The sequence below is a fragment of the Lactuca serriola genome, chromosome 9 (assembly GCF_051521515.1).
Source record: "Lactuca serriola cultivar US96UC23 chromosome 9, Lser_US96UC23_V15, whole genome shotgun sequence".
Lineage (NCBI taxonomy): Eukaryota > Viridiplantae > Streptophyta > Magnoliopsida > Asterales > Asteraceae > Lactuca > Lactuca serriola.
The window spans coordinates 181,642,342-181,930,699 of NC_136416.1; the positions used below are offsets into that span (position 1 = coordinate 181,642,342).

General features: G+C 37.9%; 1 protein-coding gene and 2 pseudogenes across 1 annotated transcript; 2 read left to right on the forward strand and 1 right to left on the reverse strand.

Moving 5' to 3' along the window:
- Positions 1-224: 224 nt before the first annotated feature.
- Positions 225-2,353, forward strand: LOC145077129 (polyphenol oxidase I, chloroplastic pseudogene; annotated as a pseudogene).
- A 96,932-nt stretch (positions 2,354-99,285) lies between these two features.
- On the forward strand, positions 99,286-210,579 carry LOC145076352 (acetyl-coenzyme A synthetase, chloroplastic/glyoxysomal-like; annotated as a pseudogene).
- A 540-nt stretch (positions 210,580-211,119) lies between these two features.
- LOC145073438 (isoflavone reductase homolog A622-like) lies at positions 211,120-214,630 on the reverse strand. The gene is made up of 5 exons (XM_079019989.1): positions 214,428-214,630; positions 213,381-213,515; positions 212,410-212,644; positions 212,134-212,337; positions 211,120-211,370 (listed from the first exon to the last, which is right to left on the reverse strand). Exons 1-5 carry the CDS (start codon positions 214,602-214,604, stop codon positions 211,207-211,209), a joined length of 915 nt encoding a protein of 304 aa, XP_078876115.1. The 5' UTR covers positions 214,605-214,630; the 3' UTR covers positions 211,120-211,206.
- Positions 214,631-288,358: the final 73,728 nt, after the last annotated feature.

Genomic DNA, 288,358 nt, shown 5'->3' on the forward strand with positions numbered 1-288,358 from the left:
CGGCAAATATTCATCTAATTCAATTTTACGTAATCACTAATTATACTATGTATTATTAATTACCATGCATGTTTGTATATGTAAAACGGTGTATATACTCGGATATTATTTTGATTATAGTTATCTTTATGAAAGCCACCGTTCACATGCACGCCATTTCTCACATATATTTGTCTATATAATTGGAGCTCAGTAACAGACTTAGAGCACACCCAAAGAAGATATATGGCTTCTTTTAGCTTTTACACTCTTCCCACTTCCACCTCCACCTCCACCATCAAGAATCCCTTATTTTCTAAAAGTTCCTCCCATGTGAAGCACTCACATCGCTTCAAGTTTTCATGCAAAGCCGCTGCTGATAACAATGAAAACTCTGATACCCCAAAACTCATACTACCAAAATCACCATCACTTAATAATATGCAGAACGTAGACAGGAGAAACTTGCTCCTGGGACTCGGAGGTCTGTACAGCGCTGCCAACTTGACCACCATTCCGTCAGCCTTCGCCATTCCCATCCAAGCACCAGACAGTACTTCAAATTGTGTTACTGCCAGCGGCGTAAGGAGCGCAAAAGAAGCTATAAGGGGTTTATCTTGTTGCCCTCCTGTTCCTAACCCACCGGTCAAACCAGTTGATTACAAATTTCCGGACACCAAGGTGATTCGTATTCGACCAGCGGCACAGAGAGTCAGTGGAAAATACGTAGATGATTTTCGAAAGGCAGTTGAGATAATGAAGGGATACGACGACGATAACCCACACAGTTGGACGCAGCAAGCTAAAATCCATTGTGCGTACTGCAACGGCGGTTACAGTCAAGCACAAAGTGGTAAAGAGTTTGAGAACTATAAAATCCAAGTTCACAACTCATGGCTCTTCTTTCCATTCCACCGTTGGTACCTCTATTTCCTCGAGAAGATAATGGGAGAGGTGATTGGTGACTCAAGCTTCGGTCTACCATACTGGAACTGGGACCACCCTATGGGGATGACTGTTCCTGACATGTACGAAGAAAAGTTAAAGAGGCCGGAAAACATCTCTGGTGGCCCTGAGGAAGACATTAGATACAACTCTCTCTTTGACCCTTTAAGGAATGCATCCCACCTCCCACCAGCTCTCATTGATTTTCAATATGATTCTACCGAAGAAGGTGTTAAAACTTGTGCGAAGCAAATAGACGTTAATCTGTCTGTAATGTACTCTCAGATGATCGCCAACGCACTTGATACAGAATCGTTCTTCGGTACCGCATTTGTGGCAGGCAACCCTGCTGACCAAAAAAACAAAAAAGGTGGGTCCATAGAGAATGGGGTTCACACGATTGCCCACCAATGGGTGGGGAACAATAGGTTCAAAAACGGCGAGGACATGGGAAACTTCTACTCCGCAGGCTATGACCCTCTCTTTTACGGCCACCATGCAAACGTTGACCGAATGTGGAAAATTTGGAAAGGAATGAACAAGAGGACACACCATGAACCAACATCCCCCGATTGGCTAGATGCATCATACGTGTTTTATGATGAGAAGAAAAACCTTGTACGTGTCTACAACCGTGACTGTGTAGACACTAGAACGATGGGGTATGATTATGAAAGGTCCGACATCCCATGGATCCGGAATCGACCTAATCCACATCCCAAGGGGCGTAAAGATGGAGAAAAGCCTAAAAAAACCAAGATGACGGTGGATGATCTCAACTTCCCAGTGAAGTTAAACCAGACATTGGAGGTTCGAGTGCAGAGACCTGGTTACAGGAATTCGGTGCTGGGCATTGAGAAGTTGCTCCTTGAAGGCGTAACATATGATTGCGAGCGCTTTGTCAAGTTCGATGTTATTATGAACGACCCTGATAATGGAGTCGAAGTCACCCCATCGGACACTGAGTTTCTTGGTAGTTTCTCACAGTTGCCCCATGGCATGAACGCCGAAAACAGAATGAAAATGAGTAGTGGGATATCATTTCCGATCAAAGAGCGCTTGAATGACCTAGGCGCTGAAGATAATGATTTTATTTTTGTGAAAATTGTGCCTAAAGCAGGGTGCCACGATGTAACTATTTCGAAGATCGAGGTTGTGATGGGTCCGATCGATGTTGTACCTATTTCGTAGGAGGTTGCGCTGGATTCGGTCTACCCTAGCTCTGAGTGAATTCAGTTTCACGTAACTGCATGCTTTTTCGTTTGCATGCATGTGTAAGTCTGTTTTTTCAATTGTATGTCTGGTTAACGAAGATGTTCTCTTAACCTAATACTAGTAATTATTAACGTTCCAAGTTTACAGTGGTGTAAGCGATAAGCTTATGTTTGAATTTCAATATTTCAGTATTTGTGGCTTTTGGATTTTAATGAACTCGATCAATTACTTTTATGTTAGTAATCTCTGATTCTAATTATCGGTAAGGAAAAAAATATACACTCTATGTGTTGCTGTGCTAAATTTTATGTACTCAGTTGTAATATTATCTTATTTAACTGTTTTATATATTTACGTCGATCTTATCTTTCTGCATAAATGAAATTCTGCTGTACCAGTGCGGCTGTCTATCGGTTTTGGACTTTTGGTTCGTGGCTTTGATGAATTTGTTGAAGACGAGTTAATATATGTGTTCTTTTTTTCAAACTTAATGGAGTTTCTAAAGGGCAAGTGTAAAAATGGAATTTTGGTTGGTGGATTTGAAGAATTTATTGAACACGAGCTGATATATTTGTTTACTTTTCTTTTTTCGAAGTTAATGGAGTTTGTAAAGGACAACCGTAAAGAACTAATATTTTTAGTGTTTTAAATATCGTGTATTAATTTCACTATTATTATTATTATATTGATGGACGGTCGTTGAGGTTTAATTGCCACCCAACTATCAACTTATGATATTTCATCTGGATATATATATAACGTAGTTCAAATGTGCAAACTATGTTCAATGGTAAATAATGTTAAATGTGCAAACTATAAACATATATAACGTAAAGAATTAAGACGACACTACTACAAAGAAAGCTCGGTATCCAACAGATTTTAGCGACGAATGAAATCCATCGGACACAACGACAAAATACCAATGCATGAATAATTAGGATATTGGTGACGGTATTGGATGGTTTGGCAACAAATAAATTTTGTCGGTAATCCTTTATAATATACAACCAAAAATCAATAAACTTAAACTTTCGTTGCTAAAACTAACAGTTCTTTATTTATTACTAGGTGTGAGACACATGTATTACATAAGTTTATTTAAAAACTAGGCGAATGTCTGCGCGTTGCGCAGAAACATCTATATGGTTGAAGTCTTTACAAATATATGTTTTTTTTAAATATAACAATAAAGTTATTGTTAAATTTGATATAATAATTTGTATACTAAATTGATATAATATATAGATTATTTTGAACTATATGATAATATATAAATATATTATAACTGTATAATCTCAATCGTTTAAATGACTTCTATCAACGACTTACTCATAGATAAATTTAAATATAATATATGGTTTAATGTTATTTATAGTTGTTGTTATTAATAATTAATTTTTAAAATTTATTTGCTTAATGTTTTAATTTCTATCATTATAACTTGGTAAAATATCAAACATTGTTTTTTTTTTATTTTAAAGGTAACAATATAATTATTTATATAGATTTATTTTTAACTATTTTTATTGTAAATTATTTAAACTACTTATTTGAAAATTTTCACGATTATAAAAATATCTTTAGGAAATATTTTAGTTAAATTGATATTACAATTTAGTTTTTGCATTTATCACTACAATTTATCACTTTTAACTATTTAAAAAATATTCTTTGTTTTTTTAAATGGAACTGAAATTTATATTTAAGTTGACACTGTAATTTTATATTTAAATTAACAATTTAAGTATTTTGTCCAAACTGTTCGAAAATTGTAGCTTTTAAACTGATAATGGTTTACATATAACAACATTTTAAATTTATTAAATTAAGTATAATATGTTAAAACTTAAAGACATAAGTTTATAATTATAAGTAAAGATATTATTTTAAAATTGAACTTAGTTTATTTATGATTACACTTTACGTTTGATATTTATTTAAACTTAATAACCAACTTATAATCATTATTAGAAAGACACTACAATTTATCATTTTTAACTATTTACAAAATATTTTTTGGGTTGTTTATGGGTTGTTTAAGTTAAACTAAAATTTATATTTAAGTTGACCCTATAATATTATATTTAAATTAATAATGTAAGTATATTATACAAATTGTTCCAAAATTGTATCTTTAAAATGATAGTGGTTTACATCCAACAATATATTAAAACTAATAAATTAACTATAATATGTTAAAAGTTAAAAAACATAACTTTATAAGTAGAAGTAAAAATATTATTTTAATATTGAAATTTAATTTATATATGATTACACTTTAGGTTTGATATTTATTTAACCTTATTAACTAAGTTATATGTATTATTAGGAAAAATTGAAAAGTCAAAGAAGTTTCAAATGAATGTGGTGAAAGGAAAAATGCATGTGAGTTTCAAATGAATGTGGTGAAAGGAAAAATGCATCCTTTATAAGTAGAAGTAAATATATTATTTTAATAAAAAAACATAATTTTATAAGTAGAAGTAAAAATATTATTTTAATATTGAAATTTAGTTCATATATGATTACACTTTATGTTTCATATTTATTTAACCTAATTACCAAATAATAATAATTATTATTATTATTATAAAGAAATTGAAAAGTCATGGGAGTTTCAAATGAATGTGGTGAAAGGAAAAAAGAATGGGGGTTTCAAATGCATGAGATTCAAGAAAAAATGCTAGCTTTATAAATATGTATGATAAAAGTGTGAAATTTTAATAATTTGAAAATTTTGAATTTGTAAGAAAAATGAGAAATTTTTTGAATTATTAAAATTAATGAGACTTTAATGTATTGAATAAATTACATATATACCCCATTTTTAATAAATATCTTACATATATATTACCTTACACATTAAATGTGGAATTTTAATTTAATAAAATAAAAAATACAATAAAATGACAAGTGAAAAATACAAAATTTAAAAATTCTACAAAATGTCATGTATCCAAATGAATGAAAAGATGACATGTGGTAAAAAAAAACCTTCATTTATTAAAGTAGATTTAAAATAGGGGGAATTTGGAACATAACAAATTAAAAGGATTTAAGCCACACCACATAAAAAAGGAAATTAATGGCGACAAAAGTCGTCGGTAAAAGTTAAAATTATCGCCAGTAAAGGCAATAGCAGTGACATGTCGCCACCAAAAAGCCACCGAAACTGCTCTATCGCAATAGCAACTAATACTCGTGTCACCGTTAATACCTTCTATCGCCGCTAATAACCATGTCGCCAACCCTAATTCCCTCTGCCGCCAGAAATATTATTTTTCATTATTATTATTTTTTTAAATCAACACTTTCGGGTGAAAAAAACTATATGTAACGACATTAAATGCAGAAAAATTATCATAATGACATCTAATTACGTACCAAATAGTGTTATAATTTCATACAAATGTCAAAATAAACAACAAAAGTGTTATAATTCTAACAATAACCAAAGTGTTATAATTCTAACAATAACCAAAGTGTCACAACAAGTCTAACATACAAAACACAAACTAATTATCTGACGAACCATCATATCCGTTCCCCTCGTTTCCTCCTCGATTATTCCCCGATTGAAAGCTTGCATAAAGTTCCTCACTATACATCGGGTCGTTGAGCATTGCCCGAATATTTTCTAACTACATAATAATTAACAATATATATGAACTTATAAGCTAAACTATCAAAGATAAATGAAAACTACCAAAGTACATTGCAATTTCTTGCACTTAAATACCATAAATACCAAAAGTACATTGCTATTTCTTACACTTGGGATAAAAACACAACTACAAACACAATTACCAAATCAACATACATTTATGGATGCAAACTACATTGCTATTTTTAAACTAGGGATAAGTAACCAAAGTATATTGCTATTTCTTGCACTTGGAACATAGACACAATTACCAAATCAACATGCACTTAATGATCATTATATAGATATATAATACTTTGAAATTAAATAGTCTACTTTTTGTGCTATAGAACCTTAAATACAAGAAATACCAAAGTACATTGCTATTTCTTGCACTTAAGACAAAAACACAATTACAAACTAAATCACTAAATCAAAATGCATTTATTGATCATTATATAGATATATGAGACTTTAAAATTAAATAATCTACTCTTTTTTGCTAAAGAACCTTAATATAACAAATACCAAAGTATATTGTTATTTCTTACACTTGATACAAAATCAAAATTACAAACACAATTACAAAATCAATATGCATTTATTGATACCAAAGTACATTGTTATTTCTTGCACTTGGGACAAAAAAATAACCAAAGTAAACTGTTATTTATTGCACTTGGGACAAAAAACCAATTACCAAAGATTTTAGCAAATAATTATCACAAACCAAAATTACCAAATCAACATGCATTTAATGAAATTAAATAGTCTTGTTTTACCTATGATGTTTGTGACTATGTTGGTGGCTGCGATGCCTATGCAATCAACAAGATAGCATAAGGTTTTCGACTGATGCCTCTGATATGACCACACCGTTCACCTAATACTCTCTCGAAACATGCTCTTTCTTTAGTGAGTGTTAAAAATCTTTCACATTTTAACCCTTGCGTTTGTTCTAAGAGCTCTTCCACTAACCAATTATGTTTTTTCCAAAAATGATTAACAATTAAATAAACACCTAATTATATGATAAAGTTATAATTAAATACTTGTGTATGCTTACTCTGATACATCAGTAACAAATACACCATTCTTATCGGTATGAGCAACGCGAAATGTTTCAACCATCGTTAGGTTCAGTTTAACATTTAAAATTAGATTGTATTTTATATAAATAATTACATATATATAGTACATTACCTTCTTATAGCAAATACTACTATACGAGCTCTGTAACACCCTGAATTTTTCAAACAAAATTTTCATTTTAAAATCACTAAAATGCTCATAATACATTTCATAAAAATCCCAATTATCAAATTAACAAAACATAAATCCATAATTGTTTAATTAATGATCCAGGATCCTCCAAAACATAACTCTTTATCTCGTGTGTACAATCAAGCCGTCGCCTTCCTATGAACCCGAGAAATACCTGAAACACATAACACATAACATGGTAAGCACGAAGCTTAGTAAGTTCCCCAAAATACCACATACAACACATATCAGCCACTCGAGGCTATAACTCTGTGGACCCTCTGGTCCAAACTCTATGGACCTTTCAGTCCTAACTCTATGGACCCTCTGGCCCTAACTCTATGGACCTTCCGGTCCTAAGCTCGTTGGACCCTCCGGTCCGGTCTGCTTGAGCCTTCCGGCCTCATAAATCGTTGGACCTTCCGGTCTGGTCTATAAACTCCGCATAGCATAAATCACAAAGACATAATGAATAGCATGTCACATACAACGGGATAACATGATACTCAATGTAAGCACATAAGACCTTCCGGTCACACATAACTACCACTCAAGGTAAAGTATAGTGAGAAGACTCACCTCATAAGCCGACTAGTGTAATCTTGTACTCAGACATCTCGAACTAGTCTCCGCCTAACACATAGATTACACATCTCTAACTATCACTTTGATCCTACTAAAAAACCCCAAGTACCACTCTGTCTTCCTTCTTAACTCCAAGAGCGAATAAAAGACCATTTTATCCCTCCGAAATCTCCATTACTAATGTTGACCAAACCCTAAGGTCAACAGAAGTCAAACTTGGTCAACAGTCCTTTTTGTCCTAACTCGTCAAGTGCATATAGTGACTCGCCGAGTCTCATCGACTCTCAGGGGCCCTCTGTGTGACATCCGGATTCCCAGGTATTATTTTTATCCTTTTATTTTTGGGTGTTGTAAGGAGACTCGGCGAGTTGGAGTCTAAACTCGCCGAGTAGGATCGTGGTTTTGCACGCGGGTTCGCGTCTGGACTCGGCGAGTCCAAGAGTGGACTCGGCGAGTCCATGCTGTTTAATGAAACCCTAAAGAGATCTTGAGCATTTGCGGCCTATTTAAAGGGGCTTATGGCCGTCATTTGCGGCCACCAACCCCAGAGAGAAACCCTAAAGAGATCTTGAGCATTTTGAGAGAGAGAGAGGAGGCCATTGTTGACCTTTGAAGCATTGTTTGGCAAGGCAAAGGAGGTTCTAGCTAAGAGGAAGCAAGGGAGGTGGACATTCTTCGAATTTGGAGCTCAAAGCATCACTTTGGAGGTAATATTTTGGCTCCCTTTCTGTTGTTATGATGAACATGGGGGTTTAGGGTTTCTTGTCCCCTTTGTTGGTTAGATTTGATGTCCATTTCGTCCCTATTTGTGATGAGGCTTGGAACGGGATCCATAAAGGTCCAGAGAAGCTTTATTCCTCAAGCTTTATGAGGATTCATGGGAGTTTTGACCATGGGTTATGAAATATGGGGCTAGAACATCATATAAGAGCAAATAGTTGTTGTTTGAGCATCAAGGTTTGGACTTTACGTGATTATCATGCTTGGGGAGGCCAGATCTATGATTGAATGGAACAGATCTGACCTCAGAAGTGGTTTTGAGTTTATGCATGGCATGAACTCACCGAGTCTGAAGAACAGACTCGGCGAGTAGTATGAAGTTTGCCCGTAATCAATCAGTGAGTGGACTTGTCGAGTTGAGGGGACGACTCAGTGAGTCAGGGGGGACTGAGTTCAAGCCGGAACTCGCCGAGTTGAGTCGTGGTGGCCCCGCGATTCATGCCAGGTGGAACTCGTCGAGTCAGGGAGGTACTCGGCATGTCAAGGGAGGATCTAAGAGAGTCAGTGGACACGTGTAGACTCGCCGAGTCACCCTAGTGCACTCGCCGAGTCCGGTCAAAGTGACCGTTGACCTTGTTGACTTTTAGGGTTGAGTACAGTTGTATTTACGAGTGTATTACTTTGTGTGATTAGGCGGAGGCTAGATCACATTTATTCCGAGTCAGATATTTACCGAGACATCGAGGTGAGTCTTCTCACTATACATTACCTAGAGTGGTATATCGTGTAGACCAGAGGGTCTTATGTGTCATGTATGAGATTATGTGCTATGTGTTATGTGTATGTTGTATGTTGTTATAGACCGGACCGAAGGGTCCAACGATACAGACCGGGTCGGAGGGCCCAACGAGCTATGACCGGACCAGAGGGTCCAACGAGCTACGGGACTGGAGGGTCCCGCAAAGACACATCGACCGGAGGGTCGTATTATATCCTTGAGTGGCGTATGTGTTGTATGCGGTATTTTAGGGAACTCACTAAGCATTTATGCTTACAGTTGTTGTGTGATGTGTTTCAGGTACCAGTGATGAGCGCGGGAAGGCGCCAACATGATTCGTACACACTTGAGGAGTTTATGTTTTGGATTCTGGGGAGATGATTTTATGTTTTGGATTCGCGGTGCCTCCCGTACCCGAGTACTGACCTACACAGGTCTAAGACATCAGATGATAAACAATTCCCTTCAACATGGAATCCACCTCATAATCCATACTCTCATTCCTCCTACCCAACGCACCACCAGAGCCAAACTCAGACTCGAGAGTTTGGTCTGACCCAGAGTTGGAACCGCTCGATCCAATGAAGCACTTAATTCACGACTCATGGCCCGCAACCCACGCGTATACCTATTCTCTAATTCCCTTGGGTTGTGACAACCACAACTCAAATCAGAGTATAACGATTCCCGAAAATATAGAGACCTCCATCTCTTTCTTGATCTGGCCCCCAGGCTCCCGAATACTCAATCCAATAAGGATACTCAAGCCTAAGAACTCTCCTGCGTCATGCTCTGATCAACTAATAACGCGGCTCCGTGCCGCACCATGACACCCTCTTACTGACTAGTGAGTACTACGGCTCCCCGCAGTATCACAACACCCTTTTGCTGACTAGTGAGTACTACGGCTCCCTGCAGTATCACAACACCCTCTTGCTGACTAGTGAGTACTACGGATCCCCGCAGTATCATAATACCCTCTCGCTGACTAGTGAGTACTACAGCTCCCCGTAGTATCACAACACCCTCTCGATGACTAGTGAGTACTACGACTCCCCGCAGTATCACAACACCCTCTCGCTGACTAGTGAGTACTACGGCTCCCCGCAGTATCACAACACCCTCTTGCTGACTAGTGAGTACTACGGCTCCCCGCAATATCACAACACCCTCTCGCTGACTAATGAGTACTACGGCTCCCCGCAATATCACAACACCCTCTCGCTGACTAGTGAGTACTACAGCTCCCCGCTGTATCACAACACCCTCTCGCTGACTAGTGAGTACTATGGCTCCCCATAGTATCACAACACCCTCTCGCTGACTAGTGAGTACTACGGCTCCCCGTAGTATCACAACACTCTCTCGCTGACTAGTGAGTACTGCGACTCCCCGCAATATCACAACACCCTTTTTCTAGCTCGTGCATGTTGCGGTTCCCTGTAGCTTTACCACACTTTCTCTTACCACCCATGGTCTCAACCTCAAGTCAGATTCACATGCTGCATCCATTAACCAACGTTCCACGGCCTAACATAGATAGGTGCACACATACCCATCCGAAAGTAAGTGTCACTACTCTTGACGGCAATCGACACGACAACTCCTTTTCTCACTGCAATCCTCATTCTTTAATAATATCGTTTAACATCAACTAGTCGACGTGCTTCCCCCGGATACTTTGGTACACCAACACAGAATCTCACGATGTTTTTGCCCAATCCAATGATCTTATACTCACAACCCCGTGCTTGGATACCACATTGCTCTTTCGGAACCTCTCAACCGATCTTCCTCTCGCACCACTTGAACCTTCAGAGTATTCCATCTCCCAACTTGAAACATCGAGGCATCGAAAATGGCCCATAACATGTTGTCGGGAACCTGAAACTCCCCCTCTACTGGTCACCACTCATACGGGACTACTCATCTCGACCCTAAAATTGGTTGACGAATCAACTGCTGCCCTTTCAGGGTTATAAATTACAATCTATACCTTCACTTGCAAATCTCAGCTAATGCATCCACAATCCAGCGACCCGATCGCACTCGAACTCGACATATGCTAACCCCGAGAAGCACAGGCCATGAAGAATCTTCCAATTTACTCATCCTTTCACAACACATACCACATGCATTACCTCACTCTGCACCTAGCTCGATCACCATTAACCCTGGAATCATGAATCCGCACTGCAGGTCTCTATATCTAGATCTTTAACCTCTCTCGAACAAATCTATGATCCCCTCAAAAATACCCGGTTCGAACCATCACCAATTGGCGCACCAAAAATCTATCCCACAGACTGTTTCCACTAGTAAAATCACACCTACTCTTGGAAGGTGCTACGCAACGCTCGATGATCTCCCCGACGATCCAGTAACTTCCAATACCTTGAATCTCAGATGAAATCCTCAGAATTTCCCATCATGACTGCCTCTAGTCAGTCAGAATCTCACACATTCCATCATCGGACTTCCCAACTGTCTAGTGTCAACCCTGATATGGAAATAGTGAACTATCATCCTCCTCATCCTCGACTCGTCAAACCATTCCCCGTCACGTCTCTCATGATAGGAGTAGAACCCACATTACCACTCTCGATACCCATCCAAGACAATAAGAGCCACCGCCCTGATATACCCCTCTTGATCATTCGACACTGCAGCTAACACATGCCCTACTATACTTAATAGGGTGTATCCTGGTCCTTGACCATCTCGGTCCCCACTGACGACCTGATATGGCTATATCTTTACATATACTCTGATTGAAGATCACCCTCAGTGCAATCCCACAGGTTTCACCCCCAAACTCAGGAACTAAAATCTCAACACCTCTTACGTCTCCCACAGGAAACGGAATTAGCACAACTCAGGTCACAAAAAGTGACATATCCACTATCAGTCGGTCACCCAGCCCATACCGTATTCTTCCATAACACACCATCCCTGCTCATCCCTGAGTCTTGCGAATCCAACTGGCATATCACCAACAATCCGTCGGAACTAACTCGATTTCCCTCTCCAGGGATGCTCCATTAAAACTTGTTCATCATGGCCTTCTAGCCCCAAACTCTTTCACATCTGATCTCATTCTATACAATCACCATGAAATAATCGGTAAAACCAGAAGCACTAACTGCCGCATGCCATGGTACTCAAACCATGTGGCCACCTCTCGATCTGCTATGAATCATGGTACCCGTACGATGTTATCTCTTCTTAATCTAATATGAATCATGGTACTCTAACCATGTCCTCTCTTCTCAAACTGCCTCAAATCATGGTACTCGGACCATGACGTCACCTCTTGATCTGCTACTTATCATGGTACTCGAACCATGACATCACCTCTCGATCTACTACTTATCATGGTACTCAAACCATGACATCACCTCTCGATCTGCTACTTATCATGGTACTCAAACCATGACATCACCTCTCGATCTGCTACTTATCATGGTACTCAAACCCTGACATCACCTCTCGATCTGCTACTTAGATCCTCCGGAATACTCCCTGCATCGGGTATGGGTCCTCTGCTTTCAGTATTACGGGCCCATACTACCTGGCACATCTACCCATACTCTTTACACGGACCATCCCAGATTCCCTAAGTAGCTGCTCAATCTTCTCAATAGCCAATCCCAACAAGCGTACTCGCCCCCCAGCGAAATGCTCTACTCTGTTAGCGTACTCATCTGACTAAGGTCACATCCTAGGCTTTTCGTAGGTTCTCACACTTCTCCGCCATCAGTTGCTGAGAAACTCCTTATGATGCCAATCATCTACCTCCTGAATATCGTCACATTCACTTGGTAGATGGCTCCCATCATCGGGAATTCCACAAAGCACGAAGAAAACAGCATTCGGGCATTCAATAAACACATCAAACCCACTCTAGGTGATAACTCCACTTTCTCTACTCATACTAAAAAGATATCACCGAACTCTGCAACTCTACCCCTCGCGGGTATCTAAATACCCTCTCGATAGGCTCCGTAACTGCTCATTTAGGTATCTCTCCTAGATTACCCCTCTACTCATATCCCTCTCTAAAAGGATTCTTGCCGGATACTCTCACTCAGCACATACTCAAAAGTGCATCACAGTTATCAGCAACTCCTAGGCTAAGGTATCACAAGTCAGGCCACTCTAGTCCTAAAATATGAAATACATAGCCTATCTCTAGCATGCATAATATCTCATAAATATATCATACTACAAATTAAGGGTATTTTGGGAAATCATCGTTCGGGCTCTTGCTGATTGTCCACACTGCACTTTCTCGTTTTTCTCTTAGAATCTCTTACTCCTTTTTTAGAAAAATTGTTTCTTTTGAAATTTCTCTCAAATCCACAGTTTGAGTCCCGAAGGCGTATCTCAATCCCTCAAACCAAGGCTCTGATACCAACTTCTAACATCGTTAATTTTTCAAAAAACAAATCATTTTAAAATCACAAAAATGCTCATAATACATTTCACAAAAATCCCAATTATCAAATTAACAAAACATAAATCCATAATTGTTTACTTAATGATCCAGGATCCTCCAAAACATAACTCTTTATCTCGTGTGTACAATCAAGTCGTCACCTTCCTGTAAACCTGAGAAGTACCTGAAACACATAACACATCACACGGTAACCACGAAGCTTAGCGAGTTCCCCAAAATACCACATACAACACATATCAGCCACTCGAGGCTATAACTCTGTGGACCCTCTGGTCCTAACTCTATGGACCTTCCGGTCCTAACTTTGCGGACCCTCTGGCCCTAAATTTGTAGACCCTCTGGCCCTAACTCTGTGGACCTCCGGTCCTAATCTCGTTGGACCCTCCGGTCCGGTCTGCTTGAACCTTCCGCCCTCATAAATCGTTGGACCCTCCGGTCCGGTCTATAAACTCCGCATAGAATAAATCACAAAGACATAATGCATAGCATGTCACATACAACAGGATAACATAATACTCAATGTAAGAACATAAGACCTTCCGGTCACAGATAACTACCACTCAAGGTAAAGTATAGTGAAAAGACTCACCTCATAAGTCGACTAGTGTAATCTTGTACTCAGACATCTCGAACTAGTCTCCGCCTAACACATAGATTACACATCTCTAATTATCATTTTGATCCTACACAAAAACCCCAAGGACCACTCTCTCTTCCTTCTTAACTATGGAGCGAATAAAAGTCCATTTTATCCCTTCGAAATCTCCATTATTAATGTTGACCAAACCCTAAGGTCAACAAAAGTCAAACTTGGTCAACAGTCCTTTTTGTCCTAACTCGCCGAGTACATATAGTGACTCGCCGAGTCTCATCGACTCTCAGGGGCCCTCTGGCTGACCCAACTCAATGGGTCAACCCTCCGACTCATCGAGTCATTACGCAACTCAGCTATTCAGGACAAACCCTAGGCTACTCGTCGAGTCAGCAACTAGACTCGGCGAGTCTATTCAGAATCTCATGCATACATATGATTTCAAGGCCTGATCTCTTCCCAAACTACAAAGCTACACTCATGGGGCTCAGAAATCACGTAAAGTCATTAACTTTTTACCCATGCATGGCATCTAGAGCAATATACGCCATAAACATGAGGTAGAAGGGTTGTACACATCAAAAGCTTCAACGAATTTGAGAAAAGCATGGGTCATAAGGCATTTGGGACCTCCTAGGGTCCAGATCTGAGGTTAAACTTCCTCACAATTCTCAAATCCAAAAAGCCCCAAAAAGATAAGAAGAAGAAAAGCTCTAATTATCCACAAATGAGAAATCTACACTAAGGAGAGGTTAGGAATCGAGATTTATACCTCCCCTGATGCTTTGAGGATGAAACCTTAGCAGATCCAACACCTCTTCTTGATCCTCTAGCTTGGCCCTTTACTTCTTCCTTTCAAAAATGACCACAAAGCTTCACAATAGCTTTCTTCTTCACTCCAAGCTCTTACACACGGTTTATGGTTTCCTTCCAGAAGAGTAGCCGCGTTAGGAGGCCTTAAGGGCCTTTAAATAGGTCTCAGGCCCAAGGATTTAGGGTTTCCATCCACAGCGCTGACTCGACGAGTCAGATACCCGACTCGTCGAGTCCATCCATTTGACACGTCTCCAAGCCATGACCCAACTCGACAAGTTGAGGATCCAACTCGTCAAGTCCTCCACTCAAACTCATGCCTATATATCAAAATGTCATACCTCAAATATCAGGATGTTACAAGCTCGACCCCCCACAGTTCACAGATCTTTTTTGTTTCTTGCCGAAGCAGTTAGATGTTCATCTGTTTGGAAATACTTAACTACTTTCCTCCAATTATCAACATACATATCACCCGGGGTGGCTAATTCTCTTGGGAAATCTTATATCCTCCGACTCTCAAAGAATATGCTTTTGCATTAGCTTATAACTCTTTAAAACCTTTTAACAAAGTTGCTTAAAAAATCTCTAACAACCTAGCAACATCCACTAGTACAAAAATGACCTACAAACACACCATAAAAGTATGACCATATGCGTATAGTGACATTTTATTTTTCACTGAAAGTGTAATGGAAGGTGACACCATCGTATTGGACTTATGGTCACTTTAAAACTTAGTGTCTGTATGATATGAAAACATGTGGCCATTTTATAAAAGTACGGAAATTGGGCAGGGGATTTTGTTCCTAAAATTATTCAATTTCTCCAATATTGTGGCGTTAAACCGTTGGTAGACACATATATTTAGTAATTTTAGTGATTGTATATCTCCAACTTGCGACATGCATGTTGTTTTAATGTGTTTTTTTTCTAACAAATTGTCACACGGTTTAAAGTTTATTAAGACTATTGGGTATCTTTTGCAAACATATAATTACGGTAAGCATGACCATGTTCACTAAATGGTCACATGTAATTAATTCCATAAGTGGCGATTTGCTAATAATTAGTCATAAAAACCATCAATTTTGGTGGCTATTTCATGTCATATAGCGACACATAATTAAGTGAAACACGATCATAAGTATTATAAAGACACATATTTTATTAAAATTAAGGATTATTTGGTATCGTATAAAGAGTATTGGGTATCTTTTAAAACATATAATTACGGGTAACATTGTTAGGAATATTATGTTGCCTCATTTTGTGTTTTTATTAGTCCATTTATGTAAACGGGCATGGGCTTGTCCACCCGTCATTTATTAGGGTTAGAATATTTAAGGTGCATGCATGCATTGTGTTTCTTAACTTTGGCAGTTATTCCTGTAACCCTAATCATGCTTCTACAGTAGCAATTCTTAATCGAGTTCTTCTGAGGCTGTGGAATATAATCATTAAGCTTACTTTGAATTGTTTTTCATGCTTTTTATGTGCAATCTGTTTTGAATCTAATCGATCTTTCAAGGTTTAATATCCTATCAATTACTATCAGACCAGGAGACCGTCTAATCAATACACATCTCTTCTGTTTATAAAGTTATTAGGGTTTCCATTGATATTGGATCTGGTTCAACCGTCATCTCTGTGTTCTTGACACTATTCTGTGATTCTAATATTACCCTAAAACTTCTTTAGTTTACACATCTGTTTCTTAACGGGTTTCAAAAGCTATATCATCATGCAGCACGACGATTCTCAAATCAACTCCATAAATCTTTCGAGCAACATTGGATCGACCACTAGGATACCAATTCTTTTTCCTAACGAATATGAAGTTTGGGCGCTTCACTTTGAAGACTACGTTCTTGGCCTTGAATACAGTGGATATCTGGTATAGGACGCCATCACTATTGGAGCATTTGTTCACACCGGAAGCAGAAGAGTCATTAAAACTCAAACTGACTACAACAAACTTCTTCTTGATATTAAAGACGTTCCTCAAGATGAGAAGGAAAAACTGATTAGCAATGTTAAGGAAATGAGAATCATTCGATTCGCTTTGCAAGCTGACACTTTTCATCTGGTTAGTTCATGTGACACAGCCAAAGCCATTTGTGATCGGCTTAAGGAACTCTACTCTATAGATGTAGATCTTGAGCACTCAACACAATTACTCTTGCTTTCAGAGTTTGGTGCATTTACACAGAAGCCTAAAGAGAGTTTGTGTCAAACTTTCAATCGTTACAATCATTTTTTAAGTAGGATGATGAAACATGTCATTAGACATAAATTTATTGAACAAAAGGTCACGTTTATGAATGGGCTTAGATCGGAGTGGAAAGTAGTGGTGTCTACAGTCAAGGCACATGAGTAGTTCAAGAATTATTCTTTAGCAAAGCTTGTTGGAATCCTGAAGTCACATGAGAATGAGGTGACAAATGAAGAGAAAGTTGTTTCTGGTATGGGATCTCTGGCTCTAGTTGTGAAGGGCAAGAAAGTAGGAGAAGATGGTTCAGAATCTGATCTTTCTGATTGTAAGCTTACGAATGAAGAGTTTGCACTAATGGTGTCGAACCCAAGGCGATTCGCAAAGAAGTTTCCTTCCAACAAGAACCGAAACCGGCCGGGAAGCTATAGCTCTGAGAAAGTAAAAGAGGAAAGTGTGAAAGGCTCGCAAAAGGAAGAGAAAAAGAAGGAGAAGAAGCTGACTGGTGATTCTGGCTATGATTATAACTACTGTCATGGCAATAATCACCTAGCCAAAGAGTGTATGCTATGAAGATTGAATGAAAAGAAGGAAGGAGAAGATGATGAATCCTACCATCTACGAAAGCTTGAGGAGATAAACAAGAAAAAGAACTCTGATAATTCTATACCTACTTTGATTGTGCAGGAAAAAGAAGCCAATGATGAATTTGGTAGAGTGGAAGTCTGATCCACGGACTCGAAAGATAAGGAGGTTTGCAGGCCAACTCATGGGAGAAGTTTCATTGTGAAAGAGGAGGATTCGCACTCTGGAGGAAGATGTTTCATGGTGACAATTGATGTGTCATAGATGTGAGGATATGTCACTGATAGTGGACATGGGAGTGATAGCTGCTTTGCTGCAAAAACAGTTTTTGAACAAATCAGTGAATATGATCAAATGATCAACAAGGTACACTATGTTCTTGAATCACTCAATATTCCTATGTCATGATACGAAACTGAACTAAATGAATTAAAATTCACATTTTCAAGTATCGATAACAGTTTAACATAAACTCGCTTGATAAATTCTAACATAACCGATCAAATCAGCAGGATTTTGTCAAAGAGTGAGGAGAGACACATTTGGATAGAGAAGATTGAGTTTGATTTAGCCAAGTCTAGGGATGAGTTAATTTATTTGCAACGAGACAATTTTAGTGCTTTTGAAACAACGTAATATTTTTTGTTTGATTGCGAAAAGGCTTTATCATAATATTACTCAATTGCATCTTGATTGTGAGATTGGTCAAAAACTCCATAAGATGATTTTGCCATTCCTTGAATTAAAGGAAGACGAAGTTGATGCTGACTATTATAAGTGCGAATCAATCATCTCATCTGAAGAAAATTCAGAAGCTTATAGGATTCAAATGGACAAAATTGAGTCTTTTATTAAGTCTAAAGACCACAAAAACATGCTAAAACAACTTTTGGACAAAATGACAAAAAGCAAATTAAATCTGATACTATTCAGAAATTTGACTCATTGAGTACAAAGTTGAGTTTAGATAACAAACTTAATGTTGATAACATATCAGAATTTGACAATGACAGTGATATGAGCGAAATATCTATAGAGGATGAGGTTGATTGCTTAGAGTTTGTTAAAAACGAACCTTGTGTTGTGAAAGTCCCAATTTTTGAAAATTCTGTTGAATTTGCACGTTTTTTTTGAAAATATTCCAAATGTTCTAAAAGAAATTGCGACTATTTTTCCAAAAGTCCAAACTGTCCCTAACTAGGCTTTCAAAATCAATGGGGTAAATAAGGATCAAACAGTCGAATTACCGTCCACGGTTGACAAAGACAACGAAGATGGAAGTGATGATCATTTTTGGTCAACTACGATCGACAATGCTGACGAAACAGTTGGTCTCTCAGAAAGGACCTCATGGAGGGTAAAAGGAAGATACGTGGCAGAACCTTTAACCAAGGTCAATTCTGACTACGAGAATGGAACTCCCAGTGGAACTAAGAATGTTCCTAGCGACACATCATTTGCGCAAAACGAAACTCCTGCAAGAAAGCCAAGAGCGAAAGCTAACGTTCACAAATCCTCAGAACAGTTCACTGTACAAAAACGAAAAAGGAACACCAGATACAACAAAAATCTCAAGGAAAGAAAACAGTTCTGGAAATCCATAAATTGCAACTTCATTCGCATTGAGAAACCTTTCAATCAAAATGCGAATGTTGAACCAAAAGCAAATCCAAAGAGGTTTTCGTTGTCACACTCCCGGACCATGCGACAGAAACGACTGGAGGCGGATGAGTTCATTGTATAGTATCATAACAATTGAATATAAATGAAACATAGCAAATCCAAACATCATACATCAATATAACAACTTACATTGTTTTACATCATATTTATGTTTTTGAATTACAGAAAAGAAACAATGGTGAGTAAGTTCCAAAATACATCTAAAGAATTCAGCATCCGCAGCTCACAAACCTGCTTACTGATTTCCTGAGAATACAAGTCGTTTGAAAAGTGTCAACATAAAATATGTTGGTGAGTTCATAAGCATTTTGTATAAAATCTATGTTAGTTGGAAACTAGAAAATCCCATATTTTCATATCAAAATAGTTGTAAGTGTTGTTTTCAATCTAGTATACTTGCTTATGTTTTATAGTTTATCGTTTTCGAAATCGTATACAATCGTTTTCAAATTCGTGTATAATTGTTTTCCCCTGAAAATCCTATATTTTCTGAATGTGTAAAATAGTAGTATTAAAACCCTAATACTTGTGTGGTATAAGCTTCGTTTAAAGTATTCAAACAATCGTTAATATAGTCAGAAGGTGTAACATATGTTTATTTCTAAACAATTCACTGTTATATTCTGAGTGAGTCGTTATAACCATACTAATATGACGGAGGCCTGTCTTGGCATTTCACAGGCGCCCGCGTTTGATAAAAGACATTTTTCACCCTAGACTGGCCGGTCTAGCTGTAGCGAACAACGAAGGTGCGGGGTGTCAACCCCGTATAGATCTATACACAAATTCCCGTTCATCCTCCAGGAGAATCTAGTTATAACTCTTTACAGGACCTTAGGTATACACATATATATATATATATATATATATATATATATATATATATATATATATATATATATTTTTAGGTACTTGTGGAGATTCTTCTGACTAGAATACTAACAGGTTTTTGAGCATTTCGTGAAAATCCATTATTTAGTAAATAAATACCAATAGTTATACTCGTTGGCTAGATTTATCATTTTCTTTTAATGAGGATAATCCACTTGGAATCATATGTATGAAAAATGACCCAATATTATCGGTATTGTCAAAAATGGTTCTTCTTTTTATAAAGTATCAAATAAGACTGTAAGGTCCTGAAACGGATCTTAACAGTGATCAAACAAACACAACAATCAATTATAATAAGAATGAAGTAGAAACGGAAATCAGAACAAGCTTTCACACGCTTCTATTAACGAAAACGTTTGGTACAACTTGTTTACAGCAACCGTGAACTCTATGGCATCAACAACAACTAAATGACCTATATAGCCTCTATATATAGTGGACTTGGGCCGACTCTGGGTTTACGGCCGTAAACAGGCTTACGGCCATAAACTCATTACAAGGCCGTAAACTACCAACAAAACTACCAAAACTGCATATCGAACCAAAAGAACCGATTACAACAAAAGCCTAGACCAAACCATTAATTGGACCCTTCAATCTCCCCCTTGGTTTGGTGCTAGCTTGAAGTTAATCTTTGTCGACCACCATCACATTTGCCTGCCCCATTGCTCCGTTCCACATACGTTTATTGATGATCTCGGCAACCATGAACATGTACTCTTTCGCTGCTTGCTCAAAAATCTCCTTGGCAACTTTTATTTGATAAGTACTCAGATGATGAATGTCCAACTTCCTGAACTGGAACAAATCCCTTCGATCATAAAGACGGATGCATCCATTTTTAAGCTTGATAACAACAGACGTTGTAGTCTCGTCGAAAACCTAGTAATCCATGGAGCTTAGAGATCCGTATGGGTAACTTTGAAGGACAGCAATTTGTTTCACCTGATTGGTTGCAGGCCACATCACCACCTGAAGAGGATGACCAGTCTTGGGATCTATGACATCAGGATAATGCTTGATAACAGACTCAGCAGTCTTCGTCGAAGGAAAACCCCTTTTCACATGGTCTTCTAGAAAGTGTTTGAATTGAGTTGCCTGTGGATTATCCGAGGGATTTGAAAAAGGAGATCGTGATAACTCTGATAGATCCACCCTAGTCCATGAATTGAAATCATGACGGTCTTTGTATAGCTCGGTGTTACCACTCTTTCTTCGTACTATCCACATGTTAAGAGGATCATGAAATCCCCAAGAAAATAATCCCAGATCTATCACTAAACAGCTCCAAGATCCATAACGGTGAGTGTTGGTTGATCCGCAGGTGCATTCTTGTCAGAATTCCTCTTAAACAAGAGTTGTCCTTTTTTAGTAGCTTCAGCTTGTCTATCACGTATAATTTCCACAATGTGAGGAGCATGAGCGGGCTCCTCATCAAAACGATTAACAACCCGTGAAGTCTGAACGGTTGGCATGTTAACAGGATGAGCTTGAGTATGTAAATTGATCCTATACTCGTCTTCAGATGTTTGGTATTTGTCACCAAGATCTCCTTCAAGCTTCTTCTTCAAATCAAAATAACTGGAGGTAAGGAGATTAAAATGGTCTTGAAGATCAGAGATTTGCTTTGTCTTTATCGCTCTATCATCCTGAAGATCAGAGACTTGAGATTTCAGCTTGGCATTCTCATTCAATAACTCATTAACTTGAATATCAAGTTCAATGTTCCTCTGATCCAGGACATTGATCTTCTTTTGAAGCTCATCAACTGACGATTTATCTGCTCCTTGGTGACCTTCTATGAAAGTAATTCCTTGGCCACGAGAAGAAGGATCTACACTTTCATTCTGAGCGAGATGCATAGCTAATCGCACAGAGTCATCATCAGGATCTATCCTAGGAGGAGAGAATCCTGGTGGAGTAGAGGAGCCACCAAACTCAAAAGTGGTGCTAGGACCTCCACAAAATGGTTCCGTTGATACGATGGCAGGTGTAGTAGTTGGTGTAATTGGCATGTCATGAGACAAGTCAAAATCCAAAGGCCCAAACCTACGATCACGTCTTCTTCTCTTAGATGGAGGCTGTAAGGTCTGGTCTGTTGTATCATTACATTGAAGTGGTTCAATTGTAGGTGAGGTAACGTCAAGGGGAGGAATCCCTGACACTGTCACCATTGGAGCTGTAGAATCAACCACTTGATCTGTAGACATGGGTGTCGACTCGAGAACGTCTTTAGAATCCCTTATCTCCATTGCCGTGTGAGCAACATCACTGATATTATCAAGCAATGAGTTGAGGTTGACATTCGACAGAAAGTCATCATTGCTTCCAAAGCTGGTTGGAATCTCATCTTTATCAAAACCTGTAAGATCAAGGTTTTCATACTGATTAGACTCATTTGCATTCTTGGAAGACCCTTAATTGTAGTCACCTTCAACTTGGACTGATCGCAGGTCATGCTCCTCAGCTACGGATACATTAGGAGCAACTGTCTCTTCCCTTTCTTGATCTGATACCATGATCACATCTCCTTCCGAGATCACCCTTTCTGATGAAGTAGGCTCCGAAGATATCTTATCAGAAGATCCGTGGGACTCGGACGCTTCATTCGGCTCAGCAAATCGTCTGAATTTAACCAGTGGATATAGTCCTTGAAAGATAACTTTCCCTTTGCGATTTTGTTTAATGAGCCCAATAGTATGAGGGCCCAAGGACTTCATATCAAGCGTTTCTCCATCCTTTACCATGGTAGGAAATTGTTTGTTGATGAAGAGCTGAATAAATCTAGGATACATCAGGAAAGTATCCCGAGTGATGGCATTGATGTTGACCACAAACTCGTCCAGGATAAACCTTGAAAAGTTGAAGCCAATCCCTGTAGCAAGAGAAACAATAGCTCCAGTGTTTCTCAGGGATATTTCATCCGCACCAGACCTCCTGTCGGAGATGCAACTCACGAACACATGGGCTAGGAATCTTCAATAGGGTGGCAGAATCTTTTTTACTGTAGGAGGAGAATCACCTTCATACCCCATCTTCTTAAAAATTTTCTGAGCATCATCAATACCAATTTCAGTGGGAAAACTCAGTAGGTCATTGATCAACAATGTCTCTCTTACGAACTGCTCATCAATCACAATTTTGCATCCTTTTACGACTGCATCTACTGTCACTGCTCCATCATCGTCTCTTCTCAATATTGGCAGTCTGCCAGAACTCTCTGATAATTTTCTGATAAACGACGGTGTTCATGGTGATAGTGGAGGCCAAACAGCATGCCCTCAGTCCATGAATCATTGACTAAAATTCTCCATGTGCCACCGGAGGATCTGCTAGTACCATTGCCAGATTGTGCATGTCTGCGAACTTTAAAGTTGCCATTTGATCTGCACTAAAACATACCAAATAAGAAACGAAAGATATTTGAGCATTGAATGTTTTTTAATCAATTTCAAATTTAGCCCAAAATAATAAATTAATTTGACCAAAATCAAGTTTACAGTCAACACAGGGTTTACGGTCAAACTAGAGTTTGCGGCCGTAAACCCATGGCCGTAAGCTAACGGTAGTAAACTTAGTTTACGGTCATAAACTCCTTGGCCGTAAGCTTGGGCCGTAAACTCCAACAGTTCGTTTTTCGTCGATTTTGGCCTCAAAACTCATCGATTTCATGAAGCAACTGCATATCCTTGGTCGGAATCTTCTTACCTATGAGATGAAGGGAGCAGTTTCACGAAAACAAACAAATTTTTTTTGAAGATGAGAGAGAATGGAAGGAGTTTGCGGCCGGAATCAGAGAAGTGAGGGGTTTCTGGCTGTAAACCCCTTTATATACCTTTGACCTTTTACCTGTTGTCCACACTGTGTAAGGCACAATCCAATTTTTTTAAAAAAAATTCAAAAATAACACTTTGAGGATTTAAAAATTAAAATAAGACTAAAAATAAAACAAAATAAAAATTAAATGAAAATTAAAAATGAAAATAAAAATAAAAATAAAAATAAAAACAAAAATAAAATAATAAATAAAAATAAAATTAAAAACTAAACATTTCTAAAATTTTGGCATACACAAAAATAGAATTAGTGATAAAATTAAAATTAAAATAAAACAAAACAATTTCCAAAATTTTAAATTTTAAATTTTGATAATTACAAAATAGAACAAAAATAAAATTTAAGACAAAATAGACTAAACTTTATCTAAACAAACACTGAATATAATTTTTTGTGATTTAGGGATCAAAGTTGTTAGACAGCCTTAGTCTACTTATCGGTACCTTTATCTTCATGTCTATGTCTGATCGATTGTCGGTATTGTGGTCCACTTAAACATGAAAAATTTGTGACAATTTTGAACAAACTAAGAATGACAAGACTTTTTGATCCTATATTCTTAGATAGATTTCCTAAGGACCATTTAGCTGACGACGAACAGGGATATTATTGTCCACCTAAATTGAGCAGCGAGATCTACAAACAATCTGTATGTGTTCAATTTTAATTGTACTAGAACATGTTTCCCGCTTCCTGATATGCTCCAGTAATCTAGAATTTCCAGAATACTCCTTACACCGGGTGAGCAGACAATTATTAAGAGAGAAAATAGATTTAGAATGTATATGCTATACACCTAGGTCGGATCTCTTCTAATCACGCAGAGGATGAAACATATGACTAACTGAAGTTTTAGAGGGATTGAGAAAAAAATGATGCATATACTGTGTACCAGGTCGGATTGTGAGTCATGCAGAGGAGACAGTATATGGCTAACAGATAGAAAGAATTACATAGAAAGAAGATGCAGAGAGATAGAATTGCATGTGTTACAGTCCAAGTCGGATCTCTCGATCACACAGAGGAGGCAACATATGGCTAACAGACAGAAAGAAAGAAAATAACCTTCTACAATCCTAAGTTATCAGAATTTCCCAGTCACCCCATCAATACCGGAATTAAGGACAAAATTCGCACATCGAGGAAAAGTTAATCCATAGTTCTAGATACGGTTTCTTTTAGTGTGACCAGTAGATTCTCATGTATATCTCCCTGCTCAACCTATCTGAGTGTCGTGTTATCAGGCTAAACGGATCTAACTAGTTCAATATTTGTCAAGTCCTTGAATTCCTTAAGTTCAAATCTTCCTAGTTAAGTCCATTTAGAATATTTCGTGCCTACCGACGCATCGAGCACAAAGCGTAGACAATTTGTCTTTGGTACGTTATTGTCACACCCCAAAACTAAGAACAGTGGAAACGTTCTGGGGCGGAGGACGTCATGTACAGTATCAGAACAATGAAAAGTAGTAAACAAGAAACAACATCATCCATTGCATTAATAATATAATTTTAATACAAGTGTTCTGTCAAATTATAATAGACACTAAAGTATAAACAAAATGAAAGATGAGTCTTGAACGAGCACCATCTTCTCTGAACCTTGCATCGGTACCTGTCTATGGTTGACCCGAGGATACAAGTTATTTTGAAAGAGAGTATCAGCTTTAAAGCTGGTGAGATCATAAGTATTTTAGTGTCTTAATTTGTATGTAAGTATTTGTATGTATATGAATTGTAAGTATTGAAAATGTATATGAATTGTAAGTATTGAAAATGTATATGAATTGTAAGTATTGAAAATGTATATGAACTGTAAGTATTGAAAATGTATATGAACTGTAAGTATAAAAATGTTTTGTATGATCCTAGGAAGCCCTATGTTTCCTACTAATCGTATCCTTCTACCAAGGTATCTAGTGTCTGTGTGTGTGGCTCTTGTAAGAGTGTTTATTTTCCCAATTCTGACTATCATTAACCAAAAATATAGTTTCTACATTACCGTGCGTCGTGTGAATGTTCACGAAGTGAATGTAATGGGAAAATGAAATAGTACTATGGTGTAGTGTCGAACTACAACCGTACCAATTACCTTAAGTCTAGGGTAATTCTTCTAAGTACTGTAGTATTTGTAATAAATAACTACTTCTGTACTCCTATTGCCTTATTTGAGGGATAAGGTATAATGTGATGACTAGATCCCAGGCTAGACGCTCCCCTGTCAAAGGGATTTTGAGACCTTTACACGCCCATGCATATATGCACGTCGTGACACATCCACATTACTATGATCATGTATACCCGATATAACTATCACAAATACGTTGTGATTCATCGGTATAGTTAGATCCTGAACTCGTTCCATGCTATAGCACCTAGTCATGTCTGTCCTACTAATGTATATGTAAGCGTACTCATGTAAAAGTAATCAGGTAAACGTACTCATGTAATTGTATAGTAATGTATTGTAATGTTCTGCGTGTGCTAGCTGTAATGTATGTTCTCTCTCTATCTAGCATGTATAGTAATGTACTGTGTGTACTAGCTGTAATGTATGTTCTCTTTATCTAGAAAGTATTGACTCATGAATGAACTGACTCATTGTATGATATCGCGTTCTAGTAATAGTTCTAGTATCTTCCTAAACTACCCATACGGTAGCTTACTAGTAATTTAACTGGTACGTATGAACATGGATATATACCCTTGCTATCCAAGGGCATTGGATGAACTGGAAGGACCTTTATGACTATATATGTACATATGATATATAAATAATATCTAAACAACCTTCGGACGGATATCTGATGTCCCACCAGACCACATCTCAAGCGCGAAAAGGAAATAGGGTGGATAGCCTTCCTAAGTCTTTTAAACATTTCTTATATAACTATACATATATAGGCATGCAATTGATAATATAAAAGCATAAAATAAGTTTTGTAAAACCTTTGAACATAATTATTATCTAAGAAAAGATTGACTTGATGTCAATCTATAAAACGGGTTGGAAGCATGGGTTTGATAAAACAGATTAAGTATAAAGAAACATTTGTTTGAAACACAATTGTAAATGAGTTTGAAATGAAACATACAGAGTAAAATGTACAGTTTAATAAGGATTTTTAAACATATAAAGTGTTTATGAAAAACATTTCAAGGAAATTGTTTGGTAAAACAGCTAATGAGTAGCCAATCATTTGAATGCTGCTTACTAATCACATGTGATTGATATAGTAACAGATTCTACTTGTATACCCTCCCCCATAAAACATTTAAAAACAGTTAAAACGTTGATTAAGGGGTATGAACTCACTTGTTGTGGGTGATACGGATGAACTGAAGAGGTAGGACTGCTAGGTGTCAAGTGAAGACTTTAGACACACACAATGGTCCTAATTACATATGAAGACATATGTATATAAACAATTAGTGATTATAACACTAATTGAACATGTATAAACATCCTAATGTGAGGAAAATAATTTGGTCAAGTGATAGGAGGCTAATGGGTTGCAACAAAGGAGTGCAAGACCTCATACGAGAGTTTATGGTCCAAAGACCATGTGTGTTGGAGTTTACGGCCCAGGGGAGTAAACTCCTGGCCGTAAACTCTCTACTGGGGGACTAAATGAAGCTTAAATCTATTACAACTTAAGTGGTGAAGTGTTTCAATGCTTAAACAAGTTTTGGGTGGGTTTATGGCCCTAAAATGGCCTTGCTTAATGTTCACAGCCTTGGGACCAAACCCCTTGGAGATTACGGCCGTAATCTCCCTTGGTAGGGTGTTTTTGGTGTTTTCAAGTCCCTAATTTAACTAGGAACTAAACTATGCTAGTGTACAAGGCTTTAGAAGAGTTTATAGCACCATTTGGCACTATTGTTTGGAGTTCACGGCCCTGGAACTTCTTGGGCCGTGAAAACCTTACTCTTGGTGTTCTAATGGTGTTTGCTAGTCCTAAACTCATTAGGGTACATGTCTAAACTAGTCTCTTGGATTAAGGAAGGCTTTTAGGGTGTTTTGGCACCTAAAAATGGAGTTCACGGCCCAAGAACATCCTTGGCCATGAACTCACTTCTAGCCTTTGTTTCTTAATGATTTTGTGGTCTAAACATGTCATGGTAGCTTCTAGGATGAGTTCCAAGGCTTGGAGGGACATTGGGCATAATTTGGCCCTTATAAAAGAGTTTAAAACAACACTAGATAGAAGTACTCACTTTCCGGAACGAAAGTCCGAAGATCCTTGAGAGAGAATTCGGCTTTTCTCTGGTTGGAAATGTAACTAATGAATAAATATGGTTCAGAATCCTATATATAGTCATGGGATTTTTGGCAGAAAATATTTTATTCATGAAATGTACTCTAATATCTTAGAGTTTTGAAATAACAGTGTTGCACAAAACCCTAGTGCATCCACTCTCCTGATATCTCCTTAAGTGTAAATCCTGAAATACTCAAACTTATACCTAAAAGTCTGGAAATTCTCTGTAACTGTTCTAACCTCTATTGAATTGATATGGTTTGTATAGAATGGAAATTTTGGGTTGTCACAGTTACGCAGATTCAGATTGCCCGTTATCACTTGATAATATCACTTCCCAACACATCACCTACAAACAAGATAATCAGCAACATATTTTTGATTTTCTGAATTTTTTATTGTTTTTGGATTTTTTTGAAAATTTTAATTTTTTGTTTGGTTTTTATGTTTATTTCTCCCCCTAAATTTGTGCATGGGTGAGAATGAAATCACTAAAATGCGCAAATTTAAACTAATCTAACCAAAAATAAAATGAAATAGAAGATAAGAATTAAGAAAATAAAAATAAAAAAACTTAAACTAAGTAAAAAAAGAAACAAAATAAAATTAATCCTCAAAACGAATCATTTTCAAAAATCCCACAAGCATATCGAATCGAGCATTGTTAAAAGGCTTGGTGAACAGATCCGCCACATTATTAGCAGTAGGAACCTGTTCCAGCCGGATAAGTGAACGTTCATAACAGTCTCTGATAAAATGAATTTGATATCAATGTGCTTGGTTTTTTAGTGTTGGACAGGATTTTTAGCAATTTGAATTGCAGCCTCATTATCACAGTAGATTGGGGTTTCTAGATAATCCAAACCGTAATCCAACAGCTGATGTTGGATCCATATGACTTGAGAGCAACAGGTAGATGCAGCAACGTATTCTGCTTCAGTTGTTGAAGTTGAGACAGTGTGTTGCTTCTTGCACTGCCATGACACCAGTCGATCTCCAAGATATTGACACCCTCCTGAAGTAGATTTCCTGTCAAGCTCACAGCCTCCATAATTACTGTCAGCAAAAGCATATAAATCAAATTCAGAATTTTTTGGATACTAAAGACCCAATTTTGGGCTGCCTTTAATATACCGAAAAATTCTTTTGACAGCAATAAGATGTGAAAGTTTAGGATTAGCCTGATAACGTGCGCATTGACAAACTACAAACATGATGTCTGGTCGGCTTGCAGTAAGATACATCAACGATCCGATCATCGATCTGTAGTGTGTCTGATCTACGGATTCGCCATCAGCATCTAGAATCAGAAGAGGTCTTTCAGCCATCGGCGTCGATGCAGGCTTAGCGTCTTGAAACTCGAACTTCTCAAGAATATCCTCCACATACTTGGCTTGATGTAGCAGGATTCCGGTTGAATTTTGTTTGACCTGAAGCCCCAGAAACATGGTCATTTCTCCCAGCGAACTCATCTCGAACCGCTTTTTCATAACACCTTCAAACTCCTTGCGTAGCTGCGGACTGGTAGACCCGAAGATAATGTCGTCAACGTAGATTTGAACCAAAATCTGATCTTTACCAACATGCTTGATAAACAAATTTTGATCGACAGTGCCACGAGAGTATCCATGCTCGAGTAAGTGCTTTGTAAGAGTCGCATACCATGCTCAAGGAGTTTGATGTAACCCATACAATGCCTTATCCAACTTGTAGGCATGATTAGGAAACTTCGAGTTAACAAACCTAGGGGGCTGATCAACATAGATTTCTTCCTTCACCTTGCCATACAAGAAGGCAGTCTTGACGTCCATTTGATAAACCGTGAAGTTCATGTAAGAGGCATATGCAAGGAAAATACGAATAGCCTCCAAGCGAGCTACTGGAGCATAAACCTCAATATAATCAAGACCCTCGACTTGTCGAAACCCACGAACCAACAATCTAGCTTTATTTCGCACTATAACCCCTGAATCATCCTGTTTGTTTCTATAGACCCAGCATGTGTCGAGAGACTTTTTCCCTTTGGTAACTCAACCAATTTCCAAACCCCGAGTTTTTCAAATTGATTCAACTCTTCATGCATAGCATCTACCCAGCTAGGCTCATTCAGAGCCATTTCAACATTCTTGGGCTCTATTTGAGAGATAAAGCAAGAGTAGAGACATGTATTGACATCTCCACTCTGACTTCTGGTTTTAACTCCATCGTTCAGCTGACCAACGATGTTCTCTATCGGATGATCACGTTGAATTCTATAGGGTATCTCGTGGCTGATATCATTCAGTGAGATGGGAAGATTGTGAATATTGACACCTCCTTCATTTGCTGATTATTCCACACCAGATGACTCTGCTACAAACTCATTAGAAATGTCTTCAGGAAAGAGTAGTTCCATAAAAGTTGAAGTGACAACGAAAGCATCTCCAGACATGAACTCTCTTTCAACAGGGGTGAGTGGTGTAGCCTCAGCATCAGGAGTATCATTCTAAACTGGAGATTTTGGACTATCAGGTGGTACAAATGACTCCCCCTCAGGCGAAGCAAAGGACTCCCCCTCAGATGGTGAAGAGGATACCGTTGGGGGTCTGTAGACAACTTCTTCGTCTTCGTCTTCAGAAACATTCTTCGAACCAGAGAAAGACCCAGATGAGCTATCCAAAGACACATTTATGGACTTGAAAAGCGATGTGTAATCAAATAACCAATCCGGACCCACTCGTGCATCCGTTTCGTTCTCCTCCAACCAGCGCACGTCATAGGATTCAACAATCTGCTTCATCTTCTTATTGTAGACCCTATATGCGGAGTGTGTAGCATACCCTACGAATTAACAATCATCGGCTTTGACATTAAACTTTCGGTTGGACTCTAGGTGAAGAAGGGTGCAAGGGTAGCCAAATACGCGAAAATGACTAACTGATGGCTTGTGACCATATAGAATCTCATAAGGAGTCTTCATCTGAGCTTTGTTGATCAACGCACTATTCTGAACGTAGCAAGCAGTGTTGATCACCTCGGCCCAAAAGAAAACTAGTAACTTGGAGTCACACAGCATCATCCTTGCAGCGTCTTTTAAGGTTCTATTTCTCCTTTCAGCAACACCATTTTGTTGAGGTGTGTGAGCGGAGCTGTATTGACGCATAATCCCTTTTTCAGCACAAATTTGATCAAGAATAGAATTCTTGAACTCTGTTCCATTGTCGGTACGAAGCGTCTTCACCCGATTGTTGTTTTGGTTCTCAATTAGCACTATGAACTTCTTTATCAGATCTGCAACCACAACTTTGTTGGATAAGAAGAAGACCCACATAAAACGAGAGAAATCCTCAATCACAACCAGACAGTATGAACTTCTGTTGATGCTAATGACGTTAACTAGACCGAACAAGTCCATATGTAATAATTGGAGCAGCTGACTGATTGAGTTAACCTGTTTTGGCAGGTGTGGTTTTATGTGATGTTTACCCTGGGCACATGACACACACTTTTCAAACGTTATGAAATCTTTGACAGGTAAACAACGAACCATCTCATTCTTTTCAAGACGATTTAGGTTTTTGGCGTTAGCATGACCGAGTCTTCGGTGCCACAGCATTGCATTTTGTTTTGAGATCTTTGAAAAGAGCCACGTAACTTGTTCTAGAAGATTGGTATTCATATTAATAATGTAAGCATTTCCATGCCTTTTAGATTTGACAAGAATCCACTCTTTTGGGATGACAATGCCTGGCTTGAGAATCATACATTCCTTGTCAGTGAAATGTGTAGAATAGCCTTTGTCGCATATCTGAGACACACTCAACAAACTATGCTTTAACTCGGGAGCAATGTTGACATTCTCGAAACTTAACACTCCATTTGTAACGGTTCCTCTCTGAGTGATCTTGCCACCTTTTCTACCCGCAAAGGAAACATATCCCCCATTAAAAGATTGAATGTTGTTCGGTTGGGAGATATCTCATGTCATATGTCGGGAGCAGCTGCTGTCGACGAACCAAGGTCTGACGACATTCCCCCGCAACGTTCCCTGCAAAATGTGTGGGATCATTTAGATTTGGGAACCCAAGTCATCACTTTCCTGGGTTGACCCGTTGCCTTTTCAGATTTATCATTATTTACTAATTTTTCCAGAGGATACAGATGATGGATTGGAACTTATTTTGGGCAGCCATTGATAATTAGGTTTTCTAACAGTCACCGATGGTTTTGAAATAGGATTTTTATCAGTTTTCCTTGAGCACCTGGGTTTTCTACCTTAATTGGTTGAAGACCCAGAGCTGCTCCTTAATGAAACCAATCTTGGCTGAGCCATGTTCGGTTTTGACAAACTGTTCGGGACTTTGTTATGAAAGAACTTTTTATTATTTTGAAGAACTCCCCGTTTTCTACTACGGTCATCCTTCCAATCATCATTTTGGGAACGAGTTTTAGAGGACTTTGTAGTTAAAGACCTTCCTTTAAATTCGTTCTCTCCACTTTGTGACATATAATGTACAAACATTCTATTAGGACAATCCTAGCTATATGACCACCAATACCACAATTGAAACAAATCTATTTGTTATTGTTAAAACGTGTACTGCTCTTTTCAGATTTGTTTTCCATACCGACACCCTTGCTTTTCTCACATGAACATGAACAAGAAGTAGGTTGTGAGATAAGTGAGGGTGTATCAGATGGAGAAACTTGTGAAAATGGTGGTTTTTTTATTAGTGTCATCACAAACATCAGAATTGTCAACCATCTCATCAAACACTTTAAAAACATTCAAGCGAGTATCAGAAGGTGCAGAAAAATCACAAAAAACATTGTCACTTTCAACATCAGAAAAATTAAAGTCTTTATTTAAAACTAAAACTTTAGGTTCAGACTCAGTTTTATTTTCAGAAACAGATCCTTCAACTTTGTGCTTTGACTGATTTAAGGATTCATCTACATGAGAAGTAGAACTGTTAATACTTTCAACATTAATAAATCCTCCCGAAACAAAACCAAATGGCTTGCCATAAACCATGAATGGTTCATTAGCAATCTCCTCCTTAGACAAAGGTTGACACGTATATGAATGGTTGAAGGGAGGATGCACTTGATCATACCGTAGATCCTTTGATTGATTATGCTTAAATTGCATGCAGTGGTCTATCATGTTGACAACTACTTCACTTAATACATCAAATTTTCTAAAATCGAAATCAACAGTTTCAAATTTGCTCTTTAATGTGTCAAGTTCAGTAATTAACTAAGCATTATGTCTCTTTATGTAGTCATAATTCTCACATTTATTACTGTAGTCTTCTTGAAGTTTTCTAAAGTCCTTTATTTTAGTTTCTAACTGGGCCTTAAGGGGTTATTGTCCTTTTCTAAGTTGATAACTCTCATATCTAAGGTCCTCTACTTCTCTACGTAATGTTTCTATTTCTTCATGAAGAATTTTAACATAATCAATACAAGCTTGAGAGCAGGAAGGAAAACTTACCTCAATTTTCTTCGGTTCAGAAGTAGAAGTACCATTAACGCAAACTGAAGCTCCATCATCTTTTCTTCAGCAACAACACTCTCCACGGAAGCTTCATCTTTAACTTGGGCTAGGTGAGCATTTTCAGGCTTTTAAATATTCAAGGCCTACATCTAGTCCTCCCAGTCAAATGACTGAGCAACCATAGCCTTCTCGCTGTTGACCTGAGCACCTCCTCGATTGTTTCCCATCACAACCATTGTCCTGTCGTTGTTTAATCTTCGATCCAGAATCGGGCACTCACAAGCAAAATGACCTGGCTCGTGACAATTGAAACAACGTAGCTTTCCTTTGTTGAACCCTACCTTCTTATCGGCACTCATACCCCAGTTGTTCTTCCCGGTCTTCTTAGCAAATTGCTTTGCCTTGAACACTGCCATGGCAATTTGCCATGTAATATCCATTTCTTCAATGTCTTCTGGATGAATCTAATCTAGATCAGCAAAAGACAATTGTAAAGGAAGATCTCCAACTACAAGAGCATTGTAGCTGTTAACAAGTCCTGTGGCGAGAGCAAGACTTTCATCACACTCCTTAGCACTTGAGGAAGAAGCCCCATTATTGGAAGAAGCAACTAGAGAAGCAACAAATGATGGGTTCTGAGGAAGAGGCATGGATGATGCAGCAGGAAGAGGCATGGAAGAAGCCCCAATATAGTTGCAGCCTCATGCACTTCACAAGTCATTTGGATTCAAAACCAACTTCGTGACTATGGTCTGAATATGAAACGAATCCCCTTATATTGTGACTCTAAAAGTGTCATTCTTATCTGTTGCGATCCAGTGCAACACTAAAAAAATGAAACATACTACACCGAGGTATCACTTTATCAAGGATCATGTGGAAGATGGTAATGTTGAAATACACTTAGTTAGATCTGCTGATCAGTTAGCTAACATATTCATGAAAGCCTTACAAGAACCAACCTTCAATTGAATACTTCAAGGCTTGGTAATGATAGAAGTTGAATCTGTTCCAAAACCACTTTCACTTTCATAATGATACTTTCGTTTTTGGTTGTACTTTCTCTCTCTCTCTCTCTCTTGGTTTAGAGTAGGTCATGCGAATTGGTGCGAACGCTCGCAGTAATTCGCAGTCATCTTTTGTCATGTGAATTGGTGCAAACGCTCGCAGTAATTTTCATCCCCTATTTATCCCACATCTTCATGTGAATGCTCAACACTTCTCATGGTCCACTGAACGCTCGTGGTTTAGAGAGTTTTATATCCTTTTGTATATTATGTATATTTTTATTTTTTATTATTATTTTCTCTCTATTTTTCTTTATTTTTTTTATCATTTTATTTATTTATTTATTTATTTTATTTATCTTATTTAAGAAAATCAATAATACAAAAACATTTGCTTTACTTTTAATTTTCTTTCTCTCTATCATTTTACTTATTTCAATAATTTCAAAATACAAAAACATTTTATTTCTTTTTATTTCTTGTTCAGAAAAACTCAAAATTGAAAATATTTTTGTTCAAGGTTTTTTTCCAGATTTGAAGGCAAAATCGTTAATCACAAATGATGGGGCAGGTATACATTTCTTTGTCTATGCACTAGCTAAATTGTCCCTAGAAGCATGCTGATGCATGTTGTCTAAAGCCATAACAACTCTATGTTAAAGCCTTAATGAATCAATTATACCAATCGTTTCTTCCCAATTAGGCTATAAATTCACATAAGTCATGAGTTACCTTACTCTTCTCGCAATGAGTAAATTATCTGCTTGGTCATTTTCGCATAGCAGAGGTACATTCGTTTCTTTAGAACCACCTCCTACTTTTCTCCATCACTTTCGCTTTCATGATTGTAACCCTTGAGACTCTCAGACATTACCACCGAGGTTTATGGTTACACAACATCTGGGATAATGATCTTAGTTTTTACACCATAAACTGAATGAAACCCTAAATTCAACACACTCTTATGGATTGACGGTAAACAATTACATGTTCTAGATATTTCACCATGGAATTAACGAAACTCTGCTTTCGTGGTTTGTACCAAGAAATCTGTTTTTATTTTGCGAGATCTTAATGAAATGATCTAAGACCTAAGACATTTCTACCCAATAGATCCAGTTTATATATATATATATATATATATATATATATATATATATATATATATATATATCGAGATTTCTATCTTTATCCAAGTCACTTACACAATTTCAAAGCTACTCGTTCAACTTACTACACTGGTCACATGAGTACTTCATCCGAATGTTCGTACTTATATCAAGTTTCAGAATTTGGTTGAAGAAATAGCCACCTTATTAGTTTAAAGAATGATGCCTTTCATTGTTTCTCAATAAACAAGTGATCGTAATTTAACGGGGAACCAAACAGACACTTCTTAGTCTCTCTTGACTTTGAAGGAAGAGATGTTTTCCCGGGATCCATAGTTTCGTGTCTTCAAATAGACATCACTGAAATCCCACATATTTGCTATGATTTATTTCTTTATCTTTGGCACACTCTAGCATGAAGATCCTTCTGATTTTCCAAAAGTCTGGTTCATGGTACTTACTTTATTTTCAGTTTCCCTAAAAGAAAAAGTTTGTTTTCGGTGCGAAAGGTGATTTACGCACAAAAGAGAAAGGGGAGAAATTGAAGCGGCACTTTAGTGGATAAGAATTCAAAGGGGCGCGTGAAAATTTGAACCAATGCTTCTTTTCCGCCGCCTGACACGCGTTTGTGATGTCACAGCTGTCAAATCATGTTTTTGCAGGAGACGTTTCAGTAATCGATACAAACGCTCTTCTGATTTCTCTCACCAAACAAACGGTATAAAGAGTTTTTTACACTATCTCTCTCCTTACCACTCGCAAATACTTTCAAACAAAATCGGTGATCGAAATCCTCTCAACTGTTCATCATCTTCATCCTCAAAAACTCATCAATGGCGGGATCTTCTAAAACTCCTTCTATTCAGGAACACACCGGACAGTCATTCCTTTTCACCATCATGCAAAACCAAAACCTAATTATCGATCTTGATCCTCTTATATACGACAACTACATGTTTCCAATCGTTGAATGCTTGAAGTACTACCCACTGGTCAATTCGTTAACCACATCAGAAATTGTTCCAATGTCGCTTCTATCGAAGGATTATTCAATTGCTTGCTACATCAAGGAAGAACAACATATCACATTTGAAGTCCACAATCAGAAAATATCAATCAACAAGTCCCAATTTTGCTTATTGCTAGGGGTTGCTCAAACCGCTGATATGGTAGATCCTGACTCCACCTCCATCGCTGCCATCATGGAGATGTTCTACCAAATGGGGTACTAAGAAACCCTAACCATAATTTTAGAATTCAGAAAGCCCAATCTGCCACCGCTATGGAATGGGCTTTTTACTCTCTTGTTTAAAAGCTTTTCGGAGCGTGTACTGGGTCGGATTGCGCAAGCAAATTATTTGTGTCGATTTTGTATGGACTCTACAACGGTATCAACATCGATTTTGGAGTTGTTCTTTGGGCTCAAGTGGTATAAATCACTCATTCAACTACGAGGCATAGCGAGATCTCTTGTACTCAATTTTGGACAATCATTGTTCAGAGGGCAATTGAGAAGCACAACATTCCAGTGATGCGAGACTTTTTCATGTCTGCCATCTCCACCTTTCATACCATAAAAATTATCCTTGTTGATAATTCCAAGTTTTCATTTGTTGGATCAATTCTAGAAGCTATGTTTTGCGATGTTCTCGCAGCCAGTAAAATCCTTGAAGCTTACAGGAAACTCCCTGTTTCAGGCTTTCATCCTTTGACGCATGAGATGCAGTTAATTATTGATGAATCCGATAAACCGAAGAAAGGAGGGCAAAAGGGGAAAAGAAACAAAGTGCTAAATAGGGTCCGTCCAAGAAACGAAAGTCCCACTTAATAGTTTATAAGTATGCGAGTAATAGTGAATATTTTCAGAAGAAGAGGAAACATTTATAGGTATGCGAGTCTACATCCACATACTGCTAGTAGGTATCAAGTACATGGGTACCAAAACAACCGATGCAATCCCACTTAAGAGTTTCAACATGACCCTCGAAAATGCCTCAGACGTACCACAACAGATTGACAATAGAGGGATTGTGGGGAATTTTTGTGTTGGTTACTGGAGATCTGGATCTCCAGGAAACCATATTCTATAGAGGGGTAAAGCGGTTCATGGGATATGTATCAACAGTAGAGTAATATGATTGAAGTTTTTGATTCATTCAATAAGTTACAAGCCTATATAAGGGTTGATTACAGAGGTTGAGAAGAGTTATTCTACAGGAGATCAATAAGGAGCTAATATAGGATCTGTTGACTATACATTTGATATACAAAATACAAATAGAGTTAATTGTAAACGTCTTGTATTGGTGAGTTACTGTTATGGATCTTAGGAACTATTGTGGATCACTATTGAATTTTATATCCTTGATATGCCCCCGCAAGATGGTGGATCCATCGGAAACTCCAATCTTAGAACGATTACGTAAAAATGGTACTCGAGTGAGAGGCTTGGTGAGCATATCAGCAAGTTGATCATGAGAGTGCATATGCAAGACTTTGAGATGACCTGATGCATTTTGTTCACGGACAAAATGATAATCGAGAGCCACATATTTCATCCTTGAGTGATAGACAGGATTTGCACATAGGTAAGTGGCACCGGTGTTGTCACAAAACAGAGTTGGTGTAGTCGGGCAAGATACACCCAATTCATGTAGCATATTTTTGAGCCAAACAAGCTTGAAAACTTTTCAAATTCCAAAAATTGAGGGCAAGTTTTGAAACTATTCAAAACTATTCAATTTCCATAACTTATGTGTTTAAAGTAGTTTTAATCCAAAAACTCTTCAAGTTCCATAATTTAAGGACAAGTTATGGAAGACTTTAAACTATTAAAAGAATGTAACTTTTCTTTATTCATAACCTATGGAAATATTTATGAGTTTTATGAACCTTAAATGTGACTTTTCATATAACTTGAGGATAAGTTACAAAAACACATTTTAGAATCAACTCTTAGATTAATTTGGATTGAAAACAACAATTTCACATAACTTTTCTATTAATACTAAGAAACTTGTAAGAACAAGATAATCCAATGAAACTTTTTTATGTAATTAGCCTAACCATTAAACTAATACAAAACATGAATCTATTGACAATTATCTTTGAAATTGGATTAGCATGAACATTACCACACCAAAAATAGGTTTATAAGTTGAAAAACAGCTTACGGTAATGTTCCTAGTCCAATTCCAGCCAAAACAGTCGAGGATATGCTGTCTGGGGGTCCAACTCGTCGAGCACATGAACCAAATCGGGGAGTTGGATGAATTTAGCCTTGGACTCGTCGAGTCCCTTCATGGACTCGGTGAGTCTGCTGAGCTGACAACAACAAACTTCGATTTTTCAGCCAATTTTGCAAGTATAACAAGAAAACAAGCCTAGGCTCTGATACCACTGTTGGTTTTTGAGCATTCTAACACTCCTAAGTGTACATGCAACCCTAAATACCTTGGATCTATGTTTTCTCTATTATACATGCAAATATGAATATTCCAAGGTATTACCCTAACTGGCATACAAACATTGATACTTGGATAATAAACTAGATAGAAATACCTACCTCTTGATGTAGCTTGACTCCATGAAGTTCGAGAGCCTAGTGCACCAAGTGTGACACCTCAAATGGTTCACACAACATCAAATGCACATGGAATAACTTAGAGAGAAATGATACACTTCATGAAATCGGCTAGCCCTCACCATTCCCTCATAGTCTCTCATGATGGCCAATTTTTGACAAGAATAAGATGCTTATATAGTGTGTCATAACTAGGGTTACACCATGTAAACCCTAATTGTCATGGCCTTTCATTTCCATGATCCATGGGTACAAAAACACCATGGAGCATCCTATAGGTTTTAGCCCAACTTGATAATCCATGGAGCATTAGCCCACTATACAAGTATGGATGATTTACACAATCAACCCATATATTTAATTAGTCTCCTTTTGATCACTTAATTAATTCCAAATTAATTCTTGATCAATACGAATTAAATAATCTTATTAATATATTAGAACATATAATATATTACCAAACCTTAAGTGTTATTTCTCTCATTTTAGTCTATCCAAATGCATGATGCCATGCAACCCAAATGGACCATGCCGAGTCGGGTCAAGTACATACCAAATATAGTTATGGACTTAGACACTAATCCAACAGGAAGGTGGTGAGCTCGATGTACCAAGCTCGTACAACTTGTTTGAGGCCGTAAATGGATTTTTTTTATTTAAAAATGTGGTTTGGGTATTGGGGATGGACATATCTAGGTGGTTGAGACATAAAGACTTCTTCATGAAGTGTCCCATGAAGGAAAGCATTATTGACATCGAGTTGTCAAAGTAATGTTTCCCGTATTGTTGAAGAGTGCCCTTAGCAACAAGTCAGAATTTGTATTTGGATATGGATCCATCCAGATTTCGTTTTATGCGGAAAACCCATTTATAGCTAATGGGTGTGTGAGAGGAAGGAGGAACTAGATCCCATGTTTGATTTTGAAAGAGAGAATTGAACTCAAAATCCATGGCATTTCTCTATTTTGGATCTTTGAGTGCTTGATTGTGGGTGGAGGGTTCAAGTGTAGGATGTATAGGGTGTAATGTAGTAGTGTTGATAAGATTGTCATTGAAGTATTTTTTGTTTGGTTTTCTATTTTGGTTTGGATGAGACTTAGCTGGGGTCGATGGTGGGGATGGTGGTAGAGAAAAGTTTTCTGGAAATGGTGGTTGAAGGGATATTGGATGTGGGGAGGGTGGCGGGGATTGATGGACCAAGGAAGGAGGGACTATAGTGGATGTAGGTTGAGGGGTAAGGTCTGGTATTGTGCGAGTAATAGTGTGTTGTGGACAGCAAGGTTCTGGTTGGGTTGGAGTTTGTGTATTGGTGATAGAAGATGTGATAGGGAAAAAGTGATGGGTTTTGAGCATTACATCAATCCTATGGTGCACATGCAAACCCTAAAGCTTTGGATTTAGTTTGTCTAATTGTACATGCAATAATCATCCAAAGCTCATAAACCCTAGATCTAACATACTATTATCGAAATTGACATAAGATTAGGGTTAGAAAACATTACCTTGATTGTTATGTAGCAATAACAATCACAATCCTTCTTGATCTTGACTTTTGAAAGCTTAGTGTTTCAAATGTTGCACCTCTAATGGTGTCACAAACACCACTAGCAACAAGATGACTTATGAGAGGGAGGAAGACGCACAAAATTCATCCAAGGCACTCTAGATAGGGTTAGGGACGATTTTGGTGGCCTTAAGGGTTCATTTTATAGTTAGGCTTCTAGGGTTATCAAGTAGGAAACCCTAATCCAGTTGCTTATTCCTTAAGAAGCCCAAAGATCCTTCCAGAAGGCCCCTTGGATGATTTCTATATGGACTCTCATATAGAACTCGTCCATTGCTTCTTTATGGATCTTAAGCCCAACTTTGTAACTATCTTATAATTATAATATCAGTCCCCTTAATTTAATTAATCTCTTTTGATTACAAAATTAATTCTTGATCAATATTAATTAAACAATATGATTTCTTTTTTAATATATTATTCACATAATATATTAATAAATCACAATCAATCCTCTTTCTCCATAATCCATCCTATGAGTTGCTATGGTGAAGGCAACCTAAAAGGACCATGCTCATAATTGGGTCAAGTACATACAAAAATAGTTATGAGCTTAGACACCTAATACAACAGTCTCCCACTTGGATAAGTCTAATAACTATTTTGCAAGTACGACTTTAGAACCTGATTAGGAATCGTAGCTTTCAAAAGCCGCTGTTAAACTCTGTTCTTATCAGTAACGCTTCCTTTAGATAAAGGATCATATATTCCACCATTCTAGATATCGTATAGACACGAGACATGGATTATAATCATTCTCTCTATCTATGTCTTGTTTCCCTATTTCCGATTTATGACGAATCACAACAGACTACAATTGAACACGTCAACTTAGTTCAGGCTTGGTCAAGCGCTTAGGGTGTCATCACTAAATCATCGCGGGGCCCACAGATATCACTTTTATCCTCTCAGGGTAAAAGGAACGGATAAACTTCGACTCAAATTATCGCTTGTACTGTATCATCAAATCACTCACAACAATATGTTTTATAATACCAAGTTACTAGTGCGTTTACATATGTCAATGTACCAACTTGTAAACTACAACTCATATGTCTCCGTTTCAACAATATAAGATATTATCTTCTCACTAATCACTCGTGATAAAATCCATGAATTGATTCAAGTGAGTGTGGGTTTAATCCAATAATCAAATCTTATTTCAGGAGCACTCATGAACACTGCAACAGATTTTTGCTATGTCTAAACGCTTTAGACAATCTACAGTCGGATTCATGACAGTCTAGCTTCAATACCTACTTCCAAAGTATTTATCGACTGTGGATGGTTTGAATAATCTTATTATTCGGGAAGTCAAAACATGCAAAGTGAAACACAAGAATAATCGAATCCAATATGGCCTCAAACTTGTGAGTATAAGTAAAACACCCTTTATTTAGTCACCATATTTATTACACATTATTCATTGTATAATGTTTCGAGTAATCAACTTAATACTTGAATTGAAAAGAATAGCTATCCCATGCTCCAAGCATGCATACTATGTTTACCTATGGTCCTTACTTTCTGAAATAAATTAATTGAGCACATTTCCAATGATGCTCATTTCACAATTCCCAATTCTTATCACAAGTGTAAGAATACCAAATTCTTGCCACTATTAGAACATGTTAGATTCTAACATTTTACGTAATGATCCTTTTGTAATGTCATAGCACCGAAGTCACCAAGACTTTGTCAATGAAATTACCAATCGCTCTGTTGGAGATTCTTACAAGACAACTCCACAGATATGAAATCTCACATTCAAGGTACATTCCTTTGAACATCCATCTTGCATAAAAGTTTCTAATCTACACAGATTCTTAATATCCAACTCCCATTATGGAAACATTTCCATATTTGCCATATGACAACACATTCTAAATAGAATCCTATCTATTCATAATAATGTCAATGTGGTCCATTCATTACTTTACTTTCAACTGCTCACAAGCGACCAATCCTTAGCAAACCTTAGATCGTCCTTGACAGTTGTTTAACTAATTCAGTCATGTCGGGTTCTAGTCCTTTTTCCCTCTTAATGCCCTGTACATTTGGAAAATTAGAATGGTTGAATATAACAGCATATGCAATCGATCCTATACCTGAAGCATATGGGATACGATACATAACGTCTTGCATAAAGACATAATACTTTACCAGTCTCCTGCTACAATATTGCTATATATAGAATTTCCTTATGTTGAACCTTTTCAACATAACATTCATATATGTCCTTTGACTAAATTTGAGTAAAATTTCTCGATCTAATCTTTTAGATTTGAAATGAAGTATAAGTTCATTTCCCTTAATTATAGCAAAATAACTTTTCAACTTCTACAACTTTGCGAATTGAAACTTTTGTTTTCTATAATTAACATTGCTAACTTGAAACATAATAATCATGCTCCCACTAACATGATAATTATCACCTTACCAGCATAACACTTATTCTCCCACTAGCTTCGACATTTACTTAGAAATCAGCTAGACTTCTAGAAATCAATGCTTATTAACTTTCTTACCAAAGTTCATATTTTTGATATGTAATGCTTCGGTAACACTTTATCTAAGCTCATATACCTTTCCTTAGCAAGCTCATATGTGTTTCTAAACTATTTCAGAACTCACAATAGTAAGCCCCAAATGTTTAGACTATTTGCCATTTCTCACAATTCGAACTATGAAGAGGGATGTCGTAATCATAAACAAATTTGAGAATGCAATTTACATAACTGCTATCTCCTTAAAATCCTCTTAGCAAAATCATTTCCTCATAATCATTTTCATGAATTGGAGAGAAATCTTACCACTTAGATTTTATGGTGTAAGTGTTCCTATCCATGTGAATTTGTCATAACTATATTCATAAGACAATGTTTGTGACAAATTCAAACTTATATGGACTGAACTTGTTTAATCTTAATTTCTTGCCATCAAGGGTCCCACCATTGCTTCCAAGTTATTAAGCAACTTTCCCCTACATATCAATGTACTTTCCATTGATCAAGGTGCTTTGCCTTTATGCAGTCAAATGAGAACTCATAGAACTCACATGCATAGTTGACTTAAAATTGTAATGGCACAGAAACAAGAATATGTCAACACGATAGGTTATAAACCATAAGTTATGTGCTAGTGATTAACTATTCTTGATTAGTTCTTGAAACTTTTCAAGATCATTTAGACTGACCGCTTGACATATAAGATTCTCTTGTCAAGAAACATTCCTTGACAAACAAATATTCAATAGTTAGTGCGGGTTCTTATCAAGATAAACACTTCACACAATTGGTCTTAGTTGGTCTTTGTCTTATCCAAGACATCACAACCTACAAATTTCAAACGTGCAAGAGTAAGAAACTTTTCTACTCCATATTTGATGAGTGTTATAAACCTTCTTACGATGATGTCACTCAAATCACAATCTTGGAGTACGACTCTAATACTTGATTTTGGAACGAAGTATGATTCACCTTTTGATTTAACCATTCAACAATTTCCGATTTCTCTTCTTATCCATACAAATACACTAAGGCGTCCTTAGAGGATCAATTGTGACATGGTTTCATAATCACTAGGTAAATCATAAAATATGATAATTAAGTACTCTCCCTTCTTTTCAGATTGGAGAAGCTTTAATCTTTCTGCCTAATTGATTCTTCCTATTCGTTTTGCTTTACATTGAAACTTTTTCAATGATTTAGAATCACACTTAATCTTGTAACCATAACCATGTTTACCAAAAGGACCATGCTCATAATCGGGTCAAGTACATACAAAAATAGTTATGAGCTTAGACGCCTAATCCAACAAAAAGGAGTCGGTTGTAGGTAGTATAGCAGGGGTCTCGGTTTGGTATGGATAAACATGTTCAATGAATTCAACATGGTGGGTGTGGTAGAGGCAATGGGAAGTGGGCTCATAACATTTGTAGGCATATTTTGATGAAGAATAGCCTAGGAAAATACATTTGGCAGATCTTGGGTGTAGTTTGGATGAAGAATAGGGTCTTAACCATGGATAACAAAGACAGCCAAAGGGCTTGAGCTTTTGATAGGTGGGTGTGATGTTATGAAGTTTGTCATATGGGGATTTAAATTGGAGGATTGGTGTGGGAAGATGATTTATAGGATGGACTACGGTTTGAAAGGCATGAGTCAAAAATGTGAGAGGTAAATTGGCATGATGAAGAAGAGAAAGACCAGTTTCAGCAATGTGTCTATGACGTCTTTCTGCCATGCCATTTTGCTTAGGGGTGTGAGGAGGGGTGGTAAAGTGAGATATGCCATTTTCGGTGAATAGGAGTGAGTTTAATGTATTCACCACCATTATCGGTGAATAGAGAAACTAGTGGAGTGTTATAGTATTTTTCAACAAGTGTGCGAAATTGAGGGAATAAAGTGGAAACATCATACTTGCGTTTCATGGGATATAACCAGATGTAGCGTGAGTAATAATCAATAAATGTCACATAATACGTGAAATCATCATTAGATAGTTGAATAGGACCCCATACATCAGAGTATACAAGCTATAATGGTTTGGATGCTTGAAAAGAATTAGAACCAAAAGGTAATTTATGACTTTTATTGATAGAGCATGAATCACAATGAAACGAAACAGCTGAATTGTTATTACAAGATAAACCTAAACGGCCTAGAAGCATTTTGGGAACTTTGATTGACGGATGTCCAAGCTTGTGATGCCAGGAACTGAGAGCTTAAGTTGAAGTGACTGCTGAATTTATTCTTGGAAGATTTCGAAGTGAGCAAATTGCTGCATAGTAAATATCATTGATTTTCACCCCCCGCATGAGAATTTTGCCCGTGCGCAGATCCTTGATAAGAAATAAAAATGGGAAAAAAAAATCAACATAAATGCTGTTAGATTTGCAAAGTTTTGCAACAAAAATAAGATTGCTACGTAGTTGAGGAACAAAAAGGACATTGTTTAAGGTTGATGGATGAGAGGAAGTAGGAAGAGTGGAATGACCAGTATGAGAGATAGAAAGAATTCCCTAACACAATTTCATCGAGTCCTCCATATTCAGATAGGGTCATGTGGGGTTGGATGCAACATGATGAGATGTGCCACTATCGAACATCCAGGGTGGTGTGGAAGAAGTCTGACTTGTAGAGGTTGTGTTGACCATCGAGTTTTATGGAGAGTTCATGGAGATGGTTATGTTGTTTTATTTAAGAAACTGGGCAAATTTCCTGCATGCTTTGGTATCAAGGCCAGGGATATTACAGTATTGACAGTAAGTGGCATTCCTAGTACCTTTCTGATTGTTGTTACCTCCATTGAATTGATTAGGAGGACGAGATGGACGAGCACCAGGATTGTTGGTGTTGTTAAACCTGTTGAAGTTTCGGTTGTCATAATTGGACTTTGGTGGATATCGATTGGAGTGTGTTTGGGTATTGTTGACTGTTGCGATAACAAAAGGAGATTGGGTGTCTTTTAAAATACGCTCATGATCAATGAGTTTCACGAACAGATCAGGGAACTTTATTGGGGTATCTCTAATTTTTAGGGTAGAAGTGATGTGAGTGTATTCATCACCAAGTTGGCCCAATATGTGAACTACCATATCTTCTCCATCTATTGGGCTTTGGGCTAAAGCTAGATCATCCACAATGTTTTTCATGTCGTGTATGGATTCTATGATTGAGCGTGTAACTTTAGGGTTATTAGCGAGTCTTGATTTCAAGGAAATAATGCGTGATCTTGAAACACTGACATAGCTTTCTGTGAGTTGTTGGAAGGCTTCATGTGCAGTCTCAGCAGAGGAGACAACTGGTTGGATAGTCTCTGAATAGCTTCCAAGGAGAGCACCTAAGATGAATTTGTCCTAGCAAAACCAAGGAAGGTAGGACGAATTTGCTTTTATGTTGTCAGTAGCAAGGAATTTAGATGAGACTTCTGTGTCACCGGTTACATAGCTGTCAAGCCCTAATCTGGTTAGGTTTGCGATGACTTGTTTACGCCAAACTGGGAAATTGCTTGAATTGAGTTTTATCGGGAAGTCAGTGTGAGTGGTGACTTCGATAATTATCATGGTTGTGTGTGACTGCTAAGTAGCGTAGGAAGGATCGAGAATTGAAGGAAAATTCGAAGGAGCTGTTAAAGCTCTGATACCATATCAACAGTAGAGTAATATGATTGAAGTTGTTGATTCATTCAATAAGTTACAAGCCTAAATAAGGGTTGATTACAGAGGTTGAGAAGAGCTATTCTACCGGAGATTAATAAGGAGCTAATCTAGGATCTGTTGACTATACATTTGATATAAAAAATACTGATAGAGCTAATTGTAAACGTGTTGTATTGGTGCTGTGGATCTTTGGGCTGTTGTGGATCACTATTGGATTGTATATCCTTGATACTATGTCTTATCGTAAACGATTAGCGTAAATTATTTATGGTACAAGGACAAAAACCGTTTGAACATTGTAATATTACTTAAAACAAAAATTCTTTAAGTTTGTGTATTTATTAGTTCTTTTGTTGATTTTAAGATTATAGTTCAATTTTAGATGTTATAAAAACAAAACTTATACAAAAGAACAAAAACCATTTTACACATAAAAAAACTGTATTCCGGAACTAGGGTCTGGGATACTACTCTGGTGTTCCGGACACCTCTCCGGAATAATATATATTCCAGACAAAATGATTATTTAAAAAAAAAAAAAAAAAAAAAAAAAAAAAAAAAAAAAAACGCTTTTTTTTTTCTTCCAAATAGTTGATTTATATTGGTTAGATTACTCAATTTCCTATTTCTTTATAATATCAATCAAAATAGCAATAATATTTTATATAAACTTTATAGTAAAATATAAATTTTAATATTTATGATCAATAAATAATAAGCTTCTATATCATCAAATGTAGTCTTATTTTATTTTTAAGATTGAGATTCTCGTTAAGAACACAAATAGAGATATTGGTCGCTTAGGAGTAAAATATAAGGATAATTTAGGAGTCAAGTATCCATCCAAAAAAATCAATAACGATAATATGTATTTTTAATAGTAGAAGGATATTTATTTTTATTAAGCACGTGCCAGTTTTGTATGAAGAATATCTTATAATTGTTTTATATGTGTGGTTCTTAACTTCTTATCTCTCTGCATGTTTTAACTTATGGTGTACCCGACTCCAGCTTTGGAGTTTGGGTTGGAGGCTAAGATTAATTTATTGAGCCCGCGACAACATAGGTGATATTGTTTTCATATTGTATTGGTCCCATGTTGGAAGAAGGTTTTGACTTTTGATTTCTATCTCTTATCTAACTAAACGTTTTTTCATATTTTCTTTCTTAGAAAACATGGTCCTCACTAGATATTTGATGGCATCGACATGGCCACATTTGGAAAAATGAAATGTCAAAATCCTTCCATTTTTAGTAATAACTTATAATTGTTTGTTTTAATTATTATATTTTAATTTTAATTGTTAAATTATTGCCTATAACAAAAAGATAACTTTTGCGTTGTGTTGGCTATAAATACCTCCGTTAACCAATTTTATCCCCTAACATCAATCTAATCAACATTTTATTTTTGATTTGACATTATTTTTTTTCTTTTTTTCTTTTTTTCCCTTTTTATTTTTTTTATGTTTATGCTTTTATTATTATTATTATATATATATATATATATATATATATATATATATATATATTAAAGTTGTGAAAAGTTTTAGCAGTAAACCTGAGACATTTTGGTCAGTTTTGGTCCCTTAAATTACATTTCCAGTCCCTCTATTTTTGTTTGTGTGTCACTTTGTTAATTTATATATATTCCTGGGTTACCACACTGGTTACGACTTTACTTCCCGATCCTTCCACCCTGATCCTTCCACAATCTTCCTTTTATCCTCTTCCAGATTCAACCGACCGCCTCAAATTCCTCTCCCTTCTTCCATTTCCTTCTAGCTCTACTGCTCGCCTTCCCCACTGCTCATCTTCTTCAATACAACGTTGCATCGGTACCGGTGGAGAAGATGACTTCGAAAGCGTCAATGTTTCCACACCCTAAAAGATTACTGATATCCTTCGCTACCGTCAAAGAAACACAAACTATCAGTGACGATGGGATTAGAGGAACGATGCAGATGACCATCGATTGGCTTCTAATTTAGGTTTTTGACAACATCCTTATGAACAGTATAGGGTCAGTTTGTACCATGATTAGTTTAATCCCCGCTAGCTACCGTTCCTTCTTTCACCGCTTCAGATCCATCTACTTCTTCATTCTTTTTAGTAGGCCATATCCACTGCTTAATCCCTCCACCGATCACTCAAAACCGTCAATCGATGAATACCGTATGCCGACCAGAATGAGCCAACTTCCATGACCAAGGTGCTTCAAAGTTCAATTTACAAATTAGTTTCTGGTTTTTGACAATTCATCAATTCTAGCCGAGGGTGCTTCTCTTCCTCAGTCCATGTATCCACGGTAACTACTCTCTTTATTATACTCTTCATTGTCGTTCTCAACTCTTGATTAATTCAACTTGACTTTTTGAAAAGTTAATAAGCTAAAAAAAGTGTTTGGATAATTAATAAGGACTTTTTAAAATGACATTTCTTTTAGCCTTTGAAAAAGAGTTTTGAAGAAGTTACAATTTGTGACTTCTTGAAATGACTTATGACTTATTAGAATAAAAACAAGCAAAAGTCAATAAGTTAGCCAAACACTTTTTAACTTATTGATTTATTGACTTTTGCCACTAAAAAACTAATCCAAACACTTTTTTAAAAACTACTTTTCCCATATTTATAAGTCAATAAGTGCTTTTGCATAAAAGTCCTTTTAAACTTCAAAATGAAATCCCAAACACCCTCTTAAAGCTTTAGTGTTCAAATATGTGATAAATCGGCATGCCCGCCAACTGTTTGATGTAAGTCCTAAGTCAACAACACAACATGTTTTAGATATTATTGTAATTGCTTTTTTTTTGTTGAAGATCCTAAACTTCTTATTAACTCTTGATAGCATCATTTAGTCATTTCATCTCTTAGAATTAGCTTACATGGTAAAAACCATTTTCAGGTTTATGCATAGAAAATTAGCAGTACGATTTACGTTTATCCATATGTTGATTTTATGAATTTATCTGTTTATTGTATTTGCGATTGAAAACCATAGGTTAATTTTCATAAAAGAATTTCAATTTTACAATACTCGGTCCAATTGTTTCTCTATGATTTATTACGTCACCTATTTTCTCGATCATTATCGACTTCCAGATTGTTATCTCAATGGTTAAATTTGTGTAACTTCTTTTCAGTTACTGACTTTCAATGATTCTTTGTAGAAAAATGTCAACCGGAAATTACAGAAAGATTTCCCTGGAACAAAAGGTAAGACTTTTTTATTCTTGATTGACTTCTGAGAAGTTGAAAGCTTCATGTTTCCCTGCTCTTCTTTTACAGATTGGCTCTTAGGAGGTTCTAAATGCCCTTCATGCCCTTGATTGGGTAAAACAAAATGTTCATGCAACCTTTCCCAAAACACATACAGTAGGGATTATTGTTCGAAACGAAGTTCCTGAAGGTAATGATTTAGATCTTCAAGATTCTATTTTGTTTTACTTTGAATTAGGTTGAAAGATTTGTTTAGTGTAGTAAATTTGAGTTTAAGTTTATTATGACTAATGGGTTGTTTTTTGTTTTGTTTTACTGTAGGGCGAAGATGATGATTAAAGTGGTCGATTGAAGAAACTTCAATCAGGTCAATTTATATGTGAATATGAATTTGTTGCTTTAGTTTATGGGAAACCCTTTGATTATCAGTGGTTTTTGAATCTAATTAGATGGTTATTGCTATTCTTCTTGAGTCATCGTGCCATTTAAATATTTTAGTTCTTATCGGATTATGAAAGGCCTATCAGGGACATCGCTTTTGACGATGAACAAAATTTTATTTCAGTTTGTCTATTTGGGCTTAAAACAAAAGAAAAAAGATTTTAGTGAAAAAAAAACATTTCCAAATAAGTTTCATAACTGAGTGTACTAGACTGGCGAATCTCAATAATAATAATAATAATAATAGTAATAATAATAATAATAATAATAATAATAATAACTAGAAAGGTTACCTCCGCTACCCGGGGGCCAGAAGCTTTCAATGTTGTTTTCGAATCTATAAATATGACAGACATAGAAAGTGCAAGGATGACAAGTCCGGGCTTTGCCCCGGACCGTTTTGTTCATGTTTTTATGACAAAATGTAAAAGTTTTGACCGCAAGGACCAAAAGTGTCAAAATGGCTAAAGAATTAAAGTGGTAGGAATTAGCAACTTTTTTAGAAAAGGGATCAAAGTTTTCAAACCGTTAAAGTTTCGTGGCTAAACTTTAAATATTAAAGGGTTCCTAAATAGAAAGGGGATCAAAGTTGTCAAACCGTTAAAGTTTTGTGGCCAAACTTTAGATATTAAAATGTTCCTAAAAAATGTAAAAATATCGATTATAAGGACCAAAATTGTCAAAATAGCTAAAAATGAGGACCAAAGTTGTCAAACCGTTAAATTTTTGTGGCCAAAATTTAAATATTAAAAGATTCCTAAATAGAAAAGGGATCAAAGTTGTCAAACCGTTAAAGTTTTGTGGCCAAATTTTAAATATTAAAAGGTTCCTAAAAATGAAAAAATATCGATTACAAGAACCAAAAGTGTCAAAATTGCTAAAAAATGAAGACCAAAGTTGTCAAATCGTTAAAGTTTTGTAACCAAACTTTAAATATTAAAAGGTTCGTAAATAGAAAAGAAATCAAAGTTGTCAAAGCGTTAAAGTTTTGTGGCCAAACTTTAAATATTAAAAGGTTCCTAAAAAATATAAAAATATTGATTACAAGAACCAAAAGTGTCAAAATGGCTAAAAAATGAGGACCAAAGTTGCCAAAGTATAGGGACCAATTCTGCCAAAAAAACAACATAAAGTCCGTTAAAGTTGTCAAACCGTTAAAGTTTTGTGGCCAAACTTTAAATATTAAAATGTTCCTAAATATAAAAGGGATCAAAGTTGTCAAACCGTTAAAGTTTTGTGGCCAAACTTTAAATATTAAAAGGTTATTAAAAATGTAAAAATATCGATTACAAGAACCAAAAGTGTCAAAATGGCTAAAAAATGAGAACCAAAGTTGCCAAAGTACAGGGACCAATTCTGCCAAAAAAACAACATAAAGTTGAGGGACTAAAATAGACAAAAATTGTAGAAAATGGATCAAAGTTGTCAAACCGTTAAAGTTTTGTGGCCAAACTCTAAATATTAAAAGGTTCCTAAAAAATATAAAAATATCGATTACAATGACCAAAAATGTCAAAATGGCCAAAAAATGAGGACAAAAGTTGTCAAACCGTTAAAGTTTTGTGGTCAAACTTTAAATATTAAAAGGTTCCTAAATAGAAAAGGGATCATAGTTGTCAAACCGTTAAAGTTTTGTGGCCAAACTTTAAATATTAAAAGGTTCCGAAAAAATGTAAAAATATCGATTACAAGAACCAAAAGTGTCAAAATGGCTAAAAAATGAGGACCAAAATTGCCAATGTACAGGGACCAATTCTACCAAAAAAACAACGTAAAGTCCAGGGACTAAAATAGACAAAAATTATGGATGTTCACTATTCATAATAAAAAATTTCCATAATATATTTATAATAATCGTTAAAGTTTTGTGGCCAAACTCTAAATATTAAAAGGTTCCTAATAAAATGTAAAAATATCGATTCCAATGACCAAAAGTGTCAAAATGGCTAAAAAATATGGACCAAAGTTATCAAACCGTTAAAGTTGTCAAGCCGTTAAAATTTTGTTGTCAAACTTTAAATATTAAAAGGTTCTTAAATAAAAAATGAATCATAGTTGTCAAACCGTTAAAGTTTTATGGCCAAACTTTAAATATTAAAAGGTTCCTAAAAAATGTAAAAATATCGATTACAAGAACCAAAAGTATCAAAATAGCTAAAAATGAGGACCAAAATTGCCAAAGTATAGGGACCAATTCTGTCCAAAAAACAACATAAAGTCCAGGGACTAAAATAGACAAAAATTATGGATGTTTACTATTCATAAGAAACAATTTCCATTATATATAATAATAATAATAATAATAATAATAATAATAATAATAATATTAATATTAATAATAATAATAATAATAATAATAATAATAATAATAAATAAAAAAAATTATACAAAAGATACAACCTCACAAACTACGAATAAAGATGACCAACAGGTTCAACCGTCTGACTGGATTTTGAAACATGAATAACATAATGAGACTTACTAAGCTATGTTATACATAACCACAAATCGATATTTGAAGGGCATTTGTATATTATGAAATTTCCCAAGAATGCTATACATGAACATGCCTTTGAGTTGATGTCTGGATCTTTAAGAATTACAGAACCATAGTATATAATTTCTCTTTTCTCCCTTTTCTTCTACACCACCTTAATTTTTTATTTTTTTTATATCTTCGTTTTCAAGATTCTTTGGTAATTACACCATTTACTATACATACCCTTTCTTAATGTTTTCAGTTCTTGATTATTGCTTTTGGTATGTCTCAGATTAGGATACACAAATTCTTGGAGAAAACAATGATAAAGATGCTGCTAAAATTGCTAGAAGTGAATACAAAGTTTATGAACATGTTAAGAAGGAACAAGAGGGAATACATAATAAAGTTGCAAAGTTTGCTTTAACAAACAGGCTAATGTTCAGGTACTAAATTTAGAATTTGATATATGCCCAAAGATTACATAATTAACGTTGTTACTCTAAACTAAATGGTAATATAGTCATTTATACACTTTTGTCTAAAATAAAAACATACTGTGTATGCTGGGTGAAATACAACATTATTTGTTTTAGGACATATTTTAGAACATTGTGCGTTCAAAAATATATCCAATTCTAACACTTTACCTTCAAATTTTTGAACAGTACTCGAGAAAATTAGTTGAGTATTACTCCTTAAAAGCGCTCTATGAAACACGCAAAGACATGGAACAAACGATTGGGGAAGGAACCTTTCAGTCGGTTGAACTTTGATATGATGCTTGCTTGGGAGAATTCTACATGCGCTGATGAAGAAACTCATATGGTACACACAATTTTCTCTTATTCTTTATTTGTTTTTACGCTTTTCCTAGAAGTATAATTTGTTGGTGGCAATAGTGGTGTTGTGGCCACAAATTTGCCAATTTCAGCATGTTATTATTTTTGCCTTTTTTTACCCAAACAATTGGATCATGTATACAAAACATTTTTTTTTGTGGATAAAATAGCAACACAATCTTTTTTGTCTTTTACTTTGGTTTAATATCAAAAATTACTCAACTTTTTTTTTTCTTTTTCCAACAGGGTTGATGTTGTTGGTGTTGTGGCATGCTTAAGATGTTGTAATGATCAATCATTTTTAGTCTGAAGATTCAGTAGGCAGAAGATCTTAACCTGATAAATAACAACAAAGTTTTAAAGTCCAGCGAAATCATTTTGTTGTTCTAATCTTTTCTATTCCAAAGTCTACCTTCACCGTTTAAACATTTTTCCCCCATGAATAATCAATCAACTATGTAGTGCATGTAAACCCCTTTTGGAAATGGTTTAATCGAAATCCAACCCCCGCAACCCGGGGCACTTTTCTAGTTATTATTATTATTATTATTATTATTATTATTATTAATTTCGATAACCATATAAAATTCAGACAACATTTTAAAATTCGGACAATACTATAAATTCGGATGATATTATAAAATTCAAACGACTATATAAAATGGAACAAAAGTAAAGTTTGATTTCAATCCGCATAATGCACCATGCAAATATAATACCGAACCAATTAATATATTCGTGATAAATAAAAACAAACTTTGTTTTTGTTCCGTTTTATATAGTCGTTCGAATTTTATTATTTTGTCCAAATTTATAATGTCATCAGAATTTTAAAATTTCATCCGAATTTTAAAATGTTATCCAAATTTTATACGGCTATCGAAAATTTATAATAATAATAATAATAATAATAATAATAATAATAAGATTAAAATAAAAAATTAAAAACAACAAAAAACAAAAATAGGGAAAAAACAAAAAAACAAAAGACAAAAAGTCACATCAAGGTGGAATTGGAAAAGAATGAGTATTTAGGACATCTCCAACCCACTTCAAAACTCCATTTCTTCTTCCATTCTTCTACAATCCTGTCCCATTTTCACCTCTATTTTTGGAGATATGAATAGTATTCCCCCAATATATCGAGGAATACTATTCATATCTCCAAAAATAGAGGTGAAATTTGGTTGCCAATTTTAGTCTCTCTCATTTTTATTTTATACATTTCTAGTTTATTTTATCTACTAATTATAATTTAAATGCAATATTGTTAGGTCCAGTATTGTGTTGCGTCTATTGGGCTCGTTAGCTAGTCCAATGTTTATCTCCGGTATGGACCTGTCCATCCGTAAGTTTTGTATGGTTTATTATAAATAGATGCTTGCATGCATCCTAGAACGTAATGATTAGAAACGATTAGATAAGTATTTTCAAGCATATTCATCGTTCTTGTTTTGTAACCCTAGAATCCTCTACAACGGAAGTTCTTAGTCGAGCTCTGTTAAGGATTGAGTAATTGAATCATTCGACTCATTGTGATCCATACTTGTGTTTTATTTCACTGCTTTTTATGTTCTTTATTTACCTGTTACAAAGATCTAATCGATCAAAAGAGTTTTTATAACTCATCAATTGGTATCAGAGCAGGAGGCTGTGTAATCGATACACATCTTTTCTGTGAAAGAGTTTACGATTAGGGTTGTTCCGCATTAACTGATATTTATTGAGCCGTCATTCCATAATTGACGTAACTCAGCATTTATTTGTTTTGCCCTAATATTACGTATTACAAGTCTGATCTTTCAAACAGGTTAAACGATCAAGCATGGACGAGTCTCAATCTAATCCTATCAACATCTCAAACATCATTGGTTCAACGACGAAGATTCCTATTCTTTACACCCAAGATTATGAAGTCTGGGCGCATCATTTTGAAGATTATGTCATCGGATCTGAAGATAATGGATATCTTATTTGGGAAGCAATCGTGTCTGGACCATTCGCTCACTCAGGAACATCAAAGATCATCAAAACTCAGAAAGAATATAATGATCTGTTAAAAGATGTAAAAGACGTCGCTCAAGACGAAAAGTAAAAGTTTCAGTGCAATATCAAAGCATTGAGACTAATCCGATTCGCTCTTCAATCTGATACATTCAGGTTAGTGAGTTCCTGCAGTACCGCTAAAGAAATCTGGGATAGGTTGCGAGAGCTTTATTCCACAGATGAAGATTTGGAACATTCCATTCAGACGTTGCTTTTATCTGAGTTCGGTGAATTTAAGCAGAATACCGATGAAACTGTTACTCAGACGTTCGATCGCTTCAATCATCTTCTTAGCAAGATGATCAAACATGATATAGAAAGGAAGCTGATTGAACAGAAGGTTACCTTTTTGAATGGCCTAAGATCCGAGTGGAGAGCTGTCGTGTCCACAGTCAAAGCTCATTAGCAGTTCTAATCTTATTCGCTGGCAAAGCTGGTGTGAATCTTCAAATCTCAAGAAAAGATTGTCATGCAAGAGAAGAATGTTGTTTCAAGTTTGGGGTCCTTGGCCCTCCTGTCTAAAAGAAAAAATGTGGTAGACGATGAAGATCTGAACCTAGAAGACTATGATCTTACTTCTGAAGATTATGCAATGATGGTGTCTAATCCAAAGAGGTTCATCAAGAAAAGGTTCCCTACCAATAAGAACCGAAATTGGCAGGGAAGCTATAGTTCTGAAAAGGTTAGGGAGGAGCCAAAGACAGAAGAACCAAAGAAAGAGGCGAAGGCTGAAGGAGATTCTGGCGTCAACTGCTACTACTGTGGAGGAAAGAATCATTATGCCAAAGACTGCGTTCTGAAGAAAATGACAGAAAAGGATGAGGAGAAAGATGAAGAGGCTATGTTGATGAAAAAGCTGGAAGAGATCAAGAGGAAGAAAGCTGCTACTAACCCTTCTATGAATGCTGTTATTGTACAGGGTTCGGCAGAGGATGACGAGTTCGGTGGCGTGCAGGTGTGGTCAACCGACTCAGAGGATGATGAAGTCAGGAAGCCATCTCATCGCATATGTTGCGAGAGGTGACGAAAGCAGTGGGAAGTGTTTGATGGTGACTGATGTATCTCACATGAGGGGATACAATACAGACGGTGGGAATGAGGACACCAAGGAGCGAGAGGACTTATGCTTCACATCAAAACCTCTCAGTGTGTAGATCAATGAGCTTGATGAATTGATCAAGAAGGTACAATCTCTTTTTATTTCATTTAAAGTCCCACAGAAATCATATGAAAGAGAATTAAATAGCTTAAATTCAAGAATCTCAAATCTGGATAGTTGTTTAACTCAAACTCGGGTCACCAATTCTAACCTAACTGACCAAATAAGCAGGGTGTCATCCAAGAGTGAGGAACAAAGGATGTGGATAGAGCTGAAGGAGTCAGAGCTGATTAAGTCTAAGGACGAAAACATTTATTTACAAAGAGACAATTTAAAACTTTTGAAACAGAGAAATGTTTTTTGTTTAATTGCCAAACGTCTTTATACTAACATCACTCAACTGCATCTAAACTGTGAAATAGAGCAGAAAATTCATCGTATGATTTTACCCTTCCTTGAGTTTAAGGAGGATGAAATCGATGTTGAAGCATATAACTGCGAAAGTGTTGTATCGTCTGATGATGTGAATCCCACCTATATGTATGGTCTAGACAAAATCGAATCTTTTATAAAGTCCAAGGACCATAAGGACATGATGAAAAACCTTTTGGATGAAAACGATAAACTGAAACTAAGGACCGAAACCATACAAAAATTTGACTCATTGAATGCCAACTTGAGCTCAGAAAATAAAATTGATGTTGAAAACGCGTCTGAGCTTAATGAGGATGATGATATGAGCGTAATTTCTGTAGAGGATGAAGTCGACTGTTCTGAGTTTGTTAAGAGCGAACCCGAAAACCACAAAAATCTTATTTCTGAAAATTCTGTGGAGTTTGCTCGATTTTCCCAAAATAAGTACCCGATTCTAGAAGAAAAGGCTGTTGTGTACCAAAAGGTGAGAACAAAACCAAATCAGGTATATAAGGTCACAGAAGTAACCGAACATCAAACAACCGAACTCACTGCCATAGTGAACGAAGATAATGCAGATGGCTGTGATGAGTTTTTCTGGTCTGCTCCTATAGATAATGCCGACGAAACTATTGGTCTGTCAGAGCGGACATCCTGGAAAACCAAAGGCAGATATGTGCCAGAGCCACTAAACAAGCCTGAGAACTTCAATGTGCCAAGCACTAGTGGTACAAAAGAAGTTCCTATAGAAGAAGTCACTTCCACAAGCGAAACATCATCAGTGAAAAGTGAACCGGCTGACAAGAAGCAGAAGCAAAAGGCTAACATTCACAAACAGCCAAAACAAGTGAAGGATCAAAAGCAGCAAAGGAATCTGAGATACAAAAAGAATCTCTTAGAGCGAAAGCAGTTTTGGCGATCTCAAAACGCCCATTTCTCTTATCATAACAAAAATTCAAAGTCAGAGAAAAGTGTTGTCAGGCCGCAAGAGGGCAACAACAACCGAAAGGACAACTTCGGTTCAGAGAGCACCAGCAACCAGAAGCATAGGTTCGGTTCCAAAAGCAAAAGCTACCAAAGTTCAAGGTTCGGTCCCTCTAATGATCAAAAACAAAAGGGTCACTTAGAACCTCACTTCAGGAAACATTATCAGTCCAAATTCTCTCATTCTAATACTTCTCATTCTAAACCTAATTCTGTTCCTGCTCAAAGTTCAAATTCTTCAAAGGATTTGAAAGGAAAATCAAAGGTTTCCACAGTCAAGAATGACCGAAAGCAGTCCAAGGCCCAAACGCCAAAACCTGAAACCAAAACGACTGTAACTAATCCTAACAAAATCAAAGTATACACCATTAAGAAGAAAGATGAAACAACATTAATAAAAAGAACATATCTTGTTGATGTTTCTCTTACTATTCCTGTTCCTGTGAAAGGCTCACGTGGACCCAAGAAACTTTGGGTTCCTAAATCTGCTTAATTTTTGCAGGTTATTAGTGACGAGCAGTTCGATGAAGAATGGTATATTGAAAGTGGCTGCTCACGTCACATGACAGGAAGGAAGTAAGAGCTAAGGGAATTTCGATCTCTTCAAAATGGTGGGAATGTCAAGTTCGGGAACAACTCATATGGAACGATAAAGGGATATGGGATGATAACCAATGGAGATTTCACTATAAGAAAGGTGGCGTACGTTAAAGGGCTACAACATAACCTCATCAGTGTATCTCAGCTTGTTGGAGGTACCGGTCTTAAAGTTTCATTTGACGATGAGGGTTCGGAAATCATAGAGAAGAAAAAAAAAGGGTGATTCTCAAATCAGAATGCAAAGGCGAAATGTTTCCTCTCAATCTCAAACCTATCAAAGGAAATCCAGCTATCTGTGTGTTATCCAAAGCTCATTCTGATGAAAGCTGGTTGTGGCACCGAAGACTCTCCCATCTCAACTTCAAGGATATCAACAAGCTTGTCACTGGAGGTCATGTTTGGGGTCTTCCATTGCTCAAGTTTGATCGAGAACATTTGTGTGATGCATGTGAAATGGGGAAACAGAGTCGTCAAAGTCACCCATCCATTATAAACACTAAAGTTGTCGAACCACTTGAGTTACTTCACATTGACTTATGTGGTCCATCATCTATCGAAAGCATTGGCGATAGCAAGTATATTCTTGTTATTGTTGATGACTTTTCACGTTTTACATGGGTGTTCTTTCTGAAGCACAAATCTGAGGCCACTCTCAAGCTAAAGATGTTTATTAAGCAGGTTGAAGTGCAACTGAGAAAAGTTGTTCGCAACATCAGGAGCGACAATGGACTGGAGTTCAAAAACAAAGAATTTGAAGACTTTTTGGTAGAAAAAGGAACCAGTCACAACTTCTCAGCCCCCTACACCCCTCAACAGAACGGTATTGTCGAAAGACGAAACTGGTCCTTGTGTGAGGCGGCCCGAACGATGCTAAGTTTCGCTTCTCTACCCTTATATTTCTGGGCTGATGCTATTGCTGCAACATGTTTTACACAGAACAGGTCCTATCTCAACAAGCGTTTTTCTCTTACTCCTTATGAGATCATCAACAACAGGAAGCCGAACGTTAAATTCTTCCATGTATTCGGCTCACGATGCTTCCTCTTCAACTCTAAAGAACATCGTAACAAGTTCGACGTTAAAGCTGATGAAGGAATTTTTCTGGGATACTCACTCACTTCAAAAGCGTACCGGGTTTTAAATAAGCGTTCGAGGAAGATCGAAGAAACGTATTATGTGACTTTCGATGACAGCTACGTCAAAAAGCTAAAGGCCACTGAAAGAAGCAATTGGAGAGATCTTCACTCAAACAGGTCAAGTCACGGCCTCAATTGCTAATTTTTTTGAACAGTTTGTAGAACTATTCGATGAACCAGAGAAAGCTACTCTCTCGGAAGCCAAGGCAGCAGACAACAAAGTCGACCATCTGAAGCAAGTCGTCGAAGATGCCGCCAAACGAATGGGTGAAGAAGAACATGTTCCAAACGAACCTCCAAAGCATGGTGCTTCAGTTGAGGGGGAGAATCCACCTTCTTCAAAACAACCGAGCTCACAAATTGAGGGGGAGATTTCCATTCTAGTTCCACCCGAAAGCACAATACCACCCGAAAGTCCTGTAGCACCAGAAAGTCCAGCTACACCTGAAAGCTCATCAGTCGAGGGGGAGAATGCCGATGTGTTTTACGACGATGATAGCCAATATGAATTAGAAGAAATGGTGAATGCTAAATTGGATCCATCCTATGATCCAAATTACCCTCCTCTTGTAAAGTGGACCAGAGATCATCATGTTTCACAGGTAGTGGGTAATGTCTCTGAAAAGGTCCTGACCCGATCTTAACTGAAGGCAAAGCAAACTTCTCTATTCTCCAAAGTAGAGTTCTGTATGTACAATTCTTTCGTCTCAAAAGTTGAACCAAAGACAGTTAATACTGCTCTTGATCACTCTGATTGGGTTCAAGCTATGCAAGACGAACTCAACGAGTTCGAAAGAAACAAGGTTTGGCGCCTCATTCCAACTCCTAAAGACGCCTCAGTTGTTGGTCTCAAATGGGTATTCAGAAATAAAATGGACAAGGAAGGCAATGTGATTCGAAACAAAGCTCGTCTCGTGGTAAAAGGATACTGCCAAGAGGAAGGAATTGACTATGAGGAAACTTTTGCTCCGGTAGCGAGGCTGGAATCTGTTCGAATATTTTTGGCCTATGCTGCACATAAGAACTTTGAGGTCTACCAAATGGACGTGAAATGCGTCTTTCTGAATGGAGAACTTGAAGAAACCGTTTATGTGGAGCAACCTCCTGGGTTTGTCAATGAAAAGTACCCCAATCACTGCTATATTCTGGACAAAGCGGTTTACGGTCTGAAACAAGCACCTAGGGCATGGTATGAAACGCTAACCAAGTTTTTAAAGATGTCAAAATTCAAAAAAGGATCGGTTGACCCAACCTTCTTTCATAAGAAGGAAGGTAACCACCTTATGATTGTTCAAATCTATGTCGATGATATCATCTTTGGCTCAACGAATCCTAGCTTAACAGCTGAATTCAGAAAGTTGATGGAGACTAAATTTGAAATGAGCTCAATGGGTCCGATTAACTTTTTCCTTGGTTTAAATATTAGACAGGAACCCGAAGGCATCTTTATCAACCAGGAAGCTTACACCAAGAATCTTCTTGCTAAATTTGGCATGATGGGAGACTCAAAAGTTAAAGTTCCAATGGCATTCGGCACTAAGCTTACACCATCCTTGGAGAAATCGGCAGTCGATATTACGTTATATCGTCAGATGATTGGTTCTTTAATGTACCTTACTGCTAGCAGGCCTGATATAATGTTTTTTGTTTGTTACTGTGCTAGATTTCAGGCACATCCTCGTGAACCCCATATGCTTGCAGTGAAGAACATACTCAGGTATCTGAAACGAACCACCTCTCTCGGTTTATGGTATCCATCAAACTCAGGTTTCTTCGTTCAAGCCTACTCAGATGCAGACCTTGGAGGTTGTGGTTTAGACAGGAAAAGCACCACTGGAGGCTGCCAATTCCTAGAAGGGAAGTTGGTTAGCTGGCAATCAAAGAAACAGACATGTGTATCTCTGTCTACAGCCGAAGCAGAGTACATCGCAGCTGCTTCCTGTACATCTCAAGTGATTTGGATCCAAAGCCAGCTCCGAGACTATGGACTCAATATGAAAAAGATCCCACTATATTGTGACTCAGAAAGTGCAATTAGGATCTGTCATAACCCAGTGCAACATTCCAAGACCAAGCATATAGCACTGAGGTATCACTTCATAAAGGATCATGTGGAAGATGGGAACGTTGAAATTCACTTTGTTCGAACCACTGATCAACTGGCCGAAATCTTCACCAAAGCTCTTCCTGAAGCTTCTTTCAACAAAATTCTACAAGGGCTAGGAATGATGGAATCGGAGTCAGTACCAAATATTACTTCTCAAGATCAAAAGTTGGAAGCGAAATAAACCGAACATTCGGGTTCGGGTCTCATGTATGCCGAAATAAACCGAACGCTCGGGTTCAGGTTTTGTTCTGGTGTACCGAAATGAACCGAACGCTCGGGTTCGGTTGTATCATCTGCTCTTCGCTTATCACTCAAAGGTAGTTTCTTTGGTTGTAAATCTGTTGTATTATTTTCTTGATTTCATTTATCTTATTATCAAAGTTCTTTTCTTTTTCAAACTTATTTTTTTTGGCACCCAAAATTGACCGAACGCTCGGGTTCGGCTCCAATTTTTCTTTTTTTAAAAACCCGAAATAGAACGAACGCTCGGGTTCGGTTCCAATTTTTTTTAAGTGTTTCCATTTTTTTAAAGTTTTTTTTAAAAAAAAAAATCAAAAATTCCAAATTTTTTTTTTTTACTCTTTTTCTTGTTTTCTTTTCGTTACTTCAAAAACTCCAAAAATATTTTTTTTTATTTATTTATTTTTTATTTTTATTTTATATTTGTCTTATCTTTTTGTATGTCTATTTGTGGGGAAATCATTTCACTAGTTAAGTGTCCCTAGAAGCATGTTGTTGTATGTGTCCAAAGCCTCACCTGATCCTGAATAATAGCCTTACTGACTTGGTACAAACAAACCTTGTAGCACCCGGTTCCTGGTACGTAAATGTTATTTGAGTATTTCCTTTCTTTTAGCCTTGGACTCGGCGAGTCATAGGTCCGACTTGCCGAGTGGATGCGGGACCCGGGACACGTTTAAGTTGGCGACTCGGCGAGTCCATATCCTGGACTCGGCGAGTCACAGCTGTTGGATGAAACCCTAAGTTTCAGGGGTTTGCACCCTATTTAAAGGACTTATCTGCCCAGGCCAGCCCCCATTCTCTCCCCAGAGCTCCCAACCCTCGTTGTAAGCTTGTTCCTTGAGAGTTTGAGGCTATTGTGTGTGTGTTCTTGAAGGTTTTGAGGAAAAAGGGGAAGTAGATCAAGAGGAAGGAAAGGAATCCAGGCATCTTTGCACTCTTTCAACAGTACCTTTGAGGTATAATCCGTTTTTCCCCTGTTTCTATGCTTATTACTTCATGTAAGTCATTCTTGAACCAAACCCCAAGTTTGTATGTGCAAATTACTTCGTAATAGGCTGATTGGCCCTTAGATCTAGGTAAGATTGAGCTCCAGGAGCTCAGATCTGTTAGCTTTATGGCCCCATGTTGCTTGTTCACCCTAGATCTACCCTCTTGAGGCATTTTGAGCCCTAAAATCCATATTGGTGAATATCCACACGTAAAGTTGGAAACTTTACGTGTGATTCGTGTCCTAGAAGTCCAGATCTGTGAATGGCATGGACTGGAATCGAGCAAATCTGTGTATTTAGTGGATGCATGGCAACGACTCGGCGAGTCGTTCATATGACTCGGCGAGTCTGTTCGCGAGTCTCCGAGTTTGTCCCCTTTTCGTAGTGTCGAGTGAGCAGTGAATCACGGGGTGTGACTCAGTGAGTCGGAAGCTAAACTCATCTATGGAGGTACTCGGCGAGTCAATGCCCTGACTCGGTGAGTTCAAGGCAATCTCCTTAGATCAAGAACAGACTCGGCGAGTTGTTCATACAACTCGGCGAGTCGCAGCATAAGTGTTCTTCGGATGAAGATGGACTCGACGAGTTGTTCATACAACTCGGTGAGTCTTAGCATAAGTGTTCATCGGATGAAGATGAACTCGACGAGTTGTTCATACAACTCGGCGAGTAGGATGAAGGACTTGAATGTTGGTTAAGAAGGTGAACCCGTCGAGTCGTCGCCTAACTCGACGGGTAGGATCGGGATTCATGGCAGTCGTTTGGATAGGGACTCGGCGAGTTGGAAAACCAACTCGGCGAGTCGGGTCAACTTAAAGTTGACTCTGACTTTGACTTAGGGCATGGTCAGGGGTAAAATGGTCATTTTACCCAAAGGTCAGTGAGCAGTGTTTGATTGGGTATATTGTGGGAATTACATCCGGAGGATTTCCGGAGCAGCAGCAGCAGCAGTAGGCAGTCAGTTCCCGATCAGATCAGCAGCTACTTCGAGGTGAGTTACCTTCCAGTAGCGGTGGGTCTAAGGCCACAACGCCGACCCACCAGTAGGGGACGTATGATAGATGATTGTCTTTGTGATATCATCTAGGTTTACTACTACCTGATATGTTATATGCTAGCATGATATGTTGTATGTGATGGTAGTCGAGTTCGGTTGTTAGGACCGAAGGGTAGTCAGACACCCCAGATACGTCTGACAGTATATGATGATATGTTTGCATGCTGGCTTGTTATGTTATATGCGATAGAGGTAGTATGAGGGGACCAGTCCCTTTGGTCGGTTGTTAGGACCGACGGGTAGTCAGCACCCCAGAATGGCTTGACATGGGTAGTCAGCACCCAAGAATGGCTTGACATGGGTAGTCAGCACCCCAGAATGGCTTGACACGGGTAGGACGGCACCCCAGAACGGCCGTACCGGGTAGTCAGGCACCCCAGAATAGCCTGGCAGTATGTATGTTACGTGTTTGTATGGTATGTGGTACGATGGGGGAACTCACTAAGCTTTGTGTTTACAGTTTTCAGTTTTGGTTTCAGGTACCTCCTCAGCTAGGGGAAAGGAGCCGGCGCGGTAGCAGCATATCACACACACATTCTCCGGTTTCCGCATTTACGAGCTTCACTGGGATTTGTACTATGATATTTTGGTTGAATGTATGAATTGGCTTTTAGACATGGTTCACTTTGTGTTATGATTTGATCAGACAATGTTTTTAGTTATTAATATTTGCTAAAGTAATGTTTTTAAACAAAATTTTTGGTCGTGAAAATTGGGTCGTTACAAACCTTGTCTTCCCAATTAGGCTTTCATATTTATTCTAATCATGAGCTACCTAACTCTATTCTCACCTGAGATAAGAGTTTTCTGCTTGGTCCCTATTTTAACAGCAGAGGTACTTTGGTTTCTTTACACCATCTACACTACTTTTCTTCATCTTATTCGCTTCACAAACGTAACCCTTGAGAGTCTCAGAAATTACCACTGAGGTTTATGGTTACACAATTTCTGTGTTCATGATCTTAGCCTCGTGTCACTACGTGCTAAGTGAAACCCACAATTCAATTCCTACTATGCATTGACGGTGAACAATAAATTTTCTCTAGCTTTCACTAATGAATTGACGGACTTATCCATGGGGATACAAAGTAAAATCTCTAATTTCCTTTTGAGTGATTTCTATGAAATTGTTAAAACCAATAACATTTCTTCCCTTGGAATCCAGTTTTATTTTTTTTGAGATTTTACATACATTATTTTACCTTGCCACTTAAATTATCTCCAACCTACTTGTTCAACAGACTACACTGGTCTCACAAGTACTTCGTTCGATTTCTATCTTATATCAAGATCAGGAATTCTGAATTGAAGCGAAAGCCACCCAAATAAGCCTAATTAAAAGAAGCCTTTCAACACTTCTTAATAAGTGTCTGATTGTTATTTAACGGGAAACCACACACACACTTTAAGGTCTCTCTTGACTTTGAAGGAAGAGATTCGTGCTCGGGATCCATTGTTTCGTGTCTTTATTGACATCACATAATCCCTCAAATGTGTTGCTTTATTTCTTTTTCTTTTACACACTAAGAACGAAAATCTTTTTGATTTTCCAAAATTCTGATTTCATTAGTTACAAAGCATTTTAATGGGATTGGCAGTTATAAAAGGGTTGTGGTTAATATTAATCCACGTGGGTAATTTTGCTTTAAAGATGTCGTTAACAAGATAAGATGATAAAATGCTGACTCAGGCGGGAGTCAAATCAATTTGATTTCAAACGGTGCTAGAAGGCCAGGCGTGCAAATTGGAAACGTTTCATCTAAAAATGACGCCTGATGGGAAGGCGTGTAAATCGGTACTGACACTCTCTCCCTCTCATGCGTAATCATCGGCAATACCAACTGTCACGCGTCAATCGCCTCCGAAAAACTCTTCGTATTTCACTCGAAGATTTGGGAAAGATTCTTCTCTCTCCTCTACCCATAGTATAAAAGTTAACGTAAACCTTTGTTTACCTCTTTACTGCACCCATATTTCCAGAGAGCAAGAAAACCCTCAAACACTCTACTGTTCATCATCTCTCCCATCTTCTTCACAACAATGGCGGATTCTTCATCAGTTCATGCTACTTCACACATCTTGCCGATTCGTCCCCAGCAGAGTTTGATTATTGATCTTACTCCTCATGTGTACGACGCTTTCATGTTCCCGATTATCGAGTGTCTCAAGCACTCGTTGATTGCTCCTGCTCTTACCAAGGTTGAAGCAGTTCCTATGGAGTTCTTATCTCAGATCTTCGCCACTGCTCATTACGACAAGGCAGTCGATAGGATTTTCTTCGACGTGCTCGATCACAAGGCATCGATCTCCAAACAACGTTTCTGCTTGATTTTGGGGTTTGAACCTGATTCAACTAGGGTTAACCCTGAATCGATTCCGGTGGGTCATCTATTTTCAATGTTCTACAACATGGGGTACACCGAGGTGCTGACTACGGTCACGGAATTCAAGAAATCGTGCCTGCCTCCTGAGTGGAATGGGTTATTTACGGTACTGTTCAAGCGGTTGTTTGAACGCAGTGCTAGATCGGACGAGGCAAGTCGTCTTTTTCTCTCGATTCTGTACGGGGTCTACAACGGAATCAATATGGACTACGGATCGGTCCTTTGGCAACAATTTATTCAGAGTCTCTCTTCAACTTCTCGGCACTCTGAGATTTCATACGCCCGTTTCTGGACTCTTGTTACTAAGTGGGTGATGGACAAGCACAACATCCCCATTGTTGCTGGTTCTCCAATGTCTTCGATTGGTACTTTCCATACCACGAAGATCATTGTCTCTGACACCTCAAAATTTCCCTTCAACGGTTCAATCCCTGAATCGATGTACGGTGATGCTCCTGCTGAAATCCGGATTATAAAAACATACAAGGAGTTTCGACGCTCTGGTCCGAGAGAGCTTACTCCTGAGATGCTCAAGTCAATTCACGATGCTGACAAGCCTGCCCCAAGAGGAAAGAGGACTGATAAGGGCAAGCAGGTTGCAAAGGGAGCGAAAGGCCCATCTCCCAAGAAGAGAAAAACCACCAAGGCTGTCCAATCCCCTCCGATGAAGAAGCGAAAAACCCAACCTAGGCAAAAACTGATCATCGCTTCGTCCTCAAGCGAATCTGAGGAAGAGGGTTCTGATTCTGACGGATCTCCTCGTGGTAACACTCCACCACGCTCGCCTACACCAGAGATTCACATTTCCACTTCTCCAATTTCTTCTCCACTAGTTACTATTCCTATTTCTATTCCCCCCATAACCTCCACCACTCAAATACCATCCACCTCCATCCCAGTACCCCCACCCATCTTTACAGAAGCAACAACAACAACTACAGAAGTAAGAACCAACGTATCTGATACGGGGGTTCATACTGACGCACCCAAATCTACCTCAGCACCCGAACCCACACCAACAACTGAACATACCACCCAACCTGAACCTACCTTTACTATCGAACCTCCAGCTTCAACACCACCATCATCTCCTGCTCATGCAGCTGAGAGTGAAGAACCATTCCTCGGCGGAGAGGACATGACCTTTGATTCGGTCTACTATAGTCCGTTTCAAGTTCAAAGTGACGATGATGACGATGCTCCTGTCACAAAGAAGCATCTCAAAGAGCTTCACGATAAAATCGATTTGCTCATCGCCTCATCTTCTACATCCCAGTCCTCCATCTCTGAAGTTGCCATACAGAAAATTGTTGATGCTTTTTCCAAAGCTCATCAAGTTTCTCTTGATTCCGCCATTGCAGCCATTGATGCCTCAACCAAAGCCTGTGAGGCAGCGACCGAAAAAGTCGATAAAATATTTACTGATGCTTCTTCTTTATTGCAATCATTACAGGAAACTGCTGCAGCCACCAAAACAACGCTGGAACCAATTGTCAACCAGCTGGCTACATCAGTTGCATCAGAGCTGAAGTTGTTCGCTTCTCTTCGTCAAACTCTTTCTGAAGACAACTCAGCCTTCAAAACAACCATTGAGGAGCGCCTCTCCAAGCTTCAAGAAGACTTAGCTGCTGATAACTCCCTCATTGATGCTCTTGCAAGGAAGACTACCGCTCTTAAGGTCAAGAGTATTCAACTCTCCAACTTTCAACAGGAGATTGAGTCTCTTCGATCTGAAAGAGAGATAATTTCTTCGTGTGTTTCAGATGTCCACGCATCCATTTCCAACATCTTGGAAGCACATGACCCGATCCTCAACTACTCTGTGAGGCGTGACCTTGCGGAAAAACTTGCTCCTGCCCTCTCTCTCCTGAGCAAGATTGAAGGGCTTCTTGATTTCGTGTCCATTCCGAAACAAGGGGGAGAAAAAGAGAATGTGTCTCAACCGCCTCCTACTTCAACAGCAACACACACAACCGAACCTCCTCCAGTAGGTCAAGCCTCAGGTTCCGGTGTGAAAGAAAAGGGCAAGAAAATTGCTGAGGAGAGCGACGATGATGATAAGGAGACAATTGCCGACCTTTTAAAGAGACAGGGTCGAGATAAAGATGCAGACATCAGTGGTCGTGTAGCTAGAGAGGCTGAAGAAGCCGAAAGAAGACAAAAAGAAGCTCACGACCTTCTTGAGAGCAGGAAAACTCTTTTTCCTCCTTGGACTCTTGAGAAGCTACTGAAAGAAGCCATTGAAACACCCAGCATCTTGTGGCTAGAACCGGTGATCTCTTTAGATCGTTCTAACACTGTCGATTCTCAGTTCGACATGCCACTAACCCGAAAGGCATTTGTATTCCATGCCTTTGACAACACCGCTGAGTTCCCTCATCCTCATCCAAAGGTTGATCGGGACTTAGTCGATTTCTATCTGAGGGCCGCTCAACCACAGTACCAAACATGGAGCGCTCAGAAGATTATTAATGTTCGGGTTCTGAAGCCATACAGGGAAGGAAACTTCACCAACGTTCGGTTTAAGATGCTAAGGGGATCTGCTAAGACCGAACATGCCCTCTCGCTTGCTGATCTTCCCAACTTGAATCCACACGACTGGATCATCTTGCACAACATCCTTCTTACAAACGAAGCTGAATATGGTCCGATCATCGACCACTTCAAGAGGATGCTTATCTACTATATAATGGAAGTCGCAAAGATGGATCAGGAGCTAGCAAGCGTATTCAAGAAAAAGCCTACCATATCTCCTGTTGGCTCAGCAAGTGACCTAAACATGATGCAGATGGGAAAGATAGACCTGAAGAGAAACTCTGTTATGTTTACCAGAGGTGAAGGCCAGAAATGTCTTTTCGCTTTGGCAGAAAAACATCTCTATACCACTGCATGTCTGGAACATGTCTTAGGGATTATCCATCGGTGCAAGCAAAACACAGCGGATGATAAAAAGTACTTTGACGACATGATTCAATGGTACATTCGCTTCAGACAGACTATCCTTGCGCTTATCTCGCGTCTATTTGATACAACCAAGAAAGTTCCTGCTGCTGGTCCAAGCAAGAAGAAATGATAGTCTCGCTCCAAATTGACGCAAAGGGGGAGATTGTTAGGTCCAGTATTGTGTTGCGTCTATTGGGCTCGTTAGCTAGTCCAATGTTTATCTCCGGTATGGGCCTGTCCATCCGTGAGTTTTGTAGGGTTTATTATAAATAGATGCTTGCATGCATCCTAGAATGTAATGATTAGAAACGATTAGATAAGTATTTTCAAGCATATTCATCGTTCTTGTTTTGTAACCCTAGAATCCTCTACAGCGGAAGTTCTTAGTCGAGCTCTGCTGAGGATTGAGTAATTGAATCATTCGACTCATTGTGATCCATACTTGTGTTTTATTTCACTGCTTTTTATGTTCTTTATTTACCTGTTACGAAGATCTAATCGATCAAAAGAGTTTTTATAACTCATCAAATATTTAATATTTATAATATCATGTTATATACTATTTTATATTAATTAATCATAAATATAGAGTTTAATTAGTAGAGGGGTGTATTTGACAATATATTAAAGTTATAAAAATGGAATATTCTAAGAATATACTTTTCGGGTTAAAAATGGGGTAGAAAATGAGTAGGGTTGGAGATGAAACAATATGTACTCCATTTTTTACTCCATTTATAGGGGGAAAATGAAGATGAGTTGGAGATGGTCTTATAACATTAGCATAACTTTTTTGAATAACAGAAAATTAATTGTAAAATGATCGTTTTTTTCCGAACAATAGAAAATTATAGGAGAAAGCCATACAACATACAAATAAAGATAATATACAAGGCTTATTAAGTAGTTTATGTTAATTATTATGTGCTAGTTTTAATTATTAAATAATTGCACAAAAGATTTAGACAAAATTTCATAATTGGTCATTGTGGTTTGCAAAATATCTCATTTTGAGGACTTTTAAGAAAAACGTTATGCCATTGGTCCCTGTGGTTTGCAAAATTCCATGAAAGGTCTTGTTGCCGTTAAATCTAACTTTTCACCTATTAGATTTTAATGAAAAATACTATTTTACCATTATACCAAATTTACAATATACTACAAACCTTAAAGACCATTTGTGTAATTTTGTAAATTTGAAATTTTATATATATATATATATATATATATATATATATATATATATATATATATATATATATATATAATTTCAACCATTTGATAACTTTTTTTTTATCTTTTTGACATTTTGCTTTCTTTTTTTATTTATAATTTTAGTTATTTATGGTTTTTTTAACATTTTTATTTATTTTGATTCAAGTAAATAAACTTAAATTCGATAAAACATGTCAAAACCGTTTTTTCTTTAGTTTTTCTTATTGTGAATCGAAGCGTTAATGTTTTTCTTTTTAATTTTATGCCGTTACAGTTCATGTTTTTTTCACTTGGGTGTTTCATAGTTAATATCGTTGGCAACTTTATGTTTGCATTTAGACAAAATTGCAAAAATGGTCCCCGTGGTTTCTTATTTTATGTGGTTATGGTCCAAACGTTTGAAAAATTGCAGATTTGGTCCTTTTCAACAAGTTTTATTGTGGTTTTGGTCCCTCATCCGTTAAATTTAACTGGTTGGCTGTTAACTTTTTTAAAATGACAATTTTACCCTCAGGGACCACTTTCGCAATTTTGTCTTTTACCATACCATAATGATCATTTTTGCATACATTCTTTTTTATTTTATTGAAGTATTATATATTAATAAATATTATTTTTAATATATAATATTATATACTAACAAATATTGTTTTATTGGATTATTAATTTATTATAGTTGATTTTTTTTAATTTTGTTTACAGTAATTCTTTTTATTGAGTTATTATATATCAATACATATAGTTTTCAATATATAATATTTATATCATAATTAATATTATATTATTGGATTGTTATTATCTTTTAGTTAATTTTTTGTAATTTCTTTTTTTTAACTATTTTTTGTTGAATTATTACTTTTAATTTATTATTTTCTTCATATACTAAATATTATTTTATCGGATTATAATAGTAGTTCTTGTTAATTTTATTAGTTCAACCACAAAGTCATGAGATACGCAAAATCGTGGTCTCTCATCATCGAAATTGTTAGGATCGTTACCAAACACTTTCATTTCATCTGGCTTATAATGAGAAACCATTGGGAAAATACCACTACCATCACTCGGTCACCACCACCACTTATAAATGTTATCAGGGTTTGTTGCGCATTATGTGGGATATGAAGGATTTCAGTGGATTATGAAGAGGTTGTCGCAGGTGGCTACCAACAACGCTGGGTGGAATAGGGTATAGTATCTATTGAACCTCCGATGAAGGTGTTTGGAGGTGATCCTGCTAATTTTTGACGATGATAATCGACACTTTTACGTATTTCGGCGACTTTGTAGTGAAACTAATAACATTAAAAACAATTAATATTATACATTCAAAATAAAATAATAATCCAATAAGATAGTATTTATTATATTAAAAAAATAATAAATTAAAAGTAATATTTCAATAAATTAATAATTCAAAAAAAAATTACAAAAATTAATAATCCAATAATGTATTATTTATTATGATGTAAATATTATATATTCAAAATAATATTTGTTGATATATAATAATCTAATAAAAAAGAATTTCTCAAACAAAAAAAAATTATAAAAAAAGTCAACTAAAAGAAATTAATAATCCAATAAAATAATGTTTCGTAATATGTAATAATCCCATAATATAATATTTATTATGATATAAATATTATATATTAACAACTATATGTACTGATATATAATAATTCAATAAAAAAGAATCACTTCGACAAAAAAATTAAAAAAAATAATTAGCTAAAATAAATTAATAATCCAATAAAACAACATTTTGTATATGAAGAAAATAATAAATTAAATGTAATAATACAATAAAAACTAATTAAAATTTATAAAAATTAACTAAAAAAATTAATAATCCAATAATTTAATAGTTATTATAATATAAATATTATATATTAAAAACTATATGTATTGATATATAATAATTTAATAAAAAAGAATTACTCAAACAATTTTTTTTTTAAATCAACTAAAATAAAATAATAATCCAATAAAAAAATATTTATTAATATATAATGTTATATATTAAAAATAATATCTATTAATATATAATACTTTATTAAAATAAAAAAGAATATATACAAAAATGGTCCTTATAGTATAGTAAAAGACAAAATTGTGAAAATGGTCCCTACGGGTAAAATTGTCATTTTAAGGAACTTAACGGATGAGGGACCAAAACCACAACAAGACTTATTGAAAATGACCAAATCTGCAACTTTTCAAACGTTTGGACCATAACCACATAAAATGAGAAACCACAGGGACTATATATATATATATATATATATATATATATATATATATATATATATATATATATATATAATTTCAACAATTTGATAACTTTTTTTGTATCTTTTTGACATTTTGCTTTCTTTTTTTATATATAATTTTAGTTATTTATGATTTTTTAACATTTTTATTTATTTTGATTCAAGTAAATAAACTTAAATTCGATAAAACATGTCAAACCGTTTTTTCTTTAGTTTTTCTTATTGTGAATTGAAGCGTTAATGTTTTTCTTTTTAATTTTATGCCGTTACGGTTCATGTTTTTTTTCACTTGGGTGTTTCATAGTTAATATCGTTGACAACTTTATGTTTGCATTTATCATTATCATTATTTAACCTTTTGTTTTCTATTTTTTTATATAATTTAGTTAATTATTCTTCTTATATTTTTTTTATTCAATGAAAAATAGAAAAAAAAACCAAAAACTCAAACACCGAAATTATAATATACTCTACTATATTAATACATTTTACAATTTTTATCTTTTTTTGTTTTTTTTGTATATTTTTTAATTTTTTCGTATTATTTATTTTAATTTTTTTCGTATTTGTTTTTAATTTTTTTTTCTATTTTAATTTTTTTTTCATTGTTTGGTTTTACTTTTCATCAATTTGATAACTTTTTTTTACAGTTTCCAAAAAGTGTAAAATATATGAATATATTAGAGTATATTATAATTTTTGTGTTTGAGTTTTTTTTGGTTTTCTATTTCTTTTTTATAATTTTGGTTATTTACGGTTTTTGTAACTTTTTTGAATTTAATCAAAATAAAACCATAAATAACCAAAATTAAAAAAGAAAGTTACAAAAAACCAAAAATAACCAAAATTACAAAAAAATAGAAAACCAAAAGAACTCAAACACCAAATTGTAATATACTATAATATATTCATACATTTTACACTTTTTGGAAAAAGTCAAACAAAGTTATCAAATTGATGAAAAATAAAACGAAACAACGAAAAAATAAAAACGTAAAAACAGGAAAAAAATTTAAAAATATTACGAAAAAATTTAAAAATAATATGAAAAAATTAAAAAAGAAAATACAAAAAAAATCATAAAAAAATGAAATATATATTAATATATTAGAGTATATTACAATTTTGGTGTTTGAGTTTTTGTTTTTCTATTTTTCATTACTCAAATTAAAATAAATAAAAACAATACATGAATAATAAATAACAAAAATTATATAAAAAGTAGAAAACAAAAGGTGAAATAATGATAATGATAAACACAAACAAAACGTTGGTAACGATATTAACTATAGAGCATTCAAGTAAAAAAAAACATGAACCGTAACAGCATTAAAAAAGCCATTAACGGTTGAATTCACAATGCGAATGTGTACCACTAATTTAAGTTATTTTAGTAAAGTGATTTTCATAGTAAAAATGAGTACCACTAATTTAAGTTATTTTAGTAAAGTGATTTTCATAGTAAAAATATAGGAAAATACCATCTGATTAAAGCAAACGAGTACTGAAGGGTAAGAATGTACAATTGCTTACCTTCAAATTAGGAAACACCAGATTATTTGCTTAAGTGATCATATTCTCCCTACATTCTCTCATACAGTAACGATCCAAACCCTTTCTATCTAAGCATGAAATCGGAATTGATATAATAGAATTAAGCTTAATCACGAACCATTTGTAGACCTAATTATATAAAATTAACAATCAGTCTACCTTGGAAACTCTAAAAACTTCTAGCTTTACAATTAATCGAGATAGAAGATTCTAGGAGAACGAGGAATCAAAGTTCACGATTAAGGTTGAATTTGAAAACGAAGTTCCAGAACATGGAAAATACAACCTTGAACTTAGCTGATGGCGATTTTGTTTATCCTCCTCAAGGTTAGATTTTTATAGTTTGAAAAATATATTGCGTGGTTAGGGTTGTTATTTGTGTTTGAATGTTTTCTCTTTTTTTTGGGTTAGTGATTGGTTGTACTTTTGGGTAAATGTTTTAAAATTAGGTTTTATTTTGGAAAATTTGGCATTCGATCACCATAATTATGTAAAACAATTTTGACAGAATACTAATATATCATTCTTCTTATGCTGATTAATAAGAATACTATAAGAATAAGAACTTATATTAATAACTAATGAATGTAACATAAAGAATTATTCCATAACACTAATATATCATTCTTCTTAAATTGATGAGAACTTATATTAATAACTAATGAATGTAGCATAAAGAATTATTCCATAACACTAATATATCATTCTTCTTAAATTGATTGATAACAATACTCTAAGAATTACAACATAAAACATGATAACTATAAACAATACCAATGAAAAAAAAAAGTCGAGCTAATCATCAAACCCAAACTTTATTTTACTGAAAAATTAAATCATCACATCTAAAACGTTTAGGTTTCTTTGTTCGATCCAAAAGTGCAATTCCTCTTATCATGGTGTTCACATCATATCACACATCTTCTTTTTTTTTTTCTTCAAAGATCAATTCAAACTTCATCTTCTACCCGAATCTAGCATGCACTTGATCTTCTTTTTCAAATCTAGAATGCACTTGAGATAATTCATCTTTGCAAGCTCATTTGATTCCAACCATACAACAAGTTCACATCATCTTATCTTCTTTAAGGATCCTGGATAAGTGAATCAATTTGTTTATTATAATAGAACTAAAGAATGCATTCATATTCATACAAAGACATTATGACAAAATACATTTATACAAAGACATTCTTATGTTTAACATGTACTTGAACAAAAACAAAACCTTTTTCCAAACTGGCATGAATAGAATATCATAAATGCTTCTATCACATGCATTCTATTTATTATCTTAACTAATTGAATAATCAAGTTGAATAGATTTATGTATGGATAATAAAGACTAAGAAATAAAAAAAATCAAACCAAAAGTTTAACCTTATATTATTTAAATAACATAAAGACACGTGGGGTGTCACCCTTTTTTCACTTTTGTTACTAATGTTACTCTTTGGATGAATCATTTCAATACTTGATTTCTTTACTAGGTTCTAATCCATTTGGTTGGATTGGTAAAAATCAGTAACTGGATAACTTTGATTTGCCAAAAATCTCAAATCAAGATTATTGTTCTAGAAACGAATCCAATTTTAACATTGCTAGCTTTAAAAGCAACTAGACAATCAAGATAAAATTTGATGAATACATACCATGTCCCAACTTCAAACAAATCCTAAATGAAACACCATGATTTAAATCGAAAAAACACATAATATGAAAAAACTAACAAACACTTCCACAGAAACCTTTTTTATTCAAAAAAATTAAAAATCATAAATGAAACACAATTAAGCATCAAATTTTATTTTGTAATTCTTTTGTTGCCCCAATTTAAATACCAATAATCACAATTTATAGTTATATGATTTTGATGCATCAAAACAAAATGTCAAACCATTGATTACATAATAAGAACGTACCTCCTTCAATATTGAGGGTGCCTAACTAGAGGGCGAGAAAGAGAGGGCGGTGATGACATTCATAAGTGGAGAGGGAAGAGGCAGAAATAACTGATAATTGAGAAGGATGAGGAAGAGATTAGGTCGAGGTCGTATTCTAGTGGGTATGGTTTAAATCATTAAATTAAATTCCCGAAATTAAAATGGATTAATGATTTAATATTTTAATTATCAAAATTAATTAATAGTTATGATTATAATTTCACCCCTATCAAGATTTTTGAAATTATTGATCCACATTAATCCCTACATCCACACAATATATATATATATATATATATATATATATATATATATATATATATATATATATATATATATATATATATATATATATATATAGTTTATATTTATAATTTATATATATACAAAATTTCAAATTTACAAAATTACACAAATGGCCATCGAGTTTTGTAGTATATTGCAACTTTGGTACAAGGGTGTAATAGTATTACTCATTAAAATCTAACAGTTGAATAGTTAGATTTAACGGCAAGCGGGCCTTTCATGTAATTATGCGAAACACATAGACCAGTGGCGTGACATTTTCCTTGAAAGTCCTTAAAATGAGATATTTTACAAACCATAATGATCAATTATGAAATTTTGTCTATAACATAGCTATACCGAAATTGGAAAAGTTGTTTCTACCTTAAAAGGATGAGGATTTATATATCACTTAAACATTTTATATATGGTCTACGCTTAGATTAAGAGTCATATACAACAAAGCAATTGAGATTAAGAATCATATAATGTAGTGGTGTTGATTATGATGGCATGTGCGGAATTAGAAAGATCTAGTGATTCATCATGTAAAATTCAAGAACACAAGGAGTAAATAAATCTTTGTAAGCTCTTATTAGATCTAGAAAGATTATACAAATGGGTTTGTATACAATTTCTCTCTCTAGTTTAACACTCCAAATGGATTCACTTACATAATGGGAGTTACTCACTTCCTATTTATAGGAAAGACTCAACCCATTTACACATACAAAGAGGAAAGCCTAAACACTACATCCAAGCATGACTTTGCACCCTAACATTCTCCCCCTCAAAGTTAGGATTGGATGTCCGGCTTTAATCTCCAACGAGCTAGCGCGATTAAGACCAAAATCCCCCTTGAAGTAACACCGGTTTTCAAATCCGCAAATGAATATTCGACAAACCCGAGAAGCTTCGAATACCCATCATTCTACCCCTTTTTATAATCAAAAAATGATTATAAACCCCACTAAGGATGAGAAGCGCCTGAGGAATAGTCTTGCACGGAAAAACAATCACGAAAAAGCCACAAAAAAATTTCCAATTTATGAAAATTTTTGACTTTTTGGGTGAAAGTTGCAAGATTTTTCAAAATCCGGGTAGAAATTGTCACTTTCTGAAACTTGCAGGGACCCGTTGCGCCAAAAACAGTCAAATATGCGAAACTCTAGCCCATTTGCGAAACCGGGCATAAAGCATAAATTCGCACAAACTGCAGGGACCAGAACTGAAAATTCTGCATTTTTTCAGCTTTTATTACCCATATGCGAAGTTGGTTATTTGTTGCCAAAAATGCGAAACTGCAGGGACTCTTTTCGAAAATTTCTGCATTTTCTTCAAACTTGCGAAACTGGGCTAATTTTGCCATTTCGTGAAAATATAAGGGGTGCAAACTGAAACTCTTTGTATTCTTCCCCAAATCACCATATGCAGTAAAAGACTTCGCATTTTCATTCACATTCCTTCGCATCTTGTATCCATCTAAACAAATGCGAACTGTTAATCACCTTCGCATTTTAATCCAATTAATCAAATGCGAAATTAACTGAGAAACCCAGATGCGAACCCGTCTTTGAGTCACTCATATGCGAACTTAGTTTTGATTCCAAAACTGAACAAATCTCACTCTCAGATGTGAACCCGATTTTGGTCTCTGTAACCAAATGCGAAGTGAGTTTGACCATCAACCACACAGTTGTCTTCATTCGCATTTCATTGTTCGTTCATCAAAATACCTCCAATTCCAAACAAGATCAATATGCGAACCCAAAATTGAGACTCAGATGCGAAGTGAACAAACATTGCAGATGCGAATAAGATTGTTTCAAATGTAATTGTTTATCCATTGATGCAAACAAACAATTTTAACCTCATATGCGAATTCAATGAAGATCCAGATGCGAACTTGATTTTTCATTACAGTAACTCGATTCCCAAATCATCGATTTCAACCTGAAACATTCGTATCTTACAATCGAAATCAAAAATCTAACCCAGACTCCAAAATTTGCAATCGTCAATTGTCGACATCTCCCAGTTCGTTCCTTTCGTTATCTGTATCTTCTTCCCAAAATCAACAACCATATCAAAATCCACATCAACCACTCCAAAACTGAATTAATCCATTCACGCTTCGTTTTTCAGCCAAATACACCAAATTCGAAACCAACTGTTAATTAGCTATTGATTATAAACTCCAGTTTTCGCTTTTCAAAACCATCGACCTCAATAATCAAGCTTTCCTTTCTAAGTCATGTATGCGAACTTGATTCTCGTTTGCAATCATCGACTTAAATCTGACTCATCGATTCCCAACATTCATAATCGATTCACTCAAACCGATTTTGACTATTATCAAATCAATTTTGACTTTTAAAGGTTTGACCCTTCAATCGTAGCAGTCAACAAACACAAATCGATCATTCTATCAACAAATTTCAGATCAAAACGAGATTACTTCACTGTTCTACATATCCTTTTCATAAAAAATTGAGATTTCATGATCAATTTGATCAAACTCAAACATCCACAACCGATTCACTTGATCCTCATCGGCTTGCAATAGAAGAAGCTTCCAAAACTAATTGAGTGTTAAAGATGATGAAACGAAATCAAATCTATGAGAAAAAGTTGAACAAAACGTGAATTAATAACCAGATGTACAACTGATAAAGCGTATTTGAGAATGAAGAGTGATGAACTGTGAATTAGAGTTGAACTTATTTGTTTGGATGTTGGGCTTACACAAAAGGTAAGATGAACAGTAAAATCATAAGTTTGGGCTCATATAAACGAATAGTATCTGAATTTGTCAAAATGAGCTTTATGAACAGTAATCATTTGTTACGAAAGAAATAAAATTGAGAATACAATTTTGATTTTAAAGATTTTGATCTAAACAAAAATAATTGGATCAACAAAGGGATTGAAATGGATTAGATCCAACGAAACAAATCGATCAAAAATGAAAAACGCAAAGCACGAATCAAAATCATGGATGTTTTGGAATCCATTTGAGAATTTGAGATACCTTTTTGACGAATCGAGATCCATTTTCAATGAACGAATTAAATTTGGAAGATCTTGGTTCTTTTGTCGGAATGAGAAAATCTCCAAATCGAACATTGTACCACTCACCATGCGAGATGTACAACTCGTTCTTCGTGTTCTTCGTGTTCTTCAACGATCCAAGAACATCTTCAAAAGAACCACCAACACATTTGGGTTTTAACTTCAAATTCAATGCAACCTTTGGAGATTGTTGCTTTGGAACCCAAATTTGATTCACGGATTTTGCCTTCACAACATATGACGATTTTTGTGAGTAAACCCGCTTATTCTTCCGATTCATCTTCTTCTTCTTTTTCTTTCTCATCTTTTTGCATATTGAAGACTTGACTTCATGAACAAACCCACTTTTCACAACATCAACATTTTGAGTTTGAATCAAATCTTTTGGAGTTTGATATTTGTGAATTTCTTGAACCACCGGCTTCCGATAAGGAATCATTCCTTCAAACGAATCACAAGAACACAAAATATCATCGGTTTGAACTCGAATCGAGCAAAAAACTTTTTCATCATGAGAATCAACTTGAACTCCTTTTTCTTGAACATCAAGAACATCACATTGAACTCCATTGTTTTGAACTTCTTTTCCTTAAACATCATGAACACGATGAACATTATCAAGAACATGTTCTTGAGCTTCACGACAATTTGCATAATATTCAAGTCTATTTCTTCCCGGTTTACAATTAGCAAGAAGAATTCCTTTTATGACTTCACCATTCCTCTTATTTCTTCGTCTTTCTTGATATGTTGTAATCAATCGATCAAACAAATATTTGTTTTGATAAATTGGATAACCAATGAAATCTCCCTTTTCATCCCTTTCTTCATTTGACATAAGTGCATCTTCACTTTGCAATCCAACAGTCATTCGATAAAGAATGCATTCAAAAGAAGTGTATACGTATAGAAAACTTTCATTCCGAACCAACCATTGCTCCATAATTGCTTCTTTTCTTTTGAATCAAATGTTATGAACTTGAGTTTTCTAGAGAGAGAAAGTGTAAATCAAGGAGATCTCTAGAGAGAGAAAGTGAATATGAACCAAATTCTAGTGAGAGAAAGTGGTACAAACAAGTATTCTAGAGAGAGAAAGTCGAATTATGGATTAAATCAAAGAAAAATTCGACTTCAAGAACACAAAAACACTTTCAAAATGCGAAGATTCATGATCAAAAAATGAATCACCAAATCAAAATAGCCATCAAGGATCAATTCTTGATGAAATCAAGAACACCCGCTTTGATACCAATTGTAGTGGTGTTGATTATGATGACATGTGCGGAATATGAAAGATCTAGTGAATCATTATGTAAAATTCAAGAACACAAGGAGTAAATAAATCTTTGTAAGCTCTTATTAGATCTAGAAAGATTATACAAATGGGTTTGTATACAATTTCTCTCTCTAGTCTAACACTCCAAATGGATTCACTTACATAATGGGAGTCACTCACTTCCTATTTATAGGAAATACTCAACCCATTTACACATACAAAGAGGAAATCCTAAACACTACATCCAAACATGACTTTGCACCCTAAGATATACAACAATTGTTAGTATGCTAGTTTTCATTTTTAATATACAGGTTTTCTTTTGAAATCTTTAGATTAGTTAGTTGTAATTCATAAACAATTGAGATTTTTATTTGGGTTTTATCAAAGTTTTTCGATTCCGATTTTAATTAATTGAAATTTGTTATTTGTTAATATGCTAGTTAATTACTTCATTAAAATGGAAACATGTTTAAAAGAATTATAAATGAAGATGTCACAAATTATTTCTAAAAAATGAAACAGCACAAAGAACAACTGTAATTTGTTATATATATATATATATATATATATTTTTTGTTATTTTATACTTATTTTATTGTTCATTATTTTATTATATTAAGACAAAACTTCAAAAATGGTCCCTGTGGTTTTCGAAAATATCAAGTTTAGTCCTTAAGTTCAAAAAACCTCACAGATGGTCCTTGTGGTTTCAAAACTTTTAACAAATGGTCGTTTTCGCTAACACCGTTAACATTTAACCGTTAAGTGAAGGCCATTTCAGTCATTTTACCACCACAGGGACCATTTATGAAGTTTGCCTTAATTTAAAAAAAAAAAATTATTTAATATTAAAGGGCCCTCTCTCTCTCTATCTCTCTCTCTCTCTCTCTCATAAACATTGCATCTACATCTTCAGTTTCCACTTCACACACATCCAAATTCACCACCAATGATCCTCTTCTAGCTCGTAGCCAATCTCCAACTTCACTAGTCACATTCTTACACTTCTTTACCTTGATCTTCACCAAATTAGGACAACCCCAAGCAAAAGCTTCGATTCCTTCATCTGATACTGGACACCCTTTTATACAGAGCTTCTTCAAAGCAACACATTTTGATGCTATGCCTGAAATCTCCCCATCAGCTATTGTTTTGCTTCCACATAGAGCTAATCTTTCTAGCTTTTGACAGTTTGTAGAGATTGCTTCTAGGCTTGCTGAGTTAGGGTTGACCCCAATTAGAACAAGTTCTTGAAGGTTTGCACTGTGTTTAGCAATCGCTGTCAAACCCTCGTTTCCTATCCTGGTTTTTCTCCATCCATCGATGTGAAGCTTTCTTAAGTACTTACAGTGCTCAGCAATGGCGACAACCCCAGTATTTGTGCATTCTGGTGTCTTGACGATGTGTAGAATTTCCAATTTGGAGCAATTAGAGAGGGATGAAATCCCAACATCGGTCACCTGTAGTCTCTCCAGATGAACTTCAACCAAACAACTATCTGCAGTCGCTATCGTCTCCAATAACCTATCCCAATCGCCTAAGCATCGGAGCAATTTCAACGTCTTCAGTTTTTTTGCACCGCTAATTAAAGGTCCGAAGAAATGGCCGTTGTATAGATCCTTAAGACATATACTTTTGAGCGAGGAAGTCGCCGCCCCTGGCCGAATCGGCTCCGCTGCTCCTCCGTCGCTGATGCCTCTTAATCGTTTAACAGACAGCTCCTTGAGATAAGAACAGCTATCGAGGAGGGCGTTTATGCCTTTAGCACCGAACATGAAAGATCCACAAGAGAATTTCTTCAAACCCTTGCAGTTTTTCGCTAAGCCGGCCATACCTACATCAGTTGCAGGTGAAGAATGGGAAGAAGATGATAGGGTAGGTGGGTTTTTTTGATCTTACGAGAGAGAGAGAGAGAGAGAGGTGGGGCCCTTTAATATTAAATAATTTTTTTTCTTTTTTTAAAAAAAAAATTAAGGCAAACTTCATAAATGGTCCCTGTGGTGGTAAAATGACTGAAATGTCATTCACTTAACGGTTAAATGTTAACGGTGTTAGCGAAAAGGACCATTTGTTAAAAGTTTTGAAACCACAGGGACCATCTGTGAGGTTTTTTGAACTTAGGGACTAAACTTGATATTTTCGAAAACCACAGGGACCATTTTTGAAGTTTTGTCTTATATTAATTATATATGATGGAACGTTGAGTTTGGTTCTATAGCCCCAACTAGAAATAATCCTTCCATAAAAGTAATAGTGAACAAGCAAGTCATGAGTCCCGAAAAAAAAATGACTATTTTTTTACTAAGTATCAAATCCTCCTTTATAAATGAAAGTTTTTTTTTTGTCACATGTCCTCTTCTCTTTCATTTTGATACATGGCATTTTCTAGAACTTTTTAATTTTATATTTTCCACTTGTCATTTTATTGTAATTTTCATTTTATTAAATTAAAATTCCACATTTAATATGTAAGGTAATATATATGTAAGATATTTATTAGAAATGATTTATATATGTAATGTATTCAATGTATTAAAGTCTCATTAATTTAATAATTTAAATTTTTTCTTATTTTTCTTATAAATTCACACTTCTCAAAATGTTAAAATTTCATATATTTTTTTTAAATAAACCCATGTAATACATGAGTCTCACACCTAGTCTTTCTTAATAAATAAAAATAATTTTGCCACATGTCACTCTTTCATTAACTTGGACACATGTCACTTTTTGGTGTTTTTGAATAAATATTTTTTCCATTTGTCATTTTCTCATTTTTTTTTTATTTTTTTTTTTAATTAATACATCATATTTACACCTCAATTAATAATTGCCTTAATTTAAAATAACCAATAAATTACAATATTAGTATTAATATAGTATTTAATATATTTCCTTTTAAATTCAAATTTTAAATTTTAAATTTCAAATCTAAAATTTCAAATTTAAATAAATTTTTGTTCAAACTTTCATATTTAATCTTTTGTTTTATGAAATCCGTATAACATACGGATCTCACACCTAATTATGTAATATTTTTTTTTAAAAATTATATAAGATGTTTCAAATAAAATAGAAAAATAGTAAATATTATTAAACGGACCAAATATAAACATTATATAACATAACTAATTATCATCCTAATAAAATGATGAGAATTGTTATCGAGAATTAAGATACGAAACAATCGATTTGAATGATGAAAGATGATGAACACACGAAGTAAATATTAATCAGATCTCGTTTTATTAAGATTGATTACAAAATAAGCTGAAGAGAAATATTGTGTTTCGATCTCGTTTTTCTACTTCAAGCCTAAGTCCCTATTTATAGGGAACTTACAAAAAGTATACTAAGTCTATACATTGACATTCACATGCTACACTTCGCATTTAACATTGACTTAGTAAAATAACATACAAAATGCGAATCATTACAAGACACTCTATTCGACTTTTACAACTAACACCTACATTCTCCCCTTTGTAAACAGTTGATACAATTCAACTTAAGAGCTTTTGAATTGCAGAGTGAATCGTTCTTCGCACTTCTCCATACCAGGAGATCACCTTCTTCAAGTCCTTCTTGTCACCTTCATTATTTTTCTTGCAATTGTTCATACGTACAATGAAGTGCGTATATTGGGAAGAATTGTATCTTTCAATCTCTGAAGCTTTGAACAAGAACTTCTTCGGTTTGCCTTTAGTGTCTCTTCCCGAAAACACCATGCCAAATGGTTTAAGGCATATCTCACCCACGACATACTTCGACAGTGCTGATTGTGTCAAAGTATCTTCCCATGGAACTTTCACTTCTCTTCCTAGCACATTCGCTAACTCCTCATCAGTAAGTGCCAGACAGTCGAAGTAATTGTCGATATAAGTCTTCACATGTGCGAATCCGACTTTAAAAACATCTGTTTATGAGCCTTTGAGTTTGTTCTCTTCCATGTGCTTCAGAATAAGAGCTACTTGTATGAGATCGTTGCAATTCATCAAAGGGAAATCAGCAACAGTGAAGTCGTATTGTTTGTTGTCTGCCCTGATGACAAAATATCGAAAATTTTGAAGCATGTCTTCAAATAGAACATCCTTCTTTATCGTAAGCACCTTCTTGATCTTCATTAGGGACCAGACTTCATCAGGATTCTTCCCAAGAACAACATGAAATCTGATTTTCATGTGAGTGTAGTCATCCAGGTTATCGAATTTCTCACTGATCTTGTATTGAGCTGTGATGAACAGCATTTCATTAATTGGGAAGTCCAGCTGACAGTGATCTGAGTTCGCAATGTCGTAACTTCTTTTGGGCTTCTTCTCGAACTCATACATCTCCCTTCCTACAACCTTCGACTCTATTGTTTCGTAAGAGTAAAGTTTTGCAGGATCACCTTTGTTCATGGAAGGAGGATCACTTGCTCTTTGTCTCATTATGCTCTGGACTTGTCTCATTCTTTCAAGTTCAGCCTCAGCATCAGCTTTTATCTCCTCCTTCGACTTTTCATACATGATGCCTTTTCCTTTTCCTGTTACATCTTTCTGAGGTTGAGAACTCGAACCTCCTTCGTTTCCTCCAATAACAATTCCCTTGGAAATTGTTTTTGTGGTTATTGTTGTTGAAGAAATCGGTTTAGTAGGAATTGGAAGAGTTGCAACCAGTTGAGTTGAGATGACTTTTCCTACTGTTTTGGCTTCACCTTCTTTGCTTCGACTTTTCTCTCCCCCTTACGCCCCTGTGAAAACAGGTGGAGCACCCTTCGGAAGTAAAGAAGTAAAGTTTGAAAGCGGAGCAAGAGCTTTCTGAATAGCTTGTTCTAAAGTATTAATCTTTAGAGACAAGAATTCGGGAGTAAGAATTTGCGAAGATGAGGAGTGCGAAACTGTTGATTTGAGCTCGGTGACCAATTTGATCAAGTGATCAAACTTCTCCAGGGTAGCAGCTTTCTGATCTTCAACAACAGGAATATTGTTGAGTTTGTGGAGTTGAGTAGAAATTTTCACAATCTGCTTTTGAAGATCTTCTTGTCTTGTATGCACAGCTTGAAGATCCTTTGCAAGGTCAGACTTCAACTCCTGAATTTTGAAGTTGACGTCCTCACGAACTTTCTTGACGTCTTGTACAAAAAGAAGATGTCTTTCTTTTGTAGCAGCTTTAAGGTCTTTAACTGCAGACGTGAAATTATTCCCTTGTGCTTGCACTCGGAGTTCGTTATTTTTGTCGGACTGATCGACTTTCTCCATTATTCGTTTCTCAGCTCCTTTGATCATAACATCCACCTCCATTGCTGAGATTGAAGACATTCTCCCAGAATCGGCTTGCGATTGGATAATAGCCTTCAATTTTTGATTCAGTATCTTGAACTGTTTTCCTGTCATCAGCATATGATCAGGAATGTCTTCTTCATCGGAATCAAAAGAAATGTCATCGAGAACACCTCCAAAAGCACCTCCTTCGATTTCTGGATCAGACATTTGTTGCGAAGGTGTAGGATTCTCAGGTGATTGGGATGGAAAAAGGGTGGTGAATGGGTTCTGAAGGGCATGATCGAATATAGATGAAGTGGTGGATAATGTGGTGATAGATAAGGATATTGGTAGTGTGGATGCGACACTCGAGATAGGTGCCCCCGTATCAGATACCTTGACAACTATATCCGAAATAGGTACCTCCTCAGTAACTGACTTGGTAAGAACTATTTCGAGTGGTTGGGTTTGAGAAATAGTAGTTGAAATTTGCGAAGGTTGAGAGATTGGTAAAGAAACAATTACCATTGTTGTGACAGGTGGTGTTTCTAGGACAATTTCTTCGTCTGATGATTCATTGCGAATCACCATCTTCCTCCTCTTGCCCAGTGTTCGTTGCATGTTTTTCGCAACGTCTTCTGCCCGTTGGCGTTTCTTTCCAGGAGACACTGGAGCAGGAATGCTGCGAATAGTAACTCCTTTACTACTCACCTCTGCCTTGCGAATCTGTTTTAAAACCCCAGATTTAGAAGGTAACACATCCTTCTTTAATACTTCATCTTGCACAGTTGGTGAAGATGAATCCTTCGCAGGTTTCTTGCTCCCCTTCTTCTTCTTCTTCGATGGAGTAGCAACATCGGGTAATACACCTGTCTGATCAGCTGTATCGATGTTTCGCAAATATCTCACCAACACTTTGTGAGTGGGAGACACTTTGCGAAGCATCGCATCCGGAATGCGAGCTACACGGGTAAAAATGGCTTCGTCATCTTCAACCACTTTGGGAAATTGGTAAATTGAAAACTCAGCAACTTCGACATCTGATATGATCGGAATTGCTTCTTTCTCGTATACTTTCTCCAGGATCAGACTCTAGTACCTGGCACAAGATATCCCCTTCTCCGAATTCGTATTTTCCAGACTTTTCACAAATTCCTTCCACAGTTGCGTTGCGTAGTCGACATTGATGTCATAGTAGATACCCATTACCATGGCATACACTTCGACTCTTCCTCTATCTAAGCCGACTGATCTTCCTGTAAGACACCGTAGGAAGATTCCAAAAAGAAAATTCCAGATACATGGCAATCCCGACTTCCGGAAATCACTAATCGTCTCCAACTCCGGTTGATGTCCCATCTCATTAAACATGTGGATGATCTGGGAGTTTACAGGTTTAACAAAGGGTGGGTTGTTGGGAATCTGCAAGAACTCCACGAACAAATTCTTGGACAGTTTGACCCTCTTGTTGTTGATAAGATGGAAAGTAATCACATCCGCCGTGTGATTGTAGGAAGCCGTGGATGCAGCACGAGATAACCATATCATCGGTACTGGGAATGATCGGAACATAGCTGTTGATAACGGTGATCGTTTCAAAGCCACGATGAGCATCTTCAAGTCTTCTGGATAGGCGGAAACGTTGGGATCAACTTGATAGTTTGTGCTTTGAATCTTCATAAGTGATTAAGAAAGAACCTCATCAGTGTTTGAGTTTGTGGCTGCCATTGTTAGGGTTTGAAAGAAATTGAAATTTTGGATCAAGATGAAAGCTTTGAAGGTTTGTGAGAATTCTTGTTTGCGTAACCGTTCACAGTGTTCTTCATCCCCCCTTTTATAGGTTACTCAAAATTTGATTTGAAATTAAAGCGGGATGCATTTAATGTTATCCGATGTGGCACCTTGAATCTCGGATCATTGCTGTAAAAGATTACTATGCAGCAAAAAGTAACTGTCACATCTCCTCGAAAACCGGATAGAATACCAACCATTTTTAGTATACAGCCTGTCAAGTATCCGTTATAGAATCCGAATCGGTAAAACCCTTCGCATGAAAGCAAGGCTCTTTCACCTTTGGGATTTAAAGCGAAGTCATATGCCAGACTTGCGAAATCATCAGTCTGAGTTGGTTTTACTCAGAACCTCAAGGATTTCGTGTGTGCATTGTGCCAATGAAATAAGATAAGAATCAAGAAATTTTGAAATGTGGTGATGTCAAAAAGTTAATTTGACATGAATGCATTAAAACCCAAGGCAAATGTTGCTTCGTTAATTATCAAGAGAGATAATCAACAGCTTGTGTAGTTTCCCGTGAATTACAATCGAATACTTGTAAAGAAGTTTCGAAGGGCTTCTTTTAAAAGTCATTTTGGGTTGGTTTGAAATTTCATTACATATCAGCCTTAACATAAGGTGAGAAATTGTAAATAAAATTACTTGTTTGACTAGTGTAGTCGGTGACAAGTTGTCTTGTGAAATATTTATCATGACAAGAATTTGCGAATGAAACTTACACTGAAATCATATTCAAGAGAAAATTTGTTTTGGATCTTGTTGGGTAACAAACATTCTTGGTTGTAAATATTTGATAAAGACCACGCATGCGAATTGAATATGATTTGAAGTTTCGAAATTTGTGATACTGAAACAAAAGTTTCGTAAAAATCTGGAACAATGTTCCCCGTCAATTCCTTAAAGGTGTATGATTTTTGGGTTTCACTTTCATCACGGACTCATGATGTTAGATCTTAAACACAGAGTTGTGATTTGTCTAGGTTTTGATTGGTTTTACCAAAGACCTCAAGGACAAATCTTCAAAAAAAAATTTGGATTTTAAGAACATTTTGGTTTAAAAAGATTGGTTAAGAATCGAAGTGTACCTCTGTTACATTTGGACAAAACAGAAAACTCTTAACTCATTTTGAGAAGAGTTAAGGTAGCTCTTGTTGATTTATGCGAATACAAGCCTTGTTGGGTAGAAATGTTCATGAGATAATTTCATCAAGGCTTTCATTTCTCACACATAGAATCATTCGAGGCTTGAGGTCTACATACAACAGCATGCTTCTAGGGACATCCTAACTAGTTTATAAAAGAAATTTAATACCTTCCCATAGAAACATAAATGTATGACCTCTTCGCATTGTAGCCCTGTATATTCTCAACACACATTTTAAAAAACCAAGAAAATCAAAAATATTTTTGTGATTTTGTAATTTTTCAAAAATGAAAGAACAAAACAAATAAAATCTTTTTGGATTTTCGATTTTTCAAAATTAAAGAACAAAAAAAAAATCTTTTTGGATTTTTAGTTTTTCAAAAATAAAAAAAATAAAATCTTTTTGAATTTTCAATTTTTCAGAATTAAAACAGTATGCATAAACCTTACCGTAGTGATTATAAGCTCAGATGCGAAAAGATATGGTTGCGAAGCCATGCGAAGCCTTCTGAATGAATAGTAACCTTTGAATGATTTTGGCTCTTAGTTGTTGAACAAAACTTTTACTCTTGTGTTGACGAAATGGAATTTGCATTGATCATCCCCAAACCTGCTAAAATTCGAACAAATGATTTTTCATCAAGAGGTTTTGTAAAAATATCAGCAAGTTGTTCAGTTGTTTTGACAAAATGAATTTCAATATTCCCATCTTCCACATGATCTTTAATAAAATGATATCGAAGAGCAATGTGTTTTGTCTTTGAATGTTGTACTGGATTGTGACAAATGCGAATTGCACTTTGCGAATCACAATACAAAGGAATCTTTTTCATGTTTATTGCATAATCACGAAGTTGACTCTGAATCCAAATAATTTGCGAAGTACAAGCAGCCGCAGATATGTATTCTGCCTCAACGGTTGATATAGCCACACAAGTCTGTTTCTTTGATTTCTAGCTCACTAACTTTCCATCCAAAAGTTGACATCCACCAGTCGTACTTTTTCTGTCCAAAGTACATCCTCCTAGATCTGAGTCTGAAAAAGCTTGAATGAAGAATCCTGTTTTCGCAGGATACCATAGTCCTAAAGAAACAGTTCCCTTGAGATAGCGAAAAATATTTTTCACTGCAGTCAAATGAGGCTCTCTAGGATTAGCTTGAAATCTAGCACAACAACAAACCGAAAACATAATATCAGGTCGACTTGCAGTTAAGTACAATAAAGACCCTATCATGCTACGATACAGTGTTAGATCAACAGCAGGAGCATCTAACGAAGGAGTTAGTCTTGTTCCTACTGCCATAGGTACTCTGAGCTTTGTGCTATTTAGCATTCCAAAATTTTCAAGCAAGTTCTTCGTATATTTTTCTTGATTGATTAAGATTCCTTCTCTGTTCTGCCTTATATTTAAACCAAGAAAATTATTAATTTTTCCCATCATGCTCATTTCAAACTGACTTTTCATTAAATTTTCAAATTCAATTGACAATGCTGGATCAGTTGAACCAAAGATAATATCATCAACATAAATTTGAACAAACATTAGATGACACCCAACTTTCTTGCGAAATAATGTGGGGTCAACTGATCCTTGTTTAAATTTAGATTGTTTCAAGAAATTTGTAAGTGTTGCGTACCAGGCCCTTGGTGCTTGTTTTAACCCATATACAGCTTTGTCAAGGACATACACATGATCAGGATACTCACTGTTTACAAACCCTGGTGGTTGTTCAACATACACTGTTTCTTCGAGTTTTCCATTTAAGAATGCATATTTAACATCCATTTGATAAACATCAAAGTCTTTGTGAGCTGCATAGGCTAAAAATATGCGAACTGCTTCAAGTCTTGCAACAGGTGCAAATGTTTCTTCATAGTCAATGCCTTCTTGTTGCGAATAACCTTTTACCACTAGTCTTGCTTTATTTCGAATAATATTGCCATCTTTGTCGGTTTTGTTTTTAAAAATCCATTTTAATCCAACAATTGAAACATCAGAGGGTTTAGAAACTAATCTCCAAACCTTGTTTCGTTCAAATTCTTCCAATTCAGATTGCATAGCAACAACCCAATCTGAGTGTTCCATAGCATTCTTGACAGTTTTTGGCTCTATTTTCGAAATAAAAACATTAAACATGCAAAGTTCTTGGTTTGCATTCAGTACCTCATTTTTCGCACGAATTTGAGCTCTAGTCAATACACCTTCTTGTAGATTTCCAATTACCTGTTCTTTTGGATGATTCCGTGTCCATTTCTTAAGTGGTGGAAAATTTGGATCAAATTCTAATGGTGCATCTTCAAACATATCTTCATTTTCAGATCCTGCAACAGAAAAATTATCATTAACTTCATGAAATTCTTCATTATTATCAAGATGAATTGTCTCTGTTTCATCATGCTCCCCCTCAACATGATCTGTATCTTGATATTCTTGTTGATTTTGCGAAGGCTCCCCCTCAACTTGATGTTCTTGTTGATTTTGCGAAGGCTCCCCCTCAACTTGATGTTCTTGTTGATTTTGCGAAGGCTCCCCCTCAACTTGATGTTCTTGTTGATTTTGAACATCTGATGTGCTTTCACAAGTTATCGTTGATTCATCAGTATGTTTTGAGGATTCTGATGTTTGATTATCAGGAGCATTATTTTCTGCATCAATGGCCCTGTCAGGAATTCCAAAAATTAAGTCATAATCAAAATCATTGATTTCAGAATTATCAATTGGAGTATTTGAATCCACAAGTATTGGTTTATTATCAAATTTACTATCAATTTGTTTAAGATAGTAATCATCAAATGTTAAATTGAAAGTTTCTTCAATTTTTCTTGTTCGTTTGTTGAGCACTCTGTATGCAACTGAATTCTGTGAATATCCTAAGAAGACGCCTTCATCTGCTTTAGCTTGAAACTTGGACAAATTATCTTTTAGATTCATGATAAAGCACCTGCAACCAAAAACATGAAAGAATTTTACATTAGGTTTTCGATTATTGATTATTTCCTATGGAGTAACATTAAATCTTCGATGAATGAATGATCGATTCTGAGTAAAACATGCTGTGGACACAGCTTCTGCCCAAAGATATTGAGGTAGATTTGCATATGTCAACATGGTTCTGGCAGCTTCGCATAGAGATCGATTTCTTCTTTCAACTACACCATTCTGTTGTGGTGTATATGGTGATGAGAAATTATGCGAAATGCCTTTGCTTGTGAGAAAACTGTCAAGAGTTTGATTTTTAAACTCAGAACCATTATCACTTTTAATTTTTCGCACATTCTTCTTCAGACTAACTTCAATCTTTTTGATAAAATCAATCATCGTCTGAGCAACTTCAGATTTCAACCTGAGAAAAAACACCCACGTAAATCTTGAGAAATCATCTACAACAACTAAAATATACCGCTTTTTGTTTATTGTTGCAACAGTTGATGGTCAACATAGATCAATGTGAAGAAGTTCCAATGGCTCTACTATTTTTGAATCTATCACAATCAGATGACCCTTTCGATGTTGTTTTCCTTGTTCGCAAGCTGCACACAAAGAATCATTGTCAAATTTTAGTACTGGTAATCCTCGAACTAAATCTTCAGTTATAAGTTTATTTATATTTCGAAAGTTCAAGTGTGACAATCTTCTATGCCAAAGCCAACTAAGATCATTTGATGCTTTTGATAGTAAACACATAGCTGGTTTTCCCACAATCGGTTTGATGTCCATTGTAAACATATCACCATATCTTTTGGATTTGAGGAGTATTTCATTCGTCTTGACATTTGAAATGATACTACCTTCTTCATTGAATACAACTTGATTTCCAGTACCCACAACAAGTTGTGATACACTTATCAAATTATGTTGAAGTCCTTCAACATATGCCACTCTGTTTACTGTGAAGTTTCCATTTGTGATTTTCCCATATCCTTTCACTTGACACTTGTGATTATTTCCAAATTTGACAACTCCAACATTTTTCAATCTTCTGTAATCTCACAAGTTTTCTTTCCTTCCAGTCATGTGACGAGAGCAACCACTATCAATGTACCATTTCATGTCATATTGCTCGTCACATATCACCTGTATTTATTGAAAAAATTTAGGAACCCAAGACTTTTTGGGTCCATCATTAGTAGAATGAAACAAATTTTTGGAATTTAAGAACCATGTTTTCACTTTGTTTGTAACTGAATCAATTATATCAACATCATCAGTTCTAGATTTTGAAATATAATTATTCAATAATTTTGGATTTCTATTAATTGTAATCTTATCCTTCACAACATTCGCATTTTTGATAACTGGTTTCCATTTTTGAACTGGAACTTGCGAATTATGAGATGATGCACTCTTAATTGAAGAATTATTTGTGTACTTATCAAATGCACTTTTGATTTGTTCTTCTGAAAATTTTCCACTTTGATATTTCTTTCCTTTCCCTTCAAACCAATGATTGAACGTGCTAACATCAGATTTTCCTTTTGTATATGAAACTTTGGTTGTTTTTGATATTGAAGGATTTGGAAAATTTGGTTGTTTTGGTGAAAATTTCATTTTGACTTGAGTTGAGTTCTTCAAACTTGATGAAGTATTCGTGAATTTGCCAACATTTTGAAACTTTTGATTATTTGCAAATTTGTGCGAATTCTCAAATTTTCGATTGTTGTCATATTTGCGAACATATGGAACCTTGTCAACAGAGTTTATTTGTTTATGAAAACTTGATGATGTTTTTGAAATTTGTTCTTTTTCATCTCTTGATTTTTCCTTAGACACTACTTGCCAGAATATTGCTTTTCTTGCTTTTCTTTTTGAAACATTATTTTCTGTTGAAAAATTTCCAACCATCAATTTGAATTCATGAGAATTTAGTTTCACTTCAACCTTTGGTTTTTCATCTTTTTCAAAAACTTTGTTTGATTTTTCACCTTTAACCACCCATTTTTGTGTTGATTTTTGTTTTTGAAACACATAAGTATTTTTCGTTAAATTGTTTTCTTTTGTGTTTTGATTTGCGAAAAAACCTTCAATTGTGGACTTTTGATTATCTTTTTCAATCATTTTATTGAAATCAGGATGAACTTTCTCAGCATTTCCAGTAGTGACAAAAACTTGATTTGGAAAAATTGTTTTATCAGTACATACAAAATTTGGATATACCACAGTGTTTGTTTCCAAATAATGTGCGCCTTTATCATTTAAAATTTTATCAAATTCTTTTGTATTTTCAAACACTTGATCAACTACAATCCTTTGAGGTGTTTCAGTTGAAACTTTCTTTTCTTCTTTATTTACATCTGTGTCATCAGATTTCCAGCTTTCAACTTCCACATTATCAAACATACAATGTTGCGAAGTTGAAGGTTTATCAATTTCATCCTCTACTATTGAATCAACTATTATTTCTTTACCTTTGATCTTAGATGTGATATTAATGATTGACAATTGAGAACAATCAACCTCTTCTTCCTCTTCTATTTCACTGATTTCACTTACATTATCAGAATTTTCATCAATATCAGCATAATTCAACTGTGAGGCAAGAGTTGAATTTTCAGATTTCTTTATGATTTTCACTTGTTCACTCTTTGTCAAACTTTCATTGACAATGTTAACCAATTCATCAGCATTCAGAAATTCATCAATTTTGACAATACCATATGCATATCTATCATCAGGTATTTTGTCAAATTGAGCAATTGTGCTTTCGCAATCATAAGAAACAACATCAACTTTTTCACGTTCATACTCAAGAAAAGGTAAAAGTTTTCTATGTTGTTCTTTGCTAATATCAGAAGAGTAATGTAAAGCTGTTAATTTTGCATACAAACGTTTTGCAAAATTACAATATATGTTTCTCTGTGCTAGTAACAACCTAACATCGTTAGTAAGATTATTCCTATCACAGTCTATATTTTTGACTTGCAATTCCAATTTTTCAACTCTGCTCTTCTTTATTTCTAAATCTCTTCGTGTCTCACTAAGTTGCACATTTAATTTCTTAGCTTCATTACTAGCAGACACAATAACAGAATCAAAATAAGCCACAGTATCATCAAATGAAACAATTTCAGCATCATAAGCAGATAAAGGAATATTAAAAGATTCAAGAATTGCACGTACCTTGGTTGTCATGGGTGACTTGTCAGTGGATTTAGACACAAAACATCTCCCTGAAATGTTTCCTTCGCATTCCTCAAAACTTGCGAACATTGCTCCATGTGTGGGATGCCTCATTTCTTCATCATCAGATCCTGAAGACCATATCTGATAAGTTCCACTCTCTTCTTCAGTAGTTTCTCCCTTCGCAACCAATGACACTCCTTTGGTCTTAGCACGTAACTCTTCAATCTTCTCAAAGTAGTATGCTTCATCTTTGACTTTTTCTTTCTTCTCTTCTCTCTTTCGCAACATGCAGTCAGCTGCGAAGTGATTCGCACCATTGCAATAATGACAATAAATTCCTGAATCACCTTTCAACTTTTTCTCTTCATTCGCATTTTTCTGTTTTTCATCAATTTTCTCCATCTTCTTCCTCTCACCCCCTCCAGTCCTTGTGGTAACATTTTTCGCATCATTCATCTTTCCTTTTGGATTAAAAGGCTTTTTGAAAAACTTTTTAACTCTGTTGTTTGAATAGAATGCTACTGCTTCATCATCGGAATTCATCAAAAATCCTTCATCATCTGATCCATCTTTTTCATCATTTTCTGATACCTTTGAAACTAGAGCCAAAGGACCACCAATAACTAGTTTTGATTCTTCATACATTTCTGAGACCTCAGATTCATGTGTTTTCAGTTGATTGTAGAGATCATTCAATTTGGTTGTATCAAAACTTTGTTGATTCTTAATCATCATGCTCACACTTCGCCACTCCTTGCGAAGTCCCATAATGAAAGTTAAATTGAATTCCATGACAAATCTAGTGATACCATACCTATTGCAGCGAAACACAAGCTCATTCAGACGATCATAATAACTTTTAAGAGTTTCTGCATCCTTTTGTCTGAATTCCTTCAGTTCAATCAGACATTGCTTCACAGAATTGATCTTCGTCTTTTCGCTACCTTGATACTTTTCTTTTAGAGTATTCCAGATGTCTTTGGCTGTTTTACAACTACGAATGTAATTGTAAAACAGGAGGTAGAGCACCTCTTAGTTCCCTCATGCACCTCTTTTCAATATCCTTCAGTCGTTTTCGTTGATCTTCAACATCAGGAGATCCAGTGGATGGACCAATTTGTTGAACATTTGCAGGAGCTTGAACTGTTCCATCGATACAATTCCAAAGTTCTTCATCTATTCCATTTAAGTAATCTTCCATTCTATCAGCCCACTGATCATAGTATTCTGGAATCAACATCGGAATTTTGGTTGAAGAACCAAGCAAATGAGAGAAAGAAGTCATTGTGTTCATGTTGAAGTTCGCCATTGATGAACAACAAAAAATCTCTGAAAACTTGAGAACTTGATGAATTTCAGAATTTGATCAAATGAATTGATCAAAAATCACTAATCGATTACTCGACTTAACAATTCAAATACAGAATCAATTCAAATCTGAACATCAAAAGTGATTTTCAAAATCAAAATTGTGCGGAAAATTTTGAGTAAATTTTGCAACTCAAAAAGCAAATGATTCTTCTACGAAAATCAGATCTAAGCAGTTTGAATCCTGCTCTGATACCAATTGATGAGAATTATTATCGAGAATTAAGATATGAAACAATAGATTTGAATGATGAAAGATGATGAACACACGAAGTAAATATTAATCTGATCTCGTTTTATTAAGACTGATTACAAAATAAGCTGAAGAGAAATATTGTGTTTCGATCTCATTTTTCTACTTCAAGCCTAAGTCCCTATTTATAGGGAACTTACAAAAAGTATACTAAGTCTATGCATTGACATTCGCATGCTACACTTCGCATTTAACATTGACTTAGTAAAATAACATACAAAATGCGAATCATTACAAGACACTCTATTCGACTTTTACAACTAACACCTACATTCTCCCCCTTTGTAAACAGTCGATACAATTCAACTTAAGAGCTTTTGAATTGCAGAGTGAATCGTTCTTCGCACTTCTCCATACCAGGAGATCACCTTCTTCAAGTAATGGATTAAATCGGCTTCTGATGGGTACGCCAAAACGAAAGAAGTTATGACATGGCTTGACAAACAACCAAAAGACTCAAAGACTCAGCAACCTTTCATAATGGTTACGCGAACTCCGATTGACTTCATTTTTTTTTCAGGTTGACTTAATCAATCCTAGAGTGTGCTTGCCAAATGGGTTTGTTGAGAGGATAAAGTAAGAAAGTAGGACAGGTCGTGAGTTCATGCACTACTAACGTTTACCTACAGAGTCAGCTACGGATTCTATCCGTAGCTAATCAACGACTTACCAATGGATCAACGATGGAATGCAAGAATACTTCGACTAACATACTTATATGATTTTAGAGAGGTATTAATGAGGCATCATCGACTGATTGCTAAGAATTTCTCGACAAAAACATTTCATCGATAATCCATCTCAAATTAAAACCTCTTAGCGAGGGAATAACGATGGATTGCTAAAAATCACTCCCTGGCCCTCGCAAATTGCTCGCAGAAAATTGGCGCCTCATTTTTTCATTTCCTGCTTTTCTTCTTTTCTCATCCCCTCGTTTTATGTTCATTCCCACCGATTTCTTTCCCAACGCCCTAATTGACCCTATGTTGACTCAAATCCTCTCACATCCTCTTTGGCTTCCCTATCAATTCATCTTCATTCCTCATTGACTCATCGTTTCCCTGCCAGCGTCGTTCAATCCTCTATTGTTTCTTCAGATCACCTAGTATAACTGCTCAACAACCTCCACCTCTATCAAGTAGTGTGTAAGCTCCATTTCCATGTAGCTCTCTTACTTATCCTTCATTTCTAGCTCAAATCACCACTCGTTTATATAAGCTATATTTTCCTTTAACTCATTAATTTTGGTTTTACTAGGGTTTTCTTGTTATATATATATATATATATATATATATATATTGCTGCAGTCTCGATTTCTGCATCTTTCTCCAACCAAAGAGGAAGGAGAGTTGACTCTCAATTCGGGTTGAGTCACGTTACCGATCATGGCAACTAGGAAAAATCTGACCACAACTAATCACCTCCGTCATTTGGAGTCAATGGCGATTCGCCCGTCAGGTGCCGGCAAGAGACCAAAGCTAAAAGTCATGATACTCGACGAGTCTCTTGCATCCAAGGAGGACGATCTCGTTTTTCCCAGTCACGATTTCTCCCAACAGGCACACGTACCCTCTCCTCAAAAGGTATCATCCTAAAAAATGATCAATAGTAGATCATCTGCATATATTGTTTCATTTTGTCGGAAAAATAGTGTCGGTGTCGAGTCAAATACATAAGTTTTTAAATATAAAGGCGATAGTCTAGTTTTGATTGTTGAGAAATGATTGATGGCTACATAAACATGTAGAACTATTTTTTCAATGAGAAAATATTTTGACCTAACAGGAACAAAGAGGACAGAATTCCTATTTCAATTTGAGGTCTTCTACTTTAGATTTTCAAAATACGAAGTGAACTTTAATCACAAGAAGGAAACATGACCTATTCGCTGTTCTTTTTAATAAACATTTTCATCATATAATCGATGATTTGGGGCACCATTTCAGCACTTGGAGATGTACAACAGATCAATTGAAGATCCTGGTGGCTTTTGGTCTAATATTGCATCAGAATTCTATTGGAAAGAGAAATGGGGTCGACAGGTTTACTCAGAGAATATTGATGTTACAAAAGGAAACATCAAAATTGAGGTATACGATACTTTTATCTTTCTAACATCTGCCTCTTTCATCTTGTATCACAAACCTAATTAGCCATTGACCATTCCTATCTATTTACTCAGTGGTTCAAGGGTGGCATCACCAACATCTGTTATAACTGCTTGGATAAAAACATAGAGTCTGGGAATGGCGATAAAGTTGCACTTCATTGGGAAGGAAATGAGTCTGATGTTGATGGCTCATTAACTTACATACAACTATTTGAAAGAGTCTGATAGGTATGATGCGTTTACATACTCTCATATTGAGTATACATATTAATTATCAAATGGGTTAAGATCACATAATATCAACTTACTTACTAGAGAACCACAATAGTAGCTTTTTAAAAGCTTTTGCAAACCAAAAAGCTCTTGAGAAATGAAAAAGTATTGGATGAGCTTTTTCAAAGAACTTCTTAATTAACAAGCTCTTGCAACGAGGTTTTTTAATTATTGTGTAGTTCCCATATTGTGGATGCTAGTCATCACACTTACATGCCACATAGACGCCATGTCAGCAAAACTTAGTTGTATACCTGTTAATGAGTGACCTAATTGGAACATTCTTGTAATCATAATGATAAATTAATATTTATTAAATTGTTTTTTCGTAATTTTATTCTTACATTTGGCAATCCATCTGACAGCTTGCAAATTTTTTGAAAGACAATGGTGTTAAAAAGGACGAACTGCCAATCACAATGCTGGCTTGTGCTCGCATTGGTGTTGTCCACTTGGTAAAAAGCTATTCAAATTACGTATTTTTTACTAATATAATTTTATTGAACATTGAATTTGACTTTGATTTTCAGGTTGTTTTTCCTGGATACTCTGCATAATCACTTCTTCAAAGAATTATGGATTGCAAACCAAAGATTATGGTAACTTGTAATGCGGTTAAAAGAAGGAAAAAAGTACTCAATCTCAAGGAGATTGTTGATGCTTCACTCTCAGAATCATCTCAAAATGGAATATTTGTAAGTGAGAACTTTTGCACTCTTAGAATCTGTAACCTGATTTCCAGGAATGAGATTTAGGGATTTGATGCAATTAAGGAAGTCTACTCGATGATTTGGAGGCCCCAACTCGTCGTGTAGAGTTTTAGTCAGCCTGTGTGATTTATGTGGATTTTGTCAAGAAGGCTGGAAGATGAAACCTTAATTTTCAGGGTTTTGCACCCTATTTAAAAGGTCATTAGCCTCCCTCAGCCTCCCTTACCGTCCATCTTGAGCTCAGAAAACCCTAATCTTGCCTACTCTCCATTTTTGTGTGTAAAGAAGCTTGGAAAGTGGATTTTGTTAAGAAGGCTTGAAGTCTAAGAAGCTTGGAGCAAAGAGAAGCTTATGGATCTGACTCTACTTCATCTTGGCATCACTTTGAAGGTAACAAGTAGTTACCTTGACTTATATTTAGCTACATCTCTTCATGTCAAGGTTTAGGGCCATTTTCTAGTTGGTTGTGGGTTATTTCGGGTATTGGGCATGATCTAAAGTTGTAACTTCAGATTTGGACTCCTCTAAGTCCCTATAGTCATAAAGTTATCAGATTTAGCAAGCTTTGGCCATTCTCTTTGGGTTAAACCTTTCCCTTAGCTTTGTTTTTGTTTGGTCATAAATTGTGGTTTATACTTTGCTTTTCATAAGCTATTAGAGTTCTTGGTCTAGGACAGAAATCATGTGTTTTGGTGTTGTTTGGACCAAAATCTCATATGATTATGGTTAGGTTTAATATTGTTTTTTTTTTGGGTTTTGGGCTTGGGCTTTGTTATTAGGTCTAGGTATAAATAATGTTATTTAGGCCTAAAATAGAGAGTGGGACATTCTTGGGGGCTGTCATATGCTATGAATGAGATCTAGAGAGAAACAGAGAGAAAGCAGTGTGTAATTGGAATCTTATATACCGGACGATTAATCAATATATCGTGTGCCTTGAAGATTAATATCTTGTTCTTATTAATTTTTATCTTGAATTATACACTTTTATTGGGATTCCGTACCATCAAAGTGAATCCGATTGATTCGTAGGAGAATTCAAGACTTACAAGTGGTATCAGAGCTTGGATCGATATCAATCGGGTTATCGCAAACAGTTTTTCTTGGAGTTTCTTGGTGTTTTTTATTTATATTTTTATGAATTTTTGACCATTGTTCTTCGTGTTCTTCATATTTTTGAAGTTTTGATCGAGTTTGATTTTAAAAATTAAAATTTTCTTGTTTTTGGCAAGTTTTGGGTGATTTTTGGCCAAATTTTGCAAAATCTCAGCGAGATCCTCGATCTTGGTCAAACCCTAGGCGGCCAACAACGTTTTCAAAAGCTTAACATCGATTTTGGATGGAAGCGAGGTTTAGAGTGCGAGGCGAGGGTTCACGGGCGAAGTTCTCGGATCGATGGTTCTCGGTTCGTCTCGTTCTCAGATGCGTTCTCGGTCTGACGTCGCGCCTGTTCTCGATCCTCTCTTCTCGGCCACGTGATTTCGGATTTCTAGCATCTCGGTTTCTGTTCTCGGATTCAGATATTCAGCCTCGCAATCTCGGCTAGAATTTCAGAATTTTCATGTAATATCCGGATTCCCAGGTATACTATTCTATTTATTTGTTTTGGAGTTTGTGGAGGAACTCGGCGAGTTGGAGCCAACACTCGCCGAGTATGGTCGTGGATGTTCATCCGGGTGCACATCCGGACTCGGCGAGTCCATTCATGGAATCGGCGAGTCCACGCTGTTTAATGAAACCCTAATCCCCCGGATTTGGAGCCTATTTAAGGGCACTTATAGCCTCCCATTACGGCTACCAGTCCCTTGAGAGAACCCTAAGTGAGCCAAATCGTTGTGAGGAAGAAGAAGTCACTTTTGATCCTTGTACCTTTGGTTTAGCAAGAAGAAGGTGACCAAGAGCAAAGAGGAGGTGCGATTCTAGCAGTTCCAGAGTTCAGAGACTTCATTTTGAGGTAATAGTTCGAACCTCCTTCAGTTTTGGTGTTGATCATTAGAGATAGGGTTTTCTAACCCCTTTGGAGAGTGATTATGTGGAGGAAATGGTCCCTCTTCGAGTTTGTGCCTTGGATTTGGACTCAAAGAGGTCCAGAGACCTTAACCCTTGGAGCTTTATGGGTCAGTTTGGAGTTATTGGACTTAGGTTGCCATTTTTGGGACTAAATCTCCTTTTGATGCCTTGTTGTTGATATATAAGCATCACGTTTCGGACTTTACTTGACATTCATGCTTGGGGAGGCCAGATCTATGGTTTTGGGACACAGATCTAACCTCAGGAGGTTAGTAGAGTTTGTGCATGGCATGAACTCGTCAAGTTGTTCTTGAGACTCGGCGAGTAGAGCTAGGGTTTCACGTAAATTACTGAGTGAGTAGATTTGCCGAGTTGGGGGATGACTCAGTGAGTCAGAAGGGGGTTAGAAGACTGGAGTTCAAGGCGGTACTCGCCGAGTTGTTCTTGAGACTCGGCGAGTTGAGTCGGGGTGGCCCCGCAATTCATGCCTGGTATGACTCGTCGAGCATAGGGAGGGACTCGGCGTGCCCAAGCGGGACAAAGAGTTAAGGGACATGTGCGAACTCGCCGAGTCACCAGAGTGCACTCGGCGAGTAGGGTCAAAGTGTGACCGTTGACTTTTTTTGACTTTTAGGGTTTGGTCAACAATGGAGTCCTTGTGTCAAGAGGGGGGTAAAATAGTCTTTTACCCTTCTGAGGGTGCCAATGGAAGGTTGAGTCTAGTCTCGAGAGTATATTTATGAGAGTATTTACTTTATGTGAATAGGTGGAGGCTAGACAATATTTCTACCGAGTCAGATATTTACCGAGACGCCTGAGGTGAGTCTTCTCACTATACTTTACCTAGTGTGGTAACAGAGTTGGGTGACAGAGTATTCTAGAGATATATGCCAGTGTATTTGTATGATATTACGTGTTGTGATTTATTGTAATATGTGATATGCATGATTCAGAGTTTACAGAGTTAGGACCAGTTGGTCCAGAGTTATGGGACCAAGAGGGTCCCACAGAGATATTCAACCAGAGGGTCAACAAAGTTACAGCCTTGAGTGGCTGATATGTGTTTATTGTTGGAATAGTGTCTAAGGCTGCAACTATATTAGGCAAGTATTTGACCCGGTTGTGCATGGTCCTTTTGGGTTGCCTTCACCATAGCAACTTGATAGGATGATTTATTAAGAGAGAGTAAATATTATTAATATATTATGGGAATAATATAAAGAATAATATATTATTATTTGATTAATATAAGTCATAGAATTAATTGGAATTAATTTGGTGACTTAAAGAGGTTAATTAAATTAAGGGGTATAAACTGTCAATTGTTTGATAGTTAAGCTTTAGACTATAAATCCTTATAGATATACAAGGGACGGATTCTAGAAGCTAGGATAGCTTCAAAATCGTCCAATGACTTATCTAAGGAAAGGATTTGGATAGCCTTAAGAGAAGATTATCCAATTATGGTTTAGGTTGTAACCCTTAAGGAATCTACAAGTATAAATAGACCCCATGGGCATGGGAAATCGGCACCTCACCTAAAGTAAGAGAACCCTGGCCGATTTCCTCCCCTCTCCTCTCTCCTAAATCATCTTCCTTGCTATTGGTGTTTGTAAGCCATTAGAGGAGTGACAATTGTGACTCTAGAAGCTCCAAGACAACAAGATCAACAAGGAATTCAAAGGTATGGTTCTAGATCTGTTTCAATGTTGTTATTTAACCTAATTAGCCATTAAAAGTCTTGGATTCAAAGCATGTTTAATTAGAAAGCCTAGATCCAAGCATTAGGGGTTTGCATGCGCACATAGGAAAGTTCTTATGGCTAAAACCCATTAGTGGTATCAGAGCCTAGCTTGGTTTTCTTTAAATTGTTGCTTGATTAACTGAAACAAACCTGCAAAATTCGATTTTCTAGGTTTCTGAGTCATGGACTCGGCGAGTTCCAAAGTGGAATCGGCGAGTCCCTTTGTGCACTCGGCGAGTCCCTTTGTGCACTCGGCCAGTCCAAGCGTCAGGAATGGCCAGATTTGGGATTTTTTCATAGTTATCTTATGGAAACTTACCTTAATCATAATAGATCAATCTAAATCCGATTTTTTGATATATATGGCTATTATCTTGATCTAGTTAAAGGTATTTATCAACTAATAAAATATTTAATCTCCTTATATGATAATTAATTAATTATTTTAATTATTTTGGTAATTATCCTTCAAAGAAATCTTGAATAAAATCAAATATAGATAATTAGGATATTAATTGTTAATTGGAATTATTTTTTATTTGATCCTCTATGTTTTAAATGTTTAAAACTTGCCCTCAAGTTTTGAAATTTATATTTGTGATTAAAAGTTTTAATTTAGACAACTTAAATTTCAAACCCTAGATTTTAAAAGGTTTAAAATACAACCCTATACTAATATGATATTACTAGAATAATATATATATATATATATATATATATATATATATATATATATATATATGTATAACTAAATGCTAGTCTTACCGTTAGTAGGCCTCATTCACGAAGCCGATCTATAAGGTGGGTATAAGGTTGCGGCCTATAAAATGGCGCTTAATGGGTGTACACTCACACCCACCGCTTGCTTGATTGGTGGAGGGTCGTTAGCCGAACGGGTAGGATAGGGCAACCTCATCCTCTCATTAAAAGTATAATAAGAAATACAAAGTAACTACACATTTTTAAAAATTTCCCAATCTTAGTTACTTTAGGAAAAGTGAATTGATGCAATCCCATGAAATTACACTTTGCACCCTTGCCAAGAAGTTAGTAGAGCGTGTGTGGTTTACCGGCACACTAATTGGTTCTAAGCAAAGGTGGCAAAGGGCGATTCATTGTTTATCATAGTTCGATGGAGCGTGTGTGGTTTACCGGCACATCGAATAGGTGATCGTTACAATGAAGGCACCATGTGAATTTGCATGGTAATTCGCACCCGCTTTATGATCCTCGGTATCCCAGTCACAAACAAGAGGGGCATATCAAGATTTAAACATGCCATTGAATAGTTTCAATGAATCTCATTCGAACCTAGGAATTCTCAATACACTTAGGACTAATAGTTAAGTTTTGATGGAGAATTAGTGAATCGTCATTCACTTACCTTCAATTTATTTGCATGTTAGATTACGACATCCCTTTTCTAGTATGTAAATGTTATTGTTGGATCCTAGCCCTAATTTTCTTATTGGGTGATAATTAGGGATTCTTATTCTAATCTATCTTTCTCCTTTTTCTTCTGTAGATGTCGAACACAAACAACACTGCTGCTAGTTCTTTCACGTTGATGAGCCTTTGCCAAAAGGTCACCTTTGATGGAACGAACTTTAGTGAATGGATAAGATACATTCGCACCATTGCTCGTTATGAGGATAAGGAGTATGTCCTCGATGAGAAGCTCGAGAAATCAACCCTGAAATCGCTACTCCGGCCGAAATCACCGCTTTTGAGACTCATGAGCGAGATGCAACGAAGGTACATTGCATCATGATTGCTACCATGAACTCCGAATTCCAAAAGTCCTACGAGGACATGTACCCGTACGAGATGCACCAAGACTTATTGGAGAGGTACCACCAAAACGCGAGACAAGAGCGTTATGAGATTTTCACCAACATGATTTCCGCTAAGATGGGTCATGGAGAATCTCTTACCGTGCACTTGCAAAAGATGCAAAGGTATGTCGACCGCCTTCGCAAGTTAAATGTTGACTTTGGGGAAGACTTGGCGATCGACATGGTGCTTCACTCTTTGCCTCCGATGTACAACCAATTTAGGATGACCTACCACATGAACAAAGAAGAGGTCACCCTAAGCAAACTCCAAGGTCTCTTGAGGGTTGCTGAGAGCAACTTCAAAGACAAGTCTGTTGCACCAACTCCCAATCCGCCTGCTGCTCCTGTCTTGGCTATTGGTCAAGGAAAGGGAAAGAAGAGGAAGGCTTCATCGAAGAACTATCGCAAGGTCAAAGCCCGAGATGGTGCCTCTTCTAGTGGGACCAAAGTTGATCCCGCTAAGCCCTGTTCTAACCTGAAGGAGGCAGAGTGTCACCATTGCCACAAGATAGGACATTGGAAGAGAAGCTGCCCAGAGTACCTTCAAGCAATCAAAGAAGGAAAGATCAAGCCATCCTTCGCAGGTATATACACAATTAAATCTAACGATTTTAATCTTGCTATTTCTTGGGTTCTTGATACCGGTTGTGGTTATCACATTTGTTCTAATGTGCAGGGACTAAGAAGAAGTAGGGATGTGGAGCAAGGAAGGATCAATCTAATCATGGGGAACAGAAGATCGTCGCCTGTGACCAAGATTGGAGTGTATTCTTTAGTGCTTAGGAATAATTTATGTTTAGATTTGAACAATTGTTGCTATTCGCCAGAAATGGCTAGAAACATCATTTCATTTCATGGTTTATATAGACAAGGATTTAGATTTTCTTTTAATAATGAGAATGGTTCTATTTTGGCTTATCTAAATGGTGTCTTTTACTTTGAAGCTATACCATGTAATGGAATATATGAAACTGTTATGATTGTTGATAACTTAGGAAATGATGTTTTGAATATAGGTTCTTCCACTAGTATGGATAAAGCATCCTTGTGGCATTGTCGTCTTGGACATGTCAACAAGAAACGCATAGCCCAACTCCAAAAGGATGGAGTGTTGGAGTCATTCGACCTTAGGGAAGATGACACATGCGAGTCTTGTTTACTTGGAAAGATGACCAAGTCACCCTTCACAAGTACATGTGAAAGGGGTGAAGGTCTATTGGACCTAATACATACCGATGTATGTGGACCGTTTAGATCAACCACGAAGAATGGGAACCGCTTCTATGTGACCTTTACCGATGATTATAGTAGATATGGGTATATCTATTTCATCAAGCAAAAGTCAGAAACCTTTGAAAAGTTCAAAGAGTTTAAGAATGAAGTGGAGAATCAATTGGGCAGGAAAATCAAGATGCTTCGATCCGATCGAGGAGGAGAGTACCTAAGTCTTGAATTCCACGATTATATTAAGGAGTGTGGAATAGTTTCGCAATTGACACCTCCTAGGACACCGTAGTTGAATGGTGTGGCAGAAAGGCGTAATCGAACCTTATTGGATATGGTTCGCTCTATGATGAGTCGTGCTTCACTACCTATCTCTTTTTGGGGGTATGCCTTAGAGACTGCCGCCCATATCCTTAACCGAGTCCCTACTAAGAAGGTTTCCAAAACACCTCACGAGATGTGGATAGGGAAAGATCCCTCATTGGCACATATCAAGGTTTGGGGTTGCAAGGCTTTCGTAAGACGAGATACTCACGACAAGCTCGAACCTCGAAGTGAGCAATGTATTTTCATCAGCTACCCGCAGACATCCTTTGGATATCTCTTCTATAGATCGAAGGACAATGTTGTCTTCGTTGCAAGGAGAGGAGTTTTCCGAGAGCGAGAACTCATAAGCCAAGGAGACAGTGGGAGGCAAATCAAACTTGAAGAAATTCAAGAGTCGATAGATGAAGGAACCTCTACCGCTGGCACTCAACCCGAGGAGGAAACTCCGGTTGAACCGATTGACGAATCCTTACCTCTTAGATGTTCCGATAGAGTTAGAGTTCATCCCCAGTTTTATGGTTTTCATATTACTAACGAAGGGGACACGTATATTAGTGATGGTACACTAATAAATCTTGATGAACCTAATAACTATAAGGAAGCCATGGCAGGCCCGAAGTCTGCAAAACGGAAAGAGGCAATGGATAGCGAGATCCAATCCATGTATGACAACCAAGTTTGGAATTTGGTTGATTATGTGTCCGAACGTAAGACCGTTGGGTGCAAATGGATCTTCAAGAAGAAGACCGACGTGGATGGAAAAGTACACACATATAAAGCGCGATTGGTTGCGAAGGGATTTACTCAAACTCCCAGAGTTGACTATGATGAGACCTTCTCACCAGTTGCGAAAATTAAATCTATTAGAGTGATGTTAGCAATTTCCGCATTTCATAATTATGAGATTTGGCAAATGGATGTCAAGACCGCTTTCCTTAACGGGAAGTTAGCTGAGGATGTTTACATGGCTTAGCCAGAGGGGTATGTGGATCCGAAGCATCCAAATAGAGTGTGTAAGCTTGAGAAGTCCATTTATGTACTTAAGCAAGCGTCTCGCAGATGGAATCTTTGCTTCGATGAGAAAGTCAAAGAGTTTGGATTTGTACGAAGCGAAGACGAATCTTGTGTATATGTCAAAGCCAGTAGGAGTATAGTAAGCTTCCTCGTTCTATATGTCGATGACATATTACTCATAGGAAACGACATCCCGACTCTGCAGGAGGTTAAGTCCTGGCTCGGGAAGTGCTTCGCTATGAAGGACCTCGGAGAGGCTTCTTACATTTTGGGAATAAGAATAGTAAGAGAAAGAAGTAAGAGACTAATTGGACTTAGTCAGAATACTTACTTGGATAAAGTACTAAAACCATTTAGTATGGAAAACTCGAAGAAGGGAGAATTACCAATACAAAGTAATGCCAAGTTGAGTAAGACTCAAAGTCCGAGTACCGAAGCTGAGATAGCTGAAATGAGCCGAGTTCCATACGCTTCCGCAGTTGGCTCAATCATGTATGCTATGACTTGTACTCGCCCTGATGTAGCCTTTGCTTTGAGCATGGTTAGCAGATATCAAGGGAATCCTGGCAGAGCACATTGGATTGCGGTGAAGAATATCCTTAAGTACCTTCAGAGAACGAAGGAATGGTTCTTAGTCCTCGGAGGGAGTGATGACTTGAAGGTGCGAGGGTACAGTGACGCCAGTTTTCAGACCGACAGGGACAACTACCGTTCGCAGTCGGGCTGGGTCTTTACCCTAAATGGAGGAGCAGTGACATGGAAGAGTTCCAAGCAGGAGACCGTAGCTGATTCAACGTGCGAATCAGAGTACATTGCAGTGAGCGAAGCGTCGAAGGAGGCAATATGGCTGAAGAACTTCATCGGTGATCTTGGAGTTGTACCCGCCATAAAGGAGCCTCGAGGGATCATGGTAGATGAAGACATATCGACAGAAAATATCATTTTATTAGACATCGTGTAGAAGAAGGACAACTCGTAGTGAAGAGGATATCATCGGAAGATAACCCAGCAGATCCGCTTACGAAAGGACTGAGTAGGGTTACGCACTTGCAGCATGCTAGGAGTATTCGGCTGAAGGATGATATTAGCATAGATTAGATAGTATTAGAAACGTGTAATAGATAAATGTAATTAACATTTGATGATTAAATAAAGGAGTTTTATTTATGAGTAATGTTACTGTCTTATGTTAATTGTTTAACTATTGTTTCATTTTGCATGTTTTGACTTCCAGAATAATTGAGTTTATTAAGAATAATCGAATTTTTCAAATTATCCACAATCGTTCATATGTTGGAAGTAGATATGAATGAAGATTGTCATGAATTGGTGTGTAGATTGTCTAAATGGTTTTAGACATAGCAAAGGGTTGCTGCAACGTTCATGAGTGCTTATGAACTAGTTTTGAGCATTGGAACAAACCCGCGCTTGCCGGAATCACCTTATGGAATATGATATAAAAGGATGATCACAAGACGATAATATCATATAGTCTTAAAACCTAGATATATGGTTTGTTATTTGTTAATTGATTGTACATTGATAATGCGAAAACGCATCAGTAACTCGGTGTTATAAAACGCATTGTTGTGTATAGTTGATTATTGAATAAGTAAATGCATATAAGTCGAAGTTTATCTGTAACTTTTATCTAAGAAGGTATAAGTGATATCTCGGCCACTCGATGATTTGATTTGACTTATGTGCCGGGCCCGGTCAGAACTGAATTGATGTGTTCGATTAAGTTCTATGTCGAATAAATCATAGATCGAGAAACCTAAATGCTTGACTAACCATTCCATAGGATTGTCAGCATGATATCTAACAGAGGACTGTACGATCCCTTATCTAAAGGACAAGATTGATTAGATCAGAGTTTGACAGCGTCTTTGAGAGCTACGATTGCAAACCGAATTGTACTTGTGCATATAGTTACTAGACTTATCCAAGTAGGAGACTGTTGGAATAATGTCTAAGGCTGCAACTATATTAGGCAAGTATTTGACCCGGTTGTGCATGGTCCTTTTGGGTTGCCTTCACCATAGAAACTTGATAGGATGATTTATTAAGAGAGAGTAAATATTATTAATATATTATGGGAATAATATAAAGAATAATATATTGTTATTTGATTAATATAAGTCATAGAATTAATTGGAATTAATTTGGTGACTTAAAGAGGTTAATTAAATTAAGGGGTATAAACTGTCAATTGTTTGATAGTTAAGCTTTAGACTATAAATCCTTATAGATATACAAGGGACGGATTCTAGAAGCTAGGATAGCTTCAAAATTGTCCAATGACTTATCTAAGGAAAGGATTTGGATAGCCTTAAGAGAAGATTATCCAATTAGGGTTTAGGTTGTAACCCTTAAGGAATCTACAAGTATAAATAGACCCCATGGGCATGGGAAATCGGCACCTCACCTAAAGTAAGAGAACCTTGGCCGATTTCCTCCCCTCTCCTCTCTCCTAAATCATCTTCCTTGTTATTGGTGTTTGTAAGCCATTAGAGGAGTGACAATTGTGACTCTAGAAGCTCCAAGATAACAAGATCAACAAGGAATTCAAAGGTATGGTTCTAGATCTGTTTCAATGTTGTTATGTAACCTAATTAGCCATTAAAACTCTTGGATTCAAAGCATGTTTAATTAGAAAGCCTAGATCCAAGCATTAGGGTTTTGCATGCGCACATAGGAAAGTTCTTATGGCTAAAACCCATCATTTATGTGGTATTTTGGGGAACTCACTAAGCTTATGCTTACAGTGTTACGTGTTATGTGTTTCAGGTACTAGTGATGACCGTGGGAAGGCGCCGCCTTGATTCGTACACACACACACATGGGATTTTATGTATTTCGATCTTCGGGGATGTTTTGTGAAACAAAGATATGATACTATGACATTTTATTAATGAATGTATTTGGAAAATATGGTTGAAAATGCGAAAAATTATTTTAATTTTTACGGTTTACAAGTTGGTATCAGAGCCTTGGTTTGAGGGATTCGGGTGCACCTTCGGGCGTATCTGAACTCAAACTGAGGATTTGAGGAAATTTCAATAATAAAATAGTTTTCAAAAGAAGAACTTTCGAGACAAAACAGAGCAGAGTCGTGTGTACGAACAGCCAGTGCCCGAACGGTGATTTCCCAAAATACCATTACAATAAGTGTTATGAGATATGATATGATATGTTATATGATGAGCTATATTATGCATGCTAGAGTAGACTAGGTATTCTTATTAGGACTAGAGTGGCCTGATATGTGATGCCTAAGTCTAGGAGTCTTGCTGCTAGGGATACTTCAGAGTGTTTAGGTAGCAGCGAGGAGGTTATGAGAGATCTGGTAGCGAGTATCATATGATTAGAGAGAGTAGATTACTTGGGATTTGGGACTCTGGGAGGAGGAATTGGGGTGAATGCTGATGCGGTGTGGACGGTAGTATTGGGCCCGTACTACTGAAGACATCGAGTCAGTGCACAGTCCAAGTAAGAATCCTTGGAGTACCAAGGGACAAGTAGGGTGGAGTATTCGAGTGTGAGTATACTCGAGCAAGTCTCTGATATTTATTCTTGTGTTGTATTTCAGAGAGAGGGAGATCATGGTTGGGACACACCACACACCAGGGAGCAGCGGTTAGAGTGACGAGGAGATCCGTAGGATCATCCATGAGGAGGTGGCTGCGGCCATCAGGGAAGAGATACCAGAGATGTTCGAGTCTATCAAGACCACGCTGATAGAGACATTTGATGAGAAATACGCTGCTCTTTCTGAGGCTGTTGTTGTTGTGGCCACTGCAGATATAGCTGTGACTAGGCCGCAGGGTGGTGATGCGTTGCTGTTCTGAGAGTTCAGCAGCACAAAACCACCGGAGTTTGATGGGACCTAGGACCCGATTGCGGCAATGAGGTGGATTTCAGACATAGAGGGGTGTTTCTTTACTTGCTCATCTCTAGAGCATTTGAGAGTTCGGTTCGCGCTGAACCAGCTTCGCTTGGGAGCGAAGGATTGGTGGAAGTTTGTGACAGCACACTATACGCCTGTTGAGCTTGCTGCAGTGACCTAGGAGGGTTTCACTACTATGTTCCGAGATGAGTACGTTCCCTAGGTGGAGAGGGAGCGTTTGGCCCAGGAGTTTCTGACCCTCAAGCAAGGTACTGAGTCTGTTACAGTGATTACGAGGATGTTTCATGAGCGGGCGATGTTCTGCCCAGAGCACGTGTCCTCCGAGCAGGCGCGTATGAGCATTTTGAGGAGGGATATACGATAGTTCGTGGCGAACTCGACGTACCGGACATTTGCCTAGCATCAGGCAAATGCCCAGAAGATGGAGATAGAGTTGGAGACCCAATCTAGGGAAGAGGCTGAGTCTCAGGGGAGGGATCGGCGACCGGTACAGTCTCAGCCGGTAGCCAAGCGGGCCAAGCCCGCTGATTCGAGATCGGGAAGCCAAAGGGGCCGCACTTGTGGCAAGTGCGGCAAGAGCCACGATGGGGTTTGCAGAGCAGGGTCTTGCTACAAATGTGGCAAGGAGGGGCATATGGCCAAGGATTGCCCCAAGGGGTTTGCAGTATGTTTTCACTGCAACCAGACCGGACACCGGAAGGCAGAGTGTCCGCAGCTGCGGGGATCAGCACAGGGAGCATCTCAGGGATCTGCCCCTGCGGCTATCAGAGCTACTGAGAGCCGGCCAGTGAAGGCCGAGGCACCGAAGGCACGAGGGAGAGCCTTTCAGTTGACCGCAGAGGAGGTCCGCGCAGCGCCCGATGTCGTTGCTGGTATGTATTCTTTCGTTTATTTATTTTGATGTTGAGATATTGTGCTTATATTATGTTATGCGTAGGTACTTTTCTTGTGAGTTCTGTACCTGCCTTGGTGTTATTTGACTTGGGTGCGAGTCAGTCTTTTGTATCTTTGGCTTTTAGTCAGCACATCAGCGTTAGTCGTGAGGCGTTGAGTCGACCTCTGAGAGTTTCCATAGCTGACGAGAGGGCGGTATATGCCACGAAGGTGATCCGAGCGTGTGTACTTGAGATTTTCGGTGTTGAGTTCCTAATTGATTTAGTTCCTATTGCGATGGGAGATGTCTGTGTCATCGTGGGAATGGACTGGTTGAGCAGATTCAGAGCGGTTATCGACTGCGAGCGACAGCTGGTGACCATACGAGACCCTAGTGGGGGAGTTCTTATGGTGTACGGCGAGGGTACACGTTCTGGGTCAGCATTTTGTTTGGCCGCGAGGGTGAGACAGTGTCTACAGCAGGGCTGTAGGGGCTTTGTAGCGTATGTGATGGATACGAGGGTTGATTCAGAGAGACCGATGTCAGTTGATGAGGTTCCGATAGTGTGTGAGTTCCCGGACGTATTTCCGGAGGAGTTGCCGGTCGTGCCTCCCGTGAGGCAGGTGGAGTTCAGTATCGATTTGGTTCCGGGGGCCGCGCCTATTGCCAAGGTGCCCTATCGCCTTGCACCTCCAGAGATGCAGGAGTTATCCTCGCAGTTTCAGGAGTTGCTGGGGAAGGGGTTTATTCGGCCGAGCAGCTCGCTGTGAGGAGCGCCTATCCATTTGGTCAAGAAGAAGGATGGTTCACACCGGATGTGCATTGATTACCGGTAGTTGAACAAGCTGACGGTCAAGAACTGTTACCCATCGCCAAGGATCGACGATTTGTTAGATCAACTACAGGGAGCATCTTGGTTCTCCAAGATCGATTTGAGGTCTGGGTATCATCAGGTAAGGGTGCGAGATGAGGACATCCAGAAGACAGCGTTCAGGACTTGTTATGGACATTACGAGTTTGTGGTGATGCCCTTCGGACTCACCAATGCACCGGCGGTGTTCATGGATCTCATGAACAGAGTGTGTAGGCCGATGTTGGATCGTTCGGTGATCGTATTCATCGATGACATTTTGGTGTATTCGAGATCCAAAGAGCAGCATGAGAAGCATTTGAGGGAGATCCTCGGAGTTCTGAGATCGGAGAGGCTTTATGCCAAATTCTCCAAGTGTGATTTCTGGTTGTGAGAGGTCCAGTTCCTAGGGCACCTCGTTAACCAGAAAGGGGTTTTGGTCGACCCGGCCAAGGTTGAGGCAGTGATGAGTTGGGAGGTGCCGAGGTCACCCACCGAGATCAGGAGTTTCTTAGGGCTGGCAGGCTATTACCGGAGATTTATCAGGGATTTCTCCAAGATCACCGTGCCACTCACCAGGTTGACCCGGAAGGGTGTTGCTTTTTCATGGGGCCCAGAGCAGCAGGCCTCCTTCGAGACACTTCGCCAGAGACTATGCGAAGCCCCGGTGTTAGCCCTTTCGGAGGGAATGGAGGACTTTGTGGTTTATTGTGACACGTCGATCTCGGGATTGGGAGCGGTGCTGATGCAGAGAGGGCATGTGATAGCATACGCATCGAGGCAGCTGAAGCCTCATGAAACGAGGTATCCCACCCACGATCTAGAGTTGGGGGCAGTGGTGTTCGCCCTCAAGATCTGGCGTCACTATCTGTATGGGGTTCGGTGTACCATATACACGGACCACAAGAGCTTGAAGTACTTGATGGATCAGCCCAACCTGAATATGCACTAGAGGAGATTGTTGGATGTGGTAAAAGATTACGACTGCGAGATCCTGTACCACCCGGGTAAGGCTAATGTCGTAGCTGATGCACTGAGCGAAGGGCAGAGAGCGCCCCGATGCGAGATGTTTGTTTGAGATTGACCGTGATGGCTCCAGTGTTGGACACCATTCGTGGGGCCCAGGCGGAGGCCGTGAGATCAGAAAACCAGAAGAGAGAGCGAGTTGTCGGGTTGGTATCAGAGTTCATTACCGATAGCCGGGGGCTTATGACATTCCAGGGTCGAATCTGGGTACCGTTTGTGGGCGAAACGCGTACCATTTTGATGGAAGAGGCTCATCGGTCGAAGTTCTCGATCCATCCTGGGGCCACTAAGATGTATTTAGACCTGAAGAGGGAGTATTGGTGGTCCTGTATGAAGAGGGATGTCGCGTGGTTTGTTGAGAGGTGCTTAACCTGTCGTAGGGTTAAGGCCGAGCACCAGAGACCGCATGGTAAGTTGCAGCCGTTGGAGGTTCCCGAGTGGAAGTGGGAACAGATTACCATGGATTTTATCACCAAATCGCCAAGGACTGCTAGGGGAGTCGATGCAAGTTGGGTGATTGTGGACAGGTTGACAAAGAGCGCCCACTTCCTTGCTATCAGTTAGGGCTCTTCCGCAGAGAAGTTGGCAGAGATGTACGTGAGGGAAGTGGTATCGTGGCATGGAGTTCCGATCTCGATCGTCTCAAACTGAGATGTGCATTTCACTTCCAGATTCTGGAAGAATTTCATGAGGAATTGGGTACTAGGCTGCATTTTAGTACCGCATACCACCCCTAGACTGACGGACAGAGCGAGTGAACGATTCAGACGCTCGAGGATATGCTTCGGGCATGTGTGTTGGATTTCGGTGGGAGTTGGGACACGTATTTGCCCTTGGCAGAGTTTTCCTACAACAACAGCCATCATTCGAGCATTGGTATGCCACCCTTTGAGCTATTGTATGGGAGAAGGTGTCGGACCCCCATTTGCTGGGGAGAAGTCGGGCAGCGTGTGATGGGTAGTACAGAGATCGTGCTTCAGATGACTGAGCAGATACAACAGGTCAGGCAGAGGTGATTGACCGCTCAGAGTCGTCAGAAGAGTTACAGGCGCCGGTCCGAGCTCGAGTTCCAGGTCGGCGACTTTGTACTCCTGAAGGTCTCTCCTTGGAAAGGAGTGATCCGATTCAGGAAGAGGGGCAAGTTGGGGCCCCGATATATCGGTCCTTTTTGGGTGATCGTGAGGGTAGGTAGGGTAGCCTACCGGTTGGAGCTACCTGCAAAACTGGGTCAGATTCATGACACTTTCCACGTGTCGCAGTTGCGAAAGTGTATAGCCGATGAGTCGGCAGTAGTGCCGTTAGAGGATATTCAGGTGGATGTGGGCCTGAGCTACGTGGAGAGACCGGTGGCGATTCGGGATCAAAAGATCAAGCTTCTGAGGAACAAGGAAGTGCCTCTGGTGCAGGTCCAGTGGCAGCACCGGAAAGGGTCAGAGCTTACTTGGGAGCCGGAGCGTGAGATGCGTGAGCAGCATCTGGAGTTGTTTCCAGAGTGAGACTTCGAGGGCGAAGTCTGATTCTAGTGGGGGAGAATTGTAACATCCGGATTCCCAAGTATATGATTCTATTTATTTATTTTGGATTTTGTGGAGGAACTCGGCGAGTTGGAACCAAGACTCGCCGAGTATGGTCACGGATGTTCATCCGGGTTCACGTCCGGACTCTGCGAGTCCATTCATGGACTCGACAAGGCCACCCTGTTTAATGAAACCCTAATCCCCTGGATTTGGAGCCTATTTAAGGGCACTTATAGCCTCCCATTGCGGCTACCAGTCCCTTGAGAGAACCCTAAGTGAGCCAAATCGTTGTGAGGAAGAAGACGTCACTTTTGATCCTTGTACCTTTGGTTTAGCAAGAAGAAGGTGACCAAGAGCAAAGAGGAGGTGTGATTCTAGCAGTTCCAGAGTTCAGAGACTTCATTTTGAGGTAATAGTTCGAACCTCCTTCAGTTTTGGTGTTGATCATTAGAGATAGAGTTTTCTAACCCCTTTGGAGAGTGATTATGTGGAGCAAATGGTCCCTCTTCGAGTTTGTGCCTTGGATCTGGACTCAAAGAGGTCCAGAGACCTTAACCCATGGAGCTTTATGGATCAGTTTGGGGTTATTGGACTTAGGTTGCCATTTTTGGGACTAAATCTCCTTTTGATGCCTTGTTGTTGATATATAAGCATCAAGTTTCGGACTTTACGTGACATTCATGCTTGGGGAGGCCAGATCTATGGTTTAGGGACATAGATCTGACCTCAGGAGGTCAGTAGAGTTTGTGCATGGCATGAACTCGTCAAGTTGTTCTTGAGACTCGGCGAGTAGAGCTAGGGTTTCACGTAAATTACTCAGTGAGTAGATTTGCCGAGTTGGGGGATGACTCAGTGAGTCAGAAGGGGGTTAGAAGACTGGAGTTCAAGGCGGTACTCGCCGAGTTGTTCTTGAGACTCGGCGAGTTGAGTCGGGGTGGCCCCGCAATTCATGCCTGGTATGACTCGTCGAGCATAGGGAGGGACTCGGCGTGCCCAAGCGGGACAAAGAGTTAAGGGACATGTGCGAACTCGCCGAGTCACCAGAGTGCACTCAGCGAGTAGGGTCAAAGTGTGACCGTTGACTTTTTTTGACTTTTAGGGTTTGGTCAACAATGGAGTCCTTGTGTCAAGAGGGGGGTAAAATAGTCTTTTACCCTTCTGAGGGTGCCAATGGAAGGTTGAGTCTAGTCTCGAGAGTATATTTATGAGAGTATTTACTTTATGTGAATAGGCAGAGGCTAGGCAATATTTCTACCGAGTCAGATATTTACCGAGACGCCTGAGGTGAGTCTTCTCACTATACTTTACCTAGTGTGGTAACAGAGTTGGGTGACAGAGTATTCTAGAGATATATGCCAGTGTATTTGTATGATATTACGTGTTTTGATTTATTGTGATATGTGATATGCATGATTCAGAGTTTAAAGATTTAGAACCAGTGGGTCCACAGAGTTATGGGACCAAGAGGGTCCCACAGAGATATTCGACCAGAGGGTCAACAGAGTTACAGCCTTGAGTGGCTGATATGTGTTTATGTGGTATTTTGGGGAACTCACTAAGCTTATGCTTACAGTGTTACGTGTTATGTGTTTCAGGTACCAGTGATGACCGTGGGAAGGCGCCGGCTTGATTCGTACACACACACATGGGATTTTATGTATTTCGATCTTGGAGGATGTTTTGTGAAACAAAGATATGATACTATGACATTTTATTAATGAATGTATTTGGAAAATATGGTTGAAAATGCGAAAAATTGTTTTAATTTTTACGGTGTTACATTTCATATTTTGGCTTGTTTTTGATGAAATTGCCATATTTTGAATCAAATAACATCGTTTTTGGAATTAAAGATTTGTATTTGGTCAAAAAGCCACGTATTTAGTCAGATACCCTCTGTTTTGGTGTAGATTTTCTTTTTGGTTTAGAAACTTTTGTTTTCAGTCAAGGTTATTTTTTTTTTTGTCAAAAGGTTTGACTTTCACCTTTGACTTTTGACCTTCAACTTTGACCTTTGACCTTTGACTTTTAAAGTTTGACTTTTTTAAGTTTGACTTTCAAGTTTGACCTTTTAAGTTTGACTTTCAAGCTTGACTTTCGAGGTTTCAAATCGAAGGGCATTTTTTTGGATTCATAACCAAATCTATTTTTGGTAAATTATTTTTTGTGAATAATGAGTTAATCAATCACAAAAGAGGTCAATGAACTTCCTGTTCTCTATCCTGTAGTGATACAATTAAATTTCTTCATGATCAAATTGAAATATTACTTAGAGACAATGAGGACCTTAAATATGAAGGCTATACTCTAATAAAGGCCCAAAAACCCTTAAAAAATCAATTAGAGGCCAAAACCAAGGACTTTAGAAAACTTCAAGAAGAATATAGCACTAAATGTGAACACTATCATTATGCTAAAGTAAAAATTGCCGAATTAACTATTGAACTTGATTCATTAAAAGCTAAATATAAAGATGTTGAATTTAACTTTAAGAAATTTGACGTGTCAAGTGAGGTAGTTGTGTCCATGATAGAAAAACAATTAAAATTTAAAGACAATCAGAATAAGGGTCTACGGTATCACAGTGTTCCACTCCCCTTCAGTGACAACTATACCTCACCCCTTGAAACCAATGAGGTAGAGATACCTGCTCAGTATGGCCAAACCCCTGTACCGGCTTTAGTTAAGACCAAACAATCTGGCCTAACTGAGAGTATTGAGGTGAATGATACTAATTGTTCTACTTCATGTGCATGTAACATAGTGGAATATGAGAACAAGGAGAATAAAAACAATTCTAGTTATGTTAATTTTGTTGATTGTCAAACCAATGTCTCTTTGAACTCTGAATCTGTTGCTTCTAATTCTGTTACTTCTAATAAACCTGCTGTTGGTAAATATAGGCCACCAAAACAAGCGAAACAGACTGCTTGTTGTAAGTGTGCTTGTGGGAACAATCAAAGACAAGGCATGGGCACGCTACCAGGGACATGCAGAAACAACTCCTACGTGAAGAAACAGAGATGTTTTCACTGTGGAACACCTGGACACATTGCCAAAATTGTCCAAATCATGCATATGTTCCTTACTATGCACAAGGTTGGCAGAACGCCCCAAGAGGGAGATCCTTTAAAAGAAACCCTTCGAGGTCACGTTCAAACAATGGTGAATGGAATGCGAAAAATGCAAAGAATCAAATTCCCAAGGACAAAAAGGGAATGTCTAACAAGAAGCCAAACTGTGACAACCGTCAATTTTTGGTCAAGTCAAAGTCAACCAAAGTCAACAAGTCAAACCGGTCAACTCATCTAACCCTTGTATATTAGGGTTTCCATTATAATTCTTATTGTACAACTCGCAATCTTAATACAAAGTATCACTTAGAGTTTTCACGTGTTCGGATATTCTAAACCCTAATCAAGGTAAGTGATGAATCTACTCGATAAAACATTATTCCAAACCCTCAGGAGCGTATAGCAATCATAACGAGGCTTAACGGGGTGTACGAACCTTGCGTTACGAAGCCAAACACTCAAAAAGGTCACAACCATAGTCTCTCTCAACCTCTTTCACTCTATCTCTCTCTACTTCAAATCTCTCCCAAATCTCTCTCAAAACTTCTTTTAGCTTTTTATAATCATTCGGGTCATCCCGACACTTAACTTGGTGAAAAACCCCTCGAAACGGGAAGATACTTTGAAAAATAGCCATTTAGGGCCGAAGCCCCTATTAAGAACCGAAGCCTCCCTTTAGAACCGAACCACCATAAGGAACCGAACCTGCTGGGCCGAAACCACTTCGACCGAACTGAACCTCGGAAGACTGAAGGTCCCTTTGGACCGAAACCACCCTTCGCCCCATTTCGCCTTCGGGTCATCTCGCCTTCGGGCTATTTTGCTTCATGCACCTTTGGTTCATTTCGCTTCCGGGCCACCTTCGGTCCTATCCTCACAACCGAACATTGGTCCCAACCTCTAAGGTTCGAACCCTAGCACCTTCGATCCCTATGCGAGCAACTTCGCTGTAAAGCCTTTTCTTCCCGGTTTTCGACTAGTTTGGCGTTTTAAGCCCGTTTTTCTTTATTTTAACGCGAGATTTTCACCCAAAATTATATTTAAACATATAAAACCCCATATTTCATGATTTTATCACGTTTTGGGTATAATCCTTATCCAAGATTAGTGGGTAGGATATTTTAGGTAGAGTGTTGACTTTGCCTTAGTGTATGACACAAGCAACCACCCCATACCCACTCTATGACCAGCCCTTGTCCTTCCACCATACCTAGTCATTTGATTGTCCTTTTCCCACCATTATCCAGCCACACTCTTAGTCAAAGGCTGGAAAAACTCTTATCTCTCCTCTCATTTCTCTCATTCTCCACCAAAGAACAAACTCCATTCTTTCTCACTTCTCTCTCTAAATTTCGAGATTCCAAGGCTGATTTTCAAGTTCTTCATCTACTTTTGGTAAGTAATATTATCCTTCATATGGTTATTCCACCTCTTTCTACTCAAATCATAGGTTTCTTACACAAACTTCATCATATTTGTGTTAGAACTTCGAATCTTCAAGCAATCTCATAAGTGTTCTTGAGTTGAACACTTCCTTTCCTCAACATCCATCCACTGAAATTAGCAAAGGTGAGTTCGTACCCCTATCTTTTCATGTTTTTGTTTTAAGTTTTAATGGGGGGGATACAAGTTAAAACACCAAGAACACAACTAAACTCATCCAACAGCTTTCATCAAAAAAGTTGAGTCTTATTTATGGACTGTTTTGACCATCTTAAACTTAATATTTTTCTAAACTGTTTAATATGAAAATAGTTCAGATTCTTAACTTTAAAATGACTACTTGCACATCTCCATATGATTTTTCTACAATTCATGGTGATTTTTACAAAACAGCCTATCATTTCAAGAACAAATCCGGACCAATATGTGAATATGGACACTTTTACACAAGTTAAATGTCATTAAAAATCATAATAAAATTTACGACAAACTAGAAACATTTTCCAAACTCCCAGAATTTACAGATTCTGATTTCGACTTCAAATGATTTTTCTATGAATAGGAGCGAAAAGGTTAAAAATTAGAAAATGGTTAACAATTTCATTTACACCTTGTAACTTATTGAGCAAGTTGTGTATCATTATGTGCATATATGTGTTATATTATATGTCATTTTGTCTTGGTAAATAGACATACATCAGAAAACAAATGGATTCTTACCTCTACAAGTATGGTAATTAATTATAATAAACAAAGTTTATATCCATTACATACAAACATTTTGATAAACTATAATAGGTATAGTTTATGTTTATTTACATTACAAACAATTTGATAAATAATGAAAAAGATAGTTTATGTTATACGAGCAAACTTCCTACGAAAGGTTTTATTTCTACACAAAAGAGTTTTCGGTTCACCTCACGTAAATCTGTTAATGAATAACTTTGTGAGACATTCGCCTCAGATTACTTTTAAAGTAGCGCATCAAAAGTCCTGTAATTGTAACCAGAGTCTTTTAGAGGGAGAGCATGATAGTTGTGTATTGATCTATATTGGGATTGACACCCCACACCTTGTCGTTAGCTGCAGTAGGACCTCGAGGTCTATGGGTGACAAATATCATTAACGTCCGACGCCTGAAGAACGTCGTATACAAGGCCGACTAAGTCATAGCATGGTTATAATAGCTCACTTAGGGTATTCATAAAAAATAAGATGTACGCGGTGTTCTATCACTAAATCGTATTTATGACAACCTAAACTTGTGCATGTCTTCATAAGTACAGAAAACATGGATACAGTTCTAGTCTTAGGATAGCTAAGACTACATCTTAACTAGAGTTGTAGGTTTCGGGTATAACTGCTGAGTGTATTGATGGGTTTTGGTCATAAGACATCCTATGTGCTCATACAAACCCTAATGCTTGGATCTAGGTTTCTCTATTGTACATGCTTTGAATCCAAGACTATAAACCCTAATTCTAGCATATGGAAATCAATATTAACATATAATTAGGTTTAAGATATTACCTTGATTGTTATGTAGCAATAACAATCCCAATTCCTCCTTGAATAGACTTTGGAAGGCTTAGAGTCACAAGTGTCACTCCTCTAATGGCTCACAAACACCATAAGCAAGAGGATGAAGAGGAGAGAGGATGGAGGCTGCCAAAACCGTGTGAAAACCCTAGAAGGTTGCTTGTCCACGTTTTTGAGCCTTAAGGGTTCTATATATAGTGAGGCTATTAGGGTTATCTAACAAGGAAACCCAAATTTGGTTGCTTAAGCCCTAAGCAACCCATAGACTCCTTTAATCAAGCCCATGGACGATTTCCTTATGGGTTTCCCCATAGAATTCGTCCACCCCTTGATTCAAGGCAATCCATGGCCCAAATTGCAATTATCCTATAATTACAATTCCAGTCCCTTAATTTTAATTAATCTCTTTTAGTCACAAAACTAATTACCAATTAATTATTGACTAATATTAATTAAACAATATGATTTCTCCTTTAATATATTATTCCCATAATATATTAATAAATCATATTTAATCCTTTCTCTCCATAATTCATCCTATCAAGTTGCTTTGGTGAAGGCAACCCAAAAGGACCATGCACCATCGGGTCAAGTACATACCAAAATAGTTATGGACTTAGACACTAATCCAACAGTCTCCTACTTGGATAAGTCTAACAACTATTATGCGTATGACTTCAGATCCTGATCTGCAATCGTAGCTTTCCATAGTCGCTGTCAACTCTGATCCTATCAAATACGCGTGTACTTAGATAGGGATTATATATTCCTCAATTCTAGATATCGTATGAGACATGATTTCAAATCATTCTCTTTGTACTATATCTCGATTCCCGATTTATGACGACTGACTAATTGAACAAATCAAATTAGCCCTAGCCCGGCCGAGCATTTACGTTTGTCATCACAAAATCATCGAGGGGCCCAAAGATATCGCTTTTATCATACTTTGGATAAAAGGAACATATAAACTTTGATACAATGCTTGCTTGTACTCACGCACTGAATCACACACAACAATATGTTTTTATAACACCAAGTTACTGGTGCATTTACATATTATCAATGTGCAACCGATTTGCAAGATACAACTCACACATCTCGGTTTCAAGAATATAAGATGTTATCGTCTCACCAATCACTCGTGATACAATCCATGGAGTGATCCAAGTGAGCGTGGGTCTAATCCAATGCTCAAATCACATTCATAAGCACTCATGAACGTTGCAGCAAACATTTGCTTATGTCTAATACTCTTTTAGACAATCCACACACCAATTCACGACAGTCTTCATTCATATCTACTTCCAACATATGAACGACTGTGGCCCGTTTGAATAATTCGATTATTCTTAATAAACTCAATTATTCTGGAAGTCAAAACATGCAAATATGAAACACAAGAATAATACTAATCCCATATGGCCTCAAACCTTTGAGTATAAATAAAACGCCTTTTATTTATCACCATATTGATTACTTATTATTTGTTGTTTCGGTTAATCAACTTCTTACTTGAATTACAACACTTGTCCCATGCTCCCAACATGCACACAATGTTTACCTATGGTTCTTACTTTGTGAAATAGATCACACTGAACACATTTCCAATCATTCTCATTTCACAACTCCAAATCCTTTTTCATAAGTGTAAGAATATCAAATTCTTGCTACTTATAGAATATGCTTGATTCTAACATTCTATGCAACTATCCTTTCGTAATGTCACTACACCAAAGTCACAAAGACTATTGCCAATGATATTACAAAGTCCTCTATCGGAGATTGTTACAAGACAATTCCATAGACGTGATGTCTCTCACTCAAAGTACTTTCTTTGAACATCCTTTTGCATAGAAGTTTCTAATCTAGTCATAGATTTCTCAATATTCAATTCCCAATATGGACACACTTCCATATGTTCCATATGACAACTCATTCTTAATAGAATCTTATCTATTCGTAATGATGTCGATATGGTCCATCCAATATGGAAACATTTCCATATTCTCCAATACTATACTTCCAACTACTCACAAGCGACCAATCCTCGTCGAACTTTGGATTGTCCTTTGATAGTTGTTTAATTATTTTAGTCAAAACCAATTCTAGTCCTTTTTCCCTCTAAATGCACTTGACATTTGGAAAATTTTAGAATGGTCAAACATCAAAGCATTTGCAATCGATCCTATACCCGAAGCGTATGGGACACGACGCATAATGTTTTATTTGCTATGTTCTCAAAATTCGAATAGTGAAGAGGGATGCCGTAATCATAATCGAAATTTTAAGAACACACTTTGTACGTTTGACTAAATTTTATTAACATTTCTCAACCTAAACCTTTAGATTTGAAATGAAGCATAATATTCTCTCCCTTAATTATAGCAAAACAACTCTTCAACTATTGTGACTTTGCAAAGTATGACTCTTGTTTTCTATAATTAATATTGCTAACCTTGCAATACTTTCCTTAATAATCATACAATCATAACTTTTATGCTCCCACTATCTTGATGATTATTATAAAACATAACACTTATGCTCCCACTAGCTTCGACATGTATTCATAAACATCTTAACTTTCAGAAAAACAATGCTTATTGAATTTCTTAAGTTCATGTTTCTAATACTTAGTGCTTTGATAATCTTTTATCAAGGTTTCTTGAACTTATACACATTTGCCTTCGATAGTTCATCTGTGTGTCTAAACAATTAAGACTAATTGCCAAACCTCACAATTCAAATTATGGAAGGGGATGCCGTAACCATAATTGAATTCGAGAATGCAATTTTACAATCACTATCTTCTTAAAATCTGTCTTAGTGAAAGCATTTCCTCACAATCATTTTCATGAAGGAGGAAATCTTATGACACTTAGATTTAAACAGTGTATTTGTTCCTATCCATGTGAAATTGTTAAAACCAAAGTTTATGACAAATTCAAACTCTTATGGATCGAACTTTCTTGATCTCGATTTCTTGCCTTTATGGTAGCACAACTGCCCACCATGTCTTCCAAGTAGTTAAGCAGCTCACCCTTTCCTATCAATGTACCTTTCATTGATTAAGGTGCTTTGCCTTTTATGCGTTCAAAATGAGAACTCATAGAACTCGCATGCATAATTAACTCTATTGGATTGGCACAGAATCAAAATAATGTCAACACGATAGGTTGTAAACCTCAACTCGTGTGCTAGTGATGATCGATAAGGTTTATTTGATTTGTTCTTGAAACCTTTCAAGACCATTAAGACTCCCACTGACTCCTTGACATATAAGATTCTCTTGTCAATAAACATTTCTTGACAAACAAATATTCAAGAGTTAGTGTAGTTTTTATCAAAACACTTCATAAATTGGTCATAGTTGGTCTTTGTCTTATCCAAGACATCACAACTTTCCACATTTAATGAAAGTTACAAACCTTCTTAATACCTTTCACTCAATGTCATAATCTTAACTTTAAGACTTGTTATTGGAACGAAGTATGATTGACTTATTGATTTAACCATTTCTTCAATTCTTGATTCCTTTTCTTAGACATACAATTGTACTAAGACTCACTTAGAGGATCAATTAAGATATGGTTCTTAATCATCAAGACCTATCATAAAGCATAAACGGTACTCTTCCCATCTTCTTAGAATGGAGAAACTTTTATCTTTCTGCCTACTTGATTCTTCTTATTCGTTCTACTATTGATTTAAACCTTTTTCAATCAATTCATAATTACACTTAATCTTGTAAGTATAATCATATTTACTAAACCTTTAGTAAATCATGACGAATATCATTGTTACTCTTATGGTGGACTTGATCAACACGCAACATTGTGTGCTCGATCTCTTAGTCCTTCACTTGACACTTTGTCAATGAATTTGTCTAATTTCCAAATATGAAATTTCTCATTCATCGTGCAACCAAGTTGCGTGATTCCAAATTTCTGTCCAATTGAAACTTGGGCGATGAGAAACTCTCCCTATTTGGTAAATTCTCGACTTTCCATAAATAACAATATAAGAACCAAATCCATTATTGCTAATAATAGAAACATTTCAACATCAATTTTTCATACACGCCATTGTAAGGATAAATAAATAAAATTTAAAATCAAAATTTATTTTATTGCGGAAAAAAATTTGTCCTTACAATGCAACTCATTGAAAAACTTATGCTAATACATCTTTCTTAGCAATCTAATTCTAACTCTAAGTAGTAGCTCAAGAATCTAATGCGATCGAAATCCATTCCTACACGGTTAGATTCTGCTCACTTCTTCCCTTAAGCTTCCTTTTCTTTTCTTCGATCCTACAAAACATCAATTTTAATCTTATCACATTATGTATTAAGAATCTAGAATAGAAGCTTAAGAGAGTTATTCAATGGATTTTACCTAAATTAGAGCCATACGTTTCGACTCTCCCATCTCTTAGATCTCTTAGGTAAATAGGGCAGCTTCGTCTCCAATGCCCCTTTTCCTAGCAATAAAACAAATTGACTCTTTTAGAACAGGACATGGAACCACTTCAGACATTGCCTTTCTCTTATGCTCAAACTTTTTGATCATAACATGTCTTTTGTTGCCATTGTCTATATCCATAGAGGTCTCGAAGGCAGATTCACCAATCAATTTTGCTTTTCTATTGCGCCAAATCATTGCTGATTCAGCAGCAATAAGCATGTAGGTGAGATCTATAAGGGTCACGTCGTATTTCATCATATAGTACTCTCTTACGAACTCACTATATGAGTTAGGAAGTGACTGAAGAACCCAATCAACAGCCATTTCCTCACAGGCAACAGTTCCCAACATTCTTAACCTATCAATGTGTGACTTCATCCCTAGGACGTGTGCACACACCGACTTTCCTTCTTTATGTTTACTTGCCAAAAGGGCTTGAGTGATCTTGAACTTTTCAAGCCTTTGAACTTGTGGGTTAGGGAGAATAATTTGAGGAGGAGGAGGAAGTGAAGTATGATCTCTTGTTCCTCGATCGAATCGTGGAATATCATCTTCATGTGGAATGCTTGTTCCACGGGATTTGAGAAGACCATAGTTGTCAAACTTTGACATCTACAATACGGGAGAAAAGCGAATTCAAGTTAGTTGATAGATTGAATCCTTAGTAAATCACCCAAATGAAACACTAAGGCTATGACCCAACACAATATTCTACAACTCGGGAGAGGGATGCCGTAACCCAAATTGCAGAACATTTGAAGGTAAGTGAATGACGATTCACTAATTTCCACCATGAAAAACGAAAAAGAATTTTAAGTTTTAAATGTATGAAAACTCCTAGATCCTTTGAGATTCATTGAACTTTCAATGGCATGTTTAGATCTCGATATGCCCCTCTAGTTTGTGACTGGGATGCCGAGGATCACAAAGCGGGTGTGAATAACCATGCAAACTTACATGCTGCACTCACATGTTACAGTCACCTATTCGATGTGCCAGTAAACCACACACGCTCCATCGAACTATGACAAACATTGAGTCACCCTTTGCTACCTTTGCTTAGAACCATTTAGTGTGCCAGTAAACCACACACGCTCCACTAACGTCTTCGCAAGGGCACAAAGTGTAATTTCATGGAATTGCATCAATTCACTTTTGCCTAAGTAACTAAGATTGGGAATTTTATAAAAACATTTAGTTACTTTGATAATTCATTATACTTATAATGGAAGGTTTCGTCCTATCCTACCCGTTCGGCTAACAACCCTCCACTAGTCAAGAGTGCGGTGGGTAAGAGTGGACACCCATTCAATCGCCATTTTATAGGCAATTTCCTTAAACACCCCTCATAGACCAGCTTCGTGAATGAGGCCTACTAACGGTAAGACTGACTTTTACTCATACATATATATAATGTTAGACTTTTAATGTTATATATAGTATAGGGTGTATTTTATACTTTCAAAATACTAGGTGGTCTAATTTAACAATTATACTTTTAATTCAATTAAATTGTAGACCTAAACTTTTATGGATTTATTAAACTTCTTTTAATTATACACCTTAATTAATTAATAAAACCATAAGGGTGTGATTTGAACATTTTAAAAACTATGCTAGGGTTTTAGATTTAACATTCCTAATTAAACTTTTAATCAACTTTTAAAGTCCAAAACTTGAGGGCAAGTTTTGAAACATTTCAACACATTAGGGTTTAGAATTTAAATATACATCAAAATTAAACTATTTAATCAAAATTTAAATTCCAAAACATGAGGGCAAGTTTTGAAACCTTTTTCAAAACATTAGGGTTTTAACTATTTAAATTTCAAAACAACAAAACTTTTGGGGTTCAAATTTAAACTATAAAACCTAAAGGGCAAAATATGAAACTTTTCATAACAACAAGGATCAAATAACAAATAATTCAAATTAACATTTAATCACATAATTATCCATATTTGATTTATTTAATGATTTCTTGCAAAACAATTTATCAATTTACTCAAAATAATTAATCAATTATCTTATAAGGAAACAATTATCTTATTAATTGATAAATATCTTCAATTAGATCAAAAATATTGTCAAATATATCATATAATCGGATTAATATTGATCTAACATGATAAGGTAACTATCCATAAGCAAAAACAGCAAGAAATTCCGAAGTAGCCTCCATCTGACGAGCTGACTCGTCGAGTCAGGCTTGGACTCGTCGAGTCTGCATGGACTCGGAGAGTTCAGCCATGGACTCGGCGAGTCCAGCCTCCAGAATCCAAAAAATCGAATTTTCCAGTTATACAATGCATCAATACAATTGAAACCAAGCAAGGCTCTGATACCACTGATGGGTTTTGGTCATAAGACATCCTATGTGCTCATACAAACCCTAATGCTTGGATCTAGGTTTCTCTATTGTACATGCTTTGAATCCAAGACTATAAACCCTAATTCTAGCATATGGAAATCAATATTAACATATAATTAGGTTTAAGATATTACCTTGATTGTTATGTAGCAATAACAACCCCAATTCCTCCTTGAATAGACTTTGGAAGGCTTAGAGTCACAAGTGTCACTCCTCTAATGGATTACAAACACCATAAGCAAGAGGATGAAGAGGAGAGAGGATGGAGGCTGCCAAAACCGTGTGAAAACCCTAGAAGGTTGCTTGTCCACGTTTTTGAGCCTTAAGGGTTCTATATATAGTGAGGCTATTAGGGTTATCTAACAAGGAAACCCTAATTTGGTTGCTTAAGCCCTAAGCAACCCATAGACTCCTTTAATCAAGCCCATGGACGATTTCCTTATGCGTTTCCCCATAGAATTCGTCCACCCCTTGATTCAAGGCAATCCATGGCCCAAATTGCAATTATCCTATAATTACAATTCCAGTCCCTTAAGTTTAATTAATCTCTTTTAGTTACAAAACTAATTACCAATTAATTATTGACTAATATTAATTAAACAATATGATTTCTCCTTTAATATATTATTCCCATAATATATTAATAAATCATATTTAATCCTTTCTCTCCATAATTCATCCTATCAAGTTGCTTTGGTGAAGGCAACCCAAAAGGACCATGCACCATCGGGTCAAGTACATACGAAAATAGTTATGGACTTAGACACTAATCCAACATGTATAAGTTGGCGTTATATAAGAGTTCAGTCACAAATCGACGTAGCATTGGTGGGCCCGCCCTATTTCCTGTTCCTTGTTTGGTTGTGGGCCTAGGGCAGACCCATTATATTCGACAGTTTATTTAACTTGAATTTTATATAACTTATATACACTGGGTGATTACAGAAGGAATCTATGGATCTTCTAGAGTACATTATTTCCTAACATAGAAACTTTCATTTCACATCTCATAAAGAAAATATTGAATTTTCTAGAATCACATTCATTCTCTTTTACAAAGGAAAAACGATTTCTTTCTCAAATAAAAATCTTATGAACTCACCAACTTAATTGTTGACACTTTTCCAAAACTACTTGTATTCTCAGGAAATTAGTGATACAGGAAATCAACAACATTTTGAGGATGGGACGTTAAATCGTCAAACAGCTCATTTTGTCATCATAATGTAATTGATTTTGAACATGTAAACATATACTATGGTGTAACCTTTTCAATTATATTTATGATGGTTGTATCTACTTTGAGCATTATTATACTCGTTGTTGTGATACTATACATGAAGTCCTCCACCCCCGGACGTTTCCGCCATGCTTGGTTTGGGGGTGTGACAGATTGGTATCAGAGCATTGTTTATAGTGAACTAAGTATATCGAACCACCTAGGATATACAAACTATAAATGCATTGGGAATAAAGTCTCTGATTAAACATTTTCAAATGACTATACTTATAGAAATAAATAGTTTCTTGTGAAAAGTATACATGCATACATACTAAGGTCAGTATCATACTAGAACAGAACAAAAGTGGTGATTGTTGAAAAACATAAGTAGACTTGGGGATGTATAGTCAGGTCTGGGAATGACATAGCTTGATCAGCTATGTCTAACCCAGAAGTGATTAGCATATGCCCAGGAATGGTTGTAGTGTTGCAACAAGTCTAAAAACTTACCAACTCTACCTTCCAAGAAACGTTGAGAACATAAGGCAAACATTAAAATACTATAGGAGTATTTGGTGATACTATAACTAACTTATGTGAAAACTAAAGACCCCTATTAGTAGGTCTAAAATGACTGGGTGCATACGCTAAGGTTATACATAATTAAAGATATTATAGACTCAAAATCTATGACTATTGCTCTACTTCCTGTTCCTTGTTTGGTTGTGGACTTAGAGTAGAGTCATTTATTCGAAGGTCTATTCTATCTCAGATTATGTATAACTGGTATGCACTTTGTGATTATAGACGTGACTAATAAGGATCACCCTATAAGTAATTATAGGATTAGACGCCTATTAATTATCTCTTCTACCCCCATTCTCGCACAAGCAACGTGACGGAAGCCCAACTACCAGGAGACCCCTATTCTCCTAACCAAGAAGATGGTGGTTAGAACGAAGAAAGCCCCGAAGAGGATCCTGAGGAAATAATAGAGTAAGACCCCGAAGACAATTCAGATGAAGATCCGGAGGAAGCGAAACCAATAAGAAGACAAAGACAAAGAAGAAATAGGAGAAGACTCTGACGAAGAGCCCGAGGTCCACAATACACCCTCCAGTCGCCACACCCCGACGAGGCTACCATGGTCTGACACCTCGATAAGCCGTAGATCTACAAGAGACGGAGTTAGGAACAAGGTTAGCACCCTCCCTATGACATGGATGAGGATTTTACAACCTCAACAAGAGGAGGATTAGTAGACAAGGATCTCCTTGTCATAGTACGCTGCATCACTCACTAGAGCGTACAAACACGGGCATCAGTCATACGAAATCATGGATGTTGGGGCTACCACCAAGATCACCTCAATTCGCCTTCGTCACCTGGATGCAGACCATGAACAGATCAGAAAACCACATCAGAGCCTTCAGAGGGAAGTAACCGCAACCCGAGCCGAGATTAGGAGTATTGGGAACTTCACATAGCGTTAGAGAAAACACGTGGTAAAAGCAGAACATCAAATGGCAGAAGCCAGGGCAGAGGATAGGACAATGCAGACTTTCATGTATTCATTCTATGACCGATGGAGCATCACCTGCCACGAGTAGTGTGTACACTACTGACATATCGATTTAGACTTGAACTACTAGCATGCGTTTAACGACTACCCCTATATATGTATATATATATATATATATATATATATATATATATATATATATATATATATATATATAATTCGACCCTTCAAAATCCAGAGACTACACTATTCAAGGGAATCGTAACACTGTCAAAGATTTTCCCATTACATTAGCGAAACATAGACCTATTATAAGGTCAAATTTTCCTGAACTCTATGTACTAGATTATATCAATAAAAATTTGCATGTATTGTATTTCATTAGGAGTTTACCATACATTCCATAACTTGGTATTACAAATGATTTTCTTATGATAACTCTAAGAGTACTTAATGTATACCTCAAGGTTATGTGTAATTAAGAGACTATTGACTTAGAAATGGTGAGTTCGCCTTGGGTCCTGTTCCCTATTTGGTTGTGGGCCTAGGGCAGAATCATTAAGTTCAACGGCCTATTGGACCTTAATTATACACGACAAGTATATACCAAGTGATCTTAGGAGTGGATAAGACATGGAACCAATTACAAGGGTACATTTGAGTCAATACTACTGAACTCATAAATTCATTCATATGGAATTTCTTTATGAATTTCATGCAAGATACTTTAAATTCGGAACATAATACAGAAAAATCTAGTTCAATAACATCCGACTTGTTACTGCTATTGGAAACTTACCGTCTGTTCGTCTTTACAATGTTATGACGGAACTAAGATAACTTAGTTTGACCTACACTTGACTTATACCACTACTAAAAGACTTACATTAATTACGCGTTAAACCTAATGGTTGAAAAATGTCTTCTCCATAGACCTATAGGGTGCGATCATACCAGCACTAATGCACCGTATCTCATCATAATTCCGTAGTTAAGCGTGCTTGGGCGAGTATAGTACTAGGTTAGACAAACTTAACACACGTGCAAAACTGACCTACCACCATAACCCCGTCCCAAGAATGTTTAGCAGAAACATTGAGAATAGTTCAGCAAAGTGCGAAATTTACATATGTGTATATAAATCGTAAGAATGTATCTAGTAATAATCATCTCTACTCACGAGATCGTTTCTCGCCATGCAATAGAAATATTTCTTCACAAGGAGGTAACCAGTCAACTAGCAAGGCACCAATTCTACAAATAGACTCTACAAATTTTCAAGTTGCGGTCACAGCAGCAGTGACAACTGCCATGGTGCAAATCAATGCTAACAATTCCAGCGGATGTGGAAGCGGTGCCAACAATACTAATTGTTGTAACAATAAGGGACACCAGTGAGTGTCTATGTAACATCCCATTTAGAATAAGGTAATGTAGTGACAAAGAACATGGTTTGGCATGCGGAATTAAAGCTTGCACAATTGAACATGGTGATTTGGGTGTTTAAGAGACATATTGAATGTATATGGTGCTACACAAAAAGGATCTAGATCTAGACTACATAATTAACACAAACTTACACACTCACTTCTACATCTCTCAAGCACACCTCTACAAGTGGTATGAACCCACTATTTATAGAGGTGTTTACATGTCTCTCTCTCACTCTCTAACAAATGGGTCAAAAGGCTAAAGCACCACATGCAAGTGGGTTTTACAAAAGTCAAACATTTACAAAGTCATGAATGAATAACTTTGCACCGCAACATTCTCCCCCTCAAAGTTAGGAATGAATGACCCACTTCAAATCTTCCAAAATCAAGCACTACGCGGTTCGAGCCTCAAAGGTGACACATGTCGAAACGAACTTCAATCTTCAATTCTAACATGATTCTTCAATTTAGGCTCTAGGATGTGAGACCATACAAACCAAGCAGCAACGAATGATTAACTCCAAATAATCACCCAAATGTTGCGCATAAAAACACACCCCAAATATCTTCAATAATTCCAAACCCATTTCGAATACATCACTTCCAAACATCCAATTGTATCATCTCGTGGCTTCAAAACTTCAAGATCACTTCGGTCTTCAAATCCGCGTAATATGAAAAATTCAAGTTCGAATTTCCATATAAAACTTCTCCCCCTTTTTATAATCGAAATTTGATTATAAAACTCCAAGGAAAAAGAACGTGCTCTATTCGGAATTTTTCATGTTAAAACTCCCCCTTAACATGTGGTATAAACTTTGTGCTTCAATCCGGAAAATCCAAAAACTAATGAATTTTTATCATCGTTCACGGATCACCTTTGACATAATTTCTCAAAAATGGGTAGAAATTGTCAATTTCAAAATTCTGCAGTGACCCGTTGCTCCAAAAACAGCCAAATATGCGAAACACACTCCCATTTGCGAAACTGGGTAGAATGTGTAAATTCGCACAAACTGCAGGGGCCTGAAATGCACAATCTTCAATTTTCAGCAAAAACATTCATTTTGCAAATTTTGGTGAAAAGTGTCAAACATGCGAAATTTGAGTTAATTTGCGAAGTGTAAAATATTCAAAGGTTCAGGGGCCGTTTTCGAATCTTCTTCCCTTTTGTTCTCCAAACATGCGAAGAGTAGGCTTTTTCGTACGAAATCTCTTGTCAAACAAAAAAAACTTGAAGGGCTAGTTTCGTAAATTCGACTTCTTCTTTTTCAATTCATATCACACGCTTCACAAGTTTCAGTCAAACAAATTCTTCACACATCACTGATGCGAACCATGGATAAAAATACTTCGCATCTTAACCCAATTTAACCAAATGGAAAATATTGAGACCCAAATGCGAACTTAACAGAACTTCAAATCTTCACAGATTGCGAACGAACTTCCAAATTGGGAACCATATCACAACCTGCGAACCATTTTGAGACCCAGATGCGAACTCATGTTTGTATCATCAACACAATCATTTTATTTTGCGAACTCAACTAAAATCCAATTCACGTCTTTGGAAATTAAACAATTGCATTTTTCTTAACTTCGCATCTTGTCTTCACATCGATCATTTGTTCTCAGTTCATCACTCAAAACAAAAGCAACATTAAATCCCAAATATGCGAATCTTAACACAAATCGGTCCACTCCACTCTAAATCGATTCAAACTTCGCATATTGACCAACATAGGGACCCTTCGCCATCACAATTTCATGTTTTCTTTAACACATCAAGAATAGTCGTTCGAAATCAAAATCTCAGCTTCCATTCTCAGTTAACTTTCCAAATCATTCGGCAACTATAAAATCATTCGATCGATTTTAAGATGCGAATAAAAACCCATTTATAGTGTTTGATACCAAGAACTCTAAACCAAGTGGATTTCGAAATTAAACCTAAAATCAAGTATGATTTCAACAGTCACTGCTAATATTCAACTTGTATCAAATGACTTCAACTTTCAGTTCATCGAATTAACCCATAAAAGTCGAGTGTGACTTTTTCTAGGATTGACTTTTCGAAGTCAAAGATCAAAAAACACGAAATTGACGAATATAAAGTCCAATTTCAGATCAAAAAGAGTTCAAACTATTGTTTTAACAATTTTCTTCACAAAAAAATTGAATGTTCTTGATCAATTTTGTCAAACTCAAAAACTTAATTGTCGACTTCCAAACTCGGTTTGAACAAAATCAATTTCTTAGTCGTATCTTGATCATCATCGATCTTTTGAGATTAAACTCAATATAACATATCGATTCACAATCACATCTTTCACAATCGAAATAATCAATCGATGTGAGCGATGAAAGAGAAACGAGACTCCAGAACAAAAACGAAGGATAAGCTGAATGCGATAATATTGTTGATTTAATTTCAATGACTCAATGGGCTCTCATATTACAACCGGATTAAACAACATATTGGGCTTCTCTATCTGGACAAATCACGAAATAGACTAAATATGAACATTAATAGACTTGAAGTATTTTTGGACTACATCGTGCTTGATGAACAGTAACAAATCAAGGATTGAACTCAAAGTTCATTATTGAACATTAAGATGTCAAAAAGAAATTTAGAATTCGACTTTATTTAATAATTTTTGATCTAATCAACAATAAATGGATCAAACAATGGGGTGAAAAAGAATTATGATCCATTGAGACAAAACGATCAAACAATCTAAAAACGCAACGCACGATTCAAATATTACAAGAGGTCATAGAGAGAGACTCGTCAAAACTGATCAAATTGCGACAAAAGTTGCCAAACCGAGAATCGTTCTTCAAATATCACCTTGATCTTGAAGACCCGCTCTGATACCAATTGTAGTGACAAAGAACATGGTTTGGCCTGCGGAATTAAAGCTTGCACAATTGAACATGGTGATTTGGGTGTTTAAGAGATATATTGAATGTATATGGTGTTACACAAAAAGGATCTAGATCTAGACTACATAATTAACACACACTTACACACTTACTTCTACATCTCTGAAGCACACCTCTACAAGTGGTATGAACCCACTATTTATAGAGGTGTTTACATGTCTCTCTCTCACTCTCTAACAAATGGGTCTAAAGGCTAAAGCACCACATGCAAGTGGGTTTTACAAAAGTCAAACATTTACAAAGTCATGAATGAATAACTTTGCACCCCAACAGGTAACCAAATAATGGACCTGTAACCCGAGAAGCAATTTGTATTTTTATTATATGTTAATATTGTCCAAAATTAATTAATTATTAGTGGGTTGTTAGTTTTGGGAGGCTAAATGACAAGAATTGAAGCTTTAGGGGTTAAAGGGTAATTTTAAGACTTGATTTGTAAGAATTTATTAAAACAAGGACTAAAGAGTAACTTTTGGACCTATGTTGAAAAGGTTTTGAAGGGGGAGAGGCTGGTGGGTAAGTATTGGTCTGGATTTGAAAGAGATTTCAGAAGGCAGGGGCTAGATTGTAAATTTCGGATTTATTTTGAAAGGATTTATAGAGAGGGGCCATTGTTGCTATTATGGGGAGAAGTTTCATGGGGCTCGGGGTATAAAGACCCGTCACCCCGGTAAGCCCTAACCCTAATGTTGGAAAGCAGCCGTCGCCTCCCCCCCCTCTGTGAGTATCTCAGCCGCCATGTTTGTGCATTCCAGCCTCCGTCGCCACTGGTTTGCGTTTCTCCGACCGGTCACGTCCCCGAGCGACCGTCGTTACCAACCGACTCTCTTGCCATCACGGTGGGACGTTGTTCAACTCCTTCGCTGCCCCATTGCCGACGATAATGAGGGCCTAGCGGACGTTCTTCAGGCTGTTACCGTCGCTCTCAATCTCAACCTCATCCCCGGTCGTTGGTGCTACGTTCCAATCCGCGATTCTGTCGTTGCCGCCATTTGGAGGTTGTTCTTTTGCCGTTCCTTCCTCCGACTGCCTAGTCCCGCCACCCACAGTGACTGAGGTGGGTGTAGGACTTGCGATTGGGAATGGAATCGTATGTTTCATCTCGCGTGGGTTAAAGTTGCTTGATCGGGAACCTTAAAGAGAACACCGCCACCACCGTGAGGTGGTGGCTGCCATCGTTAAACTGCCGTTGCTGCCTTTCCATGGTTTTGTCGTCGCCAAAAGCCACCCAGTGGGTGGTTGTCTTACTGTTCCGAGCATAGAGGGTGGGTGTGTGTTATTGTTTGACGTAGGATTCGATTTTATGGCTGGAAAACGAAGAAGATAACCACCATGGCCGCCAACCATGGTGGCTGCCAATACTTACCACCACCGGTCACCACAAGGTTGGATGTGTGTGTGCGTGTGTGTTATTTTTAATGTGTGTGTGTATTATCGAGTTGTACATTGTAATGGTGCCAAAATAATAATAGAAATCTCAAACCACCACCGTAGGGTGGTGGCTGCCGCCTGTTGCGGCCACCGGCCGCCGTGTCGGGTGGCGGTGTGCTTTGCTTTGCGGTATTGATTCGTTGGGATGCTTGGAACCCTAATGGGCTTAATGAAACTCTAGTGGGCTTAATGGGGCCCAATAAAGCCCTAATTGAACTAATAAAATCCTAATGGGCCCAATAAGGCCCAATGTGACCTAAAAGCCCAATCAATGGACTAATGGGCTAGTATTGTGTTGGGAAACCCTAATTAGGGTTTGGAAAACCTTAATAGCATAAAACCCTAATTTTTGGGAATTGATTGGCACTCACATGAGAATTATTTCATAACTTTAAATATTAAATAATAGTCATTGACAAATTAATGTAAGGCAACAATGGACTAAATAGATTAAGTCGTTAATGGGTTAAGTAAGAAACACTTAACCCTAATCGTCATTTCCTGTGAAAGCCCTAATCTTACACGGACCTTGAGTTGGGCCTTACTATTGGGCTTTGGTGAATGGACTAATAATGGGCTTTCTAAGAATAAGTAAATGGATATATAATTGTATGGGCTTACGGATAAGGCCCATGTGAGAGCCTTAGTGTGACATCCCCTAATTTCTCGGCCAGAAAAGACCGATTTAATTTATGCTTTTTAAAATAAAATCAGAGAAATCTTTTTAAAAGATACTGCGGAATTGGTCTCCAAAACAAAACATGATAAAAGTTTATCAAAACCTATCCTTTAGAAATGTATAGTTTCATTTCATATCAAAACCTCGTGATGTCATGTTCCGATACCGATCAAAAGCATAAACAAGACATTATAAGCCTTTCAACAGTTATTTACAACTACTGGCCTATAATCAAAAATCTCTCATTGTCCTCCGACTATGCTCGGGGTCCACTACCTGTAATCATAAAAACTGAGTGGGTCAGGCTTGGGAGCCTGGTGATCATATAGGGTTTTCAACCCACAATAATAATATACTTATTAAGTTCACCAATCAACAATAACCCTGATTACCCATTCCCGTTGTCCTCACTTTACGTCCCTAAACAACTATCACAAGGGACCTAGCCTAAGGAATATCATTGGGATGGACACTGCTGCTAAGGGGTCTCCTTAGCCATACATGTCCTAAAGGCAACCATGAGGGGGATGGAGTACGCCAATGAACATTTAATACATCAACACCTAGAAGTTGCGAACCTACTAGTGTTCCACTGGACTGTCTAGGAAGGTCTGTGGTCGTCATTTATACTCCGCTAGATGATAACTGTTGGATTAGTGTCTAAGTCCATAACTATTTTGGTATGTACTTGACCCGACTATGAGCATGGTCCTTTTGGGTTGCCTTCACCATAGCAATATGTAGGATGAATTAAGGAGAGAAAGGTTTAAATATGATTTATTAATATATTATGAGAATAATATATTAAAGGAGAAATCATATTGTTTAATTAATATTAGTCAATAATTAATTATGAATTAATTTTGTGGCTAAAAGAGATTAATTAAATTTAGGGGACTGGACTGCAATTATTGGATAATTGAGTTATTGGGCTAAGGAATGCTAAAGGAATAAGGGGTGAACGAAATTATGATGGAAGCCCATCATATTTTCGTCCATGGCCTTATCCAGAAGGTTCCATGGGCTGCTTAGAGTTTAAGCTGTCCATTAGGGTTTTGACTGAAACCCTAGCAGCCTACACAAGTATATAAAGGACCCCTTAGGCTCCCAAAACGTGGACAACTGATTCCATTAGGGTTTCTAGTCGTTTTTGGGCAGCCCCCTTTCTTCTCCTCTTCATCCAAGTTGTATATGGTGTTTGTGACTCCATTAGAGGTGCAGCACTTGAGGCACTAAGCTTTTGAAGCCAATCCAAGCAAGGGATTGATTGTTGTTGCAATATAACAATCAAAGGTAATTCTCTAAACCCTAATTCAGTTTATAACATGTTACATCTAAGTTTATTAGTCTTCGATTCAAAGCATGTACAATAGAGAAACCTAGATCCAAGCATTAGGGTTTGTATGAGCACATAGGACTGTTCTTATGCCTAAAAAGCATCAGTGGTATCAGAGCCTTGATTGGTTTCAATTGTATGTGATGCTTAACTGTTTTGTTTGCTTAAAAACGAGTTTTTTGCCTCTGCCCGACACAACTCGGCGAGTCAGTATCTGGACTCGGCGAGTTGGCCCTACTCGGCGAATCCAGGTCTCACTCGGCGAGTCAGTGCGTCAGGCAGAGGGTATTTCGGGATTTAGCTGCTGTTTTGACTTGGATTTGATGCTTAAATTGTTTTATGAAGCTAAAATCCGAATTTTATCTTAATTATATGTTTTATCCTTGCCAAAACAGTAGATAATTTCAAATCTTTTAAATATTGGTTGTTTATGTGATAAATATGGATTATTTAAAGTTATTTGGTAATTATCTAATGATAAAATAAGATTAGGTCAAATGTAGATAATTATGAAATTAATTGTTTAATTTGAATTATTTGTTATTTGATCCCTAATGTTTTGAAATGTTTCAAAACTTTCCCTCAAGTTTTGGAATTTAAAAGTTGATTATAAGTTTAATTTTGAAATGTTAAATTCTAAAACCCTAGTAATTTGAAAAGTTCGAATCACACCCTTATGGTTTTGTTAATTAATTAAAGTGTATAATTAAAAGTGATTTAATAAACCCATAAAGTTTTGGTTTACATTTAATTAACTTAAAAGTATAATTTACTAAGTTAAACCACCTAGTATTTTAAAAGTGTAAAATACACCCTATACTATATATAACATTAAAAGTCTAATATTATATATGTATGAGTAAACAGTCAGTCTTACCGTTAGTAGGCCTCATTCACGAAGCTGGTCTATAAGGGGTGTTTAAGGAAATTGCCTATAAAATGGCGATTGAATGGGTATCCACTCTTACCCACCGCACTCTTGACTAGTGGAGGGTCGTTAGCCGAACGGGTAGGATAGGACAGAAACCTTCCATTATAAGTATAATGAAGTACAAAGTAACTAAATGCTTTTTCAAATTCCCAAATCATAGTTACTTTAGGAAAAATGTGAAATTGTATGCTAATCCATAGAATTACACTTCGTACCCCTGTCAAACGTTAGTGGAGCGTGTGTGGTTAACCGGCACACTAATTTGGGGATGACATTGGTAGCGAAGGGTGAATCGATGTTTGTCATAGATCAATGGAGCGTGTGTGGCTAACCGGCACATTGATTAGGTGATAGTAGCATTGGGTGCACCACGTGATTCGTATGGTTATTCACACCTTGTTTGTGATCCTCGGCATCCCAGACACAAATAGTAGGGCATAATCGAGATTAAACATGCCATTGAAAAGTTCAATGAATCTCAAAAGATCTAGGAGTTTCAATTCATTTAAAACTTAATCTTCCTTTTCGTTTTTCATGGTGGAAATTGGTAAATTGTCATTTACCTACCTTCAAATATTTTGCAACTAGATTACGACATCCCTTTTCTAGGTTGTAGAATATTGTGTTGGATCCTAGCTTGATGTTTCGTTTGGGTGTTACATCAAGAATTCTAATCAACATAACTTGAATTTTCTCCCGTTTTGTAGATGTCAATGAAGATGACGTTCCGAGATACGATCAAGAAAATGAGAGTCATGCTTCACTTCCTCCACCTCCTCCAATCGTTCTCCCTGACCCACAAGTTCAAAGGCTTGAAAAGTTCAAGCTCACTCAAGCCCTTTTGGCAAGTAAACACGAAGATGGGAAACCTGTGTGTGCACACGTCTTAGAGATGAAGTCACACATTGATAGGTTAAGCATGTTGGGTGTCGAGATTTCAAGCGAGTTGGCTGCTGACTGGGTTCTTCAGTCACTTCCTGAATCATATAGTGAGTTCGTTAGAGAGTACTATATGATGGATCACGACGTGACCCTCATTAATCTCACCTATTTGCTTATAGCTGCTGAATCAGCAATGATTTGGCGTGCTGGTCAAGCAAACTTGTCTGGTGAATCAAACTCCCAAAATTCAATGGACACTGGCAACATTGGAAGTGCAGAAAGAACAAAGTCTGTGATTGTCCGGTGTGTTGTGCCAAAGGAGTCCATTTGCTTTTATTGCCAAGAGAAGGGGCATTGGAGACGAAGCTGCCCTAACTACCTGAGAGATCTAAGAGATGGTAGAGTCAAGACGTATGGCTCTTCTTCAGGTAAAATCCATTATCTAACTCTTTTGAGTTCCTATTCTAGATTCTTAATACATGATGTGATAAGATTACATTTTGATGTTTTGTAGGATCGAAGAAAAGAGAGGAAGCTTGAGGGAAGAAGTGAGCTGAATCTAATCATGAAGAAATGGATTTCGATCGCATTACTTGAAGAATGGATTCTTGAGCTACTACTTGGAGTTAGAATAGATTGTTAAGAAATATGTAATAACATAGTTTTTCAATTGAATTGCATTGTAAGGACAATTTTTTTTTCCGCAATAAAATGAATTTTGATTTTATCTTATTTATTTATCCTTGCGATGGCATGTATGAAAAAAATGATGTTTGAATGTTTCTATTATTAACAACAATGGATTTGATTCTTAATTATGTTATTTGTGGACATATCAATATTTTACCAAATAGGGAGAGTTTCTCATCACCCAAGTTTCAATTGGACAGAAACTTGGAATCATGCAACGTGTATTGTATGATGAATGAAGAACTTTCACATTTGGGAAATTTATACTAATTCTTTGACAAAGTGTCAATTGAAGGACACTAGGTCGTACGTTGATCAAGTCTACCGCAAGAGTGACAAAGATATTCGTCATGATTTACTAAAGTTTAGTAAATATGGTTATACTTATAAGATTGAGTATAACTCTGAGTTGACTGAAATAGTTTCAATCAATAGCAGAACGAATAAGAAGAATCAAGAAGGCAGAAAGATAAAAGTTTCTCCATTCTAAGAAGAAGGGAGAGTACCTTTTATTGTGTTTTATGATGAAGTCTTAATGATTAAGAACCATATCTCAATTGATCCTCTAAGTGAGTCTTAGTGCATTTGCATGTCTAAGAAGAGGAATCGAGAATTGTAGAAATGGTTAAATCAAAGAGTCAATCATACTTCGTTCCAATATCAAGTCTTAGAGTCATACTCCAAGATTGTGACATTGAGTGACAAGTCTTAAGTAGGTGTATAACACTCATCAAATGTGGAATTTGGAAAAGTTTTCTTATTCTTGAACATTAGAAATTGGTAAGTTGTGATGTCTTGGATAAGACAAAGACCAACTAGGACTAATTTGTGAAGTGTTTTGTCTTGATAAGAACTACACTAACTCTTGAATATTTGCTTTGTCAAGAAATATTTCTTGACAAGAGAATCTTATATGTCAAGGAGTCAGTGGGAGTCTTAATGGTCTTGAAAGGTTTCAAGAACAAATCAAGAATATACCTTATCGATCATCACTAGCACACGACTTGAGGTTTGCAACCTATCGTGCTGACATTATTTTGTTTTTGTGCCATTCCAATTGAGTTAATTGCGTATGTGAGTTCTATGAGTTCTCATTTGAATGCATACTAGAGCCTTAGTCGATGGAAAGTACATTGATATGTAAGGACAAGTTACTAAACTACTTGGAAGACATGGTGGGCACTCGTGTTACCATAAGGCAAGAAATCATGATTAAGAAAGTTCAGTCCATATGAGTTTGGATTTGTCGCAAACCTTGGTTTTGGAAAATTCACATGGATAGGAAATCATACACCTTAAAATCCAAGTGTCATAAGATTCCCTCCTTCATGAAAATGACTGTGAGGAAATGCTTTCACTAAAAGAGATTTTAAGAAGATAGCGATTGTAAAAATTGTATTCTCAAAATTCGATTATGGTTACGGCATCCCTTTCCATAGTTCGAATTATGAGATTTGGAAATTAGTTTCAACATTTGGAACTTAGTAACATAAGTTCTAAATTGTTTAAACACACATATGAGCTATCTAAGACAAAGGTGTATAAGGTTAAGAAGCCTAGATAAAGGCTTATCGAAGCATATGGTATTAGAAATATGAATTTCAGAAATTCAATAGGCATTGTTTTCTGAAAGTTTATTTGTTTTCTGAATACATGTCAAAGCTAGTGGGAGCATAAGTGTTATGCTTATATGATAATAATCATCATGATAGTGGGAGCATAAGTGTTATGCTTGTATGATTATTATGGCGAGTATTGCAAGTTAGCAATATTAATTATAGAAAAACAAAGATTCAATTTGCAAAGTTGCATGGGTTGAAAAGTTGTTTTAATATAATTAAGGGAGAGAATATTATACTTCGTTTCAAAATCTAAAGCTTAGATTGAGAAATTTTAATATTTTCAGTCAAAGGATACATTGTGTGTTCTTAAAATTCGATTATGATTACGGCATCCCTCTTCATAGTTCGAATTGTGAGAACATGACATATAAAATATTATGGCAAAAGATTGGTAAAGTATCATATCTTTATGTAAGACATTATGCATCGTGTCCCATACGCTTCGGGTATAGGATCGATTGCAAATGTTATAATATTTTACCATTCTAAAATTTTCTAAATGTCTAGCGCATTAAGAGGGAAAAAGGACTAGAATTGGTTTTGACTAAAATAATTAAACAACTATCAAAGGATGATCCAAAGTTCGCTGAGGATTAGTCGCTTGTGAGTAGTTGGATGTATGGTATTGGATGGACCATATCGACATTATTATGAATAGATAAGATTCTATTAAGAATGAGTTGTCATATGGAAAATGTGGAAATGTTTCCATATTGGGAGTTGGATATTGAGATTCTATGCCTAGATTAGAAACTTTTATGCAGGAAGGATGTTCAAATGAATGTACTTTGAATGTGAGACTTCACGTCTATGGAATTGTCTTGTAACAATGTCCGATAGAGTACTTCAAAATTTCATTAGCCAAGTCTTGGTGACTTTTGTGCTATGACTTTATGAAAGGATCGTTGCATAAGATGTTAGAATCTAGCATATTCTAATAGTAGCAAAGAACCTTGTGTTCTTACACTAATGATAAGGATTGGGAATTGTGAAATGAGCATCATTGAAAAGGTTTTTCAATTGATCTATTTCACAAAGTAAGGACCATAGGAAACATAGTGTGCATGCTTTATGCATGGGACAGCTATTGTTGTAATTTAAGTAATAAGTTGATTTTCTGAAACAGTAAACGATAATAATGAGTAATCAATATGGTGGTTAAATAGAACTGTTTTATTTACTCTCACAAGTTTGAGGCCATATAGGATTAAGTATTATTGTTATGTTTCAATTTGCATGTTTTGACTTCCATAATAACTAGGTTATTCAAACATCCACAGTCGGTCATACGTTGGGAGTAGGTATGAATAAAGACTGTCATGAATCTGTCTGTAGATTGTCTAAAGTGTTTAGACATAGCACAAGTTTGCTGCAGAGTTCATGAGTGCTTTGATAAGATTAGAGTATTGGATTAAACCCACGCTCACTTGGATCACTTCATAGATTTATCACGAGTGATTAGTGAGACGATAATATTGTATATTCTTGAAACCGAGACATGTGAGTTGTTATTTGTTGGTCGGTTGCACATTGATAATAAGTAAACGAACCAATAACTTGGTGTTATAAAACTTATTGTTGTGTATGATTCGATCAGTAAATTCAAGCAAGCATATGAGTCAAAGTTTATCCATTCCTTTTACTCAAAGTGAGATAGAAGCGATATATGTGGGCCTCTCGATGATTTAGTGATGACACCTAAGCGCTTGGCCAAGCCGGGACTAAGTTGATGTGTTCAATTGTAGTCTGTTGTCAGTCGTCATAAATCGGAAGTCGGGAAACAGTATAGAGAGAATGATTGAAATTCATGTCTTTTGTCTATACGATATCTTGAGAATGGAGGAATATATAATCCTTTATCTAGAGGACACACTATCTGATAAGATCAGAGTTGACAGCGGCTTTTGAAAGCTACAATTGCTGATCAGGTTCTGAAGTCATACGGAAAATAGTTATTAGACTTATCCAAGTGGGAGACTGTTGGATTAGTGTCTAAGTCCATAACTATTTTGGTATGTACTTGACCCGACTATGAGCATGGTCCTTTTGGGTTGCCTTCACCATAGCAATATGTAGGATGAATTAAGGAGAGAAAGGTTTAAATATGATTTATTAATATATTATGAGAATAATATATTAAAGGAGAAATCATATTGTTTAATTAATATTAGTCAATAATTAATTATGAATTAATTTTGTGGCTAAAAGAGATTAATTAAATTTAGGGGACTGGACTGCAATTATTGGATAATTGAGTTATTGGGCTAAGGAATGCTAAAGGAATAAGGGGTGAACGAAATTATGATGGAAGCCCATCATATTTTCGTCCATGGCCTTATCCAGAAGGTTCCATGGGCTGCTTAGAGTTTAAGCTGTCCATTAGGGTTTTGACTGAAACCCTAGCAGCCCACACAAGTATATAAAGGACCCCTTAGGCTCCCAAAACGTGGACAACTGATTCCATTAGGGTTTCTAGTCGTTTTTGGGCAGCCCCCTTTCTTCTCCTCTTCATCCAAGTTGTATATGGTGTTTGTGACTCCATTAGAGGTGCAGCACTTGAGGCACTAAGCTTTTGAAGCCAATCCAAGCAAGGGATTGATTGTTGTTGCAATATAACAATCAAAGGTAATTCTCTAAACCCTAATTCAGTTTATAACATGTTACATCTAAGTTTATTAGTCTTCGATTCAAAGCATGTACAATAGAGAAACCTAGATCCAAGCATTAGGGTTTGTATGAGCACATAGGACTGTTCTTATGCCTAAAAAGCATCACCATTTTAACACACATCAACTATTTCATCTACCCATGTTCTACCCAACACATTTTGTAGATAAAATACATATACAGTTTAAAACTTGTATAAAATATTTATTCAACAGTCACCTCAAATAAACACTTAATATAATTACACATAGTACGTATTTTATAGAAAATACTTCATATCTAGGTGTAAGATGAAAGTGACTACACACTCACTTGATTTGATGATAATCGGGCAGCAATTCGTTGCTTAAAACGATCGTTTCTAATAAAAATGGGAGTTTTATTGAGAAACCGGGCTCAGCAAAGGTCGGGCTTTGAAACCAAAATGATAAATTTTCTGGGCTTCTCGGGCACTTCGTGGAGTATTCCGGGGGTTATAATCGATACCGGGGCTTTGGGGGAAGTTAGAATGAAAGAAATATGGGTTTAGACACTAAAATTGACAATTTTCCAAAGTATACCCAGGAGGTCTCGCACCCTTCTATTTATAGGGGCGAGCCTCCCGATCCAACCACTGAGAAGAAGCCACGCGTCGTAGATCCGAAGCTTGCAGGGGATGGATCGCACCTGCGAAGGCTTGCTGGCAGCTCCTTACTGGACCGAAGTCTAGGTCCGAGGTTCGGACCCGAAGCAGGAGGGAAGCGAGACAGCTGGTGCGAAGGCCGGACACGCGGCAGGCATTGCGAGGCTCGGACTAGGCTGTACACGCGTCGCTCCTTGAATGTGTCACGACTTCGGGTGACTCAGCAGACTACAAAAACGTGGCGCGTTTTGAGCGAGGATGACGTGACAAAAACGTGACTATGCGAATTTTCTCGGTTTTTGTGCAAAAACATCTAAAATTCATAACTTTCGCATACGAGCTCCGTTTTTGACGTTCTTTATATGCACGTATAGGTAAAATTACGCTCTAAAACTTTCGTTTAGACTTCGTCGGATAATTTTGAATTTAATTTTTATATTATTATTTTTAACAGAACGGGACATGAAATCCGTTAAAAATTCATAACTTCTTCATCCGATATCCGTTTTTGTCATACTTTTTACCGTTGTGCTACTAATGACGAGACCTTTAATTCTCGTTTAGGATGTGTCGGCTAAAAATCACTCGATCTAAAATTCGAGTTTTTAGCCGTCTACTGCTAAGCTGAAACTTCGAAAAATCATAACTTCCTCATACGAAGTCAGATTTGGGCGTTCTTTTTATCGAACTTCTCGGTTTAACGAATACTACGACTACCGTTTAGATCACTAAGGCTAAAAAGTAGTTTATCAAAAGCTCACTTTTTACGACACTCGGCCCCGTGCCGGTTTGTCGCGAAACTTCGACATGTCATGACTTCTTCATTATAACTCAGATTTCGGCATTCTTTATATATATCCATAATCCTTATCACACCCAATACAAGTTTCTTAATAGATATCGGCTTTATCTAAAATTTAATTTTGACGCTCATTTTTATTCTTAATTAACTAAGCCCTAGTAATTAAGCATAAAACACATAGAATCCACATAATTCCTTTTTCATTTCTTCAAAATGAGTTACAAAGGTTAACCTAAACTATCACCATAATATTAATGCCTAGGCTAGAAACACGATTGTTACAATTCTCTCAGCCTTAGGAGGATTCCGTCCCCGGAATCACATATCACCAAACAACTGTGGGTAGCGATTCATCATGTCACTCTCCGTTTCCCTGGTGAGATTTGGTCCATTCGTATGTTTCCAGTGCACAAGAACTAAATCAACCATCTTGCGTCGCAACTTCATAGTCTTACGGTCAACGATTGCCTCAGGTTCTTCAATCAGCCTCTTGTTTTCATCCAACCTTAACTCAGAAATCGGAATTATTTCGGGCACATCTCCCGTGAACTTTCTCAAATAACACACATGAAAGGTGTTATGAATACCCTCCAGTTCTTCCGGTAATTCTAGCTTGTAAGCTTGATTCCCGATCTTCTGAAGAACTTTAAATGGTCCAATAAACCTTGGAATCAACTTTCCCCTTTTACCAAATCTTATAAGTCCCTTCCACGGCGAGACTTTAAGTAAAACCGAATCTCAAACTTCAAAGGTTATCAGTTGTCTTTTCTTGTCAGCATAACTCTTTTGTCGATCTTGAGCAGCTAACATCCTTAACCTAATCACTTTCAACTTTTCAGTAGTCTGATAGACTATTTCAGGTCCCATAAAACTGCTTTTCACTAGTTTCCAGCCAACATGATGGTGTTCGACACTTTTCCCCATACAAAACGTGATAAGGTGCCATCTTAATGCTTGAGTGGAAACTATTATTATAAGAGAATTCTACTAGAGGTAAGTGTTCATCCCATTTACCTTGGAATTCTAGGGTACATGCTCTCAACATATCCTCCAATGTTCGAATCGTTCGCTCGCTCTGACCATCGGTTTGCGGATGGTAAGCTGTACTCAAACACAACTTGGTACCCAATTCCTCTTGTAGGCTCCTCCAAAACCTTGAGGTAAAACGGCTGTCACGATCGGATACAATCGTTAACGGAACATCGTGAAGCCTCACAATTTCCTTCACATAAGAATTCGCAAGTTTATCCATAGACCATTTCTCTTTGGCTGCTATGAAATGTGCACTCTTAGTGAAGCGATCAACGACCACCCAAATCATGTCATGAGCATTCCTTGTTCTGGGCAGTTTAGTCACAAAATCCATGGTAATATCTTCCCATTTACCCATGGGTACAGGAAAAGGTTCTAAACTCCCATACGGTTTTTGATGTTGTGCCTTAACCCTAGCACAAGTTACACACTCGGCCACATACTTAGCAACATCGAGCTTCATCGTCGGCCACCAATAATAGGGTTTTAGATCCCTCTACATTTTCGTACAGCCGGGATGAATCGACTATATGGTCTTGTGAGCTTCTTCCATCAGAACATCTCTTACTCCTCTCGTCTTAGGTACCCAAATCCTATCTTGGAATACCTTCAACCCTTGGTTGTTTATACCGAATACTAACATTTTGCCCAAACGTTCTTCCTTTCGGTCATTTTTCTCTAAAGCTACCTCTTGAGCTTTCTTTATGCTTTCCACAATTGTCGAGACAACTTCAATTATCAACGCTCTTGGCCTTTTCTTTTCAAGGCTTACCTTCTGACTGAGAGCATTAGCAACAACATTTGCTTTACCAGGGTGGTAAAGTATTTCACAGTCGTAGTCCTTGAGTAACTCTAGCCAGCGTCGTTGCGTCATGTTCAATTCCTTCTGATTAAAGAGATATTGGAGACTCTTATGATCAGTGAAAAGTTTATACTTTGTGCCATAAAGATAATGTCTCCATATCTGTAGGGCAAATACTACCACTGCCAACTCCAAATCATGAGTGGGGTAGTTCTTTTCATGCTCCTTCAACTGCCTAGATGCATACGCTATAACTTTATCCCTTTGGGTCAGAACACAACCTAAGCCAACTCCAGATGCATTTCTATAAACTGCGAAGTCATCAACTCCTTCAGGCAACGAAAGAATCGGTGCTTCACATAATCTCTTCTTCAACTTCTCAAAGGCTTCCTTATGCTTCTCATTCCAAGCATAAGTAGCTCCTTTATGGGTCAAAGCTGTTAATGGAGTAGCAATCGAAGAAAAGTCTTGGATAAACCTTCGGTAATATCCAGCTAATCCTAAAAAGCTTCGAATCTCTGTAGGACTTTTTGGTTGTTCCCACTTCATTACAACTTCAATCTTCGCTGGGTCAACCATTATTCCTTCTTGGTTAACCACATGACCCAAAAATTGGACTTCTTGAATCCAAAAATCACATTTAGATAACTTTGCATACAACTTCTCCTTCTTTAATACCTCTAACACTTCTCTCAAGTGTTTGCCATGCTCCTCTTGGCTTTTCGAGTAAATCATAATGTCATCTATGAACACTATCACGGATTTATCTAGGAATGTTTTACAAACCCTATTCATCAAATCCATGAAAGCTGCTAGGGCATTGGTTAATCCAAACGACATAACCAAAAATTCTTAGTGTCCATCTCTTGTTCTGAACGCAGTCTTTTTGATATCCTGCTCTCTCACCTTCAGTTGATGGTATCCTGACCTAAGATCGACCTTCGAGAAATAGCTCGAACCTTGCAACTGGTCGAACATGTCATCGATCCTCGGCAACGTGTACTTGTTCTTTATTGTTGCTTTATTCAGCTCTCTGTAATCGATGCACATTCTCATGCTCTCATGTTTCTTCTTTACAAATAACACAAGGGCTCCCCAGGGTGATGAACTAGTTCGAATGAAACCTTTGTCCAATAACTCCTGAAGTTGTGTCATAAGTTCTTTCATCTCCGTTGGTGCTAATCGATACGGTGCTTTTGCTATCGGCGTCGTTCCTGGTAACAAGTCGATACGAAATTCTACTTGTCGATTAGGGGCAATCCGGGAAGATCTTCGGGAAAGACTTCCGGATAATCACACACCACTGGAATATTCTGCACCACCTTCTTTTCCTTCTTAGCATCGATCACGAATGCTAAATATGATGTACACCCCTTGGCCAAACACTTTCTGGCTTTCATTAGAGAAATTATTCCAGAATTTACTCTACGTTTGTCTCCATACACCATAAACGACTCTTTCCCTGGCGGGTTTACTTTTGCTATCTTCTTTCTACATAATATTTATGCATCATTGGCGCTAAGCCAATCCATTCCTAGAACTATGTCGAAACCATTTAAATCGATAGGCAATAATTCCTTGTGGAATTTATTCCCATCCAAATCAATGATGATGTTTTTCATTCGATAGCTAACAGGTACAAACTTGCCACTAGCAATCTCAACTATTATAGCATTAACTAGTCTATCCATAGGCAAAGCTAGTTTTCTACCAAATTCATGCGAAATAAAGGAGTAATTGGCTCCAGAATCAAACAAAATTTGGGCAGCGATTCGTTTACGAGAAAGGTACCTGAAGCGACATTGGATTCTTCTTTCGCAACTTTGAGTGTCATCTGAAAGGCTCTCGCTTTTGGCTTTGGTGGAAGATTGGGTTTTCCTGCGCCCTTCTTCTTCGGGCAATCCATCAAAACATGCCCTTCTTCATTGCACCCAAAACATACGTTCTTATTGAAGGTGCATTCATTGGCATAATTCCTAGGCTTTCCACATTTGTAACAAGTGACTTCCACGCTGCACTTCCCAGCATGTTTCTTCTTACACTTGTCACACCACTTAGCTTCGGCTCCTCCTCCAAATTTTCTCGAACCAGTCTTCGTGAATTTGTTCTTTTTATTGGAACCTGAAGTTCCTTCGAACTTTCTCTTTTCGCCAACTTCAACCTTGCTAGCAGCTCTCCCATTTACCATATCTTCAACAGACTTGGCAGCCCAGATAGCTGCCTCCAAAGTAAGTGCCTGACGTACTGGAACCGCATACTCCCATGGAAGTCCCTTTGCGTACCTGTCAATTTTTGCCAATTTATCTGGGACAATACGCAAAGCAAACTCCATTTTTTCTGTGAAGTTATTCATATATTCGTCAACAGTCATACTCCCCTTGTTCAACGTTAGAAATTGGTTTTCTAACTCAAGCACATTTTGGGCCGAGTAGTACTTGCGCTTGAAGTGCACCAAGAACTCTGCCCAAGTTAGTTGCAGTGGCTCATTAGGGCTTAGGGTTTTCCCCAAAGTGCTCCACCATCGAGCAGCACTACCCCTGAACTGACGTACTGCAAACGTGGTTTGTAACTTGCCTTGGCAATCACAAGTCATGAAAGCCAACTCCATTTCCGAGATCCAGTCCATTAGTCCGACAAGATCTTCTTTTCCAGTGAAGGTCGATGGCTTGCAAGTTATAAAGTCCTTATACTTGCACCCATTTCTCTCCATTCTACCCTCGTGGTTATTTCTCCCAACCACAAGCGGTTCACTATGAGCAACCGATCTATTGTTGTTCCATTCTTCAGATCGATCGTCATTTAGTTCACGTTGTTCAACAGGAACTGAAGGTTCATCCCTGTCATTCAACAACATTTGTCTCAATTCCTCCTTTTGTTTAGCCAACATGGTCTGAATCATAGTTCGTACTCCAACCATGGTGATGGGTTCGAGTGCAGCTGCTACTATCGGCACCTGTTCCACCACTTAAGGTTGAGGTTGTTGGTTTCTGTTTGCATTTCCCGCTCCACTTCGAGTTCTTGCCATTACAATTTATATACCGAATAAGGCGAATTTAGGTCTTTATCCTTGTTAGACATGTCAATTCCCTTATCATTCTGAAACGTTTACATCTTAGTTCTAATCTCGTAATCATATGCTTAGAATCATACACACATAAGGTTTCCAGATCCGGTCGACAACGGACCACAGATCCGAACAAATAATGGCATGTATGGCAACATATAGCATTTAGCACATAAAGGAATTTTAGGCACCTTTCCTAAAATAAACTATTGCTCATGTCTAAAATATGGTAGACACTCACCTCACAATCATTAATCAGCATTCTAAGTTCAAGTCTAGAAATTCTACAATTTCTTACTTCGCATAAACTAATGCTCTGATACCAACTGTGACATCCCCTAATTTCTCGGCCAGAAAAGACCAATTTAATTTATGCTTTTTAAAATAAAATCAGAGAAATCTTTTTAAAGGATACTACGGAATTGGTCTCCAAAACAAAACATGATAAAAGTTTATCAAAACCTTACCTTAAGAAATGTATAGTTTCATTTCATATCAAAACCTCGGGATGTCATGTTCCGATACAGATCAAAAGCATAAACAAGACATTATAAGCCTTTCAACAGTTATTTACAACTACTGGCCTATAATCAAAAATCTCTCATCGTCCTCCGACTATGCTCGGGGTCCACTACCTGTAATCATAAAAACTGAGTGGGTCAGGCTTGGGAGCCTGGTGAGCATATAGGGTTTTCAACCCACAATAATAATATACTTATTAAGTTCACCAATCAACAATAACCCTGATTACCAATTCCCGTTGTCCTCACTTTACGTCCCTAAACACCTATCACAAGGGACCTAGCCTTAGGAATATCATCGCGATGGACACTACTGCTAAGGGGTCTCCCCAACCATACATGTCCTAAAGGAAACCAGGAGGGGGATGGAGTACGCCAATGAACATTTAATTCATCAACACCTAGAAGTTACGAACCTGCCAATGTTCCACTGGACTGTCTAGAAAGGTCCGTGGTTGTCGTCTATACTCCGCTAGATGACTACAACAACAACATCGAGGCCTCTCACCATTTTAACACACATCAACTATTTCATCTACCCATGTTCTACCCAACATATTTTGTAGATAAAATACATATACAGTTTAAAACTTGTATAAAACATTTATTCAACAGTCACCTCAAATAAACACTTAATATAATTACACATAGCACATACTTTATAGAAAATACTTCATATCTAGGTGTAAGATGAAAGTGACTATACACTCACTTGATTTGATGATAATCGGGCAGCAATTTGTTGCTTAAAACGATCGTTTCTAATAAAACCGGGAGTTTTATTGAGAAATTGGGCTCTGCAAAGGTCGGGCTTCGAAACCGAAAAGATAAATTTTCCGGGCTTCTCGGGCACTTCTTGGAGTATTCCGGGGGTTATAATCGATATCGGGGCTTTGGGGGAAGTTAGAATGAAAGACATATGGGTTTAGGGGCTAAAATTGAAAATTTTCCAAAGTATACCCTGGAGGTCTCGCACCCTTCTATTTATAGGGGCGAGCCTCCCGATCCAACCACTGAGAAGAAGCCACGCGTCGTAGATCCGAAGCTTGCAGGGGATGGCTCGCACCTGCGAAGGCTTGCTGGCAGCTCCTTACTGGACCGAAGTCTAGGTCCGAGGTTCGGACCCGAAGCAGGAGGGAAGCGAGACAGCTGGTGCGAAGGCCGGACACGCGGCAGGCATTGCGAGGCTCGGACTAGGCTGTACACGCGTCGCTCCTTGAATGTGTCACGACTTCGGGTGACTCAGCAGACTACAAAAACGTGGCGCGTTTTGAGCGAGGATGACGTGACAAAAACGTGACTATGCGAATTTTCTCGGTTTTTGTGCAAAAACATCTAAAATTCATAACTTTCGCATACGAGCTCCGTTTTTGACGTTCTTTATATGCACGTATAGGTAAAATTACGCTCTAAAACTTTCGTTTAGACTTCGTCGGCTAATTTTGAATTTAATTTTTATATTATTATTTTTAACAGAACGGGACATGAAATCTGTTAAAAATTCATAACTTCTTCATCCGACGTCCGTTTTTGTCATACTTTTTACCGTTGTGCTACTAATGATGAGACCTTCAATTCTGGTTTAGGTGTGTCGACTAAAAATCACTCGATCTAAAATTCGAGTTTTTAGCCGTCTACTGCTAAGCTGAAATTTCGAAAAATCATAACTTCCTCATACGAAGTCAGATTTGAGCGTTCTTTTTATCGAACTTCTCGGTTTAACGAATACTACGACTTTCGTTTATATCACTAAGGCTAAAAAGTAGTTTATCAAAACTCACTTTTTACGACACTCGGCCTTTTGCCGGTTTGTCGCGAAACTTCGACAGGTCATAACTTCTTCGTTATAACTCGGATTTCGGCATTCTTTATATATCCGTAATCCTTGTCATGCCCACTACAAGTTTCTTCATAGATATCAGCTTTATCTAAAATTTAATTTTGACGCTCATTTTTATTCTTAATTAATTAAGCCCTAGTAATTAAGCAAAAAACACATAAAACACATAGAATCCACATAATTCCTTTTTCACTTCTTCAAAATGATTTACAAAGGATAACCTAAACTATCACCTTAATATTAATGCCTAGGCTAGAAACACGAGTGTTACACTTGGGCCCTGTAACACCAAAAATTTCAAACCAATTGAAACTTTTTAAAACATATCAAGTTCATCAAACATTACAAGTTTGTTTTCAAAATATTGATTATCAGAGTTTTTCCCAGAAACATAAACACTATAGGAGGAGCTGCACGATCAAGCCTTGGCCTTGCCTCGATCCCGTGATGTACCTGAAACAATAAACCGAAACTGTAAGCCCGAAAGCTTAATGAGTTACCCCCAAAAGACCGATACACATACAGTCCCCATAGCAATATCAACATTACCATATCATATTACTCAAAACAGAACAGCATGCACTGGGCCCATAGCTTTACAAGCTAGACTACCCTTGGGCCCTCAGCTCGTATCTAGAATGCTCCCGAGTCCTCAGTATGAGTCTGGAATGCCTACCGGGCCCTCAGCTCATATCTGGAATACTCTCAGGTTTGTTGGCTACCGCACGGAGCAGTACTACCTCAACTCACCCCACATAACATGTTGACATGTAACAGATAAATGCACATACAGGAAATCAATCAGTATCACAGGCAGTCCTACCGACCTACCCGACTAGCATATCAACTGGCATACATTACTAACTCAACTCAACATATCAATAACTACTAAGATATCAAATCCAATGGGCCGGCCTTGGTGCCTTAGACCCCTTAGTATAGTGAGCATAACTCACCTCGCAACTGACGTCAGAAAACTAGAAAGCTTCAGCTCCCGGATCACCAACACGAACTCCACTACCTACGATTACCATACAATCCTTTTTCATAAGTTTTCAAATTATCAGAACACCCTCAAAAGTCTTCTGGTCAACTCTTAGTTAAAGTTAACGGTCACAGTCAAAGTCAACAGTCCATGTTGACTCGACTCATCGAGTGCAGTTCACCGACTCGTCGAGTCCTTCCTGAACTCGAAAAGTCGTGAAATCCTTGATTGGGTCGTCGAGTTCCATTTTAACTCGTCGAGTTCATACGTCCAAGAAATTTGGAAGAAACCCTAGCCGACTCGCCGAGTCTACGAAGGACTCGCCGAGTCCAAGGCAATCTTCAACGGACTCGCCGAGTTGTTCATCCAACTCGTCGAGTTCATGGTTATCTTCAATGGGGTCGCCGAGTTGTTCATCCAACTCGCCGAGTCCTTTCAGACCCTCATCCATGTAGACGCTTTTTAAGCCATGGCAAGGTTCCAAATTACATATCCAAGCTTATAGGGCATGTTTATCACGTAAACTCGCAAACTTTACGTGCATGCAAGGCTTTAAGACCCTTAAATGGCAAAACTAAGCTTGCAATGAAGTCTCACACTTGAGGGAAGGCTCCTACCAGACATGGCTGATGACTTTATGGATCTAGAGGTCAAAGGAGTCCAGATATGAAGTTACAACTTAAGATCTTAGCTTAAACATGGGGAGCCTTTCATAAAACCCATCCAAAAGAGGTCAAAAGAGAGATGAGCTAAGCGAACAGCTTAATACCTTCCAGGGAGTGACAACTGATGAACCTCTTTGCTCCCCACGAGTTCCTAGCCTTGATTTCCTTGTTTCCCCAAGTGTTTCCTTCTTCAAAGTTCCTCCTCCAAGCTTGAACACACCAAAAGAACACACACACACACACACACACACACACACAAACTCACACACGATTTAGGGTTTGAGAGGGACAAAGGGCAGTAGAAGGGAGGCTGGGGAGGCCAATAATCCTTTAAATAGGGTGAAAAACCCTGAGATTTAGGGTTTCATCTGCCAGCTCCTACTCGTCGAGTCCCTTCTTGGACTCGGCGAGTAGGTCATTAAAATGCGTGGACCAACCCACTGCTACTCGGTGAGTAGAGCAATCAACTCATCGAGTAGCCCTGAAACTAAGAATTCACACAATAAATCAATACTTGAGAATCGGGGCGTTACAACTCTCCCCCACTTGAACTAGACTTCGCCCTCGAAGTCTGCTGCAACGAATAACTCAGGGTAATGCTCCCGCAATTCAACCTCGACTCCCACGTCCACTCGGACCCTCTCTGATGCTCCCACTGAACTTTTACCAAAGGTATTTCCTTATTCCTCAGAATCTTCATCTTCTTCTCTAGTACGGCCACAAGCCTCTCTACATAGTTCAGGCGCTCATCAATCTGAATGTCATCCAGTGATACTACCGCCTCTTGGTCCGTGATGCGCTTCCGTAACTCCGAAACATGGAACGTGCTGTGAATCCGACTAAGCTCCTTCGGAAGCTCAAGCCTATAGGCTACTTTGCCCACCCTGGCGATGATCCTGAATGGCCCAATATACCGAGGGCCCAATTTTCCCCTCTTCCTGAAGCGGATCACACCCTTCCAAGGTGAGACCTTCAGAAGTACCATGTCACCTACCTGGAATTCCAACTCAGATCGGCGTCTGTCGGCGTAACTCTTCTGCCAACTCTGAGCTGTCTGCAGTCGCTGCCTGATCTACTGAATCTTTTCAGTAGTCTGCAGGACCACCTCTGTTCGAACCATTACCCTGTGACCCACCTCGCCCCAACAAACTGGGGTGCGACACCTATGCCCGTACAATAGCTCGAATGGTGGGGCGCCAAGACTAGAATGATAGCTGTTGTTGTAGGTGAACTCCGCAAGCGGTAGGTGAGAGTCCCAACTCCCACTAAAGTCGATGACACACGCCCTCAACATATCCTCGAGGGTCTGAATAGTCCGCTCGCTCAGGCCGTCTTTCTGCGGGTGGAATGCTGTGCTGAAATGCAATCGCATGCCCAGCTCCTCATGAAACTTTTGCCAGAAGCGGGAGGTAAACCTGACATCGCGATCAGAGACAATGGAAACGAGAATCCCATGGCGAGACACGATCTCGCGAACGTACACCTCGACCAACTTTTTGGCCGACGAACTCTCCTGTATGGCCTAGAAATGGGCGCTCTTGGTTAATCGATCCACGATGACTCAAATGGAATCAAACCCCTTCATCGTCCTTGGTAACTTTGTGATAAAATCCATCGTGATATGTTCCCATTTCCACATAGGAATCTCCAGGGGCTGCAGCTTGCCATGCGGCCTATGATGCTCGGCCTTGACCATCCTACAGTTCAAGCACCTCTCGACGTACCAGGCAATCTTGCGCTTCATACACAGCCACCAGTAGCTAAAACTCAAATCCCGGTACATATTGGTGGCCCCCGGGTGAATGGAGAAGTGAGACATATGAGCCTCCTCCATAACCATCTGCCTAACCCCACCAGACGTCGGAATCCAAAACCGACCACATCGGGTCAGTAGTCCCTGACTATCCTGCATGAACCGGGTATTGTCACCCTTGATCCTTTCCAGCTTCCAATTCTTTGGTCGCATGCCCTCTATCAGGGCATCTCTGATCAAACTCATAAGTAGAGAATCCATTGCTATCCTCATACATACCGCGGGGGTGGAAGACCTAGCTGACTTGCGGCTCAAGGCATCCGCAACCACATTCACTTTACCAGGATGGTAAAGGATCTCGCAATTGTAGTCCTTGACTACATCAAGCCACCTGCGCTACCTCATGTTCAGGTTCGGCTGATCCATGATATGTCTTAAGCTCTTGTGATCCGTGTAAATGGTACAACGGACCCCAAAGAGGTAATGTCTCCATATCTTGAGGGCGAGAACCACCACCCCAGCTCCAAGTCATGCGTAGGGTATCTCGTCTCATGCGGCTTCAGCTGTCGCGATGTGTAGGCTATCACTCGTCCTCTCTGCATGAGGACCGCCCCTAAACCTGTGATGGATGCATCACAGAAGACCATAAAGTCCTCAACTCCCTACGGGAGTGTCAAGAATGGTGCCTCACACAAATGTTGACGGAGGATCTCAAACGCCCTCTGTTGCTCGGGGGCCCACCGGAAATCCACCCCCTTCCTCGTCAGAAGAGTGAGGGGTACTGCAATCTTGGAAAAATCTCGTATGAACCTCCGGTAGTACCCTGCCAATCCGAGAAAACTCCTAATATCTGAGGGAGATTTTCAAATTTTCCACTGCATAACCACCTCGATTTTGGCCGTATCGACCTAAATCCCTTCCTAGTTAACGAGATGTCCGAGGAACTGGACCTCTCGTAACCAAAACGCATACTTCGAGAACTTGGCGTACAACCGTTCTTGTCTCAGAACTCCCAACAGCTCTCGCAGATGCTCCTCGTGCTGCTCTCGGGACTTGGTGTACACCAAGATATCATCTATAAACACTATGACCGAGCGATCAAGCATCGGTCTGCAGACCCGATTCATCAGGTCCATGAACACTACTGGCGCGTTTGTAAGCCAAAACGGCATCTCCACTAACTCGTAATGTCCATAACGAGTTCGAAATGCGGTCTTCTCCACGTCCTCCTCCCTAACCCTTACCTTATGATACCCATACCTCAAATCTATCTTAAAATACCACGATGCGCCCTGCAACTGATCGCAGAGATCGTCTATCCTCAGGAGTAGGTAACGGTTCTTCACCGTTAGCTTGTTTAACTCCCGGTAATCAATACACATATGGTGCGAACCGTCCTTCTTCCTGACAAAAAGAATCGGCGCTCCCCATGGTGAACTGCTTGCCCAGCAGTTCCTGCAGCTGCGACGACAGCTCCTGCATCTCTGGGGGTGCCAATCGGTACGGCGCCTTAGCTATAGGGACCGCCCGCTTGCACCTGGCACTAGGTCGATCCTGAACTCGACCTGCCTCTCCAGAGGTATCCCTGGCAATTCCTCCGGAAACACATCTGCAAACTCCCTGACCACTGGTACATCGGAAACCGAGGTCCGGTCCCTGACTCGCGTATCTACCACATACGTGATACGCCGTATAACCCATACAACCATGCTTAATATATTGTCGAGCCCTGGTAGCTGAACAAAATCCTGATCCTACTCTAGTGCCCTCACCATATATAAGCAGTTCTCCCCTACTTGGGGTCCGAACTACCACTCGCTGGCCCTTGCAATCAATCATAGCACCAAACCGACTGAGCCAATCCATGCCCACAATCACGCACACCTCCCCCATGGGGATCAGAATCAAATCTATCGGAAAAGACACCCCGAAAATCGCCAAGTCACATCCTCGATAAACTGAAGAAGCAGAAACCCCGTGTTCGTTGGCGATAGACAATCGCAAAGGACACTCTAACTCACCCACTGGCGCACTGAACTCTCTACTAAAAGACTGAGACACGAAGCACCGACTCGCCCCCGAGTCAAATAAAACCAAAGCAGGCAAAGAGTTCACCAAAAACGTACCTAATTACATGTACAATAGATAAGCATACAATAGATAAATAAAATGAGATGAGGATAGAAATGTACCAGCAACCACATCCGGTGCTGCTCTGGCCTCCTCCGCCGTAAGCTGGAAAGCACGACCCTGAGCCTTCGGAAGCTCTGTCCTGACCGGTCTCCCATCCGTGATCCTCAAGGTAGCCGGCGCTGCAGCCTGCACCGGCTGGGCGGAAAGTAGTGGACAGTTGGCCCTCATGTGATCAACCTGGTTGCAGTGATAACATAACCTCATACCCTGAACTGGGGCGGCCTGACGACAATCCTTCGCGTAATGCCCCTCCTTGCCACACTTGTGGCACCCAGTTCCAGCCCGACATACGCCAGAATGACCCTTTCCGCACTTCCCACAAGTGCGGCCTTGCTGACCCCCGGTCCTAGTATCAGCGGTCTTAGACCGCTTCGGTGCTGGCGGTGATAGTGTCGGGGCTGTCCGTTGCTCCCTTAGCTGCAGCTCAATCTCTAACTCCCGCCCTCTGGCGGCCTCCTGCAACTCCAGAAGAGTATCACATCACTGGGTAGATACAAACTGTCGGATATCAGTCTTAAGCATACTCAGATAACAGGTCTTCTGAGACTGCTCGGAAGCAAACTCTGGGCAGAACATCGCCCGCTCGATGAACATACGGGTGATCTCCGTCACTGACTCTCCATCCTGTCTCAAACTCAGAAACTCCTGCGCTAAACGTTCCCGCTCAACCCTCGGAATGTAACGGGCACGGAACATATCCCTGAACTGCTCCCAAGTAACAACAGCTCTCTGATCATCAGTGTAAGCCCCAGTCGCAAGTCTCCACCAGTCCTTGGCCCCAGACCTAAGCAGGTTCAGAGCACACCTGACCTTTTGGTCAGCAGGACACGAGCAGGTGAAGAAACACCCCTCCACATCTGAAACCCATCTCATAGCCTTGATGGGATCTTGCGTCCCATCAAAAGTAGGGGGCTTCGTGTTATCGAAGTCCCTGTACTGGAAACCCATACCAACTCCTCCCCCGGCCGTAGATACAACTGATGTAGCTACTGCGGCGGCTGTCTGTGAAAGGGCTACGTAACGCTCATCAAAATACTCCACCATGGTGGTCTTAATCGACCCGAACATCTCTGGCAACTCGGCCCGGAACAACGCAACAACCTCATCATACAGGATCGCTCGGATCCTGTCATCCATCTCATCTGGACGATAGTCTCGAGTGCTGTCAGCTCCTCCTGTCCGCCCTCTCCTGCTCCTGATCCTGATCCCGAACCAGATCCGGTCACAAAGTGCCTGGTCATCACCATTCTGAAACCCAACACAAGGTATCAGATAACTCATACGGATAATTGGGGACCAATCCCTGACAAAACCCTAGGGGTTGTGACTTCCTTGTTACGCGTATGGGTCCTGTGCTTTCAGTAGTACGGGCCCATACTACCTTCCACACCTACCCATATTTTTCCCAAGTATCATCACAAGGCCCTAACAATACATATAATCATATCGAGCACTCAAGCCTCACTGCTAACGGAAGGCTAAATGCCTCGAAGTCGGCAGACTCCTCCCAATAACCTATCTACCCATGAAACTTCCACCAACCATGCAGCACTAGCGCATGCTAGCCATACATAACGTTGGACCCTATAGGCTTTCGAATATTCAGTTCTACCCTAAGCTCCCAATCAAACAAGAACATAACATAAGGCTAAATAAAACATTCTCAGGCTATAAGTTCTTAATTATGTACAACCGTGATGCTTACACTAGATAACTACAGTAATGATGTTAATTTCATATAAGGAAAACCCTAGGCTAGCAGGCATCATGTATCAGGCAATTCTATCATGCAGTTCCTGAATATCCCTAGCCTAGCACTAGCATGTTGTTCTAACATATCACATAATCAAATAATTGTACGGTATTTTGGGGTCTGCTTACTGGCTCCAGCTGATCGTACACCCCGCATATTCCTTTATTTATTTTGAAAACCAATTTCTTAAAACATTTTTGAAAACCTTTCCTTGATTTGAGATTGGATTCACATGAAAATCCTCCAAATCACTCAAACCAAGGCTCTGATACCAACTTGTAACACCCAAAATTTCAAACCAATTTAAACTTTTTAAAACATATCAAGTTCATCAAACATTACAAGTTTGTTTTCAAAATATTGATTATCAGAGTTTTTCCCAGAAACATAAACACTATATGAGGAGCTGTACGATCACGCCTTGGCCTTGCCTCGATCCCCTGATGTACCTGAAACAATAAACTGAAACTGTAAGCCCGAAAGCTTAGTGAGTTACCCCCAAAAGACCGATATACATATAGTCCCCATAACAATATCAACATTAACATATCATATTACTCAAAACAGAACAGCATGCACTGGGCCCACATCTTTACAAGTTGGACTACCCCTGGGCTCTCAGTACGAGTCTGGAATGCCTACTGGCCCTCAGCTCATATCTGGAATGCCATCGAGCCCTCAGTGCGAGTGTGGAATGCCTACCGGGCCCTCAGCTCGTATCTGGAATGCTCCCGAGTCCTCAGTATGAGTCTGGAATGCCTACCGGGCCCTCAGCTCATATCTGGAATACTCTTGGGTTTGTTGGCTACCGCACGGAGCAGTACAACCTCAACTCCCCCACATAACATGTCGACATGTAACAGATAAATGCACATACAGGAAATCAATCAGTATCACAGGCAGTCCTACCGACCTACTCGACTAGCAAATCAACTGGCATACATTACTAACTCAACTCAACATATCAATAACTACTAAGATATCAAATCCAATGGGCCGGCCTTGGTGCCTTAGACCCCTTAGTATAGTGAGGATAACTCACCTCGCAACTGACGTGAGAAAACTAGAAAGCTTCAGCTCCCGGATCACCAACACGAACTCCACTACCTATGATTACCATACAATACTTTTTCATAAGTTTCCAAATTATCAAAACACCCTCAGAAGTCATCTGGTCAACTCTTGGTTAAAGTCAATGGTCACAGTCAAAGTCAATAGTCCATGTGGACTCGACTTGTCGAGTGCAGTTCACCGACTCGTCGAGTCCATCCTGAACTCGAGAAGTCGTGAAATCCTTGATTGGCTCATCGAGTTCCCTTTTAACTCGTCGAGTTCATACGTCTAAGAAATTTGTGAGAAACCCTAGCCAACTCGCTGAGTCTTCAAACGACTCGCCGAGTCCAATGTAATCTTCAACGGACTCGCCGAGTTGTTCATCCAACTCGTCGAGTTCATGGCTATCTTCAACGGGATCGCCGAGTTGTTCATCCAAATCGTCGAGTCCTTGCAGACCCTCATCCATGCAGACGGTTTTTAAGCCATGGCAAGGTTCCAAATTACAGATCCAAGCTTATAGGGCATGTTTATCACGTAAAGTAGCAAACTTTACATGCATGCAAGGCTTTAAGACCCTTAAATGGCAAAACTAATCTTGCAATGAATTCTCACACTTGAGGGAAGGCTCCTACCAGGCAAGGCTGATGACTTTATGGATCTAGAGGTCAATGGGAGTCCAGATCTGAAGTTACAACTTAAGATCTTAGCTTAAGCATGGGGAGCCTTTCATAAAACCCATCCAAAAGAGGTCAAAAGAGAGATGAGCTAAGGGAACAACTTAATACCTTCCAGGGAGTGACAACTGATGAACCTCTTTGCTCCCCACGAGTTCCTAGCCTTGATTTCCTTGTTTCCCCAAGTGTTTCCTTCTTCAAAATTCCTCCTCCAAGCTTGAACATACCAAAAGAACACACACACACACGATTAAGGGTTTGAGAGGGACAAAGGGTAGTAGAGGCGAGGCTAAGGAGGCCAATGATCCTTTAAATAGGGTGAAAAACCACGATATTTAGGGTTTCATCTGCCATCTCCTACTCGTCGAGTCCCTTCTTGGACTCAGCGAGTAGGTTATTAAAATGCATGGACCAACCCGCTGCTACTCGGCGAGTAAGGAAATCAACTCGTCGAGTAGACTTGAAACTAAGAATTCACACAATAAATCAATACCTGAGAATTGGGGCGTTACAAGCCCAATTTGGAAAATTGGGCCATAGATGGGCCATAATTGGGCCTTTATGAGTATGTGATATTGGGCAATGGGAATTGGATTGGAGTAATTGGATGAGCCTTAAGGAAAGACTGTGTAGAGGTCTGGGTCCAATTTGGAAAATTTGGCCATATGTTGTACTTTGGCCCATTACTTGACTTTTGGGTCTTTGGAGTGTGAGTGTGACCTTGGACTTGGAACCAATTATTAATTGGGTATTGTTTGATGTTGACAGTTCAGGAAGCTGTCAACCAGTAGCTGGAGTTTTATCTGCGGGACTTCAGCAGTGCCAGGTGAGTTATCCTCACTATATCAACAGTGTCTACGACACCAAGGTCGATTCTTTATGATTTACATCCTGGTTTAGGATGGTTTCTATGTTATTGATATGCTAGATTACATCCTGGTTTAGGATGGTTTCTATGTTATTGATATGCTAGATTACATCATGGTTTAGGATGGTTGTTATGTTGTTGATATGCTAGATTATATCATGGTTTAGGATGGTTGCTATGTTGTTGATATGCTAGATTACATCCTGCTTTAGGATGGTTGCTATGTTATTGATATGCTAGATTACATCCTGGTTTAGGATGGTTGCTATGTTATTGATATGCTAGATTACCACCTAGTTTAGGATGGTTGCTATGTTATTGATATGCTAGATTTCATCCTGGTTTAGGATGATGATATGTTAGTGACCTGGTTAGGTCGGTATCCTGGTTATAGGATGTTGCTATGATTGGTGATCCGTTAGATTTGTATGACTGTTATATATATGCAAGTGTATGATATTTATGTACACATGCTTGTTTTAATTTGGGGTTGGGTTGAGGCAAACCTGCTTTGTGCTGGAGGCCGACATACCCAGGGCGGTCCGGATAACCTGAAGGCCCTGAAAAGGGATTCAGTCAGACCGAAGGACCGAAGAGCGGTCCGGATAGGCTGTAGGCCCTGTGAGTCGGTCCAGACGTGCCGAAGGCTCGGAGAACAGTCCATATAGACTAAAGGCCTTTGAGGCGATCCAGTCAGGCTAACGACTTATTATGCATGTTGTTATGTACTGGTTATATGATATGGTTACGTTGTATGGTGTTGGTATTTTGGGGTAACTCACTAATATCTCAGGCTTACAGTTTCAGTTTATTGTTTCAACTACATCAGATGATCGCAGGAAGGCAAATGCATGATCGTATAGCTCCTCATATTTTATGGTCTTATGAATTGATTCTGGGGATACTCTGATGTCTAAACTATTTTGAAAACAAACTATAATAACTTGATGGTGTTAAAATGTATTAAAAAGTTTTAATTTGGCTCAAATTTTATGGGTGTTACAAGTTGGTATCAGAGCCTTGGTTTGAGTGAATTGGAGGAATATTCATGTGAATCCAGTCCCAAATCAAGGAAAGATTTTCGAAATGATTTTAAATTGTTTTCAAAATAAGTAAAAGAGGATGCGAAGTGTACGATCAGTCGAAGCCAGTAAGTAGACCCCAAAATACCATACTAATATTTGATATTGTGATATGTTAGAACAACATGCTAGTACTAGGCTAAGGATTTTCAGGAATTGCATGATAGAATTACCTGATTACATGATGCCTGCTAGCCTAGGGTTTCCTTATATGAGATTGACATCATTACTTTATTTGTTTAGTGTATGCATCACGGTTGTACATAAACTAAGATCTTATAGCCCAAGAATGTTTGATTTGGCCTTATGCTATGTTCTTATTGACTGGGGCTTAGGGTAAGATTGGATATTCGAAAGTCTATAGGGTCCAGCGTTATGTATGTCTAGCATACACTAGTGCTACAGGGTTGGTGGAAGTTTCATGGATAGGTGGGTATATGAGGCCAGGAGGCCAGTTACAGGACATTTAACATTCCTCTAGGAGTGAGGATTGAGTTCTCGCTATGATTATATATCTTGTAAGGGTATTGTGATGATACTTGAGACAAATATGGGTAGGTGTGGAAGGTAGTATGGGCCCGTACTACTGAAAGCACATGACCCATACGCGTAGCAAGGAAGTCACAACCCCTAGGGTTTGGTTGGGAGTTGGTCCCCTATCATTATATGGAGTATCAGAGATCTTTCTTGTGTCTTACCAGAATGATGGTTACGAGACATCTTGAGACCGGATCCAGGTTAGGATTGGGCGATGGTAGCCAGGATAGGCCAACATTGTCAGATGACCGTGTCAGTAGATCATCCGGGAGGAGGTGATCGAGTTTCTCTGGGGACAGTTTCTGGAGCTGTCTAGGTCTATTAAGACCGCCATGGTTGAGTATTTCGACGAGCTCTATGCAGCCAATGCCGAGACGGTTGTCGCGGCAGCTATAATAGTTGTAACGACGACATGGAGAGGAGTTGGTTGAGCTTTCCAGTATCGGGATTTGTTACTGGTACCTATTTTGATGAACAGAGGGCTGCAGTTAATTGTGATCAGGGAGATGTTCTGTACTCATTCCCCGAGTTGAGTGGGGGATGCTGGCATAGGAGTTCTAGTTTGAGGCTTTGGGGTTTTTGTTTGAGTCCGAAATTCGAGTATGGGGACTCCGAAATAGGAGTGATGGCTATGTTCAGCTGGGTTTTTGCAACTGGAAGTGGAATGGTTAATTGATGGATTGGATTGTCATATTGTAGGGCAAGAACTGTGCCCCCTCATTTTTCGAGCTCAAAAGAGTGAGCAGGCCTGTGACCCTAGGATCAGGTTGTATTCCAACCGGGGATAGTTGGTTGGAGGGATAGACAACATTATTTCAGCGCCGGTGAGCACAGGTGGGTCGAGGTGGAATAAGTATGTTATGAGGTCCGGTTCGCCTTGGATCTATTGTATCGGGCGGTAAGGATTGATTGTGCGATCTATTGCACTTTTGGGATTGTAGACTATGTCTTGGGAGTAGTTGTACCCCGGTTTAGGGCAAAAGTTGTTGTAGTTCAGCTGTGGATGATCGAGCTGGTGAGTGAGTCAGGGTGCGAGACCCTAAATGATATTAATTCTAGAGCCGAGAGCGGGAGATTTTTGAAGCACTTTGGGAAGAAGGGTATTATGTGGGAGGTCCGCGGACAAGGTTCCACCAGATGGTTATTCAGCATTTTCAGGAAACAGTGGTTTTAGTAAGCGTTATTGTCTGGCGGAGGAAAGCGCCAAGGGAAGTAGCTCGTTGTTGAGACAATAGTTAAGAGTATCTATCTTTGGACTTCAAGATTTGGGGTGTGGATCATTCGAGTATTAGGGACTGTCGGTTTCCCTGGGATTCAGGAAGTGTTCAGCTAGTCCTTAGACGTGTGTGATCACTTGTGATTGGCTGGTAATGGAGCATCAAATGGAAAGAGTTAGTTGTCATCAGATCGATCGTTGGAAAGTGAGAAGGATTGGAAATTCTCCAACTTTCATGTATTGTGAGGACTTTGTCGAATCTAAGTGGGGGAGAATTATCCCAGGATATAGAAGCGGAAGTGGTTTCGAAACTGGGATAAGTTTCGCATCCTTGTCAGGAAGAAAGGCAGCCCAGTGGTTGTTGGTTTGAGAGCCGTGTGAGTTGGGAGTTCGATAAAACTCCCCATCATGTGTATTGGGTCCTCTCGGTGCTTGATAGCAGAATTTGGGGAACCAGTTTGGGATTCTAGTCATGATTTGAGCTCAGTTCGAGTGTTCGGTCAAGTGTGTGCTCGACTCTGAGTTTTTTTTTTTTGATTTGATAGATTGAGGGTTTTGTTAGTTGTCAGGGCTCGATAGTACATTCAGCATGAGTGTGCGAGTTATTTAGCGTATGTGGTAGACACGCGGATCAGTGATCAGACTACGGTTTCCCGAGAGGGTGGGCGATCAACATGAGGTCTAGAGTTAGGTTGAGATTATAGTCCACGGATTGGATCAATATGGGAAAGGGCACCAGGATGGGACCAGGTTTATGCACAATAGACTTAGAGCGGTCCGGATACACTGAAGGCCAACGGGGCGTACCAGTCAGGTCGAAGGCTCGGAGAACGGTCCAGACAAACTGAAGGCCCGGAAAGGTGGTCTAGCCATGCTGAAGGTTCTGAGAGTGGTTCAGATAGACTGAAGGCCCGGTGAGGCGGTCCAGTCATACTGAAGACTTTGTATGTAATCCGTTAGACCTAGCGGTCAGATAGTGAGGGAAGTGTTGTGAGACTGAGGAAGGACCCATAGCATTCACGAATTGCTTCATATGATTAGGCTAAGGCGGGTCGCAAGATTATGGGTAGATCACAACATAATCAGAATCAGGAAACTGTAGGTCGTGGAGACCGGACATGATGTAAGACTACAATATTCTGGTAGCGTTCACTTTTCGTATTTGGTTTGATGGCGACAGATTGTTAGACTATTATGGTTGGATGGACCAGAAGGATGGATGGAGCCATGAGTGGCGATATAGCTAGGGCGATTAGTAGCCGAAGTTTCTTTCGGGAATCATGTGGAGCGACTGTGCGATCGCTCGTTGGTTCAACAACCAGGTGGGAATCCGGAATTCCGGATGAATTTTTGTCAAGTATAAGTGTTCTGTAGGGAAATTTGACTTGTGACTTTGTCTTCTAGTAGGAACACCAGATTATCAGAAGTTAAGTAGCCAGTTGGGAGCTAAGTGCACTGAACTCAGCAATGATCCAGTATGGGCGGTCGGTCAGGACGCCAGACCATTTTGAGACTCCAGATTTCGGATGGAGTAAGTGTGATCATATCATAAGGTATTCATTTATTTTCAGGTTTTATAACCCTGCAAGGGTTGGTTACGGTTGCCTTGGAATGGCTGGGGTTGTGCTAGTAGTTATGGCCATGTTGTTCGAGTTGTCTAGCGTGTAATGAATGATAAGGAACGATTTCGAGGGCGAAATCAAATTTAAGTGGGGGAGAGTTGTAAAATCCCATTTAGAATAAGGTAACTAAATAATGGACCTGGAACCCGAGAAGCAATTTGTATTTTTATTATATGTTATTATTGTCCAAAGTTAATTAATTATTAGTGGGTTGTTAGTTTCGGGAGGCGAAATGACATGAATTGAAGCTTCAGGGGTTAAAGTGTAATTTTAAGACTTGATTTGTAATAATTTATTAAAACAAGGACTAAAGAGTAACTTTTGGACCTATGTTGAAAAGGTTTTGAAGGGGAGGGGCTGTTGGGTAAGTATTGGTCTGGATTTGAAAGAGATTTCAGAAGGCAGGGGCTAGATTGTAAATTTCGGATTTATTTTGAAAAGATTTATAGAGAGGGGCCAATGTTGTTATTATGGGTATAAAGACCCGTCACCCCGGTAAGCCCTAACCCTAATGTTGGAAAGTAGCCGTCATCCCCCCCCCCCTCTGTGAGTATCTCAGCCGCCATGTGTGTGCATTCCAGCCTCCATCGCCACTGGTTTGTGTTTCTTCGACTGGTCACGTCCCCGAGCGACCATCGTTACCAACCGACTCTCTTGCCATCACGGTGGGACGTTGTTAAGCTCCTTTGCTGCCCCATTGCTAACGATAGTAAGGGCCTAGCGAACGTTCTTCAGGCCGTTACCGTCGCTCTCAGTCTCAACCTCATCCCCGATCATTGCTGCTACGTTCCAATCCACGATGCTATCGTCGCCGCTATTCGGAGGTTGTTCTTTTGTCGTTCCTTCCTCCGACTGCCTAGTGCCGCCAGCCACAGTGACCGAGGTGGGTGTGGGACTTGCAATTGGGACTGGAATCGTATGTTTCATATCGCGTGGGTTAAAGTTGCTTGATCGGGAACCTAAAAGAGAACACTGCCACCACCGTGAGGTGGTGGCTGCCATCGTTAAACTGTCGTTGCCGCCTTTCCATGGTTCTATCGTCGCCAAAAGCCACCCGGTGGGTTGTTGTGTTATTGTTGTATGTAGGATTCGGTTTGGTGGCTTGAAAACGGAGAAGATAACCACCATGGTCGTCAGCCATGGTGGCTGCCACCACCTACCACCACCGGCCACCACAAGGGTGGTTGTGTGTGTGCGTGTGTGTTATTATTAGTTTGTGTGTGTATTATCGAGTTGTACATTGTAATGGTTCCAAAATAATAATAGAAATCTCAAACCACCACCGTAGGGTGGTGGCTGCCGCCACCGGCCGCCGTGTCGGGTGGCGGTGCGCTTTGCATTGTGGTATTGATTCGTTGGGATGCTTGGAACCCTAATGGGCTTAATGAAACTCTAGTGGGCTTAATGGGGCCCAATAAAGCCCTAATTGACCTAATAAAATCCTAATGGGACCAATAAGGCCCAATGTGACCTAAAAGCCCAATCAATGGACTAATGGGCTAGTATTGTGTTGGGAAACCCTAATTAGGGTTTGGAAAACCCTAATAGCATAGAACCATAATTTTTGGGAATTGATTGGCACGCACACGAGAATTATTTAGTAACTTGAAATATTAAATAATAGTCATTGGCAAATTAATGTAAGGCAACAATGGACTTAAAAGATTAAGTCCTTGATGGGTTAATTAAGAAACACTTAACTCTAATCGTCATTTCATGTGAAAGCCCTAATCTTACTCGGCCCTTGAGTTGGGCCATACTATTGGGCTTTGGTGATTGGACTAATAATGGGCTTTCCAAGAATAAGTAAATGGACTAAATAATTGTATGGGCTTAAGGATAAGGCCCATGTGAGAGCCTTGGGCCCAATTTGGAAAATTGGGCCATAGATGGGCCATAATTGGGCCTTTATGAGAATGTAATATTGGGCCATGGGAATTGGATTGGAATAATTGGATGAGCCTTAAGTAAAGACCGTGTAGAGTTATGGGCCCAATTTGGAAAATTGGGCCATATGTTGTACTTTGGCCCATTACTTAATTTTGGGTCTTTGGAGTGTGAGTGTGACCTTGGACTTGGAACCAATTATTAATTGGGTATTGTTTGATGTTGACAGTTCGGGAAGCTGTCAACCAGCAGCTGGAGTTTTATCTGCGGGACTTCAGCAGTTCCAGGTGAGTTATCCTCACTATATCAACAGGGTCTACGGCACCAAGGCCGACCCTTTATGATTTACATCCTGGTTTAGGATGGTTGCTATGTTATTGATATGCTAGATTACATCCTGGTTTAGGATGGTTGCTATGTTGTTGATGTGCTAGATTACATCTTGGTTTAGGATGGTTGCTATGTTGTTGATATGCAAGATTACATCCTGGTTTAGGATGGTTTCTATGTTATTGATATGCTAGATTACATCCTGGTTTAGGATGGTTGCTATGTTATTGATATGCTAGATTACCACCTAGTTTAGGATGGTTGCTATGTTATTGATATGCTAGATTTCATCCTGGTTTAGGATGATGCTATGTTAGTGACCTGGTTAGGTCGGTATCCTGGTTATAGGATGTTGCTATGATTGGTGATCCGTTAGATTTGTATGACTGCTATATATATGCAAGTGTATGATATTTACGTACACATGCTTGTTTGATTTGGGGTTGGGTTGAGGCAGTCCTGCTTTGTGCTGGAGCCCGACATACCCAGGGCGGTCCGGATAACCTGAAGGCCCTGCAAAGGGATTCAGTCAGACCGAAGACCCGACGAGCAGGCCGGATAGGCTGTAGGCCCTGCGAGGCGATCCAGACGTACCGAAGGCTCGGAGAACAATTCATATAGACTGGAGGCCTGTGAGGCGGTCCAGTCAAGCTGACGACTTATTATGCATGTTTTTCTGTACTGGTTATATGATATGCTTATGTTGTACGGTGTTGGTATTTTGCGGTAACTCACTAAGCTCTCGGGCTTACAGTTTCAGTTTATTGTTTCAGCTACATCAGATGATCGCAGGAAGGCAAAGACGTGATCGTACAACTCCTCCTATTTTATGGTCTTATGAATTGATTCTGGGGATAATCTGATGTCTAAACTATTTTGAAATCAAACTATAATAACTTGATGGTGTTAAAATGTATTAAAAAGTTTTAATTTGGCTCAAGTTTTATGGGTGTTACAGTCTACCAACAAAGACGCCTCAAACCACAAACCTAAGAGTAATAAACGAAAGTTTTGGAACAAAAAGGAACGGAGCCTATCTCAAAGATTCGCTAAAAGACAACAATAGTACGACACATGCCTCGACATCAGCCACAACAATTGTCACCCAAGCATTGGCCAGACCATATAATGGATCACTCTCAGAATTCAACAAATGTAGCTTCCATCACACTGGGGCTTGCCGGGAGTTGCATTGCATAAATTGCAACAGGAAGGGACACACTGCCCGTTTCTGTAAGACACCGACACGACCCATCAAACAGGTCCCCGACATCGGAGTAAGCCGAGTTTGTTACAGATGTGGTGAAACGGGACACTTTAAGAGAGACTGTCCAAGAGCAAGGAATGTTGGTGACGGTGGAAGGGTACTTAGGATCACCGCCGAAGAAACCACCCCAGAACCGCTCGAAATACCAGTACGTGTTTCTAACATCAACTATTAGATTTTTAATTTTTTTTTACTAAAAATTAGCATCGATTAAAGTATATCAACCATAAACCTCGAGAACACGACAAAACCCGAATAAGTCTTATCCCCTATATAAAAAAACACAGGGTTTTTACTAGTGAATCTATGATGGCTAGTGTAAACATTATGACCTTATATTATTAAGATTCTATGGACTTAGAATATGTAATTCCGCCTTATTTCCTGTTCCTCGTTTGGTTGTGGGCTTAAGGCGGAGTTACTCATTCCAAAGCCCTTGTAATCTTAAGGATATATGACTGGTTTACACCAAGCGATTATAAAAGATCTGTTAGGACTTATATTCCAAATTTCATCACATATTGTTGAAGCATTCGTAATACTAGTACTCACAAACTACAACTTGGAATATTCGTAATGATAACAACAAGGATAAAATGGAGAGCATAAAGGCACACATAGAATACACTATCATTACAAGACAAAAACTCCTTTTAAATCGACTTAGCTCTAGATACAATAAGAAATTCCATGGTCATCGATTAACATCAGGTGGATTGGTCCCCACCATATCAATTTCTTGTACTGCGAAAAGTTCCCCCATCTTTTCTCCAAATCCTTGAAGTCCCAGTCAAAACACTAATTTCGGGACGAAATTCTTTCTAACGGGGGGATGATGTGACAACCGTCAATTTTTGGTCAAGTCAAAGTCAACCAAAGTCAACAAGTCAAACCGGTCAACTCATCTAACCCTTGTATATTAGGGTTTCCATTATGATTCTTATTGTACAACTCGCAATCTTAATACAAAGTATCACTTAGAGTTTTCACGTGTTCAGAAATTCTAAACCCTAATCAGGGTAAGTGATGAATCTACTCGATAAAACATTATTCCATACTCCTCGGGAGCGTATAACAATCATAACGAGGCTTAACGGGGTGTACGAACCTTGCGTTACGAAGCCAAACACTCAAAAAGGTCACAACCATAGTCTCTCTCAATCTCTTTCACTCTATCTCTCTCTACCTCAAATCTCTCTTAAAACTTCTTTCAACTTTTTATAATCATTCGGGTCATCCCGACACTTAACTTGGTGAAAAACCACTCGAAACGGGGAGATACTTTTAAAAATAGCCATATAGGGCTGAAGCCCCTATTAAGAACTGAAGCCTCCCTCTAGAACTGAACCCCCATAAGGAATCGAACCTGTTGGGCCGAAACCACTTAGACCTAATCGAACCTTGGAAGACCGAAGGTCCCTTCGGACCGAAACCACCCATCGCCCCATTTCGCCTTCGGGCTATTTTGCTTCATGCACCTTTGGTTCATTTCGCTTCCGGACCACCTTCGGTCTTATCCTCACAACCGAACTTTAGTCCCAACCTCTAAGGGTCGAACCCTCGCACCTTCGATCCCTATGCGAGCAACTTCGCTGTAAAGCCTTTTCTTCCCGGTTTTCGACTAGTTTGGCGTTTTAAGCCCGTTTTTGATTATTTTAACGTAGGATTTTCACCCAAAATTATATTTAAACATATAACTCCCCATATTTCATGATTTTATCACGTTTTGGGTATAATCCTTATTGTATGACACAAGCAACCACCCCATACCCATTCTATGACTTTGCCTTAGTGTATGACACAAGCAACCACCCCATACCCATTCTATGACCAGCCCTTGTCCTTCCACCATACCTAGTCATTTGATTGTCCTTTTCCCACCATTTTCCAGCCACACTCTTAGTCAAAGACTGGAAAAACTCTTATCTCTCCTCTCATTTCTCTCATTCTCCACTAAAGAACAAACTCTATTCTTTCTCACTTCTCTCTCTAAATTTCGAGATTCCAAGGCTGATTTTCAAGTTCTTCATCTACTTTTGGTAAGTAATGTTATCCTTCATATGATTATTCCACCTCTTTCTACTCAAATCATAGGTTTCTTACACAAACTTCATCATATTTGTGTTAGAACTTCGAATCTTCAAGCAATCTCATAAGTGTTCTTGAGTTGAACACTTCCTTTCCTCAACATCCATCTACTGAAATCACAAAAGGTGAGTTCATACCCCTATCTTTTCATGTTTTTGTTTTAAGTTTTAACACTGGGAATACAAGTTAAAACACCAAGAACACAACTAAACTCATCCAACAGCTTTCATCAGAAAAGTTGAGTCTTATTTATGGACTGTTTTGACCGTCTTAAACTTAATATTTTCAAAACTGTTTAATATGCAAATAGTTCATATTCTTAACTTTAAAATGACTACTTGCGCATCTCCATACGATTTTTCTACAATTTATGGTGATTTTTACAAAACAGCCTATCATTTCAAGAATAAATCTGGACCAGTATGTGAATATGGACACTTTTACACAAGTTAAATGTCTTTAAAAATCATAATAAAATTTAGGAACAAACTAGAAACATTTTCCAAACTCCTAGAATTTACGGATTCTGATTTCGACTTTAAATGATTTTTCTATGAATAGGAGCGAAAAGGTTAAAAATTAGAAAATGGTTAACAATTTCATTTACACCTTGTAACTTGTTGAGCAAGGTGTGTATCATTATGTGCATATGTGTGTTATATTATATGTCATTTTTCTTGGTAAATAGACATACATCAGAAAACAAATGGATTCTTACCTCCTCAAGTATGGTAATTAATTGTAATAAACTAAGTTTATATCCATTGTATACAAACATTTTGATAAACTATAATAGGTATAGTTTATGTTCATTTACATTACAAACAGTTTGATAAACTATGACAAAGATAGTTTATGGTGTACGAGCAAACTTCCTACGAAAGGTTTTATTTCTACACAAAAGAGTTTTCGGTTCAGCTCACGTAAATCTGTTAATGAATAAATTTATGAGACATTTGCCTCACGTTACTGTTAAAGTAGCACATCAAAAGTCCTGTAATTGTAACCAGAGTCTTTTAGAGGGAGAGCGTGATAGTTGTGTATTGATCTATATTGGGATTGACACCGCACACCTTGTCGTTAGCTGCAGTAGGACATCGAGGTCTACGGGTGACAAATATCATTAACGTCCGATGCCTGAAGAACGTCGTATGCAAGGCCGATTGCATCATAGCATGGTTATAATAACTCACTTAAGGTATTCACAAAACATAAGATTTACGCGGTGTTCTATCACTAAATCGTTTTTATGACAACCTAAACTTGTGCATGTCTTCATAAGTACAGAAAACATGGATACAGTTCTAGTCTTAGGATAGCTAAGACTACATCTTAACTAGAGTTGTAGGTTTCGGGTGTAACTGTTGAGTGTATAAGTTGGAGTTATATAAGATTTTAGTCACAAATCGACTTAGCGTTGGTGGGCTCGCCCTATTTCCTGTTCCTTGTTTGGTTGTGGGCCTAAGGCAGACCCATTATATTCGACAGTTTATTTAACTTGAATTTTATATAACTTATATACACTGGGTGATTATAGAAGGAATATATGGAACTTCTAGAGTACATTATTTCCTAACATAGAAACTTTCATTTCACATCTCATAAAGAAAATATTGGATTTTATGGAATCACATTCATTCTCTTTTACAAAGGAAAAACGATTTCTTTCTCAAATAAAAATATTATAAACTCACCAACTTAATTGTTTACACTTTTCCAAAACTACTTGTTTTCTCAGGAAATCAACAACATTTGAGGATGGGACGTTAAATCGTCAAAAAGTTCATTTTGTCATCATAATGTAACTGATTTTGAACATGTAAACATATACTATGGTGTAACCTTTTCAATTATATTTATGGTGGTTGTATTTACTTTGAGGACTATTATACTCGTTGTTGTGATACTATACATGAAGTCATCCACCCCCGGACGTTTCCGCTATCCTTGGTTTGGGGGTGTGACACAAACTCAAGAAATGTTTATGTTAGATCAAGACCGTTTAGTTCGAAGTTATCTTGACGATTTATTTCAACTTCTAAAGCAAGTGTTGAGTCATCCATCTGATCAAACACGAAATGGGTTAAACCCGACTATAGATGGGTCCCAAAGGTTCACACTCCCAAATCATCTAATGATTCTGACATTTATTCATCTTCTGTGTCTGAGAAATAGGATATATCATGGGAGAGAGAGTACCTTTTGTAGATGATAAAGGTCAAACCAACTTCAAAATGGACTGGGTTCCAAAGACCAACTAATCCTGCACTCTGTGCTGGAGCAGCTATGGAGGAATATCATCAGACTTCGGTTTCTTGATAGTGTCTATTCCAAGGACATGATAGGGGACATCTCTCAATTGTACAACACTCAGAACTTAAATTGAGAGTATGTGTCCTTTGTGGGAAAGGAAGAAAGAAAAAGATCACAAATGGGGATCGTGTTTATAGGCATGTTGAATATATTAACTCCGTTCTCGAGTTGAAACACAGCTGAGGCTGAACATGTTGTTGCATCTACATGTTGTTCTTAAGATCATCTAGATGCAACTTCAATTGCTGAATTACGGTTTGACTCTTTTTTTCTCGATACTTCTAAATTTTTCTTAAAAATAATTCATTTTGAAGAAATTTTTTTATTTGCGCATTTATTTTGTTTACTTTGTTCCCCATGCATAAATTAAGGGGGGAAATCAAAATATAAAAAAAATTATAAAATCAGAAAAGTATATTTTCTTTCATAAGTGTTTTTGGGAAGTGATATGAAGTTTAATGCTAAAGGGTATTATGAAATGCGTGTAATGCATTGAAGCTAAATTGTTTAGACTCTATGCTCAATGTGCTAGTAGGCACGAAGGATTTAAAAGGACTAGACATAGCTGATAATGAAAGGACTTGACTGTATTAACTCATCTGGACTTAGATAGTTACATTTGGACTGACCATACGACACTTGGATAGATTGAGCAGTGAGATAAACAAGGGAACCGACAAGATACATTAAAGTTGCTTATCATCTAGAACTGTGGCTCAATATTTCTTCGATGTACGGATTAATGTCCTTAATTATGGTGTTGATAGGGTGATTGGGGGTTCTGATAAAGTATGTCGGTGTGAAATTGTTTTTCTTTCTTATCCTCTATGTCAGTCATATGTTGCCCCCTTTGCGTGATCGGAAGATCCGACCTGGGACGCAGCATATGCACTCTATTTCTATGCATTTCTATCTATGCTTCTCTCTATCTATCTATGTCAGTCATATGTTGTCCCCTTTGCGTGATCGAAAGATCCAACCTGAGACATAGCATATGCAACTTTCTGTCTCTCTATCCCTCTATCTATGTTAGTCATATGTTGTTCCTTCTGCATGATTGGAAGACATCCGACCTGGGATACAACATATGCATCTCTATATCTATCTTCTCTCTCAAATAATTGAGCACTCACCTAAAGTAAAGTGCTTTTTGGAATTCCTTGATTCCTAGGGTATGTCGTGAATTAGGGAACACATTCTAGTGAACTTAAAATTGAATTAACTAAAGGCTGACTGTAGATCTCGCTGTTGCATTTAAGTGGACAACAATATCCTTGGTCGTCTTCAGCTAAATGGTCTATTTAGGAATATAGGCACAATGAATCGTCGCTTATGATTTGTCCAGCTTGTCAGTATCCTTTGTGTTTATGTGGATCACAATATTGGTGATTGACCAGAGCCAAACATGCATGTGTGTGTTGATAAACGATATTGAATTGCTTGACAACTTTGATCCCAAAAATGTTTTAAATTTAGTTTTTTTTTGTTATATTTGTTCATATCTTTCCTCTATGCATAAATTTAGGGGGAGAATTAAAAAAATCAAACAAAAATCATAAAATTTAAAAAAAAAAATATATCCAAAAATATGTTTATTTATGTTTTTATTTCTTTTTCAGAAAAATCAAAAAATATTTTATTTTTACTTTTGAGTGTATTTTTAATTTTATTTTTGTTTCTTAGTGATTTCTATTGTGTGCTAAGTTTATTTTTACTTTTATTTTTTATCTCAAAGTTTCATTTGTCTTAAAAAGCGAATTCAAAAAGGAAGAAGAGACTTATGGAGACTCTATCGGAATTTTCTAAGCAAGGAGAAGAAACTTGGAAAGGAGTTGATGGTTATTACACTTCATTCCATTTTTGTAATGTCCGCGTTTCCAGGCTAGACATTATCATTGATGTAATAGTCTAGGTTAACCTTTCTAACCCGTATTGAAATAATAGAAGTATATTATTTGAGTATTATGTGTTTTATGCTTAATTGCTTAATTATGTGGTTCGATTAATTAAGAATAAAAATAAGCGTCAAAATTTAAGTGAAAAATAAACTCGTTATCTTTGGATAATATTGTAGTAGTTGAAACGAGGTTTCCGATTATATATAGAACGCCCAAATCTGACTTCGTATGACGAACTTATGATTTATTGAAGTTTCGACTTAACGGTATGCAGCCCGAAATACTCGATTTGAGATCGAGCGGTTTTTAGTCGAATCGATCTAAACGAGAATCGAAGATCTCGTTGTTGGTATCGACACGATGAAAAGTTAGGCGAGAACGGACGTCAAACGAAGAAGTTATGAATTTATAACGAAGTTTTTCTGTCCCGGCCTACTAAAAATAATTAATAAAAATAAAGTCAAAATTAGCCGACGGAGTCTTAACGAAAGTTGTAGAGCGTAGTCTCACCTATGCGTGGATATAAAGAATGTCGAAACCAGAGTTCGTATGAAGAAGATATGAATTTCCGCAGTTTATTGAATATTTAATATTTAAATTTAATTCCAAATTTTGGTATTATCCGAAGAGGAGTCATCGGACTCATCCGAAGTACGCCCAGCGTACAGCGAAGCGTGATGTCCCTCGCACTCGAGTTCTTCAGATACGTAAGCAATGACGAATTCGGACGCGTACGCCCCGCGTACTGTTGTACGCCCAGCGTACTCCGAGGCTCCAGCCTCCTATAAATAGGATGCGAGGGCAGCCGGCTCAGCTCATTTGCTCTTTTTCTCTCTTCTCTCTCCCGTTTTGCATCGTTTTGCGTGCCAGAAGTACCCCGAAGCCCCGGTATCATTCCCGAGCCCCGAAACAAGTCCCGAGGTCCCGAAGATCCCGAAAAGTAAGATTCCCGAGCCGAAGCTCTGCCCGCGAGGAGTCCGGTTTTTTGTGAAGATCTTCCAGATCTGCCGAAGAATACTACTTCTACAAGCCGTAGTGCTGTCCGATCATCTTCTGATCAAGTGAGTGTGTAGTTACTTTCTTCTAACGCATAATTATGAAGTATTTTATACAAAATACGTGTTATGTGTATAATTTTGTTGTTATATGTGTGAATGTATATTCATTCTCTTCTATCTCATAGATCTGATTTATTTTCTATGAAATACGTGTTATGTGGGTGTGCCTCATCTGTTATGTGGAATATGTATTGAATGAAAATGATATACAGGTTTTAAACTATGTATGAAAATATATATTTTTATCTACTAATATGTTGGGTAGAACATGGGTAGATAGTTGGTGTGTAATAAACAGATGAGAGGCCTCGATGTTGTTGTTGTTGTTGATCTAGTTATTCAGTGGAGTATGGATAACGACCACAGACTCTTTCTAGACAGTCCTGTGGAACACTAGCAGGTTCATAACCTGTAGGTGTTGTGAACGATGTGTTCACCGGTGTACTTTATCCCCCTCATGGTTGCCTTTAGGACATCTATTGTTGAGGAAACCCCTTAGCAGTAATGTCCGTCCCGATGAAAATCCTAGATTAGGTCCCTTGAGATAGATGTTGTTTTAGGGACGTAAAGTGAGGATAACGGGAATGGGTAATCGGGATAGTGATTGGTTGGTGAAATTAAATATGAATATTTATTGTGGGTTGAAAACCCTATATGCTCACCAGGCTCCCAAGCCTGACCCACTCAGTTTCAATTGTATTACAGGTAGTGGCGCGAGGGCATAAGATGGTTGAATCATCAAGTTGTTTTAGTTACAAGTCTGTATATGTATATATTTGTTGAATGACTTGTAATGTTATCGTTTATGCTTTATGGTCTGTATCGGAACATGACATCCCGAGTTTTGATTATATAATGAAAATGCATCTCTTGATGAAATGCTTTGATAAATATTATTTTATCATGTTTTGTTTTGGGAACAAATTCCGCAACACTTTTAAAAAAAAAAAGGATTTACTCTGAAATTATTTTAAAAAGCATAAATGAAATCGGTCTTTTCTGGCCGTGATTTTGAGGATGTCACAGTTGGTATCAGAGCATTAGTTTAAGTTAACTAGGAATTTGTAGGATTTCTAGACTTAAACTTAGAATTCTAAGTGGAATTTTGAGATGTGTGTCTGTTGGATTTTAGACACGAGCACTAGTTTATTTTTAGGAAAGTTGCCTAAAATGCTTTTATGTGCTAAATGTTATATGTTGCCATATATGATATTATTTGTTCGGATCTACAGTTTGTTGCCAACCGGATCTGAAGGTTTGCGTGTTTAGGATTCTAAGCGTATGTATATGATATTAGAACTAGCATGTAATCGTTTCGGAGTGATAAGGATGATTTGAAATCTATCGTGAATGAATATCTAAATTTCACCTTATTCGGTGTGTAGATCAAAAATGGTCAGAACAAGGAGTGTCGTTGGAAACGCGGATGAAAACAGGAATCAACCGCCAGTGATTAAGCAAATACTTGTTGTAGCAGCAGCACCAAAACCAGTAACAATGGCTGGGGTACAAGCCATGATTCGGGCTATGTTAGCCGAACAAAGGGATGAGATGCGATAGATGTTGCATGATAATAGGTACGAACCTATCATACCTATTGAGGAACCCGAATTGATTCCCGAGCAATCGGAGGAAGGGAACAATAGTCGCATTATGAGTCAAGTTGGGACTCAAGGAGAACGAAGGAACGATCCGGAAAGGAGAAACAACCAGGATGGGCGAATGTACAAGAACTTCTTGGGCGCCAAGCCACCAAGTCTTTCTCGGAGCCCAAAGCCTATTGAGATAATGGATTGGATCTCCGAAATGGAGATGGTATTTGAAAGTTGCGAATGTAGCAACAAACAGAAGACTGTCTTTGCAGTTAGACAACTGAAGACTGGAGTATTGAGTTGGTGGAAGTTGTTGGCAGATACTATGCCACGAGGAGAAGCCCTGAAAATGTCATGGGAGGAGTTCTTGGAACAACTAAGGGTGCAGTATTGTTCAGAGATAGATCTGATTGATCTGAACAATGAGTTCCAAAACTTGAAGAAGGGGAGGATGAGCATAGATGACTATGCTACTGCATTCACTGAGAAAATGAAGTTATTTCCGTACCTAGTGCCAACGGAACTCTCCAAGATTGAGAGGTTTGCTAATGGACTGCCTGCCGACTTTGGTCCGACAGTCAAGATGGCAGCTATTCTGAAAACGGCTGTTCGTGCAGCTAAGAATGTGGAGGCCCAGCAGAAAGGAAAAGGGTCTGGAAAGGATAGAAGTTGGTGAAAAGAGGAAGTTCGATGGAACTTCAGGGTCCAATAAGAAAAACAAGTTCTCAAAGTCTGGTTCGAGAGGAAGTGGAGGTGAAGCGAAATGGTGCGACAAATGTAAGAAGAAGCATCATGGAAAATGTGAGGTAGTGGCCACATGCTACAAGTGTGGAAAGCCAGGGCACTATGCCAATGAATGCACCCTCTCTAAGAAGGTTTGCTATGGTTGTGGTGAGGAGGGACACATGTCGAGGGACTGCACGAAGAAGAAGAAGGCAGCTAGACCCAACATTCCGCCAAAGCCAAAGGTGAGAGCATTCCAGATGACACTGGAAGCTGCTAAAGATGAAGCTGATGTCGCTTCAGGTACCTTTCTCGTAAACACATTGCCTGCCCAAATTTTATTTGATTCTGGAGCCAACTACTCCTTTATATCGCATGAATTTGGTAGAAAACTAGCTTTGCCTGTTGTTAGACTAGATAATGCCTTATTAGTCGAAGTTGCTAGTGGCAAGTTTGTACCTGTTAGCCATCGTATGAAAAACATCTTAATTCATCTGAATGGGAATAAGTTCCACGAGGAACTATTGCCTATCGAACTTAATGGTTTCGACATCGTGCTTGGAATGGATTGGCTTAGCGCCAATGATGCCGAAATTTTATGCAAGAAGAAAATAGTGAAAGTGAACCCGCCTGGGAAGGAATCGTTTATGGTGTATGGAGATAAACGCAGAGTAAATTCTGGAATCATTTCTCTAATGAAAGCCAGAAAGTGTTTGGCTAAAGGATGTACGTCGTATCTAGCATTCGTGATCAATGCTAAAAAGGAGAAAAAGGTGATGCAGAGCATTCCTGTCGTGTGTGATTATCTGGAAGTATTTCCCGAAGATCTTCCTAGATTACCGCCTGATCGACAAGTGGAATTCCGTATTGACTTGTTGCCCGGAACAACGCCAATTGCAAAAGCACCTTATCGATTAGCACCGACGGAGATGAAGGAGTTGATGATGCAACTTCAGGAGTTATTGGACAAAGGTTTCATTAGACCTAGTTCATCACCCTGGGGATCTCCGGTGTTATTTGTGAAGAAGAAAGATGGAAGTATGAGAATGTGCATTGATTACCGAGAGCTGAATAAGGCAACAATAAAGAATAGATATCCGTTGCCGAGGATTGATGACTTGTTCGATCAACTACAAGGTTCAAGTTATTTTTCAAAGATCGACCTAAGGTCAGGATATCATCAGCTGAAAGTAAGAGAGCAGGATATAGAGAAGACTGCATTCAGAACCCGATATAGACACTACGAGTTTTTGGTTATGTGGTTTGGACTAACCAATGCTCCAGCAGCATTCATGGATTTAATGAACAGGGTTTGTAATCCGTTCCTAGATAAATATGTGATAGTGTTCATAGATGACATTCTAATTTATTCGAAAAGCCAAGAGGAGCATGGCAGACACTTGCGAGAAGCGTTAGAAGTCTTGAAGAAAGAGAAGTTGTATGCTAAGTTCTCCAAATTTGATTTTTGGATTCGTGAAGTCCAATTCTTGGGTCACGTGGTCAACCAAGAAGGGATAATGGTTGATCCAGCGAAGATCGAAGCTGTGATGAAATGGGAACAACCGAAAAGTCCCACGGAGATCCAAAGCTTTTTGGGATTAGCCGGATATTACCAAAGGTTTATCCAAGGCTTTTCTTCGATCGCTACTCCGTTGACAACTTTGACCCACAAAGGAGCTACTTATGCTTGGAATGATAAGCATAAAGAAGCATTCGAGAGGCTAAAGAAGAAACTATGCGAGGCACCGATACTTTCTCTACCCGATGGAGTTGAACACTTCGCTGTTTATAGCGATGCGTCTGGGGTTGGATTGGGTTGTGTTTTGACCCAAAGAGAAAAGGTGATAGCATACGCATCTCGACAGCTGAAAGAGCATGAAAAGAACTACCCGACTCATGATTTGGAGTTGGCAGCGGTAGTTTTCGCTCTGAAGATATGGAGGCATTACCTCTATGGCACAAAGTGCAAACTTTTCACTAATCATAAGAGTCTCCAATATCTCTTTGGTCATAAGGAATTGAATATGAGGCAACGACGCTGGCTAGAATTACTTAAAGACTACAACTGCGAGATACTTTACCACCCCGGTAAGGCTAATGTTGTTGCTGATGCTCTCAGTCGAAAAGTCAATCTTGAAAGGAAAAGGCCAAGAGCGCTGAGAATTGAAGTTGTCTCAACCATTGTGGAAAGTATAAAGAAAGCTCAAGAGGAAGCTTCTGAAAAGAATGACCGAAAAGAGGAACGTTTGGGCAAAACATTGGTGTTCGGTGTAAACAATCATGGACTGAAGGTGTTCCAAGATCGGATTTGGATACCTAAGATAGGAGGAGTCAGAGATCTTCTGATGGAAGAAGCTCACAAAACCATGTACTCGATTCATCCCGATAGCACAAAAATGTATAGGGACCTAAAACCCTACTACTGGTAGCCGACGATGAAGCTTGATGTTGCAAAGTATGTGGCTGAGTGTGTGACTTGTGCGAGAGTAAAGACACAACATCAGAAACCGTACGGGAGTTTAGAACCATTGCCTGTGCTTATGGGTAAGTGGGAAGACATTGCTATGGATTTTGTCACTAAACTGCCTAGAACAAAGAATGGTCACGACATGATTTGGGTGGTCGTTGATCGATTCACTAAGAGTGCGCATTTCATAGCAGCCAAGGAGAAATGGTCTATGGAGAAGCTTGCAAATTCTTACGTGAAGGAAATTGTAAGGCTTCACGGTGTTCCGTTAACGATTGTGTCAGATCGTGATAGCCGTTTCACCTCGAGGTTTTGGAAAAGTCTAAAAGAGGAAATGGGTACCAAGTTGTGTTTAAGTACAGCTTACCATCCGCAGACTGATGGTCAGAGCGAACGGACGATACAAACGCTTGAAGATATGTTGAGAGCATGTACTCTGGAATTCCTAGGTAACTGGGATGAACATTTACCTTTGGTAGAATTTTCCTATAATAATAGTTTTCACTTGAGCATTAAGATGGAACCTTATCAAGCTTTGTATGGACAGAAGTGTCGTACGCCGTCTTGTTGGATTGAGGCTGGGGAAAAGCAGTTTATGGGACCGGAGATGGTTCATCAAACTGCTGAAAAGTTGAAAATAATTAGGGAGAGAATGTTAGCAGCTCAGGATCGTCAAAAGAGCTATGCTGACAAAAAGCGAAGACTGATGACTTTTGAAATTGGAGATTCGGTTTTGCTTAAAGTCTCGTCGTGGAAGGGAATTATAAGATTTGGTAAAAGGGGAAAGTTTAAAGTTCTTCAGAGGATTGGGAACCAAGCTTACAAGCTCGAACTACCAGAAGAACTGAATGGAATTCATAACACTTTTCATGTGTGTTATTTGAGGAAGTTCACGGGGAAGTTCCCGACATGATTCCACTTTTGGAGTTGAGAATCGATGAGAAAAAAAGGTTGATTGAAGAACCAGAGGCAATTGTTGACCGAAAGACTAAGAAGTTGCGACGCAAGATGGTCGAGTTAGTGCTTGTCTGATGGAAACACACGAATGGGCCGAATCTCACCTGGGAGACGGAGAGTGACATGATGGGTCGCTATCCGCATTTGTTTGTTGATGTGTGATTCCGGGGACGGAATCATTCTAAGGTGGAGAGAATTGTAACGCCCGCTTTTCCAGGCTAGCCATTATCATTGATTTAATAGTCTAGGTTAACCTTTGTAACCCGTTTTGAAATAATAGAAGTATATTATTTGAGTATTATGTGTTTTATGCTTAATTGCTTAATTATGTGGTTCGATTAATTAAGAATAAAAATAAGCGTCAAAATTTAAGTGAAAAATAAACTCGTTATCTTTGGATAATATTGTAGTAGTTGAAACAAGGTTTCCGATTATATATAGAACGCCCAAATCTGACTTCGTATGACGAACTTATGATTTATTGAAGTTTCGACTTAACGGTATGCAGCCCGAAATACTCGATTTGAGATCGAGCGGTTTTTAGTCGAATCGATCTAAACGAGAATCGAAGATCTCGTTGTTGGTATCGACACGATGAAAAGTTAGGCGAGAACGGACGTCAAACGAAGAAGTTATGAATTTATAACGAAGTTTTTCTGTCCCGGCCTACTAAAAATAATTAATATAAATAAAGTCAAAATTGGCCGACGGAGTCTTAACGAAAGTTGTAGAGCGTAGTCTCACCTATGCGTGGATATAAAGAATGTCGAAACCGGAGTTCGTATGAAGAAGATATGAATTTCCGCAGTTTATTAAATATTTAATATTTAAATTTAATTCCAAATTTTGGTATTATCCGAGAGGAGTCATCGGACTCATCCGAAGTACGCCCAACGTACAGCGAAGCGTGACGTCCCTCGCACTCGAGTTCTTCAGATACGTAAGCAATGACGAATTCGGACGCGTACGCCCCGCGTACTGCTGTACGCCCAGCGTACTCCGAGGCTCCAGCCTCCTATAAATAGGATGCGAGGGCAGCCGACTCATTTGCTCTTTTTCTCTCTTGTCTCTCCCGTTTTGCATCGTTTTGCGTGCCAGAAGTACCCCGAAGCCCCGGTATCATTCCCGAGCCCCGAAACAAGTCCCGAGGTCCCGAAGATCCCGAAAAGTAAGATTCCCGAGCCGAAGCTCTGCCCGCGAGTAGTCCGGTTTTTGTGAAGATCTTCCAGATCTGCCGAAGAATATTACTTCTACAAGCCGTAGTGCTGTCCGATCATCTTCTGATCAAGTGAGTGTGTAGTTACTTTCTTCTAACGCATAATTATGAAGTATTTTATACGAAATACGTGTTATGTGTATAATTTTGTTGTTATATGTGTGAATGTATATTCATTCTCTTCTATCTCATAGATCTGATTTATTTTCTATGAAATACGTGTTATGTGGGTGTGCCTCATCTGTTATGTGGAATATGTATTGAATGAAAATGATATACAGGTTTTAAACTATGTATGAAAATATATACTTTTATCTACTAATATGTTGGGTAGAACATGGGTAGATAGTTGGTGTGTAATAAACAGATGAGAGGCCTCGATGTTGTTGTTGTTGTTATTGATCTAGTTATTCAGCGGAGTATGGATAACGACCACAGACTCTTTCTAGACAGTCCTGTGGAACGCTAGCAGGTTCATAACCTGTAGGTGTTGTGAACGATGTGTTCACCGGTGTACTTTATCCCCCTCATGGTTGCCTTTAGGACATCTATTATTGAGGAACCCCTTAGCAGTAATGTCCGTCCCGATGAAAATCCTAGATTAGGTCCCTTGAGATAGATGTTTTTTTAGGGACGTAAAGTGAGGATAACGGGAATGGGTAATCGAGATAGTGATTGGTTGGTGAAATTAAATATGAATATTTATTGTGGGTTGAAAACCCTATATGCCCACCAGGCTCCCAAGCCCGACCCACTCAGTTTTAATTGTATTACAGGTAGTGGCGCGAGGGCATAAGATGGTTGAATCATCAAGTTGTTTTTTTACAAGTCTGTATATGTATATATTTGTTGTGACTTGTAATGTTATCGTTTATGCTTTATCGTCTGTATTGGAACATGACATCCCGAGTTTTGATTATATAATGAAAATACATCTCTTGATGAAATGCTTTGATAAATATTATTTTATCATGTTTTGTTTTGGGAACAAATTCTGCAGCACTTTTAAATCAAAAGGATTTACTCTGAAATTATTTTAAAAAGCATAAATGAAATCGGTCTTTTCTGGCCGTGATTTTGAGGATGTCACAATTTTCACAAGGAATCGAAGGATTGAAACTGTACAAATGTGATGGCACCAAGGCGATGCACCTCGCAAGGTATGATTATCGTTGAACGTCTCGCCAAGGGCCAACTTAACTTGTTTATCTTGAAAAATTGTATTGAGATCTTTGATCTAGGATACATAAGGGCTAACATCAAAATAGCCATGAGTAGTTCTTCGATACTTAACATATCACAGTGCGTCCTCCGTGTTCACACAGATACTGTGAGTAATCTCCTTCTGAGCCAAAGATGGGTCCTTGAACAACTGTGTTGAGATGGATCTTTATGATTCTGTGATCTACAGGGACTTTTTTGTCATGGTTACTTTACAAGGCACAGTGGTGATCGTTAAAGAATACTCATTCGAAGGAACAAGAAGTGAAGATTATTTTTCAACATTCATTCTTTCAACCCCAGAAGCAAGGTGAAGCTGTACTTGAAGTTCTGTGAAAGATTGCATTGAAGCCTCCTCAATCAATTTCCTGCTATCTATAAACTTGTAGAAGCGATTCAGAAGAATCGGTCTCTCTGTTATTTTCTCTGAAGTGTTTCAAAGCTTAAAGTGCTGATTTTCAAGAATCTTTACAAGAAGCCTCTACACCCAATGTGCATTCAAGGTCAAGTCGTTGAAGGAAGTCCAACTACTCAAGATGAAGTCATTCATACAGAAATTCATATGTTCATCTTGAAGTTGTGAAGAAATCTAAGATTAAAGTTGAAAGACAAAGATCAAGGAAGACTGAAAAGAAAAGAAAGCAATAAACCAAGGGGGAGATTGTTAAAACTAAATTATGGTTAATTCTAAGTGAAAAGAAAGTTATAAACCAAGGGGCAGATTGTTAGGTCATAAATGGTAGTTTATACTTTGCTTTTCATAAGTTATTAGAGTTCTTAGTCTAGGACTGAAAACACCATGTTTTGGTGGTGTTTGGAACAAAATCACATGTGATTTTGGTTTGGCTTAATATTGTTTTGTTTGGGTTTTGGGCTTGGGCTTTGTTATTAGGTCTAGGTATAAATAGTGGAATTTAGGCCTAAAATAGAGAGTGAGACGTTCTTGGGGGCTACCTTATGCTATGAACGAGATATAGAGAGAAACAGAGAGAAAACAATGTGTAATCGGAATCTTATGTACCGAACGATTAATCAATATATCGTGTTCATTGTAGATTAATATCTTGTTCTTATTCATCTTTATCTTGCATTATACACTTTGATTGGGATTCCACACCATCAAAATGAATCTGATTAATTCGTAGGAGAATTCAGGACTTGTAGTTTTGGCATTTAGGACCATGCATGTACATAAAGTTTGCAACTTTACATGGAAACCATGCCCTAGGAGGTTAGATCTGCAATTTGGAGCTTTGGGGTAGCTTAAAATCGTCTGAATGAGAAATGTAATGAAGGGAATCGACGAGTTGCATGGTCAACTCGACGAGTCGGATGAAGATTGGCCGTGGTGGGTTTCTTCATAGACTCGGCGAGTCAGTGAGACGACTCAACGAGTCAGTTAGGGTTTTCCCGACATTTGGACACGCATGGACTCGTCGAGTTGTCTGGAAACTAGGCGAGTCAACTAGGGTTTTCATGATTTCTTGAGTTCTGGAAGGACTTGACGAGTCAGTGAGCTGCACTCGATGAGTTAGGTCAACATGGACTATTGACCTTGACCGTTGACTTTGACTTTGACCAAGGGCTGACCAGTTTAACTTCTAGGGGTATTTTAGTAATATGGGAATTTATGGAAGTGGATTATTGGTGGATGTAGGTGTTGGAGTTGGAGCTGTATTTTGGAAGAGTTTGATATTATCATTCCATGCTACTTGTGAGGTGAGTTGTCCTCACTATACTAACAGGGTCGAAGGCATCAATGCCGACCAATTTCAGATTTGTATCCGGGTTTATTGCATGATATGCTAATTGATTTACATCCTGGTAGTTAGGATGGTGACATACTTAGTGACCTGGTTAGGTCGGTATCATGGTATATAGGATAATGCTATGTTAGAGACCGGTTAGGTTGGTATCCTAGTATATAGGATAATGCTATGTTAGTGATCAGTTAGGTCGATATCCTGGTTATAGGATGTTGCAATGATTTTTGATATGTTAGATCGGTTTGACTCTTATATACATGCTAGTGTATGATATTTATGTGCACATGATTGTTTGATTGGGGTTGGGTTGAGGCAGACCTGCTTTGTGCTGAAGGCCAACATACCCTGGGCGGACCGGATAGACTGCAGACCTGGGAGGGCATACTAGTTAGGCCAAAGGCCCGACAAGCTGTACGGATAGGCTGAAGGCCCTGAGAGGTGGTCCAGATGTGTCGAAGGCTCGTGGAGCGGTCCAGATAGATTGTAGGCCCGGTACTGACGGTCCAGTCAGACTGATGACTTATTATGCATGTTGTTTGTTTATATGATATGATTATGATTGTATGGCGTTGGTATTTTAGGGAAGGTTACTAAGCTTCGGGCTTACAGTTGTTGATTTTGTTTCAGGTACTTCTAATGATCGTGGGAAGGAGAAGGCATGATCGTGCACCTCTTTATGTTTTTATGATTTGATTATGGGATACTCTGACATTAAGCCATTTTGAAAACATGTTTGTAATAATAATCGGTTTTTGAATAATTTAAAAAGTTTTAAATTGGATTGATATTTATAAATGTTATGAGTTGGTATCAGAGCCTTGGTTTTAGTGAATTGGAGGAAACACTCATGTGTCTCCAGTCTCAAACTAAGGACCAGATTTTAAAATGATTTTCTAATGGTTTTCAAAATACTAAAGGAGGATGCAAGTGTACGATCAGTCGGCGTCGACGAAGTAGACCCCAAAATACCTTACGGATTATTTGATTTTGTGATATGTTAGAACAACATGCTAGTACTAGACTAGGGATCTTCAGGAATTTCATGATAGAATTGCTTGATTATATGATGCTTGTTAGCCTAGGGTTTTTCTTTATATGAAATTGACATCATTACTGTAGTTGCTTAGTGTATGCATCACGGTCGTACATAATTAAGATCTTATAGCCTGAGAATGTTTGGTTTGGCCTTATTTCTTATTCTTGTCTGATTAAGGGCTTAGGGTAGGATCAGGTATTCGAAGTCTATAAGGTCCAGCGTTATGTATGGCTAGTATACACGAGTGCTGCAGGGTTGGTGGAAGTTTCATGGATGGGTGGGTCGTGCGAGGTCAGTAGGCCAATTATGAGATATTTAGCATTCATCTAGGAGTGAGGATTGAGCGCTCTCCATGTTTACGTATATTTTTAGGGCGTTGTGATGATACTTGAGACAAATATGGGTAGGTGTGGAAGGTAGTATGGACCCGTACTACTGAAAGTACATGACCCATATGCGTAGCAAGGAAGTCACAACCCCTAGGGTTTTGTTGGTAGTTGGTTTTCCGTTGTTGCACGAAATGTATGATATCTTCCTGGTATGTATTTTCAGTATGGTGGTTACGAGACGATTTGAGGCCGGATCCGGGTCAGGATCAGGAGTTGGCATCCAGGATAGGCCAACGTTGACAGAGGATCGCGTCTGGGAGATTATCCGAAAGAAGGTGGTTGAGATTGTCCGGGGTCAGATTCTAGAGATGTTTGGGTCTATTAAGACCGACATGGTTGAGTACTTTGACGAGCACTATGCAGCCATTGCTGAGACGGCTGCAACATCAACTGTAACGGCGACAGGGGGGAGGAGCTAGTCGGGCTTTTCAGTACCGGGACTTCGATAACACAAAGCCCCCGAATTTTGATGGGACACAAGACCCGATTGTTGCCATGAGGTGACTATCCGATATGGAGGGATGTTTTTTCACATGCGTATGTTCTACTGACCAGAAGGTCAGATGTGCGCTGAACCGGCTGAGGCCCGGGGCAAAGGACTGGTGGAGGTTGATGACTGGGTCTTACACTGATGATCAGAGAGCTAAGGTTACATGGGAGCAGCTCAGAGATATGTTCCGCGCTCGCTACATTCCACGGGTCGAGCGGGAGTGGTTAGCTCAAGAATTCTTGGAGTTGAGACAGGATGGTGAAACGGTGACAGAGATCACCCGTATGTTCATGGAGAGGGCGATGTTCTGCCCGGAGTTTGCTTCCGAGTGGTCTCAGATGACACGTTATTTGAGAATGCTCAAGACTGACATCCTTCAGTTTGTTGCTACCCAGCAATGTGATACCTTGATGGAGTTGCAGGAGGCCGCTAGGCGGCGGGAGCTTGAGATTGAGTTACAGCTGAGAGAACAGAGGTAGGCCCCGACGCAGTCACAACCAGCGCCAAAGCGGCCTAAGGCCGCTGATTCAAGGTCGGGAGGCCAGCAGGGCCGCACTTGTGGCAAGTGCGGGAAGGGTCATTCTGGGGTTTGTAGGTCGAGCAATACATGCCGCAAATGCGACAAGGAGGGGCATTTTCCAAGGGATTGTTGCTAGACAGCCCCGGTTCAGGATATGAGGATTTGCCACCACTTTCATCTGATTGGTGACGTGAAGACCAAGTGTCCACAACTCGCTGCCAGGTCGGTGCAGGCTCCAGCGCCGGCTACACTGAGGATTACTGACGAGGGTCAGGGTAGAGAAGAGCCTTCGAGGGCTCACGGACGTGCTTTCCAGCTTACAGCAGAGGAGGCCAGGGCAGCACCAGATGCGGTTGCTGGTATGTTTCTACCTTTTATCTTACTATTTATGATTATATTGAGAACTTTCCATTACCTTCTGGATAAGATATTAGGATATAGGAGGTTCAGGGGAATTTAGTATCGATGGGTTGTAGATGGTTAGGATCCATGGATGCATTGAGGATGAGAAGTTAGGATAGAGAATCACCATTCTAGGGTCAGTAGTTGTGGTTTGGAGATTCAAAAGCATTCAGCTGGGATTCAGGTTTCTCTTGAAGTTCGGTTTCTCTGTGCAGGGAGGATTGTTTTGCGTAGGTTATTCATTCCAATGTTAATCATTCCATGGTTAAGTATGGTAATACCTAGTAGGGATGGTTAAGAAGTGTTTTGGTTTCGCCACTAGTAGGTAGTGGTTAGTGTCTCAAGTGGGGGAGAATTGGGAACTCTTAGATGAATCATCAACCATTGAGGGTTTTGTTTAGCTACTAGGGCTAGGCAGTACTTTCAACATGGGTGTGCAGGTTATTTAGCGTATGTGGCGGATACGCGGGTCAGGGATCAGACCATGGTTTTCCCGAGAGCGTGGGCGATCAACACAAGGTCTAGAGTTAGGCCGGGGTTATATTTTATGGATTGGATTAGGAGTTCGAAACCCCAAAGTGGGGGAGAACTGACTATATGGGAGAAGGCACCAGGATGGATCCAGGGTTATCCTCAACAGACTTAGGGCGGTCTAGATAGACTGAAGGCCAGCGGGGCATACCAGTCAGGTCGAAGGCCAGGAGAACAATCCAGATAGGCAGAAGGCCCTAAGAGGCGGTCCAGACATGCTGAAGGTTCTGACAGTGGTCCAGATAGGCTGAAGGCCCGGTGAGGCGGTCCAGTCATGCTGAAGACTCTGTGTGTATTTTGTTAGATCTATGTTCTGGTATTGAGCGCGCTATTTTGTGATTATAACTTGTGGAATTGTATGTTAGTTGTGCTTGCTGGTTATCACCTTTGGAGTGCCCTTAGGGAATGTCAGTGGTCATGTAGGAGAGCCTGAAGACTCTTGGGCAACAATTTTTTCTATAGGGAAGTCGTGTATGGTAGGATTTTTGTATTGTGATGCTTGTTGATGTTGTGTGGGACGGAGATTGGGTCCCCTTAAGGCAGTGAAAAAAGAAGATTATCTCTAGGACTCATGAGGATGGACAAGAAATGTAATACCGACAAGGTCGGTATGAGATCAGGAGCATTTCAGCCATGACTGAGGACCTGGTTGGGGCATTCCAGTCATGGGCTACAGGCCAAATGGCCACGATTGATCATTTAATCTCTTTGTGATAATCTCAGTGTGACGCACTGACGGAGATCGAAAGACCCTTTAATTAGTTGATTTGGATAGGGAATGGTCAAGGACCGTAGCCAGGTTTCAGAATGCATCCGGGGGAATGTTTTCCCCGTATTCCTGCTCGTTCGCAAGTTGTTGTCAGGGATCGGATGTAATGTGGAAGATCTTGGTTGGTTATCTTCTTTCTTCGGTCCGGAGATTGGTAATGTCATGGCAAAGAGTTAAAGGTTATATTAAAGTTTCGGTGTATCTTATGGATTCAGATTGTGAAAGGTTCGCTATCGACCTGTTTGAGGGTCTTCTCTGCATGACTTGTGGTAGTTTCAGTCAAAAACTTGGGGTGGATTCATGGATAGCCATTTCAAGATGGCCTATACTAGAAACTTGCATTGGGGATCGTAAGTGTATCCATGTGAGGCATGCACACTGGAGGTCGGTGAGCTAAATGGGGGAAAATTTTGCTTGTAGGGTGGATCACGACTGACAGGCGAAAGGTATGATATCATCTACATAAATCGAGGAAAGTTGGGTTAGAGCATCCCTGTCTGTCAGGTTGTGAGAACCGGGTTAGATCTTGCTCCTGATTATCTATGGCAACACATTGTGTTGGGAGGGTTGAGACGATCCTGCTCGATGTAGTAGGCCAAGATACCCGGTGTGGGCCGACTGTAAGTCATAAGCACAGAGACTCAAGAGGAGCAGTAGGGTTGCGGCAGTATGCCAAGATACCTTGTGCAGGCCGACTATAAGTCGTAGGCATGAAGGCCAGGAGCAGCGATAGGGTTGAGGAGGTAGGCCAACAAACCCTGAGGATTTCAATCTGGTGGTTGATCGGATTCGACATATTGATATTCCAACCCGAGGCTGATCGGGCCAGTCACAAGTGTTTGTGGTTATGCGTTAGCAGTTGGCTGTTACTGTATGTAGATTTAGGAGTTGAAGGAAGCATTATCTTGTCATCACAATAAGGGTTCATCTCTGTAACAACCCAAATCTTACAAAGAAAAATTTTCATTTTTAATTAACCAACCACATTTCCAGAAATCCAGAATTTCCAAAACAATTGTTTCAAATCCATATTCATTACAACTTCATTTTCAAATATCAGAGTGTCCCATAAAGTCATCGGAGAGAGAGAGAGAGAGAGAGAGAGAGAGAGTGCACACCGCGCCATCAAGCTTTGCCCTTGCCCTTGGACTCAGATGAACCTGAAACAAATCTATAAATTGTAAGCGAACGCTTATTCAGTCCCTTGGAGCATATCCCACAAACAAACCACATAACATATATCGAATTATCCATACGCTACATATATCACATAAGTCATGCATTCGGCAATTGAGGAAGCCCTAGAAACCCTCCCGGGTCTTATACCAGATGCCATGGGAAGTGTAACGCCTGTTTTTCCGGGCTTGCCATTTTTAGCAATGTAATAGTCTAGGTTAACCTCTGTAACCCGTTTTGAAATAATAAAGATTGTATTATTTAAGTATTGTGTGTTTTGTGCTTAATTACTAAATTATGTGGTTTGATTAATTAAGAATAAAAATAAGCGTCAAAATTTAAGTGTAAAATAAACTTAATATCTTTGAATAATGTTGTAGTAGTTGAAACGAGGTTTCCGAATATATATAGAACGCCCAAATCTGACTTCGTAAGAGAAAGTTATGATTTAGCGAAGTTTCGGCTTAGCGGTGTGCAGCCTGAAATACTCGAATTGAGATCGAGCGGTTTTTAGCCGAACCTATCTAAACGAGGATCGAAGGTCTCGTTTTTGGTATCGAAGCGATAAAAAGTTAGGCGAGAACGGACGTCAAACGAAGAAGTTATGAATTTATAAAGAAGTTTTTCTGTCGCGGCCTATTAAAAATAAATAATAAAAATAAAGTCGAAATTAGCCGAAGGAGTCTAAACGAAAGTTGTAGAGCATGGTCTCACCTTCGCGTGGATATAAAGAACGTCGAAAACGGAGTTCGTATGAAGAATATATGAATTTCCGAAGTTTATTAAATAATTTGTATTTATTTTTAATCTTTAATTCGGAAGCATTATCCGAAGGAGTCACCGGTCTGATCCGAGGTACGCCCCGCGTACTCCGAAGGTGTCGACACTCACATCAAGTGGCTTGGATGACGCATGCAATGACGATTTCGGAAGCAGTACGCCCCGCGTACTCCGAGGCTCCAGCCTCCTATAAATAGGATCCGAAGGCAGCCGAGTCTTTTGCCAATTTCCTCTCTTCTCTCTCCCGTTTTGCATCGTTTTGCGTGCCAGAAATATCCCGAAGCCCCGATATCATACTCAAGCCCCGAAGCAAGTCCCAAGATCCCGAAGATCCCGAGAAGTGCGGTTCCCGAGCCGAAGCTCTGCCCGCAAGAAGTTCGATTTTTGTGAAGGTCTTCCAGATCTGCTGAGGATTACTACTTCTGCAAGTCGTAGTGCTGTCCGATCATCTTCTGATCAAGTGAGTGTATACTACCTTTCATAAACATGATAATAATACAAGTTCGGTTCGAGAGTATTAAGTATATTGTTGTTTATAAGTGTGAGTGTGTAGTTACCTTCTTCTAACACATAAATATTAAGCATTTTCTATAAAATACGTGCTATGTATATGGTATATTGTTGTTTATATGTGTGAATGTGTATTCATTCTCTTCTATCTCATAGATATGATTTATTCTCTATGAGATATGTGCTATGTGTGTGTGTGCCTCATCTGTTATGTGGATTATGTGTTGATTAAAGCATGCTATACAGGTTTTCAAAACTATGTATAAAAATGTATATTTTATCTACTAATATGTTGGGTAGAACATGGGTAGATAGTTGGTGTGTAATAAACATATGAGAGGCCTCGTTGTTGTTTGATTTAGTCATCTAGCGGAGTTTAGATGACGACCATGGGCTATTCTAGACAGTCTTGTGGAAACATTAGCAGGTTCGCCACCTGTAGGTGTTAATGAACTCGGGTGTTCATTTGCTGTACTCCATCCCCCTCATGGTTGCCTTATTTGACTTATATTGCTGAGGTACCCCCGAAGCATGTGTTGTCGCCCCGATGAAATATTCTTAGACTAGGTCCCTTGTGTTAGTTGTTTTAGGGACATAAAGTGAGAATAACGAGAATGGGTAATTGGGTTATTGTTGGTTGGTGAAAATTAAATACGATTATTTATTATGGGTTGAAAACCCTATATGCTCACCAGGCTCCCAAGCCTGACCCACTCAGTTTTATTTGTATTACAGGAAGTGGCACGAGGGCATGAGATGGATGAATCATCAGTTGTTTTGTTTACAAGTCTGTATATGTATATATTTGTTGAATGACTTGTAATGTTATCGTTTATGCTTATTGGTCTGTATCGGAACATGACACCCCGAGTTTTGATTATATAATGAAAAATACATTTCTTTTATGAAATGCTTTGGTAAACATTGTTTTATCATGTTTTGTTTTTGGGAACAAATTCCGCAACTCTTTCAAATCAAAAGGATTTACTCTGAAAATATTTTTAAAGCATAAATGAAAAACGGTCTTTTCTGGCCGAGATTTTGGGGATGTCACAGTTGGTATCAGAGCATTAGTTTAAGCGAACTAGGAATTTGTAGGATTTCTAGACTTAAACTTAGAATGCTAAGTGGAATTTTGAGATGTGTGTCTGTTGTGTTTTAGACACGAGCACTGGTTTATTTTAGGAAAGTTGCCTAAAATGCTTTATGTGCTAAATGTTATATGTTTCCATATATGATATTATTTGTTCGGATCTATGGTCTGTTGCCGACCGGATCTAGAAACCTTATGTGTGTAGGATTCTAAGCGTACGTCTACGATATTAGAACTAGCATGTAAACGTTTCAGAGTGATAAGGAAGATTTGAATATCTATCATGATTGAGGATCTAATTTCACCTTATTCGGTGTGTAGATCAAAATGGTAAGAACAAGAAGTGGAGTTGGAAATGCTGATGAAAACAGGAATCAACCACCAGTGATTGAACAAGTACCTGTCGTAGCAGCAGCACCTGAGCCAATAACCATGGCTGGTGTGCAAATAATGATTCAGACGATGTTGGATCATCAGATGGATGAAACTAGACGGTTGCTTCAACAGAATCGTGAAGAACTATCAATTCGTGTGGAAGAGCCTAAATTAAATGAAGGGCACTCGGAAGGGGGAAACTTTAGTGGGTCTATTGGTCAAGCCAACCCACCGATAGTTAGGCAAAACAACCATGATGGAAGGAATGATGGAATGGGATGCAAGTACAAGGACTTTCTAACTTGCAAACCATCAACCTTGAATGGAAAGGAGGATCCGATTGGGGTTATGGATTGGATCTCCGAAATGGAATTGGCCTTTATGACTTGTGGCTACAGAGGCAAGTTGTAGACTATCTATGCAGTGCGAAAATTCCGAGGTGGAGCCGTTCGTTGGTGGAACACTCTAGGGAAGACTTTGAGCCCTAATGAGCCACTGCAATTGACATGGGCAGAATTTTTGGTGCAGTTCAAGCGCAAGTTCTGCTCGGCTCAAAATCTGTTGGAACTAGAGAACAAGTTTCTGACATTGACGAAAGGAAGCATGTCCGTTGATGACTACACCAATAGCTTCACCGATAAGATGGATTTTGCCTTGCGTATCGTCCCAGACGAGTTGACAAAGGTGGACCGGTATGCGAAGGGACTCCCATGGGAGTATGAGGTGCCAGTACGTCAGGCACTTACTCTAGAGGCAGCTATCTGGGCTGCCAAGTCTGTTGAGAACATGATAAAGGGAAGAACCACCGACAAGGTTGAGGTTGGTGAGAAAAGAAAGTTTGAGGGAACATCTGGTTCTGGTAAGAAGGGCAAATTTTCGAAATCTGATTCGAAAAAGTTTGGTGGAGGAAAAGGAGGCGAAGCGAAGTGGTGTGATAAGTGTAAGAAAGAAAAAGCACTTTGGGAAATGTAGCGAGGATGTGACCTGCTACAAGTGTGGAAAGGTTGGAAATTTTGCCAATGAATGTCCGAACAACAAAAGGATGTGTTTTGGTTGCAATGAAGAGGGGCATATTTTGAAAGACTGTCCGAAGAAGAAGGAGGCAGCTAGGCCCAACATTCCACCAAAGCCGAAGGCGAGAGCCTTCCAGATGACACTTGAGGCTGCTAAAGATGAAGCTGATGTCGCTTCAGGTACCTTTCTCGTTAACGAATTAACTGCTCAAATTTTGTTTGATTCTGGAGCCAACTACTCCTTTATTTCGCATGAGTTTGGTAGAAAGCTAGATTTGCCTGTTGATAGACTAGATAATGCTTTATTAGTCGAAGTTGCTAGTGGCAAGTTTGTACCTGTTAGCCATCGTATGAAAAGCATCTTAATTGATCTAAATGGGAATAAGTTTCACGAGGAATTATTGCCTATCGAACTTAATGGTTTCGACATCGTGTTGGGAATGGATTGGCTTAGCGCCAATGATGCCGAAATATTGTGCAAGAAGAAGATAGTTAAAGTAAACCCGCCGGGGAAAGATTCGTTTATGGTGTATGGGGACAAACGCAGAGTGAATTCTGGAATCATTTCTCTAATGAAAGCCAGAAAGTGTTTGACCAAGGGATGTACATCATATTTAGCATTCGTGATTGATGCTAAGAAAGAAAAGAAGGTGATGCAGAGTATTCCAGTGGTGTGTGATTATCCGGAAGTGTTTCCCGAAGATCTTCCTGGATTACCACCTGATAGACAAGTAGAGTTCAGAATAGACTTGTTACCAGGAACCACGCCAATAGCAAAAGCACCTTATCGATTAGCACCGACGGAGATGAAGGAGCTAATGATGCAACTTCAGGAGTTATTGGACAAAGGTTTCATTAGACCTAGTTCATCGCCCTGGGGAGCTCCGGTGTTATTTGTGAAGAAAAAAGATGGAAGTATGAGAATGTGCATCAATTACAGAGAGCTGAACAAGGAAACAATAAAGAATAGATATCCGTTGCCGAGGATTGATGACCTATTTGATCAATTGCAAGGTTCGAGCTATTTCTCGAAGATCGATCTAAGGTCAGGATATCATCAGCTAAAAGTAAGCGAGCAAGATATCGAGAAGACTGCATTCAGAACTAGATATGGACACTACAAGTTCTTGGTTATGTCGTTTGGACTAACCAATGCTCCAGCAGCGTTCATGGATTTGATGAATAGGGTTTGTAACCCGTTCCTTGATAAATCCGTGATAGTGTTCATATACGACATTCTGATTTACTCGAAAAGCCAGGAGGAACATGGCAGACACTTGCGAGAAGTGTTAGAAGTTTTGAAGAAGGAGAAACTGTATGCAAAGTTCTCCAAATGTGATTTTTGGATTTGTGAAGTCCAATTCTTGGGTCACGTGGTCAACCAAGAAGGGATAATGGTTGATCCAGCGAACATCGTAGCTGTGATGAAGTGGGAATAACCGAAAAGTCCCACGGAGATTCGAAGCTTTTTAGGATTAGCCGGATATTACCGAAGGTTTATCCAAGGCTTTTCTTCGATTGCTACACCATTGACAGCTTTGACCCACAAAGGAGCTACTTATGCTTGGAGTGATAAGCATAAAGAAGCATTCGAGAAGCTAAAGAAGAAGTTATGCGAGGCACCGATACTTTCTTTACCCGATGAAGTTGAAGACTTCGCTGTTTATAGCGATGCGTCTGGGGTTGGATTGGGTTGTGTTTTGACCCAAAGAGAAAAGGTGATAGCATATGCGTCTCGACAGCTGAAGGAGCATGAAAAGAATTACCCGACTCATGATTTGGAGTTGGCAGCGGTAGTTTTCGCTCTGAAAATATGGAGGCATTACCTCTATGGCACGAAGTGCAAACTTTTCACTGATCATAAGAGTCTCCAATATCTCTTTAATCAGAAAGAATTGAATATGAGGAAACGACGCTGGCTAGAGTTACTCAAGGACTACGACTGTGAGATACTTTACCATCCCAGTAAAGCTAATGTTGTTGCTGATGCTCTCAGTCGGAAAGTCAATCTTGAAAGGAAAAGGCCAAGAGCGTTGAGAATTGAAGTTGTCTCGACTATTTTTGAAAGTATAAAGAAAGCTCAAAGCGAAGCTTCTGAAAAGAATGACCGAAAGGAGGAACGTTTGGGCAAAACATTGGTGTTCGGTGTAAACAGTCATGGACTGAAGGTGTTCCAAGATCGGATTTGGATACCTAAGACAGGAGGAGTCAGAGATCTTCTGATGGAAGAAGCTCACAAGACCATGTACTCGATTCATCCTGGTAGCACTAAAATGTATAGGGACCTGAAACCCTACTACTGGTGGCCGACGATGAAGCTTGATGTTGCAAAGTATGTGGCTGAGTGTGTGACTTGTGCGAGAGTCAAGACACAATATCAGAAACCATACGGGAGTTTAGAACCATTGCCTGTGCCTATGGGTAAGTGGGAAGACATTGCTATGGATTTTGTCACTAAACTGCCCAGAACAAAGAATGGTCACGACATGATTTGGGTGGTCGTTGATCGATTCACTAAGAGTGCGCATTTCATAGCAGCCAAGGAGAAATGGTCTATGGAAAAGCTTGCGAATTCTTACGTGAAGGAAATTGTGAGGCTTCACGGTGTTCTGTTAACGATTGTATCGGATCATGATAGCCGTTTCACCTCAAGGTTTTGGAAAAGTCTACAAGAGGAAATGGGTACCAAGTTATGTTTAAGCACAACTTACCATCCGCAGACTAATGGTCAGAGTGAAAGAACAATACAAACACTTGAAGATATGCTGAGAGCATGTACCTTGGAATTCCTAGGTAATTGGGATGAACATTTACCATTGGTAGAATTTTCCTATAATAATAGTTTCCACTCGAGCATAAAGATGGCACCTTATCAAGCTTTGTATGGACAGAAGTGTCGTACGCCGTCTTGTTGGCTTGAGGCTGGGGAAAAACAGTTTATGGGACCAGAGATGGTCCATCAAACTGCTGAAAAGTTGAAAATAATTAGGGAAAGAATGTTAGCAGCTCAAGATCGGCAAAAGAGCTATGCTGACAAGAAGCGAAGACCGATGACTTTTGAGATTGGAGATTCGGTTTTGCTTAAAGTCTCGCCGTGGAAGGGACTTATAAGATTTGGTAAAAGGGTAAAGTTGAGTCCAAGGTTTATTGGACCGTTTAAAGTTCTTCAGAGGATTGGGAACCAAGCTTACAAGCTCGAATTGCCTGAAGAACTGAATGGAATTCACAACACTTTTCATGTGTTTTATTTGAGGAAGTTCACGGGAGAAGTTCCCGATATAATTCCAATTTCTAAATTGAGAATTGAGGAGAACAAAAGGTTGATTGAAGAACCAGAGGCAATTGTTGACCGAAAGACTAAGAAGTTGCGAGGCAAAATGGTTGGGTTAGTGCTTGTCCGATGGAAACACACAAATGGGCCGAATCTCACCTGGGAGACGGAGAGTGACATGTTGAGTCGCTATCCGCATTTGTTTGTTGATGTGTGATTCCGGGGACGGAATCATTCTAAGGTGGAGAGAATTGTAACGCCTGTGTTTCCGGGCTTGCCATTTTTAGCAATGTAATAGTCTAGGTTAACCTCTGTAACCCGTTTTGAAATAATAAAGATTGTATTATTTAAGTATTGTGTGTTTTGTGCTTAATTACTTAATTATGTGGTTTGATTAATTAAGAATAAAAATAAGCGTCAAAATTTAAGTGTAAAATAAACTTAATATCTTTGAATAATGTTGTAGTAGTTGAAACGAGGTTTCCGAATATATATAGAACGCCCAAATCTGACTTCGTATGAGAAAGTTATGATTTAGCGAAGTTTCGGCTTAGCGGTGTGCAGCCCGAAATACTCGAATTGAGATCGAACGGTTTTTAGCCGAAGCTATCTAAACGAGGATCGAAGGTCTCGTTGTTGGTATCGAAGCGATAAAAAGTTAGGCGAGAACGGACGTTAAACGAAGAAGTTATGAATTTATAACGAAGTTTTTCTGTCGCGGCCTATTAAAAATAAATAATAAAAATAAAGTCGAAATTAGCCGAGAAGTGCGGTTCCCGAGCCGAAGCAAGTCCCGAGATCCCGAAGATCCCGAGAAGTGCGGTTCCCGAGCCGAAGCTCTGCCCGCGAGAAGTTCGATTTTTGTGAAGGTCTTCCAGATCTGCTGAGGATTACTACTTCTGCAAGTCGTAGTGTTGTCCGATCATCTTCTGATCAAGTGAGTGTATACTACCTTTCATAAACACGATAATAATACAAGTTTGGTTCGAGAGTATTAAGTATATTGTTGTTTATAAGTGTGAGTGTGTAGTTACCTTCTTCTAACACATAAATATTAAGTATTTTCTATAAAATACGTGCTATGTATATGGTATATTGTTGTTTATATGTGTGAATGTGTATTCATTCTCTTCTATCTCATAGATATGATTTATTCTCTATGAGATATGTGCTATGTGTGTGTGTGCCTCATCTGTTATGTGGATTATGTGTTGATTAAAGCATGCTATACAGGTTTTCAAAACTATGTATAAAAATGTATATTTTATCTACTAATATGTTGGGTAGAACATGGGTAGATAGTTGGTGTGTAATAAACAGATGAGAGGCCTCGTTGTTGTTTGATTTAGTCATCTAGCGGAGTTTAGATGACGACCACGGGTTATTCTAGACAGTCTTGTGGAAACATTAGCAGGTTCGCCACCTGTAGGTGTTAATGAACTCGGGTGTTCATTTGCTGTACTCCATCCCCTCATGGTTGCCTTATTTGACTTATATTGCTGAGGTACCCCCGAAGCATGTGTTGTCGCACCGATGAAATATTCTTAGACTAGGTCCCTTGTGTTAGTTGTTTTAGGGACATAAAGTGAGAATAACGAGAATGGGTAATTGGGTTATTGTTGGTTGGTTAAAATTAAATATGATTATTTATTGTGGGTTGAAAACCCTATATGCTCACCAGGCTCCCAAGCCTGACCCACTCAGTTTTATTTGTATTACAGGAAGTGGCACGAGGGCATGAGATGGATGAATCATCAGTTGTTTTGTTTACAAGTCTGTATATGTATATATTTGTTGAATGACTTGTAATGTTATCGTTTATGCTTATTGGTATGTATCGGAACATGACACCCCGAGTTTTGATTATATAATGAAAAATAAATTTCTTTTATGAAATGCTTTGGTAAACATTGTTTTATCATGTTTTGTTTTTGGGAACAAATTCCGCAACTCTTTCAAATCAAAAGGATTTACTCTGAAAATATTTTTAAAGCATAAATGAAAAACGGTCTTTTCTGGCCGAGATTTTGGGGATTTCACAGGAAGCCCCCACGTGGTCTTTGTCTGTCATGGGAACCCCCACGTGGTTTTCCTGCCTTGGGAACCCCCACAAGGTCTTCCTACCAAACAAACATCATGCAAACTATACAAGAAAATATTTTAGGATGCCATGGAAACCCTCCAAGATCCTATACCAAAAGCCACGGGAACCCCCACATAGTCTTCCATGCAAATAACATACTATCATATCGCACATTCAATCAATAACCGTATCTCATAAAATGGGTCGGCCTTGGTGCCTTAGACCCATTGATATGGTGAGCAGACTCACCTCTCAAAGACTGAACTGACAAACTGGATTCAATGAGTAATCATCTCAACATAGTCCCATAAATACCCCTAGGGTCAACCCTGGTCAATGTCAAAGTCTATAGTCAAGGTCAACAGTCCATATTGACCTTGACTCGCCGAGTACAATCATTCACTCATCGGGTTCCCTGTTTAAGTCGCCGACTCACCAAGTCACCCGAGGGACTCGTCGAGTTCCTTGGTGTTTACAGCCGTAAACCACGAACCGTACACCTTTGACCGTAAACCCTTGGTCGTAAACGAGGAAACCATCTCGACTCGCCGAGTCACTTGCACAACTCGGAGAGTCCCCTAATGTTCATCATGATTACAGTCCTTTCTAGTGGGACTTAAGCTCCCAAACTTTAGATCCATCATCTCTTATTATAGATTTCACGTAAAGTTAAAAACTTTACGTGCATGCAGGGCCTTTTAGAACCGTAAACACCAAAACTAATCCTCTAATAAGGTTTTCATGCATGGAGAGGGAATAAGTTTATAAGGCATGCAACTTTATGATATTTGGGACCTAGTGAGGTTCAGATCTGGAACCATACCATTGTGATAGGTCCAGATCTAGGCTTGCTTCCATTTCCTCAATGTTTGGTCATGAACTCCCAAATAGAATATAGGCTTAAGTTAAAAGATTCGTACCTCAAATTGATGCCCAAGACGAACTAGATGCTAGATCCAGTGTTTTCCCCTTGATTCTTCTTCTTTAAACTTGGATTCCTTCCCAAATTCCCAAAGTAAAGCTCTCAAGTGCACACACTTCACACACCAGGGAGTTTTCGGTCGTACACAGTCTCTTATGATGTTAAGGGAGGCTACAAGAGCGTTTAATGAGGCTTATATAGGGGAAAACCCCCAAAATTAGGGTTTTCATTAAACAGCGCTGACTCATCGAGTCAGCCTTCTGCATAGACTCGACGAGTTGCATGGTCAACTCGACGATTTGGATGAAGATTGGTCGTGGTGGGTTTCTTCATAGACTCGGCGAGTCAGTGAGACGATTCGATGAGTCAGTTAGGGTTTTCCTGACATTTGGACACGCATGGACTCGACGAGTTATCTAGAAACTCGGCGAGTCAACTAGGATTTTCATGATTTCTCGAGTTTTGGAAGGACTCGACGAGTCGATGAGTTGCACTCGACGAGTTAGGTCAACATGGACTATTGACCTTGACCGTTGACTTTGACTTTGACCAAGGGTTGACCAGTTTGACTTCAAGGGGTATTTTAGTTATCGGGGAATTTATGGAAGTGGATCATTGGTGGATGTAGGTGTTGGAGTTTGGAGCTGTATTTGGAGGAGTTTGATATTATCATTCCATGCTACTTGTGAGGTGAGTTGTCCTCACTATACTAACAGGGTCGAAGGCATCAATGTCGACCATTTTCGGATTTGTATCTGGGTTTATTGCATGATATGCTTATTGATTTACATCCGGGTAGTTAGGATGGTGATATGCTTAGTGACCTGGTTAGGTCGGTATCATGGTATATAGGATAATGCTATGTTAGAGACCGGTTAGGTTGGTATCCTGGTATATAGGATAATGCTATGTTAGTGATCGGTTAGGTCGGTATCCTGGTTATAGGATGTTGCAATGATTTTTGATATGTTAGATCGGTTTGACTCTTATATACATGCTAGTGTATGATATTTATGTGCACATGATTGTTTGATTGGGGTTAGGTTGAGTCCGACCTGCTTTGTGTTGAAGGTCAACATACCCTGGCGGACTGGATAGACTGTAGACCCAGGAGGGTATACTAGTCAGGTCGAAGGCCCGTCGAGCGGTCCGGATAGGCTGAAGGCCCTGAGAGGCGGTCCAGACGTGCCGAAGGCTCAGAGAGCGGTCCAGATAGACTGTAGGACCGGTGCAGGCGGTCCACTCAGGGTGATGGCTCATTATGGATGTTGTCTGCTTATATGATATGATTATGATTGTATGACGTTGGTATTTTGGGGAAACTCACTAAGCTTCGGGCTTACAGTTAATGATTTTGTTTCAGGTACTTCTGATGATCACGGGAATGTGAAGGCGTGATCGTGCATGCGCTTCTGTTTTTTTGATTTGATTATAGGATACTCTGACATTAAACCATTTTGAAAACATGTTTGTAATAATGATCGGTTCTTGAATAATTTGAAAAGTTTTAAATCGGCTTGAATTTTATGGATGTTAGAGAATCATCTCAATCTCAATGAGATGTTTTCAGAAAGTATATTTATATTTATTTACCTCTTCATGACATTGATTTCTATGTTGCAAAATAGATTCATGCTAGACATATGAAAATGAATTAGCCATGAAGAAGGAAGATACCAAATGTCAAAAAGGAAGAGATATTTGGTAGTAGGTAGTACTACTAATACTATTTAATTTCATAGATATTATTATATGATCATGTTGATTAAACTTTAGGCCTTTTGGTCTTTTTTCCATTTTACCTTTTTTTTTGCAGGATGTTGTTCCTAAATACTCTACTACGTGTGATGTGGTGTGGATAGATGCAAAGGATCTACTTTTTCTTCTTTATACAAGTGGATGCACCGGAAAGCCGAAGTTATTTAAGTTTGTTATAATTTTGAACTACTTTTCTTTTCTCATTTTTTTAAATGAATCATGTCGATGCACGTGACAGGGTGTTCTGCATAACACATAGGAGGATACATGATCAAATATGCATTCGATTACAAAGAATCTGATATGACATCTGCACTTTACGAGGCAATTGGAATTGACTATACTGGCCCTGAAGAGGTCAGCAGAAAAAAGAAACCACAATACAAATTTCAATTTTTTAAATGAAAGTAGGAGGCTAACTGAATCTTTTGCAGCTGGAGTTGTTGGTTACAACACTAATGGATCTTGATACAATGGATGGTAAATGGAGTATATCTTTATTGACAGAGTGTTCAAGTTTTCATGATGTCAATACAAGGTACATCTTTGCATACAAACAACTAAAACATGCTTCTTCAGTGAGGAGGATATTTAGGTGATTTGCATAATCTGTTGTGTCATGTTTTCACATATTGGGACATTACTGCAGAAAAGCATTGGCTAATGCTTTGTTAGCTGCACCATCAATGTGGACCCTTTGCAATGCAGGCATGGGATCCTTACAGGTAATTGATTTTATTTTCATGAGACTTGTGTGTTTATAAAATATTAGAGTTTAGGGTAGTGATAGCTTTGATGTTGGGTACTTTTTAAGTTTTTTAAAATAATATTTCATGATATAAACTTTAAATAATATGTGCATATATATATATATATATATATATATATATATATATATATATATATTCATATTTGCCAGCATTTGATTTCCAGAGCTCTTAGGTGGTACCAACAACTGTATTGATAAGGTTGGTTGCATGCGATAAAAAAAGGACCAATGGCACCAGAGACCATGAAGGTTAGTTCTTTAATTTTCATCCAAACTAAAAATTATGCATCCATTTTTATAAATGCTTAATGTTTTATTAGTTTTGGTATGTGGTAGATGGTCCATAATGGTCAATACAAATGTTCAAAGATCAAATCCCAAAAGAGAAATTTTTGAAGACCAATATGCAAACACGGTATTTTCTTTCAACAAAGGTTTTTTTTATATATTTTTTGGTCGGAATCGAAATTCAATTTCATTCTAGTCCTCCATTTAGTTTAGCTTCAAATTAGTAGACAATAATGCCCGTTGCAGAAAAGCATGCTTCCAACAAATAGCATGTCTCCTTCCATTGCAGGAAAAAGTAAGTAGAACTTGGTTCGCATAATTCCAGGGATTTAATGGGAATCAAAATCCATTTCCATTATGGTCCTTCTTTTGGATGCAATGCAAGATATGAAGCAATGGAGAATGTGTATGTGGGAATGCAAAATATGAGACGAAATTGACATCATGGTACATTATACTTAGAAATAAATATCAATCAATATTAAACTTTGGTATTTGATGATTTTGATCGTTTTGGTAAGCATTGATATTTGATTTTGGGATTTTAATATTAGTGTTTTGTTTTGGATTGTATAAGTATTTTGAATCCTTTGGTATAAATTTGATATTGTTTAGTTTGTGATTGTATAATATTTGATGTTTTTAGTATTTTTTGTTTTAGATTTGTAATAAAAAACAATTAATACAATATATTTGTGAGGGATCAGCGATGGAAACAAAAAAAAATCACATCTAAAATTTGCTAGTGATCAGCGACAGAATATAAAAAGATAGAGAGGTTTGCAAGGGATTAGCGACGGAAAATTTTTGTTGTTGATGTCCTAAATAACGGTATTAAGGGGCCAATTTGCGATGGATATTCCGTCGCTAAATTCGTTGCAAGGAAAAACAAGTTGGTCGCTAAATCTCTAGCTAAGTCATTAGACATGTTTTATTTGGCTATGGAGTAAGGATGTCACAGATCCGTCGCAAAAGACCTTTAGTGACAGAATAGCAACGGATTCATCCATCGCAAAAACCCATGTTTCTAGTAGTGATGGGCACCATAGGAGACGATTGCTTGACTAATCCAGAAAATTCAAACTTGAATATCCGTTTTTGAATTTGAGTAATTATCTTTTTCCTGCAAATTTTTTAGAACACGAATGGAATTTTTAAAGAATATTTAATTACATCCGTAGAATTATCACCTCCCATATGGAAAACGACTTTTTTTCATGAGTTATATGTTCAAGTTGATGTCTGGATTTAAATCGCAGTTCAAATGTGTCTTTCTTCCTTTTCCCGACCATTTTCAATTTGAAATTGTTGGCCATATAAGCTAACTGTATTATAGTTCTCTTATATTAATAAACAACTTATATTTTAAAAAGATTAATCAGTTAAAACAATTTAAGATACGATAAAAACAGTAAAGAACAATTTGTAAGTCACATAAAACTCATGATACGAATATTAAAGCAATAACATATGAGATGATAACAAAAACAACTTACCAACATAACACACCGCAAGGTAAAAGCATACCAAATAATAACCATGACATGTGATTATTAATGCCAAACGAAACAAATAATTTAAACATATTCGTCAAGATATTTTTCGATTGTGGTGATATTAACATCCGGGTAGAGTTCGCTAGCCTCCACACCAAATGAAGGTTCAATTATGAAGCTGGTCGCACTTCCTTTAATAAAAGTCGAATATGATATAGACGACATGATGTTTTTGCCGGGAGAGTCTGCAAAATAAGAAAATTGATTTTTTTACAAAAAGAAATCACGTTATTGTATATAAATGTTTAACCAGTGTAAATGTATTAAATAGTATGTTATTAGATATTCCTTCCATAATAAATAAATGAGTATAATATTAGCCATTAAGAATCTTTGATATCTTGTATAATTATACCATCGAGTTATCGTATTATAGTGATACGATTGCATAGCATAATTATATAAGAGTTTAAGAATTCTTAATCTAATGCCACTACTAATATACTAATCTAACTAGGTGTGAGACCCATATGTTATACGGGTTGATTAAAATAAACTGTTAAATACAAATGATTAAATGGGAAGTTTATTTTAATTTGAACTTTAAAATAATTATAAAATTATAAGAAAAAAACATGAAAAAAATTAAAAGTATTTGTTTAGTTGTTAGACCCATTTACTAAACTTGTTAATTATAACAAAATGTTAAATACAAAGGTTTAAACTGTAAATTTATTTAAAATTAAATTTGAAATTTGAAAATTTACATTAATATAGTAATTATGATATGTTTAATTTATGGAAACTAACTTAATAATATATTGAAAAATGAAAAATGAAGTAAATGACAAATGGAAAATAAATATTTCAAAATTATGACAAAATGACATATGGCATAATGCATGAAAGAATGACATGTGGCAAATCATTTTCATTTATTAAGGAGGATATGAAAGGACTTATTTAATACTCCTATCTAAGAAAAATGCATCTTTTGTTTGGACTGACCTTCAATTTCTTTGAGAGCTTGCTCATCGCTAACATATATCCTATCGAAGGTCTTGCCGATTTTGCTTTCCCATATGGAAACAACTTCATTAAATGACATTGTATTGCCCGGAGGTCTAAATATCAGGGCCTTATTCAGGGTACGTGGGTCATCGACTGTTTTGATAGTAATCAATGCTATATCCTCTTCTTTGACGAAAACAACTAGATAGGAAAAATATTAGAGATTTTCCCAAATCTATCATCTTGGTGTACATTATGCATTAAAAATTGTACCTTTTACATTTCCATTCCCAAGGATGGTGATTTCTTTTTCGGTCTTCATCAGGCCGATTTTGGGCAGAAAATATTTTGCAAAACCATTGCATACTACAAGAGTATGTGGGATATTTTCAGCTTCGATCTTCCTACGAATTTTTGCTTTTCCCTCAAATATGCTCTTGGCTGGGTCGACCGGTCCATCCAAAATCCCATGGTCCACATCAAGTCCGAATTCCGAAGGTAAAAATCTCTAATAATAAATATAGTTTTATAGTGTGTAGGAAACATATATTGAAAATTGAGTTAGTTTGACAAGTTTGATAATAACATGCACTCAAAATGAATTAATTTTTCTAATTTTTTTGTGATTAATAAAAAATAATTTCACAAAAAGTTGAATCTTATAAAATGTGAGTCATTTCTAGACTGATCCCTCGGGTTCCTTCATGCCCGATTTTTTTGCATGCACAATTGATAACTTAAAATAGCATAGATAATAATTGTAACAAAATAATTAGAATAAAAAATTATCTATAATTAATTATTTATCGTAATTGATTATCAAATATTTCAAATTTCAAAATATCTATTAATAAAGTTGAGTTTAAGAGACTTAAAAAAAATTAATTTTAATGTAAAATAATAGAAAAAAACACATCTTATTTTTAGAGATTAAGAGAAAATATATATATATATATATATATATATATATATATATATATATATATATATATATATATATATATATATATATATATATATATATATATATATATATATATATATATATATATATAGCAAATGATAAGTTTAAGAGTTTTTTTTATTAGAAGAGAAAAATATGTTATATGATGTACATAAAATTGTGAAGCGCGGGTGAAATGAAATCTTTTTTATCCAAATTATTGATAAATAACAAGTAATCAAACATGATTATAAAATTTTATATTATTTACCACAATAATCTAATTTAATTAAAAAAATACCTTGACATTTCCAGCTTCTTTGATGGCTTCAATTAGTTTGTCTTGCGCAGCTGCGGATTTCCCACTTACTGTCGAGATCACAACATCAACTTTCTTCACTGCCTCCAACAACTTTTCATAATCATCTAGATCTCCCTGACACAGTTCATATATATATATATATATATATATATATATATATATATATATATATATATATATATATATATATATATATATATATATATATATATATATATATATATATATATATATATATATATATATATATATATATATATATATATATATATATATATATAGGTTCAGGTTCATTTGAGATCATTCTAATTTTATGAGACCGTGAGACCAAATCTAAAAATAATTTTAAAACGCAAAATAAATGGAAAAATCCAAAAAAAAAATTTTTAAATGTTATTTTCGGAACTTGAATTAACTAAAAAAAATATAAAAAAAATAAAAAAAAATAAAAAAAAATCCGTTTTTTTTTGAAAAATACGTGAAATATTCTAAATAGAATATTTCACTGACATATTCTAAAAAATAATTTTAAAATGCAAAATAAATGAAAAAATCTAAAAATTCTTTTTTTAAATATTATTTTCGGAACTTGAATTAACTAAAAAAAATTAAAAAAAATTAAAAAAAATAAAAAAAAAAATTCTATTTTTTTTGAAAAATACGTGAAATATTTTAAATAGAATATTACACTGTACATATTCTAAAAATAATTTTAAAATGCAAAATAAATGGAAAAATCAAAAAATTCTTTTTTTAAATATTATTTTCGGAACATGAATTAACTAAAAAAAATAAAAAAAAAAGTTAAAAAAATTAAAAAAAATAAACAAATGCGTCTCACGGTCTCACAAAATAGAAGTGGTCTCAAATGAACCTAACCCTATATATATATATATATATATATATATATATATATATATATATATATATATATATATATATATATATATATATATATATATATATATATGCACTCAATAAAAACTAGTAGCATAATTAAGCTCTAACATCATTCTGAATACGTACATAAACTAGTTCTACACCGCGACTTTCGAAATCGTCTAGAAGCTTGGTTTTTTCGTCATCTTTAGTTGTGGTTGGTCTTGTCAAAATAAAAGTTGGATGCCCTTCTTTGAGGCTTGCTTCTACTAAATACCTTCCGATGTATCCAGTCCCTCCGATGATCAAGATCTTGCTTGCCATTGATATAACTGTTTTGAGGATAAAGAGATGGGGGATTGATGTGAGAAAAGATTGGGGTATTGGTGTGAATATATATAGAGTTTTGAAATTCAAGACGTTGCAGGAGGATATTGAACGAAAAGCCCACGTCTCGTATCATGCAAATAAATAAATAAAAATAATAAATTACATAAATTGTCCATGTGGTTATGCTCAATTTATTGATTTAATCCAGATTTTTCAGTTAGAACTCGAAGAGTCCCTAGAATATATTTTATGTCATGTTTTTCGTAATGATGTTAGATTTAGATAAATTGCTATTATACCCTTATTTTTCATGTATTATTATCATTATTTTTTTCTAATCACTCACGACAACTTAAATCTTCATTTCTGTCTTCCATATGTCATCCCTTTTGTTATGACTACCGATTGTGTGTTTAATTACACTGATTGTTGTTTAAAGCCTCATACTGCTTCATCTTCTTCCCTATTTTGCTCTCTCGCCCTTCATTTAAAACCTCATACTACTTCCAAATCATCACTTCGAACCCATTTGATAAGTCCCTAAAACATACTAATATATGGTTCCCAAATCCATATGTTAACCGAGAATTGATACTTTGATATCGTTTTTCAATTTCTCATATGAGTTGGTTCTTCACATTAATTTTTTTCCCATGGGCCAAATTAAGTGCTCATCATTTCCACATATCAAATATATAAATACAATACTTTGCTTGGTCATCAATAAAAGGAGGATGACAACTAAAACAATAAACACCAAATTCAAATTAAGATAGACTAGGAAATCGATAAGGACTCTTCAATTCCTTTACTCCTCCTTAAGTTGGAGCATGTAAGTTCCAAATGCCCAACTTGTTTAACAAGAAACGAAGATGTTGTGATCTTAATTCCTTTGTAAATAAGTCAGCAACTTGATGTGTGATATGTATGTGCATAGGACAAACTTCTTTAGAATCAACTCGCTCACGAACAAAGTAGCAGTGCATCACAATAAGTGGCAAGATTCATCCCTCCATTCTTTGGAAGAAATATGCCTTGACCTGGTGTGGACTTTAAGTAATGTGAAATTATGTTTGATGCGTCCATGTGTGTTTGCCTTGGGTCTAAAACAAAACTGGCCCAAAATGTTTTTTGAGTACGCTATGCCTGGCTTGGTGGCTTGTAAGTAAAGAAGTCTTCCTTTGAGTCGCTTGTATTGACTAGCATCAACATGAAGACTATCCGTGCTTTGATCTATCTTTAAATTTTCCTCCATATGGAAATTACAAGGATGAAAACCTTGCATCCCATTATCTTCAAGAATGTCCTATGTGTACTTTCGTTGACTCAAAACTAGAACATTTGTGGTTCATGCCACCTCAATGCCTAGAAAGTACTTCAACGGGTGCATATCCTTGATGCTAATCATTTTTACCAGATAAGTTTTTGTTGCTTTGAATTTTGGACATATCATTCCCTACGATCACAACATCATCAATGTATGTGAGCAGAAACGGAGCTTCCCTGTTCTTTATAAATGAAGACAGAATGATATCCATGTGATTGCTTGAAACCAATTTTAAGTAAGGTTGTAGTGAATTTTTTATACCAATTATATGAAGCTTGTCGAAGGCCATAAAGCGACTCCCATAATCTGGACACTCTAGTCTCTCCTTCTTTACTGAAACCATGAGGTATTTTCATGTATAGCTCTTCGTCTCGATCCCCATTCAGAAATGCGATGTTTACGTCTAGTTGATGTATGAACCAATCCTTGTCCACTGCCATGACAAGTAATGTTCTAACCGTGACAAGTTTTGCCACTGGGACAAAAGTTTAATTGAAGTCCACACCTTCTAATTGCGTGAAGCCTTTCGCCACGATCTATGCTTTATATCTTTCTGGTAGGAAGTAAAGCAGAAAACTAGCAAAACTATTAGCACACAAGACATAGTATTTATGTGGTTCGGTCAAGGTAACCTACGTCCATGGGCAGGAGGGGAGTATTCTTTTATTTCGGATCTCTCAAACAGAGGTTACAAGTACAAATACTCAGAGATCCGCCTATCACTCTAGAATTCAAGATACAAAATGACCTAGCATGCATCCCTATTTATACTTGAGGGATCAGACCTAAAACCTTAATGGGCCAGGCCCATAGGTCCATGAAAGGTGTCAACAAATCACAATCTTCCATGCAACATCTTTTGGAATATTCATCCATTTCATACAACCCATGAGCATCCGCAACATACATGATGGACCACCTTGTCCCATAATGGAGCATCATAATGTACAAGTGGCGTATTATGAAAACTAATGGCCCAACATCCATCATAGTGGTACAACATGATGGAATCCTTGAGCAATACCAACTTCTGAGCATCCTTGAACGATCTTGAGCATCATAGATGACTTCATAGCATACTTGGCTCATCAAGGAGCAAGATGGTCCATCTTGCGCCATCATGGCATAACAGGAATATGGATGTCACAAGTGACTTCAAGTGTGGCACAAGAACATCAATATTCGAGCAACAACACCACCATGGTGTAATAGGAACATTCATGGCGCAACAAGGCCATGCATGGCGCAAGAGCAATCCTATTGGCGCAAGAGGAGTACGCCTTGGCACAAGAGGGATCTGATGGGTTTTATGCATAAGAAACATCCCTATGTGCTCATACAAACCCTAATGCTTGGATCTAGGTTGCTCTATTGTACATGCTTTGATTCCAAGACTTACAAACCTAGATCTATCATATATAATTCAAAAATTATCATAAGGAAAATAGATCTAAATGGTTTACCTCTTCCAAGTAGCTTGAATCCTTGTAATCTTCTTGATCTTGAGCTTAGAGTCACAATTGTAACTCCTCTAATGGTTCACAAACCCCACAAGCAAGAAGGCAATATGAGAGAGGGTGATAAATGCTAGAAATTGGCCTAGGGTTCTCTTAGAATCAAGTGGTAGCCGATTTCCATAGCCTAGGGGTCTTATTTATACTGCTAGCTGCTAGGGTTTCAGCCTAAACCCTAATGGACAGCTTAATCACCAAGCAGCCCATAGAACCTTCTAGATTAGGGCCATTGGACGAAAATATGATGGATCCCCATCATAATTTCGTTCCCCCTTAGTCCATTAGGTTCTCCAGCCCAAAACTCAACTATCATGCATTTGACACTTTATACCCCTTTATTTAATTAGTCTCTTTTAATCACCAAATTAAATCCAAAATTTATGACTAATACTAACCAAATAAACATGATTTCTCCTTTAATATATTATTCTTATAATATATTAATAAACCATAATATTCTTTCTTTCTCCTTAAATTACCTTGTCAAGTTGCTTTGGAGAAGGCAACCCAAAAGGACCATGCACAATCGGGTCAAGTACATACCAAATATAGTTACGGGCTTAGACACTAATCCAACAGTCTCCCACTTGGATAAGTCTAGTAAAATATCTCACATATGACTTCAAAATCCGATTAGCAATCGTAGCTCTTATACTCTGTTGTCAACTCTGATCAACTTGTCCTTTAGATAAGGGATCGTATAATCCTCTTAACTGGATGTCATGCTGACAATGCTTTTTGTCCCGCACTTGTTCCTCGATTTCCAATTTGTTTGACATAGAATTTAGTTGAACACATCAACTTCATTCTGACCGAGCCCGGCACATAAGTCAAACTAAATCATCAAGTGGCCAAGATATCACTTTCATTCTCATAGAACAAAAGGAACAGATCAACTTCGACTCATATGCATCTATTATTCACTAATTGAATCATGCACAACAATGTGTTTTATAACATCAAGTTACTGATGCGTTTACACATCATAATTGCGCAATCAACCAGCAAACAACAACCATATCTCTAAGTTTTAAGACTATATGATATTATCGCTTTGCGATCACTTATGGAAAAACACCACGAAGTGATACCAGCAAACTCGGGTTTATTCCAATGCTCAAATCATATTCATAAGAACTCATGAACTTTGCAGCAAACCTTTGATATGCCCAAAACCTTTTAGACAATCTACAAACAATTCATGACAGTCTTCATTCATATCTACTTCCAAAATATGACCGACTGTGGACTGTTTGAATAATCCTATCATTTAGGAAGTCAAAACATGCAAAATGGAAACAATAGATAAATAACCAACACATGATAGTAGCTTTACTCATAAATAACACAATTTTAATTATTCATCAAATGTAAAGTACAAACTATCTATTACACGTTTCCTATCTAATCCAAACTTATATAATCCTTCAGCCCAATGCTCCTAGCATGCTGCAAGTGTTTGACCCTACTCAGTCCCTTCGTAAGGGGATCTGCTGGGTTTTCTTTTGATGATACCCTCTTCACAACGAGGAGTCCCTCTTCTACCCGATGTCTGATAAAATGGTATTTTCTGTCAATATGTCGAGATCTACCATGATCTCTCAGTTCCTTGGTCAAGGCAACCGCTCCTTCATTATCACAGAAAATTTCCATCGACTCCTTTATGGATGGCACAACTGCAAGGTCTCCAATGAAGTTCTTCAACCATATAGCCTCCTTTGACGCTTCGCTTGCCGCAATGTACTCTGATTCGCACGTTGAATCGGCTACGGTCTCCTGCTTGGAACTTTTCCAACTCATTGCTCCTCCATTCAGGGTAAAGACCCAGCCCGACTGCGATCGGAAATTATCCCGATCCGTCTGAAAACTAGTATCATTGTACCCTCGTACCCTTAAGTCATCACTCCCACCGAGGACTAGAAACCATTTCTTGGTCCTTCGCAGGTACTTAAGGATATTCTTAACTGCAATCCAATGGGCTCTACCAGGGTTCCCCTAATATCTGCTGACCATGCTCAAAGAGAAGGCCACATCAGGGCGAGTACAAGTCATAGCATACATGATAGAGCCTACTGCGGAAGCATAAGGTACTCGACTCATATCAGCTTTCTCTGCCTCTGTACTCGGGCTCTGAGTCTTACTCAGCTTGGTATTGCTTTGGATTGGCAACTCACCTTTCTTGGAATTTTCCATACTAAAACGCTTTAGTACCTTATCCAAGTATGTATCCTGACTGAGTCCTATCAGTCTCTTTTCTCTGTTTCTTACTATCCTTATTCCCAAAATATAAGCAGCTTCTCCGAGGTCCTTCATAGCGAAACATTTCCCAAGCCAGGACTTGACCTCCTGCAAGGTTGGGACATCGTTTCCTATGAGCAGTATGTCATCGACATACAATATGAGGAAGCTCACTATACTCCCACTGGTTTTGACATACACACAAAATTCATCTTCGCTTTGCAGAAAGACAAGCTCTTTAACCTTCTCGTCAAAACAAAGATTCCATCTGCGAGACGCTTGTTTCAATCCATAAATGGATTTCTCAATCTTGCATACTCTATTTGGATGCTTCGCATCGACAAAACCCTCTGGCTGATTCATGTAAACATCTTCAGCCAACTTTCCATTAAGGAAAGCGGTTTTCACGTCCATCTACCATATTTCATAATCATGAAACGCAACTATTGCAGGCATTACCCTAATAGACTTTATCTTTGCAACTGGGGAGAAGGTCTCATCATAGTCAACTCTGGGAGTTTGAGTAAAGCCCTTCGCAACCAATCGCGCTTTATAAGTATGCACTTTCCCATCCATGTCCGTCTTCTTCTTGAAGATCCACTTGCACCCGAATGTCTTACGATCCAGTACATTATCAACCAAATTCCAAACTTGGTTGTCGTACATGGACTGAATCTCGCTGTCCATCGCCTCTTTCCATTTCACAGACTCCGGGCCTGCCATGGCTTCCTTGTAGCTGCTAGGTTCGTCTAAATTTACTAGTGTACTATCACTAATAAATGTATCCCTTTCAATAGTAATATGAAAACCATAAAACTGGGGTGGAACACTAGCCCTAGTGGAACGTCGAAGAGGTAAGGATTCGTCAACAGGTTCAACAGGAGTTTCCTCCTCAAGTTGAGTGCCAGTGTCAGAGGTTCCTTCATCGCTTTGATCTTGAATCTCTTCAAGTTCAATTTGCCTCCCACATTCTTCTTAGCTTATCAATTCCCTTTCTTGGAAAACTCCTCTTCTAGCAACGAAGACAACATTGTCGTTCGGTCTATAGAAAAGATAGCCAAAAGACTTCTGCGGATAGCCGATGAAATAACATTTCTCACTACGAGGTTCGAGCTTGTCATGAGTCTCTCGTCTTACGAAAGCCTCGCAACCCCAAACCTTAATATGTGCCAACGAGGGAGCCTTCCCTGTCCACATCTCGTGAGGAGTCTTGGAAACCTTCTTGGTGGGAACTAAGTTAAGGATATGGGCGGCAGTCTCTAAGGCATACCCCCAGAAGCCTATTGGTAACGAAGTCCGACTCATCATAGAACGAACCATGTCCAACAAGGTCCGATTACATCTCTCAGCCACACCATTCAATTGTGGTGTCCTTGGAGACGTCAATTGCGAAACAATTCTGCATTCTTTTAGATAGTCGTGAAATTCAAGACTTAGGTACTCTCCTCCTCGGTCTGACCGAAGCATCTTGATTTTCCTGCCCAGCTGATTCTCTACTTCATTCTTATAATCTTTGAATTTTTCAAAGGTTTCTAACTTTTTTTTGATTAAGTAGATATATATCCATATCTGCTATAATCATCTGTAAAAGTCACGTAGAAGCGGCAAGCATCCCTTGTGGTGGATCTAAAGGGCACACACACATCGGTGTGTATGAGATCGAATAAACCTTCACCCCTTTCACAAGTGCCAGTAAAGGGTGACTTGGTCATCTTCCCAAGTAAACAAGATTCACACATGTCATCGTCCATAAGGTCGAATGACTCCAACACTCCATCCTTTTGGAGTTGGGCTATGTGTTTCTTGTTGACATGGCCAAGGCGACAATGTCACAAGCATGCTTTGTCTAGACTAGTAGACGAATCAATATTCAAAACATTATTTCCTAAATTATCAACAACCATCACGGATTCATAAATCCCATTACAAGTTAATGCACTGAAATAAAAGACACCATTCAAATAAACGTTAATAGAACCATTACTAATATCAAAATAATATCTGAAACCTTGTCTAAACAACCCATGAAATGAAATAATGTTTCTTGCCATATCTGGCGAATAACAGCAATTGTTTAAATCTATCCCTAACCCATTGCTCAACACTAAAGAATAAACACCGACTTTGGTCACAGGCGACGATCTTCTGTTTCCCATAATCAGGTTCATCTTTCCATGTTCCACCTCCCTACTTCTTTTTAGGCCTTGCATATCAGAACAAATGTGGTAACCACACCCTGTATCAAGAACCCATGAAGTAGAAAATGATGAGTTATTATATTTAACAGAATACATACCTGCAAAGGTGGGCTAAATCTTCCCATCTCTTATGTCTTGCAGATATTGAGGGCAGTTTCGCTTCTAGTGGCCATTTTGGTGGCAATAGAAGCACTCTGCTTCTTTGGGATCAGAAGAGGGCTTAGCAGGGCCGACTTTGGTCCCACTTGAGGACGAGCCATCTCGGGGCTTCCCCTTTTGGTGGCTCTTACATGGAGCCTTCCTCTTTTTACCCTTTCTTTGACCTATTTCCATCATAAGAGCGGCCACAGCAGGGGACGGTGCAACGGATTTGTCTTTGAGGTTGCTCTCAGCAGTCCTCAAGAGTCCATTGAGCTTGCTCAAGGAGACCTCCTCCTTGTTCATGTGGTAGTTCATCCTAAACTTGTTGTAGCAGGAGGGCAAGGAGTGGAGGATTATGTCGATAGCCAGATCCTCATTAAACTTAACATTAAGTTTGAGAAGATGATCAACATACCTCTGCATTTTCTGCAAATGAGAGGTTAGGGATTCTCCACTCCCCATCTTAGCGGTGATCATGTTAGTAATGATCTCATAGCGCTCTTGCCTCACGCTCTGGTGATACCTGTCTAGCAAATCCTGATGCATTTCATACGGATACATGTCCTCATAGGACTTTTGGAGTTCGAGGTTCATGGTGGCCAGCATGATGCAGTGAAATTTCATAGCATCACGCTCGTGGGCCTCAAAGGCGGCCAACTCTTCAGGAGTAGCAACATCTGGGATGATCTTTTCAAGCTTTTCATCGATGACATATTCTTTGTCCTCGTAGCATGTGATCATGCGAATATACCTCATCCACTTGTTGAAGTTTGACCCATCAAATGTCACTTTCTGACACAGGTTCATCAACGAGAATGACCCAGAAGCGTTGTTGTTGTTGTTTGCAGACATCTGAAAAAGAAAGGAACAAAGTTTGATTAGAAATGAATCCCTAATTAAACACCCAAATAAGAAATTAGGGCTAGGATCCAACAACATTATTTACAACTTAGAAAGGGATGTCGTACTCTAAAAGTAAATAATTTGAAGGTAAGTGAATGACGATTCACTAATTCTCACCATGAAAAACGAAAAAGCAATTTAGGTTTTAAATGTATTGAAAACTCCTAGATCTTTGAGATTCATTGAACTTTTCAATGGCATGTTTAAATCTCAATATGCATTTCAAATTTGCAACTGGGATACCGAGGATCGCAAACAAATTGTGAATAACCATGCGAATCAACATGGTGCACTCAATGTCTCTATCACCTAATCAATGTGTCGGTAAACTACACACGCTCCATTTATCTATGACAAACATCAAGTCACCCTCCGCCACCAATGTCATCCCCAAATTGATGTGCCGGTTAACCACATGCGCTCCATCAACGTTTGACAAGGGTACGAAGTGTAATTCCATGGATTAGCATCATTTTCACATTTTTACCCTAAAGTAACTAAGATTGGGAATTTGAAAAACATGTAGTTACTTTGTATCTTACATTATACATTTAATGAGGAGAGGGTTTCCCTATCTTACCCGTTTGGCTAACGACCCTCCACCAGTCAAGCAAGCGGTAGGTGTGAGTGTACACCTATTAAGCGCCATTTTATAGGCAGCAACCTTATACCCACCTTATAGACTGGCTTCGTGAATGAGGCCTACTAACGGTAAGCCTAGCATTTTAAGTTATATATATATATATATATATATATATATATATATATATATATATATATATTAAGCTTGTAATAATATATAATAGTATAGGGTTGAATTTTAAACTTGTAAAATTCTAAGGGTTTGAAATTTAAATTATTCAAAATTAAACTATTAATCACAAAATTCAAATTTCAAAACTTGATGGCAAGTTTTTGAACTTTTCAAAACACAAGTGATCAAATAACAAATAATTCAAATTAAACAATTAATTTCATAATTATCTATATTTGACCTAATCTTATTTTAGTCATTAGATAATTACCAAATAATTTTAAATAATCCATATTTATCATATAAATAACCAATATTCAAAAGATTTGAAATTATCTATTGTTTTGGCAAGGATAATCATTTAATTAAGATAAAATTCGTATTTTAACTTCAAAAACCGATTTAGGCATCAAATCCAAGTCAAAACAGCAGCTAAATCCCCAAATACCCTCTGTCTGACGCACAAACTCGCCGAGTCAGGCCTGGACTCGCCGAGTAGGGCCAACTCGCCGAGTCCAGATACTGACTCACCGAGTTGAGTTGGACAGAGGCAAAAAATTCGATTTTTAGCAAACAAAACAGTTAAGCATCACATACAATTGAAACCAATCATGGCTCTGATACCACTTATGGGTTTTATGCATAAGAAACATTCCTATGTGCTCATACAAACCCTAATGCTTGGATCTAGGTTTCTCTATTGTACATGCTTTGATTCCAAGACTTACAAACCTAGATCTATCATATATAACTCAAAAATTATCATAAGGAAAACAAATCTAAATGGTTTACCTCTTCCAAGTAGCTTGAATCCTTGTAATCTTCTTGATCTTGAGCTTAGAGTCACAAGTGTAACTCCTCTAATGGTTTACAAACCCCACAAGAAAGAAGGCAATATGAGAGAGGGTGAGAGATGCTAGAAATTGGCCTAGGGTTCTCTTAGAATCAAGTGGTAGCCGATTTCCATAGCCTAGGGGTCTTATTTATACTGCTAGCTGCTAGGGTTTCAGCCTAAACCCTAATGGACAGCTTAATCACCAAGCAGCCCATAGAACCTTCTAGATTAGGGCCCTTGGACGAAAATATGATGGATCCCCATCATAATTTCGTTCCCCCTTAGTCCATTAGGTTCTCCAGCCCAAAACTCAACTATCATGCATTTGACAGTTTATACCCCTTTATTTAATTAGTCTTTTTTAGTCACCAAATTAATTCCAAATTAATTTATGACTAATACTAACCAAATAAATATGATTCTCCTTTAATATATTATTCCTATAATATATTAATAAACCATAATATTATCTCTTTCTCCTTAAATTACCTTGTCAAGTTGCTTTAGAGAAGGCAACCCAAAAGGACCATGCACAACTGGGTCAAGTACATACCAAATACAGTTACGGGCTTAGACACTAATCCAATAGGATCCTCATGGTGCAAGAGGGATAATAATGGTGAAAAAAGTTCACTCTTGAACTTCCCATTCTTCATATGTCGACAATTTCGCTTGAAGTGTCCCTTCTCCTTACAGTTATAACAATTCACGTTCAATGAGCCTTTAGACTTCGATTTTGAACGTGATCTCCCTCTATTTCCCCCTTTCCACACTTTTGTCATCCCTATCCCTGCAAACAAATCAGAACTGGACACCACCTCTCCAACTGAAACTTTTATTTTCAGTTCCTTAGATATCAAAGAGTCCTTCACATCATTCGCAATGATCGTTTTCCTACCATAGAGCATGGTACCAATGAAGTTCTCATATTAGTTATGAAGAGAACATAAGAGAATGACCGCCTGATCTTCATCTACAATCTTCACATCAACCCTTTGTATATCCAAGATGATGTGATTGAACTTATCCTGATGATCTTTCACGTGGGGTACTTTCAAACATTCTGAGAGTGTGCAACCTTTGCTTTTGATACAACATGTTCGTCAGTGAGTTGTTCCGGTACTTCTCACAAAGTTTATCTCAGAGCCCAGAAGCAGTTCCTTGATCCACGACCTCCCTCAATACTTCATATATTAAGCTCAACCAAATGGCACTACGTGTATTCGTCAGAATGACCACCTTCTTCTCAGCTCCCATGTCCTTTGGCAGTTTTGACTGTCCTTCTAGTGCCGCTGCACACCCTTGTTGAACGAGAAGAGCCTTCAACTTCACCTTCCATAATGTAAAGTCATTTGAACCATTGAATTTCTCCAAATCAAACTTGTGAGTAGACATCTTCAATCATAGGAGTGCAAACCACAACTTTGATACCACTTCATATCATACTTGGCTCATCAAGGACCAAGATGGTCCATCTTGCGTGATCATGGCGCAACAGGAATATGGATGGCGTAAGTGACTTCAAGTGTGACACAATAACATCAAGAATTAAGCAACAACACCACCATGGCGCTACAGGAACATGTATGGAGCAACAAGGCCATGCATGAAGCAATAGCAATCCTCATGGCACAAGAGGAGTACCCATTGGTGCAAGAGGAACCCCCATGGTGCAAGATGGAGTATCATGGCACAAGAATTGATCCCATGGCGTAAGAGCATCCTTCTTGGCCCATCCATTTAACATATGGCACAGTAAGGTCCTCATGTTTCTCCATATCACTCCCAGGTGCTCCAAACCTCTTCCAGGTGCTCCAAACCCCCTTTTATATGATACATTCCTTTGGCACTTGATCCATTCCTTTTTTAGAAGATCTGTTCCCTTCTCAAATGATCCATTCCTTTGTCATATGCTCCACGAACCCCAAGTGTTCTATTGAGTTCCAAGTGCTCCAAATGCTTCATGAACATGATCCAAATGCTCAAATCAAATTTAACACTTTCAATCTCCCTATTGGGTAGGTACTTAAGCTTGTAGACCCACTTTGTGTTTATTGTGTGTTTTCCTTTTGGCAGCTCCTCAAGAGGCCACATTACATTTTCCTCAAGAACATTTATTTCCCTTTGCATTGCTTCCCTCCATGTGATATCCTATACAGCTTGGTTAAAGTGTTTTGGCTCATAGTTTTAGCTAATAGTTGCTAAAAGGTTTTGTGTGAATTAGCAAAATGCTTGTAAGAGAAAAAGTTAACTAGAGGATGTACCGTCAAGGATTGTTGATTCACAGTGGGTGATGCATAGTCTATCGAAGGTGGCAGCTTTACACAAAAATCATCAAAGTATTTGGGTCTCAACCTGTTTCTTTTCTCTCTTGGTTCCTCAATTGGTTGCGTTTTAATGGTTACGTTCTCAGTGACATCCCTTGCAGGACTTCGATGTGTGCTCTCAACCGTTGGGTATGCACTGGTGGTGACATTGTCTTTATCATTACTTACATGTACATCCAAATCACCTTCATGATCTTATTCTTTTGGAACTTTTTGATGTTCTTTTCCTTTTATTTCCTTATTAGTCTCTTGAATTGGTCTATTTAAAAAGTCATCTGGTCTTGCTTCACTGCCATCAATTTTTGTGTTGTTAAAGAAATGCAACACATTTTCTACAAATTTGACATCCCTTGAGACAATAATTTTCTTATCTCGAAGGTCAAATATCTGATATCCCTATTTACCTTGTGGATAATCAACAAATATACCCGGTCTCCCTCTCACATTGAACTTTTCTCCCCTGGTCTCATTGTTTCTAGCATAAACCAAACATCCAAACACCATCATATTATCATAACCTGGTTTCTGCCCAAAAAGAATTTCATGTGGAATCTTTTGTTTGATAACTTCTAACGGTAACCTGTTAATGATATACGTTTGTAACAACGTAAATTTTCAAAACAATTTTTCATTCTTAAATCATACTAGTAATCATCAAAAACAATCCCAAAACATATTGTATCCAATGTTATCATAACAAAACAATTCCCAGAATCTCAACATAATCTCTATGAGTGTGTACGGATCATGTCGGCGCCTTCCTGTGATCCTCGCTAGTACCTGAAACACATAACACAACAACTGTAAGCATAAATGCTTAGTAAGTTCCCCAAAATACCACATAAAACACATACGCCTTTCCAGGCCATAACTCTGTGGGACCTTCCGGTCCAAGTGTCTCACATGACTTCTGTCTCGAATCCCGGTAGACCTTCCGGTCCTACCCGTATCGACCTTCCGGTCCATGTCATCTTCACCTTCCCTTCCTTATTATACATAACATACATATCACATAACAGCATATAGCACATACATCTCATAGCATATAAGACCTTCCGGTCACATATAGGAACCCTTCCAGGTACAGTATAGTGAGAAGACTCACCTCAATGAAGTCGGATAAACTCTCGTGCTCAACGTCCCGACCTAGCCTCCTCCTATCATTCAAATGACATTCTCGATCAATACTTTCTCATAGTCTCATCCCTAAGGATTGGGTAGAAGACCATTCTACCCTTCCCTGAATTCTCTTGAATTAGTCTTGACCAAAACCCTAAAGTCAACGAAAGTCAAAGGTCAAACTTTGACCCGAATCGTCGAGTGTACATGGGTGACTCGGCGAGTCCATGCGGGTCCTTTGAATCCTTCTAGCCTCTCATGGCACGTCGAGTCATCCTTCCACTCGACGGGTTCCTCCTATCACAAATCGCGGGGCAACCCCAACTCGACTCGTCGAGTCCACTTATGAACTCGGCGAGTTGCTTCCATGATCATACTCAAATGACCTGCTGAGGTCAGATCTGCTTCTCTAATCTATAGATCTGACCTTCCCAAGCATGATAATCACATAAACGTTCGAACTTTAAGCCCATGCATCACACTATCACCTCTATATGCCAAAATAACCCTTAATATGCTAACCTACGCCCCAAACTCATAAAAGAATGCATAAAGCTGGAGAATAGGGACTCTCTGGACCTCTCAAGGTCCAGATCTGATGATATTGACACAAGAGGACATCTCATACACTAGATCTCTTACCAAAAAGAAGAGAAAAAAGCCCTAGATTTTATACTCAATGAAAATGGACATGAATCGTTACCTCCCACAGCAGCTCTGCACCAAATGATGGAAGATTTGAGTCCCACAGGACTACCTAGCTTGAAATCCTCCCTTCCCTTTGCTAAAACACACCAAATAATGATGAATTATCCATCCCCTTGCACTACAAACGTTCTCTCTGCTCTCTAGGGTTTCTCAGGGGTGTAATGGCCGCAAATGAAGGCCATAAAGGCCTTTAAATAGGGCATAGACCCCGAGATTTAGGGTTTCTACTGCCAGGGCAGATTCGTCGAGTCCCAAGCCGACTCATCGAGTCTAATCACTAATCTAGTCATAAAATTGCGATCCTACTCGACGAGTCTAGGCGCCAACTCGTCGAGTCCTTCTCTTTAATTCAAAAATAATGAACAATATAGAATACCTGGGAACCCGGATGTTACAATTCTCCCCCACTAGAATCAGACTTCGTCCTCGAAGTCTCTCTTGGCAAACAACTCGGGGTACTACTTCCGTATCTCCAACTCTGGCTCCCAAGTCAGCTCGGACCCTCTACGATGTTGCCACTGGACATGAACCAAGGACACCTCCTTGTTCCTCAGAACCTTGATCTTCCGATCCCGGATCGCGATTGGTCTCTCAGCATAATTCAGGCTTGCATCCACCTGAATATCCTCCAGCGGCGCCATCGCCGACTCGTTGGCTATACACCTTCTCAACTGAGACACGTGGAAGGTATCATGAATTTAGATAAACTTCACAGGTAGCTCCAACCGATATGCTACCCTGCCCACCCTCACGGTCACCCTGAATGGCCCAATGTATCAGGGCCCCAGCTTTCCCTTCCTCCTGAATCGAATCACTCCTTTCCAAGGAGATACCTTAAGGAGTACGAAGTCTCCCACCTGGACCTCAAGCTCGGATTGTCGCCTATCCGCATAACCCTTCTGGCGACTCTGAGCCGTCAACAACCTCTGTCTAACCTGCTGTATCTGCTCGGTCTTCTGGAGCACTATCTCAGTGCTTCCATCACGTTCTTCCCTACCTCTCCCCAGCAAATGGGATTCCAACATCTCCTCTCGTACAACAACTCGAAGGGAGGCATACCAATACTCGAATGGTGGCTGTTGTTATAGGAGAACTCAGCCAACGGCAAATACGTGTCCCAACTTCCTCTGAAGTCCAACACACATGCTCGGAGCATGTCCTCGAGCGTCTGAATCTTCCGCTCACTATGTCCGTCCGTCTGTGGGTGGTAAGCGATAGTGCAATGCAGCCTCGTACCCAACTCCTCATGGAACTTCTTCCAGAACCTGGAAGTGAAACATACATCTCGATCTGACATAATCAAACTCGGTACTCCATGCTGCAATATCACCTCCCCTACATACAACTCTACCAGTCTCTCTGCAGAAGAGCTCTCACTGATAGCAAGGAAGTGAGCGCTCTTCGTTAGTCGGTCGACAATCACCCAAATCGCAATGACACCCCTCGTGGTCCTTGGCAGTTTGGTGATAAAATTCATGGAAATCTATTCCCACTTCCACTGGGGAACCTCAAGTGGCTGCAACTTGCCGTGCGGACGCTGGTGCTCAGCCTTAACCCTGCGACAGGTCAAGCACCTCTCAACAAACCATGCAACATCCCTCTTCATACAGGGCCACCAGTAATCTTTCTTCAGATCCAAATACATCTTAGTGGCCCCAGGATGGATCGAGAACCTCGATCAGTACGCCTCCTCCATCAGAATTGTACGTTCCCCGCCAGCATACGACACCCAAATCTGACCTTGAAAGGTCATCAGCCCTCGGTTATCGGTAACGAACTCAGACACCTACCCGATCACCCGCTCCCTCTTGCGGTTCTCCGGTATCACGGCCTCTGCCTGGGCCTCCTAAATGGTATCCAGCACCGGAGTCATCACTATCAACCGCATACAAATGTCTCGAATCGGGGCACTCTCCGCCCTACGGCTCAGGGCATCAGCTACAACTTTAGCTTTGCCCGGGTGGTACAGGATCTCACAATCGTAATCCTTTACCACGTCCAACCATCTCCTCTGGCGCATATTCAGGTTGGACTGATCCATCAAATACTTCAAGCTCTTGTGGTCTGTGTATATGGTACACCGAACCCCATACAGATAGTGACTCCAGATCTTGAGGGTGAATACCACTGCCCCCAACCACATATCGTGGGTGGGATACCTCGTCTCATGAGGCTTCACCTGCCTCGATGTATACGCTATCACATGCCCACTCTACATAAGTACTGCACCCAACCCCGATATCGATGCGTCACAATACACCACAAAATCATCCATCCCTTCCGAGAGGGCTAACACCAAGGCCTTGCATAATCTCTGGCGAAGTGTCTCAAACGAGGTCTGATGCTCCGGACCCACGAAAAAGCAACACTCTTCTGGGTCAACCTGGTGAGAGGCATGACGATCTTGGAGAAATCCCTGATAAATCTCAAATAATAGCCGGCCAATTCTAGAAAACTCTTGATCTCAGTGGGTGATCTCGGCACCTCCCACCTCATAACCGCCTAAATTTTGGCCGGGTCAACCAATATCCCATTCTGGTTAACGAGGTGTCCCAAGAATTGGACCTCTCGTAATTAAAAATCACACTTGGAGAATTTGGAGAAAAGCCTCTCCGACCTCAATACCCCGAGAATCTCTCTCAGATTCTCCTCATGTTGCTCTCTAGATCTCGAATATAACAGAATATCGTCGATAAACAAGATCACCGACCGATCCAGCATCGGCCTGCACACCCTGTTCATGAGATCCATGAACGTTGTTGGTGCATTGGTGAGCCCAAAAGGCATCACGACGAAATCGTAATGCCCATAACGAGTTCTGAATGTCGTCTTCTGGATATCTTCATCCTGCACTCTCATCTAATGATATCCCGAACTCAAGTCTATCTTGGAGAACCAAGATGCTCCCTGCAACTAATCAAACAGATCGTCGATCCTCAGTAATGGATAACGGTTCTTGACCGTCAACTTGTTCAACTCCTGGTAATCAATGCACATCCCGTGTGAACCATCCTTTTTCTTTACAAAAAGGATCGGCGCTCCCCATGGTGAACTACTCGGTCTAATAAACCCCCTCCCCAGCAGCTCCTGAAGCTGCGAGGATAACTTCTGCATCTCTGGCAGCGCAAGGCGATAAGGCGCTGCCCCTGGAACCAAATCGATGCGGAACTCTACCTGCCTCTCGGGAGGCACACCCAGCAACTCCTCGGGAAAAACATCCGGGAACTCGCGTACGATCGGAACATCATCAATCGAACTAGGCCTCCTGACGGCCACTCGTGTGTCCATCACATAGGCTACAAACCCGCTGCATCCCTGCTATAAACTCTGTCTCACTCTGGCAGCTGAACAAAATGTTGACCCACATCGGGTACCCTCGCCATACACCGTAAGTACTCCGCCACTAGGGTCTCGTATCGTCACCAACTGTCGCTCGCAGTCTATAACAGCCCCAAATCGGCTCAACCAATCCATGCCAACTATGACACACACGTCCCCCGTCGCGATCGGGAACTCAACACCGAAGATCTCGAGTACACATCCTTGAATCACATCCGTAGCATACACCGCTCGCTCGTCAGCTATAGAAACCCGTAGAGGTCGACTCAATGTCTCTCGTCGGATACTGATGTGTTGACTAAACGCTAAAGAAACAAATGAACGACTCGCACCCGAGTCAAATAACAAGAAAGTAGGTACAGAATTCACAAGAAAAGTACCTATGCATATAATAATAAAATAAGCATCATATCATAACTCAGCATAAATAAATGAAAGAATACGTACCAGCCACGACATCGGGAGCTGCGCGGACCTCCTCCGCTGTCAACTGGAAGGCTCTCCCGCGAGCCTTCGGTGCCTCGGCCATCACCGACCGAACCTCAATAGGTCGCACGGCGGCAGGGGCAGATCCATGCGGTGCTCCCTGTGTTGTCCCCCGCAGTTGCGGACACTCGGCCTTCTGATGGCCCGTCTGGTTGCAATGAAAGCAAACCATGAACCCGTGGGGAAATCCTTGGCTATATGCCCCTCCTTGCCACATTTGTAGCAAGCACCCGATCGACAAACCCCGTCATGTCCCTTGCCGCACTTCCTGCAAGTGCGGCCCTTCTGGCCTCCAGATCTCGAATCGGCGGGCTTTGCCCGCTTGGCTACCGGCTGAGACTATGCCGACCATCGATCCATCCCCTGAGATTTGGCCTCCTCCCTGGCCTGAGTCTCCAACTCAATCTCCCTCTTCCGAGCATTTTCCTGGAGCTCAGTAAATGTCCGGTAAGTCGAGTTCGATACGAACTCCTGAATATCCCTCCTCAGAATGCTCAAATACCGGCTCATGCGTGCCTGCTCGATAGACACCTGCTCAGGGCAGAACACCGCCCTCTCATGAAACTTCCTGGTGATCACAGTAACAGAATCAGTGCCCTGCTTGAGGGACACGAACTCCTGAGCCTGTCGCTCCCGCTCCACCAGGGGAACATACTCGTCTCTGAACATGGTGATGAACCTCTCTCATGTCACCTCTGAAATCTCTGCAAGAGTGAAGCTCGCCGTCATGAATTTCCACCAGTCCTTCACTCCCAAGCGAAGCTGGTTCAGTGTGAACCGTACCCTCAGATGCTCCGGACATGAACACGTGTAGAAGCATCCCTCGATATCATAAATCCATCTCATCGCAGCGATCGGATCCCTTCATCCCGTCAAACTCTGGTGGCTTCGTGTTGCTGAACTCCTGAAACAACAACGAGTCACCTCCCTGTGGCCTAGAAGCAGCCACAGCTGTAGTAGCTACAGCAGCCACAACCTCAGTAACCGCTGCATACCGCTCATCAAAGGTCCCAATCAATGTGGTCTTGATAGACCCAAACATCTCCGGAATCTCGACTCGAATCGCCACTGCCACCTCATCGTGGATCATCTGACGAAGCTCCTCGTCACTCACGTCGCTCGCTCGTCTCAGGTCTGTGGCGTGTCCCAACCATGATGTCTCTGAAATACAACATAAAATATCCGAGACTCGCTCGATCATACTCGCACTTGATAACTCAACCCTACTTGTTCCTTAGTACCCTAAGGATTCTTACTTGGACTATGCATTGATCCGGTGTCTTTAGTAGTACGGGCCCTATACTACCATCCACACCACATCAGTATTCACCCTAAGTCCCCCTCCTTGGATCCCAGATCACAAGTACTCTACATCTCGCTAGCATAGGCTACCCTTCGGTAGACCTCTCATAAGCTCCTCACTGCTACCTACTCACTCTCAAGCATCTCATAGCAGTAGAAATCTTCCTATGCTAAGGCATCACAAATCAGGCCACTCTAGTCCTAATATGAATACCTATCCTACTTTAGCATAACATAGCATAACATATCTCATCACACGTAATGTAAGGGTATTCTGGGAAATCATTGTTCGGGCGCTGGCTGATCGTACACACTGCTTCCTTCTGCTTTACTCAAATTCTTTTACTTCTTTAGAAAAATTATTTATTTTATGAAAAACTTTCTCAAATCCTCAGTTTGAGTTCAAATACACCCGAAGATGCACCCGAATCCCTCAAACCAAGGCTCTGATACCCACTTGTAACAACGTAAATTTTCAAAACAATTTTTCATTTTTAAATCATACTTTTAATCAGCAAAATAATCCCAAAACATAATGTATCCAATGTTATCATAACAAAACAATTCCCAAAATCTCAACATAATCTCTATGAGTGTGTACGGATCATGTCGGCGCCTTCCCGCGATCCTCGATAATACCTGAAATACATAACACAACAACGGTAAGCATAAATGCTTAGTAAGTTCCCTAAAATACCACATACAACACATATGCCTTTCCAGGCCATCACTCTGTGGGACCTTCCGGTCCAAGTGTCTCAGGGGACTTCCGTCCCAAATCCCGGTAGACCTTCCGGTCCTACCCGTATCGACCTTCCGGTCCATATCCTCCTGACCTTCCGGTCCTTATTATACATAACATACATAACACATACATATCACATAATAACATATAACACATACATCTCATAGCATATATGACCTTCCGGTCACACATAGGTACCCTTCCACGTATAGTATAGTGAGAAGACTCACCTCAATGAAGTCGGATAAACTCTCGTGCTCAACGTCCCAACCTAGCCTCCTCCTATCATTCAAATCACATTCCCGATCAATACTCTCTCATAGTCTGATCCCTAAGGATTGGGTAGAAGACCATTCTACCCTTCCCTGAATTCTCTTGAATCAGTCTTGACCAAAACCCTAAGGTCAACGGAAGTCAACGGTCAAACTTTAACCCGATTCGTCGAGTGCACATGGGCGACTCGGCGAGTCCATGCGGGTCCTCTGAATCCTTCTAGCCTCTCATGCCACGTCGACTCATCCCTCCACTCGACGGGTTCCTCCTATCATAAATCGCGGAGCAACCCCGACTCGACTCGTCGAGTCCACTTATGAACTCGGTGAGTTGCTTCAATGATCATACTCAAATGACCTTCTGAGGTCAGATCTTCTTCTCTCATCTATAGATCTGACCTTCCCAAGCATGATAATCACGCAAAGGTTCGAACTTTAGGCCCATGCATCACACTATCACCTCTATATGCCAAAATAACCCTTAATATGCTAACATAAGCCCCAAACTCATAAAGGACTGCATAAAGCTGGAGAATAGGGACTCTATGGACCTATCAAGGTCCAGATCTGATGATATTGACACAAGAGGACATCTCATACACTAGATCTCTTACCAAAAAAGAAGAGAAAAAAAGCCCTAGATTCTATACCTAATGAAAATGGACATAAATCCTTACCTCCCACAGCAGCTCTACACCAAATGATGGAAGATTTGAGTCCCACAAGACTTCCTAGCTCAAAATCCTCCCTTCCCTTTTGTAAAACACACCAAATAATGATGAATTAGCCCTCCCCTTGCACTATAAACGTTCTCTCTGCTCTCTAGGGTTTCTCAGGGGAGTAATAGTCGCAAATGAAGGCCATAAAGGCCTTTAAATAGGGCACAGACCCAGAGATTTAGGGTTTCCGCCGCCAATGTAGACTCGTCGAGTCCAATCACTAATCCAGTCATCAAATTGCGATCCTACTCGACGAGTCTAGGTGCCAACTCGTCGAGTCCTTCTCTTTAACTCAAAAATAATGAACAATATAGAATACCTGGGAACCCGAATGTTACAACGTTGCTGTGAGTATACACTCACCCCCAAAAAATAGTTTGTATATTAGCTTTAAACTTCAATGCGCTACAATTTCAAGAATGTGTCTATGTTTCCGTCCCACGACCCAATTTTGTTGTAGGATGTGAGGTCGAGTGGTTTCTAATAGGATTCCTTCTTTTACATAAAAGTACCTTATAGAGCCTGATATGAATTCACCACCATTATATGCTCTTATCCTTTGGGTTTGTTTTTCAAACTGAGTTTGCACCATTTTGTGAAAATCAACCAGATAATTACCTGATTTATTTTTGTATTTAAGAAGAAAGACCCAGACAGCCCTACCATCTACAATGGTAAGGAAATAGGATTATATGAAGCACCAAAAGTTGAAGGAATACGATACTTTCCCCAAACATCAACATAAAATTACTCAAATAACTATTTGTTTTTATTAAACTAAGATAAAAAGGAAGCCTAGTATGCTTAGACTTTACACAAGAATCACAAACTTTGTCTTTTAATTTCCTAGAAAAATTCTCTAAAAAATCGACCTGGCTTAGCTTTGATTTGGAAGAATGGCCCAACCTCTTATGCTATATTTCAACATCAGTCGTTGTCATCAAAACACTCCTTTGTGCAGCCAATAATCCCATGCATTCAGTAGAGACCACATTTTCATTCACCTACACCAATTAATCTCCTCGAGCATAAATCCTGCATGTAGCATAAATTCGGAACAAATGTTATAGCACATTGTAAATCTCTAGTAAGTCGACTAATTGATAGTAAGTTTCAATTAAAACTAGGAATATGCAAGTCTCTTTTTATTTTGATTCCATTCTGTAAAGTGAAATTTCCTTTTCCCTCAACAGAAACTAGATCATCATTGGGTATCGTGACGGATGGTTCCAATGGATTACTTGTTTCTTGTTTATATGTTATGTTCTTAGTGGCACTAGAGTCAACGACCCATGCATCATTAATTTTGACCTTACCAACCTTATTTACTGTTGGAGTGATGTTATCGCTTGGTCCATCCTTTGCAAAGTGTTTAATTAACTTATGTTACTGTTCACCGGATAGTCCTAGAATAGGACTAGTTGCTGATTCAACAAAGGTTGCCTTTGTTTTGGTCTTATCTTGTTTCTTCTTGTTTGGCCACCACTCGGGATACCTGATTCTTTTGAAAAACACATCTTTGTTATGACCATTCTTGCCAAAATGACTAAAGTGCTCCATTTCTTCTCCATTTATGCATTTAGACTCCTTTGGTGTAGATTTATTTCTTCGCCTATTAGAATCTGTAGAATGTTCGCTTGGTCAAGGGGTATAGGTTTGGAAAGCGGTTGCTTTTGTGGTCGTTTTCTTGGATACCAAAACTGCCATTTGTTGTTCATCTTCTGACACAAGATGATACACAGTTCCTAGCGTGGGAGTGGGTTTCATGGCAAGAATCTATGTTTTGATGGTTGAGTATTCATTATTGAGGCCCAAAACAATTTCGTACAATATTTCTCTCTCTTTAAATTCATTGAGTCTTTTCCCAATAACACGGGTGTAGTTTGAGCAAGTGCAACAATGGAGAGGTGGTATGGTCTAGATCTTATACCATAGTCCTCAAAACTTGGTGTAATACACCGAGAGTGATTATTCGTCTTGTCAAGTGATTATGAGCAACTACTTCACTTTATATGCTCTTGGATCACTTTCTTTTTCGAATCTCTCCTCAAGGTCCTCCTAGATATCCTTTGCTTTGCCTGTATACTTGATGCTTGCTCTAATATCCTTTTCCATGGCTTTTTTCTACCATCCTTTGGTCATTGTGTCAATACACATACAAAGCGTGTAGGTGGTCAAGTCTTCTTCTAGTTTTTTGATCACCTTATTTATGAATCCAACCTTATTCTTGGCGAAAAGAAAGTTTTTCATCTCTTGGGCACAGTCGTTGTAGTTGCAGTTAGTCATTCCTTCATTCACCTGCATCTTCCTGGGATACTCTGATGCATGAATGTAATAAGGAGAGTTGGAGTCAATGGATCCTACATCTGATCCATCATATCCCTTCGACATTTTTGGTTTCTCATTGGCCATCTTTGGCAAGGTCTATCGCAGGATTTGTGAGTCTTGATCAAATACCATAAAAATTCTAATGGATCGAAAGCTTGAATGTTTATTCACACATCAAAGATATAAATACAATACTTTTCTTGGTCATCAAGAAAAAGAGGATGGAAACTAAAATAGATAAATACAAAATTCAAACTAAGATAACCTAGGAAACCGATAAGGACTCTTCAATTCCTTTACGATGATCAAAAATCAAACTTCATATAATCTATCTAATAATACATTTCAAACAAGAAATCAAGATATAATCAAATAACCTAAAAGATTTTTATACAAGGTGGGTGTAGAAAGAGAAAATGAGGTAATAGGAATGAAATGTCGACGAGAAGGAAATGAAAGAAGATGTAGGCCCAAATGACGACCATTATACAAGATAATAAAATTAAGATCTATAAATAATAAGGGTAAAAAAAGGTAATTGTACATGAATATGAAGTTATAGTCCTAACGAGTTAGCTTAACAGACGATAAGCATGACAAGTAAAGATTTTGGGGACTATCCTAGTTAAAAATGAAAAACTTGATTGGATCCAGAAATTAAGTGTAACCATATGGACCGTTTATATAATTTATTCGATAGAATATACAAAATTCGATCTTAACTAGAGACACTAACGGTCCTTATTGTTTTAAATTTTTCCCTCAAACGGTCTTTATAAAGCTTTTCTTGCGCGAATGTTCCCTAATTAACTATGGTTTTTTAATGCTATCGATCATTATGATTAACTTTGTTAAAGATTGGGTTAAGTTTTTTTTTCGAAAATTCTAATATCTCTTTTATTTGATAATGACCATTTGTGAACCTTCCTCTTTGTGATTTCAATTAAATTACAAAACGACACCCACTATAACACCCATTTTTTAGGACGAATCAAATTAGGGTTTCAACGAGTCAAAAGGTTGGATTTTAGAGAAAAAAGATCCTCAGGACATGAGACATAGAGGCTCACGTCGTGAGATGGGTTAAATGAAGATTTTACTCGGTACCGAGCTTACGACATTAGTAATAAGAGCTCACAACGTGAGGAGCAATTTAGCCCAGCCCATGATCTTTTAGGGGTTCTGAGCTCACGACATGAGGAGAAATTTAGCCCAACCCATGATCTTTTAGGGGTTCTTATCAGCCCCAAACCCTCTTTCACCTCAGAAAACCCTAATGCTCATCCCTTTTTAATCTTTGGTGGTTTTGGAGCTTTTCTTGGTTTGGAAGAAGAAGAAGATGGTCTTGTGTTGTGGCTTGCAAGGAATCATCATACACATCACCTTACATTGTTTCTGTACCATTATAATTGATAAAGCTCCTACCTTTATGGTTATATAAGGCTAGATCTAAGTTATGTCCCACCTTTTCTTCTTGATTAAGCATGTTGAATGAATGCAAACCATAAAGTTGGCAACTTGATGGGTTAAGAAAGCCTAAGTAGAGTCTTGGAGTTTAGATCTAGAAAATGGTTGAGTTTTTGAGCATTACATGAAAGTTGGATGTCATTTCTTCAACTTCAGACCTTAATGAGATCTAGACATGTATTGGACATATATGTATTAAAAGCATCGACTTTTTAGTTTATTAAGAGGTTATAAGACCTTATGGAAAGTTAGAGTTCAAGGGTTAATGGATTAAGGACTTAAAAGTTGGATTTTGGGCCTCATACTATTCTGATGACGTGAGACGCAAGGTCTCACGATGCAAGGAGCGTTCGATCCCATTTTCTGATGGCTAGGTTGAGTCGTGATGGGATAGGATCTGATCGGGTGAGCTCTCATGATGTTTCCAAGGACTGGTCACGACGTGTGATGTTATTTTGAGCCTTTGGTCCTTGTTGGGCCTTAGTTTTATGTATTTGGGCCTTATTGTGCTTTGGCCCATATGGAGCTTTGGGTATCTTTTAGGAATTTTGGCCTTCTTGGATTATCCCCATGATGGGTTTTGGGGGCAATTAGGAAGTGGGTTATATTGGGCTTTTGGTGTTATTGGTTTGGGCCTCGGATTTTGGGCCAAGTGAGGAAAGGGGTAAAATGGACTTTTATCCTGAGTGTTGGAAAATCATACTAGGATTCCAATTATGGGTTGTGGACCAATTATTAATTCGGTGTTATTTGATGATGTTAGTGCCGGGATTTCTAGATCAGCAGTCAGAGATTTTATTTGAGACATTCAGCAACTTGAGGTGAGTTTCCTCACCGTGTTTGGCAGATCAAAGGCACCAATGTCGGCCCATAGTTTATTATTATTAGGATGCTAGTTGTCTACATGACTCTTGCATATATGATATTGGACATATATACCAAGCGGGGCTGATGAATATATTTATGTTACTTATCTCTGTGATTCTTCCATGTGTTTATGTGTTCATATGAATGTACTGGGCGGGTCCTGATGCCAGGTGGGGCCTAATGAATGTGATGAGGCGGGGCCCATCTTATATTGCTGACATATATGTTCCGAGCGAACCACGATGCTGAGCGGGGCCCATTACACGTTTGATATGTATGGTATGTCGTATTTTAGGTAACTAACTAAGCTTTTTGCTTATGGTTTATTGGTTATGGTTTCAGGTATTTTTATGGTACAAAAGGGAAGTGCCCGACTTGACTACACTGCATCCACTTACGCTTCCACAAATTTATGATTTTGGGATGGTACTCTGATAATTGTTTTTACCTTGCAACACTTTTGAATGATTGGAGATGTTAAATGGTGTTTATGGTTGACTTAACAATGTATTTTTTAACTTACAATTTTTTGGAAGTTACAAGTTGGCACCAGACCCTTAGTTTGAGGGATTCGGGCAAACTCTCAAGTGTGACTAAACTCAAACTAAGGAATTGATAATCTTTTGAAAGAAAACAAAATTTATATAAATATTTTAATGAAGAAAAGGGTGTGATGTGTGCAATCAGCCGAGCTTAAGTAATTGATTCGCATAATACCCATAAATGTTTGTTATGATTATATGCTATGAGAATTGGATGCTAGATTATTCCTAAGGATCTGCTCAGCATTTCATGCTAAGAGAGATGCCTTTATATTCCTGATTGTTTGAGCTTTTAGAAATGCATGTTAGTATGGATTTTATATGACTGGATGGATTGGCCTGATATGTGATGGCTTGTAGCCTAAGAGGAATTGGATGTTTTATTAGATTTAAAATCTTTCTTGGTAGGAAGTGAGATTGAGATGTCCTCTGTTTGGCTGTGACTTGGAGTGTTACTACATGAATGTTGCTTGCTTTGTGATTTGTGAGCCTATGATGATGTGATTTAACTATTAAGTGAATATGTCAAGTCGCATGTTGCATAGGCTAAATAATCTCAGAGTGACGAATTTGACTCTACTACGCAACTCTCGTTTAAGTCTAACTGTTGTAGGGATGAGTATTTTACTCGAAGGATTATCTATGCTTTGTTTCATGTGATTGTATTCATGAAGTAGTTAACTAAAATTATTGGGATTTCTTCAGTAGCTGATGGCAGGGTGAGGTCAGGAACCTAGGAGAGCCTAGGGAGTGTTTTTAGCGGGTTCGGATGTGCTGCTTAGGGAGTACTTGGTCTACCAATTTGAGAAGGTGACTTACAAGATTCAGTATGATTCTTGAGGAAAGTATGGATATGTGTGGAAGGTAGTATTAGGCTCAACTGCTGAAAGTGCAGGATCCATACTCGACTCGAGGAGACTCACGGAGAATCTAGGAAGTCAGTGGGATAAGGATTATTTGTGCCTGTTTTGATCACGTGTATGATTTCTTTTCAGAATTATGATGAGCACGCGAGGAGGAGGTTTAGGCTCAGGTATATGTGTTGATCCAATCGATGAGCGGATGCAAGAGTTCATCTCGTCGGAGATCACCCGTAGTATTTTGGAGCAAACTCCTGTGATGTTTAGTACCGTCAAGGAAGGAATCATGGAACTCTTGGACGATCGTCTAGGGGATTTTCAGGCCGATTTTGCAGCAGGGCAGTTAGAGGGGGCCATCAGGGGCTCAAGGCTTGTGGAGCCCTAGACTCCTTTAGGGAGGGAGGAGTCTAGGGCTCAAGGCTTGTGGATCCCTAGACTCCTTTAGGGATCCTATTGCTAGCTAGTGTTATGAGGGGTTGAGGGTGGATTATGCATCATGCCTTCCTGGGGATCGAGTCGATGATTGGATTACTACTGAGGTTCCGTGATCTTTACGCAAGGAGTTACCCGACATCATTGGTCATGTCATTGGTAGACTGGTCGCCAGATTCGAGGATCAGATATCGTCCGTTCAGGCAGTTGATGGGATAGTTGAGGTGACTCGGGAGCAGGAGCTTGGTTTGGAGAGGCAACTGGGAAAGAGGAACTGGAATGATGATTTGACTCTGCTAGCAACATCTAAGCAATATAATGTTACCATGTCTAGTGCTAGAGTCCAGAGGGGCCACAACATGTATGTGAAGGGTAAAGGAACGCATGAGCGTGTGAACGACAAATCCAAATGCAGCAGGTGCAGACAGAAATGCCACACTTGCCAAGAATGCACCCTGGAAGTAGAATTGTGTAATCGTTGTCATCATCCTGGTCATATCAGTGCAAATTGCCTACGTTTAGTGGTTAGGGTGGCTCAGGTTCCATTGCGAGTGCTTCTGCAGGGAAGGGGAGAAAAACCTTGAGACACTACGGTATGCATCATATTCTTCTCTTTCACGCTTAAATCATTATGCTAACAATTCCATATTGGTGTATGTAAAATGGTATGCCCTGATTATCTAAGAATGGAAGAACCTATATGAGTAATATATTTATGTTATCTGTGTTATCTGGAATGTTGTCATGTTTCATTTCGCATATCGTAGACTGTGTTTAGAAGAGGTGTGAGTATTCCACATGGGAGACCAGCAACCAATCAGATCTTTAGTGGTATCAGTTAGAATTCAAGGAATTTGCAATGTTGGCATACCAGGTTTGAATGCAAGATGTGTTAGGGTGTTCATAGTTTCAAGGTAGTTAGGGATTGGATTAGTCATGTGTGCCAGTGTAAGACCCATTTAAACGATCGGTGGATGCGGAATAAATAATATCTTGAGATTTAACGAACATAAATATATAAATATGAAGAACATATGATGAGAAATTCCATAGATTAGAAAAGAAAGATAAAATATTACAATATAAGAACATGGGAGGGGGAGAAGACTCTCCCTTGGTGGGAGAGATCCCACCACTTTCTCTCTCTAGAAAAGCTACATTGGAGTGCACTCTTACAAATAAAATGACCAGCTCTCTCTTTATATAGAAGAGAGAAAACACCTACAATACAATTAAGGGAAATAAATAACCTAACTATCACTCCTTATTTGTAGAGGATTTCCATGCTCCAATAATCTCTCCCTAAATGCTCACAAATGATGAGGGATACAATAAGTGATAAAAGGCTAAAATACAGTAATCCGACTAGCAAGTGTGGTAATAAAATGAAACATAATGAGAACCAAATGTTGAAATGTCTCTGAAGCTCTGAAGTGTATCTGAAAAACATCTTCTAATTCTCGAATCATAATACACCCAAAATTCTTCAAAGAATAACCTACTTAAAATGTGAAGCATCCATGAATGAAGTCCGAATAATAAATAATGTGAATCCAAAGACATGGTCTAGCAATAGCAAAAATTTGTTCAAAAGATCCAAAATAAGTGCCCCGTCACTTCGCCAAAATAATCTTCAACTTCAAAATTTCACAAATCCAAACTCGAGAAATCATAAGACCTGAACCGGATGCAAACACAAAATCATCCTATGGTAGAGTCCGAATAATAAATAATCTGGAACCGGGAAACATTTAGTAATGCCAAAAATTTGATCCGTGAAGACCAAAAATCAGTGCCACATCGCATCACTAAATAAATCATCGTCTTCACAAGTCTTAAAAAATCCAAACTCAAACAATCATAACACCATATCCGGATGATATCATAATATTCTTTATCTATTTTTGATAACCAAAGACCAAATATCAAAAATAAATATATCATCAGGATGGAGAGTGTCGGATACCAAGAGCTAAGAAAACTCTCCCTAGATGTATGAAGGGTCTCGATAAGTACTATGTGTTCATATGTACCTGGTGGATTCAGTCGCTGAAAGCTGCTCGAACAAATACCATAGAAACAATAATAACTCTGCGTGAAAAAATAAATATCTGTTGTGCTAAAAGAATACTGATATACCCAAACTGCGGTGTCGGAACTCTTGAAGTGGTCTTCAATAGAAAATAAAGTCTGCATGCTCAAGATACATGGTTCGTCAACCGGAGATCAAGAGCGACAAGTCATAAAAATCCCATAAAGCGAAGAATGCAAAACAACTTTGTTGATCGGGCGCCGTTGCGGTGCAAAAAATTGCAAAGAATAATATGAAGTCCAACTGCGGTATGGAGTAATCTTCATGGAAAGAATAAAATTCTTCTAATATAATTGGCATGAAGTAAACCAATGTGACTACCATAGGTTGGGTTGTGGCAAAAAATTGGTATTAAAAAAAATAATTGGTTTTAATAAAAAATGGTTAACTAAAAAAATTGGTGTTAAAAAAATTAATTGGCTAAATAAAAATAAGGCTGAAAAAAAGGAAAAAAAATTGTGTAAAAAATTGAATTAAAAAAATTAAATTAAATGGTGTAAAAATATAAGGCTTAAAAAAATAAGAGGGAAGGGCTGATGAGAGGGGAAGGAAGGAATAAGGAGGGTGGAGGAGAAAAAAAAAGAGGATGGAAGGAGGAAGAAGGAAGAAGGAAAGGAAGAAGGAAGGAGGAGAGCTGAAAGAAAGAAGGTAAGAGGGTTGAAGAGGGAGGTGGAACCGAAGTTGAGAAGGCTGCAGTGAGAAGGGGATTCGGGTCAATCAGCAGTTGTGGATGAGAAGTGTAGGTAGTCTCTAAGGAGTGGCTGGTAGTAGAGTTTGGATACGGGTCCGACGACTGCTAATGCTGCGACGGGGCAGAAGCAACTGTGGTCCGTGATTGCGGATGGCAGCTGCGGTGCGAAGACTAGAAGGAATGCGGTTCGAGAGGGAATGTGGTCTAGAATCTGGGCGAGGACTGTGGTTCAAGACTGCGATCCGAGAAGAAAAAGGAAGGGGCTACGGTCTGAAGTTGTGGTAGAAGAGAGCCTGCAGTCCAAACTTCGGCCTGAAGGTAAAAGAAGAGAGGTTGCAGGTTAGCAGACTTCGGTCTGAGAGGGGTACCACAGCTGAGTGGGGTTCCGGTAGCTGAGAAGGGCTCCGGTAGGAGTTTTTGGCTGCGGTTCTGGGGGCCGTGAAGGGCTGGGCTGATGACGAAAAATGCTATTTTTCATGAAAAAATGATACCGAAAAGGCCATTTATTCATATTTTAATGAGGGGAATCTTTTCTTAAGCATTTTGGGTCAAAAAGAGGTATTAGGAAGGCAAAAAGTGGAGTGTGCAGGTGGTTTTAAGGGGACAAAAGGTGATGGGATGGGTCAAAGTCACATGGTTTTTACTTGGGAGGGCAAATAAAAGTTGAAGACTCTTTCCAAATGGAGTAAAGAGGACAAGTGACTTTATGAAAACACATAATCACATCCAAACTCCTCTAAATGAAGATTCACAACAACAATTTAAAGATAAGAGCCATGAACATCAAACCTTTTTTTTATGATGAACATATGAAGTTGTTGGGCATGAATCTTCAAGGAAAAACGTTTTTCTCCACTTTTTCAATAAAATCCCATAATTTGTGTCTTGTTTCCAAGAATAAAAAACTCCTAGAGCAAATTCTTCAACAATTTTTAAGACCACAAAAATATCTTCTTCTCTCTTTTTCTTCTTCATTTCTTCAGCAACATAATAAGAACATGATGAACACGATTTTCAGCAGAAAATTTGAACAAGCATCAGCAACCATTTTTTATTTTTCTAAGCATGAATCAACACATAAAAATTGAAAAACTCATAATAAAATTTCTGGTTTGAACCTGAAAATTCTTGCAAAAATCCAAAAAAAAAAATTCAAGATAAACACCGAACGGGGGTCGTTCCGTTGAACTAGTCGCTTGAACCTTCAAGGTACGACTCTGATACAAATTGTAAAACCCATTTTGACGATCAGTGGATGCGGAATAAATAATATCTTGAGATTTAAGAGACATAAATATATAAATATGAAGAATATATGATGAGAAATTCCATAGATTAGAAAAGAGAGATAAAATATTACAATACAAGAACATGGGTGGGAGAGATCCCACCACTTTCTCTCTTTAGAAAAGCTACATTGGAGTGCACTCTTACAAATAAAATGACCAACTCTCTCTTTATATAGGAGAGAGAAAACACCTACAATACAATAAAGGGAAATAAATAACCTAACTATCACTCATTATTTGTAGAGCATTTCCATGCTCCAACTATAAGATCGGTAGTTCTCAGGTTCACACATTCGAAGCGAGGTCAGGTTCAGGTTGCTTGGGGATTGCTCTAGGTGCAAGTAAGTGATTGAATAGGTTGGGTACTTGTTCGATATTGAGATGTTATTCCTCATCAACCGATTAGTCTCCATGGACTTATAGTGGATTAAGCGGAAAGTGCTTAAGGATTTGGAGATACATTAAGGTATTGGTAATGATAACCTGGTCTTGGAATTTATAAGCGATAGGGTTGGCTAGTCAGGAAAGACTAGTTGTTGTACAGCTCAAGATGTTGATTACAACCATCAATAAGGATTGAGCAGTGGTAACACATTACTCATAAGTAATGAGAAAGTATTGTTTGCATTGGTTATTTTAGTCATTGGGATTGCCAATAAAAAACGAATGGTATCTTTCGATGAACTTTGAATACCTTGATCCTTCATCAAGTGAGTTGTTAAATTGATGGTTCATCCGTTCTGATTAAGGGTTATAGTTTTGCACCATGAGCTGAAATGACTTGAAGATTGGAGTTGTATCATGCGAAGTGCTTGGGATTATTGAACTTACTGAGATTTTAGGAAATATTCATCTAGATTTGGATCGTGCATGTGATCATTGAGATGGGCTATTAATGGAACGCTAGTTCTTGTAAGCTCATGTTGTTGATAGTCAAATTGTAAGGATATGGGATGGGTTGGAAACCCATCAATTTTTGTGGATTGGAAGAGTGCAGTCGAATCTAAGTGGGGGAGAACCCTGTGGATTTTCCAGGGCAGTATCAGGTGCGAAAAAGGAAAAGTTCCCCATCCAAGTCGAGAGGGAAGCCAATTCAAGTGGCAGTCTAGATAGAGGTTGGTCAAGGGTGAGGGTTGTGTTGGAGCCTCTATGTTTGTTTTTTTCTGATTAAGTTTGGGCATAGTCAGGTGCGATTCAACTCATGATAATTATGGTTGGTATGGTTGATGAATGTACTGGGCGGGGCCCCATGCTAGGCGAGGCCTGATGAATGTACCAAGCGGGGCCCGATGTATGTATGTATACATGATACGTATGGCATGAGGATCGTTGGATCCGAGGTGAGGTTAAGCCTGTATAGCACTCAACAATGTGAGACCCATGGGTGAGGCCCGTATGATTATGATAATGTAGGTGAGACCCGGTGGAATAGGTTGGAGTGTGATTTTGGATCACGTTAGAGTGGGCTGACTCTATCGTTAGTGGTCATATTAGGTATAAGACTGCTAATCTCAACGGTCGATTGAGGAGTATATATCTCCATTCAGTGGGAAGTCACCATAGATGCAAGAGATCTTTGACAAATAGGAATTGCTGATTTTTGGTTATTAGGATGTGAGTTTTTAGACTGGTTTGGTACTTCAGGGTGAAACTTGCATTGGGAGTTACCCTTGATCTCAATTGAATGATTCAAGAGTGATGAATAGTTGGCTATGTTATCCTTGGTTGGACGAGAAGGGTTGTTAGATCCATTAAGGCAAGCAAGCTTGGACAACTCTTCCCAAATACACCTTCTTTCAGGAGTCACGTGGTGCGACTGTGTGAGCCTATCAACCTTATCAACCGGTTGGAAATCTGGTATATCAGTTAATTGGTAGGTAATATGAGACTAAGAGAAGTCTCGGTTGCATCAGAAATGTAATTGTAGGTAAATAGGATGAACCAGAGGTAGTACTAGTGTTTGGGACTCATGTTAGGAGTGGCATCGTTGTTAAATGTGTATGTTAACTCATGCTACATAGGTTAAATAATCTCAGAGTAACTGATTTGACTCTACCTCGCAGCTCTCGTCTAAGTCTAACCGTTGTAGGAATGAGTCTTTTATTATCTAAACCTTTTGCCAAGTGAAAAGCTTTCAGCAACAATAAATGGTTAGGGATTATGTCTCCTAGTGGAAACAGCAAGGTAATAAAGGGTTAGAAGGGTAATGATCGGTTTAGATTATGAAGTGGAGTTGAATTCATAGTAATTCAGAGTGGGCTGTCTGTCGGGGAGTCATACAGAGTTTTAGGAATTTGGATTTCGAGTAGACTACTAATGGTTATTCTCCGATGGTTAGCACTAGTAGGGTAAAGATTTTTTTTGTTGGGAGCCCTGCTAAGGCTAGGTTTGGTTATAGATTTGGAAGGTTATCGTATGTATGAGTCGACTTCTCAGTTTATATTGGGGTTGTGGGAGTATCACCTTGGGTGTTTGGCATTTCTGGAAGGTAGTAAGGAGTATCTTTGAGGATGAAATCTAATTTAAGTGGTGGAGAGTTGTAACACCTGTTTTCAATGACGAATCGAATTAGGGTTTCAAGGTGTCAAAAGGTTTGATTTTAGAGAAAAAGGATCATCACGTTGTGAGACATAGAGGCTCACGACGTGAGATGGGTTGCATGAAGATTTTTCCTAGGAATGAGCTCAAGACGTGAGCAATAAGAGCTCACAACGTGAGGAGCGATGCATCCCAAGCCTATGATCTTTTAGGGTTTCTTATCAACCCCAAACCCTCTTTCACCTCAGAAAACCCTAGTGCCCATCATTTCTTGATCTTTAGTGGTTTTGGAGCTTTTATTGGTTTGGAAGAAGGAGGAAAGAAGAAGAAGAAGGTTGTCTTGTGCTGTGTCTTGCAAGGAATCATCATCAACATCACCTTACATTGTTTCTGGACCATTGTAAGTGATAAACCTCCTACCTTATGGTTATATAAGGCTAGATCTAAGCTTTTGTCCCACCTTTTCTTCTTGATTGAACATGTTGAATGAATAAAAACCATAAAGTTGGCAACTTTATGGGTTAAGAGGGACTTAGGAGAGTCTTGAAGTCCAGATCTAGAAAATGGTTGAGTTTTGGAGCATTGCATGAAAGCTGGATGTATTTTCTTCAACTTTGGACCTAAATGAGATCTAGACATGTATTGGACATATATGTCTTAAAAGCATTGGCTTTCTAGTATATTAAGAGGTTATAAGACCTTCTAGAAAGTTAGAGTTCAAGGCATAATCGATTAAGGACTTCAAATTCAGATTTTTGGCCTCAGACTGTTCTCATGACGTGAGACACAAGGAGGGGTTGATCCCATTTTTTATGAGCTTATTGGTGCTCACGACATGGGGAAAGGCTACCCACATCGTGAAGTCAACTCATGTGTCATTCCTTGACTGAGTTAGCTAGGTTGAGTCGTGATGGGTTGCGATCAGATCGGGTGAGCTCTCACAACGTGACCAAGGAATGGTCATGATGTGAGATGCGACTTTGGGCTTTTGGGCCTTGTTAGGCCCGAGTTTTATGTATTTGGGCCTTCTTCTGCTTGGGCCCATTTGGAGCATTGGTTGTCGTTTAGGAATTTAGGCCTTCTTATATTAGGCCCATGATGGGTTTTAGGCTCAATTACGAAGTTGGGTCAATTTGGGCCTTTGGTGCTATTGGTTTGGGCCTCGCATTTTGGGCCGAGTGAGGAAAGGGGTAAAATGGACTTTTACCATGAGTGTTGGACAATCAAACTAGGATTAGAGCTATGGTTGTGGACCAATTATTAATTAGGTGTTATTTGATGATATTAGCATGAGGATTTCCGGATCACCAGTCCAAGCTTTTATCTGAGACATTCAGCAGCTTGAGGTGAATTTCCTTACCGTGCTTGGCGGGTCGAAGGCACCAATGCCGGCCCATAGTTATTATAATTAGGATGCTAGTTGTCTACTTGACTCTTGCATGTATTTATATTTGATATGTATACTAGGCAGGGCCCGATGTCAGGCAGGTTCTGATGAATATATTTTATGTTACTTATCTCTGTGATTCTTACATGTGTTTTATGTGTTCTTATGCATATATCGGGCGGGGCTCGATGCTAAGCGAGACTTGATGAATGTGATGAGGCGGTGCCCATCTCATATTACTAACTGATCTTTTCCGAGCGGGGTTCGATGTCAGGTGGGGCCCATTATATATTTGATATGTATGGTATGTGGTCTTTTGGGAAGACCACTAAGCTTTTTGCTTACAGTTTATTGTTTATGGTTTTAGGTATTTCCGGTACAAAAAGGAAGGGCCTAGTGTGACTGCACTGGATCCACCCATGTTTTTGTGGCTTTATGATTTTAGGATTGTACTCTGATAACTATTTTTACCTTGTTACACTTTTGAATGATTGGAGATGTTAAATGGTGTTTATGGTTGAATTAAAAATGAAATTTTTACCTTACAATTTTTGGGACGTTACACCCGTCCACCTCAATCGTCATTGACCACCACAGTTCCACCATCCCCACAGCCGTCCGCCATCGTCCACCTAAACCATCATAATCTAACAAAGTCAACCATATTTGCTACAAATAACCTTGATGGAAAAACGAATTGAATTGAAAAAATTTTCTTTTGCAGAATTGTACTAAACCACAATTATTCATTAAGTATGTATAAACAAGTAATAAAGTAAGTCTCTACCACTAAGAATTTTGTAATTGAGGAACAAAATTAAATTAACTATCAATAATTAGGTCAACTAAAGGAACTAAGCAGGTTCATGCACATGTTCAATCCAAGAACATGTACACTACAGGTTGAAGCACTAAGCAAGTTTGATCAAAAGAACTAATTTAATCACATGTTTAAGCTCTAAGTTAGTTCAATCCAAGGTATACATAAATCAATACATAAAGCAATTCAGAATCAAGCAATTGAAGAGAAAACAAAATTCATTTAGTTAAATGAGGAACCACTAACAATCAAGCAATCCAGAAAGCATAAACAAAATCCAACCATTACAAAATCAAGAAACCATGTCTAATAATCCAAGTCCTACTTTTTTACATACACCCAATGATCATCAACCTAGTCTTTGATGAACTCTTAAGAGATCAAAAGGGAACCAAATCTCTTCTTTCAGAGAAACTGAATGTACACCAAGTAATTTGTGCCTTCTTTCTTGAGAATCTTCACCACCCACTAAACATCCATGTGGTATGCATCAACAAGGTTGGTCATCAAAAAAATCAGTCATTAGGATCTAAAGAGGTTCGACCAAAGTTGATCGATAGAAATGAATTCTATTTGGGGGACCAAACCATCTTTATTAAGAAGGGTTTGATACTGAATAATGAGTTATGTGTTGGAAATCAACAAAATTATGTTTTTCAAGTATAAGGATTATTTGAAACCTTCATTCTTGCTCAAAATCTCTACACTCTTTCAAGTATCATTCCTATTGATTTTTGGTAGAATTCCTATGGGGGTGTCACTTTTAACAACCAATGGATACGATGACTTCAAGGAGTCCCGTTGAGGTCAAATAATCATATCGTCAGTGTTGTTTTAATGGCATTAGCGAGGGTTTTAAAAATGGATATTAGGGCCCGATGAAGAGAGACCATGGATAAGTATTTGGAAAGATGGGTATTTTAGACATTTCATGTATTCAAGTTACTACTTAACGGTACTGACCAAATGAAGTTAGTTATAAAAACTGATGACATTACAAAATCCATAGTTTTGGATAATTCTTGCAAATAAATAAATAAATCATAAAGACTGTTTGAGGGTAATTTTTAAAAGACAAAATTGCAAAAATGATCCATGTGGTATGCAAAATTTTGGGGTCTTAGTCCAAACCACGAGTTTTTTGGATCCATGGTCCTTTTGGAGTGGTTTCTATGTGGTTTTGGTCCTTAGACGTAACTCCCGTTAAGTTGGATCTGTTAAGCCCCCTCACGTGCCTCACACGTGAGGGCAATTTCGTCATTTCATATATTAGGGACCATTTTTGCATAAACCCTTTTTTGGATTAATTCCTTTTAAATACCCCCCACTTCCTGTGATCTTCTTCCCCAACGTCTCTTTTCTTCTACCCTTCTTCTTCTTGAGCTCTGCTACAACAAAAATGGTGCTATGATTTTTTGTGGAAAAGTTGATGTGGTGAAAACGTCTTGGACCCCTCTAAATCCAGGAAGGAGATTTTTTGCATGCCCTATGAATGATTCCGTTTGTGGGTTTATTGGGTGGCTTGATCCCCCAATGTGTGCTAGGGCTAAAGCCATCATACCTAGTCTGCTAAGAAATTTGAATTTAGTGCAGGAATGGTGCAATGAGTTGGTTAGAAGTATGAACATGCTACAGGATCAATGAAATGGACTGATATGCAGGAACAACATGTTGGTGGCAAATGTCAAAGCATTGAAGGATGACAATTTGAAGCTGAAAATGTACATGTTTGGAAGTTGGTTTTTCTTTGTGATTGTATTCTTCTGTATTTGGTTTGTGTAGGGGTATACTATGAAGGGTGTTTTGGTCATTTTGTTGTAATTTTATGTGATCATGTTTGTAGTGACTTATGATGATAATGATATATGTACAATTTTATGATGCAAGTGTAATGAATGTTTTACCAAAATGGTATGAATGTATCAGAATTAACATATGAATAGAAATGGTATGAATGTATTACCAAAATGTATATATATTAGAACCAATTGTACATAACCAAAATGCACATTTCATTAAGACTTGTAATATAACAACCAAAGTTTCTAAACATAACAACCAAAGATTCTAAACATTACCAAAAGGGACACATTACCATACCTAAGATAACAACCAAGTTTTCATAACAACCAACCAAAAGTTTTCTACAAAATATTGTAAACATAACAACCAAGTTTTCATAACCAACCAAAATCACCGAAAACCCCATGCATGCATGACACATTACTTCTTGGACTAATTCCCACCTTGCCCTTTACAGGTCCTAGAGTTGTGTCCCTTGTTCTTGCATTTGCTACAAGTAACACTGATATGTTTCCTTGATAGCTTCTGCACTCCATCATTTGTTGGTTTTTGGGAACCTCCTTCTTTTGTAGCATTCACTCCATCACCTTGACTTGCCTTCTGCTTTTTGCTTAACCTTTTACTCTCACTTTGTCTTCACTTTTTCTTAGGCCTTCCCACCTGAGTGCGATGTGGAGGAGGGATTAGCTTTATGGGACATTCACTTTTGGGCCACATAGATCTACCCTTAATTGGCTCCACCTTAAAAGAATAAGCATTTTTCCATGTCTCTAGAAAATACACCTTGTGAACCCATTTCTAAATGTCAAGCTCAGCCTCTGGGTCTTTACTCATCTCATTCAGAGTTGCAATTGCATGTCTGCATGGAATTCCAATTAATTCCCATTTTCTGCAAGTGAATGTTTTGTTCCTAACATCAACCACATGTTGATCCTACAAAGCTCCTGTGACTTGATACTTGTCCCCCCTATTCCACCTAGCAATGTATTGTGAAGCAACTGTTTTTTTCTTGCACCTAGGATGTCTGTTGCTGTGGGTGTTAGTGGACCTTTAGCCTTTTTCATTTCCTTCATGAAATTGCATATCCTCTTCATTAGATACTCCCTTATGTATTCTAAACATCCAATGACAGGTTTATCCCTTCCTTTCTCTATCTTCCCGTTAAACACTTCACACATGTTTGATATCAACACATCAGAAACTGCTCTTCCTGTGTGTACATTACCATTAAAAAACATTTAATACAATTCACATACAAGTAAAACAGTTCACTAAGTGAAAGACATAAGGACCAAATTGGAATATACAGATTTACCTGAAAAATGAATTTGGTCCATACAGATTTACCTGAAAAATGACTCCTTGCCCAATGTTTAGGAGGAATTTGCTTCAACCATTCACATGCCTCCTTATCATACTGACTAAACTCCTTCATCAAATGTTCAAACTCAGGAATGGTGGTAGCTGATGCACACCTCCATAAGTGGTCTCTGTACTCTGTTTGCCTCCATCTTTTCCTCATATTGTTATGAATATGTCTGATACAATATCTATGCTCATCATTGGGAAACAATTGCTCAACTGCAGTATGTAATCCCTGCAACAATCAATTGTCAATCATTAGAATTAATTTAAAACCACACTTTAAATGACCAAATGCATAAAAACCACTTCCAGCTTTACCTTTTGCCTGTCACTTATGAAAGTAAAATTTGAGTTTCTTCCAAGGTCCAAGTCATCCCCAAGGTTATCTAAAAACCATTTCCAGCTTTCTGTGTTTTCAGACTCAACAATCCCATATGCTAATGGGTAAATTCCATTATTGGAATCAAGACCAACTGCTGAAAGGACCTGCCCAGGGAATGGTCCTTTCATGAAGGCACCATCAAAACCTAATAAGTCCCTAAGGCATGCCTTGAACCCTTTTTTTAGTGGACCCAAACACACATAAATTCTTCTAAACTGCCTGGTTGGGGAATCAGGGTTAAGCTCAGAACATACATCTATTTTCATACTGCTTTGTGTAGTCCCCAGTTATATGATTTCTTGCCTTATCCTTTGCCCTGAACACCTTGTCCATAGTAACACCCACTTGGTAGGTCTTTTGAAAGTGATCTTGTATGGCTCTCAAAGGTATGTCTAGATTCGCCTCAACTTGATCAAATATTTTTTTGCCGATTAAAGAAGCAGTACAAGCCCTGGGTTTCCTTGTTTGCAAACATGTGCGAGTTTGGTTTAAGGTCCTTATAAACCAGACGGATTCAGGATTTGACCTAGATGTATGAATGTACCAACCATATGTTACTTTTTGTGTCTTTAATTCTTTACCCTTTCTTTTTGAAGTGGTAGCTTGACTACCCACTTGGCCTTTATTAGTGACAGGTACAACTCCTCTACACTATTCCCTAAGCCTTACATTGTCATTTTTTTAAAGAAAAGATTCCTTCTTGATTCTAGTGCATGCAGATCAATTGCCTCCTTTAATTCTTTTTTACTATTAAATTTATATCCAACTGAAAATGATTGTTTATGTACTGCCCCAAGACTGCACCTTTTTTCTTTTCTTAGATTCTTGATAAGAGCTCTTCTCTCTCTGTCTTGGTTAGATCCTTCATCCAAAGATTCAAATTCCTCATTGTTGATCACTTCCATATCTTCAGGTTCATGCCCATAAACAACATTTATACAAGAACCTTCCACATCACTTTCAACATTGAGAGTGAAGTCTCCCATGTCCACATCCACATCCTGTATATTGTTGTCAACATCCATTATGTCATCCACATGATCTTCATCTTCTATTTGTCTCTCATCTTCTTCATACCCTGGATCACTATTTTCAGATTCATCATACTCTTCAAAATTTGGATCACTTTCTTGAGATTCATCATCCTCTTCATACTCTTGATTACCCTCTTCAGATTCTCCATCCCCTTCATACTCTGCATTATCATCATAACTCCCAATCAAATTTTCCATAAGGTTATCAAATAACTCATTCAATTGTTCATCAACATTATTAACAGGGGGTGTTGTAGCATCCTTCATCAACAGTTGATGCCTGTTGAACAACAGTTGCAGCCTCCCTAACACCATCCATCTCATCAATAAGAACACAAGTTGTTGCCTCCTGAACATCAGTTGAACCATCCTGATCATCATTCTTTTCCTTTGAAATGTGAACACCCTTATCAATATAATCTAAATTAAGCCTTTTGCTACAAGAACCTTCACCAATATTGGAATTCCCAACCCTACCCTTTCTATACTCTGGTGAGAAACTATCATTCTTACTCCCAAAAAGAATCAGAGACATGAACTCACCAATAGGCTCACCATTACCCTGGTTCACATTTTTCAGTGGAGAATCTGCATGACCCTCAACATCATCCCCTTGATCATCATTTTCTGGTAATTCCTCAATGACAACTTTACCCTTTGCATTTGGTGACATGAAGTAAGTCAGTAAATTTGTCTTTCCATGCTCTGTGTACACCTCAATCAGCTTCTTATGTGCAATGCATTTAGAAAGGTTGATCACATCCTGATCATTCCCTAAAGCTCTAAGACCAAATTGAAAGTCACCATTAGGTATCCTAAAATGGTAGTATATAACTGGGGATTCATCAGTGAATTCAGAATTCTGTGGGTCTGGGTAACCTAGGTCAAGCATTATGGCATCAAGTTCATGCACAGAAAATTCATCAATGTCCACATAATCAACATAACGCACTTCACCTCCAATGTACTTTATATCAGGTAACTTAGTAAATTTCCCACCGTGATGAAGCTTAATACTAAACCATGTGGGTGCACCAGCTAAAAATCAAAATTGTACATATTAACAAAGTCAAAATTTTGCATTTTTTTGTTCTAAATCAATAAGAAAATGCAAAGTATAAAAGTTAAAGAAACAGAGCAACTTACCATATACGGTTAATACATCAACAACTTCGTGTTTTGGTTTGATATGCCACATTACGAACACCATTTCGTATTAAACGTATGCCCTTGTATGTGTAGTGTCGATTATCTTGTTTGGATAAACGAGGGTTTTTTGCAGGTTCAATGGAGCAGAAGCAAGGAGGGAGTTGGGGAGTTGATGAGTGTTGGGGAAAGTAAATGAAGGGTAAATATCAATTAATCCAAAAAACGGTCTATGCAAAAATGGTCCCTAAGATATGAAATGACAAAATTACCCTCACGTGTGAGGCACGTGAGGGGGCTTAACAGATCCAACTTAACGGGAGTGAAGTCCAGGGACCAAAACCACATAGAAACCACTCCAAAAGGACCATGGATCCAAAAAATTCGTTGTTTGGACTAAAACCCCAAAATTTTGCATACCACAAGGACCATTTTTGCAATTTTGTCTTTTTAAAATAACAAAAACCATTTAGGAAATTTAGTCGACAATGAATTATTAGAATCTTGATTTGTCCATGTCTCACAATTGCCTCAAAATAAGAGGTCTATGAGATTATTTTATTAATTTTAATTGGTTGAATAAATTTAAATAAATATACAATATTAAAATTTAATAATAAAATAATAATTCATCAAAATTAATATCTTTAAATTTCGGTTATATACAATCCAATATCGACATATTTTATATGCTTTCTGAATTCTTAATTTTCAGTATCTAACATTTTTATTATATTTAGTTTTTCTACAATAGATCATAATTATTTAGAAATATGACGACGATAACTAGTTGTAGACCGAAAAAGATGATAATTGAAGGTGATCAATGCGACAAATTAAAATTGATTGTATTATTATGCACTAGTTTATAACCCGTGATAATCATGGTTCTAAAATTAATTAAGCTTTTATAGTAAAAATCAAAATTATTAATCAATTATTTTAAATAAATTTTTACTTAACAAATATTTTTTTAGTTATGTAAAATTATAATCGTTGATTAAAATAAATACGTGACGTTATATCATATTATAATTTGTATTAATTCTATTTTATTTTTTAATCTAATGTTATTAATTTAATATAATTAAAGTGAAAAAATTTGAAATCTGAAATTTAAAATTTAATATAATTAGAGTGGAAAATTTAAATTTTGAAATTTGAAATTGATAATTAATATGTTGACAAGTGGAATGATAAGGGACATATAATTTTAATGAGGAGTTCTAATATAATGTCACTTGTCAATAGAAGATTAAACCTATTTATTTATTAAAATAGAGATATGATGGTTGAAGATGAATCCGAAAGTTACCAAAATTATGAACCAACTATATTTTTCAATGGCATGCATACAAAAAATAATTTGTTAAACATATATATAGCATAAATGGTAATTAGTTATGCAATTTGTGAGTTTTGTATTTATAATTTTGCAGATTGTTCATCGATTTGGAATTTCGTTTGTCTTTTAATAAAATACGTTTTTAGTCCAATGGGAGGAGTGTACATTTTCCATGTTTCATAGCATTCTCAGGTGGGGCGCATTCAAATGCTCAGTCACATTAAGGACTTGGATTATTTTGCTAATGGAACATTCTCTCACCAACGGAGTATTCTCTTGATTAAGAAGAAGATTCTCTCAACAATGATTATTCACTTGATCAAGGAAGAATTCTTTTCCGGCCATTTTCTCACAGAAAGGGGATTCTCTCTCCAGTCATTCTCATAAAATCTTCGCACCCAAACGCTTATAATAAGATTGTTATTATATTGTGTTATGTAATTACATCTTGTCTTTCTGCGTTGCACTAAATTCCGATGTACTTGTATATCGACTTTGGACATATGGTTGGAGGCATTGATAAAAACACAGGTGTGAAAAATATGAAGCACGAGCTAATAAATGTGTTTTGGAGGTAATGGACCACACTTGAAACATCAAAATTTTATACAAAGTTTTTTCAATTTCTTTAAAATACATAAATACTGTCACCACTGGAAACATGATAACACCTACCCATATTTGAAAATTAAAATCTCTGTCTCGAATAACAAATATATTAAATTACACCTAAATTATTTAACATATATACATTGCGAGACTTGAACCCTCAACCTCAAAAAGTGAGAACAATACCAGAGTCTAATGGACCGAAGTTCAACGGACTCTCTCTCTCTCTCTCTCTCTCTCTCTCTCTCTCTCTCTCTCTCTCATTGATTGTCAGTTATTATTTATAACTAGTTTATAATCCGTAATAACCACGGTTAGAAAATTAATTAAACTTTTATAGTGAAAACTCAAAATTATTAATCAATTATTTTAAAATAAATTATTAATTAAAATATATTTTTTATATATATATAAAATTATAGTCATTGATTTAAATAAATATGTGACCTTACAACTTCTATTAATTTTATTTTAGTTTTCAAAATTAATGTCATTAATTTAATGTAATTAAACTGGAAAATTTAAAATTTAAAATTTAAAATTTAAAATTTAAAATCAATAAATTGACAAATGGAATGACATTAATTATGAGCCTAATATGATAACACATGACAAAAGAGAATAAACATATTCTTTTTAGTAGGTGTGAGACTCGTGTAATACACGGGTTGATTTAAAAAAAGATTAAACATTAAAATGTAAACATAAATTAATTTTTAATGAACAAATTTAAAATAAGAAAGGAAAATATGTATTTATTGCAATTTAATATCATATATATAATATTTAATACTTTACATATATATAACAATATATGATTTTAATTTTAAAAACTTGAAACAAACCAAAAATTGACAAGTGGATAATATTTATTTTAAAAATAACACAAAATGACAAGTGTCAAAACTAATGAGAGAATTACATGTGGCAAAAAAAACATTTATTTATTAAAGAGGACTAGGTGTGATACCCATGTATTACATGGGTTTAATTAAAAAAAATAAATATAAAATTTTAACAATTTGAAAAGTTTGAATTTATAAGAAAAATGAGAAAATTTTGAATTGTTAAAATTAATTAGACTTTAATGTATTGAATACATTACATATATAAATTTTTTCTAATAAATACTTTACATATATATTACATTACACATTAAATGTGAAATTTTAATTTAATAAAATGAAAAATACAATAAAATGACAAGTGGAAAATAGAAAATTTAAAAATTCTAGAAAAATGTCATGTGTCCAAATGAATGAGAAGAAGACATGTGGCAAAAAAACCTTCATTTATTATAGTAGATTATAACAGGAAAATTGTTAAATTGGTGGATTTTCTTAGTTTGTTCAATTGGCTTTTTCTTGTTCGCTAATTTAACTTAATTGTGATGACTAATCTAGATTTATTATATAACAAACTAAAGAGTAAATTACATGAATGGTCCCTATGGTTTGGGGTAATTTACGTGTTTGGTCCCTAACTAATTTTTTAACTCGAAAAGTCCCTACTGTTTGTTTTTGTTACGCTTTTGGTCCCTATTATTTGTTTTTGTTACACGTTTGGTCCCTATCTTACCTAAAAAGACTATTATTTAAATATGAAAAAATGGTGGGATAGGTAAGGTAAGATGAGGGAAATGGAGTTGGGGGTGTGTTTATTTAAATAAATTAAAAATTCAATGGCAAAATAGTCTTTTTAGGTAAGAAAGGGACCAAACGTGTAACAAAAACAAACTATAAGGACCTTCCGAGTTAAAAAAATAAGTTAGGGACCAAACATGTAAATTACCCTAAACCATAGGGACCATTCGTGTAATTTACTCCAAACTAAAATATGCATGTTTTCCGTATCATTTAGTTTAAAAAAGGTGTATTAATATTACATAAGACAAATTAAATATATCTTTCAATTTTAATTTTTATTTATCCTCCTACTTATTAAAATATTACATTTGTCATAAATTTAAAACACTTGTCATCATTTCACATGAGTAGCAGTAAGAAAAAAAAATAGAAAGGTATTTAATTTTTCATATATATATATATATATATATATATATATATATATATATATATATATATATATATATATATATATATATATATATATATATATCAGTGTTGTAAAAATCCCGACTAGATCCAGATTAATCTCTAAGCGCTACTCGATCGATTGGAAGGTGCCTAGCGATTAATCCCTGCATACACAATGAGTGAAGCAGTAGAAATCGATGAAATTTTAACACTTCGAAGAAGTTATATATCAATAGAAACTATTTAAGGTATGATTAGTCTTTTATTAATCATAATAACCTATTTTGTTATGATATTAGTGGTATTTATGAACTTTTATATGATATCAGTCATATTTAATTTTTTAAAATCCAACAAATTAGCAATTAATGGTCCCCGATTAATCTCTGCCTAGTCAATTAATCCCTTAACCCCAGTACACTGACTAGCTAACGTCAAACGATATTTACAACCTTGATACATATATATATATATATATATATATATATATATATATATATGTGTGTGTGTGTGTGTGTGTGTGCACGCACGCAAATTACACGAATGGTCTCTATGGTCTGGGGTAATTTGCGCGTTTGGTCCCTAACTTTTTTTTTTTAACTCAGAAGGTCGCTATTGTTTCTTTTTGTTACATGCTTGGTCTCTGTCTTACCTAAAAAGACTATTTTGCTCTTGATTTTTTTAATTTATTTAAATAAACACACCTCCAACCCCACCTCACCTTAACTTACCTACTCAATCATTTTTCCAACAAATTAGCAATTAATGGTCCCCGATTAATCCCTGCCTAGTCAATTAATCCCTTAACACCAGTACACTAACTAGCTAATGTCAAACGATATTTACAACCTTGATACATGTATATATATATATGTGTGTGTGTGTGTGTGTGTGCACGCACGCAAATTACACGAATGGTCTCTATGGTATGGGGTAATTTGCGCGTTTGGTCCCTAACTTTTTTTATCTCAGAAGGTCGCTATTGTTTCTTTTTGTTACGTGTTTGGTCTCTGTCTTACCTAAAAAGACTATTTTGCTCTTGGTTTTTTTAATTTATTTAAATAAACACACCTCCAACCCCAACCCCAATCCCACCTCACCTTAACTTTCCTACTCAATCATTTTTCCCTATTCCCCCTTCCATTCCCATTTCATGTCTATGACTACCTCTCCTCCTAGAAAACTATCTACCATATTCTTCACCACCATCGTCCACTCTATCAGCAAAGTTAAAACCACTGCATGTCTGCATCTAAAATCAAATTTATCAAGATGCCTTGAAATAATATATAATATTTATCATTAAGAATTGGACTGAGATATTTGATTCAAATATTGAAGCATAAATCAATTATGAAATCTAAGATCAAAATTGAAACAAATGTCATACATGGAGCACGAATTGAAACTTGAAATTTAATTTGTGTTGATACACTTACATCAGACTACAAAACTTGAAATTAAACACTCATGGACATAGATTCATGCAACAATACTTGAAATTAGACAAATAAATTTATACAAAGCAACTGAATTTAATTCAGTTGAGACCATAGGCGGTCAGATTGACAATGGAGATCGACGACGGTCGCTTGGCGATTGTTGTGATGGAGACCAGCGACGGTATACATCATTGATGACATGTGAGACGGTCAGATAGAACGTGGAAACGAAGATGTGTCACATGTCATGTATGGCCGATCGAGAGGGACAACGGAGACGATGGGGGCAAGTGTCGATCAGATGGTTGGCGTCACGTGTAAGAGCGTAAAAAAAACAAACAGTAGAAACCTTCCGAGTTAAAAAAAAATAAGTTAATGACCAAATGCGTAAATTACCTCTCTCTCTCTCTCTGTGTGTGTATATATATATATATATATATATATATATATATATATATATATATATATAGAGAGAGAGAGAGAGAAAGAAAGAAAGAAAGAAAAAGAGAGAGAGAGAGAGAGAGAGAACTAGGTTCAGGTGTTCAAAGTAATTATTGTGTGATTGTATGCATAAATGTGGGCCAATCAAAATTAAATAAATAATTAAATAATTAAATAAATAAATAAGGGTAATAAAGTAATTTTATAAATAACTTCTACAAATACTTCCTATAATTATGCTAGTTTTTTTTTTTTTTTACTTTGACCTAATTTCTTCTCATTCTTATATACGGTCGTTTACTATCAAAAAAACCTATTCCACCATAAAAAAAACTTCCACCAACGACCACCCCCTCGATTTACAACAACGCCTCACCACTTCCACCGATCCCCATCAATAATCTTCTTCGTACCCAAGATCATCATCGCCATCGTTCATAATCTCGAACCTGCAAATAAAAAAGGGGAAGAATGGTTGTTATTTTTGCGCAATCGTTGAACCACACACAAGAGACCCATCCTCATGCGTCCTCAATGGCCATCACAGCACCGTCGACTGTTCAACCCTCTGATTGAGATTGGATCCTTCATTAAAGGTACCTTAATTTCGATATTCCTTTGATTTCTTCCTTCTTTCTAATAAAAAAGCGCAACCACCACCACTGTAACGGTGGTGACAGCCACCTCTGGCCACCGCTTCCATGATGACAGTGGGTGATGATGTTTCCAGCTTCAATTTCGAGTTTCCAGGGGCCCACATCTAGTGGAAAAACTAGCCTTGTTTAGTATCTTGTTGTGATCACTAGACATGAGTTTGTTCGAATTAACAACCATGAACACACTGATTTACATGAGTATTTAGGTTCTTATATAACTGATGCAAGTGGGAAACTTGTTTTCCAAGAAGGGGTGTTAGTTAAATCAGTTAGAAATGGTCATTGGATAGTTCTTGATGAACTTAATCTCACCCCTTTTGATGTTCTAGAAGCATTAAATCAGTTTGTGTATTTTATACATTTCCAATTCTATCGGAATGGAATCACAAAATTCAAATTCTATCGGAATGGAAACACGAATTCTAATTCTGTTGGAATGGAATATGGATATTTTCTCATTGATTATACATGTTCTACAATTTTTGGTTATTGGTTTTTGTGCAATTAACAAGTCCGCATATTTTTCAAAAGGAATATAGTTTTTTATTTATCATTTACTAATGCGTTATTGGATTCTAAACTACAATCTCGCCCCTTTTGATGTTTTTTTCCCGATTTGAAAGTTTTTTAGTTTTATTCTTTAACAATAAATATAATTCTTAGTAATTGTTACATGTATTCTATAAAAATTAATGTATTTTTTGTTTTAATTCTTCAATTGATGGTTTGAGAATTTTGTTATTCTACAAGCAATTTTTAAAGTCATGATCAAGAAATATGTTCAACAATATTTTTATTATTTTATGGTTCAAGAATATTTTTATTTTTGAAAATACTCAAACGTATTCTGTCAGAATATCCGAATTAAAAACCTTATAATTCGTAAAATCGGATTTTTAAAATTAATAGAATTTATGATCCCTTAAAATATACAATTTTCCTTTATTAAATCTATATTAATTAACTAAAATACCATTCTAGTTAAATTAGATGGTATTTTTCAATTATATTTAATTCAATAATATGTATTAATAACTTTCAAAAATAAGTAAAATGATTGGCCCACAATCATTTATACATTCACACAATAATTAGGTAGAATATAATATCCTAAGCCTATATAGATCTAGGTTCAGGTGTTCAAAATATATAATAGGATACCCGATGCCAGATAGTTTTTATCGGCGAACAGTTCCATGTGGCGATTCATTTAGCAATGGATAGTTTCTTTTGGCTTTCGGCTTTTTGCTAGCCTGTTTTAGATCATATAGTTCCTTTTAGTTTCTAGGTTGGTGTCTACTCTGTCAATACGGTATGAGGTGAATAGTTTCCGCATGTTGACTATTTTATTTCTAAAAGTATTTTTTTTGACGATTACGTTTATTTAGACAAACTATTATAGGTAAAATCAAAAAATAAAAAAAAATAAAAAAAAACTATGTTGCAAATTCAGAGTAAAAAAAATATATTGTAATTTTGGTTAAACTCTTGTTGATCAATATCTTTGGTATGTTGCTTGCGTAGATTCTTCCGGTGAATAATTTCAGAACGACTTACGGGGTGTTTGGCTTAGCTTTTGAGAAGCCAAAAGATCTTTTAGAAAAAGATTGAAGCCAAAAGATGTTTGGCAAAACAATTTGAAAACCTACTTTTGGATTTTTGATAGAAGGAAAATCAACTTTTTGGAAAAGTCAGGAAAACCTGACTTTTTGCAACTTTTCCAAAAAAGACTTTTGGCCCTTAAAAAGCTAAGCCAAACACCCTCTTAATTTATTCGGAGGGGTTATTTTTCTTTTTCTTTTTAGGAGTCGGGTTACATTTCCAATTAGCAATATCAAAATGTGATATCTTATTAAATTTCCCTTAAGCCAGTGTTCCCCTTTTGTTACTATTTTTTTCAAAATAAAAAGACAAAACTGTAAATTTGGTCCTTGTGGTTTTCAAAAACCTTTGGATGGGGTCCAAAAAGTTTCCAACTTGCATGGAAGGTCCAAAATCAAGGTTTTTCTGGGTTTTTGGTCCAAAAAAACTTAAAAAGACAATTATGCCCTTTTATTTTCTTTTTTGTATGTTTTATAACTATTCTAATGTTGTTTTAATTAAAAAATAAAGAAAAAAAAAGTATCCCCACCCCATCCTCTCTCTCTTTCTGTCTTTCTCGATTCGTCTCTCTCTCTCTCTCACGTCTTTGTTTCTATGGATCACTAACTTTCTCTTTCTTCACAATTAATATGGAAATAAAGTATAATTAAGATTGTTCTGAAGTGTAATTCGTTCTTCAACTGGATCAAAATCAATTGTCGGTCCATTGAAGAAGGTTTGGGAAAAAGAAAAAAATATGACACCCGTTTCTTCTTCTTGATCATATCATAGGTTGAAATCAAAATCAAACCTACAACAAATCAAAATCAAACCTCACCATCCCACTGGTCAATACAACCACCAAAAATTTGTTGGCTCCACCTCGAGGTTCTTACCCACCTGCTCCAAGCCTTTGAGGTGTTGATTTATAGTCCCAATCTGAACTGAAACAAAAGTTCATACGGAGGTCGTCGATCAGAGAGGAGAGATTCAGAAGGTGCTTGAAATTAAAGTGGATCGAATTTATAGATAAAACGAGCTCATATCTATTCTCTCTGTACCACCGGCAGCGACGCCTTGTGAGAGAAGATGAATACCACTGGTCGTCGAAGCTCTCAATACACTCAGATGCAGGTTTAAGGGCATAGATCTATGCCACACATTGTCCCCAAGACCTTCGACGAGCACCTTTGATCACGTTTTGTAACGAACACCCATTTCAGATGGAGAACGAGATGAGAGAGGGACAGGAAGAAAGTGGATAAGATTAGAGTTGGAGTTTTGGGTGTCGGAAATGCAAATGTGCAGTGGTGGCTGAAGAGGGGTATAACGAAGATGAAATGCATCGATTAAGATGGAGTTACAGTTCCGAAAGTAGGGTTATTGACGGCTCCGGTGGTTTCGGTGGCGACGAGAATGAATCCACAGGTGGTTCAATTTTGAGATATCAATTTTCTTTTGAGAGATGACGTTCAGGAGAGAGGGCGAGAGAGAGAGAGAGAGAGAGAGAGAGAGAGAGAGAAAGAAAGAAAGACGAAGAGAGAGAGAGAGAGGGTGGGGTGGGGGATACTTTTTTCTTTTTTCTTTATTTTTTTAATTAAAACAACATTAGAATAGTTATAAAAAATACAAAAAAGAAAATAAAAGGGCATAATCGTCTTTTTAAGTTTTTTTGGACCAAAAACCCAGAAAAAACCTTGATTTTGGACCTTCCATGCAAGTTGGAAACTTTTTGGACCCCATCCAAAGGTTTTTGAAAACCACAAGGACCAAATTTGCAGTTTTGTCAAATAAAAACCAATATACACTTAATGTTATTCTCCATATTTTTTTTATTTTCTTTAGGTGTCATATTTATAAATCTTCTCTCTTTTAAAAGTTATCTAATATCTAACAAACAAAAAGATGATCAGGTAATATTTTATCGATTATTCGTTTAAAATTAAAAAAAAAATTATAATTATGGTAAAAGACATTGTAAAAAAAAAACAAGTTATAACATATCACAAATTTGTAAAAAATACCAAGTTACAACATATTGTCAAAAAACTAATCTTATAAAACCCATGTAAAAAAAGTATTTTTTATAACAAAAAAGATTATAACCTGGAGTAATGAAACAAAACGTTCATGCGTTTTATTTTGCTGTGAATATCGAAAATGTATAAAAATCACATCTGTTAATGTTTTCAGCGAACAACCATCTCTAGCCCAATAGAGCCAATATTATTATCCAGAATAAGTTAGCTTTACTAGAATGCTTTGGAAGATTCTACAACATTATAGAAAACTATGGAAGACTTAGAAATATAGTAGAAGAGTCTAGAATACTCTAGAATGACATGGAAGACCCTAGAAGGTTATGGATCATTTTAAAAGACACTGGAACATCCTAGACCTCTCTAGAACATGGTAAAATATTCTAGAAACATATAGAAGCTTATAGAGTATATTAGATAGTTCTAGAGTTATCTAGTAAGTAGTAAGTGCATACTAGTATCTAAAACCTTGTGAATAGGTCTATAAATAGATGCGAAGCTCATTTGCTCCAAACCATCTAAGAAAAGCCAAAAAGAAAGAAAAGTGTAGTAGTCTCTGAAATTGTAAGTTCTTCTTAAGTGTCTTAATAAAAGTATTGCAGTTTCCCACATAAAGAGTCGTGTTCAATAATCTGGTATTAGAGCAAGTTTTCTTGATATTGAGAACAAGTGATTCTCTTTGTATCGTGAGTAGCCCGTGACTCTACAAGTTTAGTGTTGAAACTAGCTTGTTTGGTATCACCGAGGTATTGTCAACACGATGGGTGATCTCCAAGTCATCAGAGGAATCAAGAAACATAACAACAATAACTAAAAAACGTGGGCAACATGTATGAAGTCCTACTTACAAGAACAAGATCTATGGGAGGTCGTTGACACGAGCGAAACTAAGCCACCTGAGGAAGACGTTAATGCCACCTTGCGTAAATGGAGAATCAAAGCAGACAAAGCAATGTTTTCTTTGAAGACCACAATAGAAAAAGAGATGTTGGAGTATATTCGGGATGAGAACACATAGAAAGAAGCATGGGACACGTTTGTGACACTTTTCTCAACGAAGAATGATACGAGACTACAACTTCTGGAGAACGAGCTTTTATCAATCTCACTATGTGACATAACGATTTCTCAATATTTCCATAAGGTCAAGTCAATATGTTGAGAGATTACCATACTAGATATGCAGTCCGTCATTGCAGAAGCTCGAATAAAGAGGATCATCATCCATGGACTGAGTCCAGAATATAGAAGCTTCGTTACTGGTGCATAAGGATGACCCGTTCAACCATCACTTGCAGAATTTGAGAAATTACTGGCTAGCCAAGAAGCTATATCTAAGCAAATAGGAGGCATCACACTGAAGAGTGAAGAGGAGGCGTTGTACACAAGTAAAAGTTAGAGGAATTTCAAGCCACCTGCTAAAGAAGGATACAAAGATCTTAACAAAGGGAAGAATCAACAAGGAACCTCACAACCATGGAGATCTCAAAAGACAAAAAATAAAAGTTCCTACGGGAGGAGGTTCAAAGGCAACTACAACAATTATGGAAAGTGGGGCCACATGTCCAAGGATTGTTGGTCAAAGAAAAATTTCGTTGAAAGCAATGCAGTAACTTCCAAAAAGGAAGTAGATGATGGCTGGGATGTTGAGGAACTATATGCCATAGAAGAGAATAAGACTAAAAGAGGAAGGCTAATATTCGTGGAGGACAAGGTAAATGAAGGATACACCAAGGCATTAGTAGATAACGGTGTATCTCATAATTTCCTTGTTGGAGATGAAGCTAGGTAGTTGGGCATTAAATACACCAAAAATCCAGGTTGGTTAAAGGTCATTAACTCTTTATCCAAGCCTATCATTGGTGTTGTATGTGGAGTACATCTTAAGATAGAAGAATGGGAAGGCACAATAGACTTGAAAATGGTGCATATGGATGACTGTCACATGGTATTGGGAATGGATTTCCTAGACAACGTACAACCTTGGTCATTTGACAGCGATGATACCATGCGTATCACTAAGGGTTCAATAATTCACATTGTACCCTTCAAAAGAAATAGGATTGGGTCCCGAATCCTATCAACTATGCAATTAGAAAAAGGTATCAAGAAGAGTGAGACAAATTTTATGACAACCTTGACGGAGGAAGTTGTTCCCTCAAAGATGGATGTTACAAAGGAGAATAAGAACATAACACCACTTAAGTTGTATAAAAATTCGCATCTTAGACGAAAAGTGGAACATGTAATGGAGAAACCGGATAAGGTGAATAAGAAGAAAAAATCATTGATTCATAAGAGGAAAGTAGAATCTATCAATCGAGCAACATCTAAATGAGATGATTAGATCAATAAGGGATCACGTCATAACATGTTAAATATTGTGGGAATTTTACAAGGCTTGTAAAAGGGACAACCCACATGTTTATAAGTTTGTCAAAGGTAGGCATAAGAAACCTAATGGTTGTGTGATGTGATTGTAAAGGATTTGCAAAAAGATTTTACAGAAGGAAAGTCAGTTTCTTTCTTTTTATCCAAAAATAGGCCCAACTGAGGAAAGTCATTTGAAAAGAGATTGAAGTATCATGTGCAACAAATATGTTTGAAGAATGTTTTTAATTTCATTAAGTAGCACACAGTGTCATTTAAGGCATTTATGAAGAGATGACTGCGGGTTTACGTAATGTGTCTGCGTTAGCTGAAAGACAAACTAGATCATGAAGGTTAGAAATAAAAGAAATAAGGAGACCCGTTGAGTATATAGATCATAAGTGACTTTAGTATACAAAGTATACCGAGGAGCAATTATGAAGTGTATAATATATCAGTTATTCTAGAAATAGACTGTAGTGGATAAAGTGCTTCAAGAGTTTTGTTTTGAAAAGAAAAGAAGCAATTTATTCACACTCAGAGACCTAATGAGGTCTGCGGTACCTATCCTTTCAAGAAGAACCGCGTGTTAGGGTTCTTCTTCCCTAACATTTCAAAAAATCCATTCAGTTTTGTGGAGTCGAGTGCTTTAGTGAAAACATCAACTATTTCTTCATGAGTTGGCACAAAAATGAGTTCGATGTTACCTTTGAGGATGTGGTATTTGATGAAGTGGTATCGTAGCTCTATGTGTTATGTATTCAAGTGATGATTAGGATTATGAGAAATCGCTATTGCACTCTCTGAATCACAATAGATGGGTACCCGCAACCTCCTGTACCCGTAGTCCAAGAGTTGTGTCTTCATCCAAAGGACTTGGGAGCAACAACTGGCTTCTGCCACTTATTATGCCTCTGCGGTAGAAAATTAAACACAATTTTACTTTCTTGAAGACCAACTAACTAATCTTCCACCCAAAAGCTAACATCCACCCGAAGTACTCTTTCGATCGAGTCTGCATCCGGCATGATCAGCGTCTGTAAAAGCCTGAAGATTGAAGTCATTACCTACATGGTACCAAATACCCAAGGCTTTACTCCCTTTTAGATACTTGAAGATCTGCTTGACTGTGGTCAAGTGAGATATTTTAGGATCTGATTGGTATCTAGCACATTAACCCATAGCAAACATAATGTCTTGTTGACTAGCAGTGAGGTACATCAATGAGCCAATCATTCTTTGATAAATCTTTTGCTCAACTGACTCTCCGGTAGGGTCAGCTGAGATTTTATACCCAAAGGACATAGGGACCTTTGCTGAGGAGCAATTATCCTTCAAAAACTTCTTCAACAGTTCAGTGGTGTATTTTTCTTGATGGATGAAAATCCCTTGAGGGACATGTTTAACCTGAAGACTTAGAAAGAAGTTAATCTCTCTATCCATGCTCATTTGAAACTTGCTTGTCACGAGATTTGCAAATTCATCCACCATTCCCTGATCCGTTGAACCGAAGATGATATCATCCATATAGATTTGAACAAATCAAATGTTTGTCATTTGCTCGTCTAAATAAAGTGGGATCAATCACACTTCTTTTGTACCCTGAAGAGATATGAAAATCTTAGAGAGTCTCATACCATGCTCTAGGTGCCTGCTTTAAACCGTAGACTGCTTTCTCCAGCTTATAACAATGATTTGGAAATTCTGAGCTTTCAAATCCTGGAGGTTGTTACAGATATACTTCCTCTTTCAGTTTGCGATTTAAGAAAGAACTTTTCACATCCATCTGATGGACCTTGATGTTTTTCTAAGCTGCATATGCTAAGAAAATACGTATGGCTTCCATCTTAGCAACTAGTGCATATTTTTCATCGTAATCAACACCTTCAAGTTGACTATACCCCTTTGCAACTGAGCGTGCTTTGTTTAGTATTACCACACCTAATTCATCTAACTTGTTTTTGTAAACCCACCTTGTACCGAAAATATTGTGACCTTTTGGCTTCGGTACCAATTTCCAAACTTTATTACGTTCAAACTCAACAAGTTCCTCTTGCATTGTAGTGATCCAATCGGGCTCCATAAGTACTTCTTTTGTGGTTCTGGTCTCAACCGATGACATGAATGCTGCATAGTGACAATGGTTATTTAAATCAATAGAATAAGATGTTTGAATACCTGAAGATGGGTTGCCGATGATTTGAAATGGTGGGTGATCTTTCGTCCAAATGTGTAGACGAGATTGTTGATGGTATGCAGCTGTAGTTGAGGGAATATCCTCTACATTATAGTACTATTCAGGTTTGCTTGAAGAAGGTAGTTCCCCCTCGATATGTGAACAGGCTGCTGATGAGTCTTGGACTGTTAGCATTGGTTATGTGGTAGGTAATGGAAGTTCCCCTGGATTGAAGATGAGAGTTCCCCCTAAACCAGTGACGTTGGTTCCCCCTGGGCTGACAAGTGATTAATAATCCTTGGATCTGTTCTTGTATCAATGTTTTCAACTTCTTCATCCTTAGAGTATTCAGATACGTTTGATTGATTGGTTGGTCTGCGGGTAGGTGTTGGAGCAACATCTTCAAATACTGGAACCTCGATGGTTGTAATTTCCAATGGAATTGAACTTTTCCCCTCAACTGACGAGGTGGAAGTATTGAATGACGTTCCTTTAGGCAAAATTGGTCCAAATACTTCTGCATGTTGTTGGGCTACCAGAGACACCAATTTTTTTGAAAGATGTGTTGTCTCTACGGGATCGAATAGGGCATCATAATTAACTTCAACTATGTTTAATGGACCAAATGAAGTTGGGATATCACTTTCCAAGACGAACTTTGTTTATATTGAAGGAGCAATGTTGCGGACGAAATAGTCATCGAATTTGACATCAAAGATTTTGACTATTAGTCTTATACGTCGTATGAGAATCCTGTATGCAACTTTGTTGGTTGAGTAACCCAGAAAATGTCTTCATCTGACTTGGGTGCAAACTTGTTAAGATGATCCTTGTTGTTGATCACAAAACACCTACAACCAAAAATGTGAAAGAATCAGACATTGGTTTTTCGATTGTTGAGACCTACATAGGGAGTCTTATTGAGGCATTTGAAAATGATGCTTCAATTTTGAACAAAGTATGCAGTTCCCACTGCTTCTACCCAGAAGGAGAGAGGTAAATTGGAAAAATTCAACATCGATCTAGCTGCTTTGACCAACGTTTTATTCCTTCTCTCAACTACTCCATTTTGTTATGGTGTGTAAGGTGCTAAGAAGTTATGGCTGATTCCCTTGGAAAATAAAAAGCTACTCAAGAGATGATTAGTAAATTCAGTGCCATCATCACTTCTTATCCGTCTAACTGGTAGTTTGATCTGGAGCTCTATTTCCTTGATGAAGTTGATCATGATCTTCAGTGTGTCTGACTTAAGTCTAAAAAAGAAGACCTAACTGAAGCGAGTAAATTCATCAACTATGACCATAATGTATTTCTTGTGGTGAAGAGTGGCTATGGTTGATGGACCATAGAGATCAATGTGAAGTAGCTCTAGAGGTTCAACGATTGAAAAATCAACTATTAGAGGATGGCTACCCTTAGTTTGTTTATCACATTCACAGGTTGGGCATAAAGTATCGTTTTTGTACTTCAATATTGGTAATCCACATACTAACTCTTCGGTTACCAGGTTGTTGATGTATCTAAAGTTGAGCTGAGCAAGTTTGCGGTGCCATAACCAACTCACTTTAGACACTGCGTTTGACAGGAAACACAACTGCGATTTGCCAATGATCAGAGAGACATCCAATGGATACATTGTCCCTTCGGATTTAGATTTGATCAAGCAAGTGTTTCTGTCATTTGTCATGATGTATCAATATTCACTATCAAACTCAACCCGATGACTAGCTTTGAATAATTGACCCACACTTATCAAATTATGTCTAGACCTTCTACGTAAGCAACTTGTTTAATAGAGAAGCTCCCCTTAGTCAATACTCCATAACCCTTGATGATCCCATTTGTGTTGTTCCCAAAGGTGATGTGTCCACCACCACTGATTGGCCTGAAATCACAAAGGTATTCCAACCTTCCAGTAATGTTCAAGGAGCAGACACTATCTATTAACCATTCTTCTTCTTGTTCGTCCTTGCACATTGCATGCACAAGCAATTGGTTAGTTTGGGCACCCAAACAAGTTTGGAGCCCGTGGTAACGTGGGAAACTTGCTTAACAGATGCATGCATGTGGGTCTTGGAAACAGATTTCTTTTTCCATGTTTGTTTGGAACCACAATGTGTTACATCTTTTGGGGTTTTTCGAGTTAGGATTTGACAAGTCTTCGATGGCAGTGGATAAAAGAAAAATGATAAGTTCTTTTCATTAATCGAAAGACCATACCTAGTCAACGGTTTGGAGGGTGTGGTCTTTTGTTTGTGACTGGTCTGAGGTTGGTGTTTCTTGGTATTGTCCACTGGATTTTGAAAAGGTCTTTTGAAAGTGGTTGTTGTAGGTTTAGACTTTTTGACTGATGGAAGAGATTTTGAAGTTTGTGAAGTGTGCAAAATACCATTCATTTTTGTGTATTTTAAGGAATTTGATGATGTTGACTTGACCATTTTTTGAAAATTTTCAGTTTTGGTTGAGTCAAGAGATTTAGTCACTGAACATGACTTTTTGCATGATCCATCAAATGCAGTGGTTTTTAAATTTTTTTGTTGTAGTGATGGGTTTTTCAAAATTCCTTTTGTTTGAAAAGTTGGTCTGGTTTTTAAAATTTTTGTTTTTGGAATCAGCTTCCCGCTTTTCACGTCGGGATCTAAACTCCTTTTCCAGAGCCAATTTTGCTTCTATATTTGGTGGGACAACATCAGAAACATTTAGTTGAGGTTTCTTAGAATTCTTTGTTTGAGGTAAAAATCTAGGAATTGAGTCATCAGAACTAGAAAGTTCATGACTCTGAGAACATTGTCTAACCTCAAAATTATCAATGGGTAGTTCACGCAAGATGGGCTGAAGAGTAGTTATGCTTTTAACTGGGGTTTGCGGTAGAGAAGACAGGACTACCGCAGAGTAAGTCTTTGGTGAATATTTGTAGGGAGATGTCTTGGAAGGCAATGATGGATAATCTACAAGTAATTCAGGTCCTTTGAAAACAATTTCTTCGTCCACATCTGAACTGGACTGAGAGTCGGGACAAATTGTGTCAATGATGGATTAGAGATCATCTATATTATCCGAGGATTCAGGAAGAATTTCCTCAATGACACAATTATTTCTAAGTTCATGAAGTCTACTGAAGTGACATTTTAAATCTTTGGGAAAAGTTTTGTCATTGACTGGATAATGAAAAGTCTGGTCTGGTGGGACATAGGGACGATTAGCTTCAAACCGAGGAGGAGAGTTCTCATCGGTAGAGTACCCATTAGACCATCCACAATTATAAGTGTTATCCACGGTACCATTGTGAACTAAATTTTTAATTGCTTCACTTCATTAAACAATTTTTTGATTAATTGGTTCAAACGTACAATTTCTTTTCGGGCAGGATCCTGTTGATTAAAAGCAATATGTAATTGAGTTTCATTTAACATTCTAGCATCTTTTTCTAACAAAAAGTCTTTTTCTAACACAGTGACCTTAAGCCTTTTGTCTTCTAGTCTTCCTCTCACATGGTACAACTCTTGGGTCGCTATGTTCTTTTCATCTAGGGCTTTGTTGTAGTCTGTAAGGACGACATCACATGTATCATTAAGTCTTTCTAAGTAAGGTTCAAATCATGCATGCTGTAATCATTAGACTGAATCATAATTTTTACCTGCTCGACGATGCTGAGAGTTCCATCTTTTACCATGAGAAGGATTATCAAATTTTGACTAAGTATTATTGTGATATTGATAGCCGAGGAGTCGTTAGGGCAGCTATCAGATATTCCTCACTGCGAGTTTTTGCAGACAGCTTTGCGAGGTGAGTTTTCTCCTGTAGGAACGGGTCTAAGGCACCAAGGCCGACTCGTTTAAGTTAGTAGTAGTTATGGATTACGGTCCGATGTCAGGCGTGACCCGATGTAGAGTTATATGTTTTTCCGGATCTCAATCCGATGTTGGGGCAGTCCCAACGAATGATTGTATGTTTGTATGCTTGATGACTTTGTGATTCTTGCATGTATTTGTTATGTGTTAGGAGTTCCAGACGCCGGTCGGATGTCGGGGTAAGCCCGAGGATTTTCTAGTTAGTACGTATGACAACATGTTTCCGGACTCCGGTCCGATGCCGGGGCAGTTCCTGAGGAATGTTAATGTTCTTCTGAATCTCGGTCCGATGCTGGGTGGAACCCGAGGAAGGCCTTTATGTTAGTACATGTGCTATGTTATATGTTAGTTGATATGTTATTATGTATGCCGAGATCTGCTCGATGCGGGGCGGGGCCCGATGCCAAATAGGGTTCGTTGTCGGGCGGGGGCCTGATGCCGAAAAAGCCGATGTCAAGCTAGACTCGATGTAGTAGGGGCGGGGTACAAGATATGTTATATGTTATGTATATGGTATGTGGTTGTTTGGGGAGACTCACTAAGCTTCATGCTTACGGTATTCAGTTTTGATTTCAGGTACTTCCACTAGCAAAGGGAAGGGCTCGAGATGATCGCATGGCACACACCACAGTTTCAGCCTGGGATTGTTTTAGATTCTGATATTTTCTCATATGATTTCAATATAGTATTTTACATGATGTTTTGAGGTACATGGTTCTTGATTTTCTTTATGATGATTGATGATTTATGGTTTTGATAATGATTTAAAACGAAATTTTTGGACCATATTTTTGGAATGTTTCAAGTTGGTATCAGAGCCTTGGTTAGAAATTTTCAAAAGGAAAATCAATTTTTGTAAAAAGGATTTTGAGAAAAGAAAAGAGTTTTAGAAAAAGCGAAAAAAGGAACTTTGAAAAGAGAAAAAAGGGTGTGGTGCATGCAATCAGTCGAGCTCAAGTAAGTACTCCCAAATTACACAAACAAGTATATGTTATGATATGATTATCAACTTTATGAGAACTACATGCTAGATTAGGACTAAGGATCTAGGAAGGATGCCTTATGTGCCTGTTATATGTGTATCAGCTTTATGAACTGCATGCTAGTACAGATTAGTCAGTATGATAGCCTGATTAGTATATGCTTGATTATGTGTACCTAATGCTCGAATTCTGCTTGCGTTGTGCTTTTAGGAGTTCTAGCTATCTTTTATTAACTAGTAAACGAATATGTTAAGTTACATATTACAAGGACTAAATAATTTTAGAAGGTTAGGTTTAGCCTTATTTCGCAGCTCTCATTTGAGTCTAACCGTTGTAGGGTAGAACCTCTTATTCGAAGAATTATCTAGTCTTAGTGATATGTAATAGTATTTGCGAGCTAGTTAAGGGAAGATAGTCGGGACTTCTTATGCATCTAATGGCGCAGAGTAGATTGGTGATTACCCTAGGGCAAGCCTAGGATGAGAGTAGCAGAGAGCGGTAGCAGTAGAAGGGACTTGGTGGAGTCAAGGCAGTTCTTGAGGAAAGTACGGATATATATGGAAGGTAGTATGGGCCCGTACTACTGAAAGCATAGGATCCGTACTCGAATCAAAGAGGGCTGAAATGAATCCCAAGAACTTGTAGTGTATGTGATCCCTCGAGTTGTGTTTAGCATTCTGATGTTTGTTATGATGTTTTTTTTTTCAGAATGGTGGTTTTACGCCCTAGACCAGCAGTTGGCAGTTCAGGTGAGGGATCAGGTTCAGGCTCTAGAGCTAAGCAGCTAGATGAGCAGACGAGGGAGTTCATCTTCTCCGAGATCACATGCAACATATTAGACCAGACTCATGTGATCTTTGGTATGGTCAAGGATGGTATCTTGGAAATTCTTGATAAGAGGTTGAGTGCCTTCCGCACTGAGATGGCAGCCATGCTAGGGGCCCGTATGGTGAATTTCAGGGAGTTCAAAGCATGTGGCGCTCCAGATTACCATGGTCCTAAGGACCCCATTGCTAGCAGTAGATGGTTGGCTGATGTCGCCAATGCTTTCTGTACGAGAAGATGTCCCGAGGGGGACAAGGTCCGACTTGCTTCCTATCTATTGAAGGACAGAGCATGCGATTGGTGGGAGGAGGTCGGACATGCTATTGGTGCTGACGTAGCTTTAGATGCGATGACCTGGAGTGACTTTTCAGCCAGGTTCAGGGCTGAGTTCACACCTGTGAATGAGGTGCAGCAGCTAGTGAGAGAGTTCCATGATTTACGGTAATGGTGAAGTTCATTGATCACTATTTAAGTAAGTTTTGCTGATTTCTCGATATCGTTTTAAGTTTGATTTTGGATTTCACTGATTTCTCAATTTTGGACTTAAAGTTCTAGTTTTTTTTCTTGATTTTTGAAGTTTTAGTTTTTATTTTATAGTTCTTAACTTCTAGGTTTTTCTGATTTCTGAAATTATCGATTTCTAACATTTTTTATTGATTTCGGAACCGATTTCTTGATTTTTTGAGTAACTTTTAGTGAGGCTAATTTTTGATATTCTGGATGAATGTTGCTTATTCAACAGCCGAAGATGATGAGGAAACACAAAACCGATCACCTTGAAGTATTTGTACTTGTTGATAGAAGAATGTTGTAGCTTTCTATCTTTATGTTAGTTTTTGTCCAGATTAATATTTTATTTATATTTGTTTCTTAAGTGTTATCTCGTTGGCATCCTAGATTCATTGGCAAATACGACTTTAACTAACAGGAATGCATGTATTTTGTTAATTATCCAACTTCATTTCTTTCTACATAAAGTTGTTTGTTATTTAAGTAGTGAGTACTTTTGTTCGATATTTAGTATGGCGGAATTTGGAAAAGAATGGAACGGTATTTATTAGATAAGAATGAAAAATCTATTTGGTTTTGCCTGTCAGAATGGAAACAATTACTTAAGCACAGTAATTCCTTCAATTTTGTTAATTTGCATCTAATTGATGTTTCATTTTTCATTCGACTTTTGATCAAAAAATACAATTTATCTGATGATTGTTGTTGCTAATATATGTAGTGTTTTATTCATGTTTTCTTTGTTGTCAAATTAGCCGAAAAGCTCAACTAAAAGCAAAATAGTTTTTCAAAAGTTGTTTGGTTGTCAAGGGCCTCAAACTTTATTTTTGCCCCGGGCCTCAATTCGGCTTGGACCGGCCTGAGCATTTGTAGTTGGAAATCTTTTTAGCATACTTTTGAATGCAATTCTTACTAGAAATATTGGCTAAAAAACATAAAGGATAGTTTGATCGGGAATTACAATTAGAAAATGATTAAGAGCATCTACAATGCATAGTTTAATGAGAGAGTTGAATGAGGTGACATGTCTAATTGGCATTCAATGGATTAAACTCTATCATTATGGGATGACATGTTGGCATTCAATGGATATGAAGTTCAATGGCCATTGAACTCTTTAATGGGAAAAAAGAAACATTTTAACTATTTTATATATATATATATATATATATATATATATATATATATATATATATATATATATATATATATATATATATATATATATATATATTGAATTGAACTCTATTGAGTTCAATGTATTGTAGAAAAATTAATATAGAGTTGTATAGGAAGTAAAATGATGATGTATTAATCCATTAAACTTTAATAAATATATTGCATTGTAAATGCCCTAAGAACAGGATACGTGTCAAATAGATTATTAGAAAGATGTCATGTGGCAAAATTAAATATTTGTTTATTAAAAGAGGTAGATAACTACCGTCCGACTCTAGAATTGATTGATCACTTATGTATGATTGTTTACCTAACCCATCGGGCACAATTTATTTTTCTTTTTTTTATATACGTAGATTAATATATCTTATCTATGTGCATGCATTAAATTCTGGTGTACCTGTTACTGTATATCGGTTTTGGACCTTTCCTTAGTGGACTAGAGGAATGTCAATCGACACAAGTGAAGCACGAGCTTAAAAGAAAATAAGCACAAATGAAAGCACGAGCTAATAAATGCGTTTTAGATGTAATGGACCACACTCATTTGAAATATCCAAATTTTAGACAGTGTTTTATTTGTTTTTCTTTTTAAACTTATATATGTTCCTAGATATTTTATATTTGATAATTGAAATATCTGAATTATTTCATCTCTTCCTTCTTGATTTAGTGATCTTCCATTTTTAGTATTAACTGTTACTTGTTAGTCTTATTTGTTAAATTAATGGTTGGATTTCTTTTGTTAGAATTCCTTTTAAAGGCAAACGATGTCCCGAGACTGTTAATTCCTCTTTGGAGTGTTTAACCTCTTGAAACGATGATATGTAATACAATGTTTCACAAATATTGATTTAAGTACGATTATTCCATTTCCACCATATGAGAATGGAAGCGTTAGAAATAGATAAATCCGATGACTTGTTTACATACAACCACCGGATGCAAGAGGGGCTTTGGAAATTTGTTTATTTCCAAATTCAAATCTTTTCAAGAGCCCAAGAAGGAAAGTTAAGCCCACACGGGAGAGTTTGATCCGGACAAAACTAGTTTCTGTGTTTCTAAAAAACTATCAAAACATATTAACACTAGAACACTAGATGTGAACCCGTGTATTACACGAATTTATTAAAAGAAAGTTTTGATAGCCACAAAAACCATGTTCATAAAAAAATTAGTAACGATTGAGTTTGTGACATTTTAATAAACCGCATGGACTATTTATGTAATTTGGTCATAATTATCTATACTAATAAAATTAATTAGTATGAATTCACAAATGAAATGTACTATCTACATTAATATACATATTCGTTAATTAATATATTAATAGAAAGAGGATTTTAAAAATAGAAAGTTATTATGTACATTAATTAATATATTTATAAAATTAATTAATATGAGGTGGTATTTAATATGTGAGATTTGAATAAAAAAAAAACTATAAAAATGACAAGTGTTAAAATGAAAGAGAACATAACACGTGACAAAATCATTCTTATTTATTAGAGTAGATAAACTAAATATCCCTCTATAATTTTTTCCCACTCAACCTTCTGCTTATCTTAAATAATGACATGTGTTATATTTACGTGTAACATTTACTTTTTCCACTGAAAAGTCTACTATAATGACAAGTGTTAAAATGAAGGAGAATATGACACGTAACAAAATCATTCTTATTTATTAGGGTAGACAAACTAAATATCCCTCTATAATTTCTTCCCACTCAACCTTCTGCTTATCTTAAATAATGACACGTGTTATATTTACGTGTAACATTTACTTTTTCCACTGAAAAGTCTACTATAATGACAAGTGTTAAAATGAAGGAGAACATGATACGTAACAAAATCATTCTTATTTATTAGGGTAGATAAACTAAATATCCCTCTATAATTTCTTCCCACTCAACCTTCTGCTTATCTTAAATAATGACATGTGTTATATTTACATGTAACATTTACTTTTTCCACTGAAAAGTCTACTATAATAAATGAAGGTTTTTTGTCACATGTCATATTCTCCTTTATTTGGACACATGACATTTTCTACAATTTTAAAATTTTTTTATTTTCCACTTGTCATTTTATTGTATTTTTTTATTTTATTAAATTAAAATTTCACATTTAATATATAAAGTAATATATATGTAAGGTATTTATTAGAAAGAGTTTATATATGTAATATATTCAATCCATTAAAGTCTTATAATTTTAATAATTCAAAAATTTTCTCATTTTTCTTATAAATTCAAACATTTCAAATTGTTAAATTTTATATTTAATTTTTTTTAAATAAACCTATGTAATACATGGATCTCACACTTAGTTAATATAATAACAAATATAGCATTCATTTAAAAATAATAACATTAAAGAGAGAAATATCCCATGAAATTGTTTCCAAATTACACGGTCGTTCTTCCTCGTTTGGCGATGCAATCTTCAGTGGGCACACCATCTTCCTTCGGTGCTGCAAGCTTCAAACGGAGGTGCGTGTAAAAAAATATTGGTTTCATTGGTAAATTCGCTTCTTAACTCCATAAAGTTATAAGTCTTGAATTTCGAAATCGTTTCATTGGTGAATTATGTTGGGCTAATCCGGTTTATCTTTTACTCTAAACTTGGAGCAAAAGAATTGGTCAAGTGACCCAATTTGGTATAGAATAAGGGGTTAGTGGGCACTATTGTAGGAAGAGTACGTGGGTTTATTTATTGCTAATTATTTTCAGCATAGCATAGTAGGACTGGTTCGCATTATTCAAATAGAAATAGAAGCGTAGTTTTCGCTAATGTAATTTGAGATTCAAATAGAGAATTAAAAACTCAGAAAATTGTCCCATATTTTAAGCCTGTCTTCAGTCTTCTTGATTTTTTCTTGCATAGTTGGTGTGCTTTATTTGCATGGACCCATATCCAACAAATTTTTATGGCCCATTTAACATGGCCACGAGGATACATAGAAAAAATATAAAAGGCTATTTAATTTCTCATAACATAATATTGACGAATGTTAACTTTATACAATATTCAAAAACAAATTATTATAATTATATTTTCCACGGTTAAATTAAGCATTTTTGGTTAGCTTGGTATTAAGTTTTAGGTCATAAATTTATTCATGTGTGTCGTTTTTATATATCTAATTTTTATCATGTATAATATAAATAAAACCTATAAATGGACATATAAAAGTAATTATACTTGTATATTTGAATGGATTTTGGCGACTTTCTTTACAGAAGTATATGTGTTCTGATGATGATAAATGAACTCGATGACTTCAATTGTAATACTCATCGTATATTATGATTTTTGAGACGTACAACTTTAAATATCAAACAACTTTGTACAAATAGTATTTTGAATTTCGACTATGTTTTCACCCCATATCCAAATATGTGGCTCCGCCACGACATACAACAATTCTGCGATTGAAACATTGCAATCTAAGGTCTTCATAGTAGAGGAATATATAATCATACATGTAACACCAACAGATCCATGTTTCTCAATTAGGGCCCGTTTGGGGAGGAGAACACAATGGGACAAAACAGAACAAAACTACAACTTTTGAGAGGGTATTTGGCATACCTAGAACTGAAACAAAGTAAAAGTTTGACCAAGTCCAATGGGACAATTTACTGAAAAAATAATCCCACCCAAAAAGGTGGAACTCAATAGAACATGTAGTCCTCTTTTCTCAATCTGATAAAAATATCCCTGGAACGGGTCTCACCTTGTGTCTCCGACTTTCTCGTTATCCACCATTCTTATGAAATTATCCTCTTTTTTCAGTCTTAGCAAACGCTATACAGATTATTTGTTTTGTCCAGTCCAATCATGTTCAGTCTAGTCCTGTCTAGTTCTGTTCCACCTAGTTTTTCTGCCAAACAGTACCTTAAAGTATATTAAGCGTTAAAAATAACTTTTTGATAAAAGAATATTTATGACAAATATAGTATATGTGACAAAGATTTTGTATAGATAAAAGATATTGAAATCCGACTTTGTATGAAGAAGTTAATTATTCAATGTTTCATGATTAAACCGACACAGTTCTACGTATCGTAAAAATGGGATTTTTGATAAATTACTATTTAGCCTAAGAGATCTAGCCGAAAGTCATAGTAATCGTTGAACTGAGAACGTGCATATAAAGAACGTCCAAATCTGACTTCGTGAGAAGATGTTATGATTTTTTCGAAGATTTTGTGAGACCTGGTATAGCAGTATGCGACACATAAATCAAAATTCTAATCAGTTGATTGTTAGCCGAAACAATATAAATGAGAATTGAAGATCTCATAAATATGAACTCGTCGATAAAAAGACAGTCGATAAAGGAGTTTATATAAACAAGTTATGATATTTACATAGACTTTAACAATCTAAAGCGGTCTAAATATGATTTTTGTTTGAGCAATAATTAGATGTTGAGGCATTAATGAAAGTTGTAGAGCTCATCGAGAGGATTATGGGGATATAAAGAACATCGAAAACAGAGATCGCATGCGAAAGTTATGGCTATTTGAAGATCTACAAAAATTTACTTGCGTTGATGACGTGGCTGCACCAAAGTGCGCCATGTGGCAAGTTTGCCGCCCATTCCTATAAGAGTCAAGGCAACGTAGCACCATAAGATTTGGTTACATGGCACCAAGAAAATACGACACATGTCACATTCTAGTAGAGTGACATGTGGAGAAATCAGGCAACGACACATGGCAAAAGGGGGGGGGGGGAGTGAAGCCGACAGACCACATGTGTGTGGTGCGCACAGTAAAGGGGCACGCCGTGCACTCCTGTAAAACCTATAAATATGCTGCGAAATTAACATTCCTTCCTCACAAGTTCTCTAAATCTCTCTCAAAACGTATTTAGCTTTCAAACTCGGTTTTTCCCAACTTTTTACAATATTTTAGGAGAGTCTCTGAAGCTTTAGGAGCCCAACGTAAAAGAGTATTTGGGTCGAAATTCTGTCGGTGCGCTTTTCTCTATTTTCACTAAAACCTCTGTAAGTTAAGTTACACTCTTTTACTTTCGGTGTAACTTATATTTATAATCATAAGTCGTTATTATGAACACATAAATAAGATTTATCAGTGATTCCAAGTTATAATACCGATTGATCTACTTACGAGAGAGGTGTCTAGAATGGTCATGTTAACATGGTTGTTGGTTTTCAGAAAGGCTATATGCCAAAATGGCCATTCCTAACAAATGTCCTACCTACCAAATGTCCTGCCTAGCTGACCCTTACTTGATAGATTTTGATATAAACATTAGGATGAATGAGGAATCTAGAATATCATTATTATAGTCACCAAGATTACAAAACTAGACTAAGGCTTAGTACTTTATGCGTCTAGTTATTTCAAAGTACGAAACTCACCACTTCCAAAATCACCAGTCATCCACGCGTATCGAGTGAGTGCATGGTCCCTTTTCATGAACATGATTTTAATATAAATATCGATTAAAGTGTTAAATATCTGTTAAAGGATTTGTATGTGCGATATTCGATATTTCCTGGAATATGTGATAAGAACATATATGATAATATAAGATATGTGAACCAAGTATGGTTCTATATGAGTTAAGTTATATACCTATTATTTAATAATAACAATAATGGAAGTATCATTAGAGAGAATGATATATGTTTATTAATACCTACATACTTTGTACACACAGAAGTAGGATAATGTTGTCTAACAGAGGCGTCATTAGGAGTTGTGCATTATGGTCTTAAAAAGAGATAATATAAGACATGCAATGGAGGCTTAAGTTTAATTAAGTTGGACAAAGGATAGTATCTTCTTAAGACTACATGCGAGATATGAACGAAGAATAGAATTCTAATATACCTGATCCGAGAGTATGGATTAGGAATAGTCATTTGCCCCTAGTCTGAGTTTATGGATTAGGCATATTCATTTATCCATAATCCGAGAGTATAGATTAGACATAGTTATTCATTCCTTATCTGAGAGTATGAATAGATATATTCATTTATTCATGATCCAAGAGTATGGATTACGTACATCTATTCTTTTCTGTATCCGAGAGTATGGATTATGTCGTTGAATAGGAATAAAGTGTGAAAATCAATGAGATGGGGTAAATTGCTTATATGAGGTGAACATTACAAGTTTATATATATATATATATATATATATATATATATATATATATATATATGAGTTAGGTTCAAATGTTTTCACTATCTATTGTGTGCATGTATGATTGATTCTGGACCAATCATTTTAGTTATTTTAAGAAAGTAATTAATGCATATTAAATGCAGAAGATGTAATTAATATCCATTATATCTTCAACATGTAATATGCATTAATTACTTTCTTAAAATAACTAAAATGATTGGTCCAGAATCAATCTACTTTATGACATTGTGGGATTGAAATTCCTATTGTAATATCCTAAATTTTAGACCGGGTTCTTAATTAAATAAAGTAAATAAATGAAAATTTATTTATACATTTAAAGCATCAAGGGATAAACATATCATTTGAGATATGAAGTTTAGAATGTTAGAAGTGAAAATAATAACATTTTAAAAGTTAAAGGGCCAGAAGTGTCAAGTTGGTAAAGTAAATTGACAAAAGTGTTAACTCAATTAATGAAAGGGATTACAAAATTTATGTAATGGATGAAGGAGGACTTTTTATGTCAACCATTTATATAAATGTAAAAAATAAACGAAGTAATAGTAAATGTGAAAAAAAGTTGTAAAGTTGAGGGACTAGTTTCGACCAATAGAAGACTTTGTGACTAGTGTTAACTTAGTCATTTTACCAATTAGATAAATTGAATTATTTTGGGGTTAAATTGTGAATGATGTAAGTTCTCTTATATTTATCGATCAAATGGTGATAAATATGAAAACATGGAAGGTTAGGGGTCATTTCTGCCAATTGTCGAAAGTTGTCACTAGTTAGATGGGGTTCTCTTCATTTGAAGAGAGGATAAAAGAAATTAGAGAAAGGAAGGTACTCCATGGATTTATCTTGAAGTAGTATGGATAAAATAGGGCTTCTGATTGGAGAAGAAGAGCTAGCAATCCAAGGCCAAGAAGGTATAAAATTATTTCCCTCTAACTTTATTTTCGAGTTCATTGTTTAGGGTTGAATCCCAATGTTGAATTTAGCTTCAATCAATGATTAGGGTTTTGGTTTCCTAACCTCCCTTGAGTGGTTTCCATGGTTCTAATCTCAATAAAATCATCCTATTGATGTATTTGATGATTTGGGTAAAAAGCTCCATGAACCCTAGACAACTCAAATCGGGGATTTCTTGTTTATATGTTAGTTGGAACAGATTTAATGAAATAGATGATATTTAATGAAAATGAACCCAATTAGAATAATAAAATTCATCCATGTTGGTCGAATCAAGTATAAACATTGGTTTTAGATGAGTTTTTGCGAAATTGTGATGAAATAATGGAATCCTTTGAATATGAGCATTTGATGAGTATATGATACTCATAAACATGGGTTGATACTCATAACATGATTTGAATACAAAAACATGAGTACTTGAATGATTCTAATTAGAGTTTATGGAATAATTAGCCTTAAGGGAATTTTGGGAAATATATTGATAATTACATAATAAATCTCATATAAGAAGTGAATGATATTCATGAATATGAGTTGACACTTAATAGATGATAGTGAAACATCAACATGAAGGAATTTTTGCAAAGATCCATCCCTAGTGATTGTTTTGGTCCAAGGGAAAATTTGGACCATGGAATGGAATTGAAGACCCCATAGTTAAATTGCGTATTTACAATGAGATTAAATGTGGTTTTATATGCTTAACAACTTTCAAATGAGTGTACAATGAGTTAGATTCAAGATTTGTAAACTTGGGAATGTCTAATTCCATTGTAGCCTAACTAACCATCCTTTTGGAAAATATGAGAAACATTATGTCTTTAAGGAGTTCAATGAGCACTTAATGGATTAAGTGGGGTGTTTTTGGATGATAAAACACCATCTAATCAAGCGTGGGAACATGTACAAATGGTAGAAACTGATTTGGAAAAGGGTCTTCAAGAACTATGCAAAGTATAGTGTTATTTTGAGAAAAATCGAGTTTTATACGTGTGCAGACATGCGTGCTTTAATTTACACGGCCCGTGGTAGAAAATGATTTGGAGATTTTCTTGTTTCTTCATAACTTTTGCATACGGATTCGGATTTACGCGCGATTTTTGCCTACATTCAAATTTTTTCATGAGGAATAGCATGGATCAATAAAATTTAGTATTTTAACTTTTGAGGGGCATTTTGGTCATTTTAATGACTTGTGTCTATGTTGTATAGATGTTGATTGAGAGTGTTTCTATAAGGAAAGGAACTAGAAGAACACTAGCTAGCCTACGTGTGATTGAGGTGAGAACGTGTTGGCATTTTTCCCACTTCGAGGTATATGTCAAAATGATTTTGTGATAATGAAATGCAATGCTTTGATATATAAATTATTTTGAAAAGAAAGTGTTCAATTTTTTTTGGAAAGAATTGTTTTGAAAGAACACCTTTAAGGCAAGAATGTTTTGAAAGAAAGAAAGTTTTGGAAGAACGAATGTTTTGTTAACGTGTTTCAAATGTTTTGAAATATAGATGTTTTACTTTTGAAATGAGTTTTTTGATACTAATGTATGAACTATGTAAAACATGGAAAGTAATGAAAATAACGAAAAGAAATGAAAAGAATGGAAAGAAACGGAAAGTAATGAATAGAACGGAAAGTAATAAAAAATAATGAAAAGAATGGAAATAAACGGAAAGTAATGAATAGAATGCAAGAAATGGAAAGTAATGAAAAGAATATATTGCTCGAGTCATGATGTCCCCGTAATGGGAGATAGAGGAATTTATCAGGGTGTCGCTTCTCCTTCGCATGATAGATGTCCTAAAGGAAATGATGTTATGGTGGATTGAGTTGTTCTTTCCACCTTGGTATAGACTTAGGGATATAGCTGACCCCTAAGTATAAACAAATGCCAATGGTTTAACACCAAAATTAACCCTTAATGAAATAAGGAATGGAATGTGAAAAGAAATATCTTGAATTAGTTTATGACTAATGAAAAGTTTTGATATAGAATGGAATGAGGAAATATATCTTTTGAAATGAAATGATAATTGATGAAATGATATTTATGATATGTATGAAAAGAGTTTTCTTGAAAATACTTGAAAAGATATGTTTTGTAAAAATGAAATGTTTTTGTGATAATGTGATAAATGTTTTGGGTTACAAACCCATGTAGCTCACAAGACATTATTGTCTTATGTATCTCTTTTAATTCCTTGTATCCAAGGTTGTACTTAAGTAGAAAAGGGGATAGACGGAAGTTAGAAGTTCGAAGATAGAGAGCGGAGTGGAACTTGTTAAGTTCCTTAATTATTGTATGGATACAATTCTTATTTGCTTTCTATGGTTTGTGAGATGCTTAATGGTAGCACCCAACTTTTAATTGTAATTGTTTTTATGGACTGGTTTTTTTTGAATAGGGGTTAATACCATATTGTTTTTATAAGCATAACATTTTAAAGTATGAAAAAAATTTGGGGTGTTATAGTTTGGTATCAGAGCCATAGTTTAAATGAATTAAGATCAGATCATCCCACTCCTAAGCTTAGACTTTGGTTATGAAAAGTGTGAATGATGCATAGGATTGTTATGCCGTAATGTA

Excerpts from the sequence above, each read along its gene's own strand:
- LOC145073438 (XM_079019989.1), bottom strand. The coding sequence starts at position 214,604 with ATGGCAAGCAAGATCTTGATCATCGGAGGGACTGGATACATCGGAAGG. Across the intron at positions 213,516-214,427 it reads GCGGTGTAGAACTAGTTTAT|GGAGATCTAGATGATTATGA; the intron begins GTACGTATTCAG and ends GAACTGTGTCAG. Across the intron at positions 212,338-212,409 it reads TGGGAATGGAAATGTAAAAG|TTGTTTTCGTCAAAGAAGAG; the intron begins GTACAATTTTTA and ends TTTCCTATCTAG.